Below are 255,112 nucleotides of genomic sequence, written 5' to 3' on the forward strand. Positions count from 1 at the left end.
GTTTGCTCTGTCTGAGGTCAGGGAAATGCTTGGAGATGGGAACCCAGCCTCACAGCTCTCGTCACCAGGTCCAATGGGAACTGCACCCTCACCTTTACATTCAGCTTTTGGTTGTTGTATTTTCAAGTTGGTTTGAGAAATAAGAGCCAGTATCACCAGCATTCACTGTGTGCTGTGCAGCCTAAGCTGACTAACACTGTTGGTTGTAGACTCAGCATTATCCCTGTAATGCGGCCCAGTCCCTGGCAGTGCATGTCACAGAAATGAACTGGTCCCCTGAGGCAGCTCTAAGGTATGGAAGATGGGGGCCATCCTGTTATTGGCTACCTAGAGTTCTAATGGCTTCCAGACGTATTTTAAATATCCATAATCTTCAGGGGGAGGATTAGAACTCAGCTCCGGAGCTCTCCTCTGCAATCTTCCAGCTGGAGCTGTCTTCTGGAACATTCTCTGAGTTCTTTTACAGCATGGTTAAATTGTGTCTAGAACTGGAAGATTACAGAGGTATAGGGCTATTTTAAACTATGGTCATATACTGCCAACACTTTTATTTTCTTTTGTATTCTTGAGACAGGGTTACTCTATGTAACCCTGTCTGACCTGAAACTTGCTATGTAGAACAGGCTGGCCTTGAACTCAGAGATCTGCTTGACTCTGCCTCCCAAGTGCTGGGATCAAAGTCGTGTACCACCACTGCCCAGCCCTTTGACACTTTTAATCTGCTTCTCATGAAGGCTTCTAGAGGTGTGTCTGGCTCTTAGGTCAGTGAGAGATTAGCCTCTGTAGATAAACCCTGACTCCTATCTTTATTGAGTCCCCTTTCTTGGTGTTGGGGTGACATTTGCATCTGAACCTTGGGCAACTCAAAGTTCTAATGGGCTTTGTTATGCCATCTCTAAGCACAGGACTTCATCCAGTCAGCAGGATTTCATCCAGTCACCATAGAATAACCAAGGTTATTTGGTCACCATAGAATGACCAAAGCATGAGATTGAGTTCTCCAGCAGAGGCTCCCTCAAGGGATGTGGAGAAATTAGCACATGATCTGCAATTCCAGACTCTCTGATCTCTGGGGCAGAGTGCTGCCTCACACTTTAGTCCACATGAGAAGTACACACTAATTTCCAGAGCTTAGCATCCTTCGCTTTGCTTACTAACTTATTTTCTAGTAGATGGCACAAGACTGGCCATGAGTTGGCCTGAAACTTTGCAAATGCTGCTGACAGTCACACGGTGATTTTAAGCTGTATGGGTATTTGTTCCCCTCAGACATTCTAAGCTGGAAAAGGTGGACTTCACTTTTTATAAAAATTATAAAATCGAGAGAAATGCCTGCTCTGCTGGTGTGTGCCTGTCTTTCATGTCTGTGCATGTGACTGTGAAGTTCACCTTTTGTTTAGCAAAGTAATAAAATCATGGGCGTGGGCAAAGAGGGTGGTTTCTCTGAAAGCAGAGAAATAAAAGTAAACATAATAGAGAAAGGCTTTCTTATCTTTGAGGAATATATCACTGGAAACTGGAGAAAAAAATCTTTGTTACATAATATCAAAAACTATATATAGTTTTGCCTTGTGTGGAAGGCAGAACCCAAAGTAGTGAAGTTCATGCTTAGTGGAGGAGAATTCCAAGAAAAGTGTTAGTGGTATTGCTTGGCTTTCTTTTTTTGCTAGTTATAGTGAAAATGCAAGATGATTTCAGACAATAACTAGCAAGCTAGCATTTGGTGATTTGGGCGGTACTCAGCCTATCCTGCTATCAAACAATCCTACAACTAAAAAATTTACTATTGGAAATTCATGCTCTAAAGAAAAGCCCAAGTTTAGCTAGACATTCTTGTTGCACGAATCCTAAATAGTCTTTTAATAAAAACCTGGAGCCAGATATTGGGGTAAATGCTGAAAGATCAGAAAGACAAAAAAATAAGCCACAGCCACTTCTCACCTCTCCAGCTCCACAAATCCTCTCACTGAATGTCTCTGAGTCCTCAGCCAAAACGGCCTCTGTCTCCTTACATCATATATGCCTCTCTCTGCCCAGCCATTTCACTTCCTATCTCAACCTTCCTAGTGCTGGGATTAATGGAGTGTGTGCTTCCCAAATACTGGAGTTAAAGGTGTGTACCACCACTGCCCTGGCTCTGTTTCTCTCCCAGACTGGATCAATCTCATGTAGCCCAATTAGGCCTTGAGCTCACAGAGATCCAGATGGATCTCTGCCTCAAGTGCTAAGATTAAAGATGTGTGCTACCACTGCCTGACCTCTGTGTTTAATTTAGTGGCTGGCTCTGTCCTCTGATCTTCAGGCAAATTTTATTAAAGTACAGCAAAATTTCACCACACTTTCTTTTGCTAAATGTGTCTGAATCATGACTCTACTTAACCATCTTAGCAAATGCAGAGGGAAAAAAACAAAAAAACAAAAAAACAAAAACAAAGAAAGACCATGAAGAATTCTCTTGTCTAATGGTCCAGATCCCTCATGATATATACAGGGAGCTCATAATATTTTAGAAATTGTTGTCCAAACAAAAACACTGTCAGCTTGATATAAAGGGGGCAGATGAAAAGGGAACTAGATCTTCCAAACTTCAAACATATAATATATGGACTAATGGAATGCTTCTACTACAATACCAAATGTCAAATGTCATGGAAAACAAAGGCTAAAGTTTGATGTTCAAAGACTAGAACTTTAGTTTAGTGACTTACAGAGCTGCTGTAGAGACGGAGGACAGATTCCTAAATCACATGCACTGTGAAGAACTCTCTTGGCTGGATTTTAAACTTGCCTGAGCTGGTTATGACCATATCCCTTTATTCTCTTCCTTTGGGGAATGCAAATGCCCTCTGTGCCTGCCCCACCCATGCATCTTCAAAGTGTGTAAATTGTGCTCTGCTTCACAGGTCCACTGATAACCAGCAATTTGTCTTCAGAATCTAGAATCTTACACCTACATGGAGAGAATTATTTTACATTGTAAGATTTAGAATTCCTTGAGTTGATGATAATTAATGGGTTATGAGACTGAAGAGAGGGGAATGTGCTTTGAACATGGCACAGATGTACTTTAAACAGAACAATGGACTACGGTGGATTGAATAGTGGACTCCAAAAGTGATATGTTCATATTTTGATGCCTGGAGCCTTTCACTGTAACCTAATTTGAAAAAGACCCTTTGCAGATTTGATTAATGATTTTGAAATAAGATCCTCTGTATTATCCAAGTGGGTCCTAAATTCACCAGCATGTATCCTGACCCTTATAAGAAATACATGGAAGAGAATCACATAAAACTAGGAGGTGATATAAAGACAGATTCCCAGTGGATGATACAGCCAGAATGCAACAACCACTTGAAGTTTGAGGCCAAGAATGAAATATGCTCTCTAGCCTAGTCTTGCAGACATACTTCAGACTTCTTGATATCAGAACTGTGCAAGTATGATTTTCTGTTGTCTTGAAAGCCACCACATCTATGGCAATTTGTTACAACAACCCTAGAAAACTAACACAGTAACGACACTGAAAAAAATATGTGTGGGTTCCTTGATGCAGTTTTGCAATAAACAGAATGTGTCAGGCCCTACACAAAAGAGAAATTCATTCCCCTTTAAATAAGTTTACTATAATATTCTTGAACATACTTTTTATCAAATTCTAATATTAATTGATTTTCAAAGGACAATGACTTCCCACATATACACAGAGAATATACAAAATATATACACACTCATATGCATACACACAGACACACAGACAGACAGACAGACACACACACACACACACACACACACACACACACACGTGTGTGCGGACACAAAGAGAGAGAAGATAGATAGATAGATAGATAGATAGATAGATAGATAGATAGATAGAGAAAGAGATAGATAGATAGAGAGATAGATAGATAGATTGATAAATAGGGGGAGAGGGAGAGAGATTCATCTCTTTTTTCCTAAACAAGGTTTGACAAAGCTATTTTGGTATTGAAAAAATACATATACTATCCAAAGATGACTACTTTTAGTTTACCTTAACAAATACTTATTTAGCATTTTATGTGGGAGGAACTACTACAGGGCCATAAGTAGGAGTGGTTACAAGAAAATGAAGACTATATAAGTACGAAGTAAGAAGCACATAACTTGAGAACAAAATATATTACATGAAGTATATATAAACATAACAATAATAATAATAGAGCAAGAAGGCATGGATTTGAGAAGAGGATGTGGACACAGGGCTGCTGGAGATGGAGGAGGAGTGGATATGATGAAATACATTGTACTTGTATGAAACTCTAAAAACAATATAAATAATCTTAAAATTCTTGGGAGTCTTCATAGAAAAAGCAGGCATAGACAAAGTAGACCTTTTTTTTAAATGCTGAGATAGAATCTGAGTGGGCAATGGACAACTGTGTACTTCAATAAAAGGGACCATCCCAGGTGGGAGGAGCTACCTGGACAAAGGAGCAGAAATAGGAACACACTCATAGAAAAGCAATGATCTTTGACCAGAATATTGCACTATATCTATATATCTATATATCTATATCTGTGTGTGTGTGTGTGTGTGTGTGTATAAATTCCCAACAACCACATGATGGCTCACAACCATCTATAATGGGATCTAGCGCCCCCTTCTGGCCTGCAGGCAGAACACTATATACATAATAAATAAATCTTAAAAAAAATAAAAGGGTTGAGGATTTAGCTCAGTGGCAGAGCGCTTGCCTAGCAAGCACAAGGCCCTGGGTTCAATCCTCAGCTCAAAAAAAAAAAAAATGGGATAGAAATTATAGTTTTCTGTATGTCACAGATACCACATTGGCAGAGTCACACTTAAGAGAGTGGTTAGTAGAGAGGTATTAATGAGTGTAGTGCTTGAGATCTTGTGTGAGCTCTGGATTCATTGCTCTCGAAAGGGACACCCGTATAGAAAACATTGAAGGTCATCTGAGGAGTGTCCCACCTGGAGCACCATCAGAGCTTCCTTCCCTGGAAGTCCCCTGGACTTGAAAATTTTTGAGAGGTGAAGGAAACTGATATTTTGTTTTACTTTATTTTATTTTTCCATCTATGATCAGGAGGATGAATTAGAGTGATGAATCTTTTGGCCTCTTGTAGGTTATCTGGAAATATGATGAATAATAGGATCATGAGTATAATTTAGAAAGTATCCATATTCTTAAGATACATTCAAAGTCTCTAGTATTGGGTTCAAGTGAGATGCATTGTTTATTATTCCTTTTATTTTTGAGACTATAATATAGTCATGTCTTTTTTTTCCCTTCCCCTTCCTCCTTCCAAGCCCTGCTATATATGTCTTCTTGCTCTCTTTCAAACTGATGGCTTTTTAATTATTATGTGTATATATGTACATGCATGTACATGTATATACATACACATTCCTAAATATAAACTGCTCAGTCAGTGTAGTGTTACTTGTATGTATTTTTCCTGGGCAGACAATTTGGCACTGAACAAGCAGTGGGTGACCTCTTCTCTGGGTAAGGCTTTAACAGGTGCCCAGCTGGCTGTGACAGACTCAACTCAGAGAACTGCTTATCTAGTGATTACAGTGAATTTTGCTTTTGACTTTCCATCACCATGTGAAACAGACAGAACTGAAGCAGTTATGTCTACACATGTATGGACAGACAGACACACACAGACACACACACACAGACACACACACACACACACACACACACACAAACACACACACACATACACACACAAAAATGTCTTCTTAAAACTCCAAAACTTGACCAATTCTCCAATTCTCAAGTCATTCCTTGCAGTCTGTACCAGTTACCAGTACATCAAGTTCAGGAATGACCTCAGCAACAGTGTGTCAGGACTCCACTTACCCTGGAGAAAGATGTCTTTTTTACATTATTCTTTACATTAGCCAGAGCACTTAAGAGGAACATTGGTGACATGTAGACATGGTGCCAAAAGCTCCTGATGGGTCCTCACTGGGTAGGATAAACAGTCATTGTCTCTAACTTTAAAGCAAGCACCTGCCACAGCAGCCAGGGCAGCGTCTGTTCTGCATCTCTTTGAAAATGGTCCAAAGTTTTCCTCACATATCAGTCAGTCTTTCCAGGAAGGACTTTGAGAAGTGACAGTCATTGGCACAGCTCTAGGATGGGTAGGGTCTGCTGCTTGTCAGAGCTTATGAGGGTCTGTCATCTTTGTGTCTGGTAAAACAGCTGCCATGACTGCGTTCTAAACAATGCGATTGATTTCTGACAATTTGGTTTTCTTCTTCAAACATACCACACATTCATTCCTAGTTAGGAAAATAATCTTTCATAAGCTAATATTAAACTGCCAAATCAATTATGCTTCCTGATTATTGTTTAACAAGAAGGATGGCATGCAGATTAACAAATGTTCTCAGATAAAGCTATCATTTTTATTTTCCTGACATTTTGAACCTATCCACTGGATAGTTATACAACAGTCTCATGTACAATCTATATGCTAGTGTTTATCCACAAGTAAGCATCCACAGCACCTGCGTAAGTAGCTATTTTTCCTTAGGTTTGGCAGTGTACATTCACGGTTGCAGATTCTCCCAGTTCCCTGTTTCCTCCATCTTGTTTCTGCACACCCTCTTCTTTCAGAGAGCTTTTCCTTCTCCACTCTAACAATGGGTTCGAAAAAAACTTGTCCATGAGGGAGTTCTTCCTTCTTCCCAAAATTGTCCACCACACTGCTTTGCCTCATCAACAGACCAACTGCTGCCTTGGAAAAGGCACAGTCAGAACTTCCTCCTAAAGTTATTTCGAACGGGAGCTGAACGACTTGGGTGAGCTTTGACAGGAACACGCAGAGGAGGCCTCTCCTCTCTAATGACAAAGCTAAGAATGGAGTTCCAGAAAGGGGGGCAGCCAACCAGGCACATGGAGAATACAGAAGAGGGGTCATTTCAGAAGCTCCAGTTCTAAGAGTCACCCTAATGAAACCACTGACTGTGGTTGAAATATTGTGCACCCCAATAAACTTATCTGGGAGTCAGAGAACAGAACAGCCACTATATTAAGCATAGAGGTTAGGCAGTGGTAGCACACGCCTTTAATCCCAGCATTCCAGAGGCAGAGATCTATGTAGATCTCTGTGAGTTCAAGGCCACACTGGAAACAGTCAAGCACGGTGACACACACCCCTAATCCCAGCACTTGAGATCTCATGTCTTGCTTGGGAAAGCCACATGCCTTTAATCCCAGGAGGTGATGGCAGGAAGCAGAAAGGTATATAAGGCATGAGGACCAGGAACTAGAAGCTTTTTAAACTTTTAGGCTTTAGCAGCAGTTCAGCTGAGATCCATTCAGATGAGGACTCAGAGGCTTCCAGTTTGAGGAAACAAGATCGTCTGAGAAGTTGGCAAGGTGAGGTAGCTGTGGCTTGTTCTGCTTCTCTGATCTTTCAGCATTCACCCCAATACCTGGCTCCATGTTTTTTATTTAATAAGACCTTTTAAATTCATCTTACAATTGGTGCCCAACATGAGGCATTAAGCACTTGAAATGTGACTAGTCCATATTAAATTGCTCTGTAGATGTAAAATAATGCAAGAGTTCAAAGGGAGTATGAAAACAAAAATGAAATTAAGTCAGTAATGATTTTCATAATTAATATATTCCATATCTTGAATGCTAAATAATAAGCATATTAAGTTAGTTTCATCTATTCCCCTTATTAAATTTTCAAAAATATTTCAAATTATAATATAATTACATTATTTCCCCTTCCCTATTAACTCTCTATACTGTTCCACACACATAACCTTGTTCTCTTTCAAATTCATGGCCTATTTTTTCTTATAAAAATAAAACATGCTCAGTCCATACAATCCCAGTGGCATGTATGTGTTTTCAGATCTGACTGTATTCTATCACTGCCCATGCTTTGTATTTTATAGGACAACTCATTGCTCCAAGATCCAGTTAATTGTAGCCAGAATGGAGAAGTTATATCCTCTCATTGTCCCCAAGGGACTTCTGTTGACAAAGGACAAATGGTCCTTTCTTCAAATGGCCAAGCAAGCTGTGAGTATCTAGAGCAGAACTAAAGCTTAATCCTTATCATCATTACCAACTATGTAGGGACAGACATCAATGCCAAAGGGACACACCTAGATTCCCTTAGAGTGAGTTTTTTTTTAACAAGTTATCTCCAATATGAGCTGGCATGTGAGAGGAAGGTATGTCTCTGAAACCTCATGGATGCATTTCTATATGCTCTTCCTCCCAGCTGACAAGGCTGCAGAAGCTATAAGGACAACATTGGACACTTGATGTTGAGGACAGACTTCTTAAGCTGTGCTGGATAAATGAATTTCTACCTTGTTGAGCCTTTGTATACTTGGTTCTAATTGCTAACTCTGCCTAACTGACATACCTTGTTAGACAGATCCTCTCAAAAGTCCCTGAGGACCAAAAGGACATAGGACAAAGAAAATAGGAAGATGTAAATCAGGTGGACCTAACTGAATCTAATGATCATCCATAGGGAAATGTGCACAGTAGTGACCTGCTTCCTTATCTAGTAAGACAGGATAGTGTCTTTTTGTTGCTTCCCTGCTCTCCTTCCTCCCCTATGTAATAATCTTTTCTAAATGGGAGGTTTTCATTAAACAATGCAGGTATCTGTTAAAAACTTGGTTTCTAGGTATATCTATAATTTCTGGAAGATTTTAGAATTTTAACAGTAGATTGAGTAAGAAATGCATGTTCTTGCCCATGGACACATTCAAATCCTTGAGGGATCATATAGAAAAAAAAGTGAAAAAATGGAGGGGGATACTTTCCTGCTCTCCTTTAGATGAGATATCCATCATTTTCTGACCTTGATTATCAGAGTTTCTGGTTCATGAATCTTCAAACACTGATGGTTCCCCTGGTCTTGTTCTTAGGAATTTAGAGTCAGACTTGGGAACTCAAGTTCATTGAAGAAATTACATTTATATTAAGGATCTGTAGAGCCAGGCATGTTGATATATAAATATACTCCAAATACTTGGAATGATGACACAGCTGGATCTCAAGTTAGAGGCCATTCTGACCCATGTGATAAAACTGTCTCAAAACAAAACCAAAAATTACTCTGCATTACTTTTTTATCATGGCAGACTACAGAATTGTGATTGTGGAGAGATGGAAATTGTAGATCACATGTTAAAATTATACTGCATTGGCTTAGTCCTTTTAATAGCCATATATAATACTTTCTTTCTTCTATTCTATTCTAGTCAAGTAGAGTCTGATCACCTCTATTCTATTCTGTTCTTTCTTGTTTTTTGAGATAAGAGATCATATTTATAGTGCTGGCTAGTCTGGAACTCACTATTGGGTCATGTCAGCCTCAAACTTACAAGCAGATGTTATGCCTTGATCTCATGCATGCTGAAATTACCTTTAGAGTATGACCCAACCATCTCAGAACTATATTTATCCCTTTCAAGGACCATACATATACTAATATAATCACTTTCCACCCTGCCTTGCTTCTTAAGGTGCCACCTCAGCATCACTACACTGAGAATCAAGTTTTCTATGCATGAACATGGAACAATACACTCAAATCATACCATCCAAACTTAGATCATAAGATAAACTCAAATAAAGACAAACCTAAACAAAGCAAACTGAAATCCAAAGAAAAAGAAAAACTAATTCTTAAGGTTGCCATGGGAAATACATTTACAATGCAAACAATCACATATTTATCACTAGAATGAAACTAGAAGACAGTGAAACATCTTGAAAATGAAAAACAAAAGGACAAGTCAACCAAGAATTTGATGGCCAATGAAAATACCGTTTACAAGTAAAGGTTAAATAAGCTTGTTCTCATTCATTAAAGAACTAAGAGGATCCGTTGTGTGTCTACCTATTCTGAAAGAAATGCTAAAGTTATTAAGCCTGAACATAAAAAGAAAGAAATTTGTTCCTTCAGGAATGAGGCCAGAGTATCAGAAATAGTGTGAGTGCAATAACTAATAATAGATTGCGTTTCCTAAAATAATTAATGTATCTTAGAGCAAAAAACTCATTATCTGGAGCATCATCAGTATATGGACATGTAGTATATGCTACAATTATACTTTACAGTGGTTTAATATATGCAAAATGGTAAGTCTTCTTTCTTTTACTAAAATGACAAAATATTAGTTCTTTGTAAAGAAAGGCAAACTGTATATTAAAATTTCTAGAGCACCTTGTAATCAATGAAAAGAAAAGTAGTCCCAAAGCAATAATTACATTGTGCTGGAATGTTCAAAATAAGTGAATAAATAAAACCTACCATAATTCAGAAGAATGCAGGACATGAAAAGTAAAAAAAATTGCACAGAAATGAAAATTTACTTTTAAGTTGGTGTTTGATCTACATTCATTCATAATAATAATTATATTAAGTATAAATGACATGCAGACACTAAATAAGAGGAAGAGACTGTTGTGTTGAGTATGTTTGTAAAAAGACTCATTATATGCTATCTATGGAAAATTTGCTTTAAATAAAATTGTATGTATAGCTTAATGACAAAATGATGGAAAGATGATATATATGAAACTTAATCTATGTAAAAACTAATCAAGAGAAAGAAAGCTTCAGTATTTTGTTAATATTAGAATGCAGATTTAAGAATAAGACAATAACAAATACAAATATAGAACATCCTAATAATAGAAGACTTAACTTATCAACAGTCATAACCTCTCACAAGCCTATAATTAAAAATAGTTACAAAGTATATAAAGCAAATACCGATGGAACTGGCAGGAAAAACAGATCATTCCAAAATTCTTCTTCAAAACGTCAGCACTCGCTCTCAGTATTTGCTAAAACAAGTAGATGCAAAATTGCAAAGCATATGGGAGACATGAACACTATCAGCCAACCTGACTTAATTGACATTTAAAGGTTGCTTCAGCCAAAAACAGCAGAATATGCATTATCTTTAAAGTGCACATGAAATATTCAAAAGAACACATCCATAATACATAATACAAACCTTAACAGATTTAAAGTAAATGAAGTCATGCAAAGCATGAAACTAGAATAAAGATTCATTACTGCAAAAATATTTTTGAAATCTCAAAATATTAAAAATTAACATATTTCTAAATAAATCTGTTGCAAAATAAGATGTCTAAAAGTAAATTTTAAAATATTTGAACTGAATTTTAAAAAAATATTATGCTTCAAAACTGATGACTTATAATTAAGGTTTTCCTCAAAGGAAATTTTAGAGCAATAAAAGTTTATTTTATAAAATGAAAAAAACTTCAAACCAATAATCTAGGCTTTTATCTTAGGGAATTCATAAAAGCCAATTAATTACTAGCTTATAGAACAAAATCAATGATAAAGGCAAAATTAAGAACCAATAAAATCTTTTAAAGAAGAACAATAGAGTAAATCAATAGGAACAAAAATTACTGTTTAACTAGATAAAGCTGCTGAGCTCTAGAAAGCCTGGCCAAGAAAAAGCAAGAACATGCAAATCCAGTATCTTAAGTGAGAAGACATCTCTATAAAAAAGACACTAATGGAATAGAAGAATGACTCCATGCTTATGCTTTTCAACTTTGGTGAAATAAATCAATTTATCTTTTGTTTTGTTTTGTTGCTGTTGTTGGTTTTGTTTAAGACAAAGTCTTTCTACAAAGTCCTAGCTGTCCTGAATCTATTTAGACCAGGCTGGCCTCAAACTCACAACAATCTACCTGTCTCTGCCTCTCAAGTGCTGGAATTAAAGGTATGTGCCACCATGCCTGGTTGACATAGAGACATAAGATAGCTGAGGTTACCTAGCAGACACTAGCCTGGGCAGTCTTATGTTTTTTAGATAACTATGATGCATAGCTGTCTTAGTTACTGTTCTTTGCTGTTAAGAGACTCCATGACCACAGAAACTCTTAAGAAGGAAAATAGTTCATTGTGTTTGGCTTACAGTATCAGTGGTTTAGTCCATTATCCACATGGCATGGCAGCACACAGGCTAACTTGGGAGCTGAGAGTTCTACATCCAGATAAGCAAGCAGCAGGAAGAGAGAGACGGTGGGTCCAGCTTGAACATTTGAAACCCCAAAGTCCAATGACACACTTCCTCCAACAAGGCCACTTGTCTTAATCCCTCAATTAACGCCACTTCCTAATGACCAAGTGTTCAAATCCATGAGCCTTTGGAGGCCGTTATTATTCAAACTACCTAACTAGTTGACAAGATTCCAAGAAATAAATTTAAAAAATCAAATCCAGATTGTTTTCCCTAAGGGTGGTTCACTAACATTTAAAAAGAAAAATTGAGTAATTCCTTAAATGTCTTTCAGCCATTTGAACTTCCTCTGTGGAGAATTCTCTGTTTAGTTCTATAGCCCATTTCTTAATTGGACTGTTGGGCATTTTGATGTCTAATTTCTTGAGTTCTTTATATATTCTGGATATCAGCCCTCTGTCAGATGTGGGGTTGGTGAAGACCTTTTCTCATTCTGTAGGAATTGCACAACATCCCTAATTATCTGGGAAATGCAAATCAAAATGACTCTGAGATACCACCTTATATCTGTCAGAGTGGGTAAGATCAAAAACACAGAAGACAGCTTATGCTGGAGAGGATGTGGAGCCAGGGGAACTCTCCTCCACTGCTGGTGGGAATGCAAACTTATACAGCCACTTTGGAAATCAATATGGCACTTCCTTAGAAAATTGGGAATCCATCTCCCCCAAGACCCAGCTGTAGCACTCTTGGGCATATACCCAAGGAATGCTCAATCATACCACAAGGGCATTTGCTCAGCTATGTTCATATCAGTATTGTTTGTAATAGCCAGAACCTGGAAACAACCTAGATGCCCTTCAACTGAAGAATGGATAAAGAAAATATGGTACATATATACAATGGAGTACTACTCAGCAGAGAAAAACTATGACATCATGAGGTTTGCAGGCAAATGGATGGATCTAGAAAAAATCATCCTGAGAGAGGTAACCCAGACTCAGAAGGACAAACATGGTATGTACTCACTCATAGGAGGATACTAGATGTAAAACAAAGATGACTAGACTGCTACACAACTCCAGGGAGGCTACCTAGAAAACGGGACCCTAGGAAAGACACAGGGATCACCCAATGACAGAGAAATGGATGAGATCTACATGAACAACCTAGATGACAGTGGGAGTAGTGAAGGGCAAGATTTGAGGGAAAGAAAGCTTAGGGGAGCAGGAGATCCCAGCTGGATCAAGAACAGAAAGGGAGAACGAGGAATAACAGACCATGATAAATGAAGACCACATGAGAACAGGAATAGGCAGAGTGCTCTGAGGTCCCCAGAAATCCACAATGATACATCCTCTGTAGACTGCTGTCAATGGTCGAGAGAAAGCCTGATCTGACCTAGTCTGGTGATCAGATGGCCAAATACCCTAACAGTTGAGCTGGAACTCTCATCCAATAACTGATGGAAGTGGATGCAGAGATCCTCAGCCAGGCCCCAGGTGGAGCTCCAGGTGTCCAACTGTCGAAAAGGAGGAGGGACTGCAAGAGCGTGAATTGTTGAATCCAAGATTGCAAAAAGCACAGGGACAAATAGCCAAACCAATGGAAGCACATGAATTATGAGCCAAAGGCTGTGGAGCCCCCAGCTGGATCAGGCCCTCTGGATAAGTGAGACAATTGAATAGCTTGAACTGTTTGGGAGGTTCCCAGACTGTGGGACCAGGACCTGTCCTTGGTGCATGAGCTGGCTGTATGGAACCTTGGGCTTACACAGGGACACTTTGCTCAGTCTGGAAGGAGGTGACAGGACCTGCCTGGACTGAATCTACCAGGTTTAAATGAATCCCCAGGGGTGCCTTGATCCTGGAGGACATGGGAGTGGAGGGGAGGGGCTGGGGGGAAGGTAGGGGTGGGAGGGGGGAGGACAGGGGAACCCATGGCTGATATATAAAATTAAAACACATAATAAGAAAAAATAAATAAATAAAAGAAAAATTGCCAATTCCATATGGTCTGTTCTAGAAGTTGAAAGAGAAGTGCTTCTCAGATCATTTAATGGCAGCAACATGGCTCCTTCTGTGCAACCCTGTGATGCTACTCCTGGGTCTCTACATCTACACATGTATATGGAAGTTTCATTTATCATCATCACAACCAGAGAAAGCATTAGATATCCTGTCATTGGGCAATGAACACATAAGTTGTGTTGATTTCATATAACAGAAAGAGGAGGAAATAAGTTCTTAGTACATGCAAGAATGTGATGAACCGCAAACACGTTGTACTAAGTCGAAATTAATTATTAAAAACAGGTCTTGCCGACGGGGTTGGGGATTTAGCTCAGTGGTAGAGCGCTTGCCTAGCAAGCACAAGGCCCTGGGTTCGGTCCTCAGCTCCTCATACAAAACAAAAACAACAACAAAAACAACAACAAAAAACCCAGGTCTTGCTGAGTATCTCTGCATCCACTTCCGTCCAGGAGTCCAATTGTCGAGAAAGAGGAGGGACTGTGAGAGTGAATTGTTGAGACCAAGATTGGAGAGGCACAGGGACAAATAGCCAAACGAATGGAAGCACATGAATTATGAACCAAAGGCTGTGGAGCCCCCAGCTGGATCAGGCCCTCTGGATAAGTGAGACAATTGAATAGCTTGGACTGTTTGGGAGGCATCCAGGCTGTGGGACCCAGACCTGTCCTTAGTGCATGAGCTGGCTGTTTGGAACCTGGGGCTTACACAGGGACACATGCTCAGCCTGGAAGGAGAGGACTGGACCTGCCTCAACTGAATCCACCAGGTTGTGCTGAATCCCTAGGGGAGTCCTTGTCCTGGAGGAGATGGGAATGGAGGGGAGGGTCTGGGGGAATGGAGGGAAGGGTCTGGGGGGAAGGTGGGGGCAGGGGCAGGAGGGGGGAGGCTAGGGGAACCCATGGCTGATGTGTAAAATTAAAGCATAAATATAATAAATTTTTAAAAAGGAGAAGAAAAAACAGATCTTGGTGGGATGGCACCCACCTATAATCCTGTGATTCAGGCGCTGAGACAGAAGGATGACAAGTTGAAGACCAGTGTGGATTACTTAAGAGATAGGGGCAGACTGAGCTGTGTAAAGACACCATGTCAGAAGTGACAAGAATGTGGGCATGTCTTATAGGAAAGAAAGAGATGAGTGTATAGAACAAAGTGGGGTGTGGGGGGAAAAGCAGAGCTATAAGGATAGAGCACTAAACAGAGGTTTCCAGTGCACAAGAGAAAGACCCAGCTAGACCATAAACAGTCACCACAGCCAAAAGGGGAGTGAGAAAGACCTAGCTAGACCATAAACAGTCACCACAGCCAAAAGACAGAGTAAGGAGAGGAAAGGCACTAGCTAGAAAAACTGAATTTGATCCCCAGGACCCACAGATTAGAAATAGAAAACTGACTCATGCAAGTTGTCCCCTGAAGTTTAGAACACACACACACACACACACACACACACACACACACACACACACACTATTAATTAATTACTTAATGAGTTTTATTTTAAAATAATAACGTAACCATTAGGAAGAGGCAATTTTCTTAAACAAGGCCCCCAAATTAAAGATCATTACTAAGAAATAAGAATTAAGAAGATTAACAAACCTGACTTGCTTATAAATAGTTATCTCATTTATCAAAGGACACCAACTGAGTTGTGAAAATACCAAGCACAAACTGTGAAAGATATTTCCAGGACCTACAGTCTGAAAATGATTATGATCCAGAGCACATATGCTTTTGAAGTTCTTCATAACACAATAAGTAAACGGCAAGCAACCAATTGGAAATGAGCGAAAATGTACACGTTTTATTGTGAAGCATCTCTGATCAGAAAAGAATACGACTACCAGATATTTCTCTGTGTAAGATACTTGTATACTATTTGTGCATAGTACGTAAAAATATACCTATGTTATTGTGGAGAAACGCTTCAAATGAAAACCTAAGAAATCCAGTTAAACACTGGCATCTGTGTGCTCTCTCCCTCCCTTCCTCTTGCCCTCCCTACACCTCCCTTTCAAACATACACACACACACACACACACACACACACATACAGATAATATGTTTCCTTTAGTGTTGAATGCATGCATTAACTTTATTTTTTATTTATTTTTAATGGAGGGAAATATTTACTTAGCTTTTCTATTACTACAGACTAAGGGGAAAGATTAGCTAGTAATAAATGAATCTGTTTATAGGATGGATTATTTATCCAAAATAGCTAAAAAGTCTTTCAGCTTTGTTTTGGAGTCAGTGATGGAACTAAATAGTCAGATTTGACTTTCCTTTCTTCCTTTTTTTTTTTCTTGAGTAGAACAGAGATTCATACTTTAAGGTAGGGGAAGTCAGAGGAGACATGCCATCATTTTTATAAACATTTATTGGGAATTTGCCAGGCCTGCACCATGAACTTTCTGTGGAAGCATGGAGATGTTTGAGAGCACATTTGGGTAGTGACAGAGTCCACAGCTGGTCAAACTCCATCTCCAGGCACTTCTCAGTCATTCTACATTCATCTAAAAATAACAATAACATCTTCAAACGAGCTTGCCATTTTTAAAATCAAGCAGAACTTTTTAGAGATCGGTGAAACTGAAATGTGCACAGGTCTGAAGTTTTCCCCCTTTGTGATATTTTTGGAGGAGAAAAATGCTATGATTCAGTTTTGACAATGAACCTGCTACACTTAGCTTTGCTTGTTGCTTTCACTGGCAAGGTTCCCAGTGGCCATGTTTGCATTAGCTGTACTTGAGCCTGAACTGAAGCTCTCCAGACCAAGGCTGCAATTCTGAATTGCGTGAGGACAATACCAAAGCTGTCAAAACCCTTTCTGAACTTTCCTCCTCCTTGTTTAGTGCGACAAATTACCAGACAACTCGCTTCCAGAGTTGAATTAGCATTTAGATAGATCACCTCACTTTTAACTTAACCCTTGCAATGGGGCTTAGCTATAAAGTGCAAAAGCAATCGTGATACCTCTAAAATGTCCTTGGTCTGCTGCAGTTTATCTTCATGCTGTACTAATCGCTTAACGATTCCAAATATTTATATGAATCACAAAATGCAAAATATGTATCTAGATGCTTTGAAGCAGAGAACTAAACACCATGGCTCCTGAGCCAGATTGGAACACAGCTATGCACATTTGTTTTGCATATTGTCTGCTGCTGCTCCCATGTCACAACAGTGCAATTGAATAACTGCAAGAGAAACTGTAACACAAGTGCAATGTCTGAAAATAAAATTTAAATTCTCCCCCCACAAAAAGGGTTTGCCTCCCCTCCCCTCGGGGCTCTGGAACCCCTGCAGAAGAGGAGACAGAAAGATGGTAACAGCAGTGGAAGGAACCAAAAGGACTGTCTTCCGGACACAACAGGACCGACAACCTCTGAACTCACAGAGGCTGCACACCGCATGCACAATGCACAGGACCTGCACAGATCTAAGCCAGATAAGTTCCCAGCACTGAGAAGGGGAAGTGGACACAGGCTCCCATTCTTAACCGGGAGTCTATCTCCAATTGTCAACAAGTCGCAAAGGTAAAGTCAGTTTTCTCTAATGGAGGCTCACTGGTTGTACAACCCACACTTAAGTGAAGTGCAGGCCCCATGCCCACCAGTAGATGGGCAACACAAAACAGGATGCACTGGTACTGTTTTTTTGAGATTTTTTTTTTTTGGTCTGGAGTTTTTGGGTTTTTGTTTGTTTGTTTGTTTGTTTGTTTGTTTGTTTTAGTTTTATGAGACAGGGTTTCTCTGTGTAGTTTCGCACCTTTCCTGGAACTCACTTTGTAGACCAGGCTGGCCTCGAATTCACAGAGATCCACCTGCCTCTGCCTCACTAGTGCTGGGATTAAAAGCGTGCGCCACCACCGCCCAGCTATTTTTTTTCTTACTGGTCTTTTGCATATATATATTCCAATTTTGTGTTTTGGGTGTGTCTGTCTGTCTGTCTGTCTGTCTGTCTGCATGCATGCATGCATATATGCTTCTCTTGCTTTTTCTTTGCTTTTTTCCCTGTTTGTTTGTTTATTTGCCTGATTCTTTTCTAAAGAAAAAAAGAAAGAAGGTATGTAGAGTTGGATGGGTGGAGAGGTGGGGAGGAGCTAGAAGATGAGGAAAGGGAAACTATGTTCAGAATATATTGTATGCCAAACAAATTTATTTTTAATGTAAAAGTAAGAAAGAAAGAAAATGTGTTTGCCAAGACAGATTTTGTGAACTTTCTTCGTTTTCTTTGGTTTTGTTGTGTTTCTCGATAACATGTTTGGAAAGTAGAAGAATTGTCCCTACTCCTTCATTCTCTTTGGAGCGTTCAACCCTTTCAAATGACTTGTTAGAACTCACAAGTTAGAATTGCTCTCACTTGCTCAAAGTCTGTCTGCCTAACAAAGCACACACACACAGTAATAATGAGCTACATGGAATTCTTAATACACAGAATGTGGGGTGATTCAAAAGGAGCCAGATTAATTTTCTTTCTCACATTTTTAATCACATTCTTGATGAATTGGCACACTATGAGTGATAGGCAAAGATGTGGAATCTGACCTAAGTTTAAGCCCTGGCTTTAGCAATTATTAGCTAGGTATGTGGTTTACCTGTGCCTGCTGCAATTTCTTCTCTATCACCTGGAAATGGTAATAATATGGTCATCAAGCTGATCGGATTCAATTCCACTTAAAGTGACTATATGTAGCCTTGTGGCTAGCACAAATGTTCACATTTTAGATGAGAATTTAGAAGACCTTGTAGGGGGATGAATAAAGAAATGGGATTAACAAGAAGAATTAATTTGATCAATTAATTAATAATTAAAGAGGAAGACAGAATTAATGCCATCTAAAGAAAGAAGGTGCTTTTCTGCTTTGCTGACTTACACTTCAATTGCTCGCTAAGGTTAAGAAAGATTTCGCCACCTAGAAACAAGAGGAAAACTTCAATATGGCGGCCTTTTAAAATCAAACTCTCTAGAAACATAAGTCATTGCTTATTAATTTGAGCAAGTGGAATTTGTGGTATTGTAGATGTCTTATTCACACTCAGGGCTCACGTCAAACTTTGTGGATATGTGAACTCATTCTCATTACATGTGTATACATAGGCAATAGCTGATTTCATGAAGTCTAGAATATTTCCTTTTAACTAGAAATCAGCTCTTGCTTGGAAAATTGTCCTGAAAACCTATTGCTGAGTTGAACTCACTGTCATTTATCTCCCTAAAGGTAATGGAGGTTATTTGGAGATTGAGGTTAGTGCCTCTTTGAGAACAGGTACTGTCTCGTTTACATGCAGATGTCTTATCTTCATTTAGGCAAAATGTACCAACATTCTATAAGGCTTGTCATGTGTCCATAACTTAATAACTGATATGTCTATACAGAATGAAAATAAGCTCAAGCAGAAAAAGTGTCACACAGGCATTTCAGGAATCACACAGTGCTAAAACTCTTCCTTATTTGTTTTCTTCACTCACTTCTTCATTTTGTTCTTTGTTGATTTAACAAATGGTTATTTTAGTCCTTTCTATATGTTCTATTCCATGAGCAATGCAGATACATAGATGGAAAAACACTACTTCACTTCTGAGAAGTAGAGCATCTCAGAGAGGATGAATAGAGGCCAACAGAAGGGTTCTCCCTACTCTAATGAGTACAAGGTCTAGGTACACCGGAACATGGCCCACAGGGAGAGACAAGCTGAGCTGTCCATGATGAGAATGCTTCACTGAGCCTTGAAAGGGTGGAAAGCATGCAAAGCAAAGGGTGGCATGCACCAGATCAAGCACAGGGCAAATCATGAAATGATTTGAGGGAGGAGTTGTTCTCTATTCCTGAAGAGGAACTGGGGTGCAAGCACATATGAAAACCAGAGGCTGGGCAGGGGTCGGTCATGAAAGAGGTGGTCAAGGGAAGCTCAGGATTTTGCCTGAGGACAGACTCAAACGCCTGCAGAACCTGGAATTTAAGGGGGAGTGAACAGATATATACTAGAAATGTCACTCTGGTAGCTCTCAGGACAATAAAGGAGCCAATATCAGTCTTAGAATGGTGACAGCTGTGACAGTGGACAAGGAAGCCATTCCCCTGGGCAGGAGCTGTAGATATGAGTGTGTGTAGAGCGAGACATGGGGGTGAGGTAGGGAGCAGGAGAAAAAGGACATAGGAGTCAGGAAAATGGAGCACAGGGAATGACAATATGTGGCTTTAAAGGAGGAATAAGTCTCAGGTCGAGGCAGATAAGAGCGTATCATTTATGGACTGGAGGTATACTCAGTAGCTTACCTAACATGCAAAAAGCCCTGTGTTTAGCCCCCAGTACCACATAAACAGGATGCGGTAGCCATGCCTATAGTTCCATCACATGAGAAACGAAGGTCAGAGGCTTAGAAATTCAAGGTCATTCTTTCTTAGCTACATACTGAGTCTGAGACACATGAGATTGTATCCAATTTAAAAAAAAAATTCAAAGTAAGGAAAGAAAAATCACAAGATGAGCAGTTGAAGAAAAGATCCATGAGCACGTGTAGTTGGTTGTTTTTGCTCTTTGCTCTTTGGGGGTCCACCACTCAGCTCTCAAATAAACATATATGGAGGCTTATTCTTTCTTAATGAATGCTCAACCTTAGCTTGGCTTGCAGCTAGCCAGCTTTTCTTAACAAATCATCCCATCTACCTTTGGCCTCTGGGCTTTTCCTTTTCTCTTACTTCTGTGTATCTTACTTTCACTCCTGCTCTGTGTCTGGCTGTGTAGCTGGGTAGCTGGCCCCTAGCGTCCTCCTCTCCTTGTTCTCTCGCTCCATCTTTTCTCCCCAGATTTCTCCTTCTATTTATTCTCTCTGCCTGCCAGCCCCACCTATACTTTCTCCTGCCTCTCTATTGGCTGTTCAGTTCTTTATTAAACCATCAGGTGTTTCAGACAGGCACAGAAACACAGCTTCACAGAGTTAAACAATTGCAACATAAACAACTTCAATACATCTTTGCATCATTCAACAAATGTTCCACAGCATAAACAATTGTAACAAATCTTAAAATAATATTTTACAACAGGAACAGAATGTGGATGATACTAGAAGACGAACTTCCGCCACTCTAGATACTCTCAGTAGACATGGAGCACGCAGCAATGAATTGTTGGGGCTCAAAAAAGAGGATTGAGCCAAATCTGGGAGTCAAGGATATGAAGTGACTGAAGTACTGTAAGTACCAATGAAAACACATCAGGGCATTTTAATGAAAGGAGAGAAGAGGAAATGAACCCCAAAAAGTTTCAGGAAGAAAACTAGAGAATTGGGTGTAGAGGACCAGGTATGGTGTTGACATATCTGCAATCCCAGCATTTTGGAGACCAAAGCAGGGGGATTCCCCACAAGCTCAAAGCCATCCTGATCTACATAATGAGTTTCAGGCAGGCTCAGGCAATATGGTGAGACTAGGCCTCAAAAAGCAAACAAACAAACAAAAAATAGCATCTAGGGTACAACGACTGTCTAAGGAAGTTTGGCTTTTTTGTTTCTGGTTTGCTGTTCTTGCTTTGGAAGATAGGGTCTTATGATTTATTTCTGTCTGGCCTTGAACTTGTGATCTGAAGAAAGGATTTAATGAGAGGTTACGGTGTGTGTGTGTGTGTGTGTGTGTGTGTGTGTGTGTGTGTGTGTGTAGAGTTGGGAGTAGCTGCAAGAAACGACATTGAGGAGAGGTCGCAAAGGGACTAAGTATGAGAGAGGGGTATTTTTTTAGATAATCGAGGGTATGCCAGTGAAGAGAGAAATTGAAGGGTTAAAATAAATGCACCACAGTGACAGCCCTAGTCCTACTAAGCATGTGATTTAACATTTTTTATAAAGGCATACTTAATTTAAAACACAGTAATTTCAGGGTGGGGGGAATTGTGGGTGGTTGTACCTGATGTCAAATAATCACACTGAATGCCTTCACATTTTGAACTTCAAGGTTTTGCCTAACACAAGTAGCATTAAAAGGAAAAGAAATGAAGAGCCAGCAAGACGATCCAGTGGGTAGAAGTCCTTGCTTTGAAAGCCTGATGACCTGAGTTCAGTCCCCAGAACTCATGGTGGGAGAAGAGAACTCCCAAAAGTTGTCCTCTGACCTCCACATGTGCACCATGGCATTTGCAGGCTCTCATATGACACATCACACACACACACACACACACACACACACACACACACACACACACACAAAATTTCTTTCTAATAAAAATAAATAAATAAAAATCAAGGAATTGAGAGTGTTGACTGGCCAGAAGCATTTGAATGAATGGTAGACAGCCTCTGAGTTAAGAAGAGAGTGAGCACATAGTTTTGTTGTTGTTGTTGTTGTTGTTGTTTTCTGGAGCCCATAAACTGGTTTTATGTAACACAAGATCTAACACGATCTTACCAAGCATGACAAACTAGCTTTTGATTTAGAGTCACCCTTTAATGAATGTGTTTAATGTGAGTGCTGATGCTGCCATGTGAGGTCTTCAGGAAGTAATTCAACAAGCCACAGAGCTAAGTGAGAAGATGCTCAGGAAATCTGTCTTGCCTTCACAGACATGCTGGTGCCACTGCTCTAGCCATCTCAGTAGTGAGCCCTTCCAGAGCAGAGATACCTATGCATGAAGGCCAGGGCAAAAGCCACAGCCAAAGCCCCTGATTTATTTTATTTTCCATTGCTGTAATAAAATACTCTTACCAAAAGCCACTTAAGGGAGGGAAGGGTTTGTTTCAGCTTATAAATTGCAGTTTATCATTGAGGCAAGTCAGGACAGGAACTCAATGTAGGAACTTGGAGACCAGCAGCAAGGAAGAATAGTGATTTCAGGCTGGGTCACTGGTTCATGCTTGTCTAGCTTCTTTATACACCCCAGAACCACCTCTCTAGTGATGCTACAACCCATAGTGAGCTGGGACCACCTGTCTAGTGATGCTGCAATCCACCGTGAGCTGGGACCACCTGCCTAGTGATGCAACAATTCACAGTGAGCTGGGACCTCCTGCATGAGTTAATCAAGATAGCCCAAGCAAGATGTGGTAGTGCATGCCTTTAATCCCAGCATTCTGAAGGTACAGGCGGGCAGATCTCTGTGTATTCAAAGCCAGCATAGTCTACATAGAAAAACACTGTCTCAAGCAAATGGAACAAAACAAGAAAGCTCCCCCACAGATAGATGCACGGGGCAATCTGGTCTAGACAATTTCTCAGTCAAGACTTTCCTCTCAGTTGACTTTAAATAATTAAAGCTAACCAGGACAGCTTCCCAGGGGCCAGGCTTACCCAGGTAATTTCAAGCCCTGGAGGCAAGATACAGCATGGAATGAGTTATGGCAGGCGTAAAAATAAGAAAAGAGTCATAGAGGAGAGGTAGGATCTGTGACCCCTGGAAGTCAGGAGAAGGACAGAGGCAGCTGAACCATAGGAGCAGTGAACAAGCAAAACCACTCAACCAGGAGGGGGCCCAACACTGGGGCAGAGGGACAACATCCTGGTGTGGGATGAAAGCAACCACCATTGCAAGTCCAGAAGAGGCAGGCCTGCTGTAGTAGGACAGTGCACCCGGGATTTCTAGTGGAGATGCATTCATTGGCTGAATATGTAGCACACCTATGTGGCCGCCCCGCCAAGAACATGTGTGTATGTTAAACAATGGTATAATGCCCTCTATATTATTTAATATTCTTTATGAACTTTGGGTAACACTTATCTGCACTTTCTGATACATTCTTTAGTAATTTTAAAACCAGTTCACCATAAATAATGGAATATGTTCCTAATATAAGTTAGACTAAATATTTCTCTTCTTCTAAAAATCTCTCTCTGTCTCTGTCTCTGTTTCTTCCTCCCTCCCTCCCTCTCTCTCTGTCTCTCTGTCTGTCTCTGTCTCTGTCTGTGTGTGTATGTGTGTGTTATTTTTGACAGATTGAATCAAGATTGGGATTCACAATTCACAACCTGGTGATATTATTCTTTATGGCAGGCAAAAGAATGACCGTTTTTCAAGAAGAAAAATATAAATCTGTGTGAAGATCCTACTGTGCTTTTTGAATTTAATCTAAGCTTGATTAAATTCAATTTATTTTTTATAAATTGAATTCAAGGATATGAGAAAATATGAAAAATCCTTAGCTGTTAAGGCTGGGTCTCAAGCAATAAGAAAACCAAATTAATGCACCAGTTATATGTTACTGGCTGACATGCAGGGTGGATATTTGGTATTTCAGAAACAACTTTAAAAGTGGCATCCAAGGCTTCTGAGTCCTGGGGAAATGAATTTGAAGTATTTGAATCTATTTTTCTCAAAGTTTGGTCCTGAAAACAGAGAAAAGTACAAAAGGTCTTTGCTAACTAGTTCTGAATGTTTTGTGTTCCTGTAATAAATCATATCTTTAAGACATTTTCCTTATTCACATTCTAAGAATTCAAGCATATGGAGAAACCAACTCTAATTAATGGAGAATGTTAGAAAATTATAATAATAATAAGGAGAAAGTTGTGGGCTCTGTGTCTGCTCACACATTTGCCTGTCTAAGGCGATAAAGTGAGAAATATTCAATTAGGGCTTTGTGCAGGATTTTAATTCTCGTAAAAGGTCACTCAACTAATTTACAGCACCAGCCTGTGTTGTTTGCTAGATTACCTGGACATATTTCCAGTATGTCAAACAGCCTTTCTATACTTTCTCATTCAACTCGTGCTGTGTCAAGTGAATAGCTGTGCCTGCCTCGTTTCTTTCTTAGCATAAATGCTTGCTCTTTCCTCAAATGTGTCTGTGTGTTCCTCTCTTTAATAGAGCATAACCTAATAGTATTCTGGGCACATGATTGGAAAGTGTTGGAGACCAGAATTTCAAGAGCAAGTGGGTCTACCAATGCATAGTAAGTTGATCTGGTGACTGATGCAGTGTTGAATGTGAGTCTTGCTTTGGAAAAAAGCAGAGAGAAGAGAATATAAAAAATACAAACATGAATAAAAATGAGTGGTAGGTTCATGCTCACAGAGCAAAAATACCAGAAAGTAGTGAGAATGGATTTGTGGTATGCAACCAGCAACTGTTATTAGGCAACAAAAAGCACTTGAAGTCAGCATGTTATCTGTGCCATTACACCATACTTTGTGCTACATTCAAATCCTAACTAATGAGAAATTATTGGCTTTCTTGGCCCTAAGAGAATTAGCTTCCACATAAAGAAATAAGTCCTTTTGTAGACAGAAATGCCTAACCCTGGTTCTGATAGATCTAATCCAACTTGAAATCAACCCTCTTATTTGGTCTACTATCCAAAACATAATAGCTTCCAGAGTTGGGCTGTTTTCATTATAGCTAACATAGTCAAAAAGCTCTTTTTTCTTTAATTGTGTATGTGTGAGTGTATATGTATGTGTGTGGCTATGGTATATGTGACTGTAATGTGTGTGTGTGGTATATGCACACTCGTGTGTGTGTGTGTGTGTGTGTGTGTGTGTGTGTGTGTGTGTAGAGGGGGTCAGGTGTCTTGTTATATCACTCTCTTGTCTTACTACCTTAAGACAGGATCTCTCATTGAACCTAGAGCTAGGCTGGCAGCCAGCTAGCCCCAAGGAAACTATGGTCTCACCTTTCACCCACTGGATTACAGCTGTCTCTTTGGTCATGCAACAAGTACTGTTACTCACTAAGACATCTCACTAGTACCTAGAATTGCTTTTAAAGGGTTACATGATCATCAGTCAGTTGGAAATACTATTGACAGCATACCTAGAATTGCTTTTAAGGGTTTACATGATCATCAGTCAGTTGGAAATACTATTGACAGCGAGGCAGTTTCTAATCACACCAACTGTTGACAAGATGCAGAAACCTCCTAAGATGAAGGAACAGAATTCTGCCGCATTTGAAAAGCACCAAGTTTGTGGATGACGTCAAGGCTAGTGCCTTTTGTTTTGTTTTGTTTTGTTTTTAATACTGACAAATCATGCATGCATAACAGTTTCCACCTGACATAGCTACTCCTTGTCCATGGTCTCATTTGTGCCTTACAGCAACCCGGGTTCAGAAGTGCACACAGTCTGCACAAGTTCACAAGTCGGGAATGGAAAACCTCTGCACACAGCTAAGTGACTACTCCTGGCCTCACTGTTACCTGGCCTTCTTCCAGTGCATAACCAGAGAAAGCTTGCTGAAGCCAGGTAGCCGGGTAAGCTGTGCTAGGAGTCGCATAAGTCCCTGAAGTCATTGGAGTGTGCTGTCATATATTCAGTTTTAACAGATAGAGACATTGAGGAACTTGTCAATGGAATGTCCTACCTGGACACCCTTTCACTTCCTCTTCACTAATCCCAGAGCCCTCTGGCCCCTCACTGGGCTGTTTTTCTGCTCCATTGCTCGGTTTCAGGTGCCTCAGGGGAAACTCTCCTCATGAGTAACTTCTCTGAGCACACCTCGTCCTGGCCTGGCTCTCTAGATGATCTTGGTTGACAGTTCTGCAGTTCAGAAAACAATCCCCACTGGCAAGATGGGGGTGGGGAAATGAGATGGGGTGGGGCTCACATGGCAAGGCAGCAACATGGACCAGAGGTGATGGGGAGCAGGGAGGCATAGGAAGTCCTGAGGCAGAGCAAGGAATTGTGATAAGGGAGCCTTCGTGACTTCTAACACTTTGTACTGTGCATTGTTCCTGCTTGGACGGAGTTTCACTGATAATGTGTGTCCCTGGAGGTCCCTGACTCCTGACAAGTTGACAGAAGCAAAAACAGTGAAAGGGACCCACTTGGATTTAATGTATATGATTTAACTTCTGTAGCTTGTCTACTGTAAGTAGATGCCACACAGGAATTTTCAAAGCTGTGAGTGGGAGTGTGAATACAAGAAATGAAGAAGTTGACTCCCATGCTTAACAATGCTATTCTAAACAGTCAGGAAGGTGGTAGAAAGAACACTCAGCTCTGCTTTTACATCACCCTATTTTCTTTAAACATCTAATTGTATAAATAGTTCACGTGGCTGGACTATTCTAGAAGCAATGCTTGCCACACTGTGCTTGACTCTTCCCGCAAATGCAACACACTGCATTCCTGGGACACAGAGCTCAGGAAGAGAAAATGACATCCTTAAATTGAGAAGCCTCTGGAAATGTTATGTTCTTACCAGGAACTTATCTGGTAACAGAACAAGAGAAACATGATTGTGCCCATTTTATTTCCGTGAACACAACGTACAAAACTCACCCTGGGGCTCCCCATATCTTAGCACAGAGCAGGGGAAAATAAATCTCTGTGCTAGAGAATTAATGTAGGCAGAGCAAAAGAAAGGCATTCCTGGGGTGCAGCACTTTTATAAAAAAGGGTTGTCAATCAATTTTCAGAAAATGTGTGGTACGTGAATGCATCAAGAGAGGTTATTATAAAGAAAGTTTCAGAAAATCTTTTGTGAATACAGAATGTCTTCTGTTGGCATAAAGTCTTAAGTTTTCTGTTTTGAAAATTCACTTTAGTCTGAATCTCTTTCTTTAGTTTTCTAATAGTAAAGTGTGTTTGCAACTTTGTATTGCTATTTTTAGAGTAAGTGATCCCTAAGGACCGAGAGTTGTCTGGTTTAATTTTAGATACTTCCCTGAAGCTACAAGGTATGATTGCCTCGTCACTGGGGAATGGGCCTTGCTCCCTGTGTGTGCTGCTGTCAAATTGTGGTGCTAGGTCATGACTGCATTGTGACTCACAGGCCTATGGGTATTTTCTCTCCAGCTCTTCTTATTCCTCTAAACCAGATGTGTAGAGTCAATTCACTGCCTTATCTTCAAATCTCAGAGCAAGGTGATGTGTAAAAGTGGAGAGGTCCGGTATGAAATCTCTGGGGTCTGACTGATGGTTGGTCCATTTGGAAGATGTGAACCTGAAACAGGTTGAACTCAATATCTCCGAGCCTCAGTTTATTACATTGAAAGTGGAGCAAATTGAGCCAGGTATGCTGGCACACCCCTGCCATCCTAGCAAGTGGAAAGCTGAAGCAGTAAGGAAACTTTGAAGAGACCTGGGCTCCACAGCAAGACTTTGTCTCATGAAAAGGGAGTGGCGGGGGAGGAATGAAGGAGGGAGGGAAAGAGGGAAGGAAGAATGGAAGAAAGGAGGTAAGGAAGGAAAACAGAAAGGAAGGAAAGAAGGCAGATGAGGCTAATAACACTACTTAATTTGGATACTGTAAATACTGAATGAAGTTATATGCATAATGCCCTCTATTTGCACCTGGGTAGTAATAGGAAGAATAGCGCCCAAAGATGCCCATATCTGACAGAATTTGAATATTATTCTCCCCCTCAAAACTCATATTCTAATTTAATGTTCGTTGTGTGATATTTAAGGAAGAAAAAACTTAATCCAAACATGGTGCTTGTGGCTGCTGGGAGCTAGTTAGGTTAGGCAAAATCATTAACACAGAGCACAGAGTCCCCATAAAGGACTACTCATAACTTCTCTCGCAGAGGGGAGAGATCCAAGAAGACTCAGACACAAATTCATTTTCCTTGCTCTATGATTCTTTGCATTACCTCAGGCCCTTGGGCCAGAACTGTGACCCAACACAAACCACTTCTGTTTATGATAAACCCAGTCTGTGGTATTGTGTTATCAGCAACAAAAAGCAGACTAATGCAGCGTCTCAGCTACTGGATCCTGTGAATATTTTACCTTACATAGGAAATAGACCATGCAGCTCTGGTTAAATTAGTGCTGTTGTGGTGAGGACATCTTCCTGGATTATTAGGGTGAGCCCATCGTAGTCACAAAGCCCTTCTAAGAAGGACGAATCAGAGGGAGGGGGAAGTATTCGAAGTGGATTCTCTTCGAGAGACTGCAGGAGGCATGCAGCCCCGCTGGCTCATTTTTCACTTCTGATTTCCAAAGCCATAAGAGAATAGGTTTCTGTTGTTTTAAGCTACCCAGCTTATGTGATTTGTCACAGAAGCCGTAGGACACTGATGGACATCCTCCCACTCTCTGCATGACATCATGCACATCTCTGCCACCACACCATCAGTGCTACTCTATTTACTCTGCTGTATTCATCTCACGTGATTGCTGCTAGATGTAGGGCTGTGCTGTCTCGATGAGACTAGTACGTTCAGGAGACACAGTTCATTGTTTTGTTAATTTAGTTCTTTGTTCTAATAAGTGCCTGACACTCAGTAGGTGCTCCAATTATGTCTGAGGTGCATATTGAATCTAGTAAAATTCCAGTTCTCAATGATTGTTGCAAACCGTGCCTGCCTGGAATATCCAAGAGCAAGCTTCAGGGCAAAGGCTATGTCACAAATACCTTCCAGGTGCATCTGACACACCATTCTCTGCCCTTGAAGTGAAAGTGTAAGAGCACTGTCTGTTTATTCAAGGATAACAGGCAATATCATTTTCTACCCATGGCATGATAAAAAAAAATGCATTGTGGAGTGCCGCAACCACGTCTACCCTGTAAAAATCCATTCTTTCCTTTTGAGAGGTAAGATCAAGGATGCTATCTTCCCACCCCATATAGAGTGGTCTACAGAGCATACATCAGTACCTTCATGTCCACAAATACTATTTTTGATATAAAATATTTTTAGGACTGAGAGATTAGAATGCCTGTTTCTGGTAGCAGACAAATGTTAGCTGTAGGGCTGGGATTTCATAGACAGCTTCCATTCATATTTATGGGGTTTCCTATTTCTTTAGATGGGGCTCTGTTGCCTCTGCCCCCATTACCTGACTTGCAAGGCCTTCAGTTTGGCCTACATTGATGAGTTAATGTCAATGAGGTTGCCTGTCACTACTATATGGATGATTTTTTTTTAAAACTTTTCCCCTATTGCTTTGAGTGTCACAGGATTATTGCTCATTAGCCAATTCATTTGTTGTATTGTTACTGCTGTCACTGGACAAGCTGACTGCTCTAATCTGCAGAACAGTTTATTCCTGGAATTTGCTGACACTAATGTCAGCAGTGGAGGAGACCAAAGCCAACTACATCTCCTGCTGGCCTTCCCCTTTGATTCCCCAATCTATTCATTGGTCTGTTAATTCATTAAATGGTTGTTAAGCACGTGCCATCTGCTTGGTCCAGGGGATAGATAAGAAGTCAGATCCATCCCTGTCTTAATGCATCTGACAGTCCAGAAAGAGAGACAGACAACAGATGATAAGCCTACAAAAAAGAACAGCAGGAATCTAAGAGAAAACATAACCTCTTCAGTGTTAAGAAGTTATCTAATAAGCAACTACTTTGTACACAAGATATTTTATTAGATGCAAGGGTTTTGAGAGAGAATAAAATTAAGTTCCCAAACCTGTAGAATTTATGCTTTATTAGGGGACTGGAAAACAACAAGCAAACATTGTACCGAAAGCTATGAGAAAGAGAAAACAGATGGATAAAAGAAATGGTGAGTGGTGGAAATAGAAAGTCACCCCAGGAGATCCTATCTGCACTGGCCCCTTGTCAGGCTTTTGGGAAAGCAGATCTTCTCCTAAATGTTCAGGTTGGCTGGAAATGCCACTGACATCATCAGCTGAAGACAGGGCTTCTCTCCTGCCTACACATGCCGTCCAGATTCCAACTGATACTAAGTATTTGAATCCCTCTGTAGTCATACAAAAAATATGGTAATTCATAAAAGCATAACAACGTCATGTCTCTAAAGAGCTATAGAATAAGTAATATTTAAAAAAAAAAATCAACAGCTGGGACTGGAGAGGGGACTCGATAGTTCAAAGCATTTTCTGTTCTTACAGAGGACCAGAACCCATGCCAGGTAATTCACTATCATCTATAATCCAGCTCCAGGGCAGGGCATCTACCATTTAACTTAATTCTGGCCTCCACCAGCACTTACACCCTATGTGTATACACACACACACACACACACACACACACACACACACACACAAATGCATATACATAAATGAAAATAAAAAGGCAATAAAATATATCTTTTAAAAAATAAACAGCATGCTGGGTGGTGGTGACATATGCCTTTAAACCCAGCACTTGGGAGGCAGAGGTAGGCAGATCTCTATGAGTTCAAGGCCAGCCTGGACTACAAAGTGAGTTCCAGGAAAGGCACAAAGCTACACAGAGAAACCCTGTCTTGAAAAACCAAATAAATAAATAAACAAACAAACAAATAAATAAATAAACAGCTACTAGACAAGAGAGGAAAAGTAACTTCTGAGAAAAAAAATAAGAGTGAAATCTAAGTGGTGAAATGAGATATAAAATATTTAGTAATCTCTTGACAAACTGCTCCCATGTTCATTTGAAGGTGACCAAGTGTGGAATCACCAACAGAAGAATACTGTGATGAATGAGTGATGTGTTCAGGGTAGACATGAGAACACAGCAGATGTGTTTTGAACTCGTCCTTCATAAATGGCTATAGGTAGGGCCATAGAAACCAGAACCTGTGGACTGTGACTACTGCTACCCTTAGGAAGTCCCTACCCCTTCCAAATTCAGGACCGACTCCATCTCTCATATATGCCCCTCCTCTCTGAGAAATACCTTATTAATCAAAAAAAGACTGGTGGCTTCCTCCTGTTCTCTGTGTTCCTGAGAACATGTAGCTGTGACCTCACATCACAAAATTGTACCTATTTGATTACTTGCCTCCTTGAGACAGCTAAGGCTTATTCAGCCCTTATTCCCTACCCTTCCCCAGCTCTTCCCAACCTTCCTTCATGATAAGAACTACCTGGAGGTATTTGTTAAGTATCTGAATCATCCTTACTCTCTCTGCAGACTGACTGTAGTTCTGGTCATATCTTTCTAATCTGTGGATTCAATAGGCATTCCATGCAATCTTTACCAGAAAAAAAGGGAAACATCTGAACATAGTGCACTCAACAAATATAACTGACTAAATTGAAAACCTAGAGATGAACAAAGCCTTCTCTTGCAGATTAATGATCCAATAAACACAGTAGTCCCAAAACTCCATAGCTCCTTATGTTAATGACATTAAGAAAAGGTAAATATGATGAGTCATTACACTTCCTAGGGTATGAGTGGGGTAAGCTGATAGTTGCTGCTGATAATGTTATTTATCCACTTTGTGTATACATTAAGCAATGTTTTCAACTAGGTGATTTTTCCTTGCAGGGAACATTTGGCAATGTCTGAAGACAATAGTTATAAAATCTAGAGACTGGAAGCCTGAGGTGCTAGTAAGCATCCTACAGTATCATCCATCCTCAAAGAAAGGCTATCTTCTCAAAATTTCAGCCTTCCTGTGGCAAAGAAACTTCTCTGGAAACTTTTAGCAATCCTGATACAGGGACCACTCCCCGTACTAATTATCTAAGAACATCTGCGAAAGAGAGAGCTCAGTATCTTCAGATTCTATAAACTCTCCCAGGAAGGTCAGTTTGCACCAAGGCCTGAGAAGCATCATAGCCATGTAGGATGCTAGGAAAGGACATGGGTTCTAGAACTTGGTGTTAAGTTGAAGGTTTGCTACATGCTCTCTGGGAAATTAGGCATCTAACCTTTAAGTTTCTCTTACTTCACCTGTAAAATAAGAATATTGCCAACATCAGATGGTTACTCTAGGGATTAAAGGGATAATTCAAGTGTCAGAACTTTGTGGCTATAAAAATATAAGGTATCATTACTGCTCCCTGTTTGGGCAGCAGTCCAGGTGGCAGGACTGGGTAGGTTACTTGTACAACACCACAAATAAGTTACAGCCTGCAAATTCACCTTGGTATTTTTGCCTAAAATATTTTGTGCAAGTGCCAAAGAAGTGAGAAAGCTTGCATGCTTATGTGCCCTTCGAATGTATGGAATAGTCTTCTCCCTACCCCCTCCTCGTTTGTTCTGTTTAATGTCCTTAGATTTATATAAAGTTTGCTAAAGCAATTCCTTGGTTTTTGGAAAGAGTATTCCTAGATGTTCAGTCCACTGATGAGCAATGACAGTGTGCACCTGGAATAGAGTCATGAATAATTTTGTATACCTAAAGTTGAGATTAACAGTCGGAGAAACTGGAGCCTGTGAGATGGCTCAGAGGGTAAGGGTATCTGCCACCAAGCCTGATAACTTGAATTCAGTCCTATGTGGTGGAAGGAGAGAACTGAATCCTTCAGATTGTCCTTAACATATACTTGTACCCCTTCCTAAACAATTAAAAAATGTTTTAAAAATGTAAAAATAGAAGAGGCCCCACATGGTGGAGAGTGAGGATAATATTGCATGGAGCATAGGTTCAGATTGACAGGTTGAGACCAAGCATCATTTAACACGATAGTACTATAGGATGTGGTCCAAGAAAGAGCAGCGTCCATGTCGGCCAGGTTGTTGTACAAATGCAGAATCCCAGGATCTAGCAGACACTCTGAGTTAGGATTTTAATAATTTAGTAATATCCCACAGTGAATGGTAGACATATTAAGTTTACAAAGCATTAAGATAGCAAGTCCTACATGGAAAATTAGACAATTCTCTCAAATGCCAAGCATGCAGTGGTCCTCCAAATCCATGCTATTTTAACTCCTTACTTCTTCTTCTTCTTCTTCTTCTTCTTCTTCTTCTTCTTCTTCTTCTTTTTTTTTTTTTTTTTGGTTTTTCGAGACAAGGTTTCTCTGTGTTGCTTTGCACCTTTCCTGGATCTCACTTGGCCTCGAACTCACAAAGATCTGCCTGCCTCTGCCTCCCAAGTGCTGGGATTAAAGGCATGTGCCAGCACCGCCCGGCTCCTTACATTTTTCAAATGGAATCAGATGGCTGCCAAATGCATATGGAGGAAAACCATCAACGAGTAAGTTCTCCAATCCTTGGACACCTCTGTGCTTTGAGCAGTCATTCTAGACTGTTAGGTAAAGATCTGAAGGACTTCCATCATAGGTATAGCCAAAAGATAATCATTCTTTTGTTTTTTGTGTTTTTCCCCATTCAGTCACTACTTGGGACACATTATTGTTCTGCTCTCATTACCAAAACAAAATAAAACAATAACAAAAAAAAGTTTGGCAATAAACAGGTTAATTCATGAGCTGAAAAACTGGTTTGTTTTGTGCTGAGAGAACTCATCCTTCTTGCTGAGAGAGGCAGTTAATCAGTGTATACAAACCTCTGATTGATGTGACTTAACTTCAAAAGATGCATGGTTTATTTCTCAATGAGAGTGGAGTGCCTACTCCCTGAGAAGCAGGCCCAGGGTGGGCTGGCACGAAGCTCTATGAAGGCCATCTTCTTTCTTCTTTTCTTCTGCCTGCTCGGTTCTTTCACTGTGAAATGTCTACAACCCTAGGCCTACAGCTTCTGACTTCAGACTTTGAGTGTCTTTTTCAAAAACATGATTGTGTTTATGGGACAGTTTGTCCTAAACAAAGACTAGAACCTGTAAACCAAACACTCTTCATGCACTTAAGGAAGACAGTAAGGAAAGACTTTACTCAAGGTGGTCCTGGTGCCATAGTTGGAGAGAGCACTGCAATGGTCCAGCAGTAAAGAAGAGGTATTGGTTTCAACAATGACAAATGAAGATTTATGGCCAATGGGCAGCTTTGGGCCTGGGGGCATCACTGAATAGAAAATTACCAAGAGAGAACATCTTGGGGTAAACAGGCTAAACTGAACTAATGGGATTTTTGATGATGGTAAGCCAGGGTGAGCAGACCTCACCTGGGGGATAGTAGAGACTATCAAGGGTGGTCAGATGTAGAGGGAGATTCTGGTTGAATAGAGCAGCATTCTTGTTAAATTCTTGTTCACCACTATGCAGAGGTGAACGTGGGAGTCCAAAGCTAAAGTCCCAGTCCAGGGGAGCTGAATAGTTTAGGCAGAGACAGGAACTGGGGCTGTTGCCAGACCTAATGTTTAGACCCATCTCAAACCAGCTATGAATTCCCTCCCAGTGTTGTAAGCTTCTTTCTGTTTGCCCGTCTATGAGCTGCTGTTATACAGCCCTTGCAGGCTGAAATCTCTACCATTGAAATCCATTTTCAAGTTATGTGGTAGTTTGTTTCAAGATGGAATTGTTCTGGTATGAGGGAAATACATATTTCATTTGAGAAAGTTAATCTGAAAATGACTGGTTCAAAGGGGAAGCAGAAAGCAGTGAAGAGCTTTGGGGGAAAGCAAGCTTTACTTTGTCAGGAATTGAGGGCTAAAGAACAGACTAGACCTTTAAAAATTTCAGCTTGGGAGTGGTCTAAAAAGGGGGCTTTGCTTGTCCTGGCACTGTTCAGTTTTGTTATGGCTTTTGGTTTTGAGACAGCGTCCTCCTGTGTATCCCAGGCAGGCCTTGAACTCCTATCATCCTTGCTGTTTCAGCCTCTCAAGTGCTAGGACCCATATTCTTTTATCCTTTTCTAAAGTACTCTAGTCCCCCAGTTACTTCAGAACTCAACCTCTGATTAAATTCCTGGCTAATAAACGAGTTTTAAGAAATGTCAGTGAGTTTGCCATCTCTGTGGTTCACATAGCTTATAGTATGTACAGTCCAGGAAACAATCAGCCTTTAAACAAAGTCAGCCAGCCATGGTGCACTCCTGTAACTCAAGAGAAGGAAGAATATGCAGGAGATCAATAGTTCAAGGCCAGCTTTGTCTATATGGTATGTTTAAGAATACCCTGGACTACATGAGATCCTGACTAAGAATACAAAAAAAAAAAAAAAAAAAAAAAACCACACTAAAGTCAATAATTTCTATGATGAAACTGTATATTACACTTCAAATCAAATGTTTTCTACCTTGTAAGTAACATTAAAGTGTCAATAGTGTACAGGTTACCATAAAGTCACACTTGAGTTTGTTTTAAGGGTTGAGTCTCATTATTGTAAAGTCAGAATTCACATAACAGTTTTTAAAACCTATGAATCCCCTGAAACACAGCCATGAAGTTGTTACAATCAGAGTTCATCTTTTTATTTCTTGTTTATTTTGTTGCGTCTGTTTATTTTTAGACAGAGTCTTCCATAGCTCAGTCAGCCTCAACAGAGGTCTGCATCCCAGGATGACCTTGGATTGACCATCACCCGGTCTCCCTCTCCCAGTGCTGGAGTGGCAGGTCTGATTGTGCCCACACACAGTTTATGCGGTGCTGGGAATTCATCTCAGGGCTTCATGTTACTGGTATAAAAACAGGCATATACAATAAGAAAATAAAATAGAGGACCTACTATAAACCCATATATCTATAAAAATATGTTTTTTACAAATATGCTAAAAATATACATTGGAGGAAAGATAACCTCTTCAACAAATGGTGTTGGCAAAACTGAATGACATGTAGAGAACAAAATTAGATACTTATCTTTTGCCCTGTTTAAAAATCAAGTATGAATGAATAAAAAATGATAATAATAAATAACAACAATAATAATGATGATGATGATAAAGTAGTCTGAAACTGTTAATAGGGGAAATACTTCAAGATATGTGCACAGGCAAAAACTTAATTTTTTTAAAGACTTATTTATTTATTTATTTATTTATTTATTTATTTATTTATTTATGTGTGTGAGTGTTCAGTCTTCCTGTTCATCTCCATGACAGAAGAAGGCATCAAATCCCATTATAAATGGTTCTGAGCCACCACGTGCTTGCTGGGAATTGAACTCAGGACCTCTGAAAGAGCAACCAGTACTCTTAACCACTGAGTCATCTTTCCAGCCCAAGACAATTTTTAAAGCCTTTATTTATTCTGTTGTGTGCATACATACCTGTGCCATAAATGTGTGGCGATGTGGAAGTATGGATGGCAGAGAACCTACAGGAGTTCTCTTTCCTACCACTTGGATTCTGGGGATCTAACTCGGGTCTCCAGCCATTGGCAGCAAACATCTTTACCTTCGGAGCGATCTCACTAGCCCACAGGCAAGGACCTTCTGAATAGGACTACTGTTGCTTAGGAAATAATGTTTAAAATTGACAAATTGACTTCATGAAATTAAAATCTTCTGCATGGCAAAGGAAACAGTTAACCAATTAAAGAGTTGGTCTACAAAATGAGAGAAAGTTTTAGCTAGATATCTATCTGGTGGAGAATTAGTATCTAAAATATACAAAGAACTCAAGAAACTAAACAGCAAGAAATCAAACAACTCAGTCAGTAAATAAGCTGATAAAAGGAACAGTCAGTTCCTTAAAAGATGGGATGAATGTGGTCAATAACATGAAAAAAAGGGTCAACTCCACTATTCATAAATATGTAAGTCAACTGTATTGAGATTTTTATCTCATCCCAAACAGAATGACAGTCATTAAGAAAACAGAAAAAAGGCCAGGTGTGGTGGCTCATGCCTTTAATCCCAACACTGTACAGATCAGCTGGTCTACAGAGTGAGTTCCAGGACAGCCAGGGCTGCAGAGAGAAACCCTGTCCCTAAATAAACAAATAAAAAAAACAAATAAAGAAAACAAAAAACAATATGCTGGGGAGGAGGTGGACAAAAGCAGACACATTCACTGCTGGTGGAAATTTACACAAGTTCAGTAACTGTGAAATCAGTGTGGAGGTTCTTCAAAAACCAAAAATACACCTACCAGATGAGCCAGCTCTATCTTCCTAGACACAACTTTAAAGAACCTCAAGACAATCTATCACACAGATACTTGCATATCAATTCTTATCGAAGTGCTAGTCATAGTTCAGTTATGGAACAAACCTCAGAGTTAATCAATAGAGGACTGGATAAAAATAAATAAATCCAAGACTATTCCCCACTTACTCTGTTATCAGGTACAAGATATTTGGACTTAGATTGAAGTCTTTGATCCATTTGGAGTTTTGTTCAGGGTGATAAGTATAAATCTATTTGCATTCTTCAACACAGAATGAACTCAATGGCATCTTTGGGGGTCCTTTGTCTCATGTTTTGTCAGGACATTTTTTTTAACCTTACAGGTTCTTTATGTATATTATGAGTTCCAATTTTCTGTTTTTATGGGATTCCTATTTATACAAATGCATATTTCTGTGTCTATATGCTTTTTCTTTGGCTCTTTTTCTTATGTTTATTTGTTTTGTCCCATTCTTTTTTTATTTCTTTGTTCATTTTGTTTTTGTTTTATATCATTTTATTTTATTTTTTATTTCTTAGCACCTAGTTGTTTTTTAGTGAGGGAGAGAAAGGATGTGGATGGGAAGGGAGGTGAGAAAGTTCTCAGAAGAGTTGGGAAAGGGGAACCCATAATCAGAATGTATTGTATCAAAAAATATCTATTTTCAATAAGATAAAATAAATTTGAAAGTAAAAGAAAGAAAATGTGGTAGATATACACAATGGAATTTTTTTTTTCCGTCTATGAAGCTCAAAGTTAATGTTCATCTACAGGAAAATGAAGGCAAGTGGAGATAATGAGTTTAAGAGACTTGAGTCAATTTCAGAAAGGCAAACATTGCATGCTTCCTCTCATTTATGAGTCCTGAATTTTACATAGATACATAAAATCTTGCATACAATCTGTACAGAAAACATGTAGGAAATCAGACAGTCTAACCTAATCAGAGTGGGCGGGCACGGGAAAAGGTAGGGCGTATTGGGGGAATATACTCAAAGCACATTATTTACTTGCATAAAAAGTCCTTATGTGACCTACTACTCTATACACTTTGCTATTTATTGAACCTCACTGTAGGGAGTAGAGGAAACCCTGACTGAGTGAAGTCTTGTGTGGATGTGTGTATTGACATGGGTGGGCCACGTGAAGGAAACCCAAGGCCTCAGACTCATGGAACAATTGCCAAAGCCAATACTCATATGACCCAGGCTCAAGAATAAGGCAACACTTTTGTCAGGCGTCCAGAGAACATGAATATGTTTATGAACATGAATGATTGATCAGTGTTGGCAAAGGTTAGCAACTACAGCTTCCTCCTCCTGGATGTTCACCCACAGAGAGCTCCTACAGAGACTAGCTTACCCCCTACCTCCCACCTCCATGTTGGACCTAATCAACTCACTGGAGTTCTGGGGTGGGATGGTTCTAGTAGTGGTAGACATTAGAGAATCCCACCTGATCCCAGCTTCATTGTAAGTGAGTCTGTGTCTGGCCTTTCTTCATTCCCTCACTATCCAGCTAAGGTTCTGGGATCCCAGCTGTACAGGACACCACATCTCACTCACGGAAATGAATTGCAGAGATGTTCATGTTGAAGAGGAGCCTCATCTGTAGTAATTTAACATTCTTTTGTTTCTCTAACACAGAATTTGAGCTCAGGGGACAAGCAATGTGATTTTACATCATATACACCATACAGATTTAAGTCAGCATCAATACATTGAGGTGGAATTTACATGAGGAATTCCTCAGGAGTCTAAGCTCCTTCCATTTGCTTTTGGATACCTGATGTGGTCTCTCTTTCATGAAGTCGAGGTCAACAAATGTTTTCTACAGCATCAAAGAGCAAACATTTTAGGCGCTGTAGACCATACAGTCTCTTACAAGTATAAACCTCAGTGCTGTGAACATAAACAGTCATGTAAATAAATGTAAGTGGATATGATCTTAATCCTATATAGGATAAGTAATGTTTTAAAACAAAAGACCTTATATTAAAAAGAATTCTTAAATTCAGGGGAATTGGCTTAGTATTTTCAAGGGCCTAAGCTAAACCTTAGCACTATAATTTGCGCATACACAAAAAGAAAGAACAGAAAATAGAAAAATTTCAACTTCTGAAAATTCATTGCTTAGCTTACTTTTTTAAGGCACTCTAAGATTAAGAATCATGAAGCTGTATTTTAATATGTTCCCTCATTCAATTTACTAATTTTTATTCTTTTTCTTTCTTTTTGAAACAGGGTTTTTCTATGTAGTTCAGACTATCCTGGAGCTATGTAACCCAGGGTGGCCTGAAACTCACAATCCTCCTGCCTCAGCCTCTTAACTGATGGAATTATAAGAATGTGCAGCCATGACATGCTTAGACATTTAATTATGTTTTATTTAAAACTCGGCTTTGCTATTTTATAACTTTTTAATGTTAGAAAATTTCATACATGTTCCTAATGTGTTTTGACCAAATCCATCCTCCAATCTCCTTACTCCAGTTTCTCGCCCGTCCTTACCACTGCTTTTCCCTCCTGAGTTCATGCCTCCTGAGTTCATGCGCTTTTTCTTCTCTTGTAAACACACTGCAATTTTCTTATTTCATTGTAAGTATCATTTTCCATAGTCTTCAGGATAGACTTGGTAATACTGCAGTAAACACTAGCCCACATTTCAGACACAACACAATCAGCTCCCTGGGGACAATTCTCTGAGGCACAGTGGGGTTAGGGTTAGAGTGACTCAAGGGTCCACTTTAGAGCTTTGGCCTGTGAATTATTGGTATATAGGTTCCTGGGAAAGGGAAGAGAGATAATTGCCCCTTTCTATGCTGTGGTGTAGAAAATATGTGTGTTACTTCTCTTTATAGTCAAATAACTAGCTAGTCAAATAAGCCAAACTTGACTATCCAGTGAGGTATAAAAGAGCCACCTTCCCATGTAACGAAATGACACTTCCAGAATGCACAATATTTCCTCACCCATCCTTTTAATATGATAAAGGCTCATAAAGAGCTTAATTATGGTTCTTGACTGAGGCTACAGATTGATGTAGGAGAAATAAAATATTCAATATATCTTTAACAGTACATGAAGACATAAGATAAACACATTAAAGAGGAAAGATTACTACTCAGTTTTCCCTCAGTTTAGATAGTTGTGTCAGAAACCACATTGGGCTAGGAGAGGGGGTGGCAGCATTCAAGAGGCAGGAGAAGCTCTGAGTTCAAGGCCAGCCTGATCTACAGAGTGAGTTACAGAATGGCCAAGACTACACAGAGAAACCATCTCCATAAAAGAAAATAAACAAATAAAAGAAATCACATTGGTTGAGAACTAGAGAATGTGTATTGAGGAATGAGAGTTCACTTCCCATGCCAAGTACTTGATGTCCAACCACAAATGACACATGACAGGTAGTGATATTTATTCAAATCAAATCAAGGTAAGAATTTAGTAGTCATCTTAGTTAGGCACAGATAAGACAATAAATACCTTTTGTTCCTCACCATTTTTTAATATTAATTGGCCATCATCACCGCCTACAGTGCAGGGCTGTTGTTTTAGAAGAGAGCTCTTCCTGTTCTTTTCGGGATCTCTAAGATCTTCAATTATGCTCCTATTCTGAGATGACTGTGAGCACCACATCTTTGCCTGTGGAGCTGGGTGGTTTACTTTCCTCTTCTGAACTCTGTAAGAGTGTCTGCCTGCTCAGGCTATGACTCCAGAAGCAGCAGAATGTGACCATAATCTAGCTCTTCTCTAATCTGAACCCTCTCACTCTGTACATTTACTTTGGGGTTTCCACCAGTTTTGCAGCTATATTCAGCATCTTTGGCTGCAGTTTCCACCAGGGGGACATGGCTTTCTGAGTTTCGAGTTGAGAATTAGAATCTCCGAAGGCAAGGGCAGTGGGCATAAGGCGTTTATAGCAAGGAAAGACAAATTTATTATAGCCATGCAAAGTGATATTTTACAAAACAATTGCTTTTGTAATTTAAACTCCTACTAGCAAAGGTCTCCCATGGTAGCTGTTGGGAATGCACAAATATTGGTAACTGTCATCAGGGTTGTGGAAGAATCCATTTCTGAATCAGCAAGTGATTATATCTTAGGTAGGTTGTTTACTTGCTTGCTTGCTTTTAATTGGAGAGGAGAAAATCTGTGAAGAGCTCCTCCACCGAGCAGGAAAATAGAAAACTGTGACATAATTGTGTGATCTGAGAGGAAGTGGATCTGCAAAGCCAGGGAGAGGATAATGCCAAGCAGCTGAAAATACCCCAGGAAGTCATTCAGATAGAAAGGAGGGTCTGAGACATACCAAGTCCGCGTGGGATGGGAGTGCAGATTATTCTATTTGCATGTTAGCAGGAGGCTGATAATGTTGGAATCACTGGAATTGCATTTATGTTTGGAGAGATAACATGGGATCTGCTGTAGAGCCAAGATAACAATCCCATTTGGGCCTTACTTTCTTCTGTAAAGTCGGAGGGTGGCTGAAAGCCAAGGTCTGTTTCATTAAAATCTGCTTTCATCTTTGGAGCCCTTCCTCTGTAATAAGTGGAATGTGAAATGTCCCCACAGGCTCATGCGTTTGAACACTTGGCCACCAGCTGGTCACACTGTTTGAGGGGGTTATGGAACCTTTGGAACATGGCAGAAATGGGTCTCCAGGGCTTTGGGGGAGTTACTACTAGCCCCTGCTCCCAGTCATGCTATCTCCTTCCGAACCCACTGGGATGTGAACCAGCCCACTGGGATGTGAACCAGCCCACTGTAAGCTCCTACTGCTATGATGGACTGATGTCCTCTAAACTTAGGAGCTAAAATATTCTTCCTCCCTTAAATTGCTTCTGTCAGGCATTTTGCCACAGAAATGAGAATCATAATGAATCTATTCCCCCTCCAAAACAAATCAATTAGCTAGTAATCAGTGAATAAACATTTACCACCCCCAAACTGATTGTCACAACCTTGTGGCTAACTTCTACAGGCATAGAGGGGAAAACAGAATATAGGTTTTTCTATCTGCAAAAGAAGCTATTATTTCTTCGAAAAGACAAGATATTGTAAATATGCCCCAAAGTAGATCATTTTACATCAGACAATAGCCAGGAAAAATAACTTCTTCAGGGCAACTGTGGCCTACAACCTGCTTTTACACATGAAATTCTACTAAAAGGCAACCACACTCCTTCATTTACATCAGTGTTTTTACATTGCAATGGCAGAGTTGAATAGAATATTCTACCATTGTATCTGAAATACTTGCTGGTTAGAATCTTATAGGAAACACTGGTAAATTGTATTAGAGTAGTCACGGGGATGAACAAACTATAGTTACTGCAATTTAAAGGACTCACCTCTAAAGGATCCTACTGCCAGGTCCTGGGACACACACCCAGCACAAGGAGACCCAGGTAGTTTCCTTTGAGGAGGGGGATGGAGAGGAAGATATTTACTATAATTCATAAAGAAATGCTGAAAGTAGTTGCAGGTGATTTTTTTTCTTGTATTCTTTTCTTGGTGTTTATAAACTATTGTTGACCCTCAAGATGATACATTTGGAAAAGTCTAATTTTAAAAAAAAATCCTCTATGATATTTCCCTCAAATCATTACTGGTTAAAAATTCATCATCCCTCTTCTGAGAAACAAATATTGCCCCACAGATACTTTTAATGAGAAGGAGTCAATCAGAGGAGTGTATAAATGAGTTGCAAGACAAAATAAGATAGGAAAATTCAGAGTCACAATTCATAGTTTCACTGAAGAATTTGTTACTGTTTATATTTAATTTTTAATTTAATTAAATTATTTAATTTAAAACTTAATTTGACAAATAAAAAGGCTTGAAGATAACTGACAATTGCAGCAGTTTCAGGACATAGTTATTTTCTACTGTTAAAAAAAATACTGTATCATTGTAATGAAACAGCTGAGATTGGTTTGTGGCTGTTAAACATTTTCCAGGGTCTTAGAGCCTTTGGGATGCTGTGTACAGATCCCTTACTCTGGGTGAGTCTTCCAGATTTGCTCTCTTCTCACAATGTCCCTTGTTCTAGCTCAGTAAAAATTTCTTTTCATGTATGTATGGAGATCTTAAATGTTGGAAGCCATAGGAAGAACGTGAGTTGATCCAATCTTTGCTGTCTGCTTAGGTTACGATGCAGCAGTAAGATGCAGAGGGACACACTCCCTCAGAAGACCTCGGCATTCGCTGATGGGCTCAGCCCAGGAGACATAAACGGAGAACTCATGGGTAACTTGCTTCTTCAGTAGTGTGTGACAAAAGGTGGCTCCGAGCAGTGCTTGTTAAAATGGGTAACCGGTTAATGTATGCTGCAGTTTAAGCAATGCAAGAGTTAATTCTTTGATTTGAAGCATCCAGTGTTTACAGTGTGAAAACTGACATCTTGTTTATATTTCACTGACATATGTATTTTTAATTTGGAAATTTTTACATGAACATTTAATTTCTTCTTTCTTTAAAAAAAAAAAAAAAAAAAAAAGGGTGTTCTGACAGCACCAGGTTTGCATTTCTTCATAGAACATATTGAGGGATTGTTTTTGTTATTTCATTTTGTTTTGTTTTTCCTTTTGTTAAACTGGACCTCTGCCTCTGTCTTGGCCCACATCCTTATTATTCCCCAGTTACTCCTTGCTATTGTTATTCGAATTTCTCATGTACCTGGCCCTTGTAATCACTGATTTAATAATTCTGACGTAGATTCAAACAGATAATTGTATTTTTCAGGGAAAAAACTCCACAAATTTAATCTAGTTTACTTGTGTCCCAGGAAACATTTTAAGACAGGGTTTCATCTGTGTATAATTTCTGAGAAGCCTGACGATGTGGAACTGGCCATCCTGGAGCAGAGAGTGGTCAAGGGCTTTGGGGCGGATGGTTATCTTCAGCCTTGTGGCTCATATGGGTTCAGTTTGGGTTGTTGAGCACAGATATTAGGAAGTAAAGCTGAGATTTCATTCCTTTCTAAACCTAGCATTTCTATAGCAATTGTCGCCATGGTATCTTAATGTGTTCTGACAGGGGAAATCTCACTTCAAAAAAAATGTGGTAATGAGGGAGAAAGACACTCTATGCTTTAACTTGGAAACCATTTCCTTAATGAAGAGCTCAAAATGTTGTGTGCCCATAAGACAGAAGATCCAGTGTAGCCTATCTCAATTCATGGATGTAGAATTTCTAAGGAATGAGACTGGTACTGTTCAGACAAAAGACTCCCGAATGTGAAGGTTAGAAAGCAGGTCAAGTTAATAGCTGTGTGCATAGTTCTTAAGTATCCAGGCTCGTACACAGTCATCTCATTTAATCCTTTCAACGATCCTGTAGAATAAGTAGTCAAATCATTATTTCCATTTGATACTGACAGAAACCAACTCGCTGAACACAAGTGGTTGGCTTGAGAAATCACCACGAAGGGAGCCAGGACAAAATTCCCTGCACTTTAAATGACCAGGGTTCTTCGGTTTCCTCAGCCAACCTTCTTTTGAGCTCCTCAGGTAGAGGAATCCATGTACATAGACAACCAGGCAGTGTCACTCCCTGCAGCTACCCCGTGTCTTGAGCCTTGTGACATTGATAGAGACTGTTGTCATAGTGAGTACACTGTTGGCACAAATGAGACCAGATCGAAGCTCTGAGCAGCTCATCGTAGACTCAGCCTCATTAAAGCATAACTGAAAATCAAGAGAAGGAGAGGCCACAGAACAAATGACTTTGAATCTTCTCAGACCAAGAGGGTCCTCCTGAATCTCTGTGTTGAAGTTCTAGCCCAGAATGGGTCATTATTTGAGGAAAGAGCCATTGAGACATAACAAGTGCTGCATTCAGTCATGAGGGTAGAGACTAATGAGGCTAGTGACTAAACAAGAAATTCTCCCTCCCTCCCCATACTTCTCACTCTTGTTACACACACATACACACACACTCAGGAACACACAAACTCACCTACAGAAGGTCAGTGAGGGCATAGTGAGAAGTTGAATCTAGAAGCCAGGATTAAGGCACTCATTTAAACATTGGCCATCTTGATATCACACCTTCTGGCCTGCAAAGTTGTAAGAAATACATTTCTGGTTTTTAAACCACCCAGTCTACATTCTTTTGTAAGAGCGGCCCAAGCTGAGTAAAACCATTGCTCACCTTTCGAATAGTGCCCTTCTAGTCCCATCCCATAAAGCACAGTTTAGCATGTCTTATGATTAACGACACTCCACACCACCCCAAATCTGTAACAACCACTTACACAGGCTGCATACTGGAGAGCAGAGAACAGATATGTTCCTTTAGCACTGATGAATATATCAATCTTTTTGGGGGAGTATTCATAAATTATTGGCATACCTTTTGATAGCAAATGACAAGATACATACCCGACAGAGATGTGAATGTTTGTTTTGGTGCTGAGCATCAAACCTAGAACCTACACAATCTGGGGAAGTTAGATATACTTTTACATCCAATTTTCTTTCTTCCAGTTTTTTAAAACTAGAAATAAACAATATGTTTTGAATGTCATGAATGCATTTGAACTATAGTACTTGCTGTTAAAAACATGTGGGAGACAATCACATGGTGGGACTATGAGAGACAGATAAGTGTAGCTGTGCAGAGAGAAGGTTCAGGAGCCGAAAGGCCTGGCCTCCATCTTAGGGATTCAGAATGAGCCAGTGGCTTGGGTCTTCTGAATTTTTGAGGGATTGTAAGGTGGAAGTTTTCTATATGACTTAGTGATGGCTAAGTGCTGGAAACTTCTGCTACTAGTCATTATATAAACCATACAAAAGACATCTGCTTACTTAGTTCATAGGTTTAGAGTATGATAAGTTTGGATTTGATGTCCTGGATCTGGTCAAAGTTTGTGGCACCAGCTCCATGTAACCTAGCAATATTATAAACATAATACCACGTGCTGTTCAATGAAAACATTTCTAGGGAGGTTGGGAAGAGATTCAGTCAGTGAAATGCTTGCTGTACAAATATAGGGACCCGATTTGGACCCCCAGCACCTACATAAAAGCTGGGCCTGGGGCATGTTATAACCTCAGCCCGAGGGCAGTGGAGACAAGTGGATCCCTTAAGCTCATTTACACGCTGGTCTAGCAGAATCTCTGAGCTCCTGGACCACTGAGAGTCCATATCTCAGAAGATGGGTATGTTGGTGAGTCTTATGATAATTTGATACAAGCTAGAGTCATCTGAGAGAAGGGAACCTCAACTGAGGAAATGCCTCCATAAAATTGGGCTGTAGACAAGCATGTAGGGCATTTTCTTAATTAGTGGCCAATGCTGGAGGGCCCAGCCCATTTTGAGTGGTGCCATCCCTGGGCTGGTGGTCTTGGGATCTATAAGAAAGCAGGTTGTGCAAGCCATGAGAAGCAAGGCAGGGAGCAGCACTCCTCTGTTCTCTGTAACAGACCTGCCTCCCTGTCCCTGCCATTTGCGTTCCTGTCCTGACTTCCTTCGATGATGGACTACAATGTGTAGGTGTAAGTCAAATAAACCTTGTCCTCTCCAACTTGCTTTTTGGTCATAGTGTTTCATCGCAGTAACAAAAATCCTAACTAAGACAGTGAAAAAAAAAGCAACTGAAGAACACCCATATAGACACATATGTGTACACACACACACATAACACACACACACAAAAACACACACATGCACATTCCTCATTTAACTAAAATAGGCATGCCACAAAAGTCAATTTGCCCTTCTGATTTAAATGAACCCTCTTGAGTTTCTCTCTTTAGACTTTTCCAAATTCACACTGAGTTTTTAGTATTTAATTGAATATCATATAATATTTGGTTTCAAATTAAAATTTTATACAAATAGCCTTGTTAGAACTGTTGTGTATTTGTGCAACTATTTTATTAAATTTTATAAATTTCTTTCAGAAACTGCATGTGTATTAGAGAGACTATTAATTCTTTAAAAGGTATAGGAAGAATCTGAAATAGAAATAGGTGTTAAAACTGTCAGAGGAGGGCTAAGGTAAATAACACTGTACTTTAAACATAGGTCACAGCAGGTCATGTTCTTCTGTTGTTTTGTTTCTTCTTAGGATACCTTAGTTGGCCTAACAAATATAGAGTTTGGTCTCTTGACACAGGCAAATTTAATATATATTTGAAAAATCATGGCATTTTAAAAAATGAAAATATTTGTAATAATTCAAAAAGCATATTTTCAGGTTGGGAAGATATCTTACTTAGCCTGTAAATCACTCTAAAGAAGCAAGAGGGTCCTAGTTCATTCCTAATGCATGTAAAAAGTTAGGCATGATGTTGCTTGGGAAGGCAGCAAGAGGACCCTGGGCCAACTGGCCAGGCAGGTTAGTCTGATCAGCAAACCCTAGGTTCCTGAGAGAGACCTTCTCTCCAAAACCAGGGTGGGGATGGAGAGAGAACTTACTTCTCTCCTCTCTCTCTCTCTCTCTCCCTCTCTCTCTCTCTCCTTCCTCCCTCTTCCCTCCCTCCCTCCCTCTCTCCCTTCCTTTCTTTCTCACTCTCTTTCCCTCCCCCTCTCTCTTTCACACACACACACACACACAGGCACACACACACACTTGACATACATGATCACACAAATTGTATTTCCATTTTTGTTAAGCTCTTAGTCATATTTAGCATTTGTTCCAACTAAGAACTTTAGTAACAGATTACAACATACATGAAAGCACTTGACATGATGGATGTCACAGTAGAAATTACAGATATTTTAAAATATCAGTATAATTATTGGAGAGATTTCAAGTACCCCTGTACTCATGAAAACTTAGAAAGTCCATAAATTATTAACCTTACCATTACATCTTCTTATTTATTGTTCTAGTAAATAAATACCTCGATTATTACTTTACAGATTTGCTTTTCATAGGAAGAATTTTGATCACTGAACTTGAATATATCTATTTTTTAAAAAAATATCCTTTTGAATTCCTCATATGTTTATAGTGTTAGAAATCAAACTGTTGGAGCAGAGTTCCACTCTTAACCTATCCAATGCATTTCATTTTAGGAATTAAGTACCTTTTTTTTAAAGACAGAATCCCTGAGAATTATCACAATGCCAAAGGGGCCATGCCACAAAAGAAAGAAGCAGTAACATCCACTTCCTTGGCATATGCGTTTGTGGATCCATTTGCCTAAATACTGGAACCATTTAATAGGTTGGAATAAAGTTTTGTAGTTGATTTGGATGCTGGCTCAGTGTCATGTCCTACAAATCTGCTAATCCTCACTTAACCTCCAATTACAGGAAATCTGCCAGACATTCAAAGTGTGTTTTAGAATCTTCGTATTTGACAATCCTCTGTTCATTGGAACATACTCATTTAACCCTTAACTACTTTTATTCTGAATACCAATTTTTAAACCCATACAGGCAGGCTACTTCTTGGAAATAAGAGAAACACCACTACATTTTAAAAACGGTAAACAGGGTTTTACTTGGTGGCAATGTTTTACAACTACAAACTAACCTTTATTGCCAGCTTGGCATCCTGTACCAGACTACAGAGGAGAACATAAATCAGTACCTGAATTCTATTTGTCAAGGGATGTAAGGGAGTCTAAGCCAGGCTTATCCCACTCCCAGATGTAAATCTAAGAAAAACAGGTCTAGATAAAATTCAATTAGGCAAGAGAAACTAGGGTATTTTTGTTACAAACACTTTTTCTGAAAGTAAGCACATGTGGTTTTCATGTCCAATTAATACATAGTAGATTGTGTTGAGCCAACCCTTCAACTAAAACAACAATAAAGTGGGACCATGTATATGAAATGACTGTCAGTTAACAAAAATTCAAGTGGGGCTCCAGAAGCTGTGGTTCTTGAGGGGAAGGCTGGGATTGTTTGGGGAAATAAGACTATGCCTTACTGGATTAAGGAGGCAGACTTGGGTTTGGGAGCTTACCTAAGTGCTTGGGACTTGAAAGCTACAACTTCAGAGTGGGAGAAACTTCAGAGAAGAGAATCCAAATATTGAGTACTCAATTTCCTCTAGAATTTTAAGCCAAAAGACAACAGGATCTGCGAGGCTTAGGAGCTAAGAGAAAAAAAAAACCATAAACAGGTGTGGTAGTTTGAATGCAATTGGCCCCCATAATCTCATAGGCAGTGGCACTATTAGGAGGTATGGCTTTGTTGGAGAAGTGTGTCACTGTGGGGCCAGGCTTTGCAGTTTCCTATGATCAGGGTACTGCCACGTGTGTCAGTTGACTTCCTGTTGCCTGCAAGATGTGGAACTCTCAGCACCACATCTGCCTGCACACCACCATGCTCTCTGCCATGATGATAATGGACTGAATCTCTGAAACTATAAGTGAGCCACCCAAATTGGATATTTTTCTTGTAAGAGTTGCCATGGTCCTGGTGTCTCTTCACAGCAATAAAAACCTTAGCTAAGACAACAGGATACACAGCAGATTGCTATACATACATATACATACATACATATATACATACATACATCAAAGAGATCGATAAATTGTGTTGCATTAAAATCAACTTTCATCCTTATTTACATACTTAGAAAAATAGCTTCCTTCTAGAATTATGATTGTTTTGCCACTCATGTTTAAATCTATAGTTCTACTTTTGTCTCAAAATTTCTAAATAGGATTCTGTAGCCGAAGCAGAGCAATGCAGTGTGGTTTGTATGTGAGATGCCTTTACCCACTGCTCAAACTTAGGAATCTGGATCCAGTGTAGTTAGACTCCTTCTGTGCCAACACCTTACTTTTAGAAATCAGCAGTGCAGTTCTCTACTACATATCTGCGGATATCTATGGCCACAGTGGTGGGAGTAGAGAGATGATCCAGACAAAGGTGTCAAGCAAAGGCGCATTGTATTGGCACAACGTGGCTGAATGGTCAGTAAGAGGGCAAGGGTGAAAGCTCACACAGGGAGAAGACACAGAGGGGATATTGAAGGGAGGACAGAGGAGTGGTGTAATTTATCAACTGAATTGATTCTTTAGAAGACGTCAATGCTGAAACTGATAAATAATAAATACTAGGTGATGATGATATCATAATAAAAGGGAGTTAATAATAGCTGGTATAAGGTTAACTATGATTTCCTTAAACAAATACATGTATTATATTGTTAACATAAAGCATTTTCAGTAGGAAAGTGCTGATTCCCAAGTGTAAGTTCATTATTTTACAAATGAATTCATCTTCCCCAGAATCTAGAGATACCAATGCCATTTTCCTTTCAATTCTTGAATCACAAATATAATTAAGCCTTCATTTCTATTTATGACATTGTGTCATAAATATTATGAATTAAATTGTATTTTTATTAATTGGTTATTCAACTTCTGCATGAATATTTATGCTATTTCCTCTCAAATAATGCCATAATATTTCTAAATGCTTTAAAATGAGCCTGGCTAATATGAACTTTTTAACTGTTTTTTGTTTGTTTGTTTGCATTTTGAGGATAATAGTAACTATTGCCATAAATTGAGATTTGAGGCAATGTGAATTGAAATTTATGTCTCAAAAAATCCAATACATTAGAAATTCCATTAACTACAAATACACAAATTGTGCTGTTCTAAAGGGTACAAAGGTATTTTATGTAGAACTAAGGATCTGTAGCCTAAGCAAATCCTAAATGAGTCAAGTATAAGCACATTCTGTATAACCATTAATAAGTGAAAAGCATCGTCTTTAGTTCCTTCTGAAATTCTCTGAACACTGCGTTTGCTTTTGTATTGAATAGCACATACCCAGCAATAAAGGGAGATTTTAAGGCTTGGTTGTATAACAGGCTCTGCACTTCTAATCAAAGGCAAGAGGGGCCGGATCTCACAACCTATTTATATAGTTTTAAAACTTTCTAAGAAAAATACAGCTCTGCTATAATTAATGCCTAATGGTATAAACACTTCTGCCTTCATGGTTGCCTAGTAACTACATACTGCAAGCTTGTGGGGTGGCTAAAGAGCTGAACAAGTGGAGAGGCTCAGATCCATTTCCAATTCAGATGGTGGAGGGGCAGCTGTGGGTCAGATTCTTTCATTCAAATTGTTTTTCTACAAGGGCTTTGCACTAAAACATCCTTGTACACCACAACTTGCTCTTGTAGGTAAATGGCAAGAGATGAGGGAAAATAATTCAGTAGACTAGAACCAACTCTATCTGGGTTTTCTGCACTAATCCTGGGTCAGGGCATGATGTTCTTATCATTCCTTTATATTTATATTTCAGTAAGATCTAGTATCTGACCTGGGTATGAGGCTTACACCTGTAATTGGGGGTTCAAATCCAGCTTGAGTTGGAGGCCAGTTTGAGTAACACAGGCAGACCCCATCTCAAAAGATAAACAAACAAACAACTACCCCCATAAAACCTGGTACTTGGATATCACTTTGGCAATTGAATGATCCCCAGATATAGACCCTGCTTAAAGATGGCCTGATGGCTAATCTTTGTTGTCAACATAACCACGTCTGGAATCAGCTAAAACTCTAGCAGCTGGGCATTCCTATAAGGGACTTTCTCTCTCTCTCTTTCTTTCTTTCTTTCTTTCTTTCTTTCTTTCATTTCATTTTATTTTATTTTTTGAGATAGGGTTCCTCTGTGTATTAGCCTTGGCTGTCCTGGAATTTGCTTTGTAGACCAGGCTGGCCTCAATCTCACAGAGTTCTTCCTGCCTTAGCCTTCGGAGTGCTGGGATTAAAGGTGTGCTCCACCACACCTGGTGGCCAGGACTTTCTTGACTGATATAGGAAGATTCACTCTAAAGCTTGGCCACACATTCTGGTTGTAGCCCACGTAAAAGGATGTGGAAGAAGGAAGCTTTTGCTTTTTCCCTGCTTGTCTTTACTCTTTCTGGCAAGTTCATCTATCCTGTCGCTGAGATGTTCCTTTGCTAGTGTTAGAACTGACTTCTTAGGATTCCAGTGTAGACTGAAGACTGGCAGCTCTCTGGAATCTTCTGGAATCTCAACGTCAGGTTGGAATTGCTGAGATATCCAGTTTCTTAGACTGAACAACTACCAGATCCTTTGCATTACAGTCAGGAGACAACCATTGTTGAACTATCTGGACCATAGCCTATAGCAAGCCACTCTAATAAATCTCGTGTGTGTGTGTGTGTGTGTGTGTGTGTGTGTGTGTGTGTGTGTGTGTATGTGTGAGTGTATGTGTGTGTATGTGTGTGTGCATGTGTGTGTGTATTGTGTGTATGTGTACGTGTGTGTATGTGTGTGTATATGTGTGTACATGTGTGTGTATGTGTGTGTGCATGTGTGTGTGTGTGTGTGTGTGTGTGTGTTATTCATTCTGTTAGTTCTGTTCCTTTAGAGAACTCTAACTAATACAGATAGAATTAAAAGCACTGGGGGTTGTTACAATTTATATTGAGCTCTGACTTGCTTCCTACATAGCAGATTTAATTTCCTAATTACATTTTGCTTTAGCTTAGGTAAATTAGCTTGCATTCCCTTGGCACACACCAACTACAGTTGGTAAGAAGGCCATCCAAGTCCATAGGTTGTTGACAAGAATGGCCTAACTAAATTAAACTTACTGAACAAAACCCACAAAGAGCCTCCGGCACATGCAGATAATGACAAGTTGTCTACGAAGGAATGTAGTTAGATCATATGAAAACCCATTTCTGTCAATGTCTTGATCTCAAAATCATGCCTTAGACAGGGTGATGGCAGTTAGTTCTCATTCTTTCTTTCAGAATTCCTGAATTAAGATTTGGGGCTCCCTAGGTTGGTTACTTCATGCAGACAGGAATAAGCCTGGAGACACCACTTAAATTGTATAACTATAGTCTTTGAGGCATAGTCAGAAATGATTTGTTACTAGGTAATTTTGTCATTTGGCGAAGCTAAGACATGATAGCATATGGTTTGCTCTCTGGGATTATCATAAATGTTGTCATTTGACTGAAGTAAAGGATTCTCTTCCATGGGACTGGTTGTAGGATATGCATATGTTTCTTTATCTTCTCACATGGAAGGAAACCGCCCCTTGCAACATGATGTGTAACTCCCTGGGTTCTTGGCTTTGTGGGTTGGAGGATGTGGCTGGTGAGGCCAAGGACATGGTTTAATCAGAAAATCCACTTGGTTTCCCAACCACTGACTCCATTCCTAGACTCAACAACTCATTTCTCTGGTCTTAAAAAGAAACCTTTAAAGAGCGCCATATAGCTCAACACAAACCACCTCTTTCCCACAGTTCGGTAAACAATAAGCCTCAGATACTTTGGTCAGGAAGCCATCATCAGCATTATGTACAAAGGAAAAATTAATGTGCAATATCGTCAGTACGTCTCCTTCCATCTTAATGCAAAAGAGAACCTATTGGTTAAGAATGTGGTTCATTTCTAGCAGAGGAATTTCCTCTTCCTCTTCCTCTTCCACTTCCAGCTTCTACTCTGCCTCTTGGAGGTTTTCATTCTGGCCCTGGGATGACTTTCATGGTTATTATTATTTAGCTGTTTAATGAAGTGTTAAAAGACTTATGGAGTCAATTACTGTTTTTCAGATCTATTTGCTTTAACTTCAAGAGAGATGGTCTTTGTGCAGAAAGAGTTAGCTTACAATAGCAATGGAGGCTAATTCTCAGGAGAGAATTTAAAGCTAGTATCCTCCAGCAGAGAGGCAGTTCCAGGCCAAGGCACTGGTATGAGAGTTAACCCCTTCTCTGCTACAAGCAGCCCTGGAATGCCCAGCTGGTCCTCAGCCTGGCAATTTTCAGACAGAGGCAGAGTTTGGATTCTCTTCCCCATGTCCTGGGGTTTGGCAGTTAAAACATGTGCTGTCCTATGGTTTTAGTGCCTGTATATTTTTCATTTACTTACATAGATATAAGCAAGAGGGCAAAAAAAAAAATCATTCAAAAATTAACTCCTATTCTGACATGAATCTATTCTGGTTTTACTTAGAAAGAAAGAAAACTATTTCTTTCTAATGATGCAGTTAAATTTTTAGTGTTATTATAAAATATCTTCAAATAAATGAGGCATTTAAAAATTGAGCTGCATGGCTAAGTACATAAGATGTTTCCCAGAAATAAGATATTTTAGATGCCTTGTTCTTAATTCCTAAGTGAAATATATTATTTTATCCTTCTGCTTCTCCCTAGAAGTATGCCAACCAATTTTCAAGTAATAATTCAACATCAGTATTAAGAAAATTGATGGCCTAGTGATGCACAAAAATGAATTTTGAAAAGAATAAGAAATATCCTTGCTTCCAATTTTAAATATGTACTATCAGTCCAAAATCGTTTACTGTCAAATGCTTCTCTTTCATGTTATAAGAAATCTAGGTAGTCTCATATTGAGCAATTTTAGGAGACTATGTGATTAAATAAAGGAAGTGGTATAGTGAACAAGAGTACAGCCATCAGAATGAAGCCACAGAAAATAAACAAAGGGAAGCCTGTGCTCAGGATAACCTGCAGGCAGTTCCTATGCTCTGACCCTTAACCTCAGAGCTCCAGGTGAAAGTTTCCCTGACCTCTCTTTTGAGGATGAACTTTCTAGATTTTGTTGACCGATTCCTTTCAATGTCTTTGTAGAAAAGGTTTTCTCTGTGTCATATTCGGATCCAGTTTGCAAAGCTGAGCAGTTAAGGTGTCGCAACTTCTCATTAGGAGCAGGCTGTTTTCCCTCCCTTCTTTCTTTTCTTTTTTGTTGTTGTTTTGTTTTGTTTAGGCTTTGATCTGTTTCCTTGGACTGAACATTCCAGAATTTCAAGTGTGGGATTGGGTTGTCGGTTGATTTGACCTCATGGAGACTCAGTGAATGCCTCCATCTGATTTTGTGCTTTCAACACATTTTTAGGGATCTGGAGCTTTGGGGAGCGTCTCAATATAGACTCAATAAGGTGATAGATTTTTCAGATTCTGGCAGTTGGCGGGAAAGGGTAAGAACTGAATTAGAGGCAGGATGGGGAAATTAAGTGCCTTGGCCTAATTCATTCATGCAAACTCTCCAGCCATGAATTTCCACAGGAGCATGTTGGCCAAGGTTTGTCTGTGTTTCCTCATGGCCTCACCCGCACAGAGGAAGTTGCTGTTCTCTTAAAAGTATTAAAACATCACTGGATACTTGGCGTTTTGTCAGATAGACCTCGGGCTTGGGTTTGAGGATCTCCACCTTCCTTGAAAAGACAACTGAACAGAAAGGTATAAGCTGAAGGGTGATAAACACAGCAAGGCACAGACTTTCAGCCGAAAGTTGATGGCTTTAAAGGGAGCTAGCATCAGAGATGCAATAAAACAAAGCTGGCTGTACATGAACCCAAAGGATAGAAGTGTCCAGAAGACAAGGGTTGGAAATATTAAAGAAGCACCTGGATGGAGCTAGTCCAAGAGAGGAATGGTTCCTCGATCTTAGCTGATTTAACATCTAGGAGCCTGGCATCTAGTTTGTTTTGTGCCCTGCCTCCTAAGCAAAGAGTTTGCCAGTCCATCGCCTCGCGAGAGAGGCAGCTTCTTTGCTTTTGCATCCCGGGGTGTCTGTCTCCCCAGCACCAGCACGAGGTTGCGGCGGGCGAGCGGGTAGGCGGGGCGCCGGCGTCTCCGGCGCGCCGAGGGTTAAGCGGCAGGGGCGGCGCGGCGAGGAGGGAGGGGGCGGCGGGGCTCCCGGGCTGAGAGCGCCGCGGCCGCAGCTAGCAGCCGGTTCAGCGCCGCCCGCGCCGCGCCGAGAGAGCTGAGCCCCGCCGCCGCTCCGAGCTCGCATTCGGATCCGCTAGAGCAGGAAGATGGCGACGGACGGCGCGAGCTGCGAGCCCGACTTGTCCCGCGCCCCGGGCGACCCGGCGGGGGCCACGGCGGAGGCCGCGGTAACCGAGTTCCCTGGGCTCCGGGGACGGGTGTAGACGCAGGCTGGGGGTGGTGCCCCGGTCCCCGCTGGACACTCCCCGAGGGATGCCCCGTCCTTCCCTGGAGTGCCCCTTACTTCCTCGGGGTCCCATTTCCTTCTCCAAGGTATTCCTTCCCAGCGGTTTCCCTTTCCTTCTCCGGGGTACCCCTTTCCTGCTGTGCCTCATCCCCTGGATACCCCTTCCTTCCCCTGGGAGCCCCTTCCTTTCTCGGGGTGTGCCCTTCGGATGCCCCTAACCTGGGGTGCCCCCAAGGCCAGAAGCAGGGTCCAGTGGGGCGACGCTACTCCCCACACACACACGGTGCTAGGGGCCCATCGGTGCTTCTGGAGCTCCCCGCATGCGTCCTTGGTGACCCTTTTGCCCACTCCTTTGGGGTGCTCACGGAGGATCTCAGCCCCCATTGTTCAGCTCTGCCAGGCACGGAGCAAATGCTAGTCTCGGGGTGTCTGACACCTCTCGGGAGACCTGGGGAAGCAGCAAGGGGAAGGCGAACCGTCGCCAGGCAGGTGTGGAGATGCTCTTTGTGTGTGTGGGTTCGTGTATCTTGGGGCGGCTGTTGGGAGAGGCCCCGCGCCCAGCTGTGGGCGCTGCTGCAACTGAGCGCCAGCACTTTGGGTCCTAGCTCCCTGCTGCTGGGTCAGTCATCGGTAGGGACCTTCTTCCCTACGCGAAGCGGGATCGAGCTGGAGTTTCTGAACCTGGTGTCAACACATTGTTCCCCTCCACTACCTTCTTGACTTGCTAGGGCGCGTACCTGCTCCCTCCTTTGGTACTCTGAATGACTGCACGCACAGACACTCGCCAGTGGTTCCCACTCCCGCCTTGCCCTGCTTGGGGGTCTCAACCAGGTTGGAAAAACATTCGCAGGTCTGGGAAGCAGCTTTTGCTAGAGCTGCAAAGATCTGCAAAGAAAGGCTGGTCTAGGAGCGCCTCCCAGTCTTAGCCAAATCCCGCAGCTCTCGCGGAGGATTCTGAGTGGGACCAAGTGAGCTGAACCTGGCATGGACGCCCCTTCCGTGTCTCCCACCTCCAGGTCCGAGTCCGAGTCTGGACGGCAGAGGGCAGGACCAGGTGTAAACACCCTGGGCTGTTTAATTTCCTCCCTGCTCTGGAGGAAGGGCTTGCTAGAATGAGAAGAGATGTGGAGGATGGTGCTTGGGGGGCCGGGAGCTGCGAAGAGAGAACAGGAGGGGTGGGGTACTAATTTCCCATTGGTGAAAATGAAAGACTCTGAGCTAAAGCTTTTGGGAAAATCGAATTGTTCTTTCTTTGCTAATAAGAACTTTAAAAATATTTCAAATGAAACCTTTCCACTTGCGAGTTACTTTCGTTCCGTGGGGAACACGAAGTGTCTATGAAAGCACAAGTCCCTCCGGGAAGCTGAAATTATTTGAGTGTCCTGTTCTCCATGTGGAGGAGGGGGGAAAGTGGAGGTGTGGCGGGACGCACTTTTTCTCCCCCAGGAAGGTGGATAGTTTGTTTAATCTACTTAGAATACACTGCTTGGTGCCTGCACGACATTTCAGCCACCAGGCAAACCAACACAAGCGGGCAGTTTATGATGTGTGATATATACGATTGTAAACAAAATGGCTTTGTCGGGAATACGTCTGTGCCAACGAGGTCAGTGTTCCTGTCGGCGGTTTAAAAATGTCAGGGGCCAAATTCAGATGCTGATAAACTGGCAGCTTGATTATTTTACTCTTGTTAGGGAGACTAGTCAGGCAAAAATCTCCCGGAATAGGACCTCCTTTATTATTCCCATGGGATACCGGAGGCTTCCAACCTGCTAAGGTTTTTGAAGTAACTGTTTATTTTTAAGTAAAGATGGGGTTACTTTTTATTCAGTAAAACTGGGATTTATTTTTTACAAGTAGTTTGGACTTGAAAAGGGGACTCTTACATTAGCTACTGGACTTGAAAAGGGGACTCTTACATTAGCTACTTGCGTAAACCTGCCGTTTATTTATTTATTTATTTAGAGGGTCACTGTAGCTAAAGCTTATCTTGATCCTCCTATCTCTCTGCGTTCTAAAGTGCTGGGATTAGTGGCCCTTCCCACCACCCTGCCTGGCTTCAGGCATTATTATCAACATCATCATCATCATCATCATCATTATTATTAAGGAAAAGCTAGTTAGAGAAATCCTGTTTGTCAAATAATTGTTTTTAATCTAATGGTTAAAAATTAAAGCTTTATTTTGCCAACAAAGGACTTAATATATTTTTTAATTATAGTGAGCAATTCTCTTTTTGCCTTGAAGAGATTTATTTCATTTCAAATTGGTTTACATCTTGTGGAATTTTATATATACATTTGGCAGAATCAAGCTAGTGAAGCCTCCAAAGCAGCTGGCTATTTTTGAAAGTGCATGTTTTTAGAGGGTTTTTTTTTTTAAATTCTATTTAGATTGTTGCTTAGGAACAGGTTTAATTTATAGTTTGCAGTTTAATATAATTTCCAGTGGAGTGTTTTAAATTTAGTTTGTTATCCTTGTTCTTCACTGTTTAAATCCTGAAAGCACCTCGAGTGTAAAGCTGGCTAACAGCTACATTATTCAATAGGATCATATTAATAGTCTACGCTGTGATCTGTGCTGGGAGCCTGGGTTATTTTCAGTACCTTAGCCAAATGGGATGACTTTTATAGGCCGTATTGCTATTTCTGCTCAGAATATAACTTATGCTAGGCAGTATGGAAGACAGAGATCTGCTTTTTATTGTCACTGGAATCTGGGAGTGAGAAGAAGATGGAGAGCCATTCAGAGCTGTATTTGAGGACGCAGCTGGCATTCTTTTGCCTCTGGGATTTTGGAATTAGCTAATATGCAATGTGTAGGTATAGGTTGTGCTGTGAGAGTGAAAACCTTGGCATTGTTTCCATTAAAAATTGCACATCAGTAATGACTGGCACCTTGAAAATTTTGTTTTCCAGGTAACAATATTGAATTTAAATGCAATAAAAGGGCTCTTCTTAGCCCATTTTGGCTTTGATTCTTGACAAAATGAAATTGTAGTTATATAGTAGCTGTGGGATATTGAAAGTTTGATAGAATAATTTTAAGAGAGAGTTTAATAATTTAATAATTAATAATTTAATATTTAATAATCAACTCAACACACATCACTCATGAGTTGTGAAGGTGGAGGCATCATGGGTAGCATCTTTATGGCCTTTAACCCCTTAAAGCATGACTGGAGTAGACTCTACAGTGCACTGAGGAATCAAATCATGACAGGCACAAATAATGTGGATAGAAGTTTTAGGAATAACAGTCAGAGAGAGGGTTCTGAGTGGAAGGATCTAGAAACATTTTATGGAAGGCACTAGAAATAGTCCATGGTGGAAGACATTTGCATGGAGCCTTCAGACAGAGGTTATGAACAGATGGTAGAAAGTGGTGTGCACCCATGGCTGATTCTTCAGATTCCTTCACAGGTGTTCTGTGTCAAAGGCTCTCACAGATGAGTAGAGAGTTGACACCATCTAGGCTATAGTTTTTAGAAAATAGCTTAGAATTTTTTCAAACTTTGAAAGATTAGAATTGGGGGTGTTTTATACATGGTCCCATTTTAAAAAATGGCTTGCATATTTCTGTTTGCACCTGTTCTGTTTATTTGTATTGCTGTTGCTGCTCTTGTTAAATTTGTCATAGGAACAATTTTGTGTTAAGAAACGCATGTGCCCCATTTGTAGTTGAATCCACACCAAAGCTACATGACCATTGGTTATATTTTCACGAGTTTCTCATAAGTTTATACATTGAGAAAGCATTTTTACAGCATTAGTTCTTCATCAGCAACAAGGGATACCTGCTGTTGTTGATCATGTGACCATCAAGGCTGTGGCCTTGAGAGAGCAGAATCCTTCCTGGAGAGTTGTATGAACTGATTTGTTAAATGAGGCTCATTAGAAGCTGTTATAATACTTAATGTTGATCAGCTAATTGGAAAATACACTCTGTGTTACAAAATTATAATTATAATTTGGTCTATGATTTACAATCGTTAACGTTGCAGACGTTTCAGCCTTGAATCAACAGACTTTCTTTCCATACTTCTTTGTCAGTGCTGAAGTTTGGACATGAAAGACAAGGGCTCTATCACTGAGCTACATCTTCAGCCCTTTGAATTTCAGCTTTTGAACATCCATTGCTTACTGGATGGCGGAGGAGTGGTACACGTGCTCCTGTGTGGAGGTCAGAGGACCACCCTGTGGAGTTGTTCCTCTCCTTCCATCTCTATGGAATCTGGGGATCAAACTCATGTCAACAGGCTTCTGGGACAAGGGCCTCTACCTGCTAAACCCAGTGTTCATTTCTATGTTTCCCTTTTCTAAACTGCTTTTCTCGGCGACATATCAGCTGCTTTCCAGGTCTTTGTTTTCAAAATTTGATTTTCACCATGATTAGTTTGCCTTTCTATTCTCTCTGATGACTGAGGCAAAAGATAGAATGGTCATAAGATGGTGAACATACTACTCCCTTCTGGAATGTTTCCAACATTAAAGTCAAAGCCATGTCACGCCTTAGGATGTGGAGGAGGGGATGCTTGACAGGTTAAGAGAAAAATTCCAAAAGGATTGGGCACAGGAAAAGATTGGGCAGAAAGGAGATTAGGCAGGCTTTGGAATAGTGGACATGAACAGGGATTGTGAGGCTAGAATTCAGCTTTAAAAGTGCCTAGCTAGGGTAGAGCCATTTCTCTGTCCAGGCCACATTAGTCCTGCCACCTCAGCTCATTAGAAAAGAGACTTTATTTGAAGACACACAGTTAGATTTCTCTGATTCCCAGTTGCAAGCCTTATATAATGTAAAAAACCTATCTTGGGCTGGAGTTATCCTGCAGTCAATGATGAGCTTGAAGTTCTTTCAAGAAAGCCTTGCATGGTGATGTGCCTCTACTCCAGGGAGGCAGAGACTAGAGGGTTTCTTGGATTTGGCCAGCCATGACCTGCCAGGCTCAACCTACTTAGTGAGGTTCAGACCAGTGCTACACTTGTCTGTACAAAGCGCCATCACCCAAGGAGTGGACCCAAGGTTGGCTTTTGGTTTCCACACACAGGAGCACACATGTATTTTCTCTCTCTCTCTCTCTCTCTCTCTCTCTCTCTCTCTCTCTCTCTCTCTCTCTCTCTCTCTCCTCTCTCTCCCTCTCTCCCTCTCTCCCTCTCTCCCCCTCTCCTTTCTGTTTAGGAGTTACTGAGGGTAATGGCCATGGTAGCATTAATGGGGAAGGGTTGTTAAGATTTTAGTTGTATCTATTGTAAATAACTTATACAAAGACTACTAATGCTGTGTGTGGCATGGTGTGGGCCATGTAGAAATGGTAATTTGAGTGGAAAACTGTTCACTTTTAAAAAGTAACTATGTTGGAGATCCAAGGAAGGCTATGGTAAATGCAGTGTTTGTGGAGTGGGTACCCAGTTGTAAGTGACTTTGTTTTGGCATTTCTGTATTCCCCACCAAAAGGCAGCAAGATGATGCCAAAGATAAACGTTCTCCTTCAATGGGGCTTGGTAACTCCAAGACTATCATTTTTGCCTTCAGTGTCCTGGTTTAACTGAAAGTCATCATGTTGGCATTTGCCACCTGCAGATAATCAAGACAGTATTCCATGACATGTACAAACTTGTCAATGGCTCTTGTTAGACGTGGAAGGCTTCTCACTGAGGGGTTGATTCAAGTCTCCTGTTAGGCTACATGGGAATCTGAGTTCTGATGGAAATATACTTGTTGTTTTTGGTTTATATGTTTATTTGTTTTGTTTTCTGAAATGGTGGTCCTTTCTTTCCCTGAAGAGGAAATCTAAGAGGAGGAAAAGGCATTTAATATCCCTCCTGCCTGAGCCACCTCTCTGTTTTCCTTCCAACTTTCTCCTTGTTAAAATTAGCTAGACCCATTACCAGGTTTCCTTCCTGCCATTGTTTCCTCCTCACTATTAACGCCTCCAACACAGAGTTGCTTGTCTTATGTGAAAGTACCCAGGCAATGCTGCCTGCCTGGAGGTACATGGTGGACCCTGAGCTCTCAGCAAGTCTTAGGAGCTTCCTTAGTTGCTTGCCTAGTGCAGGTTACTTTAATTGACTGATGGAAGGTGAATCTACTCAGAGCCCCTAGAGCAGACATTGTGTCTTAGTTGCCCCTGGAGCCGCTGTAATATTGCATGTTATGATACCATGACATGCCTTCTCCTTTCTGCTGCGCGGAGGGAGGCATGTTAGATAAAAGCATGTGAAGATGTAATATTCTTGCTGTCTTGACAGCTAGTAAAGGCGAGGAAATAGATTTTCTAAAGATGAGTTTAATACTTTGGGGAAATGCACGAAGCAGGATGTGATTAATTGCCACATGAGAAAAATGTAGCAGACTCTTAAACTGAACTGAGGAAGGAAAAAAATTTCTGGAGTCTCCAAGAGCACACAAACATGAAGGTAGCCCTGACTGCTGAAGAAAGACAGGAACCAAATGAGGGGGATGGGAAAGGAGGGTTGGAGACAGCAAGAGCAAGCTCGAGATTCTTTCTCCTCACTTCCCCTTTCCACCCCTTCCTCCCTTCTCCTCTCCTCTGTGACACACTTGCATTCCCCTATCCTACTCTGCCATCTTGTCTGTCTCTCTTGTCTTTCTGTTCTTCTGACAGGATCTCACCATAGCCCTGGCCAAGTTGTCTTCAGGCTTTTAGCAACTTGGCTTCAACTTCCCAAGTGTTTAGACCAAGGAATGAGCTAACACACCTGCATGGAGATTGAAAAGTAGGTTGATGTTCTGAGAACCACGTACTTTTTTATTCCCTTGAGAACTCTTATAATTGACTAAATGCATACACAAAATAATTAGAAAGTTGCACTTCAATTTTATTTATGTTGATATAGCCTTCAAGATTTTGAAGTTTCGATACATTTCATTGATTTCCCTTCTGTTTAGCCTTTATTGGTCTTCAAAGAAACTCTTGCTTGCCTACAGAGTTTTGCATGCAATTAGTTATTAGCACAAAATATTAAACTAGGAAAAATATATTTCTCTAACTTTGAAGCAAAGAGGCAAAATCCATTTGCCTCAAGTACTACTCAAAAGCTTTGGTCCCAAGGAAAAAACATAAATTTCTTCAGTCCAGTAATCCAGTTATCCTAATGGCACATGAAAGCAAGCCATTTGAAGAGATTTTAGAGACCACTTAGTCTAATACCCTAGTTTAGAGATTCCTAAGTCCAGCACCCTCTCTTACTTACAAGAAGTCTGAGAACCAGAGTGTCTTGCCCTTCTTTGGTGACTGTTCACTTGGCCATTCCCCGATCTGTGCCCCTATCTCTGGCCTTTACAAGACCTCTTCTTTCTCAGATATCTTCCTACTTATATTGACAAAGGCATTGATCACATGAGTTTTAACTGGAAAGGGGGAACTTGGTGTTGAAGGGAGAGCCAAACAAAATGACTGGCTGTGTGTTTGATTACATTTTATTTCAGGATCACTAACATGACTGCTGTGTTTGGGCAAATATTTGAGGGACATTTCAGCCCCTGTAGCTCAGAATATGCCCTGTAAGGTTTTTGGCAACTGTTATGGTTAGCTTCAGCTGTCAACTTGACACAAACCTGTAGTCACCTGGGAAAGGGAACTTTAGTAGAGGCATTGGCCTGGTCAGATTGGCTTGTGGCCATATCTATGAGGCATTTTCTTAATGGATAATTGATGTAGAAGGGCACAGCTCATTGTGGGAGGTGCAATTTATAGATGGATGGATATAGACGGTATAAGAAAGGTAGCTAACTGTGAGCCTGAGAGCAAGCCAGTAAGCAGCTTTTCTTCTTGATAAGTATATATCAGTTTACCATAAGTTATTATATGTGACTTGTTATATCCCTACAAATGCTTTCTCTCTTTGACTGGGCATAGAGTTGTTCAAACATAGAATTGATGTTTAGAACAATTAGCTTCCTGTATATGGGACTTTTCTGATCAATGAGCTCAGTCTGACTAAGCAGTTTCATCTTATTGTTGGCTTCATTATACTTTTCATTTCCTGTGTGTCATTGAAAGAATGTAACCTGGATTTGTTTGTTTGTTTCAAGTTTTTTTTTAATTGGGAAAATGGAGTTCAGTAGTGAAGCATAGTCTGAACATGTTTCTCTTGGTATTTGGGGGGACAGTATTCTTGCCTTCATCAGTGCTCCGAAGATCTTAATGTTGTTATGTGGATAGCAATATTTTCTGTCATTTGTCTTCTTTTGAAAATTGGATTATCATGTTAGTTTTCAAATAAATATCGTAAGATGTTGGATAATTCATTTTAGTCTTAAACCAAGATGTGTTAATGGTTTTTTTCATATCTAAGTTCTTTGTGCTATAGGTATATGATATCAAAGCCACTTCAAGTGAAAAAACATCAGTGGGCTTTCTTTGTTTCTCTCCCCCTCCCCCCAGGAGCTAATGGGTTGTCTTAGTTAAGGTTTCTATTGCTGAGGAGAGATACCAGGACCATGGCAACTCTTATAAAGGAAAACATTTAATTGGGGCTAACTTACAGTTTCAGAGGTTTAGTTCATTATTATCATGACGGAAAGCATGGCAGTGTGCAGGTAGACATGGTGCTGGAGAAGGAGCTGAGAGTTCTCAGGCAACAGGAAGTGAACTGTTAACACTCGCCATGGCTTGAGCACATAAGACCTCAAATCCCACCTCCACAGTGACACACTTCCTACAACAAGGCCACACCTACTCCAACAAGGCCACACCTCCTAATAGTACAACTCCCTTTGGGCCAAGCATTCAAACACATGACTCTGTGGGGGCCATACCCAATCAAACCACCACAAGGGTCATGTTTGTAATCTCAGCTGCTCACAAGACTGAGGCAGGAGGATTGCCAGTTCAAGGTGTTCATGGGATACAGAGTGAGTTCAAGGCTGACCTGGACAACTCAGTGAGGTATTTTTTCAAAATGGAAAGTAAAAAGAAAGCCTGGGATGTAGCTCAGTGGTAAAGTGTGGGAGCCCATAGAAGTTTCTTAGTGAGAACTTACTCAAGGTCAGTACTCAGGGTCAGAGAATCTGAGCTTGCTTTACCCAGCAGGGTTGCACAAGATGATTTAGTCACAGGTGTGTTTACCAGGTGTTTGGAAGGGTCTACACTTAGCTCCACAGCGTGTTTTGATCTTGTAAGCAGGAGGTCATTTGCCTCCCCTCTTGGCATGTTATACAAAGCCTTTTCAATAAACCTTTGAGGCTGTTGGGTATTAATCCAGGTCCTCCTGAAGCTATCCTGTGTCTCTGTCTTTCTTCTCATGGTCTTGGTCTGTCTTTCTGTCTATCATTTCTTAATTTCTCTCTCCTCCACCTAAGAACCCTTTAAAAAAGGTGGAAACTGGACCCCCACACATGGCACCCTGAACGTGAAACCCCCATAGTAAAGCACTGACTGGCTTGTATGCTAGAGCCTGGAGTTTACCTCTGAAGTAAGAGTATTTTCTCCTTTCTTTTTTCCCTTTAAAGGTGACTGACTCTTTCTATCATTTTATATATGTGTAATATATGTGTATGTGTGTGTATATGTGTATGTATGTATATATATATGACTATATTTTAATCAGCATGTACAGTAACAAAGTGTTGTTGTACATGTTTAGTTTTATTACCCCACACCCAAAACTCCTACACTTCCTAACCCAGTGTTGGCTTATGAGCTTGCTCACTTTTTTTTTTTTTTATTTTATTTTTTAGTAAGACACACCAGAGCTCTTTTTAGTTATGAAATTGTTGGAGTCTTTAGAGCTCCACCATATTTTCATGTACTTTCTTTTCCCCTAGGTCACTAGAATAAGAATGGAAGAATCAGGTACTAGAAAATAGCAATCTGAAAACAATACTGGAATTTTATTGTTGGAAGCAAGCATTGGTGATGTTTTCCTGAGGAAGCAAGGATGGAGCTCCATGTTGTCAAGGAGAGAAGACAGATGCGTTGTATGTTCAGAATAATAATATATCACTTAATACGTGGTGGCAGAAGACGTTTTGAACGTTCTACATGATGCATTTGTGGTTCTGCAAGAACACTTGTAGCAGTGTTTTCCCGCTTTAGTGAATTTCCTTTTTATTGACATGCTACATAGACCAATAGAAGAGCCAGTTGCAGGTCACATGTCATGCTGAGGATGGAGGCAGTGCAAGCCTCCTAACTCTTCACATGAATCAGAACCTTGGCACTGCCTTCTATAATTTATTAGTCCTTAGCAGAGTGCTTTGCTCATGAAGCTTCAGAGGAACAAACACAATAAAACACACAATTAATTAAAATCTTTAGAGTGAGCAGCAGCAGCAGCAGCATTAATAAAACAATATCCTCTACAGCACACAGCAATTGCAGTCTCATTGGGGAAAGCCAAGTTAAAAGTCTAATTTCCATCATAGTCAATAAACTGAGTTTATTGAACTTGGGTTGGTAGAGTTAAAAACAGAAATAGACATTTAGGCAGTACCCTGTTCCTCTCTACACAAAACATCTCGATTATTAATAGCAACTGCTCATCTATACTCTGTGTCTAATTTTATACATATGTTCTTATGCAGTTCTCAGAAGAACCGTACAGAATAGGTGTTAGGGTTTTCAGTGTGTGGCTGAGAAAACAGATCGCCTGATGAAATGCTTCTCAAAGTGGGCTCTATCCTTCACCTCAGCAGGAACTTGTTAGGCAAGTTCATACCCACCCCCACTTTCCCTGAGTCAAATTTTAGGAGTGGAGCCCTGCTGTGTTTTAAGAACAAGTCTCACGTGTTCCATCCTCATGCTGAAGTTTAAGAACCACTGGATTATATAACCCCATGTGATAATGCTCTGTTAGTGGAAACAGGATTTCTGATGGAATATTGGACTTTACCACTTACTGGAAGCATCTCTACAGTGGCCTACTGGGCAATGGTTTTCCTGCATCCCCTAAGGTCTGCTGTAGGTTTATTTTCCTCTCCCCATCCTTAGGATCCGCCTTGCCAATAACTGCTCTGTGTCATGTGTGTGGAAAAAGAAGCCATTTAACTAGAAAGAATGGTTAAGAAGCTTTCTTTGGCGAGCCATCTGGGTCTAGTTTCTTTCCACTGTAAATCATGGTTCTCTTTACTAAAGCTTCTTGGGAATGAGATATGACTGGTTCTGGTCATGTCTTGTGACAGTCCCTGAAGTCGTGGGGTTTGCTGTGCTCGCTTCTGTGTATTCATAGAGATAGTTTGGTGTTAGACACTTAAATGCCACGCCATTTCTCATTCACTGATTGATAGAGGGCACCCATTTTATCTCATGTTCACACAGCCCATTCTGGAATGTTGGTGCTGTGTACCACACTCACAGACAAGCCAGGCACAGGCACAGTGGGTGCATTCTGGTTTAATTTTTACTACTCGCAAGATCTGTGTATGTTTTCAAACTCCTGCATTGTAGTTTCTTCAACTAAAAACAGAGGTGATGGTGTCCCATGGGTTAAACTTGGTTCTTTTAGAATACTTTGGAAAACACCGAGTGCTACAGAAATGTGCAGTTGAATTCTGGAATGTCTTGAAGAACAACTTCTGAGCTTAGGTGACACGAGACATTTGGTAATGACCTAGGTTGTCTCGGTGAGCTAGGGAGTGAATGTGTTTATCAAGAATGTCTGCACAGAGTGGAGAGACCATGAGAATTTTGCAGGGGACCTCAGACTCTGCACTAACCTGATCTTGGCTGTTAACTTTCTGATTGATCCTCTCACAGCTCCAGCCATAAAAGGAATGTCAGAAAACCTCCATGTAGAAGTCATAAAGAAAGAGGGTGGTTAAGGACAAGAATTTAGAGTCACTGGTTATCTGTGCAAACCTAACTGAGAGCTAGGAAGTAGTCACTAGGGAAGGTTGTTGAAAAAGAAATGAGGGCCTGGAGAGTTGGTTCAGTGGTTAAGAGCACTTTCTGTTCTTGCAAAGGACAATTCCCACCCCCACCCCCACCCCCATGGAGGCTCACCATCTCCTCAGGCACCAAGCATGCATGCGGGGCACAGACATACATGCAGGAAAAACATTCATACACACAAAATAAAACAAATCTAGAAAAGAAAAAGAAATGATAGGGCTGGAAGAGCATGGGCTATGGAACAGGGCCACCGGGGCCTTGAACCGACTCCTTGTGATGTACCTAGGTTTCTCAGAAGCCTAGTTTGCTACCCTTTGAACCACATCTTGACTTCCTTATAGAAGAGCAAGAAGGTACATAGGTTTATTTATCTCTGTATCATGGTTACAAACAATGTCACCTGACCTCAAGTCAAGATAACTATATATGGGCGATGGTTCAGGCTTATTAAAACCATATCTGTGTGTATATGTGTAAATGAGGAAGAGTTGGCAATATGAAGAATGTGTTCATTAGAAAGGGTCAATTGGTATTTGACTCTGTGGATTCTTGCCTATGGCAACATAAATCTGAGAAGGCCCAGACATCTGACTTGAAGAGAAGACAGAATTCTGAAATTTTAGTAGTTTTCAGGTTTTCTAATGTTGGCTGAATGGAAGGTGGAATATTGCTTCATGGTTCAAGTAACACATCTGTAGGCCAGATTTGGGTATAGACTGCCAGCTGGGGGCCTCTGCTGTAGAGTGTTCTGTAAACAAGACCTGTTATTATTGGATGTCCTGGAATTTATAATAGCCTCCCAGGAGCCACTATGTCAGGGACCCTCCAAGGAATACATCTGTGTTTTCTTGTCACCCTCAAAACTAGCCCCCATCCCAAGGCCAGGCCTGTTTTGACATAGACTCCAGGGACTTTTAAAATTTGTACTGCATAATTTGAAGAGATTCTAAGAGCAGATGTTTAGGCAGGCAGACAACTACATCTCTGAGGAGAGATTTGCAGAAATAGCATGATATGGTTTTCTCCCTCTAGAAGGCCAAGTGTAAGTCTATATTCTAATACAGTGGATAGAAATGATCCACAGGTTGTCCAGGTCTACTCTTACTGCTCCCTTTTGTATGTATGCACATGAATGTTTATTTAGGGGTAAGTGTGTGAATGAACATGTATGTATACATTCATGTAGAGACCAGAGAACAATCTTGGGTATCATTCTTCAGATATTACGACCCCTCTCATTATAAAGATGTGGTCTGTCATTGACCTGAAGTTTGTCAAGGCTAGACTGGCTGACCAGTGAGCCCCTGGGAACTGCTGGCTTCCTCTTTCCAGTATTTGAGATGGGTATTTTGTAGTCACCATGTTTGGCTTCTAGATATACATTGCTCTTCTAGGAATGGTTTTGTACTGATTCCACTTTTCAATTTTCATTCCAGAAAAAAGAGTTTGATGTGGATAACCTCAGCAAGTCGGAGCTGCGGATGCTCCTCAGCGTGATGGAAGGAGAACTCGAAGCCAGAGACCTGGTCATTGAGGCCCTGCGGGTAAGTGTGTCCTTATTTCTCAGAGGGCCAAAGGCAGAGGTGCTTTTCTTCTTAATTTTTGAATCAACTGCATTTTAAATGTTACATTAGTCTAGTATATGTTCCTCACTCAAAACATCAACTGAGAACCTACACAAGACAAATAAACAAGTCATATGGATGTTGAGATGAGAATACACCATTGAAAATGGGAGACTTGAGAAGTCTACTGTGTTAATCAATAATCCTTGCATGTATCACATGTTTATTTGACCTTACACATACAATTTTAGGAAATTGTTACTTTGGTGTCTTGTATGTGTATGATAGTGGTGGAGAATAAGTAATAGAATCATTCATAAAAATATTACTGATAATATATCTTTTTACTTCCTATGTAAATCATGAATGATATTATTTTCAGAAACTCAGAGTTAAAATGAAAATGTTCATATCTTCGAATTATTTTTCTCAGAGTTTCAAGTAACTTAAAAATATTTCTATCATAGCTTACAAAGAATATATCAAATGCCCCAATTACATTTTACTTTTGAAATAATGTTAAACTGTCTTGATGCAGTTTTCTGATTGGAAATTCCTCCTCTTGACTTGCTTTGGTATATTAGTCAACTGTAAATTTCAGTTTGGTTTTGGTTTCTTCCCTCTTTGCTAGTCACTTGTATATAATCAGATGTATCTTGGTTCTCTGTTATTTGGCAAGTAGAGCTGTAATTATTACATCCAAAGCATGGGTTTATCTTATTTCACTAAGTATTATTTCCTGAAACTTTGTCCTAGGAATATTATTGTACATGTGAGAGTATGTAAAAATGTAAAAATTCAGCTGATTGTTGCGTGTGACAAGAACTTTTATGGGGAAGAAGGGAGGTAGGAATGGTAGACGGTACATAGGATGTACAAGGGTGTGCCCGGCTGTATGGGGTGAGAACTTGGTCCCGAGTGGGAGTGGAAGCAGTTCCTGAATTTCACATACTGGAAACTGATGCAGAAGGTTGTGGTGGCATTGTGTTCCCCAAAATATTGTGCACCCTAATAAACTTATCTGGGGTCAGAACAGAACAGCCACTAGATACAGAGGCTAGAAAATGGTGGCACTCATGCCTTTAATCCTAGCATTCCAGAGGCAGAAATCCATCTGGATCTCTGTGAGTTCACAGCCACATTGGAAACAGCCAGGCATGGTGACTCACACCTTTAATCCCAAGAAGTGATGACAGAAAGCAGAAAGATATATAAGGCGTGAAGACCAGAAACTAGAAGCTTTTGGCTGGTTAAGCTTTTAGGCTTCTAGCAGCACAGTTCAGCTGAGAGGCATCCAGTCTGAGGAAACAGGATCAGCTGAGGAACTGGCGAGGTGAGGTGGCTGTGGCTTGTTCTACTTCTCTGATCTTCCAGCAGTCACCCCAATACCTGGCTCCAGGTGTGCTTTATTAATAAGACCATTTAAGATTCCTACTACAGAAAGTATATTATTTACCATTAGTTCAGTGACCAAGAGCAATTTCCCCATAAACTGGGAGTCTGGTTGTATCATTTGCAAGCCAGCATTGAGGTGGAGCTATAGCTTTTATCATTAGAAGCTTTGCTGAGTGGACATTTGCAAAATTTGGTTGTGACTGTTGTCTGTCCTGTTCCACATGGAGATATAGTACTACCATGTGTGCCCCTGTTAAACCAAATGGAAACGCAGGGCTCAAGCTTGCCATTCTGTGTTTTTCTGTTCTGTATTAACATGCAAAATGCACTGACCCTGTGCACCCTCCTGCTGCTTACGTAAATGTTTGAACACTTTGAGGATTCTTTGTTTTTATGTTTTAAAGAGCACACACATTTTCTTTAATTTAATTGCAACATTTCCAATTAGAAGAGTACAGGCAAAGATTCCCTAATGATCAAGTGGATATCTTCTGCAGAATTGGAGTCTGAATTATAAGGGCATTTACACGGCATAGTCAGGGGTTTAAACCCTAATCAAATCCTATTTCTCATGCTCATAAAATATTTCTGTTGTGCTTTGCTAACCTGCCAGTGACATTTATGGATAATTGGAAGTTTAAGTATGCTATATTAAAGTAAAAAGTTAAAATAAAAAATAAAAATCTCAGGCTGGAGAGATGGCTCAGTGGTTAAGAGCACCCACTGCTCTTCCAGAAGTCCTGAGTTCACTTTCCAGCAATCACATGGTGGCTTACAACCACTTGTAATTTGATCTGGTGCCCTCTTCTGGCCTGCAGGGACACATGCAGGCAGTATACTGTGTATATAATAAATAAAAAATAAAAATCTAGCCAGGTGGTGGTGGTGCATGCCTTTAATCCCAGCACTCGGTGGCAGAGCCAGGAGGATCTCTGTGAGTTCAAAGCCAGCCTGGGCTACAGAATGAGTTCCAGGATAGGCTCCAAAGCTACACAAAGAAACCCTGTCTCAAGAAACAAGCAAACAAAAAGGTAAAAACTCAATCGATTGCAATATACATTTCTGATATCTAATAGAAAAGTAACTTTTAGTAAGTGGAGAAGATCTTGGAGGAGTTAGGGCAGGGGAGACTGTCATCAGAATGTATTGTCTGAAAAAAAAAACTATGTTCAATAAAAGAAAAATAGAGAAAATATTAATTTCCTTTGATGTATGTTTACTGGAAAATATAATGAACTTGATGTCCAGTTGCACTTACTCATAGCATTTCTATAAAGGCAATTGTAAGAGAATCCTGATCCAAGCCTACCACAGTGTTGACTCAAATACAGTGAGGTAGTTTTACTGAAATGGTGAATGACTTCTGGTGAAGTTCCAAACAAAAGCACATGTTTAACCAGGCCTGGGGGTGCATGCCTGTGATCTCAAGCACCAGCACCAGAAAGCAATGAGGTCAGGGTAAGTTCAAAACAATTGTGGTCTACATAGTGAGACCCCCATGTCAAACAAAACAAACAAGAAAGGAAAGAGGAAAAAGGAAGGAAGGAAGGAAGGAAGGAAGAAGGAAGGAAGGAAGGAAGGAAGGAAGGAAGGAAGGAAGGAAGGAAGGAAGGAAAGGAGGGAGGGAGGGAGGGAGAGAGAGAGAGAGAAAGGAAAAAGTATACTTTACATGGGAATTCAATCTCTAGAAAATTCAGTTTGTTAAAATAATTTAAATTAGTTGTCTATTGATAAAAAAGGAACTCCTCTCTTGCCTCAAAATGGTCATACATAAAGTTCTAATGAGAGGAATAAACTGAGGGGCATTTAAAAGTTTGGGAGGCAGGCAGATTGATGAGTTCAAGGCCAGCCTGGTCTCTAGAGTGAGTTTCAACATAGCCAAGGCTACACAGAGAAGCCCTGTCTTGAAAAACCAAAACAAAAAAGAAGTAAAAAAAAAAAAAAAAAAAATCCTAGATGTGTGGCAGGCTCCACTCCCTGCCATCTAAGAGCCAATTAACCAAAACAAAAATATTCCGTCCTGCTTCAACATAGCCTGTGGGGAAGTGCTGGCTGAGACCAGTCTCCCATGTTTAGGGATGGAAATCAAGCAAGCTGAAGAGGAGCCCTGAGAGAAGACATCCAGCTAGGGCCACACATGGGCTCACATAGGAGCCTTCCACTCCCTTAGTCATCCAGACCCTCTATGGAATTCAGGGTGTGTGAGATCTTCTTAAAAGCCTTTTTAAAATGATGTTTATGATTTATTTAAATATTTAGATAATCTGGTTTGAAGAGTAGGTAGTAATGGAATTTTCACATACCTGTGGTACTTGGAATAGACTCAACTGCCAGGATTTACTATTGTTCCCTGTGCATTTGATGGGAACTAGTCAAATATTTACCCGCCGCCAAATGTGTCACTAAATTGCCTTTTCCTTAACTGTGCAGCGGAATGTGGTTTACTGGCTGATTAATGCCCCAGAAAGAAATTGAGAAGAAGAAAGGATGTGAAAATTTTTATTTCATATTAGCAGATAAACTTATCTATAAATTAAGAACTAAAATCTCTTTATTTAGTGACTAGTATACCATGTCTCTGCAAGTGAAGTACATTTTGGTTTTTTAAGTTAAAAAAAAATTTGCGGGTTGAGGATTTAGCTTAGTGGTAGAGTATTTGCACAAGGCCCTGGGTTTGATCCTCAGCTCAAAAAAAAAATTGCTATTTGAGCTTAATAATTAAAATAAAGGATAACTAATTCGTACCCTGAACTGTAGTAGATTTGGAAATGATTGTATTGTGATGTGTCCAAATTCTTTAGGATTTAAAAATGTGTTTCGGATCAAGCTGTTTCACTTTCTAAACCACATGATCCTTGTGGCTTTGAGTTTCAAGTCCTAATGATTTCAGTGATCACTGAATAGGTAGCAGTAGACAGTAGACATTTGAGAAGCGTCCATAAATGTAAGTTTGGAGGGAGTAAAACAGATACAATGTGTACCTTGGCATTTTTGCTGCTTTCCTTTTTAAGATAAAAAATACTTATAATATGAAACATCCATAGCTTCGTAACAGTATTCACTTTAACACTTTTAAAAAAAATATTTTTAGGCATGGTCTTGCTATATAGCCCAGGATGGCTATGAACTTGTATTCCCCCTGCCTCAGCCTCCTGGGTGCTGGGATTGCAAGCATGTACCACCATGCCTATTTCTAAGAACAAGCATCTTTGTTAAGAAGAAATTATATTTTACAAAGAGCAGTACTGATGTCCCTATCATAAATACAGATTTCCTGTATGTCTCCCATCCCCCTTATATGAGAAAAATGAAATTGACTGTATGAAGGATAGATAATCCCCCCCCCCCTCTTAAACTTTATAAATAGGCTAACTGCAGGAGGCAGATTTTCAATTATTTGCATTGGAATTTCCCAAACTTGACCATTTTAGCATTTCTTTACATGGAATGCACTGCCAGCTCTGGTAACCTTCGGGGACTATCACGTGGCAGAAATGCCTCCACCAGAGACTCTGTAAACAGCTGCATAAAAGAGGCCCAAGTTACAGTGAACATTTCTCTTTCTCCCAGCATTGTGAAGATGAGAGATGGGAGCTGGAGAGGCATTGCTGTGCCAAGTCCTCATCTTACTGCCAGGATTATTTTCGTGTTACGCCCCTCCTGAGGGAGTTGGATTCCTCTGCGTGGCAGAAGCCTGATTTGGGGTAGCCTGGCATGCCAATGTACAGTAAAAGGAAAGAGAGGAGGTGGACTGCAAGCTTCTTTCAAAGTGCAGCTTTCTTCCCATCCTGTTCCAGAGTTCCTTGAGCTCAACAGGGTAGCAGGTACTTGTAACTGTAGTCCATGAGGCTGAGGCGAGAGGATCCAGAGCTTGAGACCAGCTACATATGTGAGATCCTGTCAAAGATAAACAAAAATGTATTTATTGAATACCTACAGATAACAGGCAGAAAAGTGAAATTCAGATGCAGATAAGTAGAGATATACCACACCAAACATTTCACAAAAATGTTGTATCTTGACCTTACATATTGTAAAATTAATTCTTCTCCAGTAGTGTCATTTAGACCAGACTTGGCTTTTTGCAAACTGTCACTGAGTGCATTCAGAGGTTTCTTAGATTGATCTTCATTTTATAATAAAGCAAAACAAAAGTGTGATCTACTCATGGGTCCAAAATGCAGAGAAATTTGAGGCATTTAATTATTACTCTAAATTAAAGCAGTTTTTCTCAAGCCCAGCCCTGTTGATATTTGGGACTAGTTTCTTTTGTGGGGGAGGAGAGAGCATACAGTATCCTTCACAGTGGTCGGCAGTGTTCCACATTGACCTCCCATGCTTGACAACAGCATACCTATCTGCGACTACCAAGGAAGGTTTCTTAGGAGGGATGCGATGGCTCCCATGGGGTCAGCACCATCTGAAGTTGTCTTGACCACTAGAAATGTCACTTTAAAAATTATATTTGTAGCCAGGCGGTGGTGGCGCACGCCTTTAATCCCAGCATTCGGGAGGCAGAGCCAGGTGAATCTCTGTGAGTTCAAGGCCAGCCTGGTCTACAACGTGAGATCCAGGACAGGCACAAAACTACACAGAGAAACCCTGTCTCAAAAACAAAACAAAACAAAACAACCAAAAAACAAAACAGAAACCAGAAAATTGTATTTGTAAAAATGAATGTAAGAATTTAAATTATTTGAGCCCATTGTGATAGTCTTCTTGTGAAATACTGACACTTCAAAGGTAAAGTTTAATCCCCAAATGCCCATTTTAACAAATTTTATGACCCTTTCCAAACATGCCATATATTTTACTATTTCAAATTGCAGTGTAGTTTCTTTTCCAGAACTTAAGTGCTTTACTTTTCCAAGTGAAATATGCTTAGGATTGTACTGCTCAGTGCTGGAATCTTGATAGAGAACATATGTTGCTGGGGAGGAGGGGGGTCAACCCAGAATAAGCAGGCACCCACCCTTCCACTGACCTAGGCCCCTTAGGATCAGACAGAATAATGTCTTCTTCTCTAGTTTTAAAATCAGCTCTTGGGGAATGGCAGCATATTATGAGAATCCCTTGTACAGCATGCATGCCAAGTCTTGATAAAAGAATAGTAATCTGGCTTTTCATTGGTTTCAACAAATTAAAGCACAGAGGGTTTTGTCTTTCAAAGTTCCCCTGTGATTGCTGGCAACTGATTAACCCAAGTGTGTGTGTGTGTGTGTGTGTGTGTGTGTTGTTCATTTTAATGAATGGACTTGATGAGCATAGCTGAATTCACAAAAACATCAAACTTATTCCTTTCCTTTCCTGTCCATGGAGGTAAGACTTGTTCATGTCTAGGGAAAAGAGAGAAGTATTGGTCAGGCTTTATGTCACTTCTACAGCAAAATCAGTTTTCATGAAGTACAAATAGCCAGCGATTTAAACATACTGTTGTATTTTGTGGAGTAAAACAAAAACAGAAACTAGCAATTTTGTTTCCCTCTGTGCAGTTTTATTTTCTCTGGTGAACAAACAGTTTCCATTAGTTTTAAACAGTAGAACACAAGAGGAAGAGTTCCGTTCTGTGTTCCAGGAAATGCAGCTGATGTGATAAGCACAGGTCTGGGTGCAGTGCTCACCTCCTGAAGTTCCTGGTTCTTGTGTCCCAATAAAGCAGTGGCTCTCAACCTTCCTAGTGCCGCAGCCTTCAACACAGCTCCTCAGGTTGTGCTGACCCCAGCCGTACAGTCATTTGCATTGCTTCTTCATAGCTCGAGTGGTGCTACTGAATTATGATAATGATTTTGTTAATGAACCATAATGTACACAGTTTTGGAGATAGAGGGTTGCCACAGGGCTGGCGACCCACAGGTTGAGAACTGCCACAGTAAAGACTTGTGCCAGGGCCATGTGTTGATGTAGTGAAAAATAGAGATGATTTATTAAGAAAAGGGTAGAACACATGAGAATTAGAGTTGGTGGGTGAGCAGGGAAAATATATCCACTCCCCCCCCCAAAAAAAATGCTGAACTGCAAGGCCCGTGCATGAACTTTATAGGCCATTCACATAGCATTCCCTTTCTCATTTATATATCATAGACTTTTCATGCACCTGCTGGGTTTGTTGTGCATAGCCCAGGTGGACAAGAGTTTCTAATCTCTTTTGTCATGTGTCAGGCTCGCTGTTGCTCTCTTCAACCCCACTCTCCTACCACAGTGACGATGATGTTACCAGTCTAGGCCCAGTTCCTGAGCCAGAGAGTTAGCTGGATGATGCTTCCTTCTTGAATATTAACACATTATGAAAATATTCGTGAGGAAAACAAACTGCCAATGAGGCTTGTAGAACTCGATGATGTGTCTCTCCAAACTGGGTGCAATGCACAGGCAGAGTTACACATAGGAAGGCAAGAATGTGGTTTTGTGCGATTGGAAGATATTGCAGTTACAAGGGCCTGTATTGCAGTTACAAGGACAGTTTTAGCATGACCTGAAAAAGACTAGATATTCTTTCCAGCATTCTGTCTACATTTTAGCTGTATCATCTCAATGCCCAAAGGCTACGACGCAAGTTAGGGATTGTGTAAGATTTCTCCTTATTATATTTATGATTAATTCTATATCTTGGTTAGAAAAAGGTAACAAGGGTTTGAAGTAACACCCTCAAAAATCCTATATTTTTCTCTTAGTTGTAACATTTAGGGGAAAGAATAAGAGGTTTCTGGTTCTCCCTTTCTAATATTCTGTGTCAAACTGTAAGTAGGATTATGTTTGTTTGTAGTACTGGGGATTGAACCCAAGCCCTAGCATATTGTTTTGATTTGTTTTTACTTGATTCAGTGAGGACCATGACCCAAAGCAGCTTGGAAAGGGAAAGGTTTATTTTATCTTACAGCTTACAGGCCATCGTGAAAGGAAGTCAGGGAAGAAACTTGTCTTCGCTAGGGTTTTATTGCTGTGAAGAGACACCATGACCATGCCAATTCTTACTAAGGAAAACATTTAATTAGGGCTGGCTTACAGTTTCAGAGGTTTAGTCCCCTATCGTGGCAGGAAGCATGGTGGCATGCAGGCAGACATAGTGCTGGAGAAGGATCTGGGAGTTCTGTATCTGGATCCATAGGCAGCTGGACGAGACAGTGAGCCACTAGGCAGGCTTGAGATTCTGAGACCTCAAAGCCGGTCCCCAGTGACACACCTCCTGCAACAAAGCCATACCTCTTCCAGCAAGGCCGCACCTCCTAATAGTCCCATTCCCTATGAGCCTAGGGGGCCATTTTCTTTCAAACCACCACAGAACTCAAGGCAGGAACCTGGAGGCAGGAACTAAAGCAGAGGCCACAGAGGAGTGCTGCTTATTGGCTTTCCCCACTGGCTTGCTCAGCCTGCTTTTTGATACAATGTATGACCACCTGCCCAGGAGTGGCACTGGCCACCCTTACATCAATCATTAATCAAGAAAATGCCCCCCAGACTTGTCTTCAGTCCACACTAATAGGGACATTTTCTCTGTTGAGGTTCCTCCTTCACAGATGCCCCTAACTTATGTCAAGTTGTTAAATTAACCAGCATGCTACATGAACACTTAGCAAGTTGTATCACCAGCAGTAATTTTATTTTGTTGGTGTCGGGGTCTTGATTTGTTCCCAGGATGTCTATGAACTTGTGATCTTCCTGCCCCAGCCTCCTCAGTAGCTGAAATTGTAGGCCCGTGTCACCATGTGTAGCAGCAGTTTTTTGATCAAATACAATTAGGATAGCAATAGCCTATCTTTCAAGTGATAACAAAAAGAGTGGAGAAACAAAATGAGCAGATGCATGCATTCGTCCAACAGAGATTTCCTGTCTTTGTGACGGTCTTTGTTGTCCTAGACATCAAGAGTACAGCAGGAAAACAAGGGCCTGATTTCTTTCTCTTGGATCTTAGACTCCAGTGGAAGAGATGGGCATTTAACTGATATAAGAAAAATAAGTTATATTTAGAGTTTATTTCAAACGATGGCTTATGAAATGAGTAACCAGAAAAGGTTCAGGGTAGCTACTGGGCAGTATGGGCAGTGAGTCTTCATCGACAAAAAAAGTAAACTACAGAAATAGCCTGGTTAGTTTTAGCTAGTCCATTTTTTTTTTCCCTCTTTGGAACATGGATAGGTTGACCAGTTGGCAAATAGTGATTGGCTGAGGCTTGATTGTTTATGATTGGCTGACACTTAGTTGTTGTCTTTCTTCTTCAACTAAACTAGGTTTTCAGTGGGTTGGCATACTCCCTTAGACTGGGATTCCTTACATAGGAGCTCAACATCTGGAAATAGCCTCATGCCAGCAGCAGTAGCAACTGACTTGTTTTGAAAAGTAAAATAAAAATATTGAAATTGAAATGACTAGGATGTAGGGAAAAGAGCAAATGCTGTGAGAAAGTGGAGGGGAGAGTGGAAATCTAGCTTGCGTTGGAGGAGAGGAGGCCATACCCCTAGACCTGAAATATTGTGATAAAGGTAGAAAGCACCAAGGTTTTCCCAGAGGAAGGACAGTGACTGTTGACTTCAGCTGCAGAAGGTCAGAGGGGGAATGAATGGAAAGAGATGAGAAGGAGTCAGGCCAGGCTGAGACAATGACAGACATGCTGTTTGCATTGTGTCTTCCTGATCACGAGAGAAGCCACAGGAGTGTTGACTATGAGGGATTAATGTGCATTTTCTAGATGATCATTTTTAAAAACTATAATGCATTGAATTGTGCAGTAGAAGTTTAAATTTTTTAAATGTAAATAATTTAACTATATCACCAATCCTGAACTGCTGGAGGGATTTAGGAGAGCCCAAGAGTTTACACAGCCAATCCAGGGGTCATGTGAGAATCGAAAGTCTCTTGGCCTTTTCCCAAGACATCCAAACCATGCATCTTCTCCATAACTTTTATTGCTTAGCAACAAAGTGTTTTTCTTTAGAACATTAAGATTTATCTGATTATGAGTGTTATTGAAGATTGCTTTAAATTAAGATTGATATGGAAAGGTTCCTACCAGGCATCTTTTGAAAGACAAAGTTCTGACTTCAATTTAGTTTTTGCCAAATCTAGTTTATCTCAGTACACTTTCGCTTTTTAAATTAAATGGGTTTTATTATTTTTTTTTTGTGCCTTCTTCCTAAGGAATGTAAGCCAACTCTATATTTCAAAACATATTTGTATTCGAATCCCTTTAAACTCTTGTGTCGGTTAGGGTTAAATGGCAGAAGGTGGCTTTACATAGTGCTAGAAGGAACGTAAGAAGAGTGGAAGGGCCCTTCCAACAGCATCTGAGTTCCTTCCTTCCTCAGGCATCTATCCAGGCTTACTTGAGTAGACTATGGAAGTGTGTTATCACTTAACAGCCCCACACAAGCAATGCACGTTCGAATAAACAAGCATTTCACCAGCCCAGAAATCTCCTGATGAATCATGCTAGGAACACAGCAGAGACCCACTCAGTGTCAGGCATAGACCCAGGTATTATGTCTATCAAAATGGAACTGCATCTCATATGGGCATTATGTTTTCTTTAAGAATCTTGTCTTCACTTCCTTTCAGTCTTGATTTAGAGAAGAGACCTCCTTGTATTTTTAAACTGTCTTCATTTATTTGGGCTCAGGTTGTCTTCCTGCCTCCACCCCACATGTACAAGAGGAGTATAGGCATGTGCTGTCATATACAGCTTGGCACTAAGTCTTAATGGTTAAATTTCTATGGATGATAATCGTAATGTAGCATAAATCAGACATGGTTTTATATATTCAAGTCTGAGCAGAAAATTAAGCTTTATTAGTACATATTAAATGTACAAAATAATGAATGTCATTATGTTTTCATGAATATAATTCTGTCTTTCATACCACCATATAGATTTTCTTCTTTAACACCCCACCTACTAGTACTCTTCCTGCCAAAGAGTCCCTTTCTTCCTTTTTCTCATCTTTTATTTATTATCATCATTATTAAATATTATTCTGGTTTTTAAATCTAGTCGGTATATGAGATATGCAGTTAAGGTAGCCTTTAACATCCTATATATGTAGGATGCAGAGATGTTTTAATATCACAGCTTCTGGCCTGTCCCAATGCACTTGCCTGTATTATAAGGATGAAACAGTGTCGTATATCACAGGACCCAACCTATAGTTAAGTCCACAGTACTTGAAAAAAATACTTACATTTCCAGATGTTTTGGTAAGAAGATTCCCACCACAATACACACAATCCTTTCATCTCAGTGAACTATGAGAAATGTAGGTCAGATCTTGGTTCCTTTCTTTTTCCTGAATTCTATAGTGGGTATTTGCTCATGTACCTCTGGGTGGTATTAACACTTTTTCCAAATCTGAATGGCAGAAAAGAGCCAAAGCAATCAACCTGATCCACTCTCCTTACAGCAAGCCTGAGGCAAGCTGGGAGATAACTGGTTTTGTGGAATCAGACAGGCATTATGGAAGGTCATACCACAGACTAGAAAAAGGGAGGGCCAGCATCATTTCCATGGGTGGGAGCAGTTGCTGTCTGGAGGCCGGGTAGTCAATCAGGAGAGTGCCGTTTAGGAAGAGTAATGGCTTTTGTTACAGTTTGTCAGCCAGCAATTTTTTAAACAAAACCATTCTCTTCCAAGTAGGACTTAGGAATTTTGAAAACACTTAGAGTTGGCAACGTGTGAAGACTAGCACAGTGAAAATCCAGCCAGTGAATTACTGTACATACTTGTCTTTGCCTTGCTCCCCTGTTCCCCACATGGCTACAGCTAGGGTCCTCTACTGGGTTAGATCTTTCGATTTTGGTCATGGTGGAATTAGACTTGTCAATGTATTCCTCCTCTGGCCTGTCACTCTGTTCCCCACATCTCTACATGGTGGGAATAGATTGTATATTATGTTAGAGCTTTTGGTTTTTGATGGGATTACTTTCAAGTGTGCATGAATAATTCTGTTTGTCATTACCACCATCTAAAAGTAGGAAACATGGAGGGAGGTGTTCTGTTTTTTTAAACCAAAACAGTTCCTTTCCCACCACCTCTTCCTCCTATTCAACAACAGTGACTCTTTATTGCCATCATTGGCTGGGTGAAACTTAAGCATATGGAGAAGGAAAGGGACTTAACATTTTTAGGGTTTGTTTATAAGCCAGACACTTCACATGCATTATTTCTTATCTCCGTGAAATCCCCTGAGATCAACGATAACACCCGTGCTTTAGGAATGGAGACTCCAAGACTGAGCATGGCGTTTTCTGTCTGCCTCTAGCCTCCACTCTGACACGTGCATCCTCATTACTGGTGTTAGGAAAGTGAAGCATTTTCCTAGACCTCCTGGCTCTTTGTTTTCCTCCAAATGCAGCAAATTTCTAGGACTTGCCCTACGCCCCATGAATTCATCAGCTGTAAATATTAAAGCTACACAGAAACTGTAGCTACAAAGAATTGCCAGTCTTCTGATGTTTAGTCATTTGCTGATCCCTTTCAAGAGACTGTGGATAATTATAAACAGAAACCAATTCTTGAGATTTCCAAGACCTTACTTGAATGGAAGTTCTGACATTGTGAAAGAACATCATTGGTTATTAATGTTTTCTCTCCATTAATTATCACATAGAGTTTGCACTTTTCTATAATAGGATGTGATCCTGCCATCCTCAGATGAGTGTGCTGTGACTTCTACTCTCCCTGAGTGTGCCTTAAGGAGACAGATTTCTGTGAACAGACACACAATATCAACGGACAGCTGCTTTCATCCAAACCCTCCTCCCACAGTTTAAACTAAACCTGTCTCCTCTTGTTATGTTTCATTTCACTTTCTTTTCTTTTTTTTTCATATTTTCTTAGCTTGGTTCTCGATTTGAATTTGAAAAACAGAAACAAAAAAGAGAGAAAGAGAAGGAGTCAGTAGCCAACATATTGAACCATTAAATGTAGGCCTGGATTGCTTTCTTTAAAAGGCTGTTGCACTAATTTTCTTTTCTGAGAACTTCATACACTAATACTACATTTCTGTCATCCCCACCCTCCCTCTGCCCCATACTGACCTTATTATATCATCTCTTGATTTTTCTTTTTCCCAATCAGAAGTGGCTATGTAACCGAATATAATGGGTTCCCATCTTGGGTGAATGCAAAGCCAAAACAAGCTTAGCCACAAAATAAAAGTAAAGAAAATGTAAAGAGAAGGCATGGAAGTTCTTTCCAAAGTAGTGCCTTTCTCTCACAGTGTGTGGAGAGTTTATGCAGGAAGCCTATGCATAGACATCGCTTTAGGGCCAGGCCCTGAATGTGCTTCTTTAAGGAGAATATTTCTAAGCATGCGCAGTACAAAGCCGTAGTCCAAGAAGAACAGACAGTAGACATATCTCTGGGTAGGCTTAGCCTGGACTCTTGTGATCATGCTCTGTTTCTCCAGATGGGTTTTAGCATAATAAAAATGAAAGAGTTCTTTGAAGAGGTGTTCATCAGGAGTTTCCCCTAAGGCACTCACCTCACTTAGTGGCTATGACTAGCTAGAGAAGGTGGATGTCAAAAGCAAGAGTAATGACAGGCACCACCCATGAAAAAAGGTTGATGTTTTAAGTAATTAGAGTATTGAAATGTAGTTCTCTTTCACAAAACCTAAATCAAGAGAAATATTTCTTTTTATTTTGCATCCTTTATCTTACTTTTATTGTATTTGCCTTTGCATATGTCTTACCACATGTGCCTAGTTGGTAGGGGGCTGGGGATCAGAAAAGGGCATCAGATTCTCTGGAACAGGAGTTAGAGGCAGCTGTGAGCCACTGTGTAGGTGCTGGGAATTGAATCTGGGTCCTCTGCAAGAGCAGCCAGTGCTCTTCTAACTGCTGGGCCATCTCTCCTGTCCCCCCTAAGTAAGTTCTTAACTACTTTTAAGAAGTCTCTAAATAACCTTTGAAAGTTACCATCAAGTTGGTGATGACTGGTAGTTGGTGAGTCATGCCCTCCTTCCTGCAGAGAGATTCTGAAATGCACCAGGTAAGCATGGTGACGGTGTAACCCAAACGCTAGAAACCACGGCAACAGAATTGTAAGTCCTCGGCTGCATATCCAGATTAAAAAAAAAAAAAAAATCAAAGGCACTGAACTTCCTGCTGGTGTGTGTTGATGGAATAATATGATCTCACTGATGTAATTAAGAAGCTGCGGTCTCTGCCTGGCTATATCAATGGTTCTGTGGGGCTTTGTTCCCCTTCGGAAAGTGGTAGGTAATAAGAATCAGTTGGGTTTGATGAAGGAAAGATTGGTTGGAAAATTAGTGGAAGAATTTTAGAAAACCTGAACAGGCATTGTTAATGTGTTATATTCTTAATGAGTTTAAATTCCAAGCAGTTGACAGTTGAGATTCTCCTTAGGCTCTAGGGTAGGAAAAGGATACAGTAAAAATAGTATTTAAGGGAGATTATGTTGGCCTCTTTTGGAAACAGATTGACAGAAAAGGGGAGGAAACGGATCTAAGGCAGTAATTACAATTGACATTTGTTAAGTGTGGTTCTAAAGCTCTGAATCCTTGGTGAGGACTCTTAAGTAAAGGGGAAACATGATGTGTATGTGTTTGTGGGGGATTAACAGGACTTGATAGACCTGGGATTGTAAGTAACAATAATTATTCCAGTGTATGTGTGCATTGGCTCCTAACTTCTAAGAGAAAATGGTGGTTCATCAAGCAACTTGATATGAGGGCAGAAGGTTTTGCTTTTGTTTTTTCTTAAGGACTTTTTATTTGTGTCTCCTGGGGAAAATGTCCGATGTCTACTCCTGTTCTCCCAAACAACTATCATTCAATATTTAATTAATAAATGTTTCTTTGGGCTAAACTGCCATATCTGGCACTATGCTGGGTACTAGGAAACTGGCACCAAGTAGACAGTCTTTTTTGTATGGGAATTACTACCTAGGAAAGAATATGGACTGTAATTAACAAGTCCCACCCTCCTAAGTGCAAGATCATTTTCTGAGATCCTAACCAGTCTGCCCCTCATGTGGACAGCTAACAGGCTTTTATCTGAGAACTTCAGTCCACCCGACCAAGGTAGCACTTTTCTCAAGTTAAAAGAAATTCTTTCTCAGGAAATTGTACGTCTCCTCATGCATTGAGATCTCCAACCCGGCTTTTCCCTCTAGAGATGTGTGGACCCTGTGAGGAACCCTCTGCAGGGTTCTGACCTGTGGGCTTGTTCTGCTTAAAGAAAGAAAGGATGCAGCTGTATGACCAGCTTCTTGCTTTGTCTTCCGTTCCTATGTGATAAAGCACTCCAGGATGTCATGATTTTAGACAATAAGTCACCTACTGTCCGCTGAAATGCACAGTTATGTCTGGGCTGAGGGGGGACAGCTTACCACCTATACCTTATGTGGCAAAGGGCATATGCTGGACCATTTACATTCAAAATAGTTCCCCCATGTGTTTTCTGTCTGCTGGGAGTTCAGTGAAGGCAACATGCTTGGCTTCCTTGTCACACAGTGGCAAGGAGGCAACAGGGAGCCTCCTGGGGGCATAAGATAGACTCTGTTCATTCCTGAGAGCCTAGACCACTGCTTACTTTCTGTCTCATTCTATTGTTCAAGCAGTCACAGCCATGTTGAAGGTAGATAGAGACCTGACCTCATAGGAAGGCGGATGCTGAATACTTTCAGGAAACTGCTACCATTGCCTGCCGCGACCTCTCTGCTAATCATGCTGCTTAGTGCTTGGTGTGAATTAGCTCATTTAATCCCCACAAGCACCTTCGGAGAGATATGCTATTATTTCTCCAAGGCTCATGGTCAAGTGCTGTGTTCACACAGCAAAGTGTCTAGTAAACTTGACTCTGATGTATCTTCTTAACTGCCCACCTATATAATTAGTGGAAGAGATCTAGATAATAGCTACTAATGATAATGCAAGACAGGCTTGTGTAAGTGATATAAAAGTACAAGTGAGAGGGTTCTAATCAGGATGAATAGTAAATGGCTTTTGGGAAGAGGTGGCGTTCCAGGAGCTTGTTGGAGATTGAGTGCATTAGAGACCAGTGAGAACTGTATCTGAATCAGAACAGCCCGACCCAGGATGCTTGTGTGCTCTGCATACAACGAAAACTGAGGAGAGCCTGGGGGTTGATTGATTGCACAGACCTGGACTACTGGCAGGCCTGCACTGAGGCAAGAGGATTATGAATGGATCCTGGGCTACATAGTAAGACTGTCTCAAAAGAGAAGGGGTTGGGGGCCCATAGGGATGAATGTGATCAAAATACATCACATGGATATATGAGATTCTCAAAGAATTTCTAAAACACTGTATGAAAAGAGAAGGTATTAAATGCCATGTTGAAACTTCTGTGTGCATGGTATGATGGGCAGGGAAGTCTGTCTGGAGATTATTAACCAGGGCAATGGAGTGCACTGAGGCTCTAGTTCTCCAGGGTAGTTTCCTCATCAGTAGCAGGTGTCTTGCCTGGGAACTTGTTAGAAATGTAAATTCTTAGACTGCTCCACCCTAGACCAGCTGACCTGGAGACTCCGGGGGTGGAAAAAGCATTCGTTGTTTTTACAAGCCCTTCCCTGTGACTCTGATGCACGCCCTTCTGAAAAGCACTGGTATGAGGGCTGGATGCTGTGTAAAGACACTGTGCTTGGAGTAGCCCAACCACAAGAAAGCTGTCTGCTCTGGAAGCGGGAGGGCCAGCAGTTGATGGCTGGAGCTGCAGAATAGCTCTGAAGGGATCCTGAGTGAAAGGGACAGCTGGTGGCCTTCCCAGTCTCAGGCCTGCCTCTCCAAAAGCCATAGTCTCACTCCTGATGTGGCACATCCCAGCTTCCTTCTGGAAGAAGCTTGTGAAGGAAGTGCTGGAGGAGCTCTTGACTTGCTTGGCTAACAGAAAACATGGATGTATAGGATGTCATGCCTTTTTATTTACTTACACCCAGACTGTTCACAGAAGGTCTGAAGTAATCAAAGAAATAAAAACAGAAAAATAGAGAGAGAATATATATGAGTATAAAAAATTAGGTACTAGAACAGACATTACAAATCTTTTAGACAGATGTCCCTTTCCTTTAAAAAACATCTTATTTAAGGCCCAGGACAAAAAACTGGAGGTAGGGCTGCTACATGGAAGCAAAGGATCGGTGGGCCTTTGTGTCTCCTGACAGCAAAAGAAAACAGGAACTGGGCCAGTTCGTGACCTGCGATGCTTTTAATAGGAAAAACAAATCTACTTCTTTAGACAAGGCCAACTCCAATCTACTTTATTTTTTTGTTCCTCTTCAAAATGAAGGCGGGCCAGGTATAAAAGTCACCTCTAAGGGTAAGTGGGTGCTATTGCATGTTGTTTATGGGTGTGAGCGGTGGGATGCTTGCCTGAAGGAAAGGTAAAGGGAGAGGTTTGAGTGGGGAGGGGCGGCCTTCTGCTCTGCCCTGCATCTAAGATCTAAACACATACCTCTAAAGGGCTGTATGGCCTTTCAGTCTTCAGCCAGTGTGAGGCCATCTCTTTGATGTTTCACTTTCCAACGGAACAAGTAGACCGTGTATATTCAAGCACAGTTAGGCAAAGCTGTATCTGTAATGATTTGATCACGGAACAAAAACATGGCAACAGTCATGCCGTTGTTTCTCCAAGAAAATGAGAGTTGCTATCAAGGGATTTCAGCTTCTCATAGCTTTCCCCAGGATATATGTGACGGCTGCCTGTGATGCGAAGGTTTCTATGTTGTGAATTTATGGGTAGACTTAGGCTTTAAGCTTTGCGGCTTGGCATCAGACCAGTTTGTTCGGGGAAGAGTCAGGAGCCATGGTTACCAGAGTTAGAATAGAATGGGCTTTATCAGAGAGGAGAGAGGACAGGAGAAGCCAGGCCTGGCAGAAAGAGAGGGAGGGAGGGAGGGGAGAGGGGGGGGGAGACAGAGACAGACAGACAGACAGAGAAAGAGAGAGAGAGAGAGAGAGAGAGAGAGAGAGAGAGACAGACAGACAGACAGACAGACAGACATGGTGCCTCCTCTTAAAGGCCAGGACATATCTGCGTACACAGGTCCACAAGCAGAGATCAAGGGCTCATCACAGGGCGATGTTACCGCGTAACCATGGGGACTGGGGCATGCAGGAGTATAACTACTTGTCCCACTGGGAATGCGAAACTATGGGGCTTGGTTGGAATTCCTATCAGTTTACGTTCTGGAAGGTTTGTTTAGTGGTGCAAAGATGTGTTTGATAAATAAAATTCACCTGTGGTCAGGAGACTGCATCAGCAACTAGCTGACAGGAAGTGGTAGGGAGGAGCCAGGTGAGAAAGGGTGTCTAAGGAGGGGTGAGGAGAAGCAGAAGGGCTTTTTGGAGGACGAGAGCCAGGAGAGGAGGTGAGCTACTTGCTACTCAGCCTCTCTGAGGAGCCAAATTCCACCTTAACCTTTGAATCTTGAGTTCTCTAGAGGAAGAGAGGTTTAGTTAAGTTTCCTTGTAGCTTTGCAAGAGTTGGAGCCGGAGGGAAGAGATTTCCCTCCAGCTACGGTCTTGCCGCCCAACTGCTGCTGGTAGCGGCTGAGTGGCAGTTGCGAATTCAGACAGCTGTGGCTTAAAAGGCAACAGCCATTTTAAAAGGGGCAGGACTATACCGGTGAAATGGTATTTTTGAATATTTCTTCCAGGCACCTGACTTTGATTTAGCAGTTTCCCGAGTCCTTATCTTTGGACTTCGAAGCTCCTTGACTGTTTCTACTTTTCATGGCTCAGGGTCTGTGCTGCCTTTGTCCCTGCACCCTTCAAGTAATAGAAAATGTTAGCAGCTCTTTGTTAACTCTGTCATCTAGAAGTTCATCATGCACCCCCTTGCCTTCTAATTGTGTGTGCCTTATGGAGGGCCTCGTTTATACAATTCTGCAGCCATTTAACAGTCTCAAATGTTCTGTAAGTCACTTTGTTTTTAAACTGTAAGGAAGTATAACTTTTTGGTGAACTTTGACAACCATTTTTTTTTATAATAACAAATTAAGCCACCCCTTTAAGATGGGAGCACTTTCATGAGATATTAAATTTCATAAGTATTTGTCACAGAAAAGGTCATAGTCTTCAAGAAGTTTGCCTTCAAATTGTGATTCATTTAACTGAAGGAAGGAGATTGCCAGCCAACAACATTAATTAAGAACTTTTACTATTTTTATTAAGAAAAATATTTATGATAAGTGAACATTTATATTTGCTTTATAAATTGTAGCAACATGTTTACCAGCTATTTAAATATTTCTTGTTAATTCTAACTGGAGAGAAAAAAAATTATTTTTTTCAAAGATTTATTTACTTTTGTCGTATGAATGTTTTGTCTACATGTATGTATGTGTACCATGTGCTTGCCTGGTGCCTGTGAAGGTCAGAAGAGGGTGTCAGAACCCCAGAGGTTAGAGACACTTGTGAGCTAACATGTGGGTGCTGGGAACCAAACCCAGCTCCTCCACAAGAGGAGCAAGTGCTCTTAACCACAAGCCTTTCCTCCAGTCCCAGTATCATGATATCTTAAAGTCATGCCTTCCCCAGACCCTGTGTGTGTGTGTGAGTGTGTGTGTGATTGCTACATTACTGACTTAAAAATTCTTCAGTAAGCTTAACTACCATTGTATGGTTGTTAAAAGCTTACCTAATACAATTTTCAATTTTGTTTTGTTTGTTTTATTTTTCAATCAAGCATTTAAAAACATTTTCTCTTTTTAAAAAATCTAATATTTATATTCTCTGAGAATTTCATAACATGTGTTATGATCAGATTTGCACCCGCAATCAGAGTCTTCATGGCTATCTTCCATTTCCTGTGGCTTAAGAATCAACCTTACTAATCCCTATATTGTCTCCTCAGTTGTGAGGATACTCAACATGTTTAATAACAAAAAATCAGAAAGGATGCCCAACTGATGAGCATGGGTTGCATCTCCTTGTGGCAGTATCCTGCAGTGCAAACTGATGAGCAACAAGCTTTCTACGATGATCTTTTCTAAATTCAATTTCATCTTTGAAATTCTCATTAACATATATAATGCATTCTGGTCAATTGACCTCGCCCCTCTACCCATTTCTTAACCCTCCTGACAACCCCATCTTTTCCCTTACAAGTGCTTTTCTTATATTTGTATCTTCTTGTTTTGTTTTTTGATCCACCAAGTTTGACCAGGACCATCTCTGTTGTTATGGCTTTGATAGCTGGGAACCTTAGACAAAGACTGGCCCTCCACCAGAATTTATCAGTAGCCAGTAGTTCAGTAGGAAGGAGTATGGACTCATGAGCCCCTCCCCAGTCCATGATTGACTGTTGACAAGTCCAGTCTTGCACAGGCTCGGTGCAGACAGCATGGGCTGCTGTGAGCCAATGATTATCAGTTAGTAAGGTTTGATATGGAAACTCACATCCTAGTCAGAGGCATTCGCTTATATACATAGAAAAATCTCATATCTTAGTGACGAGTGATAACACCTGTCTTCAACATTATGGCCACCTGAAAGAGGTAGTTTATGGGTGTACAATTGTAATTGGTATAATTTCCAAGGAACCTTACCCCCTGTGCTATTCAAAATACCATCTATAGTTTTCCTCTAATTACTAAAGTAATAATCTGCTATGGCACTAACAAAGGACATTTCTGTCATTCAAAGTAACCTTTTTTCCCCCAATGCATTAATGAATACAAACAATCTCTCTCAAGAGAAGCCTAGTAACTGGGCCCTTGCTTTTTTTCTCCATATATTTTGATGGTGTCTTCAGATGCTCTTTAACATTGAGACTTTTACTCACTGCTCAACATTAATAAAACCACGATTATCTTGACATTACCCCCTTCATTTAGACATCATGAGGGATTGCTTCAGTTCCTCCTTTGCAGATGCTCCAGTTCTCCTGAACCTCACCAGGCCCATCCTGGTACTTACTAAGCACTCTGCCGATTTTAGTCCCACCACCATGGGGTTATATCAGGTTAGAGAAAAACTGCCCTCATTGTATGCTCTCACTTTAAATACACAGCCTTGTCCTCTCCTTGGCCTTGTATGCTAGGTGGCATTTGGATGACATTTCCTGATGCTATGACTCATCTCTTTCTTTCATTTTATTTTACTTTTCTTCTCTCTTCTGAGACCTTCAGCGCCTCTTCCCTTTGTTCTGCTCTCAGTTGATTTACTTTCTCTGAGCTTAACACAAGTCAGGAAGATGACTCATCCTTTAACATTTCCCACTGTCCCATCTACCAGTTCCTTTTACCTTGGCTCCTATGCTCCCATGTCCTCCTTCTCTGGGCAGACCATCCATGCTCATAGCTTAGGTTAGGCCAGCCACTGGTATTTCATTCTGCACCCCTCACACACTTAGGGTGTCTCCCCACCCCCAAGCTGTTTCCTCCACTCTTCCATGTCACCAAAGTTTTCCTCAAACTGACCCTCCTTCCTTCCAGCTGTTACAGGGTTTCCTTTTGTGTCAAAACAAAACTCATCGACATTGTTTTCCATCTCCTCCATTCTCGCTCTCTCCATGCTAACCAGAATTCTGTCAGTACTGTTCTACCCCGAATCAATCTATCTTTATATTTGTTGAGAAAACAACAACTGTGGAGTAAGAAGACTTGGTTTCTCTCTTTATCCTACACTTCCCATCCAAACTCCTCATAAACCTTGTTGGTTCTAATTCTCACATACATCTCTCTAGCAACATTACTTTCTTTATGTTAGTCCTCATTTGCTGCTATAACAAGCTAGGATGAATTTACCACCTAATAGACAACACAGATTTGTGATCTTAAAGTTGTGAAAGGCTTCATTCTGAGGTGTGGTGTCATTCCTGCTTTCCCATTTCCTAGTTTTCCCAGATTCTAGTGGCTGTCTACATTCCCAGGTTTATGGTCCTTGCTCTCTGTCTTCAAAACCAGCAACAAAGTACTTTATAATCTATCTTCCTGACTCTTGTTTTGACTTCTATTATTTCTCTCTCTCTCTCTGTCTCTGTCTCTCTGTCTCTCAGTCTCTGTCTCTGTCTCTCTCCTCTCTCTCCTCTCTCTCCTCTCTCTCCTCTCTCTCTCTACCCCCTCCCTCTCTCCCTCTCTCCCTCTCTTCCTCTCTCCCCCTCTCTCCCTCTCTCTCTCAAAGGCACCTTACCTTCCTCTTACAAGGACCCTTATAATAACATCTGGCTCCACTGAGGTAGTCTTCCCATGCAAAGATCTTTAACTTGACCCACGTCTACAAAGTCCCTTTTGTCATGTAAGAGGACATATTGACAGGAACTAGGAATTAAGGTTCAGACATCTGGGGGTTGGGGTGCATTGTTCTGTCTATTCCAACACCTAATTAGGATTGTTTTTATAGCATTCTAACACTAGTCTCTCCTTGCTACACTACAGTCTCTACTTACTTTCATGGCCCCCACAGTGTTAGGTAGTCTGTGGCTCTTGGGAGGACCATTGTCAGCCCAAGTGGATAAATTTCACCTAAACTATATATGTATACACAGATCACAGTCATCCTGTTAAAAAATAGATCCCATCATGTCACTCTTCAGCTCACAGCTTGCACATGGCTGCAATCTCTCTCTCACTGCATGGCACAGGATTTCTAAAGATCTCAAGACTACCATATCCCTCTTCTGCACCTTAATCCCCACCTTACATGTCTGAATAATGTCCTAGTATTTTGCCCTTATTCCTTTGTAGTCCTAGTGGACACTTGCCCAGATTAGCCTTAGGGCTTTCCTCTACATCTGCATTCTCTGCTGAGAGAGCTCTTCTGAATAGAGCCAGGCCTGTAGCTCTCCACACTCTTATTCGGGTCTTTGCAGGGTGTCCTCTGACCATTCCATGTAAACTGAAATACTGTGCATACCTCTTTTATTGCATTGTTTAGCGCCATTGTGCTTTTAACATCTTATACATTGTGTATATTCACTTTAAAATTTTTATTTATTTTGAAGACTTATTTTTTATTTTATGCATATGAGTGTTTTACCTACATGTTTATCTGTGCACTTTTTGTGTGCCTAGTACCTACAGAGGCCAGAAGAGGGCACTGGAACCCCTGAAACAGATGGTTGTGAGTGGCCATGTGCATGCTGGGAATAGAACCTGGGTTGTCTGAGAGCAGCCAGTTCTCCTAATGACTGAACAATCTCTCCATCTCCATTTGTTCAAATTTTAAAATAAATAATAAATTTACACCACTTTACTTGTCAATTAAAAATTTAAATATATACTTATAAACATATATATATACACACATTAAATTGTGACTATGTTACATATATCCATCTATATGAACACTCTTAAGTTACTTAGTAGATTGGCATATATTTCTTATTTTACTTTTTAAAAAATATTTTTGACATTTTCAAACATGTGCACTGTATCATGATTATATTCACCCCTTATTAAGCTGCTCTCCCCCTTCTTTCCCCTCATAACCTCTCCTCCCATCTAATCTCCCAGTGGCTATACCACGGAAAAGAATGACAGATCCCCTCATTAATATCAACATCCCAGGGCACGTCGGGAAGGGGTGTGGCCTGGGATATTGATGTAGTGTTGGAGGGCTCAGTCTTATGCAGATGTCCTTGTTGCTTTGTGTTCAAAATTGCAGTGACTGTGTCATACCCGCATGTGCACATCATTGCACTCCCCTGGCTCATTCTCTCTGCTCCCTCTTCCAAATTGTCCCCTGGGTCTTCAGGGTTAACAGAGATGTCCCATTTAGGGGTGAATGCTCAACAGTCATTTTTTTTTAATTATTATACATTCATACTTTTTGTGTTTTCTCCTCTATGATGAAAGCTGTAATAGAAGAGATTATGTCTTGTTCATCACTCTGTTACATCCAAATATATAAAATTTTGCTTAAGTAGTTGAGTTAGATTAACTTCAAATCCTCCTCTTAAATATAGGTGCATCTTTATATCAAGGGTGTTAATGAATAGTGTATGAACATAAAAATAGTTTTGTTTTTTTCTTATTTTTGCCTTTTCCATGTTACATAGAAATGCCCTGGTTTTAGGTGAATGCATTTTTCCCCTGTTTCTCTTTCTTTCGATAATATTAGAGCCACGGGGGAGGGCAGGTTCTCAGTGTAACTGACTTCTACTGTGTTCTTTAGTAAGCATTTGTTTAGCTCCAGGAACACGAGGCTGTACTACCTTATTGTGGCATTTCCCCTTGTATTACAGTCTCTAGAATGTTTAGTGGTTGGTTTAGGACCATGTTGGAAGAGCTTGTGAGAAATTTTGTCCACTCCAGGTCACTTACTCCTCTGATGATCGCTTAGCGGGGAACTGCTGTTTCTCTGGTCTCTGGATTCTAGCACTTCCTGGGGTGGTCCTGCTGTTTGCTGTCCTTGATGTAGACTCTAATGACAAACTTGTTGCCATTGTCTTTGTTGGTTCCTGTTTTGACTGTTCTTTTAAACATTTTTTTATTTTATTTTTTGATTGTTTATATATGTATACATGTATGGATTTGTGCATATTATTACAGTGAGCACAGAAGGGGGTCAGATCTCTCAGAACTCGAGTTACAGGTAGTCATTAGCCAAGTGATATGGATACTGGGAATCAAACTCAGGTTCTCTGGAAGTCCAGTATGTGCTCTTAACCTCTGAGCCATCTCTTCAGCCTGGCTTTCTCTTCTTTTTAATATCCCATAATTTTTCCACTGGGAGTTTTTAAGTGATTATACCAGCTGGTAGTGGTTTTATGTGTATAGCATTGTAATTACGCTTTCATCAGGCCTTCCTTCCCTCGGGGTTCTATGCATATAATTACTGGTGAATGGGAGGGGTTCTCTGTAAAGGTTCTAGCTTTCCATCAGACTTACTTATCTTTGACAAGGTCTCGGGGTCTGGCTCTGGGTCCTGAAGCTGTGTCTACATTGACATCGGCTGTTTGGAAGTTGCTCTCTCTCATTGTCTTTCTGGCCCCAATTGAACAAAGGCTCCTCATTCTCATGGCAAAACTGATTGAAAGCTGAAATGTTTCCAGAGGTTTAGTGGAGGAAAAGATAGGGCTGAAAGGAAACAAACACAGAGGAACAGAGACTAGACCAGTGCCCCTCAAATTGTGGTTCAAGGTCCTAAGCATCCCTAAGGCTCTTCTAAAAATTCTTTGATGTCAAATGGGTTTTCTGAACAATAGATTATTTTTTCTTTCTAGTTTCATGCTGTCATGAGGGCATGTTGTTATTTTCTAGAGGATTAGAAAAGAGCTTATGTCTTTTATTAAGACAGGCATTAAGGACATATGCAGGAAAGCAGAACAGTGCCTCTCTTATCAGTTAAGTTCTTTGAGGTAGACAATATACAATAAGTTGTTAAAAACTTACTTCATAGTAATATGTGCCAACTTGCATTATTGTTTAAAATAATGAACTAGTTTAAAATTTTCAGTTTTATTTTCTAACAAGGTGATTGCCATTGGTTATTACGCAAATAAATAATAGCTCTTAGTGTCTTGGATGAGTTTTATGAATATAAAGGGGTCCAGAGAAGCTCAGTCCCTAGAATTTTGCTTTAGAATTCAGCTTGCCTTGGCCCATTCTTTCTCCGGAGTCTGAGCTGGGGCGTTTCCATCTTCGTACAAGAAGGTGAGTAGTGCTTCTGATAACTCGAGATCTACACTCACCACTCTCTGAGCTCTCCAGGGTTCTTTCTGGAGAGCACAGAGTTTTCTAGAGACTAGGAATAATTGGTGGAAAGGCCTGAACTCTTCTCTGAGACAGCCACTGTCTGTGCCCACAGCCAGTTGTCTACCGTGTTCCCAGCGTGTGCTTCACGGGAGGTGGTGTAGCGCATGTGAGAACATTGCTAAACAGACAGGCAAAGGAAATGTAAGATCCTGTGATATGTCTGCCCCTCATTTGATGCTGAGGGTGCTCACAGGAATAGAAGTATCCTCTCCTTTGAGTCTTTTGGAAGGAAGAGTTGGTAGTTGCTGAAGCTTCTTTCAGATACTTTCTTCCTTTTCATGCTGTTTTTGGATTTAGGAAGGTTTCAAAAGTCCCAAAGTTCAGTAAAGCTAGATGCTCATTTATGGTTTTACATAGTTGTGGTTATAGTATTTGAAAACCTTTTAAATATACTGTGGAGACTTATAGATTATATGAAGGGATGTGTATTTATGTATATTAACTCATATAAATGTGTGTATTACCACATAAATCTAGAGAACTAAGTCTTTAAGAATTAATTTTTTTTTTAGAGATCGCTTGGCAGTGGTGGTGCATGCCTTTAATCCCAGCACTAGGGAGGCAGAGGCAGGCGGATCTCTGTGAGTTCGAGGCCAGCCTGGTCTACAAAGCAAGTTCCAGGAAAGGCACAAAGCTACACAGAGAAACCCTGTCTCAAAAAAACCAACCAACCAAACAAAAAACCAAACAAACAAACAAAAAAGAATTAAACTAATTTGAGTCATAACTTCAGACATTTTTTGCTAATTAGATTTGATTACTTAGTTTATTATTGTTAGAGTTATGGTTATAAAATACTTGCCAAATAATGTTTATTTTAAAACATCATTTGAAGGGAAAGGTTTAAAAATAAACATGTTTTTCTGTGTGGGACTCTGACATCATCAAACGTAGACTGAGGTATAAAGAGGTGGCTGATGTTGCCAAGGATCCCCCACATGTTTAAGACCATGACATCATTAAATGTAGACCATAAAAGCTGAGGTGTAGAGAGGTGGCTGATGTGGCCAAGAATCCCCCACATGTTTAAGACCACTTTGGGATGTAGAGTCAGAGTGAGACTCTATGTTCCTGCCACTCTTCTATCTACTAAAATCAGACATTCAACCTTACCCAGCATGCCCCACCCTCTGGTCATGACAGATGCTTTCTTAGATGTAAGGTGGATGCTGAAAACTCAAGACAGTACTGAACCATGTGTTCGTCCTTGCATACATACCTATAACAAAACATGATTTGTAAATTAGGCATATAGCAAGATTAAAAATGATTGCTAATCTTAAAATAACACAGGTTATAAACAGTATATGTAATTCAAGTTATTCAAAGGCTATGAGTTATTTCTAGAATTTTCTATGTTGTAGTTTTGGATTGTGGGTATCTGAAATTATAGGAAACAAAACGAAAATAAAAGGGGCACTACTGTATTCATTCCTTAGATGTAACATCTGTCTGTCTATCTATCTATCTATCTATCTATCTATCTATCTATCTATCTATCTATCAGGCAAGGCCTTGTCATATAGCCCAGCCTAGCCTTGAACTCACAATGGAATCCAGACCAGCCTAGAACTCATGGTTACTCTAGTATTTCCACTACTGAGATCAGAGACATGCATAAGCATGCCAGGCTAGAAGTAACATCTTTATTAAATTAGTCACATGGTCAAAATGCTTACGATAAGATAGTAACAAGGCTAAATGGCATGACTGAAATAAATATTAAATTGTTATATTAAAAAAGCAGGTTGCCATTTTATAAGCATGTTGAAGAATTCTGTTTCCTCTAATCCTTTTAGCTATCAGGAGAGGATTTTACTGTTAGATGAATTGGGAAGGCAGTTCTGTGGTTCTAATATATGACATTGAGACCAATAAATACAAATAAACTTTATGCTTTCAAGAAACTTGTTTCTCAAACCATCCTGAGTGAGGTAACTCAGATCTAGGAAGACAAACACAGTATGTACTCACTCATAAATGGATATTAGATGTAAAGCAAAGGATAACCAGACAACAACCCACAGCCACAGAGAAGCTAGGTAAAGAGGAGCACTCTTAGAAAGAAGCATAGATCACCCTGGGAAGAGCAAACAGATGAGATCTCCTGAGTAAACCAGGGGGCAGGGGTGAGGAATAAAGGGGAGAGGATGGGGAGATAGAAACATGAAGGATCAGGATTGTCGAGTTGGGGACAGGATGGAGAGGGAGAGTAATAAAAGAGATATCTTGATAGAAGGGCAATTAAGGGTTTAGAAACTCCCAGGAAACCACAGGATGACCCCAGGTAATACTCCTAGCAATAGTGGAGAGGGTGCCTGAACTGGCCTTCCCCTGTAATCAGATTGATGACTACCCTAATTGTCATCATAGAACCTCCATCCTCTAACTGATGGAAGCAAATGCAGAGATCCATAGCCAACCACTGGGCTGAACACTGGGAGTTCAGTTGAAGAGAGGGTAGGTCAAGGTAATGACAGGAAAACCCACAACAATATCTGACCTGAGCTTGTGGGAGCTCATAGACTCTGGACAAACAACTAGAGAGTTATCATGGGACCCACCTAAGACCTCTGTGTCTGGGTGACAGTTGTGTAGCTTAGTCTTTTGTGGGGCCCCTAGCAGTGGGACCAGGACCTGTCTGTCCCTGATGCATGAACTGGCTCTTTGGAACCTATTCCCTATGGTGGGATGCCTTGTTCAGCCTTGATGCAAGGGGGAAGGACCTTGGTCCTGCTGCAACTTGATATACCATGCTTTGTGGATTTCCAAGACCTTACCCCATCTGAATGGAGAGGCAGGAGGAGTGGGTGGGGTTAGAAGGGAGGTGGGGAGAGGGAATGAGAAGAGAGGAGAGGGGAGAGGAAACTGTGGTTGGTATGTAAAGTAAAATAAAACAAACAAATAAATAAATAGAAACTTGTTTCTCCTCAAGTCTATTTACCATTCTAATAAATGGTATAAAAATGGCCAAATATGGCCAAAACTCAACAGGGAAATTCCCTATTGCTGATACTTGGGGCTGATACGATAGGTTTGGGAGGGAGATTTGCTAGGAATACTTACAAACTGATGTGATTTTGTGTCCAGAGAATAACAAATTACCACTGTACATGAGGTGTTGGGGGAAAGCCTTAAATTGGACATTTGTGTTTCTTTAGGAAATGACTAAAAATCTGTAGGATTTTATTTTGGAAGATTTTTTTTAATGCTTTAATAGGATCATTTATGTACTTTATTAAACAAAACTAAGACATCCTTTAAAGATACAAAAGGAATTATTGGGGGTACTCAGCTGCTATATAAATTTATATTAATATATGAAAAATTGTAAAAGCTCTATTTTAGTGTGGGTTTCCTCTACTTCATACACCACTATTTTCACTAACATTCATAAAAAGGAAAATCACAATTTATATATACACATATGAATTGCCCTTATATATATAAAACTATGTAGGAACTATAAATATAATTATATATACCATATATATGTATACATTTGTGAAGGTGACTGAATCTGTTTCTATTGTTTAAATATCAAGATGTCCTAAAGATTCTTGCAATGTTTAACACAGCTCCTATATGTTAATGAATTTTTAACTATTTTTTTAGCAAATAGTCTTTGTCAAGAGTTGCTTGTGATCTATCTAGGTCACCCTAAACAAGGCCAATTATATACCTCAATAATGGCACCAGCATTAGGGACCCCAGTTGTCAGGTTTTCTGGTGGGCATTCTTAATAAGCACTGTTTTCCTGTGTGGGAAATGCTGCACTGCAGGATCCGATCGTTGGATGGAAACTGTTTCCTGTTTTGCTGCTCTTTCCCTATTTTTCCCCTGGTGCTTGCTAATCCTGGGAACTGCTGCTTGGGAGGGTTTGGTGGAGGCATAGAACATTCCCTGCTCCCCTCCACCTTGTGTGATACTTATCCTAGGTGAGATGTGTCCCCTCCTTAGGAAACTACATCCCTTCCCTGATGGTTTCAGAATAAAGTGGCCCATGGACACAGAATAAACTTCATCAAAGCCATAAACTGTTGAACAATGGTTTGTTTATTAATGGGTCTCTGAGTTGACTGGGCTGGGTCAAGTCATAAAGGAAATGGAGGCCAGAAGATGCAGATCACTGTATGAGGCCTCAATTTGAGGTACATACCACTTTTCTGGGGCTCCTAAGACATCCTTTATAATCAGGCAGTTAGATTTTGTTTTGCCTGGGAGAGACTGGTTTGGGCAAATGTCAGGAAAGAGTGTAAGAGAGAAATCAACCAGGAGCAAGAGCAAATATCAATGTCTGGTAGGGTGTTGTCAGTCAGAGCTGCTGAGAGGGAACAGTCTTAGCAAGTGAAGGTTTTGTTCTTCTGAGGCTGGTAGCACTGTGAAAATGTGGAGCTCAAGGCCTTATCGTTAAGGGACATTTTGGATGAGACTGTAGTTGATTGTTTTTCACTCTTACTCTTTGCTCTTTGGGTGCCAGGCACCCATTTCCCAAATAAATACCCAGAGACTTATCCTTACTTCTGAGTGCCTGGTCTTAGCTTGGCTTGTTTCTAGCCAGCTTTTCTTAAATTATCCCTTCTACCTTTTGCCTCTGGGCTTTTTCCTTTCTCTATTCTATGTACCTTTCTTTTCCTTCTTGATCCATGGCTGGCTGGGTGGCTAGGTTGTTGGCCCCTAGCATCCTCCTCTTCTCTTCCTTTTTCTCACTCCTCTCTCTTTCCTATTTATCCTCTCTGCCAGCCAGCCCCACCTATCTCTCTCCTGCCTAGCTATTGACCATTCAGCTCTTTACTGGACCAATCAGTTGTTTGAGACAGGCAAAGTAACACAGTTTCACAGAGCTAAACAAATGCAACATAAAAGAATACAATACATCTTTGCATTATTAAACAAATACTCCACAGCATAAATGAATGTAACACATGTTAAACTAATATTCCTTAACATGAGACAGTCTAATATGTCCCAAGAAATGTCTTGGCTTGTGTCATCATCAAATTTCAAGAAGAGCTTGTAGGTATGGCCAGACTAAAGGGCCCAAAATAAAATGTCAGTCAGATTTGAGTATTAACTTCCTCCATCTCTCAAGCCTGGTTTCTTATCACTGAAATACTGACCCACTATTCTAAACACTTTCTTCAATTTCATGAAGAAAAACACATGGGAGAAACCATGGAATGCTTTAAAAAAAAAAAAAAGCCCTTCCTGGCTTTAAGGATATGGCTTGTGTTTAGGATTATGATAGCGTGATAATGTGGAAACGCCAGCCTTGGCCAAGAAGCCTCGTCCAACAGCCAGCTCAATCTGGGTAATTACTAAGTAGCATTCCAATGACCTTCTCTTCTGAAATGTGACAGACATGGACACTTCTTGTGATGTCAAATAACACACATTCTGCACTGTGTATGCATCCTTATTCCTTAACAATCTTGTCACTTAAGAGTCATTCTGTGTTTTGCACTGGAGAAACCAAGTCCCAAAGTGGTTAGCAATTTGACAAAGGTCATTGACTAGGAAATTGTCAAGCCAAACATGAAATCTAGCCAATCAGACATCAGAGCCCCCATTCTGGACTGAAGGATGCGCATCTATCAGTAAGCCCCAGTATCTTCCCAGAAGCTCTTTAAACCAGATGGAACCTGTGAGTTACTATGCATTTATTTCATGTGGATAGGATCCACTGGTAACTCCATGCTGCTTTCGATGCTGGGAGCATCACTCCTGCAGATACTTTGAAGATGTGATTTCATTTGTACCTGTGTGGGCTGGGTGTTCAGAACATCTATCCACATGGCAGCAGCCACACTCCAGTTTAAGACTGCACCTGAGAATGTGCACATTGTAAACTGTGTTTCCTTTTACTGATGGTGGCAATTGTCTGAAGAGAAGAGGAAAATTGAAGCACTCCAGGACTGCTTTGATGCACTTCCAAGAGGCACCTCTAAATAAACAAGGAAAGCTTCAAGTAGCTTGCTTGTGTAGTTTTGAAAATACTTGAATTTCTCCCTTTAGACTTCAGAACATATGTAAACCCAACACAGTACTTTCCATGTGAGCTGGTATGCACGTGCCTATTCCTGGGTTCCAGTGACTTGGAACAGGTAACAAAAGTCTCTTCACTTATTGAAAAGAATGCACTTGAATGCTCTAAATGAGATTACTTTTCAGTGAAGAAAGGAGAAATATCCTTATAAAAAGTAATGCTCTTATATTTTTAAGTGTTAAATTTTTTTAGAGTCCTTCTGAAAATTGAAATAGGTGCACATACTCTCTCAAGCTGTATGCTTGTGTGGAATTCTGCCAATTTTGGATTTAAGTCTTCAGCTGCCTTTCTCAGGAACGGAACCCTCTGTGCAGTATCTTTCCTAAAGAGAATGGACTGAAATAAAGGAAATCAATGCAAGTTCCTAGTTAAAAGAGGACAGTTCTGATTTGGGGAAACAGCACTGTAACTTTTGAAGTGGCATTGCATGAGGCTGGTGATTTAGAGAGAGCTCTTGCATAATATGCACGAGAACCTAGGTTTGGTTCCCAGTGCCTGGAAGAAAAGGACTAAAATTAATCACCTACCTCCTTCAAATATCCATGGAACATAGATCGGAAAGTGGATATATTTGACTAAGTAACCACTGGGAGGTTGCCTGTATTTCTTTTTTGGATGGTTTAAATGACTGAAAGTAAACTGTATGTAACCTATGGTTACAGTAATTAATTCCAGATCTACTCACAGATACCCAAAGTTATGGGTGTTCTAGTCCTGTTTATAAATTGACATAAATTGGCATAATATTTGCATATAATCAATACATGCTATCTTTCCTGTACTTAAATCATCTCTGGATTACATTACCTAATATGATACTATGAGAATAATATTTTCATCTTTGCTGATAATTTCCATCTAAAAGCTATTTCAAAGCAACAAAGATAATCATTACCATTATCTGATATGATGCCGCCATTAGCAATGCACATTTAATCCCAGAGTATTTAGGACACACTAGGCTAAGGGTTCATAATAAACATCTGTAGACCCACGTGTCTCTTATGGTGCATAACATATCCTTGGGGGATAGGAAGGAGATGACTTGCCTGAAAATAGCGATGCTATAGCATAGCAAGAATCCAGGAAAACCAGGGGGTGGTGGCGCACGCCTGTAATCCCAGCACTCGGAGGCAGAGCCAGGCTAGCCTGGGCTACAGAGTGAGTTCCAGGATAGGCTCCAAAGCTACACAGAGAGACCCTGTCTCAAACAATAGAGGCACAAAGAGAAGAGACTCAACATCAGATACACAAAGAGTTTACAGAGAAAGTCAAGGAGACACAGGCTCTGGTAGGGTGACTATGACTTCCCATTGCCCCACACAGGCATGACATAGCATGACAAATCCAATACTACGCAAATAGTTCTGTAGTTAAGAGTTATTTTGATATGTATGGGAATATAGGGCTTGCTTTAATTAGATATGATAAGACATGCAGACATTGATGTAGCCTGAGTAACATTTATGAAGGGACCCTGTATGCAGAAAGGGAAGCACATCCCTGGGACTATGTGGAGAAGTATTGAGAATGGGAGAGCAATAGTCTTGATTGTGGTTCAGATGGGAAGGAACTGGTGAGGTCATGCATACAGGCTTAGGGTTGGCCAGCAGGCTCCCGGGTTGTATATCGGTGCTATCCTATCTATCTGTCCAAGTACTTGACCCTTAGATGATAAAGGCAAGCACATTGTACAATGATGACTGGGAATTCAATAAAAGGGAAATAAAGGGAATGTGTGACCATAGATTGGCTTGCAGACAAGCACAGGCTGGATGCAGAGCTGTTTTCTATCTATGAAACGGCTAGTGCTGTAGGGACAGACTCTTTTTCAGCTGTGCTCTAGTGCCAGAACATGGAGAATACAGAAAGGAGAAAGAAAGCTCATAAAAAGCTTAGGAGGTGAAATGGAGAGGGTAGGGGGTGGTATATACTAAAATAGAGGTCACAGAGAGAGCCTCAGAGAGTATTTGGACTTGCTTATTGAGTCTTGAAGAGTCCTCCAAAACTGAGAAATGTCCAGTGGTCCCGTTCTGTGGGGACATCATCCCCTTTCAGCAGCGAAGATGGTTGACTGGAGAGGCACTCAGTATGGAGATGTGGACACAGCAGCGGATTGTTAGGAACAATAATGAACAGGGCCAGAAACAATGATCAATAGGCTAGGGAGGAAGGCCATATACAGGCCTACTTAAATATGTGTTGTTAGAGTTTTCCTGCCTGGCCCAGTCAGGACATATCTCTCTTACCCGCCAGTCCCACAGTCGCTCAGACCCAACTGAGAAAGTACACAGAAACTTACATTGTTTAGAAACTGTATGGCCGTGGCAGGCTTCTTGTTATCTGCTTCTTCTATCTTAAATTAACCCATTTCTGTTAGTCTATGCTTTGCCGCATGGCTTGTGGCTTACCAGTGTCTTTACATGTTGCTTTTCATGGCGGCGGCTGGCAGTGTCTCTCCCCAGCCTTCTACTTCCCAGAATTCTCTTCTCTCTTGTCCCACCTATACTTCCTGCCTGGCCACTGGCCAATCAGAACTTTATTTACACAGAGCAATATCCACACCACTTCCCCTTTTCTTTTTTTTTTAAGGGAGGTTTTAACTTTTACATAGTACAATTACATATAACAAAACAGTTATTAAGCAAGAATTACAGTTACAGTATTAAAGAAGATATCCTATCTTATATTTGTGAGTCCAAGGTTTTATATCTAACTTATCTTTTATCATAACTGAGAAAATTATAACTATCTAGTCTTCAACCACATCAAAGACCTCAGAAGGACCGGGAGAAGGATGCAAGCAACTTTTGGGAGTCTTGCAGGGTAGACAGAGACAGCTGGCAGCCTGGACAGTCACCTAATGTTCCTTTGTAAAGTTGGGGCATTTTTCTTCAGCCCACAGGGCTAGAGTCTCTCGGTCACTTCTCTCAGTGTCCTGTAGAATGTCTGGCAGTTTCCTCTGTGAAGCAGGAACCTGAAGGACCATTTTGAAAGCAAAGCAGTGGTCACCTTTCTATGGGTCCTGCATGTCCAGTCAATCAAGCAGTCCAGGCAAGAACAGTTTCTTGCCAAAATGGCTATTTTTGCCAAGGTGAAGATAAACTCCATATGAAGTGTCTTCAATGCCCATCCTCCTCTCTGAAGTAAATCAGTACTGCCAGGAGCAGACATGTCTCACAGTCCAGAAAGTCTAAATTTTAAAAGTATTTTAAATGCCATATTCTGTAGGTCTTTGAAGTATTTGAAGATTACCTATCTATCTGAAATATGTCTATGTATATCTAGAACACTTAACTAACATGGCTACGAGTATGATTATCATAGATGACAAATTATTAATCTATTTTTAATTATCCATTACAATTTTAAATGAGCTATACAAACATAATACCTTAAACACGATTAGAAATATACACACAGTATAACAAAATTAACTTTAAGTTTGTATCAATAGACTAAAATCTATACCAATGTAAAACATTTTAAACAAGTTGTTGCTCTTTAGTAGTAAGTTCCTTAATCTACCCTTTTATCCTATTATATCTATATCATATCCCCTCTTTTTCTTTAGAAAGAGATCACATTTATAATCAACCTGTTTAAAATAAAAATACTGGTTTTTCTCTGTCCCACACCAGAGAGCTCTTCTGATTTGGGACACAAGAATCTCTTAACCTTTTCTTTTAGCAATGTGTCTGGGTTTAGAGAAGGAGTGAGCCAATTCCATCTCCAAAGCCAGCTTGATAATTTTGGGAATGTGGGCGTAGTTTCTCTTACTACTTTCTGCTGGAGGGGGGCGCTGTATCTTATGGGGACACAAAGAAAATTTTAGGATTATGGAGTAGTCCATTAGGGTGAACCTCTGAGCCAGTTGCCTTGAAACCATTCTGGATGTCGGATCATCTGGGCCACTGTGTCATCGGAGACCTTTCAGGTGGTCTTGGCTGATTAAACCTGTTGTATCTTAATCTGGAACAAACCCACAGCCTCTGGCTTTCTGTGGAAACAAAAGCAGAGACTCCTTTCCAAAGCAATATATCGTTATATCCAAATTTTGAAGTCAAGGTACCTTTAAAATTTACATATTTGTTTAACTCAACAGCTTTTACGATCAAATCTTTTTCTGCAGTTAAAAGTCCCAAAGACAAGACAAACCAGATTCTCTGTGTAATATCCATCTTTGTAAGATTGAAACGCCTCTGTGGCTGCTGGCTCCGCCCACCTCAGCTTCCCAACATGGCGGTGGTTCAGTTTACCACCAGCTCTGTGTCTGGAGCCATGTGTACCATCAACTATCAGAAGCAGTTCTATTAAAGCAGCGCATAGCCCAGAAATCTTTTTTTTTTTTTTTTTTTTTTTTTTTTTTTTTTTTTTTAACTAGCAAAGGCTAAATCCACCATGCAGCAGAGTAAAGTGCCACTTGTAGACTCCTCATTCCCGCCACACTGCAGGTCAGACGCACACGCCAGGAACCCGCCATAGTAGCTCAAACCAGCAGGCTGCCGCTAACTTGAGAGAGACAACTAGGAAGTTCTTTTTAGCTCTGTTTTAGAATCTTTTTTCTCAGGTTTTAGGTGGAAATTCTTGCCAACACGTTGGGCGCCATTTGTTGTTAGAGTTTTCCTGCCTGGCCTAGTCAAGACAAATCTCTCTTACCCGCCAGTCCCACAGTCGCTCAGACCCAACCAAGAAAGTACACAGAAACTTACATTGTTTAGAAACTGTATGGCCGTGGCAGGCTTCTTGTTATCTGCTTCTTCTATCTTAAATTAACCCATTTCTGTTAGTCTATACTTTGCCGCATGGCTTGTGGCTTACCAGTGTCTTTACATGTTGCTTTTCATGGCAGCGGCTGGCAGTGTCTCTCCCCAGCCTTCTACTTCCCAGAATTCTCTTCTCTCTTGTCCTGCCTATACTTCCTGCCTGGCCACTGGCCAATCAGAACTTTATTTACACAGAGCGATATCCACAAATATGCCTTGTCTGGTTGCCTGTGGGTCAGGGAGTGGAAAGCGATGTCTCACTGAGGCCCAGACTGCAGGTGAGTTACACGCAGACTCACAATTGGAGCACAGAATATGTGGGATAAAGAGTGCATGGTGAAAACAGTGACAGATTTAGTTAGGACCACTTGTTCGCGATCAAGGGAAAACATTCAAGGCAAGATATTTAGTTGACTTTAAGGTTCTGTTACTTGCACTAGAATACAAAGTACTGCTTTTATAAAGAGAGAGAGAAGGGAAGAAGAATGGTAAATGTAATTAATAACATTAGAGAGGGGCCAGAAAGGTACTAATGGAAGACCAAAGTGGTGAGTAGTGTACACACTGGTTCTAAGTAGTACACATAAATTGGTTCCCAGTAAGAGGAGGGAAGCAGGGTTAATGTCAGGAGTGGGAGGTGGCCTCAGAAAAATGGCTCTGAAGGGAACCAATTGTAAAATTCCCTGTGGATATTAAAGTCGTTGGGTGCTCACATGATATTTTCATATGATCTATATATACTTTCATCTAAACATTAAATCATTTCTGTAAGTTAAATTGTCTCAACATTATGAGCCTAAGATGGGAAAACATTGCACTGTGCTGCTAAGAAGGTCGTGACAAGGAAAAGAGCCTGTCTCTCCTCCTTTTCAACTCAAGGGAGATTGATACCTATGAGTAAAGTCTGCAGACAGAGAGGGCTGGCGTTGTAGCCCTGAATGTTTGGAATGTCAGGCAGGAATCGGGAAGCCACAGATAGGGATAGGCCTCCCTCTGACAGACAGAATTCATGAAGGTACACTGGTCTTGACTGCTTGCACTAAGGTGAGTTTGGAGATGCGTGGTCTCTTCAGATGTGTGGCTGAGTGCTTTAGTGGGGACATAGGCGGTAGACGATGTGTGGGCTCAGTCTCAAGGAAGTAAGAGACAATGCAACCATTCAATGCTGAAATTGATCTTCGGAAACATAAGCTCTACAGCGGTGGAGAAAGTAGATGGTGGAAGATGAGCCAATGAAAGAAACCGCTGAGGCCTTTGGGTGGCCACCATGAAGCCCAGGGACATAAGACTCGGAGAGCCAGTGCCCATAAAGGTTATTAAACTATGGAGTCTTGATTCTTTTACCTACCATGTTCAGAGTCTCCTGGGTAATGACATTGTCCTCAGTGAGTTTGCAGACCCAGCTTTATAAAAGCCATCTTACGTTTTATCATTTTGTAAATTGAACTCTAGAATGCTGCTATAATATAATAGTGTAATATAAAAGCTCTTCATTCACAATGAGAGTTCCACTTTTCTTCATTCGAAGATTTATTTAAAAAACAAAACAAACCAAAAAGCTTACATAGGGAAACATCCTTAGTGTTTTTCTTAGCCTGTAGGACCCTTTTTGGCCATTGGTATCCTAGGCAATTCATCCCCCAAAGGGCAGTTTAAATATAAATACCTGGTGTGATTTTGTGAAGCAAAAACAGTCATTACTGTTTAATGAATTCAGAAAGGGGGTGTCTGTTTCCTGAGAAGAGCAGGCAGCTTCTGGAACAAGAGCCAGTGAAGCCTGAGGTTTACTCACTACACTTCAGAGGAGATGAGGATATCAGAATAAAGGAGGAGCAATCAAAGGCTATTACAAAGTCATCAGCTGCTCAGTGACTGCCACCTTCCCGGATCCCCGGTCCCAGCGATGTCTCAGCTCTGCGGATAGCCTTTTCTGACTGTTCATGCATTTGGCTCTCTCATTCTTCACTGTTATTGGCATTTGCAAATGATTGTCTGTGTCCTTGACATTCAATGAACAAGGGGGAAAGAATGGGAATGCCAGACATTTTGGCAGGCTCACCACTGGTCTGCTTGCTCATGCAGACATGAACTAACAGATTTGTTGATCCTGGGATGGATGGATGGTGTTAATGGACCTTGGATCTCCATGGAGCCCTTGCTGTTAACCTCATGATGGGACTGGCCTTGCAGATGGGTAACAAAACCTTTATAACACAAAACATCTTAACAAAACATGCATTCAGTTCTTATCTTCAATTTTGAGAGAATCTGGTTGCTTGTTGTATACTCTATACACATGTGTGTACGTTAGGGAGGGTTACTTCAGCAATGCAATGCAGGTAATGCCAGCACTTGGAGACAGAAGAAAGAAGCTAAACTTGAGATTAGTCTTGTCTAAGTAATGAGTTCCTGGAGAGCCCAGGCTATTTAGCAAGCTATTCTTATAAACAAACTTACTTCAGACTATTGATAATGCTGAATTAGTTTCAAAACTATCTGAAATAAGCTATTCAGATATTTATATAAATTGATTTTTGCCTGCTTGTTTGTTGTTATTTCGGTGAATTCTATTGCTATTTATAATGGAATAGGTAGGGATTGTTTCTATGTAGGCCAGGCACTGTTCCCAGGTACACATTACTGTTCTCAGACCCAGCTTCAGTACCATTTGCCTAGTATCAGTTTTTAACAACAGTCCACGGAGGCAAAAGCAGTCTTTGCAGAATGTCAGAATAGCAGGATCTTCTAAGAGCATGTCTGTGTCCTGTTCACTCAGGCAACCATCAGGATGTCTTGTGTGCTCTGACAGTTCTCATGTGCAATTGGATCTGTCAGTTTGAGTGTAGGATTGTGTGACCAGGGCCAGAGATGTGTTTCCTATCTGGGGAACTCAACTGAAGCACGAGGATAGTTAAATTGTATCCTCGACTTTTTCTGCCAGCCACCCAGATGCAGAGACAAGGATGTGTTGGAATGGGGTAAGAGCAAGTGCGTTACTTCCTCCATAGTCCTGCTGTATTCCCCCAAGTTCCACAGCATCATCTCACAAAGAAAATGTCCTCAAGTGAATGAGGACTTTCACTCTGAGCCTGTTGTGCTCCTGGGTTGGCTGACTGTCCAATTCCATATAATCAGGAACACTAAGAACTGGCAGGTTTGGGGCAGATGTTGCATTCCTTGGTCCCATGCTAACTTGTGCTTACAATCCATGTGTTCTGCAGGAATATGAATGGAGACTAAGGCTACCATAGAGCAGAGGCAGATGCTTTCAGTTACTGCCCAGCATGGAGCAGGGATGGGTACTCAGAACCCTTTCCCTTCCTGCAGTGAAATTCAGCAACTGCTACAGTGAACCTCCCACACAGAAGAGTGACATCATCTCCTATATTGCCACCAAGCTCTGGAGCGTGAGCTCCACATTCAGTGGGAAAGTGATGTAACTTGGAGATGGGAAAGCAGATTCTTACAAGACTAGACTTTAAATATAAAGTTCAGGTTTCCTCTGTTCAGAACCCAGTTGCAGCCAGTCATAGATATATCTGAGACTCAGGAAATGGTTCCCTCCCATCTGGACCTGAACTCTTCTGACAGAGATGTTGCATTTTACCATTTTGCCATGTGGGGCATATGTTTGCAGCATTCTCTAATTTATTCACAGTTACAGATGACTTAAGCTCTACCACCCCCTTGCCATTCTGCTCACAAGAGGAATGGGATGCTGGAGAGAAGCAGCGGACATTGCTTGATATAGTCATTGCTTGATAAATAGATGAGGTCATGTAAAACAAAAGGCCTAGCAGAAATAGACTAGTTTTCAGTGACGAGAACAAACATAAACAGTCCAGTGACAACTGACATGTTCACGTTAATATGAATAACTTACCACACTTGTACAGTGCGCTTGATTCATAAAGCACTTTTCGTTGCTGGTGATAGATCGCAAACCATGAAGTAAGACAAACTGTGTAGACCAATATGGATTTTTTTTTTCCAGTCCCTGCAAATAACTCTTGTCCTGCTGAGATCTGTATGCCTGGAACTAGATAAGAGCCTCACCCTTAGCCTAAGTCCTTGTGCCTCTGACCTGGAGGTGATGGGGAGTGTCACCCTAGTGCCTACACATTGGACACTGTCTGAAAGACACCCATTGGATTCGTGGCAAGCGTAGGATCGAGTTCCTTGTGAAGGCTTGTGTTTTGTCTATGTAGAGCACTACTTCCCGCAGCCTGAGGAGCTTTCTGGTTTGCCGTGGGGAGCAGCAGGAGGAATACATTCTCTCCAGGACTGGGGATCATTTGGTGGTAGTAAAATTTCTGGCAGACTTTGAATAAAGAGTGCATCCAAACCATTGACATTCCTTTCCCCCCAGTTGTTTCTAATATGGTGACTCATCTTCCACTGGTCCACGGTGGGGGAGCGGAGTGCCTTCTGTCTAGTTTTCCCAGATGCTCAGCAGTTCTTCTGACTAGTGAGCTCCTAGTTGGTAGGTCAGGCTGGTTCTGTCAGGACTTGGCAACAGGTACCACAGTGATAACAAGATGCCTACTGCCATTTTCTTTATTTTCTAGAGAATTTTGTTTTTTTATCAAGAACAGTTTGTTTCCCTGAGCCACAAATTCTTAAAATGTATAGCCTTCAGGTCTGCACACAGAAATTAACTATCTATGTATTATCTCTAGTAGAGATGACGCTGCCCTTATCTGACTTTTTTACTTTCAAAACATTTTCATGTGGGATATTATAATCTAATGTTGTTCCCACAGCCACCACCATTTTCATATTTTTCCAATTCCATAATAATTAGGAGTTTCCAGAATTATTTATGTTATTCCCAAAATAATATTTCATGAACCATGCTTTGTATTCCCTTGGGGCTTTTTGTTTGCTTGTTGATGTTGATACCTGCTGATCACTCATATGGGGAAGATGTCTGTAATTGTTATTAGTGAAAATGTCCTAGATGCTAAAAACATAATAAAAAATGCTTCTATGAAGTGACATAATGGGAGGAACATGCAAAGAAACTGTGTGGAAGTTTTTAGAACAGAGTTTGGTGCAGCAAAATCCACCAAATTCCTGAATGCTCGATCTGGGTATATTCAGTTCCTTATGTGGGATTATTTCATTCAATAATTTCACACTCTTCAGAAGTCTTATTTTTCAAGCACTAACTGAATTCAAAGAACAGTCAGAGGTTTGGCCCTCAGTTTAATCCTTGCCTACCCACTTTCTGGACATACTAAATCATCTCTTTATAAGAACTGCTATTTTGTTTGCTCAGTAAATGACACCGACTTTTCTAACTTTTACAATGGGATCATTTGTGAGAAAATTGTCCCAATTTACTCAGTATCTAAAAACTGTAGAAAACCCAGAGTATGATTTAGAAACTCCACAATAAACAGCTTGTGTTCAATTGTTATTTTAAGACTACAATCAGTGCTTCTATGTCTCTCTCTAAATTTACTCTGAGAGCTGAGAAACACATCCAGTACTAAGGCAAGGCTTGTGATGTCAGCAGCTTACAATGGCTCCCTTCTCTAAATGTGATGCTTTAGAACTCATTGTTTGCCCACATTTGAACTGACCTCATATATTAAGTGCTGCTGTATAAATAGAATTCTGTTGTCATTTATCCCAAGTGTCTTCTCTTGGCCCCACTAATTTCCACAAAATTATCTCATAATAAATTTCTTGTCCATTTTTTTCTAACCACAACATCATATTTGTACATGCTGCTCTAAGTGTTAGGCTGTGAGGTCATGTCTGTCCATGGGCAGATTGATTACATCTTACTTCATAAGTAGTGGTGGCTCTTCTTGACTGGGACATGGAAAGACTTCAAGCCATTCTAGACTAGCCAGCTGAATGCAGGCCAGCTGTACAGCTGACATCATGATACTTGAGCTGTGTAATTTAGTGTTTTGCTCTTGAGGTGCAGAAAAAGGCAAGGGTGCCAGCTTATACCAGATCTGTTAAACATTGCGCTGGATGTCACTGTCATTTCAGTGTGGGACTAATGAGAAATAGAAGACATAAGGATTCACATCACATCTGGATAATACCAATGCTTACATGAAACTCTAAAAAAAAATCCAAAAATACAGTGTAAAGTCAAGTGTCAAATTTACAGAATATCAGGTTTTGTTTATGTAGAAACACAGACATTCACTATATAGTCTAGACTGCCCTCCCTCAAATTTGTCATACTCTTGTCCTTTGTTCCTGAGTGCTGGTATCACAGGAATGTACCAAATTTAGTATTTAAATATCCTGAAGCTAGGTAATGAGCACATGGATATTGGTTAAATTCTCTATCTTTGTGTATGAATGAAAATTTTTATAGTAAAACCTTAAAAATACATTTAAAAAAATTAATTGTATTTTTCTATATTAGTAAAAAAGGTAAATAAATAGAAATGAGAAAATTCCTATTTGCAATAGTGATACAAATCACACAATACATAGGAATTAACCTAATAAAAGATTGCTGACACAAAGCTGTTTTACTGAAAAACAAAATTTGCCAAGCATATAAAGGCATCCCCAAAGCAAGTAAATGTTGTAGGAGGCTTTTAAATACAAATTGGTGTATTTAATTAGAATAGAATAAAGAGAATAGGAATAGTCCTGGGATGACAAAGGCACTTCTGAAAGAATTTTTTAAGGAGGGAATTACCTTGTCTGATTTTAGGATGTATTATAAAGCAAATAAATGATACACCTGCATCGGCAGAATGAATAAAGAATCCAGAATTTGACCCATACATGCATTTTCAACAAAGACATCATTAAGGGAAGGATTCCCATTTTCAGAGAATGATTGAAAACTGAATCTGTATGTGGGGAGAGCAGACGTCAAGACGTCTTCTTGTTGTTTTGTCTGCCCTGATGCTGAGGTGGAACACAGGTCTTGTGCATGCCGAGCACAGGCTGTGCCATTGAGCTACCTTCAAGGAACTGCCTCCATCCATACTATAAGCATATGTAGATCAAAATGGGTGAGTATGAAATCATACACATTCAAGTATCTTTATATGGACTGAGCAGGTTGTATGTGTGTGCATACATGTACATACATACATGTATATATAAGCATTCATACATAAATGAACAAATAAACTGAGGTCATGGACCTGAGAGAAAGCCAAGGGGCTTCAAGGGAATGGTTATGGAAGGAAAAAAAAGAGAAAGCAATTTAATTATATTTTAATTTCAAAAACTTAAATATTTTTAAGTGGATGAGTATAAGACCTAAATGTATAAAACGTTTAGAAGAAAATATTCAGCTGTCCATAAAGTAATGGTTTCTTAGGACACAAAAAACATGAAACTTAAAAGTAATTAACATGGATGAAAAACATTTTCAAAAGTCATATCTAAGAAAATGAACAAGTTATGTGTAGAGTTGAAGAAAATAGCCATGACACACAGGATAAAAGACATGTGTCTAGAATACACATAGAGTTCTTAGAGCTTAATAGGTACCCTTGTTAGAAAGAGAAGGGTGTAAACCTCACCAAAGACTGCCAAAGACGAGGTGAGCCAGATGTGATGGGGTAGGCAACAATCTAAGCTCTCAGGAGGCTGAGGCAGGAGGACCATGAGTTTGAGGCTATTCTGGGTTGCAGAGGAATACTGACTCAAACAAAGCCGTTACCCCCACAACAATCATCACTACCACCACTGACAACAGTAATAGACTAGGTGAAATCATAGTGGCTGAAACAGGCTGAAGTGGGAAGGCTTAGTCAATGTCACATATGTAGTGGGTTGATAAACAGCTAGCAGTTTCTCAGTCATTTGGTAATTCATTTCAAAAGACTTGAAAATATTTTGATTCTTTATTCTAATCCTATCACTTTGATGAGTGTCTTTTAATAATGTGTTTTACACACAGGTTTATTAAAGCAGTTTGGAAACAACCTAAATGCTAAAAATATATATAAAAATTTAATATGTTAGAATATTGTTAATTTCTATTGAAAACATTGAAATAGATTAATTTTTAAATGAGTGATACTTAGACAATACGATGGGAAATAAAATACAACTCCTGAAGTCCTCAATAGTGGCTTTTAATATATCCTTAGAAAAAAATTAGCTTGAGGAATGTAAGGCTTAACAGTCACCGTATGTTGATGAATGAATTGTGGATGATTCTGTTTTCATTTTATTTATGTTTTCCCAAGTTGTTTGGTAAACATATTAATTTAAACAAAGACATTTTAAACATTTTATGTTTTAAACAGTATAGACTGGGTTTCTTTTGTTAATGTGAAGAAATAGTTCCTGATATGCTTAAGATTATGTATTCTAATATTAAATATTCAGTTATATTTTAGGCAGTGATTGATTCTTCTGCCATCCTTATAAGTGACTGCTGTGTGGAGGGTATCCTGCTAGTTGCTCCTTAAGTCATAAAGACATGAAGGAAGCAGAGGTGTAGTTAACATAGGGATCTGCTCACCCACATCCCAGGTTTGATCGGAGGGTAGTGGCTGCTTGGTGTGATGTATTTAGACAGAATTTGGAACAATTCCTGACTTAAGCAAAAGAGTATGTATGTTACATGTTTGCCATTCTTGACCAAGTTTGGAGAGAGGGGAGATCATTGCTTCTACAATTAGCAGGTCCTGTGTGTGTGTTCAGCTGAGGTGAGCCCTGGGAAATGTAAGATGATGTATGTAAGTGCAAAAGGAAAATCTTGGGAGAAGTCAGAAGAGAGAATTGCATCTGATAAAACAATCTAATTCATAAGTTCTGTTAAAATGGGCTACATAAAAGCCATGGCTCATTGAAACATGATTTCAGAAACCAAATAAATATAAGTCAGTATTGATTTCTGATTTATAACATGCACTGTGCTATTTATAGTGTAACAATTTCTATCCACACACACAATGATGTCTACAAGTAGGTGACAGAAAGCTGTGTGAAGAAGTAAGGAGATAAGAGGCTGCCATTAAAAACTTGCCTCCTCCTAGCATAACCTAGCATTGCATGGAACACCCTGGGGTGCATGACAACCCCACTTTCACTCCTGCATCTCATATATGTCTTTATGCATGGAAGCATTGTATCCAAATGGCATCATGGGAATGAACTCTTCAGGTCATTTGACATTTTACTCATAACTCCAGAATTTAATTTTTGTTCCTACCTGGTGAATTTTAAAGCGTTTTGATCACTGGAGGTTGGTAGTTATCCTTTTCTAGAAAATGGGGTGAATTTTGCATGGCTCTCCCACTGTCTACCATCACCAAACCCTCTGCACATTGTAGCATGAATCTTAAATGGTATTATTAATAAAGTCAAACCTGAGGCCAGTTATTGGGGTGAATGCTGGAAGATCAGAGAAATAGAATAAGCCACAGCTACTTCACCTTGCCAGTTCCTCAGCTGATCCTGTTTCCTCAGACTGGAAGTTTCTGAGTCCTCATCCGAATGGGTCTCAGCTGAACTGCTGCTCAAAGCCAAAAGCTTAACCAGCCTAGTTCCTGGTTTTCAAGCCTTATATACCTTTCTGCTTTCTGCCCTCACTCCCCGGGATTAAAGGCGCACTTTCTGGGATAAAGGTGTGTCACCATGCCTGGCTGTTTCCAATGTGGCCTTTAACTCACAAAGATCCAGAGGGATTTCTGCCTCTGGAATGCTAGGATTAAAGGTGTGAGTGCCACCATTTTCTGGCCTCTGTATCTAGTGGCTGTTCTGTTCTCTGACCCCAGATAAGTTTATTAGGGTACACAATATTTTGGGAAACACAACACCACCACAGCACATGCCACCGTGAGTGGGGAAAGCCACTCCTGGGCTGTTCCACTCCACCCAGAGGAATAATTTCTAAGAGCCCCGGCTCATCTCTGCTTTTCTTTCTCTTACGTTCACAACTGAGATTTTTGCCCCTTTCTCCTCTCCAGAGCTTATTGTTTTTGTTTGATTTTGCTGTGCTTGAACTCCTTGCCGCTAAGACAGATTTAGGGCTCCATGAATTTAATTTTGACATTGTTTGGAAAGAAAAATCTATGTTTCCTCATCTCAGTTTTGAATCGTTGTAGCTCCAGGTTTGAAAATGAAACAGTTTAGAAGCCAAGAACCACTCTGAATTCTAAATCCCCGGGTTACATTTCTTACGCATGTTTTCTCAGCCTGCCTTTGAAGCAGAGCCAGAGACCAAGATTTGATGCCAATTTTGTGTAACTCATTATATCTTGGAAATAGCATTGGCTCTTAAATTCTTTATCATCTTGACCATAATTCATTTCATTAGGCAGCATGTACAAATGATAAAATATCTTTAAATTTGAAACTGATAAAGAAAATCAAAACACAGTACATAATTGTGGGGTGTCCTGTGGTGGTTCATGTAATATTTCTTTAAATATGAAATGCCTTCAGATATTGAAAGAGTGTAACCATACCTCTATCAATCATCTTTTTGAGGCATCCCTGGTTCCACCACTTTGCTTCAGTATATTGATCTTTCTTTATATACTTCAGTGAAAAGTGAGTCCAGGAAGACAGGTGGTGTTCAGTTCAGACATCTTTTTATTAATGACATCCAGAGTAGAGTGGAGGGTGTGTTGTTTGTGCATGGGGTGGCAGTGTCTAGTTAGTTGTTGAATGCAATCTTAGTTAAAAGCATTGCTCATACTTGCTTATTTTTTTATTTTTTATAAACTGACTCCTGTTTCTGTCTCTCTGAAAGTCCATCTTGTCAGGTTGGATCATCATTTTGGTCATCAGCCATGGTGTGTTAAGCCTTGGTACACAAGGTAGTGACAGCCATGTTGGGTTGTCCAGAGCTGAGGACAGATATTCTCCATAGTCTTCAGGCAATGCATAATAATGCTGGTGTCTGATGGCTTTAATTTTGAAGTTATCAGGGCTTTGGGTGGAAAAAGACATCTCCAAACAACTTTGGTCAAGTTTCATTATATACAATGCATAATATATTCTGTAAGACTCTTAAGAAAACTGGCAAAGTCTGATTAATTTTCTTCCCATGTGGTCAGACAGGTGGCTGTACATACAGTACAAACAATGCTCTAACCTCTTGAACACTGTCTGGTTTCTACCTGTCATATCTTGTTTTATGTAGTGGTTGAGTAGAGTTGTATATAATATTTATCTTTGATACATTTTTCTATCTTCTGAAATATACTTGTCAGTCCTCAGATGTATAGGCTTTGAATAAAACTGTCTAGATAGAATACCAGCTCCAGCAGAGTGACCTAGGGCTAGTTAGTGAGTTGTTCTAAGCCTTAGTCTTCTGTCTATAAAATGTGAATTAAAATAATGGCTACTTTCTAGGCCATGCATCAGGGGGGAAATAATTAAATTAAGAAACTGAATATTAAGCTTTCAATAAGATTATCTTTTATTATTTTTAAATTATTGTTTTATTTATGTATGCATGGGTGTAATCCCAACTTTTCATAAGATAAATTGATTTAAGTTGTTTATATTTTTAAATGGATCAGTGATATCTTTTTTTTTCTTTATTATTATGTGTTCCAAACTTTACACATCAGCCATGGGCTCCCCTGTCCTCCCCCCTCCCGCCCCCAGTCCCACCTTCCCCCACCCCCTCCCCCCCATTCCCATGTCCTCCAGGATCAAGGCACCCCCAGGGACCCTTCCAAACCTGGTGGATTCAGTACAGGCAGGTCCCTTCACCTCCCCCCAGACTGAGCCAAGTGTCCCTGCATAAGCCCAAGGTTTCAAACAGCCAGCTCATGCACTAAGGACAGGTCCTGGTTCCACAGACTGGGTGCCTACCAAACAGTTCAAGCTATTCAGTTGTCTTACTTACCCAGAGGGCCTGATCCAGCTGGGGGCCCCACAGCCCCTGGTTCGCAATTCATGTGCTTCCATTCGTTTGGCTATTTGTTCCTGTGCTTTTTTGCAATCTTGGATTCAACAATTCACGCTCTTGCAGACCTTCCTCTTTCTCGAGAGTTGGACACCTGGAGCTCCACATGAGGACTGGCTGAGGATCTCTGCATCCACTTCCATCAGTTATTGGATGAGAGTTCCAAGACGACTGTTAGGGTGTTCAGCCATCTGATCACCAGACTAGGTCAGATCAGGCTTTCTGTCGACCATTGACAGCAGTCTACAGAGGATGTATCATTGTGGATTTTGGGGGACCTCTCGAGCACTCTGCCTATTCCTGTTCGCATGTGGTCATCATTTATCATGGTCTGTTATTCCTCGTTCTCCCTTTCTGTTCTTGATCCAGCTGGGATCTCCTGCTCCCCTAAGCTTTCTTTCCCTCAAATCTTGCCCTTCACTACTCCCACTGCTGTCCAGGTTGTTCATGAAAATGTCATCCATTTCTCTGTCATTGGGCGATCCCTGGGTCTTTCCCAGGGTCCTGTCCTCCAGGCAGCCTCCCTGGATCCATGCAACAGTCCAGCCATCCCTGTTCTACATCTAGTATCCTCCTATGAGTGAGTACATACCATGTTTGTCCTTCTGAGTCTGAGTTACCTCACTCAGGATGATTTTTTTCTACATCAATCCATTTGCCTGCAAACCTCATGATGTCATTGTTTTTCTCTGCTGAGTAGTACTCCATTGTGTATATGTACCATATTTTCTTTATCCATACTTTAGTTGAAGGGCATCTAGGTTGTTTCCAGGTTCTGGCTATTATAAACAAACCTGATACGAACATAGCTGAGCAAATGCCCTTGTGGTATGATTGAGCATTCCTTGGGTATATGCCCAAGAGTGCTATAGCTGGGTCTTGGGGGAGATGGATTCCCAATTTTCTAAGGAAGCGCCATGTTGATTTCCAAAGTAGCTGCACAAGCTTGCATTCCCACCATCAGTGGAGGAGAGTTCCCCTTGCTCCACATCCTCTCCAACATAAGCTGTCTTCTGTGCTTTTGATCTGGCAGGTGTAAGGTGGTATCTCAGAGTCCTTTTGATTTGCATTTCCTGGATAATTAGGGATGTTGAGCAATTCCTTAAATGTCTTTCAGCCATTTGAACTTCCTCTGTGGAGAATTCTCTGTTTAGTTCTATAGCCCATTTCTTAATTGGACTGTTGGGCATTTTGATGTCTAATTTCTTGAGTTCTTTATATATTCTGGATATCAGCCCTCTGTCAGATGTGAGGTTGGTGAAGACCTTTTCCCATTCTGTAGGCTGTCGCTTTGTCTTGTTGACCGTGTCCTTTGCTCTACAAAAGCTTCTCAGTTTCAACAGGTCCCATTGATTGATTGTTTCTGTCAGTGTCTGTGCTACTGGTGTTATATTTAGAAAGTGATCTCTGGTGCCAATGCGTTCAAGAGTACTTCTTACTTTCTCTACTATCAGGTTGAGAGTAGCTGGATTTATGTTGAGGTCTTTGATCCACTTGGATTTAAGTTTTGTGCATGGTGACAGATATGGATCTATTTGCAGCCTTCTACACATTGACATCCAGTTATACCAGCACCATTTGTTGAAGATGCTTTCTTTTTTCCATTGTACATTTTTGGCTTCTTTGTCAAAAATTATATGTTCATAGGTGTGCGGGTTAATGTCAGGGTCTTCAATTTGATTCCATTGGTCCACATATTGGTTTTTATGCCAGTACCAAGCTGTTTTTATTACAGTAGCTCTATAGTAGAGCTTGAGGTCGGGGATTGTGATGCATCCAGAGGTTGTTTTATTGTACAGGATTCTTTTGGCTATCCTGGGTTTTTTGTTTTTCCATTTGAAGTTGAGTATTATTCTTTCCAGATCTGTGAAGAATTGTATTGGTAATTTGATGGGAATTTCGTTGAATCTGTAGATTGCTTTTGGTAAGATCGCCATTTTTACTATGTTAATCCTGCCTATCCCTGAGCATGGGAGATCTTACCATTTTCTGACATCTTCTTCAATTTCTTTTTTCAGGGACTTAAAGTTCTTGTCATATAGGTCCTTCACATGCTTAGTTAGAGTAACCCCAAGGTATTTTATATCATTTGTGGCTATTGTAAAGGGTGATATATCTCTGATTTCCTTCTCAGCCTACTGTATATAGGAGGGCTACTGATTTTTTTGAGTTGATCTTGTATCCTGTAATGTTGCTGAAGGTTTTTATTAGCTGTATCAGTTCCTTGGTTGAATTTTTGGGGTCACTCATGTATACTAACATGTCATCTGCAAATAGGGAGAGCTTGACTTCTTCCTTTCCAATTTGTGTCCCCTTAATCTCTTTATGTTGTCTTATACCTCTGGCTAGAACTTCAAGTACTATATTGAATAAGTAGGGGGAGAGGGGACAGCCTTGCCTTGTTCCTGATTTTAGTGGTATTGCTTTGAGTTTCTCTCCATTTAATTTGATGTTGGCTGTTGGCTTGCTGTAGATTGCCTTTATTATGTTTAGGTATGTTCTCTGTATTCCTGATTGCTCCAAGACCTTTATCATGAAGGGGTGTTGGATTTTGTCAAATGCCTTTTCTGCATCTAGTGAGATGATCATGTGGTTTTTTTTCCTTTGAGTTTGTTTATATGGTGTATTACATTGACGGACTTTCGTATGTTGAACCACCCTTGTATCCCTGGGATGAAGCCCACTTGATCATGGTGGATAATTGTTTTGATGTGTTCTTGGAGTCTGTTTGCTGGAATTTTATTGAGTATTTTTGCATCAATGTTCATGAGGGAGATCGGTCTGTAGTTCTCTTTCTTTGTTGCATCTTTGTTTTGTTCAGGAATCAGGGTAATTGTAGCCTCATAGAAGGAGTTTGGTAATATACCTTCTGCCTCTATTGTGTGGAACAATTTAAAGAGTATTGGTATTAAGTCGTCTTTGAAGATCTGGTAGAATTCTGCAGTAAAACCATCAGGTCCAGGGCTTTTTTTGGTTGGGAGGCTTTTAATGACTGATTCTATTTCCTTAGGGGTTATTGGACTATTTAAATGGTTTATCTGGTCTTGATTTAACTTAGGTATGTGGTACCTATCCAGAAAATTATCCATTTCTTTTAGATTTTCCAGTTTTGTGGAGTAGAGGTTTTTGAAGTATGACCTGGTGATTCTCTGGATTTCCTCATTGTCTGTTGTCATGTCCCCCTTTTAATTTCTGATTTTGTTAATTTGGATGCTCTCTCTCTGTCTTTTGGTTAGTTTGGATAAGGGCTTGTCTATCTTGTTGATCTTCTCAAAGAACCATCTCTTTGTTTCATTAATCCTTTGTATTGTTCTCTTTATTTCTATTTTATTGATTTGAGCTCTCAATTTGATAATTTCCTGGTGTCTGTTCCTCCTGGGAGACTTTGCTTCTTCCTTTTCAAGAGCTTTCAGGTGTGCTGTCAAGTTACTAGCGTGAGATTTCTCCAGCTTCTTTATGTGGGCATTCAGTGCTGTGAATTTCCCTCTTAGCACTGCTTTCACAGTATCCCATAAGTTTGGGTATGTGGTGTATTCATTTTCATTGATCTCTAGGATGTCCTTAATTTCTTTCTTTATTTCTTCCTTAACCCATTGGTGATTCAGTTGAGCATTATTCAGTTTCCATGAGATTGTAGGATTTGTGTAGTTATTTCTGTTGTTGAAATCTAACTTTAAACCATGGTGGTCTGATAGAACACAGGAGGTTATTCCAATTGTTTTATATCTGTTGAGATTTGCTTTGTGGCCAAGTATGTGGTCGATTTTAGAGAAGGTTCCATGGGGTGCTGAGAAGAAGGTATATTCTTTTTTGTTTGGGTGGAATGTTCTGTAGATATCAATGAAGTCCATTTGAGCCATAACATCAGTTAAGTCCATTATGTCTCTGTTAAGTTTCAATTTGGCCAATCTGTCCAGAGGTGAAAGTTGGGTGTTGAAGTCTCCCACTATTAATGTGTGGGGTTTTATATGTGATTTAAGCTTTAGTAATGTTTCTTTTACATATGTGGGTGCCCTTGTGTTTGGGGCATAAATGTTTAGAATTGAAATTTCATGGCTTTAGGGAACATCCTAGATCCAATCCATGGCAGTGCACAAATAAAAAAAAAATCTGGACATTTTAAGTATCCCTTTTTTTCTTTCAGATTAGTTTACCTGATTGTTAGAGCAATGAAAAACAAAGGAAGTCTAGATACATTAACAATGTTGCCTACCAATCATAGCCATGGTTGTGATTTTACTTCATGCCTGTCGACTTCTCCACAAGCTTTTACAAAGCTTCATGTTCTAATGCTTCTTATTCATCATATGTAGTATGAATGCCTCTCATATCCTCCGGCATTTGAATGTTTGGTCCTCAGCTGGTCTCCCTGTTTGTGAAGGGTTAAGAGGTATGTGACTGGGATGGGCTCTAAGGTTTCTAAGTGTGCTCTCTCTCCTCCTGTTTGCTGTTTTTATGTGAATTTTTAGCTGCTGTCTGTGCCACCGAGCCTGGTCTTTGCTGTCATGCGTCTTCACTGTGACAGTGATGGACTTTTTTCCCTCTGCAACTGTAAGCCCCAAGTGAACTCTTTCTGATCTGAGTTGCCTTGGTCATGATGTTTTTAATCACAGCATTAGAAAATTAACTATACTAGACTTAAGAGCTCTTGTAAGAGACTAATCATGTAACTAATTACTCTTTGTCTTTATAATGACTCATTTTCTTGAAATGCATTTCATACTCAAGTAATTCTGAGGCATAATCCAAGAAATTACCTGTATATTAGCTATTCCTCCTAAGAAAAAGGCTTCCTCAACCCAATTCGAAACCCCTTTCTGCCTCAGTCTTGAGTACTGGGAGTCACAGTACATGCTGCAGCAGCACCCAGCTGTTGATCTCTCATTACTGGAAATAATGAACTATGGGCTGGGGGTGTAGCTCAGTTGGTAGAGTGCTTGCTTACCATTCAGGAAGCCCTGGGTTTGACCTCTAGTACTGTTAACCCTGCTGTGGTTGTATGTACCTGCCATCCCAGTACTTGGGAGTTGGAGGCAGGAGAAGTTCAAGATCATCCTCAGCTATGTAAAAAGTTCAAGAGCAGCTTCGGCTATGTCTCAAACAACACAGGCCTTAAAAATACTCTGTTATGTGATTCAGTGTCTTAAGAAAGTTAAACTTTGTATAAGAATGTAAGGTGGATAAGCATGTTTGTTCAAAAGTAGGTTAAATTGTTTTAAATGGCTTGGGCATATGTTCTGCTACAAATGCTTGTATGACTCTAAAGCCAAACTCTGAACTTTTTGAGATGTTTGGAAGCAGAGGCAGTGAGCAGGAAGCATCAGTAGGAGATACTTGGGGTGGGGGTGGAGAAGAAGCTGTCCCAAGTAGCTTAGGGGATAAGGGTGATTATGAATATGCAGTGTTAAAGGCTCATGGCAGAGAGTGACTGCAAAGATTCTATTGCAGAAAGGCTACACTAAGAGAGTACCCATTGCATTGGATCTGCTTTGGGAGTATGGAGAACAGTCATCCCTCAAAATGACTGTGACTCAGGGAACAGATGCTTCAGCCCCCTGTAGTGTTCCTGAAACTGTTTTTATCTGACACCAGACCAAAGTTAGATCAAAGGTTTGCATCCTTCCTGGGGCCCCCTGGCTCTGTCTTAGCCAAGTGGTAAACATGTCCTCACTTGCCACTGACTAGAATTAGCTCTATGTTGAAGATTCTGACTTTGACCCTGTTTCATGAGCTCTTTCCTCAGGAGGCTTTGGGTTACATAGTCTGTTTGCTTATGTCTGTTAAGTGCTACTTTTAGCCATCCAACAAGCATGCATTATGAATGTGTTGTTTTCCTTATTCTGGGTTAAGTGTGTTAGTTCAATAAATATAACCCATTTGAGAAGAGCTTCAAGGAAAGTGCTAGAGGAAACCATAGCCCAATGTGGTTTACAGTGGGTAGATTCGTTGTAGAAATTAGAGATTACAGGCTGTGATGACCAAAGCGGGTGAATCATGTGTGTGATTCAGCAAAATGAACCATGCCTTTCTGTGTTTGTGTTATAGACTTGAGCAACATTTGTCAATAATAGTTCACCAGAAGTTTGCCATTCCACGTTGGCCAATAGCATGCCAGATGTACACCAAGTTTGCTTCTTAGCTTGTTAGGCATTTGAGTAGTCAACAATACCTACCAACCCAGTAGTGAGGTCCCAAAGTTTCCAAATTACCAACCTTCCCAGGTATCTAGTTAGATCAACCCTGTTCTAACTATCTGGAAAAAACTCATCCATTTTTGATAGGCCATGTGGATATTGAAACATAATTTTATGTTTCTTTTATATATCCAGTGCAAAAAAGAAAGACATTTGTTATGGCCTAGAAAGAACTTGTATACTAAAGACTTCATCCCCAGCTAGTTGAACTATTTTGGAAGGTTCTGAGACTTCATTGGAGGCAGTAGGTCATGAGAGCAAGTCCTCCAGGGATTTATCTTTTCCTGGGTCATGGTTCCTTCCTCTTTTCTGTCTGCCAAAGATGATCTGCCTCTCCTATTCTCTTCCCACCATGATGTCCTGTCACAGCACAGGTACAGAATAAACAGAGCAGGTACCCTATGGCTGAAACTATGAACCCAAATCAACCTGCCCGCCATTAACTTGTTTATGTCAGGTTATTTTGTCATAGCACCAAAAATCAGACATAGCATTCTAGTTTTCAGTGTCTGAAGATGTTTTAGTCAATTGTAGAGTGGAAATTTGCTCTATGTCATTATAGGAGTGCATCAAGGGTTGCTGTCACATCCTTTCTCTGCCTCTTGGTAGCCTCAAGTGTAGCAGACTTTGCAGCACACTTTCTTCAGTTCCTGCTCATATTTAGTCTGTGACTTCCAACTCTTGCATCAAGGTGAACAACTACATTCTTAATCAGCTTGGACTCAAAGTGCCTTTTATATCAGAGAATTACCTACTTGCAGAAACACTGCTTATAACGATACGACCGGGATATAAGAAATGTTGAGTATATATAACACAAGAAGACACTTTTGTATGTTCTTAGAATGAAAGTTATTACCTGAAAACTGAACATACGAGCAGGAATTCAGGGGTTAGTTTAGAGAACACATGTTCTTGGATGTTCATTAATGGAAACCTGGTTCAGTAGTTCAATGTAATTGGCTCCCATAATCACACAGGACATGGCACTGTTAGGAGGTGTGTCTTTGTTGGAGTGGGTGTGGCCTGGTTGGAGGAAGTGTGTCACTGTGATGGTGGGCTTTGAGGTCTCCTTTGCTCAAGCTACTCCTAGAAGGACAGTCGACTTCCTGTTGCCTGCAAGATGTAAGACTCTTCAGTTCCCTCTCCAGCACTATGTATGCCTGCATGCCACCATGCTCCCCACCATGATTATAATGGACCGAGCCTCTGAAACTGTGAGACACCCCTGATAAGAGTTGCTGTGGATATGGTGTCTCTTCACAACAATAAAAATGCTGAGATACCTGGCATATCTATGATTTTAGGAACATGAAAAATATGATCAAGTTTGATGCCTAAGTGCGAATTCCTTACATAACAGATGAGTTTTCCTTGATTTCTCTCATTTTAAAATCAGTAGGTGTCAGGAATATGGATATATAACTATTTAGCAACATATCCAGCTGCCGATTCTATCATTAAAGGAATCTAATGTATGTTTCTTACACTTCTTTGTAAGGGTTAGTGTCTATGCATATTTATAAAGCAAAATAATTAATTTTTATTTTATGATTTTTTTTATCATTCTAAAATGTCACAATTAGGTCATTAAAGCTACCAAATCTTTACATTTTTATTTGATGCAAATTATTGTGCATCTTTATGGGAGACTTTTGTTGACTTAATGCCTATACATAGCATGTAACGTTCAAATCTGAGTAGTTGTTTATGCTTTCAAGTCTTACATATTTACCATTTCTTTGACCCAGAGAATCTTTGAACTTTTGTCTACTAGTTATTTTTGGATGCATAATTCCCACAAACTGTCCTTAGCCAGCAGGTGACTACAGAACTTGAGAAATGCTCTGCCCACCTCTCTCATTGGTATTCAGCTCTTATCTGCATCTCACTGCCCTGTGATTCCTAGCATTCAGTGACCACAGTTTTACTTCATTTCTGTTTTAGCTTCAGCATATGAGTGAGAATATGGAGCATTTCCCTGTCTCTCGCTCATTTTACTTCATGTAATGTTTTCCAGTTCAGCCACATTGCCACAAATGTCAAATTTTCATTTTTTTATGGCAGAATAATATATTTTGTATGCATATGTACATAGCACAATTTTTATTCCTGTTATTTATTTCAGAGACACCTTAATAGATTCCATATCTTGCTATAGTAGACAAATCTAACAATTTTGAGATAAAGCTAAATACAACAAAAACCCAAAATTATTTCACAGTAGCAAAAAAATTGCGTTAAATATTTTCAAACTATAAAAGCTATTGGGCAAAACTGGAAATGTATTCTCAATAAATATACTTTATATGATTAAAAATTAATTTTAGCTCAGTAATCAAAAGGTCACTCAGATTTAAATATATATTATGTGTTCAGAAATTACTTAAGCTACTATTATAAGTAAGTACAGTAATAAAAATTGATGTTCAGTAATAAAAAATAGTTTGTTAAAATGTAACTTGGGGGCCAGAATGATGCCTCAGTGGTAAAGATGCTTGCCAAGTAATCCTGAAGACATGGGTTCTGTTCCCTGAGATCCATATGGTAGAAAGAAAGACCCAGCTCCTACAACTTGTAACAACTTGTAACCTCGGCAGCTGCAGCACCCATGCCCCTCCCACCCAGGGCCATTAGATATTCTAGAAATGTGCATAATCTGAGCAGGAAATGCATAGTAAATATTAATTACAGGAGGGATGGACAAGATGCACATTTTCAGAAGAAAAATTTAAAATCTAGTTTTTAATTTTAAATTTTATTTGCTCTAAGAATATCAAGCAATGTAGTTGTTAAGAGATTAAACATGAAGTGTTTTTATTGCTTGGTTTTGGTCGTGAAAATTAAACCCAGGATCTCACACATACTAGGCAGGCATTGTGCTATGGAACTGAATATTAACCCTTAGAGTAAAACTTTTATCAAAGAATCATTGCTCTTCAGAGAACTGTGTTGTTGGTCTGACCTCATTTAGTTGCTTCTCCCCTGGTGTAAGATGCTGTTCTCACCCCTCATCAAAGGAACTTTTCTTCGCAGCAGATAGAGACCATTGAAAAAAGCAAAAACCCATCAATCTTGGGGAGAGAGCCAAGGGAGAGAAGAGAGAGAGGTTGACTTAAATTAATGAAAGAGAGAATATGACTTCACAAAAACAATTTAGCTGGTCTTGATGAAGCAGGACTGTAATTCCTGGATTCCTGTACTTGGGAGACCCAGAAGGATTACAAGTTCAAGGCTAGCTAGCTTGGATAATTTAATGAGAATTTTTTTTTTTTTTTTTTTTTTAGGGCTGAGGATATAGTTTTTGATAGAAGAGTACTTGCCTAGTGTGTTTAAGGGCCTGTGTAGATCTGGTGAGCCAGGTGGAGGTAGGGCTGAACTATCAGCTATTTTTGTGAAAGTAGAAAGTTGGCTACTGAGGTCATCTTAGAAACTATGACTGTTTACTTGAATAAAGATGAATGAATGTTTCACAGAGTCCAGGTGGACATGAGAGTATGGGAGTGAAACTGGTTCTCTTTGCCATGGCAGCATAGAGAAAACATGGACCGCTGTCAACAGAAGCTGGCTCTCAAATGCTGCATCATATGGATCACAGACAGAGCTGACTTCCTGCCTTACAGTCCCCACACTCAGAAGAGCCCCACATTTAGTGGAATGCCATGACATTGCCACCTTGAAATTTTTCATGGTCTTTGAACAAAATGTTCTACTTCGTGGTGAGTCCTGAAGTTAGATACTGTGTCTTAAATCATGGCATACATTGAGGACACTGTGTGGAAGGGTCCCACCAGTGGGAAAGGAGTCACCTTTAGAGTCACCAAGTCCTTTGGGAAGAAAGCTCAACACAGTTTCCATGCTCAGGTGGTCAGGAACCAGTTGGGGTATCCATAGTTCCCTCATCTCCCTGGACACCCAACCTTTTGCTCTCCACTCAGAGAGGGCAAAAAGGGGAGGGGACAACTTGGATGAAAAGGAGAGAGACTGTCATAGTACCTCCTTCTCATATAATAGCTCCCGGCTTGCTGTGTGACATAAAAATGACTATAAGACTCCCATTAAATAATAGCAATTAGGAAAACCACAGGGTTACTCAGGTTTATCCAGGGGTGATGCATCATATAAATAGTAAGGGGGAAAGTGAAGTGCAAAATGGCTTTGATTGTGAACTTGCATCTCTGAAGTGATACTTAACCCGTGCACTGATTAGTTAATTGACTTTGAAGAACCTAGTAGCATGAAATGCTTTTAACTCCCAAACCTTGTTATTTTTTAAATTTAAAATTATTTTCTGAAAGCTACTGAAAGGCAATTTAAGGAAACTGAACCTTTTATGCTTTTTTACTTTTTAATCTAATTTGATAATAGAAAAAAATGTTAGATTTCCCCAGGTCAAGGCACTTGTATTTATCTGGGTTTGGCTTGCTGACCGTCACCAAAAAATGGAAAATCTTAGTTCTGTGCAGCTGTGCTAAAGTAGGGAACTATATGCAGTACTTCTTGAGGAAACATTTGAAATTTGAGCAAATTAGTCTTGATTTATTGTAATTTTTTTTCAGTGTCAGTAAATGTTTTTAGTAGCTATTTCAGAATGACCTGAATCAGGGAAAATGGGTAGTTTTTGATATATTTCTACTGCTATTTTCCATTTCATGCAAAGACCATCATAGACTATTTATAGAAAACTGCATTTGGTGTTCATTACATAAGTGTGAAATTAATTTTGTCACTGATGGGCTGACATTTGGAGTAAAATGAGGTTGCATTCTTTCCTGGGATTCCGTGAACTATATATGTTAATGCCCTCCAACAATAAGGATATAATTTTATTTTCCCAATTTTTCTGTAGGCATTTAGAGTTGGATAAATTTTTACAAAGAATGAATATATTTTCTTATATAAAGAATGTAGCTGATTTTTTTCTGTGTCCCAGCCTGCCAGTGGTCAGGACAAATCTCTTACCCTCCAGTCCTGCAGATGCTTAGACCCAAGCAAACACACAGAGACTTATATTACTTATAAACTGTATGGCCATGGCAGGCTTCTTGCTATCTAATTCTTGTATCTTAAGTTAATCCATTTCTATAAATCTATACCTTTCCACATGGCTCGTGGCTTACCAGTATCTTACATCATGCTTCTCATCACGGTGGCTGGCAGTGGCCCCCTGCCTCAGCCTTCTACTTCCCAGAATTCTCCTCTCTCCTTGTCCCACCTATACTTCCTGCCTGGCTACTGGCCAATCAGCACTTTATCAATTAATCATCCAGAGCAAAAGAATCTTACAGATTCTTTCGTTTGTTCATCAAATATCCTTACAATGCTTTTCTGGCTAGGAAAAGAAAAACAGCTAATTTATTTGTGGCTGTAACTTAGCTTGATTACCATTTGAAGTATAAATTCTATCAATATAATTTTTCTGAAGTTTCTTTATTATCAAAACTTATTTTACTTTGTCTAAAAATTGTTTTAATTGTAGAAATCTGTGGGAGACAGTGTAATAATTTGATATATGAATATAGTTGGCAATGATCATGAATTTTACTTTATTTTTTTGTAAAAACTTTCTAAGCATTTTATTTGTCTATCTATCTATATCTTTCTATGTATTTAATGTATGGGTGTTTTGCCTGCCTATATCTCTGTACACCACATTTGCCTGGTGCCTAAGGAGGCCTGAAGAGGGCATTTGATTGATCCCCAGGAACTCAACTTAGAGATGGCTGTGAGCTGCCCTGTGCATGCTGGGACTCAAACTTGGGTCTTCTGGAAGAACAACCAGTGCTCTTAAACACTGAGTCATCTCTCCAGCCCCATGGATTTTATGTTAATCTGAGAAAGACTATACCTATAATTAAGATCATTGAAGGAGTAAAGTATTATGGGAATGTTTTATTTGTATCATTTTTAGTGTAAAAGACATCATAGTCACTCTATCACTCTCCCTCACCCTTGTCTCTTCTCTTTCCCCATTCCCCCTTACTCTTGTGTGTGTGCATGTGTGTGTGTGTGTGTGTGTGTGTGTGTGTGTGTGTGTGTGTGTGTGTGCATATGCAGAGGCTAGAGGAGGAGACTGAATGCCCTGTTTTATTGCTCTACACATTATTCCCATATTCCCATCGTCTGCCTGAACTTGGGGCTTGCCTTCTGGCTAGGTTGTCTGGGAAAAAAAAAAAAAAAGACCCAGAGATCCAGGTGTCTCAGCCAGTCACAGTGGGTGGGGTCATGGTTTGTGTGCTGCACCCATGGCTCAGACTGTGGGTGTTAAGGACTGAGCTCAAGTCCTCTTGCCTGTGTAACAGGCACTGTTCCCCCACTGAGCAGTCTTCCAGCCACGGAAAACATCAGTGGTTAGCCTTTCCTAACAACGACAAAATATCTGAGACAATCATTTTAAGAAACGAGGCGTGTTGTGGACCATAGTTTTAGAGGTGTCCACCCATGGTCACGGCATAATGGCACATCAAGGTGGGAATCTGTTATACAAGAGACTTGGTTGCCTCTGGAGGTCAGCCAGTGAAGTGAAAAGTGGAGGAAGAGTCTTGGCCCTGATAACACCCTCAAGCACATATCTGCAGCAGTCTGATTCTCTTCTATTGTCTAAGGCAGTGGTTCTCAACCTTCCTAATGCTGTGACCCTTCAGTGTAGTTCATGTTTGGTGACCCCCAACCATAAAATTATGTTTGTTGCTACTTCATAACTGCGATTTTGTTACTGTTATGAATGTAATGTAAATATCTGTCTTTGGATGGTCTTAGGCGACCCCATGAAAGGGTCATTGGACCCCAGAGGGGTGGTGATCCACAGGTTGAGAACCACTGTTTTAAAAATCCTATCTCCCAGTACCATCAAACCCTAGGCCCCCAAGCTTTCCACCTGTGAGTCTTTGGAGGCACTTAAGATCTAAATTACAGTGTGAAGAAACTTTGGGGACAGATCAAATGGCTTGCCAGGCTTGTCAGGCTTGGGGTCCTTCCGGCTTTGGGCTCACACCTGACAACACTGTCACCCTTTATAGCATCTCTGAGTACCATTTGGAAACGACATCTCCAAACCTCTGGATAAATGCCTTTCTATTATTTTAATTTATTCCTTTAATGCATTCTCCGTTGTAGGCTCGCAGGAAGGAGGTGTTTATCCAGGAACGGTATGGGAGATTTAATCTCAACGACCCCTTCCTGGCTCTCCAGAGAGACTATGAAGCAGGTGCTGGTGACAAAGAGAAGCCGGTATGCACCAACCCACTCTCCATTCTTGAAGCTGTCATGGCCCACTGCCGAAAAATGCAAGAAAGGATGTCCACACAGCTGGCTGCCGCCGAGAGCAGGCAAAAAAAGGTACTGAGACATTTGCTTGTTTTTCCTGTAGCACAGAGGAACAACAAAACCATCTCAGGTGGTGGCTGGTGGCTGAATATTACATTTTTTTTAGGAAGGGTGAGGGTAAGTTCTAAGAAGTACAAAATGTAACTAAAAATAACTAAATCATAAAAGTATGATGAATACATTCATGGGTTGTTTAATACTTTCTTTAAAATAGGGATTTGGAGACAATGAGCCTCATGTCCCTCGTGCAGTAAAATGCACTTGGCCGCACAGTGGCTCCATTCTGTAGTTCAGCCAGGACCCTCCAGTCATACACAAGCAACCCCAACTCATGTTATGGAGAATCTATTCTTTGCAGGCAGGCGTGGTGGGTCCTACCTACAGTCCCAGGTGCTTGGAAAGCTGAGGCAGGAGAATAGAAAGATGAGACAATCCTGAGTAATACACGAGATTCTGTAATCTAAAACAAAGTCAACATTTACAAATAGAAGTTTCTGGTTATTTCATTGTCTGTTATTTCCTAACAAAACTGAAAATCGCTGAAGAGAATAGAGTGCCAGTTTGCATGGTTGTCACCAACGGCCTCTTAAAGCCAGGCTGGTGGCAGTCTCACCTCTGGGGTTTGATGGCTGCAGAGCCCTAGCTGGTGCTGGAACATGTCCTCACTTCAACCAGTCTTCTCCTCTCCCCCAGCACGCTCACTCTCCTTACACACACACACACACACACACACACACACACACACACACACACACACACACACCGTGGTCAGCCATAAAGAAATAGTTTGTATTTTGTCCCAACACACAGCTCAAACCATTGAGTAGCTCTACCCTTTCTGAGTAGATTCCGGAAGTCAGAGATTCTGCTGCTCTCTGCTATAATTGGAATTAAAATGGACAGTTTCTTCTCCCTGCCACCATTAAAGCCTAAAGCAGTGTTTCCTCCACCTGTCTTTTTCCAAGAATTCTTTACTTCCCACATTTCACACCTGGTAGACAATAGCCTGAATGCGCCTTACTCTAAATATTTATGACATTATCATTTAAGCTGTGTGTTTTTGCTGTAATTCTATCCTTCATTAACATATGAACTCCGACATTGGCCTATAGACCCCGAATAAAAGCAGATTTTTTTTAGTCAGTATGTTACATGGCAGAAAAGGAAAGCACCTGGCAAAAAGGAGTAAAGGCGAGCCGAGTGCTGCATGATAGGAAGCCAGCCCCCTTTCCTCTGGACTTCACAGGCCTTCTACCAATCCCTCAAATACCACTGAGGTCCCTGGAGGGTTTCAAAACTCTCCACAAACCGCACAAGCAGAAGCCAATGCATTGTAGCTGATGTCACCAAAAGTCATCTATATTTCTTGGAGAGGATACATTTCAATTATGTTCTTAACATGTCCAATGAGCTGGATAATAATAAATGATTTCTGCTGGATTTTATGCTGCAGTATCAAAACTTGAGAAAAATATTTCCTCTTCGTTTATTATATGAAATGTGTAGTTTTCAAAATTCTACTTACATTCTGGATTTTAGCATTTCGCTTTTTGGAGAAAATAAAGGACCCATTTGTAGTTGAATCAAAGATTTTATTATCTAGCTGACTTTTTTTTTTTTTTTTTTAATCAGTGTACATCCTGTTTGTTTCTGAATGACTGGGTCATTTCCAACCTGGCTGGGAGTGAAAGGAAATGGTTCTGTCCTATGGGCCCAGAGAGGCTCATATAAAATGAGCCAGTGGGCCTGCCTCCTCTGTATAAGGGGATACAGGAGTCCTTTTATGGTCAGATTCGTTGGCTGTGAAGTCTCAGCAAAGGGCACTTGTGTGGACATTGCTGCTTTTTGTGTTTAAAGAATATTCTGTTCCAGCAGATTGCAATGTGTGAAAAAGACTTATATTTTGTAATCTACCCTGCAAGTTATAAAGAATATATCGATAAAACCGGAAACTCCAAAGTCACCTTTTTTTTGTAACAAGAAAATTATCTGTCACCTTTGGTATGGAAAGTAAATATTTTAACCAAATGCTTTCCACTCCCTCTCTATAAAGTAAACTCTCGTTTGGGACATCCATTATTCTCATTAAATCTCTCTTAGCTTTGCTGTCGCTGGGGAAGTCTGGGAAGGCAAAGGCCTCACACTCTGTGATCCCGGTGTTTATTATCTGACACTGGCACATTTCTTTGGTAATCCTGAGACATGTGGCCGGTGTGCTGCTGTGGCGGGGCCTGCAAGGCCCGGAGGAGGCTCTGTGCTCACGCATGTGCTGGCTCCTGCTGGGATTACTAATAGGAGAGGTAGCTGTTTGGTAATCTGTGTGCCAGAGAAACTTGGGCAGGAGTCAATCTGGCAAATAGGCTGAGCCTTTCAAACCACTAGAATAAGCTAATGAGTAGCCAGCATGGGGAACGGTGCCTGGAGTAATCTGCTCCCTGTCCTGTGCCAGGAACACAGGGTGAAATGAAATTGGGGGTCTGATTATTTTTTTATCTTGTTCCTCATCTTTTGATAGAGCTTTCATTCTAATGTATTTGGACATTTGGGAAGAAAATAAATTATGTATTTTCAAATATATTATTTATACTTTAAAAGTATGACCTCTATCCCTGGAATAAAAAGTTTGAGTAAAACCTTTAAAAATAGGCCAAAATCGTATCTTAAGAAATTCAGAGAAGTGATATTTGGGCCAATGAAAATGTAGTTCTTTATTCGATAGAGTTTCTTTAAGGCAGCAGCTGTGCACAATTGGGTCAGTTTTGTCTCATTAAGTGTGTGTAGCAGAAGCCTTAGTGTTAAGCACATGACACCAGTAGGCCTTGATTTAGGCAGAAAGGGTAATTGTATATACTGACTGGGGTACAGAATTGTTAGTCATTTCGCAGCATGGTTCAGTATGGTTGGGAAACTAGGGGATGTGCTCTAACTAGCCGGTATCATGGACAGATGTTCTCTGCAGAGCTAGTTGGCAGCAGTTGACTCTTGCTGAGAAGCTGGACACTAGGGGTTGCTCTTCTGCCCTACTGATGCTGAAGAGCCCTGGGTATTCATTGTATAAGGTTCTGCGTGTGCCTCCCTGGCCCTGATTCTTCAGTTCACTTACTTCCTCTTAGAAGCCCACGACAAGTACATGGGAGGGTCAAACGTAGGCCACATACCCTCTCCTCGGCCTCATGGAAGATCAGAAAAGTGATTGGTAGACATACTCGGACCCTGTAGAGCAGAGGATTTTCTATAGGAAGTGATTTCTAATTCTAGACAAGTAACAAGTAGGGCCCTCCACCCCAAACCAAATTATTCTGTTTACTTTCTTTTGTGTGCCCTTTCTTCCTGGTTTGCATAATTGCACTTTATTCTGCCATTTGTATTCAGTGCTGTTTCATTGTGAAAAGGCTAGCTTATCACACATATAACTGTCTTTTAAATTGCTTTCTAGATGTTTTTCCATTACTAACATAGAGGACAGCCATCCATAACAACATTTTTAGGAAGAGTATTTACCACACTTTGCACATGAAGGATAATTGTAGCTCATTCCAGGGTCTTTTTGTATAGTGTCTTACTCCATTTTAAAATAGACTCTGATGTCCCAGGAACATTGCAAGGCAGCTGTGAAGGAGACCTAGAAGACTTAGATCTGTGGGTTTGAGCTGAGATTTTTACATGAGCTGTTTTTGCCTCATCCATGAAAGCAGCAAAACCCTGGCTTCCAGGACTTGATTTCTTTCTCGTGAAAGGTTTACAGGGAAGGGGTTGCTGAACAACTCCACACTGGCTTGATGAGATAGAAGAAGGAAAACAGCAACCCTTTAACATACATAGTTACATATTTATGAGACCTGAGCAGATAGGCCGGGTGATAAGGCAAAGAATACTAGGGTACAATAAAGGTTGGAAGATTGAGAAAGCAGTAAGGCAAAACACGTAGTCTGCTTTCTCACTTTATAAATGGACTCAATTATTTTCCCCTGTGTTCTCTGCTGTGAATTAGAGATAATTGCCTTTACGTGGCCGTTGGGCTCACGCCTACAGAGTTTCCCTTCCTGCTGTGAATGCACGGGCTTGGTGCCTCTTCATTCACGGCTCCAGTCTGGGTGCTATTCCTGGAGTCACCACCAGCTTTCTCCCTGAGTCCTTCAGACTCCTCCACACACAGCACTGCTGCATGCTAAAGAGCCTGGAGATGCTGCTCTGTGGAGCTCCCCGGCCCCCACCTGAGAGCAGGGTACACATTGGACAGCCGTGGGACTAAGGACGCTTGGTTACTTGCTAGTTTAATATATAGTCCCAATATCTGAATCATACAGATTTTCATTAGATCTGATAATAAAATAAATTGAGTTCAGAAGTTTTTGTTTTCTTGAAAGTAGCTAGTCTCTGGGCACCATAGACAGTTAAGTGGATTGTTTTCTGTTTGCATTGAAGTGTGGGGACATCACTAATATTCAGACCATTCACATTTAAGCCAATACAAATTTAACACTGAAATACATTTAAATGAGGTTATTTTATTGCTGAGACAAAAAAAAATTAGTATAGGGCAGAACATGGTGTCCCTGGAGAGGATGAAAAGATAAGGTTTCAGGAGTGTGTGATAGAATCCAAATGGCTTAAAGGACTTTTCTGAGATATGATATGTCAAGATGGCATTTATTTAGAATATGTTGTGTCCTAGATCATTAGCTCATTTGATCTTTAGCATATATATTCGTCAGGGTTCTCTAGAGGAACACACATACATACTCATTCTCTCTTCTCTCTCTCTCTCTCTCTCTCTCTCTCTCTCTCTCTCTCTCTCTCTCTCTCACACACACACACACACACACACACACACACACACACACACACAAATTTATTAGAGTGGCTTGCAGTCTGTCAATCAGTTCAACAATAGCTGTCTACCAACAGAAGGTCCAAGATCCAGTAGCTGTTAGTCCATGAGGCTGGATGTCTCAGATGGTCTTCAGCATGTGCCAGAATCCCAAAGAAATAGACTCTAATGGCAATAAAGGGATGGACTTGCCAGGGACAGTGAGAGAGCAAACAGAAAGAGAGAACAAGCTCCATCTTCTGTGTCCATTATATAGGCTGCCAGCAGCTTATACCCAGATTAAAGGTAGATCTGCCCACCTCAAAAGATCCAGATTAAAAATGGGTCTTCCTACTTCCAATGATTTTTTTTGTTTGTTTTGTTTTTCAAGACAGGGTTTCTCTGTGTAGCTTTGTACTTTCCTGGAACTTGCTTTGTAGACCAGATTGGCCTCCAACTCACAGAGATCTGCCTGTCTCTGCCTCCTGAGTACTGGGATTAAAGGCGTGAACCACCACTGCCTGGCCTACTTCCAATGATTTAATCGAGGAAAAAAATTCCTTACAGGCATACCCAGCTGCTTGGGTTTTAGTTAATTAAGGATATGATCAAGTTGACAACTGAGAATAGCCATCACAGCATATTATGAAGTCATGATATTATCACTTAACATTAGACATAATCAAAGTGACACCACAGAGCATCCAAAGAACTCAGCCTACTGGCTTAGATACTGGCAGTCTCTGCTTCCAGGGCATGCCATTCCATCACCTCTATGCTATGTTCTATCCTGAGGCCTCACAGACATCTAGGGATCTCCTGCTCTCAAAAATATGCATATTCTCTGTTTTGTGACCTAGTCTTTGGTACTAGAAAAAGCAGAAACCCTTCATAAGTCAGTGTTTCTCTTTGTTTGATTAGTCTGTCTTTTCTTAAGGTTTAAGATTGAAAACCAAAGTGTTTTTGGTTGTTGTTTTTTTTTTAATTTTCATGCTGGGAATTGAACCCAAGTCCTCAACATGAATGCTAAGTTCTGGAACCCCCAAATTGAGTACCTCTAGTGCCGCCTGGATAGGGTGTGGCCCCATAGAGGGGCTGTACAAAGGCCAGTCCCAGCTAGTGCTAGGGGCTTTTTCTGGTAGGAGTTTGATGTCTTCCTGCCTATGTTCTTCATTCCTCTCTGGAGCCCTCAAATCATCATAATTTTTTCAAGGATTTATTATTAATTTTTTGTAGAAGAGCTATCTCAATCATCATTACTTCTCCATTATTGGTAGTAAAACTTCCTGTGACACATTTTGTGATCATCAAAATATACCTTATCCAATTTACTTCTTTAGAAATATCAATATGTTTAATGTGGTCAGTTCTCTAACTTGTAGTCTAATTAAAAAGGAAAATATGCAGTCACACAGTCTTAAAAAACACAACTAGCTATTATATTATGAATTGAAAACATTTTAAACAACCAGCACTACGCTCAGTGCTTACCTGTGTAGAAGAGTAAAATTAGTGATTTAATTTTCCTGATTTTGTTTTCAGTTCTAGTTCATTCTATAAAAATAGAAGGACTGATGGATGGCTAAATAAATAAAGGTTGTTTTATGGACAGAGAAAAAGTAGAGAGAGCGGAAGCTGATTGGCTGCTCCAAAGTTAACTTTCCTTGGAAGGTGAGGACAGGAAGACGATACTCTGAGTCAGACCTCTCCATCCCTAATGGGCAGTGGTGATTGAACCCAGGGTCTGTTGCATGCTAGGCATGTGTTCTGCCACTGAGCCTTTGGCCTTCCTTTCTTTGATCCTTTATTTTTGGAAGGTGAGCTCAACAGGTCAGTTTTCTGTTTGGTGATAAGGCATTCTACTGTGTTTCCATTTTAGTACAGGAGCCTAAAACACTGGTCTCCTGTGATTCCTGTTTAATATGTGTGTACTATTGTGCTTGATGGTGCAAATAAGGGAACCATACAGAACCAATCTTTCTAGTGATAACTTAGCAAGGGCACACAAGGAAGAAGCTTGGACTCAGACTTGGCACTACATCTCCTCATCTCTGAAACACACACAAGGAGTGGGAGTGTATTCTGTCACGAAGGGATGACTTACAGAGCAGATGTTTGATATTTGTAAGGAGAAATGTGATAAGTAATGTAGCAAGTCCAAGAGGTGACTGGAAAGAATCAATTTAATGATTAAAGGAAAGTTGAATGTTGGACAGGTGGGAGCCATTCTCTCAGTGAGTGAATTTTCTTGGTAAAGGAATTGATGAAGGTGTACCAGGAGTCCTATGAGCAGCCATTGGTAACATTTCATCAACAAAGGTGAAGATTTGAAATATCTGTTGTAGTGAGTGGTAAAGGAAGCTGAAAACAGTGAGTGATGGTGGCCTTGGGGGTCTATTGAGTTGTTGTCCTGCTGTCTAGGTAGAATTGAAGAGTCACTACCAATGGAAGAACAACAATTACAAACAGTCTGTGGGTACATTTATAGGAGTGGAGTTTGGAGTATAAATATCAGAGATGAGTTACATGTTTTAGTTTAGAAGTTTCTCAAATTTGACTCTGAGGTAGAAGATAAAAGCCATAAAGGTGTGGTGCTCTATAGTGAAGAAACACCATGGTCAAGTTTCGCAGTTCCCAGAGAGCTGACTTGAAGAGAGCAAGTCAAGCCTGGAGTGGGCATCATGGTTCTGACCCTGGTTACCAGTGTGGTCAAGCCCGGAATGGGCGTTATGGTTCTGACCCTGGTTACCGGTGCGGTCAGGGAAACCCTCAGTTTCCCTCTAGTTAGCTGTTTTGTGAAAGTAGGGCTAACTCTTCTTTAACTCTTTGCCAATTTTATAGATGTATAGACTGTGTTTGATCACACCCACCCCATTCCCGTCCCTCTGGCCCTCCCTGTCCCTTCCACTACATTCAACTTTTAAAAGACTCCAGCATTTTCCTTTGACCTTCAGAAATGAATTAGAAAACTCATATTTTAAGAATGAGCTGTAAATTGACCTATCTCTTGTTTTTTCTAACGTTGTCATAAGAACTTTTTACTGAAATTAGCATAGAAGGTATTGATTTTTTTTTTCTCTAGGTGGTACTGGGACTGAATCCCAGGCTTTTTGTCCTCTGTTTACTAAGTAAGTATTTTACTACTAGACCACATGACTAATCCCTACTTTGCCTACTTTTTCTATTTATTTATTTATTTATCTATCTATCTATTTATTTATTTATGTACTTATCTTTGGTTTTGTTGTGTTGTTTGTTTGATTTTGAAACATGGTGTCACATAGCCCAGACTGGCTTCAGATTCTTCTGTTGTTATCGCTGAGCCTCACCTTAAATCCCCAATCCTCCTACCTCTCCCAGCCAAGTATTGAGATTATAAAAATGTGCCACCAGGGCCATTTTCTACATTCCCTTAATAGTTCTTTGTGCTTTCTAGTGGCAGCCTATTATTTTGTGATTTCTCATGGTTTAAATATGCATTAGCCAATGACTCAAATTTTCTAAGAGACCCTCTTTATGAGTACAATATACACATAAATACACTATATACATCACTATTGTTCCTCACGTTGTGCCTGCTCTATTGAAAATGCCACCCCCAACATTGTGTCCAGCACAACAGGGCATGCTGTGATTCTTTTTATTTTTTCTGGGGTTAGGAATATAAACTTGGGTCCTCACATAGTGCTCTACCACTGATATAATTCTAGTTCCCTCTTCCACCTTTCCTTTTGAGACTGGGTCTGCTAAGTTGACCAGGCAGACCTTGAACTTGAGCTCCTCCTGCCTTAGCCTCGAGAGTCATTGGAATTACAGGTCTGTACCATCCATCTTAGAATGTTATTCTAAGAATTAACTGTACTGTTAGTCACCAGTTTAGAAACAGTTCCTCAGTACTGTTCAGGAGCTGCTTTTTAACGCACAGAGCACTTCAGCATCAGTAAGTCTTACTCTGGGGTGTTGGCTTAATGAAGTTCTTGCTGGGTAAACACGAAGAACTGAATTCAGTTCACAGAATCCATGTGGAAGTCTGTCTTTTGGCATATATCTTTAATCCCAGCCCTAGATGGGAGATGAATCTCTGGACCTCACTGGTTATTCAGTCTGGACCAATCTGTGAACTCCAGGCTTAATGAGTGACTCTGTCTTTAAAAAATTACAAAATAAGGTAGAGAATGAGTGAAGACGATTTCCACATAGACCTCTGGCCTCCACCACACAGAATACATGCACACACCCATGTAAACATGTACACATAGAGCACGCGCATGCGCGCGCGCGCGCGCGCACACACACACACACATCGGAAACAACAAAAATAAATAATACCTGTGACCTCTGGTTGAGCAGAGGTCTTCTTATGGTCTCATGACACTGTCAGAGCAATAGAGTAGTGGATTCTCCCAGAAGGAACACAATCGGGCTGCCCAAAATTGTCAGTCCTTAAAACATTTCCTTCCTCTGCTGTAGGTGGCTAAATTTTGACTTGAGTCAAATGCTGACTTTACTGAGAATGCATTTCAAGTTTGTGTCTAAAGCACTAAACTGTAGACAATATTGAAGTAATGTAAATCTTTTTATTTCCCAAAGAATGCATGTCTTTTTATGCTGTTCTATAGTCTTTAAGTTTGTGTTGTATCTAAAAATACTGTACACAACTTGGGATAGTTATTATTGGAATTACTGGGAGAGGAAGAAATGGTTCTCTTAATACTGTTGCTTGATGCAGGATTGCCATAGATCTTCAATTGGTAAGGCTCACAGTATCTGTGAATCATAATAATACAAAATTCAGTAAGTTATGCCTACATAATTTTCTTCAACATCCAAAGGAGATGAAATGGTCGTTCATTCCTCATATCTAAACAGCTAAATCAACTTTATCCTCTATGAGCCATGAAGTCTGGACCAGCAGAAGAGTCTATAGTTGGACAAGTGAGGTGGATTGCTGCATCCTGCCCACGGTGTGCCCTTAATCTTTCATAGTTTCGTGACACACACTTCTCAGTAGAAAATAAGCAATCTTTAGGACTTACAAGAATAATGCAACTCATGAATATACAATTCCTGAAGGAATCTAAGGTAGCAAACAGAATCTGGAATTCTCAGGTCATCGCAGCACAATTATATATATAATTATATTATAAAATTGTAAAAATACTCAGAACAATTAAGACATGGAATTGGCCTAGGTGCCCATTAATGAATGAATGGATAACTAAATGTGGTATATGTACATAGTACAATCCAGCCTTGAAGGGGAATGGAATGATGTCATTTGTAGGAAAGTGAAATGACCTTAAGAGCATGATGTTAAACCAAAATAAGGCGACTCAGAAAGACAAACTTTACATGTTTCCCCTCCTGTAGAGTCTAGATTTCTAAAAATGTCATGAAATAATAAGGAAGATGATATTTATGTCTTTTTCCCATTTCTGTGACAAAATTCTTGATTAAAACAGTTTGAAGGAAGAAGGGTTTATTTGAGTTCATGGTTTGGGCGACAGTGTCTCACATGTCCTAGGAGGCAGGGTGGCAGTAGTGTGAGGCAACTGGTCACATTGGGTCCATGGTCAGCTGCTTCCCCTTTTCCTGGTTTGTTCAGTCTAGAACCCCAGTCCATGAGACAGTGCTGCCTGCTCAAGGTGAGCTTTCCTGTCTAGAAATACTCTCATGGACATGCACAGAAGTATACCTCCTAGCTGATTCTAAATACAGCCAAGTCAACTTCAAAGATTAACCATGACAAGAACTGTTTCGGAAGAGGAAAGGGGATCAGTGGTGGGGAGGTTCAAAAGAAGATAATGGGAGATGAGTGTGACTAAAATGTTATGTATGCATGCATGAAAATACCATGAAGCTCATTATTTTGTATAATAAGTAGCCATTAATAAAATGCAGTTATAAATGTTGCTCATGCATTCAAAAAGACTATTTTAGTTATTATCAAGCAGCAGTGCTAACAACATTCATTCATTAAACAGTTTATTAAGTTATAACCATGTGCCAGTCACTACTGTAGGTCTGGGGGACATAGCAAATGATTCTCAGTCTTCACCCTCATGAAGTTACATTGTAGCGAAGGCAGATAGATAATAAACAAAAATGACACAGACAACGGGAGAGGGCCTTTTCTCTCTGGGGCAGTGAAAGCAAGTATCTCAGTTAGGGTTTCTACTGCTGTAGTGAAACATCATGACCAAAAAGCAGGTTGGGAAGGGAAGGATTTATTTTGCTTATACTTCCATCTCAAAGTCCATCACCAGAAGAAGTCAGTATAGGAACTCAAGGTAGGAATGTGTGTTAGCATTTATACATTACTTGGCTGGCCCCTTGGGAAGCTTGCCGGTAAGCAGGCAGTACCTTGGCCCATCTCAGGTTCCTGACAACGTCATCCTGCGTAGCCTGTTTGTGCATGCACCAAGCCTCCCTCCCTCTTTCCCTCTTTCTCCCTCCCTCCCTCCCTCCTTCTCCCCTCTCCCCTCTCTCTTATCCTATGAGGCTGTGTCTGTACCTCCTCTCACCCCCCTTTCTGTCTCTTCTCTCATTCCTCCTCTCTCCTCAGCCTTTATCTCCAGAGGCAAACTCTGCATTCCTTCTTCACTTCTCTTAATAAAACCCTCTACATGCCTGCTGTCTCCATGGTGTGAGTGACTTTCCGCTGCCATGCCCCTTGGCTTCCACGCACTAAGGCTGACACCTGCCTTTTTTAAATACAACAACCTGGAGGCAGAAAATGATGCAGAGGCCATGGAAAAGTGCTGCTTACTGACTTGCCCCTCGTGACTTGCTCATACAGCCCAGGGATAGCACTGCTTACAGTAAGCTGGACTCTCCAACATCAATCATCCATCTAGAAAATGCCCCCCAGGCTATAGGCCAGTATTATGGGGGTACTTTCTTAATTATGGTTCCCTCTTCCCAGATGATCCTGGCTTGTGTTAAGTTGACGTGAAACTAGCCAGCACAACAGGCCTTACTGTAAGAGTTACAGTTGAACAGAAGCCTGAAGGAAAGAGAGGAGCCAACCTTTTCTGCTGCTGGGTGATTTTGTGAATATGAGAGAGTCTCCCCTCATGATTGAAGTGTAGCTCAGTGGTAGGGCACTTTAATTATGCATACAACCCCAGGTTCAGTGCCCTCCCCCCAAATCTGGAAACATAAAGGTTTTATAAGCTCACTCTCGATGTCAATCATTTGGTAAAGTATTTGTTTTCTGAACAGCACAGAGCCTGGGTCCCATGGCTCCATGAGCAGCCAATACATTTTGCTTAAGAAAAAGCAGATCTGCCCCACACATAGCCATTTTGATGAGGAGGGTAGCTGGAGGGTTTGCTTGTTGGTTACTTTTGTGAAGTGCATAGCAATCTTTGTGAAGGAGAGCCTCCTGAAGATGTGTAATGGATGTCTAGGCAGACGGGACAACAAGGTCACAGACCCTGAGGCAAGAGGTAAGGCCAAGTTCAAGAAACACTGTGAAGGCCAAAGTAGCTAAATTGTAAGGCAGGATCCAAGTAACAGCTGAGGTCTGTCTCCAGGCTCCCTAGTGATGGCCGTAGTTCTAATGAAATCATCTGCTAGCTCTTTACAGTTTTATTTGAAAAATCTCTTTACATATGATTTCATGTGACTTCCAGCCCATCAAAAGATGCCCGAAGAGGTTAAATAACTTAGCAGTATAAAATGGTTAGCAAATATGGGGCTTGGAATTTAAGTGCTCCGATTGTGTATCTCAGAGATCAGTTCCTAATTTCCAGCCATTGAACCTTCATTAAATCACACCCATTCTCTCACTGATCTCTGCTCATCAAAACAGCCCCTTTTGAACTCTGTGCTGTGATTGGAAGCATCCTACTATTATTCTCTTGCAAACTGTAGTTAACTTTAATAGATTAAAACAATTCCCTTTTGTTGCAATGTAGGTATTTTTCATAAAGCCATTTACAGCAATTTTCTCATTTTAATGAGGCTTTAAATATTATCTTTTTAAAAATCATAACAAAATGTGGCACATTTGCTAACCCAAATCATGCCATTGTTCAGAAATTAACAAAAAGCCCTTCTGCACTACAAAGACTATGGTGTCTATTAATCCAGGCTTCCCTTTGAATATCTTCCAGTTGGAAATGGAAAAGCTTCAGCTCCAGGCCCTTGAACAGGAGCACAAGAAGCTGACTGCCCACCTGGAGGAGGAGAGGGGCAAGAACAAGCATGTGGTCCTGATGCTGGTGAAGGAGTGTAAGCAGCTCTCGGGCAAAGTTGTAGAGGAGTCCCAGAAGCTGGAGGAGGTTCTGGTGAAACTGGAGGAGGAGAAGAAAAAGACAGGCGAATTGGAAGACCAGCTGTCAGCCGAGAAACAAAGAAGCGCGGGCATGGAGGCTCAGCTGGAGAAGCAGCTCTCTGAGTTTGATACTGAGCGAGAACAGCTGCGTGCCAAGCTGAGCCGAGAAGAGGCACACACCACTAACCTCAAAGAGGAGATAGACAAGATGAAGAAAACGATGGAGCAAATAAAAAGGGGAAATGACAGCAAGCCAGGCATCTCCCTCCCACGAAAGACGAAAGACAGGCGCCTGGCTTCCGTATCTGTGGCGACAGAAGGGCCCGTCACCAGGGCTGTTGCTTGCCAGACAGATACAGGGACAGAAAGCACTGACCCTGTGAAGAAGTCACCTTTGACTGTGCCCATAAAGCCTTCCACAGGGAGCACCCTAGTTCCTGCAAACACAAAAGGGAACACAGCCCCCAGTGCCTCACTGATCAGGCCAGGTATTGACAGGCAGGCTTCCCACAGTGACTTGGGTCCCTCTCCATCTACTGCCCCACCACCAAGTACAAACAGAATTGAGGAAAATGGACCAAGCACGGGCTCTGTCCCCGATCTGTCAAATAGCACACCCTCGACCCCCAGTAGCACTACCCCTGCCACTGCCCAGACACCAGGCACAGCTCCCCAGAACCATTCACAAGCTCCCCCAGTGCACAGTTTACATTCACCGTGTGCCAACACACCTTTGCATCCGGGTCTCAACCCACGAATCCAAGCGGCTAGGTTTAGATTTCAGGGCAATGCAAATGACCCAGACCAGAATGGAAATACCACCCAAAGTCCTCCCTCAAGAGATGTCTCTCCTACAAGTCGTGACAACCTAGTGGCCAAGCAGCTAGCCCGGAATACTGTGACCCAAGCACTGTCGAGATTTACCAGCCCTCCAGCAGGTGCTTCTCCAAGGCTGGGAACGTCTCCAGGAGGGGATGCCGGCACCTGTCCTCCAGTCGGTCGACCGGGTTTAAAGACTCCTGGGGCAGCGCGGGTTGACAGAGGAAATCCTCCTCCTATCCCTCCCAAAAAGCCAGGGCTCTCCCAAACTCCTTCTCCACCGCACCCCCAACTGAGGGCCTCCAACGCGGGGGCCAAGGTTGATAACAAAATCGTGGCTTCACCTCCCTCCACTGCGCCACAAGGGACAAAGGTAGTAAGTGAGGAGAACGTCCCTAAGTCATCCTTCCCTCAGCTGCCACCAAAACCATCCATAGATTTAACTGTGGCACCTGCAGGCTGTCCCGTTTCGGCCCTGGCCACGTCTCAGGTGGGTGCCTGGCCTGCTGAAACCCCTGGACTGAACCAACCTGCATGTTCAGACAGCTCCTCCCCTGTCGTTCCCACCACCATTGCCTTTTGCTCTTCCATAAACCCTGTTAGTGCCTCATCCAGTAGCCCCGGTGCCTCAGACAGCCTCCTGGTAACAGCATCAGGTAAAGGGATTGAAATCTTACACCCTTTTTAAAGAATGTGGCCTATTCTCTCACTTGTCTTAATTTCTTTCACATTGTCTTGAAACATTTTTAATAACCCCGTTTCCATTTCCCCCATTTCTTTCCTCTTTTATTTCTTTCTTTTTTTTTTTTCTTTTTAATTTTCTTTAAGGCTCTGGGGTGATGATGATTCATCGTGCTCTATGAATTGTGGTTTTATCGTGCTAAGCACTCTTCCTGAAAATAGTGGTTTGAAGCACACAGAGACCATTAATTTAGAGAGACTAAAACATTTCCAGGGGAGGAAAGAGCATCCCTTCCTATCAAATACTTGTCCCACGAGACCTCAGTATTAATGGATCATCCTCGGTGTGCATTCAGTTTGTTCCTTCTAGGATGGCATAAGAAAAATCCTTTCAAGTCACTGTTCACACCACTCTGGATTAGTAGGTTGATGGGGTTTGTTCTGTAGCTAAGAGATAGGAGGTTAATATCAGTTTGGTATGAGTGTCCCCTTCTTACCCTCAACAAAGGACCATGAGTGTTTATAAGTTCCAAGTTTAGTTTGAATACTGTGTACCCCATTTGATAAGGCATTGTCTTCCAAGACTTGAGCACAGAGGGCTTCTGCACCCCTTGGCCCATGTTAAAGTTCCCATGGCATCAGTGTATCCTGAAGTTGCTCAATATGGGAGTTGCACAAAGGACTAGATGTTTTTCTTTTTGGTTGTATATGGTTTGTGGAAGCATTGCTTTCTTTATTAGCATGGCTAATGTGGATTCATGGTTGGTGTCAAAGCCTGTTAGCACTCTGAGCAGTCGCTGCTGTGCTCACATGTCGGGGCTGGTAGATCCTTTGGGCTCTGAAAGAGAAGGGTTTAAAAAGGAAAGGAAATTTCAATAGCATCACATTTAAAACTTAAAGCATATGGCACTGCCCTTGAGGAAGTCAGTGCTTCCGATTGCATGCTTCTAAATGTAAGCTGACCCCATTGAAATTCAGCTTTGGGGGAGGTGGTTTTTATTTTGAGGGCAAACTGAGAACCAAAAGCAGCATGGACTTTGGGGTTGAAGATCGGTGTTAGAGTTGAGGCTCTGTTGTATATAACTCTGTTTTTGACCATCTTTCTCATACTGAGCAAGTTTTCTCTTCCTTAAGTTGGAGTGTGCCCTGTGCAGAGGGAAGGTAGCTGGAAGGCATCTAAGAGACCATCACATATCAAGGCATGGCTGTGATCTTGGGGCAGCATGAGTAATCACAGCCTGATTAATAGTGTTGCATATAGTGCTTTTGAGAATTTGCTTCAGAATTGATCTTTGTGTCATTTTGCACTGTCTTTATAGGCATTTGAGATTTCTATTTTTTTCTTCTTCTCCAAAATGGTTGTATCTCTTGGCATTGCTTGGAATCATGTTGACTTTCCCACTAGTTAAGCCTGCCCTAAGAAGGGAGAGATTTGGTACCATCCAGAAGACTCTAAAAATGGACCCCAAGTTCTCCTGGCTGCTGGAAAGCATGGCTCCAAAGTTATTTGGGGCCAGGACAGCGCTCTGCTGTAACCATACAGACTATATGACAGACAACACTTCCCAGGGCATATGAATGTCGTCAGCTGGTTCTGTTTATAGCGACAGAGACATCTGTTCTCCAATACCTTGAGGCTCTGCTGGCTGCTGCCTCTGTGGGCACTGTGATCCCAAGTCCAGCTGCAGACACCCGTTAGGTTTCAACAGAGATGCTTCAGAAGCAGCATGTGTGACTGCAGAGCATTCTTTCCATGGGGTTTGGAGTTCAGTTTTAAAAGATGGCTAATTCCTAATCTAGTAAACATTTGTCCAAACAACCTATTTTGTGTTCGGTAGAATTCTTGACAAAGAAGCCAGGGCCCTTTAAGGGAAAAAAAAAAAAAAAGCCTTTTGTGACTATCTGAGGTGCCAAGGAGAATATAAATAGAGATTTTGATGAAATAGCTGCCAATGAAGATATGTAAAATTGGTTTCTTCTTTCTTGTTTTCCAATTTTCTCATTTGGCCCCAGTGTTCTCAGAACTGCAGGATGGCCCTTGGTGGAAGAGCAGGCTTCTGTTGAGTTGATTATAAGGTGTGCCTCTGTAGGGCAGAAGGGTGGCACCAGAGGTCTTAGTCCTTCAGCAGGTGTTTAGTATGCACCTCCCTGTGTGCGCCAAGGGCAAAAGTGTTAGACCGATGCATGCTTGTATAATTATAGAATTCAACTACAGGTGTAGGCCATCCCAAAGTTCCCAAATTAGATGGTATTTCACCTGCATTGCAGTTAGCTTGTTCCAACTCTCCTGTTTTAAAGATTGTCTGCTGGTGCTGGGGATGCAGTCCAGAGCCTTATGCATGCTAGGCAAGTGCTCCACTGAGCTCCCCTGCAGTGTCTACCACCACACCCATCAGCCAGGAAGCTCCACAGCTCCATCCATTTTGCTTCTTAACCTGGCTGGGCCTAGGTGAGCTTGTCCCCCTCCAGGTCAGAAGCCCATAGGAGGTCATTAACTTTCCACTGATGCCGTTGCAGTGGCTAGGAACAAGGCCCAGGGATAGCATGTATCTGCAGGTGCCCAGCAGATATTTGTTCCCTTTTTCTGTGACCACGTGAGCAAGCCCTGAACTGAGTTTCAAATGACAAATTTAGCTAATTTCTGCCCTTCTGTAGTTCTAACCCTGGAGAGACATTATTTCTAAGCTATTAGCTTTGCCATCTAAAACTTAAAATCTTGGACACAAAATTAAGATTACTTCCCAACTGAAGGGTGTCCTGACTTATCCTGATGGGTAAGACTGTTTAGTGTCTGTCCCTCCTTGCCCTGGGCCCCGGGATCTTTCTCTTGAGATCCCCTGTGTCTGTCATCTTCTATGTCTAACAGCTAAGTGATATGAAAGCCCAGAAGGCTAGAATGACAGAAGATTCCCATTTGATGGGTTGCATTGGAAGTTGCACTAACCAGAGGCAAGTTCGTGGCAAGCCGTGAACTTTCAAAATAACGCTTGGGATTCTAAATGAGTTAGAAGTTCTTACTCCTTCTGAACTTGTCCAATGAACATACATAGTCAGATGAAGAAACTTGAATCAGGCATCACTCCGGGCAGCTGAGTCCCCAAGCCCTGACACATTTTCCTCTGTTTCTTTTCTGCCGTTGTTTTTCTTGTTCCTATTACTTATTTTGTAGACTGCATTTCATTTGGTTCAGACTTTTTTCTTTCCCTACATATATTCTTTAAAGTATCCTCGTCTATGATTGGCTTGAGAGCTAAATCAGAAAACAAGAATGGTCTGGGCTGTGACTTTAACCCTCTCCACCCTCTGAAGCTGGTGCCAGAAGCTGTCCACCCCTCCTCTTCTGCCATTGCATGTCCCCGCTGTCCCGTGGCCTGCTGTGCAAAGTCCTCACCTTTACTAATGTCTGCCTATGACGCTGCACAACTGAATGACTGTCTAACGTCCGTAGAGTAGCTGTGTGGATTCGGGGCTCTTCCGCCATTACTAATCCAGTTAACCAGACATGACCTGTTCTCTCGTTGTTGAGAATTTCAGATGAATACTAGTGTTGTTGTGTTGAGGTCTTGGTTTCACTTCCCCCAGACTTGTAACAGGATTTACGAAGATAAATTGTGCTAGGAAAAAATTGGAAATGAGAGTGAAAATGTAACATTTGTTTGAAGTTTAAGAATATGTGATATTTACAAAGCACATTTCTTTTATGAAGCTTTAAAAATAATGCTTTTCAGTCCTCTAAGGAAACTGATAGAGCTTCTTCTTAATATAACAAGGAGAATGATGACACTTCATGACCTAAAGATTAAGAACATTTTTGAATAAAGCATTTTACCTTTCACATCAGTGGGACCTTCCAGAAAATTTTATATATATATATGAAAATTTCCATATAAAACAGTTAGCAATATGTATTTGTATTGTCTTCTCTAAAGCTTAGAACTGTGATTAAAAAACAAACTTTTAAAGAAGAGCAAAATTTAGTGTGTACACATTGGTATTCATGGAAGAATATCAAGAACCAAGATTCCCTGAATGAAATCTAAAGAAATGAGAGAATGAGTGTGTGTGTGTGCACATGAGTGTGTGTGCGCCTACGTGTGTGTGCGCGCGTGTGCGCATTTGTGTGTGTGTGTGTGTGTGTGTGTAGAAAGCATGAAGCAGACCCCGCACCCATTATGCTGGGGACAGTAGTGTGATGCCTTCCTATTGCTTGTGTTTGCTTTACAGTCAAGGTGTCCAGCCTTGGTGTTGATAATTTTCTGTCTATCATCCATTTCTAATAAGTACTGATTTAATTTTTGTGGGCCTGTTTTTTTGTTTGTTTGTTTTTAAGAAAATACAAAAGGTAAAATGTACCAGAGAGGAGCCTTCTTGTAAGTATGAAGTAAAAATACTACTTTTCTAAGAAGACCTTATCAATATCAATGGGGAAATATTATAAATATTTGAGAAATATTGAATTTTATAAAAATTTTAATCTTATTTGTCATTGCTGCCCTGGTATGATAAAACAATAAATTATCCATAGATTCAGATAATTGGTTATAAAAATATAATATCAAGATTTTAATATTCAGCATAGTTTTAGTTGCATAAATGGCCTGTCTTTGATTTAGTCTTATAAAGAATTTTAAATATTCTGAGAAATTTCTTTGATATGTACATTTTTAGTATATCCTGAAAGAATTTTAGAGGCCAAAAACTTGGCATTAATCATAAGAATTGACTATTACGTTCATATTAGTGTAACTAACACCTTGGTACAGGGGAAGAAAAGCATCCATCCATTGCTTCTTGCTGAAAGGAATGTTACATGTAACCATCGAAAGTCTGCCCTGAGGAGTATGCATGTGTAGCACTACTTAAAAGTACTGGGGCTTTCTCATGTATGTAAGCTGAAAAGACACAAATACCAACTAAATCAACATTTGTATTTTACTGTTTTTACAGCCTTTTGATCAAGGAAGGATTCAGAAAATTTTCCAGGCTATATGCAGCCGACTTCACACTCTTAACAGAGTCTCTTCTAAAGCTGCTAAATACTGATGGGAATTGTCTAACCATGATAACTCTTACAATTTCTGTTAACGCTATATGGTAGAGTCCTGCTTGATTGGCCAGTTAAAAAGTTCATTAGTCCTGCTGTGCAGATGGCAAGAGACAGTCATTTTCAAAGCGGATATGGCACCATGTGCTGTTGTATAATACAGCCAAATTATATTTTTTGTATATTTTCTACTAGCTCTTAACATTTATCAGTTGTTTCCCAAAAAAGGAAATACAAGGAACATAATTAACTCCTTGATAGAGTAAGGCCCACTTTCTAGTTTATGTAAAGTAACTGTCCTAGAAACATTGTTGAAGAAACTGTTTCTAACTACTGTGCTATCTTGTACCTACTTGATTTATGTTTCCATATCGGTATTGGTTTTGAGGTAACCTTTACATAGTTTTAAAATTCAAAATGCTCTTAAATTCCACATAGAAATTTAAGTTCACAATGCATGGCAGCCATCTTGGTTGCCTGTCACTTAACACCAATCATGTAACTCCTAGTTTGTGCCAGCCTCAGGACTAAAATTAACTTGCCACCGTGAATGTTAATTGATAGCAGATATAAGGTCAAAAATAACAGTATGGATTTGTGCTAAGAGTATTAACAGATTGATCGTGTTAGAAACCATGTTATTAATCTTGTAGGGATACCTGTTCATGTCTCTGTGTGTGTGATTCAAAAAGGAATGGTAGTGTGTGTCTTCTCTTGTCCCTCCTGCTCTCTAACTAGGGTCACTTTAACCTACAGGCTGGTCACCCTCCCTAACCCCTTTGTTAATGAGTGGTGGTCCTGCCCCCCTGGCTGGCAGGCCTACCCTTCTTCAGCAAGCTGCTGCCCAGGGAAATGTCACTTTATTATCAATGCTGCTTAATGAAGAAGGACTGGACATAAATTACTCCTGTGAAGATGGCCATTCTGCCTTGTATTCTGCTGCTAAGAATGGGCATACAGGTAAAACAACAACAACAACAAACAAACAAAAAAACCACACAAGCTCTTCCCTTACCACACCCCACACTTGCCAAAGAACAGAAGACCAAAGGTGATTGATTCACTGGATTCACGGTTGTGAGTAAAAGATCCTCTTGAAGATTCCATTTTTCTTTTAAAGGGAGGAATGAGTAAATCTTTTTTTACATGAGTTTTAAAGTCTTATGAATATTTAAAGGCCTAATTATGTAGTTACTTAATGTAGAATGTAGAGCTAGTCGCAAAGTAAATTTTCATTTGTGCACACCAAAAGGTATTGTCCACATAACAATTATAAATCACCCATTAGAAACAAGCTGTGCCTCTGAGATCGCTCTTGTCAGGACAGAATAACCCTGATTTATGCTGTGGAAGAAGAGCAGAACATCCAGGCTGTTAGGATTAGGGTGTTGAATGTGTTGCTACAGTGAGGATAAATTTTACCAGATAGGAAGGATGACCTTGGAATAATTTATAGTTATTTAGGGTTTTTTTTGGGGGGAGGGGGACTGAGAAGTTATGGCACTATAAATGATCTGTCAGTGGACACTAAATTTATTTTCACTCTTTTAACATGCAAACCCCATAGTTAAATCTACTAAGACATGTAGTAGTACAGAAAAGGATATCTCCTTTTACAGTTTGACTGCATGTCCTAAGTTAACAGCGTACGTGAGCCATAGACTACTGGTTGGCTCAGACAGACACAGTATTTCCTGAGCAAAGAAGACTGTAGTTTAAAGTTTAAAGCTTTGGAATTCAGAAGCACTAGGGGAATTTCCTGTATGTACTGTAGAGAAATTAAATCATGCAATATTATTTATGCTACTTCTCTGTTAGTGATATTTATGTCTCAGGTGACTCTCTGTGGGCTTCTCTTGATCTTCAAGTGTGTAGGATGACCCACAAACAATCACTTTGACGATTAAAGTAGCCTCAATCATGCACTAAGAATGTAACTATATAAATAGAATTTGGTAAATGGATCTGGTTCTTTGCCCCAAAACATTATTTTGGAGAAGTTTCTGCTGGGAAGGAAAGCAGGGAATCTAGCAAAGTATTTTTCTGATATATGGTATTCCTTTTTATCCATCAACAACTCTCTTAGGAATACTTTTAAAAATCATGTCTTGGTGGCTTTGGAGATAATGTGTCTTCAGGAAAAGAGATGGCTTTCCATATGAAAGTCCATGACATGCCACATCCAGCAGGACAGATCTTTCAGATCAACTGTGCAGTAGAGAGGGCCTTGAGCCATTAGAGTCTCTCCACAGCTTAAAGGGAACTTGGCTCATCATAGCACTAACTGAAGAATTAACGTGACTTTCTGTTAAAAAAATACCCATAGACTGTGTGCGATCGCTGCTGAATGCAGAAGCCCGAGTGGACGCTGCTGATAAAGATGGCTTCACACCCTTGTGCGCTGCAGCTGCTCAGGGACATTTTGAGTAAGTGATGCTCTTCATTCTTTTCATTCGTTTGTTTGTTTCTGTGAGAATGACCCCTTTTTATATTCCTGCACATACTTCACTCCTGCTAAGTATGTGAATGAGTGATCAACATTCATTGACATATCCTCCAAACATCTTTGAGTGTTCGTATGCAAAGCAGGACCTGAGATTTGTTTTCGTAATAACAGTTAAGTGTTGTATCTGAAGGACATGGTATATGTCCATGTCTGAATTATCCATCAGTGAACTTGCTTCTGGACAAGGTCAGCTATAGCATACCACTGGAGAACGAAGTAAGGAATGCTGAACTCTTCATTGTTTCCTCTTTCCTACAGAAGCTTTTGTTAGTGCTACCATTAAAAGTGAAACCTAGAATTATATTATTTGCTATAATCCCTTTGTCCTTCTGGTAAGTTAGTTGATAGTTAGGCCAACATGTTTATCTTGCTTCATTTACAATTAAGAAGAGAGATCAAATAGGGCTTTTGCATACTGAAAGTAGCTCAGGTACAGAGGGAATACAAAGGGAACTGGTTAGTTAATACGTACATGACTTTAACAGTGATTTCTAAAGGAGTTTGAAGTCATTAATATAGTGATCACATTTGAAACTGAAAGTCATATTTTAATAATAGAATATAGCAAATTGCTGCCCAGCCTGTGCTGAGCTGGCAGGTTGTGCAGCATATATACAGCTGCCACCTTGAAAATCCATCTGTCCTGAGAGAAATATTCTTGAACAGACTACAGAATCCATGGCATTTTGGTTTTGAGTCTTAGTCTATACCAGATGAGCTGTTTCTCCAGCTCAAACTACACAATTCTTCAAGTAAGGATTTTTTTGAATTCACATCCATGTTATTAATTATAAATGTATTCTCTAATATTTCAAGTGCATCCTTCGGTGTCATTTTCCCTGGGGTATCTGACGCACATCTCATCAGCCTGAGTTTAGTTTTGGAAGCCATGCTGCTTTTGCTGCTCCTTTTGGTTATATTCTGTGTCCTCCAAAACAGACCTCTCCCTCCGGTCTGTTTCTGCCCTTGCCTCATCCTGGTTACCTTGCCATCTGGAAGCTCCTTGCTTGGAGGACGTAACTGCCACAGGACAGAAGCACAGAGAGCTTTCGAAGGAGGAACCTGTGGAAATTCAGGAATCAGTAAATGTAAAGGACATGTTACACAAATATGTCAACATGTAACTTATTCTAAAACATATGTAAGCCAAATACTGAGAAAAACAAACCAACCAACCTGACTTCCCCAAATTCAGTTCTGTCTCTGTGTGTTGAACTAGTCCCTGCATCACAGTCTTGCCTTTACCTCCTCCCCTTTTTCTGTGTAGCTCTGTGTCCTCAGAAGCCAGCTACTACCCAAAGAGACAGCCTCTTCCATCTTTCTCCAAAGGCAGCCCTTTTCCCAGCCCCCTGCTACTTTTTATAGAGGAAGCACATGGTGCCAGGCTGTCTATGCCATTTATAATCATTTTCTTGAGTGAAAGAAAAATCACAGAATGATTGAGCAGCCCCATGTTTGTTTCAAGGCTCACGCTGTTTTCCATTACAAATAGTATGTCCACCAAGTGTGATTAAACCTTTTAACCCAACAACTCAAACCTGTTCCAAGGACAACGCCTATAAAAGTTGGTTAGATGTATCATGACCTAGGTTTGAGCATTTGTAAAAGTACAAAGTACGATTTTTTTTTTTTAATTTTCATAAATTTTGTGACAAAGTGTTGTTTTTTGTCTTATGAAATTGATAGCAATACAGTAAGGTTCATAATATCCAATTTGGTCTAAATAAAGCTAATTGATATATGTCAGTATGCAGACTTGCTTATGCATGTCATCTAGGTTTGGATCTGATCAGGGAGCACATCTAAGCTGACATCTCACTTCTGTATAACTAATCACAATTTTGTGTGCAGATGTATAGAATTACTAACTGCATATGATGCCGACATTAATCATGCTGCTGCTGGAGGACAGACACCTCTGTACCTGGCCTGTAAAAATGGAAATAAAGAATGTATCAAATTCCTGCTGGAAGCTGGCTCTGACCGGAGTATAAAAACCAGAGTAAGTACCCATTTGGGAGAGTTCTCACTGACATCCATACCATGTCTGAAAACTTGTTGTATAGGTTCAAACATCATATACTTGTGGTTTTCTAATATAGATGTGTGTATATGACATGTGCAGACATTTTTTGATGTCATTATTCCCTAAATAAGGCAGTGTAACAACTGGCTACATAGTATTTACACTGTAGATGGCACTCTAGGTAATATGGAGAGGACTTGAGGATGTGAAGGATGTGTGTAAGCCCTCGGTAAATGCTGCACTATTTTTCATGAGGGATTTGTGCATCTCCAGGAAGGCAGAAGCCAGGCTGGGTGGGGCATAGATTTGAAACTGTTCCCCCAGGAATGCTAAAAGACAGCTGCACACTGAAGCAGGTTCCTCAGTTGTCCTTTCGCTTTAAGGATATTGAATTGGAAAGTGACCTCTGCTTGGGTCTCTAGCTTGCTAGTTAAAAATTATGTCCATTTTACTTCATCGGTCATTCAAATTCTGAGGCTTGAAACAACAAAAAGAAAGGATAAATGGGGCTATTAGTATTTCAGAATTAGAGACAGTGAGCGTGTAAGTTTTTATTCATTGAACAAATACTACTCTTACAACTTTGATGTTATTGTATAATTTCTCTGACAAGAACCAATCATTAATTATCAATATGAGCAAAGATAATGAGGCCAGTTACAAATATTTTCCATTGTGGGTTATTGGCAAAGCTTAAAATGAAAAAAAAACCAGAATTATGTTTATTCAATTTCAAATTTTTATTAAATTTTAAAAGTCTTATTATATGTGTATGGGAGTTCTTCCTACAGGTGTGTCTGTATTGCTCACATGCCTAGTTCCTGTAGAGTTCAGAAGAAGTCATCAGATCCTGTGGAACTAGAGTTACAGGTGGTTGTGGGGGGTCATGTGGGTTCTGGAATTGAACCCAGGTCCTCTAAAAGAGCAGCTAGTGCTCTTAGCCACTGAGCCATCTCTCCAGATTCTGTTTGTGTTTTTAATCTAAAAAAAGTAATTTAGTTTCACATTTCCTTGTTATTTTATGTATTTCATCAAAGAAATATATGGTATTTATTTATATATATTTACATATATATATATATATATATATATATATTCACTACAAAATCCTACCTTATAGATGAAAGAGAAATGAATTTTGCATCAAGCTGAGTAAGAAGTGCAACATGGAAGGTTAAACCAGATCCTGTTGAGAACACAGATCCATGCCCTCTAGCTAGATATGTTGAGCTAAACAGAATCTTTAGAAATACAGAAATGCACAGTATAATTCATAAGTGGTCTCAGGGGAATAATTCTGTCCTTTGCCTTTTAATGGTGAGCTAGCAAGAGAAAGTGGAATATTGAAAGGATTTTGTCTTGTCTTGTTTTTTCCTAGAAGGTCTGCTTGGACTGTTAACTAGGAAGGTAATTGGCACTTACTCTCTGTGGCCTACATAAGGTTGGTGTCCTAATGCTACAGAAAAAAGAAGGGCCTGCTTTACCTGAATGGAATGCAGACCATACCCTGCTCTAGATACTGACTCTGTGGTCTTGTCTGAGTCAACCGAACTTTACTGGCATGAGATCCAAAACAGAAAAGGGCATGTCCTCAAGGGTCAGCTTTGGGAAAGGATTGCAATACTTATTGTACATTGAGATGGTTCCCAATTACTGGCTGATTTTCTTAGCTTTTACATCATTACTTTAAAAATAGTGCTGTTGTGGTATATACCTGTAATTCCAGCACTCAGGAGGCAGAGGCAAGAGGACTATATCAAATTCCAGGCCAGCAAAGGCTGCATAGTGAGACCCTTTCTCAAAACACACATTACAAAAAGGAACGAAAGAAAATACTGTAGCTCATTGAAATATATTTAATATAACAATATGGAATTCTGTATGAACATGATGTTAAAGCTATAATATAAAGTAGAAAAAAAATAAAGCCCCAAAACAAGTCTATTTTTTTAATGGCAAAATCTTTAAAGACAAACAAGAATTCCTGTGGAATGGGCACACTCACCTCTATGTCGGAATGAGAGGAGGTACACTTGTCAGGTTTAATTGTATCCCACTCACTTGCTGGGCATGTTTGATAAGCTGGTGGGCTCTTCCCACTACAGTCCCCACGATGCACTTGTCTGGAGAGAGGCTTGGGGATCTGCCTTTCTAACAATGTCCCAGAGGGTACTGAGGCTGCAGGACTGAACCACTACCCTAAGACTGACTACTCTCAAAACTAGCTAGAGTGGGGAATGGGAGGGGGGGCAGAGCACTTATTCTAGAGAACGGACTCACTGATTTTAGGTGGAACATTTTCTAAGGAAGTATGGATGGGAATACCTCTACAGTGAGCAGTCACTGAGCAGAAGCCCATTGACATCCAGTGAAACGATCTGGGTTTGTTTTTCCTGCATTCCTACCATCCCCTATTACCCAGAATCTCTCCTTCTGGAAAAGTTGGCATAAAAATGTTTGGATCCTTTGATCATTGTTGCCTTGAAGTAAAACTGGCTTTCATCAGTATTCTTCAGTGTATTACTAATTTACTAATACCATCGTTATTGCATACAATTTTAAAAATCTCATTAGGAAAGCGTTCATTCCATTTTTAATACTAAATTGAGATTCTGGTTGGTCAAGCATAATACTCAGGAGACTAGGCAGTACCTGCTCATTCCAGATGGTGAGTATTAGGTAGAAATGGTGATTTAACAGCAAATATGAATCACAGTTGTGGGAAATAGTGTCACCAAGGAAAATCAGAGAGCTTAATTAAGTTCATCAGGACTCTTCAGGGGTAGACCACCTCCTTTCTTTGGTGCAGTGGTTCCTGACCAAGAGCATTTAGAGGTGGGCTTTCAAATAACACTGTTTTCATTGTTCATGTTGTTATCAATGCTTTCCCCCTGGTCCATTTGCTTTCAGGATGGCTGGACACCAATTCATGCAGCTGTGGACACTGGTAATGTGGACAGCCTCAAGCTCCTGATGTACCATAGAGTGCCAGCTCATGGAAACTCTTTGAGTGCAGAAGAGCCCAAGTCAGGCTTGTTCACCGTGAATGGAGGAGAGAGCCCTCCAGGTACATCTAAGCCTGTGGTTCCTGCAGACCTCATTAACCATGCTGACAAAGAAGGCTGGACAGCTGCCCATATCGCTGCTTCCAAAGGTTTCAAGGTGTGTGTGCTAGCAGCTGGCCTCATCACCCAGTTGTGAATTTGATGAGTGGCATAGCCATCTGCAATTGATCTGGTGTGGTTAGACTGAATAATTGGAAATGGAGTAATACCATTACAGAAGATGATGAGCTGCTGCTGGTACAAATTGTCTTTCATTTCTCCCCAGCAGATGTTTATGGTTAAGGACATAAGAGAATTTTCATTTTTTTTAAATCTTTTGTTTGGAGTCTTTCAATAACCAATATGAGAGTAAGTTCAAATGTTTTATCTCATCTGTGTTAAGAAGGAAAGATTAGTATTAATGTAATTGATGGGTCTTTTACAACCAAGGCTTGTTTTACTTGTTAAAGCACTGATATCTAGAGGGAGGCTCAGATTGTAGGCTATTGTCTTGTGCTCTTTCTATTAGCAGCAGTAGGCTTTACCAATAATCGGTGTTAGAACACTCCTGAGTGCAGAGCACTATGCATGCTAATATCTGAAGAAAAAGTTTGTTCTTAGCTTTTAGACCAGTGTCGGAGGAGGAGACAAAAGAGAATCCAGAGTGATGAACGGGCGTCAGATCAGCCCCTCCGTCAGTGATGTGGAGAAACAGATTACGCTTTTCACAGAGCAGGGTTTGTAGGATAGTCACTTCAGTGACTGTTCATTCTAAAGGAGGTAGAAATCTCTTGGGGTCCTGCTGACCACTGGAGAGAGTAGTTCAGGTGGAGGAGAAAGAATAAAGAGGGAAGCAGTGGCCAACAGCCCAGACCGAGTCAAGTGAAACAGAAAGAAGGCGGCACTCGGAGCGGCATTGCTGGTGCCGGGGCCTTTAGTGACATTTCCTCAGGAGCCTGACCAGAAGTGACCAGTGACTATGTAGCCAGTGGGAGACCTTGGACAAATGAGATAAGTGGTGATCCAGTTTCAGTTACTCAATTTAGCAATAATATCTAGACCAGTTGGGATATTGAACAAACCGAGAGCAGAAAGAAAAAGACTTAAGTTGTGGAAGGTGGTGGGGACAGTGGTGATGAGAATTATCACAGAGAAATGGTAAAGGATGAGGCTGAAGATGGTTGTGGGTAAAGTGCTTTTTGCTCAAGCATGAGGAACTGAGCTTTGATAAACAGTACCTACATGAAAGCTGGGTGTGGTGGCATGCTCTTGCAACTCCAGTATTGAGGATGTGGAAACAGACAGATCCCAGGGACTTTCTGATCAGTCAGTGTAGCTGAAACACTGAACATCATGCTCAGGGAGAGATTCTGCCTCAAAAAATAAGTCGAGAGCAACAGAAGACACCCAAAGTGAATTTCTGGCCTTCACATGGACACACACACACACACACACACACACACACACACACACACATATGCCTCCAAACAAACATAGACTTGTAAGCACACAAATAAATGTCTAGGGATGGAACACAGCACACATGGAGAAGGAGTGGAGCTGAGTAGAAACATAGTATCTTTCAGGAAAGAGCAAAGAAAAAGCACTGATTGGTGAGACAGAAGGCGGTTTGGGTATGCTGGAATGAAGTACTACCTTCACTTCTTCCACATGGAAACGCCTGTGTGGGGCTGTTGGATTTACTGCAGACACGTGGACTAGGAAAAGGAAAAGCATGGTTTTGCTCAGTGCTTGTTAGCCCTATGGTTCCCCCATTTCACTCTTTGACACAGAGAAATAAAAATTCTGAGAACTCAATATGCGTCGTTTTAATGGAATGCATATGGTGTAAAGATTTTAGGAGACATAAATGGGAAGTGTAAGTCATTTAACTTTGGAAACGCAGTTACTCAGAGACTGGCAGTTTCGGTGACAAAAGGGTTCATGGAAAGACAGTTTGTTGCTCACAACCTTTTGTTCCTTCAACAACAGCAAAACTCTGTAATGTGCGATGTGGCTGGTAAGAGTGGGTTATGAGTACACTTAGCCTGTAGGCACAACACGGGATCAGCGGTGCATCCTTGACCTAAGGTGTTTGCCTGCAGTTCCTCTGTGCCTCTTTTCCTTGGCCAACAGGAACCTCCTCCTGGGGAGCTAGCCTTCGGTGAAGGATGGTGCCCCTGCTTGGTCACTTCAATATGAACTCTTATGAGTTCCATAGTTTTGATGATCAAAGATGGTATTTCCATTGATCCCCCAGACCCTGGCAGCAATAAATGCTCCTTTACTGTTGTGAGCCAGGAAATATGACCTCCTTTGCTCAGAATAGGATTCTTCTGTATCCTCTTATTTTTAAAAGCATAAGATCAATTTTTGATGCAAGATTTTAAGGAATGATTGACAACACACACTGCTAAGCTGTTTAAATAATAGATTTTTTTTTAAGCTCCAGAGTGGGCATTTAATCTTCCATTTTGACCTCTTTATTTTATGATTAGGATGTCTAAGCCTGAGAAGGTTTAATAGATAGCCATTGGGAATGAAGCCCAGATTTCCTGATCCGTTACTCTTTCTCACTCTACATCCTTCCTTTCTAGTCAAAACTATTATAAAATATATCTGTATCACTTGTCTAAAACAATGTTTCCGTTCTGTCCAAAATATCTTTCCCAGATTATCCATTTATAATAAATTTCTAAGGCCGGTTTTCTGAAACAATAAATCACAAGCATCAGTGTGTGGTAGAATCACTCTACTCTAGACACAGGTCCTTAAAAATGATCTCAGCTGGTCACATGTGCTTTTCTAGTCTGTATAAAGCTCAAGAAACTCAGAAACATACATGCTGCATATTCTCTCTCTTATGCAGATCCTGGATTTTTATTGATAGTGTATGTGAGTGTGGGTATAGATTATGCAGCTGGAAACACAACTCTGCAAGGCAGGTTCATGAGTCAGATGTGAGGATAGACATTTGGGTCTTGTTACTTCACAAGCAACAATTAAAGCTGAAAATTTGGTGAGCTTTTAAAAACAGGAGACACTGGGGCCTTGGAATTGCTAGTGTGAAGCCTGCAGGGAAGCAAACACTAGAGAGAAATACTAGGTGAGCACACTGGTTAGTTTTTGTTTGTTGGTTGGTTGGTTTTGGTTTGGTTTTTCGGTCTGTTTGTTTTGGTTTTTGGTTTTTCGAGACAGGATTTCTCTGTAGTTTTTTGATGCCTGTCCTGGATCTCGCTCTGTAAACCAGCCTGGCCTCGAACTCACAGAGATCCGCCTGGCTCTGCCTCCCGAGTGCTGGGATTAAAGGCGTGTGCCACCATGGCCCAGCCGTACTGGTTACTTTAGTCAACTCCATAGGAATTAGTCATATCAGGAGAAGGAACCTTGATTGAGAAATTGCTTGCCTAAGGTTGGGCTGTGAACCTGTGGGATATCTATCTGTAGGGCATTGTCTTGATTTAATGATTGATGTAGGATGGCCCACCCACTGTGGGTGGTGACCTCCTCCTACCCCCACCTCTCTTGGCAAGTTGTCCTGGATTTTATAGGAAAGCAAACTGAGCAAGCCAGTAAATGGTTTTCCTCCATAGCCTCTGCTTCAGTTCCTGCCTCCGGGTCCTTGCTTGGAGTCCGTTCCCGACTTCCCTCCCATAATGGATTGTAACTTGTTGTAACCTCTCTTCCCCAGGTTGCTGTTTGTCATCAACCAAAGATCAAACTAGTAAAAGAGCGGGGAGGGAGAACGTAAGCTGAGAGGGAAGGTAGTGAAGGTCAACAAAACAAACTACACATTAAAATGCCATAATGAAACGGCTCAGATTTCAACCGAGAATTATTTTGAGAGTTTTAGAGCTTGAAGGGACAGAGTTTACTCATTCCAGCCCCTGTCCATTGCATATGAATAAATGAAGTCTTGGGAAATGGTAAAATTAATTTCTCAAAGATGACTCATGGAGAGTTCCTTGCAGTCCTGCATGGTTTTCCTATGGTTGAGTTTGTTCAGACAGGCACGACTGTCTAACCACAGATCTTCTCTCATACTGGTTTCTGACTGCTCCACAGAGAGGTTGAGCCAGGTGTAAGCCCTTCTTGGTTTCCTGGAAATAGTTAAGAGAACATTTGTGCATTGTTTTTATTATTATTATTATTATTATTATTATTATTATTATTATTATTAACATCCTGATCTCAGTTTTGCCTCCCTCCTCTCTTCCCAGCAACTACCCCCACCTCCCCTTTGCCTCCATCCACTCCAACTCCAATTCTCTTCAGAAAGGGTAGACCTCCCATGGGTATCAGCCAACCATGGCATATCAAGTAGCAGAAAAACTAAGCACCCCCTGCCCCTCCGCCTCATATTAAGGCTGGGCAAGGCAGCCCAGTAGGAGGAAAAGTGTCCCAAATGTCAGCAAAAGAGTCAGAGACAACCCCTGCTCCCACTGTTAGGAGTCCCATGAGAAGACCAAGCTACCCAATGTAACATATATGCAGAGCATCTAGGTCAGACACATGCAGGCTCCCTGGTTGTCAGTTCAGTCTCTGTGAGCCCTTATGAGCCCAGGTTAGTTGATTTGGGGGTTTCTTTGTGATGTCCTTGACCCCTTTGCCTTCTACAGCCCTCCCTCTCCTTCTTCCTTAGGATTGCTGTCTCCCAGCTCTGCCTGATGTTTGGCTGTGAGTCTCTGCATCTGATTCCATCAGCTGCTGAATGAAGCCTCTCTGATGCCTACTGGGCTGGGCACCAATCAATGAATATAGCAGAATATCATCAGGAATCATTTCACTGACTTTGAAAAAATATTTATGCCAGTCATGTTTGCTTCTATCCTAGGTTTCTGGACCATCCAGCCTCTGGGTCCTGGTACCCCTGGCAGTGTCTGGGCTGGGCTCCCTCTTATGGCATGGATTTCAAGCTGAACTAGTCAATGGTTGGCCACTCCTCCAATCTCTGTGCCACCTTTACCCTAGCACATCTTGTAGGCAGGACAAATTGTAGATCAAAGGTTATGTGGCTGGATTGGTGTCCCAAACTCTTCCAGAAATGTAGTACAATGGAAACTCCCAGGAATCCATGAGGATGACCCTAGAGAAGACTCCTAGTAATAGGGGATAGGGAGCCTGATAAAAGAACCTCTTAATCTCAATCAATATCTCCCCCCCCCCCGACTCTTGTGAGACCTTTGAGAAATAGAGGTTCTGCCAAAGAAATGAGGAGATTGAATTTGAGCTTCTCTGTCACGTATAAAAGGTTATGATCCCAGACAAAACTTGTTTATTCATTTGTCTACTTATCTTTTTGGGTGTTACTTATTTATTCATTCATTCATTCGTTTGTTTGTTTGTTTATTACTTTGGTTTTGTTGTTCTTGGCTCGTTTGATATATATTCTCCTCTAAAATCCAGATTGGTCTAGAATGGCCTGTGTAGCCCAGGCTAGTCTTAAACTCACAGAAATCTGTGAGTTATATCCTCCCATGTGCTGGAGTTACATACATGGCCACTATGGTTAGTTTCCCAGAGCGTTTTCTTGTGGGGGATTGTGTGAGTATCTTGCTGTGGGTCAGTCAGACTTTTAACTAACCTGTTGCCCAAGTCCTGCTCGTTTGAAGCTCCCCTACCTTGTTTAATATTTTTAGTATCCAATGCAACCCTCTTTCCCCTGGGCTTCAAATACTGTCCCACCCTTGCTTCCCCTCTGACTGACTATGCTCTAGCAATTCCCAGGATCTATTCCAGGTACTTCCTCCTGGCCTTGTTTGTTTGTTTTGTTTTAACAAGCTGATCTGGTTTTTAGCTTCAACTGTGTCTTCTGCAGTAACTAATCCCAAACTCAGATCCTCATGTTAGACTTCTGTACCTGTCTTGTAGACTTTCCTTTCCAGCATCCCAGAAGTCATTTTTAGGTAAGCCCAGTGCCCTCTGGACAGACTGGCTCATCTGCTGCCATATCTAAGATATTCTTGCAGTGTGATAGGATCATAGTCTGGGGCTTTGCCAGGCCTTTAGCCCTAGGAATATCAAGCATTTTCTCTTACATTATAGCAACCACTTCTGTTCTTTACATGGCCAGGATGAGGTAGGATGAATGTGTAGAAAGGTTTGTATGAGACCCAAGATTTTTTTTCCCCACTTTGGTCACTGGAGTTTTTCCTTATTGCATAGAATCATGCAGCATGTTTAAAGAGGGGAAAGTCAGACAAGGTATCTAGAAGGCACAAAACCAAGAGAACCAGATGCCATTTAGAATAAATGGAAATCTATTGTTTTAATTATGTGAATACGTGTGTATCTGTATGTGGGAATGTGCACATGAGTACAGGTACTCAGGAGGCCAGAGGCTTCAGATCCATCTGGAGCTGGAGTTTCAGGCTGTTGTGAGCTGTCCAACTTGGGTGCAGGGATTTGAACTCAGGCCCTCTACAAGAGCAGCAATAGCTCTTAATACTGAACCATCTCTCCAGCCCTGGAATCCCTTGATTTTTATCTTCTGTGATCATTTTATTTTCCCCTTAATTTTTAGGGAAAATAATTAATGCCATACTACCTGTAAACAAAGGGAAGGATTCCTTTAAATACTCGTTCCAGAACATTAAGGGAAGGTCGAATGAATGCTTGCTTATTTATGGCAGCAATGATTGACTGGCATAATGGGGACATAAACATGGCCATAACCAAGCTCAGTCCCTCACCCAGCATGTGGAACTGGGATGTCTTCCACTTGCAGCTGTCACCTATGTGACTCTAAACTCCTTTTCCCCTCTCACTCTTTACTTTCTTCATTGACATCCCACAAATACCATCTCTCAGGACTCCAGAATCTTGTCTTTAAGTCTACTGAATATTCTCTGAGACTGTTCAGGAAGGTTATTTGGCTTAGCTCATCTCTGTACATCTCCAAGCACTTTGTTTGCCCATGGCGGTCCCGTTTGTGCTTCATGTCCCAGTGGAACAGTTCATTGCAGGCTTTTACTCTTCAGCTTAGCGGGGACCATGATAGCCCTATCGATGACCACATTTGCTTTTGATTCACCAAAAGGCTCAATATGACTGCAGCTCTGTCCTCTCACCTCTTCAAAGCGGCACCAGCTTCCTGTGCTTACCTGTTCAGTTTCCTTACACCACAAGTTCAAATGTGTTCATTCCTTAGTAAGTTAACTTTGATGATGTGCTTCCTCATTTACTCCATGCATCCTGTCCTCATGACTTCTCATCTGCCCTCTAGATGCATTGTATACTCTGTTGCAGCCCCCACCTTCTTTATGCAGCCATGGGTAGGACCTACCTAACTGCTAACTATGGTGACATAACTTTCCTACTTCGTATCCTTTTATGGCTCTGTCATCCTCCTCAGAGTAGGGCTTCCTTAATATAATGGTTAAGCCCCTTCTCGGTGGCCTCAGACAACAAACACATGCAGTTCTCTCACCTTTCCTAGTGAGTGCTATGTGTAACCCACGTGCCTGACTGACCTCTCCCTGGCTTCGCATCTACTGTCCCCCTAGTCTCAAATGGCTTCTTCGCCTGTCCTGACCCTGTCTGCCTGGAAAATACCTCGGTAGATGTTTCTGGCTCCGGAGTGGGTGTTCCCAGGGCACCTCTTCACACCTCACTTAAATGGTCTGTATTTTCCTTTAGTTGTTCACATGTATCTCTCCCCTTCTCATTCCTCTAAAAGATTTTGTTTTTCTCCTCTGTGTGTACTGTTCCTAGCAGAGACTCTGGCTCAGAAGTAGTTTCTTGAACCAATGGGTGAATGGACAAGTACAGCCCTTTTAGAACGTTCTGTTTCCTCACTCTCTTCCTTTCCAGTGTATCTTTCCCAGGCATCCATCAGCATTTAAAACAGAGCTGATCATAGCATTTTCCCTCTCGCACACAGCCCCGTGTCTACAGAAGAGCACCCACGCTGCTTAGTGCACAGCATTATAGCTGCCCTCTGACAATTCTGTTTTGACCAATTCACACCTACGTCTACCTACTTGCTTATGCCAGTGTGTCTGTCTTAATAGCTTCTGCCTCCCCTGCCTGCACAGCAGTGGGCACACCCACACCCAAAGGCTGTTCTCAGCACGTAGCTGGATGTTTATCTGTGCATTTGTGAACTTTTTTTTTCTCTTTCTTTTTCTCCCTCTGACCAATTGTAAGTTTCATCTCTCTGCCTGGAATTTGATTTTATCTCTAGCACTTTGATCTTGGTGTTTGTGCTCTATCTCCTCGGCACTGGTACCTTGCTTCTGAGTTCTCCTTAAATGACGATGGAGGGTGGAGGAGACTTCTCATCATCCCTCAACATCTGTTCGTTGTCTGTGATAGTGAATCCTTGCATTTGGCTGGGGGCTCCTGGTCCAAGATGAAGATTACATCCTGACAAATGGAATGTGTATGGAGATGAAGCCCAGGACACAGGTTTTAGGTCTCTGTGGTAGCAGATGTATCTCCATAAGACTTCAATTTAAACTCGTCCATCTGAACACCTGGGTGGGACATTCATGCCCACTTTTGCAGGGCAGCTACCCACCAACCCCACAGTTCCCCAGAATTTTCTTGAGTGAGAGTAGCGGAAAATATTAGATAGAAGGATTTATAGTGCAGAGATAAACAGGAAATACGGGATAGCCTCGAGAGGGCCTGGAACCTATTCCAACAGGCCCTGACTGTCTCTGCCTCAGGGTATTTATAGAGATGCCAAGCAGTGGAGCAAAAGACTTCCTGCAACACAGCCAAGTGCAGACCATCCAAACACCTGCATTCAGGCCTGTGGTCCAGTCATCCTTTCTATGCAGACCTGCTGGGTAAAGCCACTAGGAACCTGAAAATGGGTTCCCACACGCTTCCCAGCATGTCTCCTCTTCATTCATGGAAAGGGGAAAGGTGGATGTTTTTTCTCCATTTTTCTTTATTCCTACTTTTCTGTAAAGCAAAAATTCCCTGCTGTCACATCTATATCTTTTTCTGTGGTTTCAATGCATGTTTCCCAAAGGCAGTGGAAGCTTTAAGAAGTGGGGCCAGTTAGGAATCTTCTGGCCATGTAGGATCTTTATTTTGAAGGGGATGTTGGGACCCTGACCCTTCCTCTTTCTTTCCTTTGCTTCCCATAACATTCTCAGTTTTGATCGCCCTCAGGCCTGTGCCGTAATCTGCCACCTAGTGAAAAGCCCACATAACACAAGCAACTGACAGCAATGGGCATCTCTGGGACTGGCTGCAGATGGCCTCTTGTCTTCTCAAGTGTTTACGCTGGGTATTTGTTACAGTAATCTAGCATACCAGCCCTTTCTTCTTCATAGTTTCCCCCATATGTAACGTAAAAGAAATCTTTGTGTATATGTGTATTGTGTGTATGTATGTGCATGTGAGTATGGATCCATACATGTCATTCATGCATGTAGGCATCAAAAGACAGCTTCAGGTGTTGGTCCTAGCCTTCTGCCTTCTTAGAGATACTCTCTTAATAGTCACTGCCTAAACCAATTTGACTGACAGCTCAGGGAGTGCCTGGCTCCACCTCCCTTCTTGCTATACCTTCTTGCTATAGGTGTCCTGGGATGCATACTACCATGTCCAGCTTTAGATGGGCCTTGGAGATCTAAAAGGTCCTCATGCTTGCTAGGTAAGTCCTTTTCTGCTGAGCTGTTTCCCAGCCCCATATAAAACTCTTTATGGCTCTTTTCACTTCTTCATGATACATGGGAACTAATCCCTGATTTATCCTCAGAACCTGCAGCCTTAACATAGTGCCCAGGATAGCACTTTACATATGTGTTTTGATAGTTAAATTAACAATATGTCACTCATTCATCATGTAACAGTATTTCAGTTATTGGTTCATAAAATACATGATGACAGAAATAAGAATATTCTGCCCAGATGACATTCAGCCATCTCAGTATATGGAAGTGCAGTCTGTGATATTTATGTAGCATGAATGACCAACAGAACATGTCTCAGAAAATTACATGATTCATGACTATTCTTGCAAAGAAACTCTGCCTGGACAGTAGCATGTGTTCCAATGTTATGTACTTGCTATAGTTGTTGGGAAAGACCTTTTGAGTCAAAGTCTTCATCTAGTTTGTGTTTCCCATAAGGTCTGTGCAACACCACAGGATTAGTCTTGTAGCAGTGTTGAATGGATGCCGTTATCCTCATGAACACACCTTCCATGCTCCCTTCTAGAAAAAGGCAGTACTTGTCATATTATATCTCACTGTCGTACATGCAACTAGAAGCAATCTACTTTGAAGGTCAGGAATCAAAGAATCTTAATTTGAGACACTTGAAAATTTGTGTTGTAACTTTCTATCATTTAAAAAAATAATTTAAGGTTATATCACCTAAATTATCTTTAGACTAATATTTTCTGTGGGCACTGCTACCTTATAATGACTGTTGATTATAATAAATTACAACTGCTAATAAACACAGGGAGCTCAGTTCATGCCAAGCATCAAAGAACTCTGCAGCTTTGTTTAAGTCACAGGGCAGTCCTATGAGAGACATTATTTGAAACACATATAAAAAGAATTGAATCAGGAATGCTATAAAAAGCCATGCCATGCTTCTCAATATGATTGTAGCCATTAGCATGATTCGAATCCAGGCCTGCTTCAGCATTTACTATCTTTTGCCACAAGTACTAACTTGTAGAATAATTGTGGCCTTTAAAAAAACCTATTGTGATCCTGGGATTGCAACGTTTTGTTCCCATATTGTATTCTATTGAAGCCCGTTTGAGTAATGTCTCAGTTTGTATTATCCAAGTTTCTTATTGGCTATCCTGTTGACTTAACTGACTTCATAGTAGTGTTAGAAATAATAACTTGATAACTAGTTTATAAAATAGCTGTTGCTTTCAGTTAATTCTTTAGCTTCGTGACTCTCTAAGTACGATCCATCGACCCATGAAAGCCAGGCTTTCATGATGCAGCCCTCCAAACTAAGTGAAAACCAGCTGAGAGAAATAAACATCCCAGGATGTTTCTTTGAAGGCAAGCAGGATTTCTTCATTTAAGGGTCTTCTAACAGAGCTCCTCCAGTTGGTATGTCTAGTCTGAGATCCCATTAACACCCAAAAGAGTCCTCTATATCACCTATGCCCTCATATCAGCAAGGCTTCTGGTCACATTTCATTTTCATTGGTAGTTCCAACTTCCTTTTCACTTTTCTTCCTGGTTCCTAGACATTCCTTGAATTCATGAACTCATTATTGTATGTAAAAGTAAATTTTGGAGGCAATCTGAAGCAGCTGGACCTCACGCCTGCTCCCCCGGCAGTGGGAGTTGATACAGCCACTATGAGAAGTGCTTGTGGTGTGTCCTAATACAGCACAGAGGCCTGGCCTGCTCTGCAGCAGTCCAGTGCTAGTGCATACACCCTCAACCGTGCACCACAGGACACGCCCTGGAATGGTCATAGCAGAACCCAAACGTGCATCAACAGAGAATGAATGAGTAATTTGTGGCATGTTCATGTCCAGGAATATGACTAATAACACGTGGATGAGAATTAGAAGTTATATTGAGTAAAAGAAGCTAAATGTAAAAGTGTACCTGCAGTATTCTTCCATTTATTTAAATTTAAACTATGTTTAAAGTTAAGCTAGAGCAATCACTGATGTTGAAAATCAGAAAATAGTTATGGAGATGGGGGCAGCTGAAGGTTGAGAAGGAGCATGAAGCAGCAAAAGGTTCCTTTCGAATTAGAGTCACTTTGCGGCCATGTTTCCATGATTCATAGCAGTGTGTTCTTCATGGGGGTAATGTAGTACAGGTAGACTATTTTACTGCTATTAGGAAGGGAAAATGATTTTACAAACAAAAAAGTAAGTTCTACACCAAGGGTCAAAGTCTGATTGACTGACTGTGCGGCAGAGTGCCTGGATGCATGCTGCCCGACAGGCTGTGGAATCCCAGGGCTGGGGCAAAGGCACTTGCTGGCATATGCAAGCCACGAGAGTTCCATTCTCAGTACTGCAGAAGGAAGAGAAAGAAGGAAAGATCTCACAGGTACAGATATTTCAGTTCCAGCAACTCTAATATACAGATTCCTCCCAGGTATATCTACATGAGTGTGTGTGTGTGTGTGTGTGTGTGTGTGTGTGTGTGTGTGTGTCTGTCTGTCTGTCTGTCTGTCTGTATGCATTTCCATTTGCCTGTCTTTGGGGGGAATATTAGGAAGGACATTGCCCAGTTTGGCTTCCAGTACCTTTTTTTGTTTCTGGCCTGTTCAGTGTTCTCATTATTCTTATAAAAAAAGGAAGGAAGGAAGGAAGGAAGGAAGGAAGGAAGGAAGGAAGGAAGGAAGGAAGGAAGGAAGGGGAGAGAGAGACACACACACAGAGAGACAGAGACAGAGAGAACAAACTTACCAGGAGGCAACAAGAAGCACAGTGGAAGCAGAAGTCTTTGTTTTGTGTGGCCGAGTTATCGTGAAAGGGGTGTGGTCTGCTGGAGTCATTTCATTCTCTATTCCACTCTCGGAAACAACTGGTCAGTGAGCACACGCGTGTGTGGTGGTGAGAGGACAGCCTTTGGGCTGTCTACTCCCACCATGTAAGTCTTGAGGGCGGAACTCACGTCATCAGGCTCGCCACTGATGTCTCCACTGGCTGAGCTGTCTTCACTTCCGTTTTTGCTTGTTTGTTTGTTTTTCTTTTGTTCTTTTCTCTCTGGCTGTCTTCCTGCATAGCCGAGGATGGTTTATATCATGATGGGTAAGGGCAAAACCATGTCAAGCCATATCTCCCAGACAGGTCTCAAACCCCCAAAGTTCCTGCCTTCACCTCCAAAGTGTGGGTATTACAGGGATGTGCCACCGTGCCCAGCCTCAGACAGCTAGCCTTAGGCCCCTGGCTTGCTTTCTTGGTTTCGCACTCAAGTTTATTGATTTGGGCATGGCTATGATAGTGCTCTCTTGTCTCTACAGAACTGCCTAGAAATCTTGTGTAGGCATGGAGGGCTAGAGCCGGAAAGGAGAGACAAGTGCAATCGGACTGTGCATGATGTTGCCACTGATGACTGCAAGCATTTGCTGGAGAATCTGAGTAAGTGATGTTCCAGCCTGTTCACCCACACTGCTGGGGCCTCTGGAGCACTGGGGAAGACGTCAGTGCAGCTCTAAAGGACTCACCCTCTTAACTTCTTTTGAGCCTTAGTTATAGCAAAACCACTTTTGATGATGTCATCAATGCTCCCTGGGTAAAGTGAGTTTGCAAACATCCTTTGCCATGCAAATAGAGCTAGCTGTTTCTCAGATTTTACTGACTTGATTGCCCCCAACCCCAACCCCACCCCCAATTTTCTCTGGAGACATCAGACTGCCAGGTGAGAAATCCTAGCTGTGTGCTCTGTCTGCATCAGCTGGTCCTATTTTACCATGCCGAGAAGGTTGCCTCCCAACACTTGGTTACCTACCAGTCTTTGAAGGTAATTGGTGATCTCGTGGGTCCCCTCCAGCTCTACAAGTACATGCCCCTCAGTACATTTTATGGAAAGCTTCCTTGTAGGCTTATGCATATGGAATGCCAGATCATAAAAAATATGTAATATATCAATTACCTCTCAATCCAGCCATGAAGCCAACTGTTTCAATGAATACTCTTTGGGATAAGCAAAATTTTAACATCCCAAATAATGCTTTAATCTTTAATTATACACTCAGATACAGATCTGTTCTCTACCTTGTTCCCCTTTCTCCCTCTCCCTTCTTCCCTCCCTCTTTTCTCTGTTCCTTTTAGAGCTTCTCTGTGTAACATTCCCTGAAACTCAGTATGTAGACCAGACTGCCTTCAAACTCAGTGGTCCTCCTGCCTCAGCCTCCAGAGTAGTAAGAGGTCTGAACCACCAGAGCTATGTGAGACATGTATCCCATATCCACCCCTTGCTCCCTAACCCCTCTCCCAACTTAATTACCTGCAAGATGTAATTTGTGCTACCCATTTATGAACCGGCATATGACATCACTGGACCATGTTTGACTTACCAGAGACCAACCATATCCTTAAAGAAAACTGACTTTGATTCCTGAAGCAACTTTCACCTGCACGAAGCTCCTCAGCTAGGGGGTGGGTGGCCCTAAGCCCCTTCCCCATAGATCATGGGCTGTTGCCTGGCTTGCTCTTATGCAGCCCCAGTGACTGAATTCATGAGTATAGTAGTCTTGTCATGTGCAGAGACTGTTTTGCCTTGGTCCTCCTTGGCCTCTGTATCTTACACTTTCCTTCTTCCAGGATGTTTCCTGAGCCTTGAGTTCTGGAAAGGAGTGTGACAAAACAAACAAACAAACAAACAAAAAAAAAACACACATTTATGACAATCATTCTTTTAACTTTGACCAGTAGTGAATTCTGTATTTACTGGGGCTGATCAATGCATAAAGAAAATTTCCAATGTGGTCTGAGATAGGCACTAATTTGTGGGTGTAGAGATAAAAACTTTAAGGTCCATTTAGCAAAATAATAGGTTCACTCCTGGGGAATATGACTTTCCTAAGGATTCTTGGTCAGGTTTATAGTACTAGCCATGTATTTTCTTCTATGGAGTGGACTTTATATCAGAAAGCAATTTGATACCAAAGCTCCTCAGCTAGGAGTGAGTGCCCCTAAGCCCCTCCTCCGTAGATGATGGAGTGTTGAGTGGCTTGCTCTTGTGCAGGTCTTGTCTAGACAACCACAGTGACTGTGAATTCATAAGTGCATTCCAAACATATATCACCTCTATTGCACCCAATAAGCATATCTTCTCAGTTTGCTCATCATTGTAGTTAGCAGATTTTGGGAAGAAAGTCTATATAAGGAATTATCTAGAGCAAGTTGGCCTGTGTGCATGCCTGTGGGGGATTTTCCTGCTTGTTAATTGATATAAGATGATCAAAACCATTGTGGAAAGCACTATTCCCTAGACAGAAGGTCCTGAACAATATAAGAAAAGAAAACTTTAGCTAGAGCAAAGAAGAAAGCAAGCAAGGATCCATGCATTAATTCCTTTTTTTAGTTTTTTGTTTGTTTGTTTTTTGCTCTTGACTGTAGATATTAGTGTGAGTTCCTGCCTTGACTTTGCAGAAATGGAGAACTGTAATATGGAATTGTAAACCAGACAACTCTGTCTTCCCTGATGTTGTCACAGCAACAGAAATGAACCTAGACATTCATCATAAGGGCTTACCGTAGCTAGAGAATAACACATGATGTGAGTTTTAGCTTTCAGCAGCTACTCTGTTGAGAATAGATGTACCAAGTCATGTACAGAATCAAGGACAGCTGTTAAAACATAAAACATTTTTCCAGTAGAATGGTAAAAGCAGTGGGTCATACTGAGGATTATAGCAGATGGGCCCATGAGAAAGAACATGAGTTCCAGGATACAGAATGAAGGGTCAGCAGAACTCCACAATAAACAAAATGTGGAGTAGAAAAGAGGGAAATCATGGCTCCTTCCAAGGGATCTGTCCAGGCAACTGTAAGGATGCAGTCATCACCACCCATTACAGGGAAGGCTATCAAGGGTGAGGCTGACTTGGCTAATAAAGGCCAGGAGTTGTTTGGATGCATGAATCTGAGATGTCTATGTCAAGTAAGCAGAACTCTTGGGAAAAGTATGAGCTGGATATATAAGTTTGACAGTCAGCAGTCTGTCAGAGGTGTTTAAAGTTATCGGACTGAGAGATGGAGAGGTCACTGGGGAAAGACACAAAAAACAGAAGACAGTTCCAAAACAGTCTGTCATTTAAAAGTCTTGACAAAGCAGAGGGGCCTGCGGGGCAGGGAGGGGGTGGGACTGTTAAAGGGAAAAGAGCAGAGAGGTGTGAAGGGCCCAGAAACCACTGGGGGGAGCAGAGATCACTGACAACTAGAAAATAAAGTAACAGTAACGGTAAACGAGTGGAGAAGCCATTTAAAAAAGGGAAAATGACACATTTGGTTTTATAGTTTATTATTATATTAAAATGAAAAGTTTACTTGTTTTCTATGTAATTTTTAATTTACTGTTTGAGTTTCACACATGCCTGCAATGTATTTTGATCTTACCACCACTCACAACTTATCCTGGGTAACCTCTCTCATGTCTCCCTCTCCTCCTCATTTCTTTAAACACACACACACACACACACACACACACACACACACACACACACACACATTGAATCTAGTTAGTGCTGACCGTATAGGCATGGGTATTTGGTCATCGACTGAAAGCATTTTATTTTAGTACTAAAACATACTACACAATTCTTTCATCATATGAGAAAGTCTTTAGTAAGCTTCTTCTCATTGAATTTTGTGAATTCCTAGTAAAACATAATATAGCTTTGCTATATCCTCTATGACTTTAGGACTTGAGCAGCTGAACATTCTCAGGAAGTGAATTCAAGGCAGTATCTGTGTAGAGACTATTACATATTTATAATTTTACACAATTGTTTTATTTATACCTCATTAGGTAAACATTTTTTCAACAGTTTCATTGACTATCTCTAAAGTTTTCAACTTTGCTTTCATAATAGAAGTATTTCTATTTCAATAGTGTATTGAATGTTTAACAAAGTTTGTTAGGGGTTGGGGATTTAGCTCAGTGGTAGAGCACTTGCCTAGCAAGCACAAGGCCCTGGGTTCGGTCCTCAGCTCCAGAAAAAAAAAAAAAAAAAAAAAAAAAAAAAGTTTATTAATTATATGATGAGCTCATCAGCTATAGATTTAAGAACAAACACTGGTGATTTTTTTAGTAAATGTAGTTGAGTTCTTGAGAACAGAAGTGAATGGGTGCCAACTCCAGACATTTGGCATCACACCGACTGGAACAATCCTGTGAAGTCTCTGCTCTTGGGGCGGGAGTAGAGCTGAGCAGTGGAATGCTCGCTCACTATGCACTCAGCCCCAAGAGCCAGAAGTTCCTGCTGCAATGCTTAATAATTACTAAACACTCACTAATACTTACCAGGTAATACACCATGTTGAAGTCATTACTTCCCTTACAAACATAAATTAAATTTACTCTCCATGATGATTCTCTGTATATTTTCTGCATTTTGTAGAAGAAATTGAGGGATCACAAGACCAGGGCCTTTTTCCATTACAGCTAGGAGAAAGCTGACTCAGGTCTGTGTGACTCTCAGGGGACTCTTGTAAGCCTACTGACCTTTGAAATTGTGTCCTGACTTGTTCATGACATTGTATATAAATATAAGGACAATATAGACAATTCTAGAGGAAAAGAGGACTCTGGTCCTTCCGACTCCCCCCCCCCCTTTTTTTTAACAGCCTGAGAATATTGCTGAAGGGAAAAAGTCAGTAAAACAGAAAAGGTTGAGAAACAAGGAATGATAAATAGTTCACTCTGTATTCTCCCAGAGAAACTGTGGTAAGACTGGGAGACGAGTATTTGCTCATGTTAGTGTTGAACAACATAGCTGTCCTTTGATGTACCTTTAAACCTTCATAGCAGCTTATTTTATTTAATAGCTTTGCCCGATTGTTTTATCTATCAAGGCTGTTTCTAAACTTCTCTCTCTTTATTCTCCTAACAGATGCTCTTAAAATACCCTTAAGGATTTCCGTGGGTGAGATTCCACCAAGCAACAATTGTTCTGATGACTTTGAATGTGAACACACAATATGCGCTTTAAATATCCGCAAACAGACATCATGGGATGATTTTTCAAAAGCAGTGAGTCAAGCTCTGACAAATCATTTCCAAGCCATCTCTTCTGATGGATGGTGGAGTCTGGAAGATGGGACATTTAATAACACTACTGACTCCTGCATCGGTCTCGGCACCAGCAGTATACAATCCATCATGCTAGGTATAAGCAGCCTTGAAGTGAAAAGAAAGTTAAACGTCTGGGTGTATTTATGTCCATGGGCTTCATAGCCTGATAGTTCACTGATGAAATACATTCAAGGCTTGGCTCGTGGCAGCTGCCAGCACTGTAAACCTTGAACCTTCACAGTGAGCCATTACATAATGTAGCCTGTTAATATAAAAAAGCTTTTATGCCTCAAGTAACACTAGAGAGTAAAGAACTTGAAAGCCTTTGACGAGGCTTTGTTATTACACTTGTAATCTAGGTAAATGAAGGAAACTAAGCACATTACAGATGCTTGTTTATGGGTAGCAGCATCTCAACCTAGCTCCAGGTTTGTTCTCGAGCTGTGCCAGTTGTCTTGTGCTGTGTTAACACCTTACCTCCATGACAGGGGTCCAGTGCAGGCTAGAATGAAAAGAGATCCTTTAATGAAAGCTCCCACATGGGATGGGTCAGAGTGGTAACTGCTTGTTTCTACTTGACAGACACGACAAAGACCTTAAAAAGATGAGGTCTGTTTTCTGGTGAGCACAGTAAATGCTCACAAAATATTTCTTGCCCCTGGTGGGCTCCTTTCTTCTTAGATCCAAATTAATATCCATAAGAAAGCCTCTTCACAAGATCTGCGCTCCATACTTTATGAAGCATCCACGCCAAAGCCACACTGTACAGCTAACTAGGTATTGGAGAACTTGCCCAAAGGTACAAGACTAATGAACAGAGCAGTCAGGATTCCAATCACAGGCTCTCTGAGAGGGAAGCATACATGTTCCACTGCATCATGTTTAAAAAGAATGGTCAAAGTGAAGGAAAGGCAAATTTTTACTGTTGCTTTTATGTATCCGCTTAACACATATGGTAGTTTTTTGAAGCTTGCTCATAAATGCAGGTTTACATTAAAATGAATTCCCAGTAGCTTGAGAGCAAGTTATTTGTGACAACGTTGGCATGATAGTTAAAATATTGCTATGGAACCATCATTGTGTGATTTTATAATTACATTAAGGAAATAAGGCACAGCTCTTTTTCGGGAACACACTCTGCGCACCTCGCCCGTGTTGTGCAGAGCATGGCTTTGTGCTGAAGTCTGATCCATGAAGACAAGAAAGAAGTGGCCTGCACCTGCTGTTGTCCAGCTAGTCTGGAAACTGCTGACAGTGGATGGATGTCCCCAACAGCCAATGAGTGTGCCTCTGGACAGTGGCTGGCAGGCAGTTGAAGGGTCATCCTTATCACAGAGTTGTAGCATGCCCAAGGAGACTTTTAGTTCTAAAAGTCATTGAGTTCTGTGACCAGAGCTTAGTACCTTTCTATAGCCAGTTCATAATTGATATTATTTTTAATGTTTCCAAGTGAGTTTTCTGAGGCCATGACTGTAGGAACTGAGAGTTCAACTGAGATGCAGAGGGCTAGGGTTAGTACAAGTATTGGAGTAATACTGAGATAGATAATTGGAGATAGATGGTCTGAGGTTCTGAAACAACGCCAAAAAGTTCTGGAAACTTTGCTGGAAAGTGACCAGGTCACTTTCTCTGAAGACCAGTTAGTTAAGGATCAGATGTTTTCCAAAGTACTGGGGCTTTGTGAAGCTGGCAGTGGTTTTAGGATAGGACATTTTTGAGAACATAATCTTGGAAATAATCGGGATATATTTTTGTTCTTTAGAGTTTCCATAAATTACTGTTTTTGAGAAGTCTGTAGAGTTAACACCTTTCCCTTTGACCTTTGACAAAGATGTTGTGGAGTTCATTGCCCTGGATGACCTTTGACCTCAGAAGCTCTAGATTCTTTGACCTGTCAGGGAGGAGAAGGGGTTTGCTGTTCTGAAAACATCATTTGAGCTCTCCCTGACAGTCTGTTTCCCTTTATTCAATAGGAAATATGCCATGGTCAGCCGGCCAGAGCTTCCCTCAGTCCCCATGGGACTTCATGAAGAAGAGGAAGGTAGAGCAGGTCACTGCGCTCCTGTCAGGTAACAAGATTGCAAGCCAGAGTGACGCTAAGGAGCATGTGCCTCACACTGGCTCTCGGAGGGCCACTTCCTAACCCTCAGTGACGCTGTCCCCTTGCCTCTCACAGCACTCCTGTGACTCCCACAGTGAGCTGGTTAGGCGTCTGAAGTATCTGATGATCAAGGGGAGGGGAGATTAAGAAGTCGTGTTTCTGTCAGCCTCGCTTAGGTCTGCCCAGCTCACAGCTTCCTGCCGCTGTCATTGTGTCCCTCATTAGAAACAACCTAGAGGCAAACTGGCATGCTGCTCGGAGTGACAGACTGTGTTAAAAGAGAAATGTCTGTTGTTTCTGTCCACTATGTCATATGCCTGGTCTGATGATTATAATGGTATACATCAGTATTGAGAAATACTACTGCTTTTAGGCTGTTTGTATCTATGACATATTATAGGTATAATGTCATCCAGTGGTCATAGCAGTCCACTAGGTTGTATTTTTGCTTATTTCTAATTCACATACAGTACTGAGTCTCAGATTGATTTTCTTATGTAATGTCTAGTTATTAGTATGTAGTGTATTTACTGTTACTCGGCCCTGGATTCTAAAAGGCTGTTGATTTCTTCATGTATCTTCCACATGGTAGGGATGGACTTTCAAACAATAAGTGTTGACTGAAAGTTTTGTTATATGAATTATATTTATGGATATTTCTTAAAGTTGAGTGCCCACTCTAGAAAACTTATTTCAGTTCCACCAATGTGTTGAGAGAGTGGCAGAATTTGGGTTGGGGATAAAACCTAAAGGGAGACCCTGGCCTTGTACATTAATGTTAGACAAGGCTAACAGCGTTCCAAAGACTATGGTTATCTGTGACAACTTTTGCTAATCCACAGTGAAGCACAGAGCCCAGGAGCCAGTAGGCCCGGCTCCACAGTTGCAGCTGGACTCTGGAGCTCCTGGCTGTACTTGCTAAAATGCTCAGTGGGCTTTCTTGGAGCAGATAAGAATCAAGTGTGGAGCTTTCCAGTTCCCAGGGGCGCAAGCTGTTTAGTAACCAGTAAACCAGTGTCAAAGTCACTCTGATGCTTCTTGGCCACGTGTCAGCTCCTATATGGCCACAGGTGTCCTGCTTCACGGTAGCTTGTGTGGTGTCTTGATCATCTCTATTTCACAAGGAAAGGCCAATTTTCTGTGCATGTTTCTCCCAGGTCCCCGAGAAGGCTGCCTCAGTAGTGTGACTTACGCATCCATGATCCCACTGCAGATGCTGCAGAACTACCTCAGGCTGGTAGGTTGGCACTCCGTCATCACTGTTACAACATCTGCCAGGTGGTCCATGTGGGTAAGAGTGGGAGCCCACTCGCCCTGTGTTCTGGGTTATGATGTCGTTTTCCCTAATACCCTTCTCCCGGGTTCGCTGTCCATCACTGGCCTGGGTATCTGTCACTGTGATCCAGGTGTCCATATCTTTGACCCAGAGAGTCCACCAGTGATTACTAAAGTGCTTTAACTTGGGTAAGAACATATTAACATGGATGTGCCATCAAATCATAGACATTGAAAGGAGTAAACATGTATATCAAGATGGCTTATTATGGGCTTTTATAATTTAAAATTGAATAAATAAGTTCACATCAGTTGGAATATTGATTTGACTTCCTTTCCAAAAACCAGATAATTAGAGCTTAGACGAGACTGAAGTTTATTTATTTATTTATTTATTTATTTATTTATTTATTTATTTTCACATATCTAACTTGCAGCAGGTGAGAGGTCTGGGGGGTGGGGACAGCCAAGATGACAGCTCCAAGGTCCCACCATGTCCTCGTGTTACCAGAATTTTAGGTCATTCCCCTACTGGGCTATCGAGTATGTTCTGTTGCGTGTAACTATGTCCCCTGCTGTAACTAGGCAGTTTGTTAGTAAAAGGAGGAAAAGCAATGTGATTATCAAGGGAAGCAGTAAATTTAGGTAGAAAACAGACAAGTAAATATATTGCAGTCATTACATACTTCACAAATGTAGGTAGTGTGCCAACTGTTTTTACTTCTTTATTCATAATATCCCTATAAGACTGATAATGTTACCTCCACTTTAAATGAGTAAGGCAAGGAGGGGCTAGCCAGATCTTATGATCAAAGCGATACACATAGTCACTGATGGAACCCAAATTGTGGAATTGCCTGAGGGACCCTTTGTCTGAGTGAGGTCTACTGAAACCAATGTGAACAGCATAAGACAAGAATCAAAGCTCCACTGTTTAAAAATAGTTTGTACTCTTTACATAAGTTGTTCCCATTAGGTGACAGTTAATGTTTTTGTAAAGCTGTACACTGATAAAGCCAGGCTCAGAGTCTGGACCTACCTTGTACCAGCAGGCAGGTAGGGCTTAAGCATGCCTGTCTGAGGGACACTTTCTCTTCTTCCTCTTTGCTTTTGTTTACTCCTTTCCCCACAAGGCATCAAGTATTCCCAAGAGGAAGTGCTCCAGTTTATTCCTTTACTTAAAAGAAAGGTGAGGGTGTGGACCCCTGATTGTTAGGAATGTGAGCCTCAGGCTCTGAGTATAGCCACTTTTTTCTCCCCTCCCAACATCTCTGTGTATTAAGCATGGTTTCACCCAAGGACTGAGTTGTTTCCATCTAAAACTATGACAGAATTAAATATCTTGATAGGCTTTGTGTCTAGTAAGGGCTACTGCTGCTGTGATGAAACGCCATGACCACAAGCAGTTTAGAGAGGAAAGGGTTTCTTTTGCCCACAGTTTCATGTAACAGTTCACCATCAAAAGCAGTGAGGGAAGAACCTGCAGGCAGGAGCTGACACAGAGGCCATGGAGGAGAGCTGCTTACAGACTTGCCCAGCCTGCTTTCCTTTAGAACCCCAGACTATCAACCCAGGAATGGTCCCACCCACAATGGGCTGGGCCCTCCCCCAAGAATCACTAATTTAAAAAATGCCCTACAGTCTTGCCTACAGCTTATGGAAGCATTTTCTTAATTGAGGTTTCTTCCTCTCAAATGACTCTAGCTTGTGTTAAGTTGATATAAAACTAGCCACTACACTTTATTTTGCAACACTTCATTCCATTCAATAGATAAACACCCCTGCAAGATCACAGGGAAGAGGATTGCTGTAAATTCAAGGGCAGCCTAGGTTACAAAAGTGAGACCCTATTTCAAAACAGGAAAAAAAAAAACGAAAAAACAAAAACAGAGGACCAATTTTTATTTGACATTAGTGAACAAATATAATACTGGCTTTTATAGTTTCAGTAAACTAATATATATATATATATATACTGTGTGCTGACTACATATACAAATTGTAATTTCTCTTGTGTTCCTTTTACTTCTTTGTGTCTATTCTATAGAAAGGGACCTCAGACAATGGTCACAAATCACAAAACACAAAGGAATTCAGTTTTGTTTTTCTCTTTAATATCCCAAATGCTTGTTGTACAGATTTCTAGATCTGTCCATTTTAACCCCATTGGTAGGTCTTCTCATATTTCAAGTATTACCAATTATTGTTATTAGTTTTTAAGCCTTCTCAGCTTGCATGCCCACGGTTTCATATCTGTACAACACCTGTGTGGGAGTGACTTTTGAGACCAGCAACAGACGTTCAGGGAAAGTTTATGTGACTAAGTTGACCATAACAGCCACTCATGCCTATAAGACAGTCAATAGTTCCTTGGAAGCTGTGTGTCAGAAGAGGCCAAAATGAAATTCCTAGCTGTAAAACGTGTAACTTTCAGTGACAGCAATGTCAATTTTATTGGCACAGTAAAGTCCTTTTATTTTTCCATTCTTTGTTGTGTATGTGTTTAATGTCTCAACATAGCTGGCCTGAAACTGTCTCTGGGCAGCAGCTCTTACTCAGACTGCGTATGACAAAGGGATACCAAACCAAAGTTAAGATTTTATCGCTTCAAGATACCACAAATCTGAAGACACGTCTCAGTTGCCATGGAGACAGTAATGAAGACCACAGCTCTTGGATTAACCCCCTTCTGTGGAAACACATTGGAGGCGGGTGGAGAAAGAATGGATGGGCCATTGTCAAGGTTGCTTGTTTCCAGAATTGCTGTGCCTCACAAAACCCTGATTTACATATGATGTGCTAGTCCAATAAGATACAAAGATACAAGAACAAAACGGATTACTATCAATCATGATAATGAGGCCAGTATCCCTTTACTAATAAACAAGTGTCACACTGTAGCAGAATAATTCTGGTGACTGTAACTCAAGCTATAGTTTTTAGAAGTTGGATTTTATTTCAATTTTCAAGCACATTTCCTTTTAACACAAAAACCTTTCTACCACTAGTCCCATCCAAAACAGTATTAGCTTGCTTCTCAGTCTTTCTGGTGGTAGCGCCCTCTGCTGGAAGCCTAAAGCATGAAACATGACTTTACATTATCTATACCTAAGAGTTTGATATTTGGAAAAATGTGATATGATAACTCTAAAATGGATGAATAGCTTTTTCAAAACCAGGCTTTTCATATACATAGCAGTCTCAATGGACTAGCTATAATTTGCTCCAGTAATTAATTTTTAGTTAAGATTGTAAATGATAATCAATATACCTATACATCATTTGATCAAAGAAAAAAATCAGCAAAAGAATTGATAATACCCGAAATGAGAAGAGATTATTACTGGAATGTATGTGTTAAAACACAAACAACTGGGAATTCTGTGCATTTGTTTTGTCTTTACCTATGTAGTAAATGTGTTTGTTTATATTCCATTGTGCTCCATGGGAGAGATTGTCAAGTTTCAACATAAGGAGTATGTTGCTTGTTAAAGGCCCTTTCAGTATATTTTAAATTGTTTCCTGTCCTTTGCTCCCTGAAAATGAATGTGTGAGAACAGATGAGGTGTTGATGCTGAAGATAGCTTATCTCTGAATTACAGGATTTCAGAATCAGCCTTCAGGAAGTGTGGACAGCTTGACAGGAGAGCTGTAATGAATAAAGCACTCTTGTTTTCAGAAGTAAAACAAGCTTAAATTGCAAGGCCAGTTGAAAAATCTCAAGGGTAGGATGTTCAGTAAATCCTCGAAATCTGCATCCCATTTCACTAGTGTGAAACAATCCATTCCTTGTGAAAGGGTTTCTGTCCAGCAGTTCCTACTGGTGTGGGATTAATTTAGAGAGGTGGAGAGTTCTGGTTTAGAATTGCACCTGCCTAAAGTTGTCTACCTCAGAAAAACAGAACTGAGGTCTCCATTATACCAGGCTTTCCCTTTCTTTTGGGCCACCAACCAGCTCCCAATCATGACATGGAGACTTCTTATTAGTTATGAATTCTCAGGTCAGCTTGGGCTTGTTTCTGGCTAGCTCTTTTAACTTAATTAACCTGTTTCTCGTTTTTCTACCTTTTGCTTCAGGGCTTTTTACTTTTCTTTCCTTCTGTATATCTTACTTTCACTGCTTCTCCTGTCTGTCTGTCTGTCTGGCAGCTGCCTGGCTTCTGGCCCCAGCCATGTCTCTCTCCTCCCTCTTCTCTCCTTCTCTCCGCTTGTTCTTTTTTTGAGCCTAGATTTCTCTTCCTATTTATTCTCTCTGTCTGCCAGCCCCACCTATCCTTTCTCTGCCTAGCTATTGGCCATTTAGCTCTTTATTAGACTAATCAGGTGCCTTAGGCAGGCAAGGTGGAGTAAATGCAACACATATTTGCATAGTTAAATAAATGCAGCACAAACACAAGTAACAGAGACTTACACCATTAAACAAATGCAGTATAAACAAATGTACACATCTTTACACAGTTAAAGTAATATTCTGCAGCATAAACAAATGCAACACATCTTTACATAAATTTTCCACAGTACTCCATTAGTTAGAACCCGAGACTTCCCTACTACCTTTAGAGTACTAGGCTCACTTTTTCATGCCTCCTGAAATCAGCAAACACTGTCATCCCTTCTTTACCATGTTCCCAGTGATACAAAACTAGAAGATTAATACCAGTGAAAAATTGAGCAGTTAGGCTCAGCTTTAGCTGCACGATGCAAATCTCTTCTACTGTGTCAGTGTGAATCCTTTCATATCCATTAGAAACCATAGAGACACCTGAACAAGAAGTTGATGAAGATTGGTGAGAGCATGTTGAGTCCTGAAAGGTGCATTACTCATGTGGGGCTGAAGATGAATAGCATGGGCTGCGGTTCATCCTTGTGTGCTTATCTATCTTATTGGGCAGTGGAGCCTGCAGCCATTGTTGGATCCTATAGTTTAATCAGTGGCTTATAGACATGGGTCCTATTCAGTGACCTAAGGGGCTTCAGCTAGCAAAGCAAATCCAGTAGTGGCACCCACTTTCTGCCTTATTGTAACAATTTCCTCCACGGTTTTACAGCGTTTAAACAATAATAAAATGTTAATGCTCTATCTGTAGAAGAATACTGTCATGCTGAATATACTGTTTTGACAAATGTCATAGACTAGGTGGCTTACAATAGAGATTTATAGTCACACTCTGGATGCCAGAATGTTCAAGACAAGGGCACCATCAGATGCAGTGGGGTGAGAGTCTGTTTCCTGGTTCTAGGTAGTGTCTTCTTACCATGTCCTAATATGGAGAGGCAGGGGTCATGTTCTGCTACTTTCATAACAGCACCGATACCTCTTGTCCTAACTATGGTTATTATTGCTGTGATGAAGTACCATGACCAAGTTTGGGAGGAAGGGGTTTATTTTGCCCGCATTTCATGACACTGTTCATCACTGAAGGAAGACAGGGCAAGACCTAACACAGGGCAGAACCTGGAGCCAGGCCATGGAGGAATGCTCTTTACTGGCATGTTCATGATGGCTTGTTCAGTCTTCTTTCTTATAAAACCCAAGACCACCAGCCCAGGGATAGTACCACCCACAAGTATTCAATGATTAAGAAAATGCTCTACAGGGTTCCCTATAGCCTGACCTTATGGAGGCATTTTCTCAGTTGAAGTTCCCTCCTCTCTGAGGACTCTAGCTTGTGTCAGATTGACATAAGAAGTAACCAGCCCACCTCTTAAAGGCACCACTTCCTAATTCTATTACCTTAGATCCAGTTAGCATTTCTACATAGGAATATGAGGAGGCAAGATCATACCCACAGAAAATATGGAAAGTTCTCTAGAATGCAAAGAAATAAAACTGTGAACTTGATGCAAGAAAGCTCCAGTACAATCTGACCTAGGATGACAAAGAACAGTGTTGGAAAGAGTTGGATTTAGTAAGGAACTACATAAGTAAGTGAAAATGCTGTGGTATAATAAGGATGTACTCAAACCAGCAAAGAGTGAACTGAGATAGTGACTATCCAGTGTTGTATGAGACTAACTCAAGGAGCTCACTCAATATGTCAACCAGAAGGCTAGAGGTATAGTGATGGGATACAATGACAGATGTCTTCACAAAGAACCGAGGGAAGTACTGTAGGTGTTCATCAGAAATACAGAAAACCATTAGATAGTACCAAAAACACAATGGAAGAAAAATTTCCTAAGCCAGCCTCCCCGCAAAAAAACAGGACGGGCAACTATGTAGATTCTATTTAAGATTGAGAGAAAGAGGTCATAACTAAACACATATTATCCAATTTTGTTTTGTTTTTAGTTTTTGTTTTTTGAGACAGGGTTTCTCTGTGTAGCTTTGCGCCTCTCCTGGAACTTGCTTTGGAGACCAGGCTGGCCTCAAACTCACAGAGATCTGCCTGCCTCCACCTCCCGAGTGCTGGCATTAAAGGCATGTGCCACCACCGCTTGGCAAATCTTAACCCATTTTTAATAACAGATATAATCTCATATGTTCTTCAGGATTCCCATTCATAAATACAAATAAGCACAATTATAACTCATCAGTATTCTTCAATTATAATTTTTCCTAGGATGCTTATGGTACTTTAACACCTTAGCCCTGAAACTGAACCTCAACTACTTTCCAGAATATTTTCTCATATTTCTGAAGTCCCTGCTTCAGTCTTGAAGTCTTGCAGCCTTGTCCCTTGCCTGCACATCTGCCATTGGCCTGATCAGCCACCAGTACCACAGAAATCAGCCTTGCCACGGCTATGTTCATCCTAGGGTTTAAAATCCTACATTCCCTCAGCAGCTATAGCCACCATTGTGCCTTAGGTAGGCATTAGTAAGTTCTTATTGAAGGCTTATCAATAACAGAATAGTATTTAACTGCAGAGAAAATTCACTCATGGCTATCAGAAACATTGTCTTTCATACCCTAACACCCAGTCCCAAGTTCACCATCAAGGGCCCCTGAAGAATGACCCTCTTTAGCTCAAAGTGTGATGGCTGGCAGGTAATCCTTGTGCATCCTCTTGCCCTGAATGTATTCTGTAGCTTCTGTAAGCATGTCCCAGTTCCCTGGGGAGGAGAAGCACAGTTTAAGTTTTAAAAGACTTTGAATGTCTAGTAAATTCTGCTGATCTCAAATAGCTTTATTCTTTTGGATGCCTGAGGATAATTGGGAATTCTGTCCTTATGCACCACCTTTTCCCTTGTCAAACTAGCATCTTCACCCAGGATTCTTCTTGGTTTGGAACAGGTTGAACAATATCACAATGTCATTTTCCATGGCCCAGAAGGAAGCTTGCAAGACTTCATAGCACATCAGCTTGCCCTCTGCATGAAGGTATTGTATATTTTCACACCATTTCATTTTCTTTGAGAACTGGGAAGAATGTTGAGCTAATATCCCTGCTTTGTTATCACAGCACAGACAGATGGCTGCAGGATTCCCCTGCGAAATAGTGAGAGCTGAGGTGGATACAGGTTTCTCCAAGGAACAGCTAGTAGACGTGTTCATCAGTAGTGGTAAGAGCTTTCAGAGAACTGGCTTATGATAACTCAAAGGCATGTTCTTCACCGACGCCATTCCACGGAAATCTCCTTAATTGTGCAGCTTCTTAGTTTCTTCCTGTTGATGAAACTAAAACTTGAGATGAAAATTGGAAGCTCAAGTGAACAACACTTAAGCAACATTTCTGCCAATGCCACTGTATTAATTGGTAATCTTGAAATTTCTTCTTTATTTTTATAAACCACTCATTGTTCTGACGTACGATTTGACCGTCAGCAGTTGTATAGCAAGAGAAGAGGTTATAGAAGCAACTCTCCTTAGTAGGACTGCATGTTGCATTTTGACATTGCCTAGGATTGCTACTGCATGGTGGTAAAACTCAAAACAGACTGATGTGTAGTAAATTTTGCCATTCACACATTTCCAGTAATGATGTACTCATTATTCTCATACCTGGACTAAACATCTGTCTTCAGCTGACCATTAGTGTGCCATTGATGAGCATTTTGGCAAATACAATACATGCACCCATTAACCCACATGAGATCTACAACAGACCTCTGCAGGTGGCTGTCATTGTGTCTACTCCCACAAATAGGGTGGCAGAACCATATGGAAACATTTATTTAGATAAATTATTCATGAGGCCTTTTATAGCTTAACATCCCAAGTTCCACTACAGATGCACAGATGCAATTGACACCTTCATGACACAAAGCTGAAATGGATTCAACTTTCATGCCAAGAGGGTATAGCCACAGACATACCTGGGGGAGAGGTTGTAACATCCCAAGAGGATGAGCTGAGACATTCAGCATATGAATAGAGAGGGCTGTGTCTTATCTTTGGAGCTGTGATGAGTGAGGTTACGCTGTGGCTTTGGACTTAACTGTAGACCAAGCTTAGGAAGATAGACATCACCGTCAGGTTGGTTGGTTGGTTGGTTGGTTGGTTAGTTAGTTAGTTAGTTAGTTTTCATTTTTCTTTTTTAAGAAATTTTCTACTCACTTCACATACTACCCACAGATTCTCCCCTCCTCCCACCCCCAGAACTCTTTCCCAAGCCACCCTGCATCCCGACATCCCCCAAATCAAGGTCTCCCATGGGGAGTAAGCTGAGCCCAGCACACTGAGCCTAGGCTGGTCCAAGCCCCTTCCCACTGCACCAAGGCTGTGCAAGGCGTCACACCACAGGCACTGAATTCCCAGAAGCCTGTCCATGTATCGGGGACAGATCTCGATCCCCCAGCCTGGGTGCCCCCCAAACAGTTTGAGCCAAACAACTGTGTTTTTAAGTCATGAAATAAAGTAAAAATGAGTTTGGAGAACAAATGAGAATTCTTTAAGTCTGGAAGTACCCCCTGGAAGTAGGAAAATCTAGAATCTTAGTATCTGGCTACTGTACAGGCTAGCCTTTGACTAGAAACCAGGACATAGATATAGAACATTATTTTCTTTTGTGCTATTTCAATTGTAGATAACATTTGTTAACTTTTCCTCTTGCATGCCCTATTCTAAAACTGTCCTTGTAACTGACAGCTCTGGAACAGACCATTCTGTGTCCCTGGTTAGTCATCTTGAATGCACTTGAGATGATGTTGCGTGTTCTATCCAGAGATGCCACAGAAGAACATAGACTAGGACTCACTCACACCCAATCAGTCTGGCTGGAGCTGGGCCTTCATCAGTCACAACACAGCTCTTGAAAATGTCCCTGTGCTGAGTGGTTATTTCTCTCTTAATTACTTAACAAAAGTCCCCTACAGTTTCTCAGCTTTCAGGATTGTGTCATCTCAAGGTTAAGAATGTAAAATTGTAAAATGTTCTCTTTTCACCCTGTCAGGGTAGATGGGCAAGTACAGACTGAACTCCACTGTACATGTAGACAGCTAAGAAAGCTGGGAAGCAGTGAGGAAGGTATGGAGGATGCATAGGGGACCAGCCCAGCACTGCAGAACTGGTGCTTGGCAGCTTCTTACAAAGAACTCTCCAAGTTTGGGGACTTGGAGAGAGGCCCCTTGCCTTAACATTCAGCTCCCCCTGGAGGGCTTCTCTGACCCTTCTGAGGTGAGTTGCTCCCCTAAGAAACATTCATAGAATTTATTTGTATCTGGAGGCCGTACTTAGGTATAGATTAGGCAGTAGGAGAACTCTTGGGACTTAGGCCTTGCACTCCATTCCGTGTCATATTAGGAACCTCTTGAAAGCTACTTCTGTGGCTTCTATTCCTTTTTCTTGTTTTCTTTCTATTTTTATTTTCCTGCAAGCAACAGGATTTCTTTTTGTAGTACTGGCTATCTTGAAACTCACTCTATAGACCATGCTGGCCTCGAACTCAGAGATCCACCTGCCTCTACCTCCAAGTGCTGGGATTAAAGGCATGCACCACTACCACCCTGCAGCTTCTTCCCTTTTATTTGCCTGAGTGACTGAGTGAGTATCCTGTTGCAGGAGGTAGCACTGCTAAGAAAAAAGGAAGAAGAGGAAGTAATTATGCTTCCTATTCAGGAGTATTTCCTTGACATGGAGGTAGATGTAAGACCAGATCAAACAGGAAGTGCTAAGGCATATGACAGGGTAACCTGACTTTGGAAAATGCAGTGCTTGGAGGCTTTCTTTGTTTATTGTAGCACTTAAGATCGAACCTGGCACCTTGTGCTGCCAGGGAAGAGCTATGCCAGGGCCCCAAGGTGAAGACTTTGAACAATATACTTGAGTAAATAAAGGAGGAGGGAGATAAATCTTCACTCTAAATTCAAAGAGGAAAGGGTAGGAAAGGTTGTGTCATTTCTGAGTACAGAAGGAAAATCTGTATTTGGCTTAGCGATTTATAAAGATCAACAGTTTCCCTCAGTTTTTACTAGCAAATCGAAGATCAAAATGGTGATGTTTGTCTGCTGCACCCTTGACTAGAGTGACCTGTCAGCAGCGTGAGTACTGTGAGTCTCTCGTTGGCCTTTCTCTCCTGGTTCCAAGTTCTGCCAAATCTGTTTGCTGCTGCTGCTGCTGCTGCTCTCCATGTGTCTCTTCCCCACCCATCATTTCTTGCTCAAGTGGCTCTGAGGCCTCACTAGCCCTCCTTATTTCCCTGCTGTTCCTTCTTCAGCTTGTCCCACTCTGTGATTCTTGGAGGACCACTCTAGGAGACAAAGCTTTAATAAATTTTCCCTGATATTACACTCTTAAGGACTCCAGAACAGAAGTTGAAGTTCTTAGAATGTTATGTCAAGTACATTGTGGTCTGGCTTGTCATCTTGTGCCTACTTCTCTGGGTGCCTAAAACTCCCTTCCCTGTGTTCATACTTTCAGTAGAGCCCATTGCTCTTGATGAGTGGCCAGTAGATAGGTGGTGTGGAATATACCTTAGTGGACTAGGTGGGGATACCATGGCTTCTGAGCAGTGCAAGGCATGTCCAGTGAGCCCCAAGGAAGGGTTCATGAGTCTATGGGTGTCTGTGCTTTCTTCATGCAGAAGGTGAGGAAGTGATGTAATGCCTCAGGGAAGGGAAAGCAGACCCCTGCAGCCAAAAAGGCTCCCTAGCTTGTTGTATCTAGCTTTCAGAATGGTGAGGTGTAAGGCTTGTCTGTCAACTGCACTATTGCCTTTTGATCATGCAGTGGGAGTGGCCAGATGGCATTACTGAGGAGCACGTGATTTCTCACAGCTGTTCTGTGTGCTAGTGTGTCTTAGCCTTATTTTCTCCAAAGGTGAGTCATGCCCCCTGGATTTGACCAGCATTGGAAAGGTGAATTTTATCAAGCAGTGCAGATATTTGTTCTTGTCTATTTGCCTGAGGGGTAAAATGCCAAGAGAGCCACAAAGAACAAATAAACGAGCCAAACAGCAAGAGAAGCCAGAGGGGCAGAAGCAGAGTAAACTTAGCTTTAAGAATCCAGAACTTACATGGAGAGTCAAATGGAGCCAGTGAGGAAAGGGGTAAGAACAGAAGAGCCCCAGGAAACAGGCAGGAGCTTGCAGAGAAGCATAAATCACTCTGTATTCACGTAGTTCCAGAGGACTTTTTTTTCTTTCTCTCTTTTTACCCTTCGTGAGAGGCACACCACATGACTGTTGTTTGGCTGGGGGTGTGAGTACATCATATTGCAATTGGCTCAGGTTCCGCTGCTACACAAGGTATGGAACTGGGTCATCAAGACAGATGGTGTTTTAAATTACACGTGACACAGCATGGGAAAAAAGAACAATTAAAACACTAGATCAATATTTTCACATAACACTTGGAGTGCCTTGGAGAACTTTTCCGTTTAGAAGTTTAAAAAAAAAAAATGACATTACTGTAGTAATGGTAGATGAATATGCTAATTAGTCTCTATAAATGAATTTACCTTGTTTGGCCCTGCATCATCAGAGGCTTTTTGAAGGCCTCCCCTGCAGTCCCCACTTTCTCACGTCCAGAGCATTGTCTCTACAGAGACTGGAGTAGGCAGTGTATGGAAGGGGTTATTTTCAGTTCCCAAAGGGGTGATTATAAACTTGGGGTTTAGCTACAGTTGTGGTCTGTTAACTATTTTCAGATGGAGGGGTGTTGCTGTTGAATCAACAATGTAGGATTTTAATTGAAGGCTATCCAGTGTGGAGATTTAGATCTGAACCCCGGTGTCCAATTAGGATTGTCAATCTCTACTGGAGAGGAACGGGGACAGTGCAGTCTGCATTTGGAAGATATAAAGAATAGTTTCAGAAATGAGCTTTGAAGAAGCAGAGAGCAAAGGGGTCTGGAAAGGTCGAATTTCAAGCTACAGGATAAAAGGAGTCCACAGACAGAAAGACAATTGGCAAGTGGCTTTTCTTCATATCTCCAGAAATCCGCCACACCAGAAAAGCCTTCAACCTCAGAATTTGGTAATGAGTTCTCACTCACTTCTGTGATTCATTAACATTTATATGTGAAACTATGGTAACTAACTGGCACTGGACACATGCTGGTTGTCTAAGAAACCAACTTAACCTGTGCACACATTGGACTAAGGAAAGGGGTCACAGAGAGGTGGGGGTGATACCAAAAGAAGGCGGCTATAAGGCCAGCAGTGTTAAAGACACTTTTCACCAATGATGCACACACTACCTTGATTGGTACTTCATCACAGACCAAGATGAACACAGATGAGGTAGACGACACCTATGAACAGCAACATTGGCCCTTCCTTTTCTTCTAGACACAAACTCTGAGAGTCTTCTATAAATGAAGTCATCAATGCAATCTCTCTGAGTGCATCAAGAGAATGAATCTGTCTTTTCCACGCATCTTCCTGTACTCTTACACATCTACAGGTTCAGTTTATTTTAGTGCCAGTGTGATCCCACCTCTTTATTCTCTCTTTATCTCTCTTCTGCTCCCCAGTTTGGAAACATCAGGCCTTACATGCCGCTGTCACATTTCCTTTCCGAGTACAGTAAAGGTCATGTGCTAGCTGCCTCCATTAAGTATGCAGCCTCTTCTTCAGTGGGAAATTCAAAGTTGTCTTTGGTGTTTTTTCTCTGCCCCATCTCTGAAGGTGGAATGCAGACTTGCTGTTTTGTCTCATAATGCTGGTCTACTTTATGGTAGAGGCCCCCCTGTGTGAGCCCACAAAGGTTTTCTAGTGAGATCCGAGCTTACTTTACACAGCAGGGCCGCATTAGGGAATGGATTAACCATGTGCATGGTCACCAGGTGTCTGGGATGGTCTGCACTTGGCTGTGCTGGGGGAGGTCTTTTGCTCCACCCTGTGGCATTCCATTAAAAGCCCTTCAATAGAGACAAAAGGGGCTGGTGGGTTTTGACCCGGGCCCTCCCAAGGCTATCTTGTGTTTCTGTCTGTCTCTATATATTTCTATCTACATAGTCCTCATTTCTCCCTGCTCAAGAGTACCCTGGGGGGGAAAGTGGGGGCAGGCCCCCTAAGCCCCCCTCACCTCTTGCCTTCAGCACAGCAGTTAGAGCTCCTGTTTCTTTTCTCCTTATTTTTTTTTCTGCAAATCTCCTTACACTGAATGAGACCTTAGAGCAGGAGTCAATTCCTCTTTACCCCCATCCTGAAACATTTCTTTATCTCTATTTTTAAACATTTCCATTGATCTTCAGCAGTGGTGATGAATTCCCTCACAATACAGTCTCTGTCTTCCACATCTCTTTTCTGTCACTGGTGGGCAGTGCAGCAGGTCTAGGCCCCAACAGGACCTTCTTGTCACAGGGAACTTTAAGGAAGTGGCAGTGCCTGGCACATCTCTACCAATCAAAATCACTGATAATGTAGGAGGTGGAACCCAGGCAACTTTACCATGAGCATGGAATGGAGATGCAGCTGCTGTGGTGTGGCCACTGACCACAGAGCCCACTGAATTAGTGTGACACCATTGGCTCTGAATTCACCACCCAGGCACTTTCTCTTACAAGTCTCCCAGTGTTGATTCAAGGCATTAGTCCCTTCTGGGACTAAACTGTAACCAGCCAACATAGTTAACATCTGCCCTTTCTTAAACTTTGATGGCCTTCTGACATCTGTCCACTGTTAAAATGCCACTTCTTACACTAGCCCTCATTCAGAATGCCTTCCTTCTTCCCCTCCCCCAAGACATAACCAGCATTAGGCATGTGGCACCCATAGCAAGGAAACACTTGGATAAACATTTGCTGAAATGCAATTCAGTTTTCTTATGTTTTGGTGGTACAGCAGCATCAAACACTTGACCTAGCCATACACCTATCAGAAACCAGAGAAATCTGGACTTCTTCAGTCCTCAGTTACAGGAAAAGAAATGTAAGCCATTGGATAGATAGGTTGTATTTTTTTTTAATCACTACATAGAAGAGGTCTATTTATTGTTACTGTTTGACCAATTATAATTTCTTTCTTTCTTTTTTTTTCCTCAAGACAGGCTTTCTCTGTCTATCCCTAACAGTCCCAGAACTCACTCTATAGACCAGGTTGGACTCAAACTCACAGAGATCTGCCTGCCTTTGCCTCCCAAGTGCTGGGATTTAAGGTGTGTACCACCACCACCCAGCTCAATATAATTTCTTATACTTCAATAATATATGCACATATGTATGTGTGCATGTATTATCTACCTATTTATTTTAAAAAGGCTCTCACTGTGTAGCCTAGCTTGCTTCAAACTCTGCCTGGGCCTCCAGTGCTGGTCACATACATGTATTTCTGAGATAATGCTTGGACCTTGAGAAGCATAAATTGTCACTGTTACTAGATTGCTGCATAGAAGATCACATTAGGCGATAGTGTGATATCCAGCCCCTAGCACAAGGAAATTGAGAGGTGGCTCTTATTTCTAGCCTAGTTTTTAAGGCTATTTAGCTGAAGAGGTTCACTTCCATTGTTTAAGGAGTTTTTGAGATTGAAAATTGTATCTATAGCAATGAGAAGAAAACACAGAAGTTTCTCTCATAGCATCCATGACAAATAGAGTCTTCCACAAGTACTTTTAATTGATTGTTCCTCATGAAGGGTTGATTTGACTAGGACTGAAACTTCTGAAACATTCTAAGAAGTTAAATGGAGGAACTTCTTACTAATTGTCAAATAGGAGTTGCCGTTTCACGTTTGAACTAAAGCAGTAATGACATGGGAGTGCCTGGCAGTCACCATGCACTGTGCTGAGTATGTTTTATATACTGGCTTATTTGTTCCCTGTTAGTAAAAGTTCCCATCTAGCATACATTTTTCTATTGGGGTTGATATGTACTCATTTCTGCTCATCTTGAGTGAGAGGAATGGTAAGGATGGAGACCCTGGATTTGACTCCCTCTTCACTGTTTCTGAAACCTTAATCTGATCACTTCTCAGAACCATGACATGCTTACGTCTCTCAAAGCCTTACCTGTTAATGCTGTGAACATCTTATGCATATGTGATTTGAAGGTCATTGGATGCTTTTAACCTTTTATATTATGAAATGTGTAAAATACCACATAAAGATCAAAGAATAATTTTTAACTAAATTAACCATTTAGCCACTGAACAAGTCAAGAATTTAAGTATCTTCAGCTTCCAGAATGTACCTACATGCCTCCTCTTGCTCACAAAACCTTTCTTGCAGCCACATCTCTACCATTTGTAATACTAATTTTTTAGCATGTTTTTGGAGGTGTTAAGAAATGAATCAAGGCCTCACATTCACCAGGCAAGCATTTTACTGTAGAGCCCCACCTCCCACTCTTAATGTGTTTTTGTGGTCTTGTTACCTTTTTATCAACCCACAGATTAAATATTTAGATTTTTTTTCAAATTTTATATAAGATGCAATCACAGTGTATATATTCATTGGTGACTTGTTTAATGTATTATTTGTGAAGGTTTCCTCTGTCCTCAGAGTTGTCATTTACAGTGTGGGAGTAGACTCCTTTTATTTGCCTGAGCCCTTGCTGATGGGTGGTGGGTGGATGCCCAGGATTTGCTATGTAAGAGGGGTAGCATGCTGACTTCATCTTCAACACAAGTCCCTGGACCTGCAGCTGTAGACCCTGAGTATTTTCAGAGCATGCCCACCACACAACATTTTTGTGAATACTTAATGTCCTTCTACTTTTGCATTCTGCACCAGTTTGTGTAAAAGTATTAACCTCTAGTTTTGTTTCTGACCACAGCTTGTCTGATCCCAGTGAAACAATCTCCTATTAAGAAGAAAATAATCGTCATCTTAGAAAATCTGGAAAAATCTTCATTATCTGAGCTACTGGGGGACTTTTTGGCACCGTTGGAAAACCGCAGCACTGAAAGCCCATGTACTTTCCAAAAAGGTAAATGGTAGAGAGAAGAGGCTAGCCAGCCAGCTGGGGCACCATCACCAGTGGTTGGGGCTCAGCTTCATTTGGAGGTTCTTAGCCTCTTATTCAGGAATGGGACACAGAGTAGAAAGGAAACTTTACTCAGATTAAAGAGGATACATTTCTGGTGGGCCACATAAGTGAAGCTCCAGGGTCCTGATTTTTGTTTGAGCTTTCTTTATATGAAGTCCAAGAGAAGTATGAGCTTGGTTGCTAGGGGGTATAGCATGAGTCGTTCTCTACTTTGAGGAAAAGATTTGGATTATATAAGCCTTTTCCCATTCTGTGTGCCCCTTCCCACAATGCATCTGATTTTAATGCAGGTCCAATTAGGCATACAAGAGTGTAAGTAGGGGATTCTCCCCTAAAAATTCACCTGACGTAATTTTACCATACTGTGCAAGCACTCTAGGCCGAACCTGACATTGCTCAGAGTTCTCAGGTTGTGTTCCAGGATGTGTTTGGATAGAAGAGCCTAATCAAGGGTGTTGCTAAAGAGAGTAAGTCATTTCCATTGTTTAAAGCAGGTATACGCTCAAGGCAGGTTTGGGTACTAGGTTGCTAGGCACACTGTTCAGGGAGGAGTGTATGTCCCACCCAAGCCAAGGGGAGTCCCAAGTTGCTAAATTAATCCTTATGCTTGCATGTCCTGGTATGCCTCTAATCTTTCCCAAAGTACAAGTTATACACCTCATGTTCTTGACTTGCATTTGCAACAAACCATAAATAGTGACATTGAATTATGGCTTGGCTTGTTTTAGGAAATGGGACATCCGAATGCTATTACTTCCATGAGAACTGCTTTCTGGTAGGAACCATTGCCAAGGCATGTCTCCAGGGTTCTGACCTGCTGGTGCAGCAGCATTTCCGCTGGGTTCAGCTGCGGTGGGATTGCGAGCCCATTCAAGGACTGCTGCAGAGGTTCTTGCGAAGGAAAGTAGTGAACAAGGTAACAAGGAGAAACTGCAGCCTGCTGAGGGGGGAGGGGAGCATCTACAGGGGCTTGAGTTCTGCTTATTGTATGGCCCCAGACTAGGATAATCTGTGAGCGTCCCAGGGCTGAATCAGTGCAAAGGATGTGGAACTCACAAGAGCTTCTGCACTAAACCAAGGACAAGAACATGGGAATGGGTTTTACGGTTTCATTATTAGAGAATGCATGTAGAAGATGTAGTCGGTTTGGGATAATATTATGTACAAGAAAAAGTTAGCAGGTTTTACTGGTATTATCAGTGATTCCTAAGGACTCTCACCAAGCTCTAAAAGTTTGTAAAATGTTGGATTTGAAAATTAATCACTGTTCTTAAGGAAAACTCACTAATGTCTTAGAGCCTGAGGACATCGCCCCACTGCTTATGCTATTTTAATAGAGAGAGTTTACACTATGGTGGGAAATGGTTTAGTGTGCCTGTTTTAAGAATAAAAATACTTAATTTTATAGTCTCTCATATATAAGAAGATAGCTGTGTTGGCCAAATGTAGACATTATTATTTAGTAGTCTGGGATTGGATTGGTGTCTGAGTGTCAGAGTAGATTTAATACAACAGAACTGCATGCGGTCATTTTCTCACTTAGGCCTGTGCACAGGCAGCGTTTGGAGAACAGCATCATTTTAACAATATCATATTCTAAGCCACTGATAACAAAACAGCTCCTCACCAGGTATACCTCTGAGTGTCCCTTCAAGCCTACAGTCCATATTAAACGTGTATAGGCAGAAACTAGGACACAGTATCATGTAGCGTCAACTTCTTATTACCATGGAGAAAAGCATCTTTTGTAGAGACTCACAGAGTCATAAGAAGTTTCTCCTTTGTATTTCAGTGGCGATAACTGCCTACCCCATGGTTCTAGACCAGAGCACCTGTGCAAAGCCGAAACTCTCTGTCAAGTACTGCCAAAATTCTGTTAAGGTGTGGATGTGCATGTGTGAGTGAGTGAGTGTGTGAGGCAGATGGGAAGAAGAGTGTGGTTAAGAATGACCTCTGGTAATTTGGTGAATAAGGTCTACCACCAGTGATTTGAATTGGTATCTGAAATTCCTAGTTAGAGAAATCTACTGCCTAATCATAAATATATTGTCTTGGCCAAAGCAAAGTCATTATATAACCTCAGAAAGAAAAGTGAAGCAAAAAAATTGTCCATTTGAAGTTTTTCAAGTTACTAATACTTCCATTAATTTTTAGCACAATTAATATTTATTATTTGCTATATTAATTAAAATAATAAATTAATTAATATTTACCATTAATAATTATTAAAGGTAGTTTTAGTAAGTGTTTTAATTCTGTAGACTTGACACACACACCCCCTTGCCAGCTCTCTGGTAAGCATGGTGGTAGAGAAAGAAGCTCTTGCTGCCCTTGTCCATGGCATTTGGGAGTGGGATATGGCACACAGAGTAGGGAGTCAGAAGAGTGATGCCTTTAATTTCCCCTGAATTACTTCCAAAGCTAATAAAAGAGATTCCCTGGAGTGAGCACACACTGGGAACAATTTCTACACAACAACAGAAATCTTGTAGCACTGAAAGCCGAACCCTTACACGCATTTAGAGGCATGCATGTTCATGCTTGATAATAATTCCTTCTCCCAAATCTTTCAGAGCTGCAGGGAAAGAGAGATCTTTCAAGATGCTAAGCTTCTTACTAATAAGAATAATAGTAAATATTCCTAATTTTTAATAAGAATAATTGTATTTCAGAGAGAAGTTGGCATTTAGCTCTAGTTATAACGCTGCTGTCAGGATTCTTGCTAGAATATCAGGGAAAGCTAGAGATGTGGGTTCTTTTGTCTTTGGAGGAGAGTGGAAGTCATGAAAGACAAAGCCACAGGGAGCACAGGGGAGCAACCCAGCAGAACTGCTGTTAACCCTGACATGCTCCGTTTGTTTTCCTTGGCCAGATCAGCCCCTTAAACATGTAGCAATGTTTGCATCCACCCTGCTGTAAATAATGGTTACTTGTTCTAAAAATATTATACATTTAAGCGATGTATTTTAATCATATCCATCCTCTGCTCCCTCTAATATTTCCCATGATGCCTCCTTTCCAACTTCAAGTCCTCTCTTTTATTGTTAAGACCATCAGTGCCGCCCATATGTTCATGGGTGGAGGGCCATCCACTTGGGCAGGGACAGTCTACCAGTAACCACCTCTCCAAAGCAGTGAGGCTCCTTCAGCTGCCTTATGGAAGACCTTAAACAGGTCACTGCCCTCATCAGGTGATGGAACCATGGTGGGTAGTTTTTATTCAAGAGAGGTTTTTTTTTAATGTATCACTTGATATATTTTTAAATGCAAATATCAAGTGGTATATTTAAAAACATACTCAGTACATGGGAATCCCACCTACCCAGATGGCTTCAAGTTGAAATGTCCAAACTGTCTTTCTGTAAGAAGGGTAGCAAGATTTCAGAGTTTTCTTAAAGAGATGTTTTATAATTCAGTTAAATTTCCCTAAATAATTTAGTTGATCTTTAAAACTTTTAAGAACTTTTGCTACCTTGCAAATAAATCTCCCTAAATGCTCAATTAACTCATAAAAAAAACCCAGAAAATTAAGATCATAAATCCTATGATTCAAATGCTTTCCCAGTTCTTGTCCTCTTCTATAGACAGTACAATTCTATTTTAGCCACACATCAAAAACTCAAGTTGCTACTAAGGAGTAGAAGCCTGCGTTTCAGCCAGAGGGCTTGGTGAGGGTCTATGATCTGAACTCAGATCTTTCTCCATAGAGCGGGAACCAGAAGAGCCCCTCCAGCAGTCACTGTGTGGGGAGCTTGTCTAAGCACATGCGTGTAAAGTGAGCTTACCTGACTTTCAAATTGGATCTGGGTGTATAACCCTGACTCTTGGCACTTCACCGTGGACTAGAGTAAGCTGATTAAGATGTCACCCTTCCTGAAAGGCAGGACAATGAATCTGATTAACACCACCAGGTTAGACTGTGGGCTCAGTTCTGATTTCCTGTGAGTCCTGGGTGCAGCACTAAGATATCCATCACAGCAAACAGGTGGGGGTGGGAACACAGGAGGTGCTAGCATAGAAAGTGGGGCAGGAGGAAGAGTGTTCTAGGGTAGACAGGATGTCCTCTCCCTGGTCACATGGAAGGTATGCTAATCAGTGCTCTAAGCCACAGCTGAGATTAGGGAGGCGGGGTTTCAGGCAAAGGACCAGCAACTGCAGCACATTTTGAACACAGGGAAGGACTGTTGTGGTGGAGCTTGAGGCTTGAGGTGGAACAATGGAGACTTTCTTTGGTAACATGCTAGGCAGATGCATCAAATCGGCCATCTTGAATTAATAACAGGTCGATTAGTCATTTGTGAAAGGCCATCTCTTTTTCACCCATTTGTGTGTGTGCACATGTGTGTGTGCACATGTGGAAGCCAGAGGTCAAATTGGTGCTATTCTGTGGATGGTATTCACTTTATTTTTTGAGACAGACCTGGAGCCCTTACTGACCTGGAGACCCCCACCCCAGTAGGTTAAGCTGGCTAGACACCAAGCCCCAGGAATCCATCAGGCTGCAGCTCCCCAGCGCTGGGATTATGAGCACATACCAGCACACTTAGCTTTTTTTGTGTGCATCTGGGGATTGAACTGAGCTCTTCATGCTTTTACAGCAAGCACCCTACTGACATCACCCAGGCCTGTCACCCATCTTGTTATTTAGGAATATCAGCAATTTTCCCACTTCTCTCTTCTATATAACATTATTTCAGCCTCTCCTAGATAACAAGTGTCCTTTATATCTGTGAGAGATTGGCTTAAATTCCACGTCACTTCTTAGGTTTCCTAACTGCAATGTACTGAGGCGATTCTTCTTTTGAATAATGATGAAGCTTGAATCTGTACTTAAAGATTGCAGTCTGGAAGGGATCTTGGGGCTAATGAGCCTGTCCCAGATAATTTATTTAACAGATGGTGAAAGGTATCAGCAACCACAGAGGAAAGGTATTTGGAGTGTGGTGTGTGGCTGGCTATCCTCCCTCACACCCCCTAGTCCTTGGAACTGAGGGCTGACTCCCTATTAGCTCAGGACACACCTTTTCTTTTGTTTTGTTCTATAGTTCCTGAGCATGCAAAGTACACTGAGGTGTAGCTCAGTGGGAAAGTATATAGTTTGTGTGCAGAGGCTTGGGTTCCTAGCACCAAAAGCAATGAAACCAGATGGACTTTGCAATGTTTTATTTTCCTTAGAAGTGATAAGTAGTGCTTATAAACAGAAGGCATACAAATATAAATATAACATCCAAGTTTCTAAGTATCTCTACAAAATTATGCTTATGATGAATGAATATGCATCAAGGAAATAAAACATTTAATAGCTGTAAGACCAATTTATCAGAAAGACCCCTGAAGGAAACACCAGCCTTTAATGTACTATCAAATGATAATCACTGATCCCATAACAGCCAATCTGCAAAGTGAGACATTTTCTACAAGCAACATCTGTACTTGGGAGAAAGAGGTACACACCTGTTTCTTCAGCTCTTAGGGGTAGGCAAATTCCATTCTCCTTTTGAAAATTATGCTTCTTGATGAGGATATTTAATAGTGGGATCTTGGGAAGCAGTCATTGAATAGACATTAAAACAAACAAACAAAAAAGAAAACCTCATTCTCCCTGTGGGAGTCGGGGGTGGAGTATGTTTCTATAGGGACTCTGCCCTCCTCCTTGCTAGCATGTGGTCCTGAGGGGGATGCTAAGGGACCCCTCCACTTGCTAGCTTCGGCCCCCCTTCTCCCCATACAGCTGTGTCTGGTCCCTCCCTGCTTTCCCACGGGTGGGCACAGGGTGAATAGCTTGAGCAGAGGTCAGCAACAATGCTAAGCTTTAGGAGGAAAAGGGCCGCCTGTAGCTTAGTGATTATCAGTAACACTAAAAACAACCTCTTTTAGGTTTTCCTTTTATGTGTATGCCTGTGTGTATATTAGTACGTCACACGCATGCAGTGGCTGAGGAGGCCCAAAGAGGGATCCCCTAAGACTGGAATTGCAGACAGTTGTTCATGTGGGTGCTGAGAATGAAACTCAGGTCTTCTGTGAGAGCAGCCAGTGCTCTTAACCACTGAGCCATCTTGCCAGCTCAACATCTCTTTAATTGTAAATTGTAAATTTGTAAAAAAAAAAAAAAAAATCTTAAAATGGTAAATAAGCTCTAGCCTCGGCTTTGCCACCTCTTTGCTTTGTAACCTTGGGTAAGGTCTCTCTTTGTGCCTCATTCTCCTGATCTGTAAAATGGGGCCAAGATACCCAGGCAAGGCTTGTGGTGGAGAATCTAATAAAACACTTCTGACACTGATATGAGAACACCTCTAGGGTGAACATGTTAGGTACACAAGAGACGATGTTTGCTTTTACAGACTCCTCCTCCACCTACCCCAAGCAAAGGGAAAGTCAGATTCAGCTAGATTTGGATTTTATGGTTTATATTCTTTAATTTTGGACTTCAAAAGAAAGACATTGTTTTTTCTAAGCCACAGCCCTGTGTTCCGCCCATCTCTAGTTCAGAGGTCAGCCGCCCTCACCCTGTGACCCAGTGTGTAGGACTGTGGACTGGGCTCTGTCTGTCTGGAGGCAGCTCAACTCCTGCCTGGCTCGCTTGGGCACACCAGAAGCACTTCTTGGACCAAAGTATTTCCTGTCTTGTCCCGTAGTCCCAGGACATGCCCAAGCAACAGTGAAGTAAGTGCCAATTTTTCGTATTTATCTACTAAAAATAGAGTCAGTATGCTTGCTAGCTTTAATTGTCAACCTGACATAGCCTTGAGTCATCTGCGGAAGCCCTGGGTTGAAGACTTGCCTAGGTTAGATGCACCTGTTGGCATGTTTGTGGGGGATTATCCTGATTATTAACCCACACAGGAGGGCCCAGCCCACTATGGGTGTTACCATCCCTAGGCGGGTGGTCTTAAACAGTATAATAGCTCAGGGGACTGGAGAGATAGCTCAGCTGTTAAGAGCACTGACTATTCTTCCAGACCTGGGTTTGATTTCCAGCAAACCCACATGGCATCTCACAGCCATGGGGGGATTCCCAGAGACTCAACACCTTCTGGCCTCCACGGACATGGTACACACATGATATACAGATATACATGCAAGCAGAATGCCCACATACATAAAAATAAATCTGAAGATGAAAGGGAGCTAAGCAGGAGCCAGTGGGCAAGTGAGCAAGCAGCATTTCTCTATAGTCCCTGCTTCCATTCCCTGCCCTGATTTCACTCGCTGATGTTGTAACCCAGAAGTTTATGTCAACCCTTTCCTCCTCTAAGTTGCTTGGGTCATACTTATCACAGCATCAGGGGACAACATAGGACACGTGGCAAACTCAGTGTGCTTGAGACAGGGACTGCTGACATGACTGCTTCTGTACCTCCTGTCAATAGCACAGGATGCCAGCTCGATAGTCCTGTCACAGAGTGACCACGGCTTGTCTGTTACATACTTTTTGCTAAGATCAGTAGTAGCTATTCTCTGTGAGTCCATGCTGATACACAACACACACCTTACCAGAGTCATTTATAGCTTGCTAGTTAGCCTTCTGGCAAGGTCTCACATAAGAAACGTCAAATATTTTAAGCATACCCTCCCACCAAGCAAGCAAAACCAACATTTAAAGGAGGAGTTGACGAACTTCCTCCATCATTGACTGGCATTTACTGTGTCTTCCTTTGAAGCGACATGCAAGAACTATGCATGTATAAAATAAGCCTAATTAATTAGAAAAACAGGAGAAGATGGAAAAGAGGAAGTAAATGGTCACCATTCAGCTCAGCTTGGTGTGGCACATTTGCTTCTGAGTATTCTAGCATGCTGAGCAGAAATCTATTTTGGAAAGCATGAGATACAAATAATTTGTTTATCTGTCAGGCAGTCATGGCACATGCATTTAATCCCAGTACTTGGGAGGCAGAGGCAGGTGGATCTCTAAGTCCCAGGCCAGCCTGGTCTACTACAGTGGGAGTTCTAGGACAGTGAGGTCTACATGGAGAAACGCTGTTTTAAGTATATTTATCTTCCATTTTGTAGAAAAGCCATCAGTGTAATGAGTTAGTTGGGCAAAAGGAGGGAAATACTAAAATAGACACAGTATAATCGTGATTAAACCGAAATCTGTATGTTTCCAGGTGATAATTATTCCATCGTCACAATCGAATACAGCTGGGTTTTTTTGTTGTTGTTGTTTTGTTTTGACATCCAGAGAGCTTCATTATTCCTAGGAACCAATTTGGGGCTTTCCCATGTGGAGTGTAGTCTTTGCACAAACACTGTATAGATGTGAAGATCTTGTCTCATTAGCCATCTGACACTATGTCAGCTTACTGTGGTCAGGATATTGGGTGAGAGTCATGTTGTCACCCACAGTCAGTATGCAGACCAGGCTATACGTTTACGTAGACTTCCCTCGGGTCCTTTGAGTGACATGTAGTAAATGAGGCAGTGCTGCACTTGCATTATGGCTTTGGACTTTTCTCTCTCATCTGCCAAAGAGGAATGCTGGGTAATTTGTCCACTCTTTTTCCTGGGAAGAAAGCATAACCATCTCTCCTGTTCTTGACCTCTGCTCTGAAAGAGACATTATCTAGATTTTTCAACTCTTGGGGGGTAGTACTGAACAAAAGATGATATGAGATGTGTAGAAAGGCCTAAAATGATTGTTAACCTGCCTTTCTTCAAACCTATCTTTGTACATTCAGCATTCTTGTAGATAACTATAATTCTGAATACTAGAATCTTGGAGGCTGGGGGTGTTGTTCAGGTAGGGTGTTTGCTTAGCATATTCAAGGCCCAGAGTCTGGGATGGGAATCCTTGCCTAGAATACCAAGGGTTTGTCTGTATGCTCTATTATTTTGTTATTTTTCTTGAATTATCTGTAACTAAGCATTAACAGGCTCCTAACAATAAACCAGTGTTTCATTAGCTTTTAAGAATGCCTGAACTTAATGCCACCATTTGATGGCTTTGAAAATGTTTATGTCCTTAGAGATATTGTTTTGTTTCTATTTCGTAAAAGTTATATTAACTGGTTGTGGTTTTGTTCATTTTCTGATACTGGGTATGAAACTAGATCTTCGTACATGCTAGGCAAATTCTCCAGCACTTGTAACTTTTAATGCTGAGAAAACATTGACATCATAACTAGCACCAGTTGCTCCAAATTCAGCCGCAGTTCCTGTGGTTTACAGCTAAAATACAAAAGATGTACCTGAAGCTACAGCTGGACAGCCCAGTTCTCTGCAGGGCTGAGTCATGTATGTGTACATGTGTAATGATGAGCCCCTGCATTGGAGCAGACATTCAGTTTGTCACTGATATAACCTAATTCAAATATTAAAATACATGTGTGTCTTACTAATGACACGTGTCAAACAAATATAAGATAGTGAGACACAGGTTTTATAGAAATGTGTTTTTTGGATAGATGCCTTCCAATTTGCCTTCATTTTTCTATCTTTATCATGCATTCATTAATTCTGTAGATACTATTGATTCTAGGATTTAAGCAGGCATGTAAATAATCAGTTTCATTCAAAGTGCTTTGGTATTGGACAATTTTATTTATTATACAACTAGCCCTCCAAAAGTAATTTTCCTCAAGGTTTTCAGGCCTGCCTCTTTTGTGAGCTTGCATATAGTTCATAAGAGGCTTCTTCTTCCTCTCTTGCAAGGTGGATGTCTAAGCTGTGGAATGCCATTATCGCTCCCAGAGTTCAAGAAGCAATATTGTCAAGAGCCTCCGTGAACAGACAACCTGGTGTTGGGCAGACAGCTTCTAAGAAGCACCCTAGCCAAGGACAGCAGGCTGTGGTGAAGGCTGCTCTCAGCATCCTGCTTAATAAAGCCGTTCTGCATGGCTGTCCCCTGCCCAGGGCAGGTATGTAGGGCTCTGCATGAAAGAAGGAAACTGACATTCTATCACTGGAATTCTTCTTTATGGAGTATTCTTTTGTCTCTTTGTAACTAGAGAAGTGAATGTATTGCTCTTAGCATTGTTCCAGAACTCTTTCTGTTTTTAATTACTGGAAGGTATTTGGATTCTAGACCTCCAAGTACAGTTTGTGCTGGTCCAGACAACTCCAGCTTGGTTACTGTTGACAGGCCTAGGCTTTAAGAATTGGTCATGTATTTCAGGTTACCCTGTGAGACGGTGTTATCTCCCCTTCTTCTTAGGAAGTAATGCGGTTTGTGTTGTTTCAGAGCTGGACCAGCACATAGCAGACTTCAAAGGGGGAAGTTTCCCTTTGTCCATCGTTTCAAGTTACAGCAAGAAGAAAGGAGACAGCGGTGCCTGGAGAAAGGTGAATACCAGTCCTCGCAAGAAGCCTGGGCACTTTTCCTCACCCACGTGGAACAAGCCAGACCGGAAACAAGAAGGTAGGGGTGGGAGGCATGCATGGCCCAGTTTCTGAAGGCAAGTGGGCTTCATTCTTAAAACTGAATTCTGTCAAAGCCCTAAGTCGTTGAGTTCATACTTTCATGGAATGAAACATGTAATAGTTTTCCGAACATAACCGGGAGCCTTCTATCTGAAAGATACCACTTTTATACCAGAAATAGAAAATTCATTTTCAACATCTTAATTGATATTTTAAAAGTTAATTTGTTTTCTTGATCTCCATAATTAAATGTGTCAGCTTTACTAAACCTGGCTCTTTTTACATACATGTCATTCCTTAGTTGAAGTTACCTTAAAAGAAAACATGTACAGGTAAATTTAAGGCCAATGTAAAGGTATTTATGAGTAAATTAGTTTGTGTATTGTTTTCCTGCATGGTGGTATGTACAGGGTCAGGTGCAACTTTAGGTACTGGATATGGAGCAGGAAAGCAGCCAGAAACCCCTCCTGGAGTTTAAGAGAAATTAATAGCTTGAAGTAAATAGTTACCCGAATCATAAGCATTGTTACCATATGCTGTAGTGTTAACAACCAGGATCAGTATAAGAAATAAGGAAGCAACATTATGGAAATAAGTAACTTAGAAAACTTACTCTGCTGGTAAGATGTTAATTAAACATAGGCATAGTGGCATGAATCTTTAATTCCAACACTGTGGGGGCAGCACCCAACAGCTCTGTGACTCTGGTCTCCATGGTGAGCTCGAGGTCAACCTATGTAGTAAGACCCTGTCTCAAAAATATTTTAAAAGGTTAATTAAAAAATATAAATTATATAATTTCATTTACTTAGAATGGTATCAAGTATGCTATACTTCAAAACATGAACATTTTTGTGAAAGAGGAATAAGCAGTGTTTTGGCCTTGTATTTACACTGATGTCAGCATAGTTTCTAAAATCTAAAAACAAATTTTGCGAAGTGCATAACTCATGGGTAAGTACTTGGGCTATTTTATTTTTATAACAGTAATTTTCTCAAGTCATTAGATTGGATAATTACTATGCTTGAGTTGATTTTGCACATAGTTCTTGTCTACTATGTGCAAGTGGCCCGTAACTGAAAGAAAACTAGAAGAACCTCCCAGATCACTCTGGAAGTTTGTAAGGCGTAGTAAAGACCACCCATTTCTCTCTAGACCTAACAAGAAGATTAGTGATATTGGATCACAGGTTTCCATACAACAGTGCCCACCAGGGCACTTATGCAGTGACCTAGGCAACACCACTAGTAGCAGCCACCAGTCAGAGAACAAGAGGAGTGAAGAGCTAGTATAGCGACCTTTGGGGACCTGCTTTTAATGAAACTATTTTCAACTCAGTTTACTCTTCAAAGACTTTTTTCCTTGTTACTGTGACGTTCAGAGCATGCTAGGCAAGCACTAGCCCACTAAGTTACAATCCAGCCTAAAACCATTTTTTATAGAAAATTTTGGCAAGCAACATTCATGTAATTTTAGACTTCACTCAGAAGTAGCTCAGCATTTTAGTGTGTTTATAAATTTTGGAGTAAAAGGCTTGGTAGTCTTTCTCATACATTTCTGATTATAATTTAGTAGGAAATACCTTGCATCATGACAAGTGTATACCTAATATATACCTGATACCAATAAATGTTCTTATGCAACAATACATACAGTCTGATATTTCCTATTATCTTGAGTGGAACATGATTTGCAAATTGGAAAACATTTGTTTGGTTTCCATGGCTCTTTATATACTATTCCTAATTTCTGAATAATGCATAGTTACTATAAATTAAATTTTTACAAGTGCATTGCTGATATCACATGTAGTAGCACATGGTAACACATCAAAAATCTGCGTGTGGCTGTAGATTAGTATCATGAAATGGCAGATACTGAGCTTCTCTTTTGGTACTTTGGGAACAAGAGCCTAAATAAATCAATAGGCCAAGTACTGAGCAGAGAAGCCATAGATAAAAACAAATGTCAGGTTTCCTAAGTTGAGCCTCAGGTTGTTGTAATTTTATTGACCTCAGCATAAATTTCCATGAGGAAATCGGTTATTCCCCAACCACTCCTGTGTTGGAAAGTACACTGGAGCCCTTGTCCTGAGAATATTTCCACATAAGGTAGATGCTAATCCATGCTGCAGAGTCTAGAACCTGTTTTTATAAAACCCAAAGTTCTGAACACACAGGCATAATGATCCATGCTATTGAAAATGGCTGTTTTTCAACAGGTATGAGAAATAAGACTATACCACATCTGAACTGTAACAGGAACACCTCTCTGTCAAAGCAACAGTAAGTTCCCTTCCAAGTTTCACTTGCATCAAAGAAAACTTGAGTTTAATAATTAACTTTAATTATTTTAAAATATTCCATATACTGCTAACATTGTATTGTGCAGCTGTTATATCATTAGTATAATTTTGAAGTAATAGATATCATTAACTAAAGACAATGAATTAATAAAACCTTTAAATGAAATCTTGTGTTAAGTTTTATAAACTTAATATAAAGCCCATTTTGCTTTTAGTTTGTTGAATAAAGCTAGAAAATAGGCTTCATTTTCAGAAACAAACTTGACTGCTTAACAAATCTATACTCTTGTCTTGCATTTGTGAAGATTTAGACAATCTGTGGATGATGTTTTCAATACTAGATTTACATGAACAGCATGACATATACATGTAGGTGCTATATTTATAGTGATCATTTCAGCTCGATTGCCCTTATGCTCTTGTTGATTATTTCAGCTACACATATTTTGAACTACAAAGATTTAGTCATAGGATGGAAGTATTTGGATAGTTTGCAAATAAAATACAACATGTACTCTGTTGATATCTCACTATAGAAAAGAGGTAAAAGAAACTACATTTCATGTGACTTTCCCCCAAGACCATCACATACCAAAGCTTGTGGAATTTCCCCTGTAACCCTAAGAAGTTGCGCTAAGGATTATTTTTCAAAGAGAACTCAGGGCCTCAGCTACTGAGGAAAAATAATCTGGCTGGCCTTGGCTGTGTTGCTAGTGCATGGCTGATTCAAGTTTGAAATGAAATTTTATGCAAATGTATCGCACTGACATATATGCTCACCCCCCCCAAAAAAACTCTGCTTTTTAAAAAAAAAAATAACCTTTTTATAATTTTTGAGATTAATACAATTATAACATTTTTTCCCTCGCTTCCTTTCCCTCCTTCCATCTATTAGCAGTTCTTAACCTGTGGGTCATGTGAGTTGCAGATCAGATATCCTGCATATCAGATATTTACATTACAATTCATAACAGTGAGATTACAGTTATGAATTAGCAACAAAATAATTTTATGGTTGGGGATCACCACAACATGAAGACTGTATTAAAAGGGTTGAAGACTAGGGAGGTTGAGAACTACTGCTCTAGACCCTTCCATATGCCCCTTTCCCTCTCTCCTTCCAATTTTATGGCCTCTCTTGTTATAACCTGCTCAGTCTGCACATTGTTACTTGTATGTGTGTGTTTTCAGGGGTGATATTTGGTACTGGATAACCCGCTGGTGCGTTCTTCCCTGGGGAAGACTGTTTATCCCACTCTGAGCATGCATCAGGTGCCTGCAGTTCTTAGTGTAGGATGGGCTTTGCTCTGTCCACTTTGGTGTGTCTGTTGGTGTCGTCTTTGTTCAGCTCACATTTGGGCAGTCACGTTGATGAACCTTTAGGGGTACAGCTTCATTTTGGCTGGCCTAAGAGGGAGAAAAGAGATTGGAATAGTTTACACCTATGTAGCTTTTTTTTGTGAAAAACAAGCATTCTTCTAATGAGATAGTTGGCTGGAAGTTAATGACATCCTGTGTCTTGGGATGGGGTTGTTGTTGCACTAGATGACATTTATGGGATACTTGGAAGGATACTGGAAACTCTTCTCCATCTCAAAGAAATTTTAGAGGGTCCAGTGTCTAGATTTCCTTATTTGGTAACTGGCTTGTTCTCATTTTGAACAACTCTCCCCTGGTCTTTGTATTAGGCCCTCAGAGAACGATCTCTCACTGACATTGACTTTGGACCACAGACTTTCTTTGGGTTCCGATGATGAAGCAGATCTTGTCAAAGAACTCCAGAGTATGTGCTCCAGCAAATCTGAGTCTGACATAAGCAAGGTAAGCAGTCTCCAGGTGCAAAGTCATTGGCTCTGTCCAGTAGATTCACCTTTACAAAAGGATCTGGGAGCCACATCCTGAAACTCATCCCCTTAATGAAATTTCATATTGTGTGTCATTGCTGATGCTGAAAATCAAGCTGTCCTTTTCTTTGCTCAGAAAACCTATTTTCCCCAAGCCATTGGATAGTAGGGGCTTTGTTATTCTCCTCTGAAACACTTGAACTTAAAATTGTTTGTTAATTGTATCAGCACAAATCAAGCCTACAGATAGATAGATAGATAGATAGATAGATAGATAGATAGATAGATAGATAGATTTGACCAGTCTTTTGATTTGAGGAGCGTTTGCATTTGATATTGGGAGATAAAACCCAGGGCTTTGCATGCTAGACAAGTGTCCTGCCTCTAAGATACACCCCTGCCCTTAATTTTTGATACAGATTCTCTCTGGCTATTGTAGCTTAGGCTACCCTTGAACTCAGTGTCTGTCTCCATAAATAGCTTTATACAAAAGCCTAAATTTAAATTTCTCTGACATTATTATTGCCCATTTTGGTACATAGGCTATCGGGAATAGACCAGCTTCATAGGAGATTCAGGTTACAGACAGTTACAACATTCTTTACAAATAAGAGAAGGAATGGCCCTGTATAAAATGTATTGTCATGGTCTTTAAGCTGTGAAACTTGAGAATCAGATATAGAAACCAGTTACCCGACATGTCAAAAAACCCATTAATAGCATCAAGTTAAACCTGTTTTGGCACTCCGGTATCTGCAGTGCATTTGACCATGCCTCCTCCATACACACGTTTACTCAGAAAGGAGCAAAGATAGTCACAACGTGCCCAGCTTCCAGTGAAAGACTCGGCTATTTTAGCTGGACAGTTGAGCTCTGTAGGAAAAAGCAAAAGTTACTGCCTTTCTTGACCTTGCTAGAAATGGAACCGAAATTCTTACCTACTGGAAAAATGAGGTAATGATTCAAATACTAATTTTTTCTACATTTTTTAACTTGCCAAGTGACTTATTTTTTTCCAGACCGTTCTTCTCTTCATGTAAGAGATGTTTTTAATAGATTCTTTGTCTTTAATATAAAATTTGTCCTTTGATTGAGACAGAGCTTGGAGGCATCTTCTCTAGAGGTTTTCAAGGTTAGGGGAGTGGGTGACTGCTCTTCTGTGGTTTTTCCATGGTGGCATTTAGCTGTGCGGCAGGGGAGCTGTCATGTAACAGTGGAGGCCTGACTTGGTAAGTTGTGTGTGTTTGCAGATTGCTGACTTCAGGGATGACTTGAGGAAGTTTGATAGTTCAAGAACCAACCCTGGGTCTTCAGCTCCTGTTAATCTGAGGATGCCAGTGCCACAGAAGGTAATGGTTGTTCTTGCCCAGAGGAGAGGGAAGGGGCTTATTGTGGAACTGACTTCTCAACTCAGCTCTGTAATTTACTCTGAAAGAAGAAGTACTAAAAAGTGTACATGACTCAATTAAGACTTTAAAATGTTCAGGTAATATTTTTCTTTCCATTTGATATTTTGAAATTTTGTTTCTTTTAAGGTCCTTTGTTTCCTTTTTGATTTGACACGTGGCCTAAGATTTCTTGCATGTGGTGAATCTTGAGTTAAATAAATCAAGGACTGAACTAATAACCTAAAGATCTTAGACACTTAAAAAGTGTCTTATTTCCTTGGAGTTTTAGTGAGAGACAGTCTTTCAAAATCAAGTCAGAAAGGCAAACAGAAGAGCCAAGCTTCAAATGGGTTCTGTTAACCCATGCAAGAGATGGTACCGCATGATTTTCTGGGGGACGGGAACAACAGATGTAGTCCTGCCCATCCATCACTTTGTGAGGATTCATGGGACTGAGGGGTACTTGGTAATCTGTGGTTTGTTCAACAAGCCCTCTCAAACTGCCATTTCCATTCCCATATCTTCTTGCACAATGGCTTACAAAGACCTGTGAGTGTGCAGACAGATGGGGTAGGGAGAGCAGGATTATAGAGTTTCCATGACATCACTATTTGTGTGTGTGTGTGTGTGTGTGTGTGTGTGTGTGTGTGTGTGTGTGTTTCTTCAAGACAGGATTTCTCTGTTTAGCTTTGAGCCTTTCCTGGAATTCAGTCTATAGCCCAGGCTGGCCTCGAACTCACAAAGATTCGCCTGCCTCTGCCTCCCGAGTGCTGGGATTAAAGGCATGCGCCACACCGCCCGGCCAGGCATAACTATTAAATAACTGATCTTTAGCTGGTTATCTGGCGGCTTATGTCCCCATTGCTTCATTAGATGCCAGTTCTGGTTAGTGGTGTCTGTATGGAAAGGAGGGAAGGGAGCTGAAGTCCCTAATAAAATATACACCTTGCTGAAGACCTCTCCCTGTACCAGGAACAGTTTGGATGTATGGCACAGTCCTGTGTCACTACTGGGCACTTGGGTTTGAAAGTGTTTTGTTCATAATTGTCCTTCTGCCATCTTCAGAGCCTCAAGTCATCTTGAGAAATAGAATAGTGAGCAGTGCCCCACTAGCACCAAGTCATTCTTTGTATGAAAATATTGTTATCCGACAGCTGGGATTATAGACCAGTGGTAGAGTGCTTTCCTAGCATATGTAAGTCTTTAGGTTCAAACTCCTGCACTGAAAAAAGTATTTGTTAAAGAACATTGATTTTTGTTTAAATGTTTGCTAGAGAAACCTTATTTTTCTACTATACAATAATATTGGGCTGTTCATAAGAGCATAGTAGTGAAAATGATTTCAGCCACAAGCAGATAGGTGAGTTTTATTTTAGAAGGGAGCCCTAAGAGACAGAAGTGTCCTTTGTCCTGATGGCCTCTTCAGATCTGTTTGGTGGTTTAAATGTGCACTTGGCTATGGGTTTTAGGATAGCTGCATCCGATCTCTTACTTTTTGTAGTGAAGACACTTGGGGCAACTTTTCTCATCTAGAAGATGCTTTTCTCAGGAACTGCCAGCAGAGGGCAAAGTATCCCAGCTGTCTGGAAGCTGGCAGAGTCCTTCCTTTTCTATCCTATTTACAACTCCCCTAGCATTTCTTGGTTCCATGCCCAGTTTCTCCTCTTATCAGGAAAGAACTCCCTTGAGAGGTGAGAGCACTCTGGATTAACTGAAATTACTTTCTCCTCCATGGCCAGAAGGCACACTCCATCAAGAACCTTCTCGCCTTGGCCCAGTGTTACTCCTTTCTGCTCTGACAGTGAGGGACTGTAACTGTCTCTTGACATAGCAGGAGAAGTAAGTCCTCAATAGAAATGACAAATATAGTGAATGTTTCCCTCTTACCTAAATGATGGAAATGCAGACTGATCTTTGGAAAGCAAAAGTCTTTGTCTTTGGTGGCATAATGACATCTACTTGAAGGTTTTGGTAATCTGTACTTCCTGAACTCTACCCTCTAAATGTTCTGGTGCAATTAAACTGGGGTACAGCTGGGACCCTGGATTCGTATGTGTAGCCAGGCATAATATCCAGTGCTCCAAAAAGTAGCTCTTCGTCTTTACTTCCTACACACTTTCTTTATTTCCAAATATATTTTTAGAGAGGCTAATGCACCTTCATCTACCTTTCCTACCTACGAATTGTATTCTCCTCCTGGTGGCCTTTTCCTCTTCCTTCCACCCCCTCACCCTGGAGATAACCCTGTATGTTGGAGGCAACACATCATCTGCCCACAGTTTTCTCCTCTTTCTACCTTTAACATCTAGAGTGATCATCACATCTTCTTGGTGTGCAGAAAATGCTTAGTGTTGAATGAACGGCCTGCTCGGATTTAAAAATACTTTGCTAGGGTTAAATATGTAAAACAACTTTAGGAAAATAAATCAGAGTTTTTGTTAGAGGATTATACGGAGAACTTAGAAGTTTGAAGCCAACAAGGATTAAACAATCCTTAAGGCTCCTGCTTGAAGATCTTTGGGAAAGATAACCTTAAAACCTATGGTTGGCTGCCAGGGTGTTAGGAACATCTTTCCTTACTATCCCTAGGCATATATTTTATTTTGCATACTCATACCTTAAATTTCTGTGACCCACACTAAGCCCAAGTGAGCCTCCATGTACTTAGCCCCTTCATGCCTCCAGAAACTCTCGGCCTGGATACCCGAACACACATTTAGCTGTTATGGGAGAATTTTTAGTAATTTGTGTAGCCATTCTGCTTGTCCATATCAAAGGACAGACTTAAAGAGAACACACCATATTGTCTCCTTTCTGGCTTTGGGCCTTGGTATTATCCCAGTGCTTTACCAAAGATAATTCAGGGAAAAAAAATGGTGAGATTACAGTCTTCATTCTATATTACACCTTTTAACATGTTCCCCCTCTTTTTGTTATGCCAGGGAGGGAATCCAGGCCCTCCCCCATGCTAGACAGTGGTGTACCACTAAGTAACATATGTAGTCTACTGTATTTTAGATCAAATTATCACATAAGGCTAGTCCACAACTTATAATCTTCTCAACTTCACTAAGTTTAGCATCAACATGGAAACACCCCTCTGTTGTGTCTGTGAGGGTGTTTCTAGGAAGGTTGAACTGAAGAGAGAAAGCAGACAGACATAGGAGGTGGATGACTACCACCCTGTTGACTAAGGCTCTGGCCTGAATAAGATAGAGTGATCACAGAACCACATTCCCCTCTCTCTACTTCCTGACTGCGTCTCTTCAACTCTGAGCCATAAACATTTTTCCTCCCAGAATTTGCCTGGAATTTATCGCAGCAACCAGGAAAGGAACTAATACCCCCTACTAGGGCGGCGATTAAGCTACATGAAGCTAAGCTATGGTGTGTCTACTGTGATTTCACAGTCATATCTCAGCACATGATTCTCACCATTCAATCCCCAACAAGCTGGGCTGGACAAGTTCTCTTTTGTGTCACTCTGACCAAATCCCTAACGAGAATAATATAAGGGAGGGAATGCTTGTCTCATGGCTTCAGAGGTTTTAATTCAGGATCACTTGGCCCATGTACTTAAGCAGAACATCATGGCTGGGGGAGTATGTGGCTGAAGAGAACTATTTACTTCCTTTAAACACAGGAAGGAAAGAGTGAGACAGAAGGCTGCCAAAAACAAGACACTCTATGGACGCGCTCCTATTGGCCTAATTTTTGCTGCCTAAACCCCACCTCCTGAAGTTCCTAGAACTTCTCCAAGCAGCACAGAACCCAGCGTCCAATTCACAAGCTAATGGAAGGATGTCTGATACTCAAACAATAATATGAATTCTTGTGTCTCACAACTTGACAGCATTAACAGTGTTTCAAAGAAAACCAGCCATGCTACAAAGATGGTGGTTGTCTTTCATTTTTCATTGTGCTGTTAGCGTGTTGTGAGCTGCAAGAGAGCACAGACTGGTAAGTGTAGCTCAGTCCTCTTCCCAGGCTCACTTGCAGGCCATTGGTCCTAAAACAACAGAATGCAACTGTTTAATGATGCCCTAAAGAGCAAGTGTGTCTGGAAGAAAGCTCTTTCTTTCCCGGGCCACATGCAGCCTCGCCTTCTTTCCCCTACAGATGCATGTGAGTTAGGCCTCACAATGCCCACTCCCTGCTTTTCACTCATTAGCGAAGTGTTGAAAGCTCCAGACAAGGGTAGGTCACAGTTGCTTGCAGCTGGCTTAGCATTTTTAATTAGCTGTCTCTGAAGTTCTGGAGGTGGTTCAGTGGTCATATGGGGGAATTATTAGGACTTTAATAAAGCAAAAATGGGAAGAAAAGGAGATTTGAGATGGACTTAAGAAAGGGCTTTTAGTGACAAACCTAAGATAAACCAAAGAAGTTGGGACTTTAATTCCCCTCCCCCAGATACACATACATTTCTTTGCTCCACCAACACTGCCACAATATCATAATTATTTACTGATTTTTGCAGGCAACATTACATCAGGTAGAAGAGAGAAAAGCAGGTATAAAAAAACCTGACAGCTGACTCCCACTCAGTTGAAAGAAGAGTACTAACCTGTAATATACCAAAAGAGACTCCTTAGGAAGATTAAATTTCAAAGGCAGGTGAAGGAGCAAGGTTAGTTACGTTGATTTGGTGGATCGAAATGCAGTCCTCAAGCAGAACTGAGAGTTCATTGGGAGCTCACTAATTAGTGCCAATGACAACAGAATGGGCAATCAAGGAAAGGTCACCAGCTGAGTGACTAGGGAAGGCTCAGAGCAGCGCCACCACTGAAGAGCTCAATGCAGAAGAGTTGAGGGAAGTTTATAACTTTGGCTGCTCTTCACACACGTGGGAGGTGTTTTAAAGCCATGTACCCGTGCCCCTCCTAAGTCCACTTAAATCTGAGTCTTGGGAGATCAGCTGTCAGCAGTGCCCAGCCGATCCCAGCATTGGGGCCAACCTCAAGAACCACTGATTTCAGCCTTTCAAAAGTATACCGTGGCCAGTTAAAGGCACGCTGCTGCTCTCCACTCCAAGTCATCTCAATTTGACCTGTTAAATTCTGGTTACTGTCAAAATGATGTTCGCTGTCTCAGAGCTTTGTGCAATTTAATACAACCCTGGCCAAAGGACCTTGAATGAAAGTGGGGAAGCATTGGGGAATTTCCAACTCCCTTGTCCAACTGTGCAGACACTCTGAGCCATCTAGCCGCCATATTCCTTATGGGAAGTGGGAAGTGTTGACCTGTAATTGCAGTGACTCTGCAACACTAACAAATTAGAGCAGAATGTGATGACCACGTAGACAAGATTTTGAGCCACCTGGTCACAGAATTGCTAAGCAGGAGCCTTACTTTAATAGAATTTCACTCCACTAGAGTAGGGTGGTTTTCTTATGTTCTTTGTTGTGTTCTGTACAACTGGGACAATTTATTTTCTAGCAAAGGCCTAAATCCTATTTTATTATATATGAAAATGTGACTTAACCAAGGTAGCCTAATATGAAGATCTGTCTATGAAGTCCTCGGTTGGTGTGTTAGCTTTTTGTTACTCTAATGAATTCTTAAGAGAAATTATTGAAAAGGGTAAAAGGCAGATTTTGGCTCATGATTTCAGTGTTTATAGTCTCTTGGTAGCTGGTTCTGTTGTTTTTAGACCTGTGGTGAAACAGAACACTATGATAGTCAAGTTCAGAAAGAGACAGAGGCCCCGATATACCCAGAACCTACATGTAGAAGGAGAAAACAGACTCTTACAACTTCACTGACCTCCACTCACATGCTATGATACACTCACGTGCACATATACATGTAAATAAAAAATTTAAAGACATACCATCATTAAAGACATACATCCAATTACCTAATCCCTCCAATGAGGCTCTGCCTATAGTTCACATCACTTCCTAATAATTCCATCAAATTACAAACCCAGTGATCTGATTAAGTCAGAATGTTTGTGATCCAGTGCCTTTCAATGATTGGCTCTATCAGCTGGGAATCAAGCCTTTAATACATGAGCCTTTGGAGGGGACAAGATAGACTATAACAATTGAGCTTGTCCAGTTTGATGTTCTCAGGCCTAAAGTTCTATGCAACTCCTATTGATACAGAAACTTAGATTCTTCACCACTTGCCTCCCTGATGGCTGCATTTATTTAAGAATGCAGTGATGCTAGGAAACAAGTCTCATGAAAATCAAGTTGAAAGGCTACAGTAGTCAGTTGGTAGCTTCTCCCCACACAAGGTGAAACTCCTGCAAGTTTGCTTAGATAACAAGGGCAGAGGAATGGGGGCTGACAACTTAAGTGGGCAATGCCAATAAACCTGTTGGTTTCTCCTCTCTTGTAGGAAGCCAGTCCTCTCAGCAGCCATCAAACCACTGAATGCAGCAACAGTAAATCAAAGACTGAGTTGGGTGTCTCAAGAGTTAAATCTTTTCTTCCTGTTCCTCGAAGTAAGGCCACCCAGTGTTCCCAGAACACCAAGAGAAGCAGCAGCAGCAGTAATACAAGGCAACTAGAAATCAATAACAACTCCAAAGAAGAGAATTGGAATTTAGACAAACACGAACAAGTAGAAAAACCTAACAAATAGGCCTGCCTACAACCACATGATCACCTTAACTTCCTTTGTATTTTTCATGCAGAAACCAAGGATAAGAAGATGTAAATACCTTCCAATGAATAAAAACATTTTCCTGTAATATAAAGGATGAGTGCGGGACCACTATTCAATTTTTTGTAAAGAATGTATTTATAACCTAACATTTTTTTTTTCCTGTTAATTCTGTAGGACTAAACTTCGATCCCATGAAGTTATGGCAACTTTCCAAGTAGTTTTATAATAGAAACATTGCTTTAGTTTTAATCAAGATGTTCAGGGGTATTAAAACAGAAATGTCTGTGTACTGTATATTGTTATCTGTACATATGTACATATGTGTATATTTATAGATGTTGCATACACATGTACAAGGTTGGCTTAGATAAAATGTACCATTTGGAATGGAGATGGTAATTGTATGTTCACCTGGTGGGGAATGACTTGAACGGGGCAATAACAAAACATTTCTAAACCATTATTTTCCATTAAAAGCCATATGAAGTATTTTGCCTGTTAAAATTCTAGTTTTACATTTTGGATCTTTTAGTGGTTACATTGCCATCTGGTTGCATCATGTATATATATTTACGCTTCTGAGTTTGCATTATGACTTGTAAAATATGAAATAATAATGCAATAAAAGTGTTATCTTTCTTACAAAACTTTTGTAACTAAATGGATATAAAAGTTACCTACATAAAGATGTCAATAAATGAATTTGGAGTTAACTTCTTCAATATATTTCTAATAGCACATTGATTTTAAAAAAACTAATATTTTCTAGAAGTGTGTCTTCTAAAACTAATGGTGAAATTACTTATCCAATTCACAGTTAAGATACTTTCACACCAAATAAAATTTTGAATTAGTGAAATTATTTTGCTGTATTTTCTTATCTTTAGCTGTACTTGGTTACTTATTTATATAACATGTTTGTGTTCCATTTAGAAATAGTCATAAAACTTACCCTGCATGCTGCTATTTCACTAGCTAGCCACATACTGGCTTACCCTTACAGAGTAGTAGATATTTGGCTGAAATAAAAGCAAACAAATAGAGTTCCAACTATCAAAAAGTATAATTTTCAAATACAGCATCATTTACTCATCTAAGGGTACTGAAAGCCCTTTGGGGGGTCAGGGTAAGTATTTACATTAAATACGTATACATGGATACTGTTTTAAACTTTATAATAATGTCTACAAATCTTAGGGGACAGCGGGCAACAGTTGTATCATGTAGGTGAAGAAGGCCTTACCATTAGAAATTAACTAGAGTTCAACAAATGTTAGTATTCTTTTGGGGGTTTCTCTCCACTAGGCAATCTTGGGGATATACAATGCCAACCTCACATACATAGAAAAGTGCAGTGGACTGAGAGAACTGGAGCAAAGGGCAAAGAGCTGGAGGAAAGAGACTAGGAAGTAAGCCTAGATTTGAGCACGGTGACTATGTTGAACTGGACTTAAATGCCACATGCCAGGTAGTATTTGATACAAGTGTTTTCATAAAGGGGTGCTAATCTTGGGAGGAGGACAACATAATCAAAGACAAAAGGTTAGAAAACAAAATCAAATTTGAGAAACACTGAGGTGACTTGAAGCAACTGATCCATGCTGCTTTGTTTTGTCAAATTCAGTGTGTACTTTTCATAACTGGATGGCAGACAGCATGATCTCTAAAAAGAACATTGAGATCAAGGGCTTTCAAAGTACAAGTAGATACCTAATGATAAGTCATGATATTTAAAAATCATAACTCATTTTTAAAAAACAACATGATAGAATTGAAAATGTCAAGGTCATCACAACGAAAGAACTGTGAAACATTTCTCCAATATGTGGTTTATGAATGCATATCCATGTAAATTAAATTATAACTGTGGGTCATGGTCCTAAATCTTTAAATGTCAATAGGATATAATAGAACATGGTGGAACCAAAATGATAAATGACCTTATGGCTGAATTAAGCACTGTTGTGTATTAAAAGCTGCTATGGTAGACAACAGGTTATGTAACCTGTAACAAAATAAGGATCACAATGCCCATAACCACTGAACACTACATCAGAGCAGAGAAAAGCATTTTTTGATGGCCTCTTTCATAAATTAAGTATTGAGTCAATGTCTCAGAGCTTGGCTGGATTTGGTAACTAATGTACATAATTTCAGCACAGGGGAGGCTAAAACAGATCACCATGAGTTTGAGAGCATCCCAGAGTGATGTTCTCATTTTTTTTTTCAGAACATTTTGTAGCATTGCTTATATACATAAAGCAAAAAATATGAAGGAAAAAAGAAGGCTGTATATTGAAATTGTGGAGCTCTGCCTCATGTTCAATAATGGACAGACTGTCAAGACAGTCTGCACAGAGACAGCAGAGTAAAGCTCTTCTTTAGGTCAAACAGACCTGACAGACACAGAGAATATTCTGTCTCACAAAAAAACATTCTCCAAGTTGTTATGGGAGAAAATTTAAATCATCCCAAATATTGTTGCAATCTAATGAAATAAAACTAGAAATCAGTAGTAAAAGACAATTAAAAAGAACAAGCCTCAGAAATACATATTAATTAACATTCCTGAACAACCAATGGATTAATGAAACTAAAAGAGAAGTGGGAAAATGAAAATGGAAAAAAACATATCAAGATGTGGGACTCAATCAAACAGTTCAGAAAGCCAGCTTATAGCAATTACATCTCCAGAAAGAAAGGTCTAAAGGCTGGGCAGGTGGCGTACAACGATAATGCCTGAACTTTGGGTTGATCAGTTTGAGGCCATTTCATTGAAAGAAATAAAGGAAAACCCCCAACCTAACACCTCAAGGAACAGTGTAGAAACCTGCAGAACAAGTTTTCAACAAGCCAGTCCAGAGTTCGTAGAAGAGTGAAGAAGAAAATGCAAGAATGAGCAGGGCGGGGATTTAAAAGGAAACCTTTATGGCATTCCTACATTTTCCACAACTGTACCAGTTCAGATATAAGTACTGACAGCCACATGACAAGCCTTGCATCTCTCTCTCTTTTAATACAGTTTATGGCTGTAACTCCCAAATTGCTGTTGATCATTTTATATTAAATACAGGTCAAAATGAGCTTTAAAATTTGTGGATACATGTTAATATCGTAAGATATGAGCACAAAGTAAAAAAAAACGAAGCTTTAGAGTAAGAAACACATCATGAACTAGTTACCAAATTTATGTCAGGGGAACATCCAAAAAGTGGTTGAAATTCAGAGACTGTTGCTTGGCCCAGAACTATGTTCTTACTTATTTATCATTTTTCTTTTCCTTTTTCTTTATTAAGAAATTTCTACTCACTTTACATACCACCCACAGATCCCACCTCCTCCATCCTCCAGCCCTCTCTCCCAAGCTACCCCACATCCCCCAAATCAAGGTCTTCCATGGGGAGTCACAGAGCCCTACACAATGAGCCTAGGCAGGTCCAAGCCCCTCCCCACTGCACCAAGGCTGCACAAGGTGTCACACCACAGGCACCATATTCCCAAAGCCTGCCCATGCACCAGGGACAGATCCCGATTCCCCTGCCTGAGATCCCCCCAAACAGTTCGAGCCAAACAACCATCTTCCATATTCAGAGGGCCTAAGCCAGTCCATGGGGGCTCACAGTCACTAGTCTACAGTTCATGGGCTTCCACTAGTGTGGCCCGTCATCTCTTCTCATCTTCCCATCATGATCTCAACGTCCCCTGCCTGCAGTGTCTCCTCTCTCTCATCAATTGGATTCCTGAAGCTCAGCCTGGTGCCTGGCCATGGATCTCTGTATCTGCCTCCATCAATCACTGGACAAAAGCTCTATGATGACAGCTAGGTTATTTGCTAGGCTGGTCACCAGAGTATACCAGTCAAGGCACCCTCTGGACCACTGCCAGCAGACCAAGAAGGGGTCATCCTTGTGGATTCCTGAGAGCCTCCCCAGCACCCTGCCTCTTCCTATTCCATCTTTAAACTTCAGTTCTCTGAAACAATAAGCAGAAACCAGTGACTACGAAACACGCTTGCGATTTTTCACTTTCATTTGAACTTAAAGGCAAGTTTTTCCAGAAGAGGCCAATACATTTTGCAGTTGCATGTGTAAATAAGGAAATAGATTTTACTGTACCTGGTTACTAGTGAAAGTTGCTAATTTGGATGGTCAGTTTTACACAAATAGAATATTTCTGTGCAGTTGACTAGCCCTAGTCTCTATTTACTCATTTATTCTTAAGGACAATGCTGCATCACAGAAAATGCACCTGTGAAGTCACATCATCATTTCTGACTTCTATTCCCCTGCAAGGTCAGTTTTTCCTCAAAAAGAAAAAAATCTGACTGGTTCCCATAGACTAAACTAGTGAATAGATAGCTTCTGATAATCTGATTTTGATTAAATCAAATAAACATGAGTTGTGGACAAAGATGCTTGCTGAGGGCTGAGTAGACATGGTACAGAGAAGGAATCCACAGCTGCATGACATATCAAACTTACTTCTGATGATAAAGAATTGTGAGTCCAGACTCTTGCCACCAAGCTAACAATGACTTCTAACAACTCTGGGTTCTCCGGTGCTAACAGAAGATGACAATGCATTTTCGCAGGACAATCAGACTCTAGCAGTTGCCCTTACTCCTTATTCTTAGCAATATGAAGGCAATCAACTAGACAAACAGAAAAGGTCATTTAGAGTGTATTTAAAGGTAATAAAGAATTTATTTCTCCTGAGGTAATTCAGGTATTTACATCTATTCACAGTGGCTTTGAATCGTATTGTTCACTCATTAAAGCACTATTGGGTCAGGAGCTGAGAACAAAACATTAAGACTCACCAGGCTCCTCCAATCTCGACTTTACAGCAAAGCAGTAAGTAAAGATTATTTGCTATTATGTATGTTTTATAAAGGAAATCAGAACAGTGGGGTGGAGCCCAGTAAAGATACTGGAGAGGGAATTGCTCTAGGGTAGGAAAGGTCTCCATGGAACTGACATTCATTTTGACATCTGGAAGATGCAATAGATGAAGGTACATCTGCAGTAAGAAAAGGTACGGCGTCAACTGTTGTTCATATGCAAAAACAAATGAGCCTATATTAAATTTAAAAGCTACTTCATGGCAAAAGCACAAATCAACAGAAGAAAGACATAACTTACAGAATGGAAGAGAATCTTCATGAGTCATACATTTAATGATATCCAAAATGCATAAGACACTCAATAGAAAGAAAAAAAAAAAACAGTCAAATTAAAAATGTGGGAAATGGCCCAAATAAGGGTTTTGAAAAAGAAAGTATACAGCCATATGGAGAGTACTCAATACTTCTACTCTTTAATGAAATGCAAATTAAACCACAATGAAATGTTAACTTACACTGTTTAGAACAGCTGTTATCAAGAAAGCAAGAGATATCAAATGTTTAAGAGAACACGGGGGGGGGGGGGGATCCTCGAACACTGTTGGAAATGCAACACACTGAAAACCATGCTCTTTGGTTTATGGACATTATAGAAAAACACTATGGAAGCTCCTTACATTTAAAGTACAGGGTCTTAGGAGATGGCTCAGTGGTTTAGGACTGCTTCCTGAAAAAGTGAGAAGATCTGAGTTCAAATTCCCAGTGAAAGAAAAGTTGCATATCCCTGTAACCAAACTGTTGGAGAATAGAGACATATTGCATAAGTGTGTTGGATTCCCAGCCTAGCTGAAATGCCAAGCTTCTGGTTAGTGAGAGACTCCAAAAATAAGGTAGAGAGTGATAGAGGAAGACACTTGATGTACCCTTTTGACCTCTGTATGTTCACATAGACACACACACAAAATTTGAAAATACAGATTTTACATTATCCAGAAATGCCTCTCCAAGGAAAGGACATCCATCTTCTGAAGAGACAGTCTGCTCACTGTAGCATTACTTGTAATAGATAAAATCTGAAATCAACCTAATTATCAACTAATAAGTGGATAAAGAAAACATGGGACAAATATGCAATGGCAGTTGAGCCAGTCTTTAAAGAAAATGAGTCCTGTCATTCATGACAACAGGGATGAGTTAGAGGACGTTAGGTTAAGTGGAAAGGAGCCAAACACAAGAAGATAAGTGCATTGCACGTGCTCAGTTCCATGTGGAATGGAATGTTATAAAACAAATAAAGGGAGCACATAAAAGCAGAGAGTGGAGCATGTTTGGGAAGAGGCCGGTCAAAGGGCTGAAACATTTCAAATAGGAAGAATTAGTTCAGGAGACTTTTTGTATAGCATGGTGTCAGTAGGTAGTAATAATGAATTATATTATTGAAAAAATATCCTCAAATCTTGGGTTAAAGAAATCCTAGCCACAATTCAAATTAAGTCAATTTCTTTAAAAAAAAAAAGAAGAAGAAATAAAGAAAAAGAAAGATAGAAACCAACAACTTCACAAACACATGATGTCTCTTTTTAAGTAGGAAATGGTGGAGTATCTGCTTGACTTTCTGAACTGGAGACAGCAGGCACCTAAGTCCCTCTGACTTAGAACTGGATTTTTTTTTTCTGTACTGATCATTCATACTTATTTCTGTACTTACACTGGGGTTTTCTTTTTTTATTTAAAGAGAAAACAGACTAACTTTATTTCATTTCATTTCTAGCTCTCTGAGGCAGGGGCTGAAACAATATTTTCTTCATGACAAATCCTAGGGTGCTTAAGTACAAATAAATTACTATTTCCACTAAACATTTTTTATGTGAAAACAGGGTGCATCAGTCAAGCCAGTTTGCTGTTCCAATCTTTCTGACAATTTATTCTGGAATTTTCAAGACTGACCTTGTAAGTAATGAAATAGGAACTAGCATCATACCCAGCACCTGGGTGGTGTAACTTAAGAAGTGAGATGTTCCTGCCCCAGTGTCTTTCACTTCCTTATTTCTGAATCATCTTAACAAAATGTGATATGCTGTGGTATTTTGTGATACAGTAAATAGAGCGTAGCAACTGGTGTAACAAAACTCCTTGTTTTCCCCTTCAATGATCTGTCATTGATCATGTGACAGACATTTAACCTTCTTGGGCTTGGGTTTTTAATGTTCAATGAAGGTACCAGAGATTTTTGCTTCTATCTTTCACCAGATACCTCAAATAGCCAGCATTTCTGTTTTTTACTTTCTTAAAGTATGAGGAGACGGATCAAAATCCTTACGTTAGTTTAGAAGGAAAGACCATGCATGGTCCAGAAAACATAACCCTATTCTTTTTTATTTTTAATGTGTATGTGCTCTACCTGAATTTATGTGTGCCATGCCACATGCATGTATGTAGTTAGTACCTACAGAAGCCAAAAGAGTGCATCAGATGCCTGGAACTGGAGTTACAGTGGTTATAAATAGTCCTAGAGGTTATGAGAACCAATCCCACACATAGGAATTGGAAACCTAAAACCACAATTTCCATTTGTCTCAGTCCATTCTAGATTTGCTCAGGCTTCTTTCCTGTTTCCCTTAGAAGATCTTACAAAACCTGAGTAAACTTTTTCATGCCTTCTTGTTATATGTGCATATGTTCACCAGTTTTGATATCTGAACTAAATTTTTGGTGAAAAGTTCCAGGTTCCTCTGTGAAATTACAACACTATCTCCTTTCCCACAATTTGAAGTGCTGAATATTAATCTATATCTCACTTAATCCTACAAACACGTATTAAGTATCTTTGTCTTTAAACAATATTTACCGAAAGTACTTGAGCATTACTGTACTAACTAATCTTTTCTGCAATGTTCATGACTGGAAGGTCAAGTTAATCATAGAATTTTGTGGTTTGTGTGTGTGTGTGTGTGTGTGTTTTTTTTTATTTCTAAGTAAGCCTACACCCTGCTCAACTCAAATCTACTGACTTCCCTATCTCTTAGAGCTTTGATGGCCAGGATCCACTATTATCCTGTTGCTTCTCATGCTCAATTTGACGGATATACTTCATCCCCTCTTTCAGACCTTTGAGACAAGACCTGTAATTAGCAGTTCGAATGTCTATGATCTAATTTCTAATCAAGATACACAGCCCATTGAGAATTAGCACAGTCATGTATCGTAGCGTTTAACAGGCAAATTGTTTCTGAAGGGACAGTGACAGATGTATGCTTCAGGAGTCATCATTTACATAGAATTGTACAGGACTGGCATTTACTTTGGGTTGAGTAAGAGCTCCCTCCTTCCCAAGGTATCTGCAGTTCATGGGTCCATGATAGAGCATGCCCTAAATTTAAGAGATTTTGCTTTAAACTCCTACATTAGTGATTCACCCACATCATAGAAACCTCAAAGTCAAAAGTCCAATTTGTGTTGCAAAAATCTTAAAGTATGTGAATTTGGATGGGATTTATAAGACAGTTGAAATTCTTGATTTCAGATATATATATATCCATAATCTGTGAGGCACTCATGTATTTGAATTTTTATTGAAAACTTAGAAGACAAAAGGCTTTTAATGGCCAAAGCATCATACATCTGCACCCAAAGCAGCTCATGTGGCATAAAAACCAGAAAATGCCTAGTTAGTCCCTGTCCCTTTATTCATACCATGAGCCAACCCAGTTGCCTGTTAATCAGTGAGGACAGGAACTAAGTACGTTAAGTTCCTTTATCTGGGACTCCTCATTTCCCATTCAAGTCTGCAGTTCCTAACTCAAGATGCTAATGTGCCCCCCGACTCTTTTAGAGGGTTAAAAAAAAAAGGTAAGTTGTTCTAGTTCATTTTTCATTGGTCCTTGCTATTTCAAGGAATCTATTGGTTCTCTGACAGTTGCAAAGGTTAATATATACATTAAGAAATATACCAACATCTTGATATTTACCATGGCATTTTTGAAAAATAAATAAACAAAAATTTTAAAACCATTCAACATCTGTGTACAGCTGAGATAGTTCAAAGATGAATTAGAAGGTTGTCTTTATTTGGTTGGTAATATTCACTACCATGCAGCATACAACTTCAAGGACTCCAGACAGGATTATTTTTGCTGTAGGATACAGTTCTCTTTGGTGAAAGGTGTACTAATTTCAGTAAAGAAAGCCAAGCTTTCTCATGTCTCCTGAATGCCAAACTATCCACCTAAAAGTCAATGGATTAGACTTTTAAACTAGAGGTCTTTTGGGACTTCTTCTGCAGTTCTGTAACTGTACTGCATTGGGAATCAAGACCAAGTAGGATTAGGTGATTTTCTTAAAGCAATGAAACTGAGTGGTGGAAACACTAAACTAAGCTCAGACTTCATAACATGCCAAATCACTCTTCCATACCTTTTTACTCAAGTGGCCCAGGTAGAGGCAATGCTTCCCTAAATATAAAGAATTCACATGTAGTAAGTCCAGTCAGAGCCCAAAATAAACAGTTCTAAAACAAAGTTTCAATTCAGTTAGAGGCATCCTTTCCATTGGTGATGTCAAAGGGATAACTGGTAGACCTGATGCATCTTGTCAGCTCAAGGAAAAGCTTGCCTTAAATGGAGTCACACAAGGAAAGGCAAATAGATAAGAAGACATAGCCTTACTGACAGATTGGGGAAGGATGTCATCATTATTAACATCATGACTGAGATAGAATGATACCAAAGACACCATGAGATCATCACATGAGCCAGACTATTCTCTTCACTTTAATTTTGTCAGTCTATAGGCTCTCATAACAGAAATAATGAGAAAACAGCTCTACTACCCTACAACATACTGACTTATATTTGTAGAAAAGAAAATCTTTCTAAGCCCAGAAAGAGCTCGAACCGCACTGCAAATGGGATCTACTTTCTTTCTCAGTGGTGTGCTTCAGTATGGGAGACAGCTTTGGACATTATGTTTTTTTTCTGCCCAAGTTGTGTTCAGTTATAGGTATTACTCATATGGAAAGAAGAGGACAAAAGTCCATATTTGTTTCTTCAAACCATGGAATTGGGAAGGGAAAAATCCAAGCTGGAAAAAAATATTTTTAAAGCTTAAAAAAAAAAAACTTCCCATCCCATTAAATACAAAACACCTCAACACATCATATGTAGGTAGAGACAGAAGTATGTTGGTCATTTCCTAAGTCTTGAGGACATAGGAGTTTGAGAGTTAAGAAGTATGAAGTTTCCTTTTGAAGCGATAAAATAAACAAATACGTTTTCTTTCATTGTAGAATTCAGTAAGAACATGTGTGCATATAGATACACTAAGTGTATATATGACATGAAAATAGAAGAGGGAACTATTTGGAGATAGGAAGAGGGTCAGCATGGGGGGAGAAGGGAAATGAGAAGGGACCAACTGAGGTGAATATTGACAAAGTATAATGATACACATATATAAAAAAAGTCATAGTAAAACCTTGTACTTCGTTTGAAATTAAAACAATTTAATAAAAGATACTCTCAAATTCATTGTGAAGATAGCTGTATTGCCCTAATTATACTAAAAAACTATTGAATTATATACCTTAAAAGAACAAATTTGAAAATGTTCTTCCCATATAAGAATAAATGATTTTAATAAGTTTCTTTAAAAAATAAAAAAAACACTAACAAAAAAATGGCAACCTAAATTCTTACTGTCTTCTAAATAAACCACCTGCAATTATTTTATTCTCATCATGGTGATGATATAATAATATGTTTCATAGAAAATAGTACTGTACAATCTTACCTTCACAGAGGTATTTAAATTTTGATTACTGATCATAATGAAAAGATGTTTTTAGCTTCTTTGTTAATATTTCATCATCAAATGTCCATCTAGCACAGTACTTCTGGGTATTGACAAAGATGACCAGCTGACTATGATGGTATAGCCACGGTAGTTTTGATGTGAGTATAAAATCTAATTCATTCAGCTTTTACTCTTTGGGTTAGAAGATACAGCTTGATTCTAGATGAGGTCTACCAGGGCCCCCTTGAAATCTTTAGACATAGGACTGGCCCCAGTGCATCAGCGCTTTGGAGAGAAGTGTCCTATCTCTCTAGCATATTACTGTGGCTACTGCATCCTCTCACAGCCTTTGAGAAAAGAGTCAGAACAACTAAATTAGATTCATGGTAAATTGCCTTGACAGGTTCCTAACTCTGGTCACTGAACTATTTAATTGCAAAAGTCTCCCCAGAAATGAAGGGGAAAGGAGGGATTAAGTTACCCAGGACATTGTCTTCAGGAAGGTCACGATTAAATCTGGAGATGGTAAATGACTCAGACTGATGAGGTCGAGACACCAGCCAAGTGGTGAGAAGGAAGCTTAGACCTGAAAGTAAAACATCAGCCCAATGTCACAACTGATTCAGCAATCACAAGCAGACCTCCGAGGTGATCGCAATGTGAACCTCCTAAATCGTGGGGACATTCAGTTACTCAAATCTTGAGTGTTTCCTTGCCAAGGCAGATGGCAAGCATTTGGCTCTGTGTGTTCACCTGGCACTTACCTGATGGTTGTAAACACTGTTTAGAAAATATTTTAGAAAGGACTGCCAAATCTGTGTTCTAGAGGGTTCTTGGGTAAAAAGTATAATTGCTTGAATCTCTGAATTGCCACTGCCTACAGATTCAATAGCTAGAGACTGGGAATTTTAAACTTAAAACCTGAAAGCCTTAACTCTAAAGAAAATTGCCTTCTCCAGCCCTCAAGGAAAAAGCTGAGGTGCAAAGTAAATGCTTGGTGTTTGACCTCAGAAAAATGGTAAGAGTTTTCTCATGAATATTCTCACCTGGAAGTTTCCAGAACATCAAAAAGTAGAAAACACCTCCCTCAGCATCCTCGTGTTCTTGTAAATCTTCCTTTATGACAGAAATTTCCTTATTCAACCCTAACACACCATGTACTTGCTTTTCAAGTGGCAACATTCTAGCCTGCTGCTTAAGGATAGATACATCTTCATAATCCTAAAGATAAATATTATTAGTATAAAAGGATTACACTAAAGCAAATCCACTCTATCCTGTTCACCTTGAGAAGGTTTCCTAAAAGATGATATCTTTTCCTCTAAAAGAGTTACCTTAATAGACCAATGGTAGAGCTTCCAGCAAGGACTGACATTGGTGTTCCTGTTCCCCCAAATTACTTCTAGATAGAGACCAGAAAAGATGGAAAACCACTAATTAGGAAACATCTAAGTACTGGATGAGTGAACTTTATCATGTAACCTCCCCTCCCCCGGGCACTTAATACTGTTGGATAAGGTCCGTGACTTTTCATTCACACATTTTCTGGTATCTTTAACAGAACATGGTAATCCTGAAGTCAATCAGTAGACCATGGAAGGTTTTACAGGCATTATCTAGACTGAAATTTGCTGGTTAGCACTGTCAATGACAATAACAACACCAGGAACAGTTAAATAATCGACTATGTAGAATTTATCTAAAGAACTTAAAACTTCTTTGAACAATCTCATTATACAATGCAATAGGCACATTTCCCACAGTAACAAATCAGAGAATGTACTTGTTGTGTAAATACAAAGATCTGAGTTAAAAATCCCCTGCATTCATAAAAAAAAAAAAAACAAAATAAACAAAACAGGGCATAGCCCCATAAGTCTGTTCTTATAGCCCTGGAAGTACAGACGCAGGCAGGTCAAGAACTTACTGGCCAGTCAGTGTAGCCAATTGGTAACTTCCAGATGCAGTTAGGCAACATTGGCTCTAAATACAAAATAGAGGGCTGGAGTGATGGCTCAGTAATTAAGAGCACTTGCTGCTCCTACAGAGGATCCGAGTTTGGTTCCAAGAACCCACACTGGACAATTCACAACCACCTATAACTCTAGTTCCAGGTTTCTGATGCCTTCTTCCGGCCTCACAGCAATCTGCATGCATGTGGTACACATACAGAGAAGCAGGCACACACACACACACACACACACACACACACACATGCATGTGCACATTATAAATAATTTTTATTTAATGTGATAAGGCCCTAACTGTGCAATTTGTTTTATATTTCCCAGGGGTTTTTCTGTTTACCAATTATTGGAATGATAGAAGATGAACTCATTACAGATTATGAGAGGTAAAAATATGATTCAAATAATTCTTTGGAAACCAATACAGAATTAAAGTGAAGAATCAATATAAAGGGTTGATTGCTCACTGGTGAAAGGGGATTAACTAATAGAGCAGGACTCTGTCCCTTTCCAAGCCAAGCCCCTGACTGAGAACCTAATACCACCATACACTCACACTACTATGTATAAGCACGTGTAAATTTCTGCCCAAGATTATAACCCAGTAAGGGTATCACAGGCTATCAGAAGGAAATCCTTCACTTCCATAGGTATTATGCAAGTGTGTTAACTTTGGGGAATGTACCAAAAGAATGAACACAGTAGGATCAGTTATACTTAGGCAGAGAGACTCCTGGAAGTGTCTCACATGCACATTGTGATTTAGTCAGCTGTGTTTAGAATCAAGCATGTGACAAAGCAGATTGAAAAAGCAAATGAGCAGCTCATTGATAGTCTAGAGAGGAAGTCTTCACCATCCAGCTCAGAGGAAGACCCTACATAGGGAGAGAAAGAAGCATCACTACCCGATACGGACCAGAGTCCATCACAGCTTCCGTTCTCAAGGACACCTAGTGCAACACAAAGCCTTTTCTTCTGCCTCCGCTGTTCTAAGCTTTCACCACTCAAGGTCTTCCTTATTCTGTTTTATGTTGTTGTTGTTTTCTCTTATCCTACCCAGACTAAACCATAGTGGTTCTTACATTCAAGACAAACATAGCCATACCCTGGGAACATTTATTTTCCTTTATGTTTCTTCCTTGATGTCAAAATACAGTCACAGCTACATCAGCATTTTTGGGAAAAGTACCACTCAGTTTCCTGATGTGACAAACAAGGTTGAGGACTCCAGCTGCTCCCTCCTGGGTCAGTTTTAATTCTCCACTTCCTGTTACCAGCCAATGACTGAGCATGGATTGTGACACTTGCAAGGACGGTGAGTAAGGCATGACACATTTTAAACCAGACTTTGGCACTCCATAGGCCTGGCCAAATCTTCCTTAGAACTGCAATAATCCTCAAGTTATAATGTACCCTGCCTTCCTTAATCCCTGGTTCCTTCACAGGTGCCTGTCTTCTGCTAAAGTCTGAAGGACCCTCCACCACCATCATCTCAGCCTCTTGCTAAGCTTCCTTGTCCTTCACAGGTGTTCTTCCCCAAGAAATCTCTAAGGCATCTAGTCAGATCTTGTCTCTGCTTCTTGGACGTCACAGATTTCAATACTTGCCAGGCTTGATGACACCAGCTAATAATCCCTTCATGAGGGTAAAGCAAAGGGATCAAGAGTTCAAGGTCAGGCTGAGTTATACCAGCAAGCTCCAGTCCACTGTCAACTATTCAACTATATGAAAATATATTGTTTCAAAAAAATTAAAAAAAAATGTTTCAACCACCACAAAGCCTTCTTATCATCAAAGATCTGACTTTCCCTTTCCTCTGTTTAATGACTGTAGGATTTTGCCTCTTCACTTTGATTCTTTCCATTAAGCCTACATGTAAGCTTATAAAGTCTCTGGGAAAAAAAATTGGAAAGGATTCCAACCTTCTAAGAGGGGGCGTTTCTTTCCACGGGTCACTTCATACAGTCATTTTTTCCCTCTCCTTTATTCCTTAATTAATAAAGTGTACTCTGGGTACACTATTAACAAACAGCATGCATAAATGTGTTCCATACAGCTTAAACTCAAAAGTGGAAGGGCTAACTAGTCCCTCTTCCACCTCTGGGCAGTGTGGAAACAGTACCTTTATATCCAATTTATAGGTGCCCAGCTTCCACCCAGAGTGGTTCATTCATGGCTGCCAACAACTCTGTTTGGAAGGGAAAAGAGAACGGCTTTATTTGTGCCACTACCTCCTGCTACAGGGAGACAGAGTAAGTGCAAGGGAGCTCACATCTTGCAATGAAGGCTGTCCTGCAACAATGGGACACAGACCGTTTAGCGAGCTCCTTCTCACTCTGTGGAGCTCTCACAGGGCCCACCTCAAATGTTTTGTTAGTGCACCCCATCTGGATAAACACATCAAAGTGTAACTTGACCTTTCTACTCATCACCCGAAGGAATGTTGTCTCCCAGGATAACTGACTCTCCTATCTCCAGTGTGGCAGGCTGTTTGTGGTGAGTCATCCCCGTCTGCAGATAGTTATGGGATCCTACCAGAGCTACTTCAGTGCTCCAGGGAAACTGGCGGAGGGGCCCCTTGCTGCTTTATCTTGGCTGCAAAGCTCAGAGAATTGCACACAATCAGATAAAACATGACGCTTCCACTAGGCCATTTGAGACAGCGTGGCAAAGTCTTCAGCAAATTCAATTTGTAAAAGCTTATCAAATCACAACAATGTTGAATAGTGGGAATGCCACAGAGTCTAGATCTGGAACTCTCTGAAGAACAATCGCTAAGCCAGTCTTGACAATGAGCTCACTGCATTTTTCTCTTAGTCACTGAAGTTACTTTAGGATAAAGATGGAAACCAACCTACGATGGTGCAGAAGGGCCCTGTGAAGATGGATGGAGGGAGAGAAGTGATCCATTTATGAGCCTAGGAACACCAAGCCACCCAAAGGAAGAAATACAAGGGAGAGTCCTGAGAGGATACATGGTCCTGCTGGTACCTAATTTAGTTTTGAACTTTCAGATCTGTGAGACAATATATTTCTGGTACTTTGATCCATTCAGTTTGTGGTACTTTGTTATAGCAGCCTGGAGTATGCATAAGAGTGAAAAGTTGTCATGTGCTATTTAAACACACTATGAAGCTGACTCTGAAAGTGGGATGGCACCCTCTCCAAGCACATTTGTCTTCAAGTGTCCTCCAGGATTCTTTGTCTGGGGCTGGACAAGCCTAACTCAATGACTGGTAGGGAGCATGCAGCAAAACAACCCACTCATAAAAACACAGTAATCTTGATGACAGTTGAAAAGCAGGCCATTTCCCACAGAACTAATTAATCCCCTGATACAGAAATGCCTGCATTAGGAAGGGGAAGTTAGCTAGATGTTTAGTCTTGGGAGGCTTATTTATGGAAAGAATGCTCTGTATGCTAGGAAAACCAGCATGGCAGGGTCAGCATAGCATCTCCATCCCATTCCTGTGGGATGCTGGTAAGCACCCAATTTGATATTACCTTGGTCTGCTCTCAGGCTATCCAGTCACTTTTGTGTGCTGTGTACTTAATAAACTCACCAAACCAAGCAAAAATGTTGGCTATTATAAATCATTCTCTACATCAGTGGTTCTCAATCTATGAGTTGTGACCCTTTTGGCTGGTGGGTAAAATGACCCTTTCATAGGAGTCACATATCAGATACCCTGCATAGCAGATGTTTGCTTTACGATTCATAACAGTGGCAATTTTATGGTTGGGGATCACCACAACATGAGGAATTATATTAAAGGGTCACAGCATTAGGAAGGTTGAGACCACTGGTCTAGACCATGTAGAACATACCTCTAGGAAACCAGCACACCATTCTTTCATGGGCTTTCCTCCAACCATATGAGCATGTCCTTTGTTCAGCTCATGTTTAGGCTGTCAAGTTGGTGAGACTATTTGAATATAGCTTCTGTAATTTGCAGCCGACACAATCTCAGCCAATTCCCTGGTCCTCTGGCTCTTACAACCTTTCATCCCCCTCTTTTGAAAGATCCTTGATCAGGGGTCATATTGTAGATGCATCAGTTGGAACTGGGCTCCAAAACTCTGCATTTTGATTGGTCATTGTTTTCTGTAAATGTTTCTGCCTGTTGCAAAGAGAAGTTTCCTTGAGAAGGGTGAGGAATACACTTATACATAGATATAAGGACAAATATTTAGAATGTGTTAGGGACTCTGCTGGCTTAGTAAAGCCCACATGCCACTCTTAAACAACAACAATAACAACAACAAAAAGCCATTATTTATAACCTGAGGATCAACTCCATGGTCTTGGGCATGTTGGTCAAGTAGCCTACTACACTCTAATATCACTAACACTAGAAAACTAAAAACTTCCCTTGACTAGTTAATGCTGGGAAGATAGTTCAGTAAGTAATGTACCTACACTGTGCAAGTACAGGGACCATAATTTGTCCTTAAGAACCCACAGGAAAAAAAATCTTTGTATTTTTTTTCAAGTAAAAATACAAATACATTACAAATGTTTGTAATCCCAGTGTTGGTAAGATGGGGACAGCAGATACCTGCTGCTTACTGGCCAGCCAGCATAGCCTAGGGGCCATCAAGAAACCCTGTCTCAAAATTCAAGACTCCTAAGGACCACCACTAGGCCTCCCACATGCACACACAGGTGTGCCTACACCAAGAAGAACCTACATACAAACATACATCTGTAGTATACACAAAGATATAATTGTATCACTGTTAAAAAAAAAAGATGCTAAAAGTGTTTCAGTGTGATATGAAACTTCATCCTCCATTAAGAATGTTGGGGATTTCATAAAAGGCAAGATGGTTTGGAGTAAGGAACTCACCTGACCTGGCCTGACTTCTTGAGCCTTTGTGTGAAGAAATGAGAAGTCATTTCCCATGTCCAGGATTAAGAGGTTATTTTAAGAGCAAATACATGGGAAAGCATCCTGTTATTACCTCAACTGACAGGAAGCCAATTGTCTGCAAGTAGTTGAGCTATATATTGTGAGGCAGGCTTTAAGAGAGCCAGCACTTGCGTTAGTGTGGCAGGTAACATACCCAGGCAGGTACAGCACATTAAAAGCTTCCTCTGAGGGATGATGCTTATTTGGCCTACATCTGTAACCAAATCTTGGTTGAAATAATCAGTTGAAAATATAGGGATCACTAAAATACCCAAAGGAGTTCTTCAGTTCAGGTATCTTAAAAAAATAATTGAGAATAAGTACATCGATACTATGTAAAATTAATTATACATGTAGGATGAAATAAATGTCTTTGTCAAGCAACAATGGTCAAATATCAGAGTTGTGTTCAGCTTTATACATTCTACTTGGAGTTTTAGGGGGAGTGGCTTTCTTCTGTGGTCCTTTTCTGACAGAAGAACTAACTTCCATATTAAATACAAGTGAGGATTTCTGAGTGTGCCTAGCACTATTAAATGAGGCCCTTGGTTTCAGCCTGGGATTCACCCTTGTCCCTTTCCATAATGTCCTTGAGCAGGGTCACATGAGTGTGAAAGGTTAACCATTAAACCAAGCTAAGGTCAATGATACTCTTTTACATTTGTTTTCTCTAACTCATGTTATGATTGATGTGATGTATTCCCACAAAATGCTCGCACTATTTTGGGAGGTTCTAGAAACTTTAAGAGGTAGGCCTCACTGAAGGAAGTAGGTCACTCCAAACATGTCTTTGTGAGCTATACCTAGCTACACGCACACACACACACACACACACACACACACACACACACACACCTTCCTTCCTGACATAAAGTGAGTGACCTCTGTCACATACTCCTACTGCCAAGATATTCTGTCTCCCTCACTAAAAGCCAGAATCAGCAGAATTGAGTACTATGGACTGAAACCTCTAGAGCCATGGACAAAGCGAGCCCTGATTCCTTAGGTTACATGATGTAGAGTGTCACAACAATGTTAAAGTGACAGGGTATATGACTTTGTCCTTTCTGAATGATGTTTTAAGTCTTTATTTTTGTTGTATGTGTGTAGATGTTTTGTCTGCATATATGTCTGTGCCCCATAAGTGTGTAGTGCCTGTGGAGACCAGGAGAGGGCATGTAGTTACCTTGGACTGGAGTTACACATGATTATGAGCTGACAAATGGGTGTTGGGAATGGATCTTGGAAGAGCATAGCAGCCAGTGCTCTTAACCATATGATTTTTGTCTTCAATGTAATTGTTAGTTTACTGAATCACTTTTATTAAGATGGCTTTTGAAAACTTAGAAGCATAATAGTTTCTTCTCCTCAAACTGTTCTTCCACTAACATAAACACAAACAGATGCCCCCATCTACCTGGTGGACAGCTTATATAAGAAATCTCATTGTTTTATACATCTGGTTAATCCACACTACCCTAATCTAGCGGGGTGTGTGGGGGGATCTCATTGGTTATGTTCACTAGAGGAAAGAAAACTTGATGTAGAAAAAATATGTAGTTGACATAGCTAGTTGTTGTTGTTCATTCTTGTCTTCATATCCAAGTATTGATAGGAGTGACCCATTCGATATAAGGGAGAAAGAAGACACTTCCCATATTCCAAAAGGATGTGATGACAATCATATGGATGACCAACAGCTAGGAAGCAGCTATATTGAAGAAGTGTTTTTTTTTTTTTTTCATTCACATTTGTTAATGGTACTCTGGTGACTCCTTAACTTAGTATTATTCAAACCCTGAGCTACTGTACACTGTCCTCTAAAGAAAATACTAGCCATTGTAAGGAATCTTACCCAGGCTAATCAACCTACTCTTTGATGTCTTCCCTAAGGCAAAGATTCACTCTACCCAGGGCAATGATCTTTCATGAAGCAAGAGCCACAGAAAGACAGTATAAGTGGAGTGTAACAAGATAATTTAATGGAAGCTCTTCTAGCAAAGTGGGATGTGTATTCAAATAAAATAGAAGAGTCAAGCCTCTATGAGAACAGAATGAACAGCAATCTAAAAGACAAGACCTAAAGAAGAGCCAAAGTAGCCAGGAGGTGGTGGCACATGCCTTTAATCCCAGCACTCGGGAAGCAGAGCCAGGAGGATCTCTATGAGTTTGAGGCCAGCCTGGTCTACAGAGTGAGATCCAGGATAGACACCAAAACTACACAAAGAAACCTTGTCTTGGAAAAGAAGGAGCCAAAGTCTCCTTGTAATTATTGTGCCAGCTGGTTTTGTTTGACATGCCTCTTCATAAGTCATCTCATCTTGTTTCAATTTAGACATCATTTGAGCCTCTTCCAACCCCACAGTGAAGTGTAATCACCAGGCATTATGTGCCTTTACTGACTTCTATTCCATGTTTATATGAGAACATTAAGATTTATATCAGCATGTTACAGGATATTGCCTTCTTGTAACCTCAAAGCATAAAAAAAAAAATGCATCAGATGACTTGGGTCCTAGAAATGCAGACAATGCAAATGAATGTCCTAAAGGCCTTCTCATTTTAAAGAGAAAAGAATAAAATTTACTTTTTAAAAGGTTTGGCTTTCTGAGATGAAATGAAGGATAATTTTTTGCAAATCGCATTGCTCTTAGCATGAGCTAGGCTCTGGGAGAATTAGAAATAGTTCTGGATTCTAGTGGACTTGAACAGTGATCACCTCTGTTCTTAACATCTCAGTCTCCAAAGTTATAAGGCTCTTATGATATATGTCCATCTTAGTCTCTCTGGAGCATTTTTTTGCTAAGAAAAACATAAATGCTGTTTCTTGCCTATTGATTTGGGTAGGTGTTGCTATTTAGTTCAATCACACAATTAATAACATCAGGTTTGGTCTGAACCTCATATTGCAAACAGCCCATCAACCAACCTCCTTTGTTTTCTCTAGCTCAGCACCTTAAGCCCCAGGCACCCCTCTAGTTATGAAGGGCATTCATTTATATTGAAAAGCCAATGAGTTTGCTTTAGATTAACTTTCAATAAGTAAAATACATTCATGTCATCTATTACTTTAGTGACTGGAAAGCTTCTCAGATTTGGTATCCATTTGTAATTTTGCTGTTGGTTGGGACTGAGAGCAATGAGATACCTGGTGAACAGAATGGGATTTATCTATGTTGACACAGTACTTGCCTAGCGTACATGAAGTTCCAAGTACCACATATTCCAGGCATGATGGCGAATGCCTGTAATTCTAGCATTTAGGAGGAGGAGATAAAGGGGTCAGAAGATTAAGGTTGTTGTTTGCTATATAGGACGAGAACAGCCTTAGATATATGAGACACTCCAAAACAAGACATAACACTAGTGGACATCATTAATATCAAATCACACGTAGAACTTGGATATAATCCTGGACATTTTTAGCTGTTCTATGACCCTCAATGTTTTTGTAAACAATATTTGTCAAAAAGAGTAAGACATGAAATCATACAAGGTCACTGAAAATAGAATTTGGAGATCCATAAAAAGAACCCAAACATTTTGAAAGAGCATTTAGGAGGCCACCAGCTCCACCCCCTCACACATATACATTTAGAAACACCTATATCCATACTAAAGGCTCATGTCATGACATGGAAGATTAAGAAGAATGAGGGCTGTTTATTATTTAAATCAATGTTATGATCAGAAAGAGGTATGATGGATTGCTTTTGATGGGAGTGCATTGCAGGAAATAGTCAATCATTTTACCAGGATAACTTATCTCAACACAGAGGATTAAAGCCACAGTCTCTAATTTCATTTCTTGATTTGATCACTTTGTAGAAAGTTTCAAAAAAATGGTTAAGTATAGGTCAAGTAGTTTTCTTGGCTAGATTATTGAGAAAATAATCTGTTTTTCTGTTTCCAATGAAACGGGTTCTGTGAAAACTGATGTCTGATAGTCCTCAGGTTTGTCTGGAGTTAGTGGAGCATGCACCACTAACCATAAGAACATTAATAATGGTTGACTCCTTCCTCTGTTCCATCCTGCTAATAAAAAACCTTACTCCCAGGAGGACATTTTCTTCCTGGGGCCTTCTTAAGTGGGCTGCTTTCTTCCCACACATCCTGAACCACCAAAACCTGGAGGTGGAAATTAACAGTTTCCATGCTCCTCAGCATCACTTCAACACATTCAAGCCCCCACAAAAATGCCCTTCAAAGCTCTTACATCAGACTCTACTACCACATTCTGCTGCCCCTACACCCTTCCATAGTCATATAATCTATAGGTTTGCAGAATCACCCACTTCCATTCATGTGTTAACATTTTCATTTCTAAAGTTCATTGTCACCCTCCAGTGACATTATTTTGGTGATTTCAACACCACTGATAATGCCTTCAAGAAACTTCCTTCTTGTCTCACCAACCTCTTTGTGATACCCTAGCTTCCCACACCACACAGTCCCTTGAGTTTGCTGTTCGTAGTGCCTGCATCCCATCCATGACCTCAATTTCAAGCATTTTCTTCTCTGATCATTTCGACACCCTCACTTGAAAACAAGTAATCAGTCGATTAAACAAACAAGCAGTGAATGATCAAAAGGATAGACATGTCTAACTCCATCACTCTCCCTTCTTCCTGTTACAATTTCTAAGCACAACATCAAAGCCAGTCAAACCCACTGTACTTGTTAGATGACTATAACGGTTAAACAACCATCCATCTGCCCAATCTCATCTTAGATATATGAACTCTATGTGCATGGGTCCTTTCATCTGTCTGCCTATTTCTACTTCATTCAGGGATATTTCTTATTCCAACTTTCCCCAAATCATGTGCCAAGCAGAACCTGGATATCAGATGGCACTGCTTTCTTCCACTATATATGCACATAGGCAATGACCTGTGTCAACGACAACCCTGTGCCAGTTGCCAGTACAACAGTAACCTGCGCCCCCCCCCACACACATAAACACACTTTTTTGATACACAAACTCTCTGTCTATCACTGGCTGTCCTGGAACTCACTATATGAACCAGGCTGGGCTTGAATTCACAGGGATCTGCTTGCCTCTGCCTCTGAGTGCTGGTATTAAAGGCATGTGCCACTACACCCAGCTGCAAGTTCCCTTCTAACTGCCAATCAGATGGTCTCATTTTTGTGTGTTGGCCATGGCTTTCGAAGGTTGGAAGATGCTGTCATAGATAACAAACCCTGTTTCCTTCTTAATTTCTCTACTTTCTTCCCAACCTCATTCTCAACCAATAACTTTTACTATATAATATATATATATAAACTATTTCACTAATAAAGATAAATTCTGTCCAAAGAAAACTTTCTAAAACAAGAAATCCTCATTATCTATTATTTTAAATCATTGTACCAGCCTAACTTCTATCCAGCTTCTTCACTTAAATTGGTAGTCCCTGTGCCTGAATCCCTTCCAACCTATTACAGTTATTCTGGACAATTCTTGAGTCTCTCCAGCTCTATCAGCTCCCCTCTCCCTGTAACTGATTTGTTCTTATGTCCACTAAACCACTATGATGTTGTTTATCTAAGCTCAAAACAAATAAGTCATAGAGGACCCATATCTACCCACTTCCACCCACCTCTCTCCTTTCTCCCAGACAAAATTTATGAACACCTGTGTCCACGGTCTTTTACAATACTTTTTTCCCCTAAGTATCTTGAATCCCATAAGAATGTTCTTACAGAATAAGGGGTAACTTTCATATTGGTAAATCCAGTCAACAGTTCTCAGTTCATTTAATTGATCTAAAACATTTAAATTGATCACTTCTCTCTTCTTCAAACACATTCTTAACCTGGTTTGGGCACTTTATGAGTTCTCCTTTCCATATCATTTCAACTTCCATTCCTTTCCAAGCCACACTGTTTCACACCTTCTCCACCAGGTTTACTCAAAGCTTCAGTTATCTAATCTAGCTAGGCTTTCTAGGAATGCTAAGAGCCTACAGATCACCTTAGGATCACGATAAACTGTCAGTGCCAAGGGCTGGGGCTGTAGCCCAATGGGAAAGCACTTGTTAGTGAACATGGGCCCCCAGGTTCACCACATGGTTCCCCAGGTCCATCACTGTGTCGTTTTGCCAGCTCAGCCTGAGCTGCACAGAGACATGTCTCGAAAACAGACCAACAAAACTGTCAATTTGGAGTCAATAGTCATAAACACGCACAGTGCCTGAAGTTCCACAGTTCTCGTTAGCTCCCAGGTGACAATAATGGTAAAAATAACAAGAGCCTAGTTAGGACACGTCTCTGGTGTTAAACCCAATCTATAGACCTGGATTTTCATGATTTGTCTTTATCCTCTCTGAATTTCTCTCAACTTCAGGTTCATCTGTCAACTGTCTGTTTGTCATTCTCCTTTGAATTCTCAAACTGAACACATTTAAAACACTCCAGAACCTTAAACTCCAGCCCTATTTTCTCCTTTATTCTTCACAATCTCAAAACATTCCACCCTAAAAACCTCTCGGACCAAAGTCTTTAGCATCATCCTCTGTCGGCTCCTCTTTACTCTGTAATGCATTGGCACATTTTGTGTTTTCTCCTCGATCTTGCTGCTATTGGTGCTAGCTCCCTCAGATCCAAGACTGGCCGGGCTCTGCTTAGCTTCCAAGATACGCTGAGATGCCATTAATTCAGAGCTTTGTCTGGAGACTGCTGTCTCTGCAGAACTATTACATTAGATTTGTCAGCAGTCTCCCTGGTTTCTTACTCCACTGGTGCCAGCTTGTTCTTATCTTCAGAATGGGGCAGGTAAATCTGCCATGATCTCTTCACTCTCCACTCAGATTACTCCAGGTTTCATCACATGGAGTAAGGTTAGTGCTCTTACAGAGGGCCATCTCCTCCCACACTGCTTTGCCCTTACAGTTCTGTTTTGCTTTCTGATCTGGATACAGCACCTCCTTGCTAGTCCTTCACCATATCCATGTGGCACTCTTCATGACACTCCCTCTTCTTTCCTACCAAGTATCCAATATCTGACTGATTTCAACCACCAGTAAGTATAGTGGGACTGACTGATGTCACATAATTTAGTTCCCCCATTTTCTTTTTTTCTGATGTGCTACAGAACATACTTTAACTAATCTATTTTTTTCCCTTCACCCACTGGAACACGAGCTCCCTGAACTCAAGGACTCAGCCTTTTCATCCTGCTGCTCCATTCCAACACCTAGAGCACAGATTTGGCATTCTGTTACTCACTGAATGGTTCAGAATTCCTATTTGATGTCACAACCACCTTTTAAAGGAACATCTTTGAAGCACCCTCCCGAACAAGGTACCAGTGTATCATCATTGTCAGTGTCTGTCTCCCCAGGTCCAGTCTCCCCATAAAATTATGGCCTTGTTTTCCCACTGGGGAGCACCATAGCTGTTTCAGCCCATCTCCACTCTAACCCAGCCACTGGCAAGTCCAGGGTTCTCACATGAATCACAGAACAATCTCCTGGGGAATTTTTTCTGCTGGTCAGTAGCTCAGCCTCAACAACTCCTTCCCCCAAAGAATTATTTAACTGGTTTGGGATGGAGTCTTACATAAGCATTTTCTCAACATTTCCAAGTTTTCCTCATATTCTTCCAGGCTTCAGAAACACTGTTTTGGGCATTATCTTCATGGCATCAAAACAATAGTCAAGTGTAGGTGGAGTTTTTTTGTCAGGACTGCCAGCTCCCAAATAACCACACAGATGCTTCTTATTAATTATAAATGATTGCCCAATAGCTTAGGCTTATTACTAACTAGCTTTTACATTTTAAATTAATCCATTTCTATTCCTTTACTTGCGGCCATATGGCTCATAGCTTATTACCTCATTTTCTACATGTCCTGTTTCCTCTGCATCTCATGACTCCTCAGACTCCACCATCCTTCTTCCCAGCATTCTCTCTGCCCTGAAAATCCTGCCATTTAACTTTTTCTTAAACCAATCATAATGATGTATCTTCACACAGTGTAAAGGTCCATGGTCTAGTTCAATGGCCTTTAACTTTGAGTGTAAAAAGAACCTAGGGGTCAGAGCGTTGCTCCCTAGCATGAGCAAAGTCCTGGACTTGATCCTTAGCACCTGAAGAAAATTTCCTGGAGAACTTTTCAGAAAAACGATTCCTGGGCATTGCCCCAGAGATTTTGATTAACTTGGTAGGACAGAAAAGGAGAACACAAATTTCTAACAAGTTCATGGGTGCCATCTGATGCCAAGGACCCCAAGGCCAGTCTCAGAAGCCCCTTTCTAGTTCTTTCCAGTTGGTGTGGTCTCTGTGCAGGGCTTCCCTGTGTCTCAGGACTGGTATTGAGAATGATGAGTTAGATGGCTCTTTCTGTACTTGTGACCATCCCCATCCCCATCCCCTTATATTTAGCCTTTCTTGTTCTTTTCTTCATGTTATACTGTATCCACATGTACATTTGTTTACTGTCGTGGAATATTAGTTAAAGATGTGTTACATTCTTTTATGCTTAATGATACAAAGATGTATTGCATTCTTTTTTTTCTGGAGCTGAGGACCAAACCCAGGGCCTTGTGCTTGCTAGGCAAGCACTCTACCACTGAGCTAAATCCCCAACCCAGATGTATTGCATTCTTTTATGTTGCATGTGAAGCTGTGTTGCTTTGCCTATCTAAAACACCTGATTGGCAGGGTTGACAGCCAGAGAGAATAAATAGGAAGAGTAAGAAAGAGGAGAGGGGGGAGCCGGCCTCCCAGCCACACAACCAGCAACAGGATAAGAAAGAAACGAAGTCATATAGAAAGAGAAAGGTAAAAGCCCAGAGGCAAAAGATAGATGGGATAATTTAAGAAAAGCTGGCTAGAAACAAGCCAAGCTAAGGCTAGGCATTCATAAATAAGAATAAGTGTCCATGTATTTATTTGAGAGTTGGATGGTGGGCCCCAAAGAGCAAACAGAAAAAGAAAAGAAGAAATAAAAAAGAAAGATAACTACAGTCTACATTTTATATGTGTATAAATATACACATTATTGACAAGATAGCACATATGAGAGAGATCATGCAGTTTTTTTCTTTTCTGAGATTGTGAACTCATTTAATATTTTACATTCCAAATCCATCCATTTTCTCACAAAATTTTTAGTTGAGTTGCTTAGAGCTGAGTAGTATTCCATTATGTATATATGCAGATGTGTGTGTTTGTGTATGTATACACACCAAACTTTTATATCTATTCATCTTTTGATGGGTAACTGGATTGATTCCAATTCTTTGCTATAGTGAATAAAACAGCAATGTTAAGCAAATGTCCAACAGTTTCAAAGATCACAGAACAACAACAAATTTTCTCATCAAATATTTATCTTGCACAGTCACTTTTAAAAGTCCTGTGAAAAGCAAAGACTACCTATATTTTGACATTTATACAGTGTATGAGTATTTAAGCACATGAAAGACTTGTGTTGTAGTGATGCTAATGTGGCTATGGATTTCTAAAGTCAAAAAGAATGCCTTGAAACACATTCAGCTAGTGTTAGCATTCAGGTGTTTGCTTTATCCTCGGGGACCTAGCAGGGCATGGCATCAGCAGCAGCCATACTGCAGCCACTGAGTATGCACACATGCTATGTCCCTTTATAAAAAGCAAGCCCTTCTCACCCTGCTCTCTCTTCCTTCCACATTCGCTCAGAGCCACCTCTGCACCACTCACCAATGAACTTCCCATGTAGGCTCTGCTGCATGGTGTGTCTTTGTGGTGCCCCTCGGCTCCAACCCATTGTTAAATCATTACAGCTGATGCTATGGTTTTAGACTTTTTTCCCTCAAAATAAAATAAAAAGTGGCCATGAGGAAATACATTATTTGAGCATTGATAACTCTAAAGCTCTGTGGAAGAACATGAACCTTATTACACCCTATGTCTGCCCTTGTATATATTTAAAAATTTCAAGGAACAAAAGCTTTAATTGACAGTGCAATGTAGAACAACAGAAGAGACACCTTGGGCTTGCTTTAAAGGGTTTACTATGGTGGCTCAGACCTTCTAACTTCATAAAGAAAATAGAGGGAGTGTATTTTTCTATATGTGGATTGCATATGATTACAAATTTGCCTATGTAACATGCCTACAGTATATTATAAGCTCCTGGTATCTGCTCCTCTGAAAACACACAGAAAGAGAGATGGCTGGAAAAATATAGTCTTGCTTTTAGTTAGTTTACAGAACTTAGGCTAAATGAGTTGTGGCCATATGTACTGGTTCTTTATTTTAATAAATATTTCTTTACATTACAATAAAAACTATTTCTTTAATTTCATAGGTTGATTCCGACACATTTTTTATTTCATTTTAAAAGCATCTTTTTTTGCTGATATTTATCAATCAAAATACAGTTCAGTTTTGGTTCCATTTATCAACCTGTCTAGTATGTGATAATCAAAACCACTCCTTCTGGATCCTACGTCAGTGACACAGAACATGAAGAGCGATTTATTACCCCCACAGCTCTTCAGGCTTCATTCCAAGGCACAAGATGGCTCAATGGCAAGATACCTTTCAGACTCATCCTTGTAGATGTGAGAGGCTCTATACATCTGTGGTTGGCGTGTATGCCTCTGAGTAGTTGTCAGTCCTTAACAACTGAGTGTAATCTCCAGCAGGGTCCAGTTCTTGAAGGTAGAAGTGCACTTTTTGTTCCAGTTTTGTAGTTTGATCAATGGAAGATATATTCAGCTTAGATGGAAACTATTGACTCAGGAAAACATTTAGAATTGTTGCTGCTTTCTTTTTTTTTTTTTTTTCTAAATGAAAAGATTAACGTTAGCATATTCATTTAAGTAAAAAAAAAACTCATTTCACAGTGCACAATGCACATTTCACAACACAGGACACCACTTTAAAAAAAATAAAGGAGTAAAAGCAAATGAAGATTCCTTGTAGTGAGTGAATGATAAACCTGAATCTTTGCCAAGAAATATTTACGCTAGTACCCAGCAACAACTCCATGCTCCCTAACAAAGACTATGACTCTGGGCTCAGGTGCCTCACACTGAGAGCAGATTATCATCTCCAACCTATGGCTTCACTGTTCTCAAACCCAAATCTATCTCTCTTATATTTATAGTTTTTTTCATTGTAGCTTTTTGTAAGGGGTTGCAATTACCCACACCTACCTTAACAGGTCAAACAGGTTTTTACACTGAGCTCTTAGGAAACCTCATTCTAAATTGTCTTACACATATTATTTGAGGATCTTTTTCTAGCTGACTACTAAAATATTTACTTTGGGGGTTTTGTTAGTCTTTCACTCCAATAGGCAGCAATTTCCCAACCTTGGAATGCCCCAGGTTACTGAAAGAAATGTATCAGTTTCAAGTTCTCCCCCCCCCCCCATAATGGGACAAAGTGAATGGGCTGAGAAATAAATTAAGAAAATGTGCATCATAGCCTTGATGTAGCAGAGAGGGCCTTGGTCTGCCTCAACTGAATGTATCAGGCTTTGCTGACTCCCCATGGGAAGCCTTACCTTTTCAGAGAAGGGGATGGGTGGGTTGGGGGGCAGAGAGTGGGGGAGAGTGGAAGGAGAGATGAGAGAGGGATCTGTGGTTGCTATGTAAGATGAATAAAACAGTCTTAATTAAAAAAAGAAAGAAAATGTGCACCAGGCACAAGTGAGCAAGTCAACCTGAAACTCAACACTTGGGGAGAGAAAGCAGAATGAATAGAAATAGCAAGTCTACAATTAAAGTTTTATTTAAAATGATAAAAAGGAACAAACCTGGCATTGGAACTGGCCTGGCAGAAATGAGACACTTGTGTCTTTTCATATGGCCATCAGACTGTTGAAACAATGGACTCCAGAGAAATGGGAACTTCCCCAGGAGAAGGAGAGAGAGCCAGAAAAGGGGGAATTTGTCTCTCACTAGAGGTTTCAGACAGTTCTAACAACTTGTTAGAGGACCTTACAGGCTGAAACTCAAACAAGGAAGGGTCAGTAGTGGGTGGGCCCACACCTTGACAGGGACTGCTTAGATATGCATATCCTTGGCCTTCTGTTTAATCTTTGATTTAGCTTCAGAATCCCAAAGATGGACATGGACGTTTGCTGGATCTCTTTGTCCCTCTTCCCAAAGAGGCTAGACCTGACTTGGGGCACAAATTGTGACCTCCAAATTCAATATCAATGTGAGTGATATGATTCCTATTTGACTCCATCTAGCTTGGCCAAATTCTTACCTAGAGAAGTAGATAAACTAAAAGGCCTTCCAGTTCCAGTCCAGCACCTACTGAGCTTCTAAGTCATCACACCATCCTAACTACTGAACAAACTGTGAAATGTCCAAATGAGATTAATGAAGAGGGATCATAAGTCAAACTACCATTACTAAAATTAGAAAGGCAGATGGGGTTAGAGATTCACAACTTACCTCAGAAAACACTAAACAAAATGTCTGTCATAATTGGAAAACCTGGGGCATAATTGACAAATTGTAGGAGTCTCTGGGTGGACAACATGAAGAGTTATAAGAGAGAGAGAGGTCAGAGGTGAAGAGAGCCCATGCTCTCCTGAGGCTACCTGGGGGATTTCTGCCAAGAACATTAGTAAAAAATATTAGCGGAAAGGTCCTTCTTGCATTTGCAAGAGGAAGGATATTGACATTTGAAATATTCCACATTACCCAGTTCTTAAATAGGCATTTCCTCAAAGCAAACCATTGTACCAGAAGCTAATCTGCTGAGGTCTCACCAGATATCAACCTACACGAGTAAAGAGAGATAAACAATGCAAGGCCCGTCTACCCTCTCCCTCCAAGAGAAGGAAACAAAACTGTCTAAGACATCCTGGTGAAGTATACTGTCTATGGGGCTCCAGTTTATGAAAGACTAAGACCTACTCAAAAAACTGAAAGAGTGTCCCCTCCAAAGGTCACTGCATTACTGAAGGTCTGCTCTCTACACTTCATTTTCCTGGTAAACCATGCCATCCTTTCAGCAAAAATTTGGAAGCTATGCTAAGAAAGGAAAAGGCATAGTTAGAACAAGATTCAAATATCAGAACCAGAGTCAGATATGGCAAGAATGCTGTCATTATCAAACAAGGAATTTAAAGAAAACTCACATTAATATGCTGTGGCTGTCAAGGACAGAGTAGGCACCATGCAGACAACAGATGCATGGTGTAAACTAAGAGATCGAATCCTAAACAAGAATAAAAAGGAAAAGCTAAAAACAAAACAAGACAAAAAAAATTGAACCAACCCACTAGTAAGAATGAAGAATTGGGGCTGGGGATGTGACTAGTTGCTACAGTGATGGCTTGGCATGCAAGTCCTGGGTTTGAACCTAGCACCACAGAACCAATTCTAGTGCCACAGGCCTGTAATCCTTGCATTTGGAAGTAGAGGGAAAAGAACACATGGTATGCATGACTGAGGAGAGAATCTCTGAGCTTGAGGATTTGATAATAGAATTCTCAAAACTGAAAAATACAGATAAGAAAGAATAAAAGCAATAAAACATTAAGGCAACCAGAGGTGAGCAGCTAAAAATTATGGGACAGATTTTAAATAATTTATGCATGGTAGGATTATTAAAAGGGGAGAAAGAGGACTCTTTGAAGTTTAATAATGATTAAGGAGTTTCCTTAAATTCATATTAGATAGCAAACCACAGACCCAAGAGGCTCAGATAACATGAACAAGGATAAAGTTTTTAAAAATGTCCCCCAATACACACAAGCATATAATAGTAAAACCACAGAAAGTCAGATAACACACACAGATATATGATCTAAAGGGGGAGGGCAGAAATCTCTTTAGAGAAGCAAAGAAAGAGTTGCATCTGACTTCTCAGAAATCATTCCAGCCAAAAGAGAACAGTGTGACATTTTCAAGTGTTGGAAGAGAAGGGTGGGGAGAACCCTCCATCTAGTTTTCTGTACTCTGTGAAGTAATCCTTCAAAAGTGAAGGATAAATGAAACTTTTATCAGACTAACAACTTGAGAGAACATGTCAGTTTTTCTGTCTTGCAAAATGTGTTAAATAAAGGACACTTTTCAGGGAAGAAAAAAGACAAAGGTCAGATCTACATTCACATTATAAAGGAGCAAAACCATCAAAGAATGAATGTTGAAGGCAAAATAACTTTACTTTGCTCCTTAAAGATTTTTTTAAAAGCATAGTGTATTCATGTGTATAAGTACATATATACATATGCTTGTGTATACGGAAAATGAATAGCAGCAATAGCAATAGGGACAGGAGGAAGAATTATAAATATTTGGGAATGTTGTGTGTACACGTTTGTGTGTGTTGTGTGTGCAGGTGCAGGTGCACATGCATGTGTGTGCACAGGGAGGCCAGAGGTCAACACACAGCAACATTGTGTGTCTTCCTCAATCACTTTCCACTTGATTTTTTAGACAGGATCTTTCATTGACCCCAGAGCTCATGAATTTGGCTAGACTGGTTGATCATCAAACTGCAGGGGTCATCCTTTCTTCACCTTCACAGTGCAGGGATTATAGGTCTAGAAAATCCCACTCAGCTTTTTATGTGGGTCCTGGGGATTCGAACTCAGTACTTCATGTTTGCACAATAAGTACTTTCCGGAGCCATCTCCCCAGCCTCCATGCTTTGCTATTTTAAGGTACTCCCACTAATGGCACCGTGTTGCTTCAGTTGACATGGATTAAAATCAAATGCTTGTTGTGAAGTCTAGAGCAACAACTTAAAAGAGTTAACAAGAAACAAAATAGTTGCTATGCTGAGGAGGGACTACAATGGAAAAGCATACAATGCTCAGCATACCCTCATAATGCTAAAGAAGAATGAGAAAAAGAGAAGGAAGAGGAGAAAAAGAATGAATCACAAACAGAAAATTACAATTTTTAATTCAACTGTATTAAGTTAATTCAACTATATTGAGTCATGTCAGCTGGGTGGTGGTGGTGTGGTAGTGCACACCTTTAATCCCACCACTCAGAAGCAGAGGCAGGTGAAACTTTGTGAGTTTGAGGCCAACCTGGTCTACAGAACTAGTTTCAGGACACCCAGGGTTACACAGAGAAACCCTGTCTCGAAAAACTATATATATATAAAAAAATCATGGCAAATATCAGTCACCTACATGTCCTCTGTACAAGAGAGTGTAAGAGTAAATCAGACATCAACCTCTGCCTGTGATTTCTCCAAGGAACATACTTTGAAGCCAAATACAAGTTAATAAAGGGTTGGTGATTACACCAGGCTTACACTCAAAAGAAAGTGGGAAAGGCTGCATGCACTTCAGACACAGTAAGCTCGGATCAAGCTTGATTCTTATCAAGTGGAGCATTCTGCAATGAACACAGGATGAGCACTGTAAAGAAAATCCTGAACAAGTATGCACATAATGAGAAATAAACTTCATGAGCATCTGCTAAGCCTAAAAGAAGTGGCTAACTGTACTGTTTAGAGACTTAAATAGGAGAACAAAGTTGGGGCACTGACACTTCTCACAGCAGATCCTCAGCTGAGAAATGACTTCGGTTTCCTCATTCTGTCTTCTATGATGCTCTTTATTCCACCCCCCACCCCTGCCTCAGGAAAGAGCTACTTCTCAGCAGAGGGAAAACCTCCATCTTGCATCAGATTGGATTGCATAATCCCCACGGATCTGTGATCTTATGACTTGATGGCTCTCACTCCTGGACTCCCCACTCGCTGACCCCTCTAGCCTCCTTTCTTCCTCACTCCTTTGCACCAAATGGTTTCTTGCAGGTGGACGCTACACACTGACCCCTGAGAGGAAGGTAAAAGCACACCATGTACCTACCATCACACTCTGATTCTGTCAGTCAGGCTAGGGCCCAAGAATGCAAACTTCATAAAAGTTCTCAAATGGGACAGAGATCATACGTTGGGACTCGTTGAGGCATTGAGGCCTGAAGACCATTCAGTAACAAAGCCTACTAGGATTTTTCAATGTGTTTTACAGCTTTTATTGTAAATTTGACTTTCAAATTCCATAGCCTCCAGTGTCTTGCTCCTTTTATCCTAGGTATTCCAAGCTGATAGACGCTTGGCTGCTTTTCACCGCTCTGCTTATTAAAGTCATTCGATTTTCAAGTCTCATTCTAACCAATTCATCTATGATTGGACCCTGGAGCAGCCCAATTTTTCACCAACACACATGCTTTTTCCTCTGAATTCCTATCTTTTATTCAAGGATATGCCAAGTGTTTTTAGAGACTAGATTTTTTTTATAATTTGGGGGGAATAGTGTCTCTTTTTAAAAGATTATATAAAATTATCCATACAAAATGAGGGACAGGACCTTGGATAGTGGTAAGGTAGGTGCTAAGTTGAGTGAAGGTCTTTGAGATCAGGGCTTTGTTAATGTTACAGGAAGTCCATCTCAGGTCTTGCCATAGCCCAATGTCTCCTCTTCAACTGTACTTCCCATCTTTGCTTTTTTCTTTTTCTAGACATGTCTCTGCTCTGCCCCCTCTTCTCTCCTCCCCTTCTCTCCCTGCCTTCTCTTGACTCTCATCTTTTTCTTTCTCACTCTTTTCTTCCTCATTACCTTCCTCTTCTCCCTCCCCCTTTCTTGCCCCCCTGCCCTCCTCCCTGCAGTTTTATCAGTTTTATTCAAGATGTTACAACGAGTAAGAATGAACCAAGAAACATGGCCTTCAGTAGGTGAATAAACTGTGGTATATACAGAAAAAGAAACGTTATCCAGCAGCAAAAATCAATGAGCCGTCAAGCAGTAAAAACGACATGAAGAACTATTGCTTATTCCTAAGTGAAAGAAGTCAGCCTGAAAAAACCACAGACCACACAGCTCCAGCTTCATGATATCTAGGGGAGTCGAATGTTCTAAAGCGGTAAAGCACCAACAGTTGCCAGGAGTTGAGTGGGAGTGAGGGAGGAGGCATGAGGACACATGAACTCTTAGGGCAGAGAAACTAGTCTGTGTGATGCTATATATCCCATCACACCTCTGTCAAAACTCACAAACAGCAGTATTCCATTAAGAATGAGTTCTGTTGTTCCCAAACCAGACCAATGACTCTGCAAGGAACACTTACAAGTAAAGATATATGGACAAAAGGGTTTACTGCATGACCCACACTACAGCTTTCATGATGAGACTTTTCCTTTTCTTAAATTTTCTTTTTTTTTCTCTTAATTTTATCTTGAGGGGGGTTGCAAGTGCAGAGGGTGGATACAAAGGTACAGGGAAATTAATAGGATAGAGATGTATGATGTGAAAGACAGAAAGAATAAAAAGAAAGCTTAAAAAAAGATGAGCTCAGTTGTATATTGTCCTGGGTAGGTTTCTATTGTTGTGATAAAACACCAACTAAAAGCAACTAGGGAAGGAACGGGTTTACTTCAGTTAACAGTTTATAGTTCATAATGGAGGGGGGAATCAAGGCAGGGACTGAAGCAGAGGCCATAAAGGAGCTGTGGACGGGCTTGTTCCCCAAGGCTTGCTCAGCATGACTTCTTATACCACCAAGGACCAACTGTCTAGGGTTTACACCACTCACAATGAGCTAGACCTTCCCACATCAATCATCAGTCAAGGAAATGAACTACAGACTTGCCTGTAGACAACATGATGGAGGCATTTTCTCAACTGAGGTTCTCATCCCAGATAATTCAAGGTTGTGTCAACTTGACAAACAACTAGCCAACCCATAAACCATTTTCATTGTGGATAATGATGTGTCAGTGTAGACTCATTGGTTGTTAAAAAAAAAAAAAAAAAGTAATGCAGTAATGTAGTTGGAGACCTTCTCTCCAGCCCCTGCCAAGCCCTGTAACTGCTTGACCATTAGCTCAGGCCTACCATTGTCTAGCTCTTACTCTTATATTTAGCCCATTTCTATAAATCAATACTTTGCCACATGGCTCATGACTTACCAGTACCTTACATCTTTCTTGTCATGGCAGCAGCTAGCAGTGTCTGTCTGCCCCAGCCTTCCACCTCCCAGAATTCTCTTCTCTCTTGTCCCGCCTATACTTCCTGCCTGGCTACTGGACAAGCAGCATTTTATTTATTTTAACCAATCAGATCAATACATTTGGCATACAGAACATCCCACAGCACAGTAATGCACTTATTTATAAATCCTTTGTGTTCTCTATGCCTCTATTTAATATAAAAGTTTACTGAATTTTGAAGAGATGTTTGTATACTCTTGTTCACAGATGTATTTACCATATCAAAAATGTGGAATTAACTTGAGCCATTTGTACATGAATGGCTATGCAAAATATTATATAATATATATTACACAATGTAGGGCGTAGGCATTCCAGCTTTGACCTGGAAGTATCATCCAGTT

The 255,112-nt window shown here is 40.7% G+C and overlaps 1 protein-coding gene across 3 annotated transcripts; it reads left to right on the forward strand.

Moving 5' to 3' along the window:
- The first annotated feature begins 56,196 nt into the window (after positions 1–56,196).
- Cttnbp2 (cortactin binding protein 2) lies at positions 56,197–220,144 on the forward strand. 3 transcript variants are annotated; one of them, XM_036182418.1, is made up of 24 exons: positions 56,207–56,411; positions 69,761–69,868; positions 131,955–132,176; positions 145,095–146,564; positions 151,086–151,125; positions 152,556–152,759; positions 154,126–154,225; positions 156,157–156,307; positions 159,242–159,493; positions 172,303–172,420; positions 176,899–177,174; positions 179,054–179,149; positions 180,339–180,418; positions 187,694–187,780; positions 187,863–187,962; positions 196,555–196,707; positions 197,496–197,683; positions 203,252–203,430; positions 206,422–206,627; positions 206,951–207,127; positions 209,352–209,415; positions 211,124–211,256; positions 212,530–212,628; positions 219,013–220,144. In XM_036182418.1, exons 1-24 carry the CDS (start codon positions 56,331–56,333, stop codon positions 219,256–219,258), a joined length of 4,830 nt encoding a protein of 1,609 aa, XP_036038311.1. In that variant the 5' UTR covers positions 56,207–56,330; the 3' UTR covers positions 219,259–220,144. The 3 variants fall into 3 exon arrangements, with proteins under 3 accessions (XP_036038312.1, XP_036038313.1, XP_036038311.1); XM_036182419.1 differs by lacking the exon at positions 151,086–151,125 and having other exon boundaries at positions 56,197–56,411; XM_036182420.1 differs by lacking the exon at positions 151,086–151,125 and having other exon boundaries at positions 56,206–56,411; positions 145,095–146,730.
- Positions 220,145–255,112: the final 34,968 nt, after the last annotated feature.

This window comes from Onychomys torridus, chromosome 3 (genome assembly GCF_903995425.1).
Source record: "Onychomys torridus chromosome 3, mOncTor1.1, whole genome shotgun sequence".
NCBI classification, from domain to species: Eukaryota; Metazoa; Chordata; class Mammalia; order Rodentia; family Cricetidae; genus Onychomys; species Onychomys torridus.

What these genes read in the sequence shown, in the direction of transcription:
- Cttnbp2 (XM_036182420.1), top strand. Translation starts at nt 56,331, where the DNA reads ATGGCGACGGACGGCGCGAGCTGCGAGCCCGACTTGTCCCGCGCCCCG. An exon ending in ACCGGAGTATAAAAACCAGA is followed by an intron (nt 156,308 to 159,241) that starts GTAAGTACCCAT and finishes ATTTGCTTTCAG; the next exon opens with GATGGCTGGACACCAATTCA. An exon ending in GGTCACTGCGCTCCTGTCAG is followed by an intron (nt 179,150 to 180,338) that starts GTAACAAGATTG and finishes TGTTTCTCCCAG; the next exon opens with GTCCCCGAGAAGGCTGCCTC.